The 257,976-nt window shown below is 30.2% G+C and overlaps 21 protein-coding genes, 3 long non-coding RNA genes, 2 other non-coding genes and 1 pseudogene across 44 annotated transcripts; 16 read left to right on the forward strand and 11 right to left on the reverse strand.

The window, feature by feature from the left end:
- Positions 1-9,639: 9,639 nt before the first annotated feature.
- Positions 9,640-10,126, reverse strand: LOC124933033 (CDGSH iron-sulfur domain-containing protein NEET-like). The gene is made up of 2 exons (XM_047473755.1): positions 9,887-10,126; positions 9,640-9,818 (listed from the first exon to the last, which is right to left on the reverse strand). The coding sequence occupies exons 1-2, from the start codon at positions 10,108-10,110 to the stop codon at positions 9,719-9,721; spliced, it is 324 nt and encodes a 107-aa protein (XP_047329711.1). The 5' UTR covers positions 10,111-10,126; the 3' UTR covers positions 9,640-9,718.
- A 3,794-nt stretch (positions 10,127-13,920) lies between these two features.
- LOC124932636 (cleavage and polyadenylation specificity factor subunit 1) lies at positions 13,921-33,015 on the reverse strand. 2 transcript variants are annotated; one of them, XM_047473296.1, is made up of 26 exons: positions 32,523-33,015; positions 32,227-32,373; positions 31,089-31,242; positions 30,467-30,602; positions 29,365-29,510; positions 28,196-28,291; positions 28,032-28,084; positions 27,197-27,328; positions 25,719-25,770; positions 25,521-25,640; positions 25,147-25,281; positions 24,356-24,481; positions 24,150-24,227; positions 23,444-23,584; positions 23,271-23,365; positions 22,525-22,721; positions 21,451-22,238; positions 20,339-20,419; positions 20,187-20,252; positions 20,018-20,095; positions 19,560-19,781; positions 19,321-19,452; positions 16,026-16,202; positions 15,736-15,921; positions 14,880-15,265; positions 13,921-14,276 (listed from the first exon to the last, which is right to left on the reverse strand). In XM_047473296.1, the coding sequence occupies exons 1-26, from the start codon at positions 32,852-32,854 to the stop codon at positions 14,162-14,164; spliced, it is 4,371 nt and encodes a 1,456-aa protein (XP_047329252.1). In that variant the 5' UTR covers positions 32,855-33,015; the 3' UTR covers positions 13,921-14,161. The 2 variants fall into 2 exon arrangements, with proteins under 2 accessions (XP_047329252.1, XP_047329251.1); XM_047473295.1 differs by having other exon boundaries at positions 24,356-24,484.
- A 2,348-nt stretch (positions 33,016-35,363) lies between these two features.
- Positions 35,364-36,091, reverse strand: LOC124932845. The gene has a single exon (XM_047473530.1). It carries the CDS (start codon positions 35,975-35,977, stop codon positions 35,504-35,506), a length of 474 nt encoding a protein of 157 aa, XP_047329486.1. The 5' UTR covers positions 35,978-36,091; the 3' UTR covers positions 35,364-35,503.
- A 29,079-nt stretch (positions 36,092-65,170) lies between these two features.
- Positions 65,171-65,689, forward strand: LOC124929787 (agamous-like MADS-box protein AGL80). Its single transcript, XM_047470180.1, has one exon. It carries the CDS (start codon positions 65,171-65,173, stop codon positions 65,687-65,689), a length of 519 nt encoding a protein of 172 aa, XP_047326136.1.
- Positions 65,690-67,954: 2,265 nt separating this feature from the next.
- Positions 67,955-71,720, forward strand: LOC124930697 (enolase). The gene is made up of 16 exons (XM_047471038.1): positions 67,955-68,112; positions 68,249-68,312; positions 68,399-68,463; positions 68,538-68,585; positions 68,687-68,773; positions 68,867-68,947; positions 69,058-69,240; positions 69,328-69,402; positions 69,671-69,733; positions 69,817-69,897; positions 70,047-70,241; positions 70,578-70,628; positions 70,904-70,992; positions 71,085-71,136; positions 71,231-71,287; positions 71,376-71,720. The coding sequence occupies exons 1-16, from the start codon at positions 68,047-68,049 to the stop codon at positions 71,454-71,456; spliced, it is 1,338 nt and encodes a 445-aa protein (XP_047326994.1). The 5' UTR covers positions 67,955-68,046; the 3' UTR covers positions 71,457-71,720.
- A 1,765-nt stretch (positions 71,721-73,485) lies between these two features.
- Positions 73,486-77,983, reverse strand: LOC124932487 (peptidyl-prolyl cis-trans isomerase FKBP53). The gene is made up of 11 exons (XM_047473123.1): positions 77,829-77,983; positions 77,647-77,720; positions 77,211-77,446; positions 76,917-77,050; positions 75,837-76,167; positions 75,596-75,754; positions 74,428-74,677; positions 74,198-74,285; positions 74,064-74,105; positions 73,908-73,956; positions 73,486-73,814 (listed from the first exon to the last, which is right to left on the reverse strand). Exons 1-11 carry the CDS (start codon positions 77,839-77,841, stop codon positions 73,733-73,735), a joined length of 1,458 nt encoding a protein of 485 aa, XP_047329079.1. The 5' UTR covers positions 77,842-77,983; the 3' UTR covers positions 73,486-73,732.
- Positions 77,984-83,681: 5,698 nt separating this feature from the next.
- LOC124932722 lies at positions 83,682-84,514 on the forward strand. Its single transcript, XM_047473391.1, has 2 exons — positions 83,682-83,768; positions 83,855-84,514. The coding sequence occupies exons 1-2, from the start codon at positions 83,706-83,708 to the stop codon at positions 84,461-84,463; spliced, it is 672 nt and encodes a 223-aa protein (XP_047329347.1). The 5' UTR covers positions 83,682-83,705; the 3' UTR covers positions 84,464-84,514.
- A 9,994-nt stretch (positions 84,515-94,508) lies between these two features.
- On the forward strand, positions 94,509-96,347 carry LOC124931004 (probable calcium-binding protein CML13). Of its 2 annotated transcripts, none has more exons than XM_047471385.1 (2): positions 94,509-95,011; positions 95,980-96,347. In XM_047471385.1, exon 1 carries the CDS (start codon positions 94,565-94,567, stop codon positions 95,006-95,008), a length of 444 nt encoding a protein of 147 aa, XP_047327341.1. In that variant the 5' UTR covers positions 94,509-94,564; the 3' UTR covers positions 95,009-95,011; positions 95,980-96,347. The 2 variants fall into 2 exon arrangements, with proteins under 2 accessions (XP_047327341.1, XP_047327340.1); XM_047471384.1 differs by having other exon boundaries at positions 95,983-96,347.
- Positions 96,348-99,334: 2,987 nt separating this feature from the next.
- LOC124931721 (protein EXORDIUM-like 3) lies at positions 99,335-101,479 on the forward strand. The gene is made up of 2 exons (XM_047472250.1): positions 99,335-100,008; positions 100,900-101,479. The coding sequence occupies exons 1-2, from the start codon at positions 99,345-99,347 to the stop codon at positions 101,265-101,267; spliced, it is 1,032 nt and encodes a 343-aa protein (XP_047328206.1). The 5' UTR covers positions 99,335-99,344; the 3' UTR covers positions 101,268-101,479.
- Positions 101,480-108,963: 7,484 nt separating this feature from the next.
- On the reverse strand, positions 108,964-109,810 carry LOC124929177 (protein LPA2). Its single transcript, XM_047469471.1, has 2 exons — positions 109,339-109,810; positions 108,964-109,255 (listed from the first exon to the last, which is right to left on the reverse strand). Exons 1-2 carry the CDS (start codon positions 109,733-109,735, stop codon positions 109,110-109,112), a joined length of 543 nt encoding a protein of 180 aa, XP_047325427.1. The 5' UTR covers positions 109,736-109,810; the 3' UTR covers positions 108,964-109,109.
- A 114-nt stretch (positions 109,811-109,924) lies between these two features.
- On the forward strand, positions 109,925-114,843 carry LOC124929176. Its single transcript, XM_047469470.1, has 14 exons — positions 109,925-110,353; positions 110,428-110,561; positions 110,679-110,828; positions 110,915-111,026; positions 111,143-111,482; positions 112,109-112,322; positions 112,453-112,542; positions 112,610-112,865; positions 113,021-113,133; positions 113,641-113,739; positions 113,835-113,882; positions 113,986-114,096; positions 114,252-114,342; positions 114,433-114,843. Exons 1-14 carry the CDS (start codon positions 110,086-110,088, stop codon positions 114,522-114,524), a joined length of 2,118 nt encoding a protein of 705 aa, XP_047325426.1. The 5' UTR covers positions 109,925-110,085; the 3' UTR covers positions 114,525-114,843.
- Positions 114,844-119,415: 4,572 nt separating this feature from the next.
- Positions 119,416-120,422, forward strand: LOC124931807 (pectinesterase inhibitor 9-like). The gene has a single exon (XM_047472367.1). The coding sequence runs from the start codon at positions 119,698-119,700 to the stop codon at positions 120,301-120,303; it is 606 nt and encodes a 201-aa protein (XP_047328323.1). The 5' UTR covers positions 119,416-119,697; the 3' UTR covers positions 120,304-120,422.
- A 27-nt stretch (positions 120,423-120,449) lies between these two features.
- Positions 120,450-121,173, reverse strand: LOC124931808 (21 kDa protein-like). Its single transcript, XM_047472368.1, has one exon. The coding sequence runs from the start codon at positions 121,134-121,136 to the stop codon at positions 120,552-120,554; it is 585 nt and encodes a 194-aa protein (XP_047328324.1). The 5' UTR covers positions 121,137-121,173; the 3' UTR covers positions 120,450-120,551.
- Positions 121,174-128,839: 7,666 nt separating this feature from the next.
- LOC124932692 (probable pectinesterase/pectinesterase inhibitor 33) lies at positions 128,840-131,228 on the forward strand. Its single transcript, XM_047473360.1, has 2 exons — positions 128,840-129,666; positions 130,534-131,228. Exons 1-2 carry the CDS (start codon positions 128,910-128,912, stop codon positions 131,226-131,228), a joined length of 1,452 nt encoding a protein of 483 aa, XP_047329316.1. The 5' UTR covers positions 128,840-128,909.
- Positions 131,229-131,449: 221 nt separating this feature from the next.
- Positions 131,450-134,169, forward strand: LOC124929788 (annotated as a pseudogene).
- Positions 134,170-136,137: 1,968 nt separating this feature from the next.
- On the forward strand, positions 136,138-137,823 carry LOC124929789 (pectinesterase-like). Its single transcript, XM_047470181.1, has 2 exons — positions 136,138-137,014; positions 137,114-137,823. Exons 1-2 carry the CDS (start codon positions 136,138-136,140, stop codon positions 137,803-137,805), a joined length of 1,569 nt encoding a protein of 522 aa, XP_047326137.1. The 3' UTR covers positions 137,806-137,823.
- A 9,757-nt stretch (positions 137,824-147,580) lies between these two features.
- Positions 147,581-148,084, forward strand: LOC124929790 (agamous-like MADS-box protein AGL80). The gene has a single exon (XM_047470182.1). The coding sequence runs from the start codon at positions 147,581-147,583 to the stop codon at positions 148,082-148,084; it is 504 nt and encodes a 167-aa protein (XP_047326138.1).
- A 4,886-nt stretch (positions 148,085-152,970) lies between these two features.
- LOC124931812 lies at positions 152,971-164,010 on the reverse strand. Of its 9 annotated transcripts, none has more exons than XM_047472378.1 (5): positions 161,962-161,977; positions 158,814-158,927; positions 156,367-156,491; positions 154,604-154,742; positions 152,971-153,231 (listed from the first exon to the last, which is right to left on the reverse strand). In XM_047472378.1, exons 2-5 carry the CDS (start codon positions 158,851-158,853, stop codon positions 153,182-153,184), a joined length of 354 nt encoding a protein of 117 aa, XP_047328334.1. In that variant the 5' UTR covers positions 158,854-158,927; positions 161,962-161,977; the 3' UTR covers positions 152,971-153,181. The 9 variants fall into 9 exon arrangements, with proteins under 9 accessions (XP_047328334.1, XP_047328335.1, XP_047328328.1 ...); XM_047472379.1 differs by lacking the exons at positions 158,814-158,927; positions 161,962-161,977 and adding exons at positions 160,006-160,067; positions 160,158-160,381 and having other exon boundaries at positions 156,372-156,491; XM_047472372.1 differs by lacking the exons at positions 158,814-158,927; positions 161,962-161,977 and adding exons at positions 160,006-160,067; positions 160,158-160,381.
- TRNAG-GCC lies at positions 158,591-158,661 on the forward strand. Its single transcript has one exon. It is a non-coding gene; the product is annotated as a tRNA-Gly (tRNA).
- Positions 164,011-168,489: 4,479 nt separating the features above from the next.
- Positions 168,490-169,100, forward strand: LOC124931818. Its single transcript, XR_007098720.1, has 2 exons — positions 168,490-168,719; positions 168,817-169,100. It is a non-coding gene; the product is annotated as an uncharacterized LOC124931818 (long non-coding RNA).
- A 9,745-nt stretch (positions 169,101-178,845) lies between these two features.
- Positions 178,846-215,787, reverse strand: LOC124931814. 7 transcript variants are annotated; one of them, XR_007098717.1, is made up of 8 exons: positions 215,549-215,787; positions 214,683-214,780; positions 213,671-213,753; positions 212,561-212,643; positions 212,440-212,461; positions 211,178-211,272; positions 210,535-210,636; positions 202,599-202,726 (listed from the first exon to the last, which is right to left on the reverse strand). XR_007098717.1 is itself a non-coding variant. In XM_047472381.1 (4 exons), exons 1-3 carry the CDS (start codon positions 215,781-215,783, stop codon positions 202,646-202,648), a joined length of 399 nt encoding a protein of 132 aa, XP_047328337.1. In that variant the 5' UTR covers positions 215,784-215,787; the 3' UTR covers positions 200,573-200,945; positions 202,602-202,645. The 7 variants fall into 7 exon arrangements, 4 of the variants coding, with proteins under 4 accessions (XP_047328340.1, XP_047328337.1, XP_047328338.1 ...); XR_007098716.1 differs by lacking the exon at positions 214,683-214,780; XR_007098718.1 differs by lacking the exons at positions 202,599-202,726; positions 210,535-210,636; positions 211,178-211,272; positions 212,440-212,461; positions 214,683-214,780 and adding an exon at positions 178,846-178,872.
- LOC124931815 lies at positions 181,085-186,620 on the reverse strand. Of its 3 annotated transcripts, none has more exons than XM_047472388.1 (4): positions 186,605-186,620; positions 185,386-185,499; positions 183,044-183,168; positions 181,085-181,421 (listed from the first exon to the last, which is right to left on the reverse strand). In XM_047472388.1, exons 2-4 carry the CDS (start codon positions 185,411-185,413, stop codon positions 181,251-181,253), a joined length of 324 nt encoding a protein of 107 aa, XP_047328344.1. In that variant the 5' UTR covers positions 185,414-185,499; positions 186,605-186,620; the 3' UTR covers positions 181,085-181,250. The 3 variants fall into 3 exon arrangements, with proteins under 3 accessions (XP_047328344.1, XP_047328345.1, XP_047328342.1); XM_047472389.1 differs by lacking the exon at positions 186,605-186,620 and adding an exon at positions 186,041-186,093 and having other exon boundaries at positions 183,049-183,168; XM_047472386.1 differs by lacking the exon at positions 186,605-186,620 and adding an exon at positions 186,041-186,093.
- LOC124931819 lies at positions 194,449-195,084 on the forward strand. Its single transcript, XR_007098721.1, has 2 exons — positions 194,449-194,683; positions 194,789-195,084. It is a non-coding gene; the product is annotated as an uncharacterized LOC124931819 (long non-coding RNA).
- On the forward strand, positions 210,314-210,384 carry TRNAG-GCC. The gene has a single exon. It is a non-coding gene; the product is annotated as a tRNA-Gly (tRNA).
- Positions 215,788-220,326: 4,539 nt separating the features above from the next.
- On the forward strand, positions 220,327-220,947 carry LOC124931816. The gene is made up of 2 exons (XR_007098719.1): positions 220,327-220,565; positions 220,664-220,947. It is a non-coding gene; the product is annotated as an uncharacterized LOC124931816 (long non-coding RNA).
- Positions 220,948-239,909: 18,962 nt separating this feature from the next.
- On the reverse strand, positions 239,910-240,518 carry LOC124930993 (pEARLI1-like lipid transfer protein 1). The gene has a single exon (XM_047471374.1). It carries the CDS (start codon positions 240,469-240,471, stop codon positions 240,019-240,021), a length of 453 nt encoding a protein of 150 aa, XP_047327330.1. The 5' UTR covers positions 240,472-240,518; the 3' UTR covers positions 239,910-240,018.
- Positions 240,519-247,003: 6,485 nt separating this feature from the next.
- On the reverse strand, positions 247,004-255,243 carry LOC124929157 (E3 ubiquitin protein ligase RIN2-like). Its single transcript, XM_047469447.1, has 13 exons — positions 255,076-255,243; positions 254,206-254,612; positions 253,098-253,175; positions 252,583-252,669; positions 252,378-252,499; positions 251,912-252,008; positions 251,652-251,751; positions 250,552-250,706; positions 249,549-249,686; positions 249,387-249,454; positions 249,069-249,293; positions 247,875-248,268; positions 247,004-247,531 (listed from the first exon to the last, which is right to left on the reverse strand). Exons 2-13 carry the CDS (start codon positions 254,443-254,445, stop codon positions 247,475-247,477), a joined length of 1,761 nt encoding a protein of 586 aa, XP_047325403.1. The 5' UTR covers positions 254,446-254,612; positions 255,076-255,243; the 3' UTR covers positions 247,004-247,474.
- Between the last annotated feature and the right edge of the window lie 2,733 nt (positions 255,244-257,976).

The following is a 257,976-nucleotide window of genomic DNA, read 5'->3' on the forward strand; positions in this document are numbered from 1 at the left end:
CTTTTTTTCAATAATATATATATATATATATATATATATATATATATATATATATATATATATATATATATATATTGATATATTGCAAATGGTTAAGAATGGTTGATTTATAAGTACTATAGAGTAATGCTTTAAACAAGATTTAAGGCAATAAAAAAAACCAAATTAGTTTAGAATCAAATTGCAATAAATAAATAAATTATATTCTGATATATGTAGCAAAATCTGGGACACACGAATAACATAAACGTGAATCAATCAAATTAGAATGAAAAATAAAAGAAAATAAATTGTGAATATTTCTAGGCACGTTCTTTGTTTATCTTGGAGCCATGGTAGTGTTTTTCTAGACAAAAATATAATTTTGAGTTCAAATATTATTATATATAAGTTGTTCGAATATATACTTACTTTGCAAGATTCATGTGTCATTTTGTACACTATAATCAAACGATAATAAGTAATTCGCTTAAATTTTATGGCTGGGCTGATAAAATATTCATTTTACAACACTATAACTTGGGTTGTCTCGAGAGTCATGTTCTCATCTCTTTTCTTTATTCTTCTTATATTTTCCACAATGATTCATAGTATAAGCATTTACTTTGTTAAGTCAGTTTGGATCGAACAATTTTAAATTTTGTTTGTTGTTTTATTATTTGTTTGGTTGTTTCCCTTTTCGGGTGCATTATAACCGTTTTCTAATGCAAATAATTATTTGATTATATTTATCAAAAGTTATTACTCAACTTATTCTTATTCATTTATAGAATTACGTTTATTTATACGTAAAGTGTATTTGATTATAAATGTATATATAATTAGTCATTACTTATTCCTCTTTGTCAACATTTAAATGATAAATTAATATGAACATTATAAAAGTTGTTAAGAATATGAAAAAACACAAAAGTAATGAAAACGTAAAATAAAAAATGGAGTGGAAGACAAACGAGAGGTCATCTGGTCATCTGTCAAATACTTGTCATAACCAATTAAAAAAAACTTAGAGACATAGTAGGGTCTTAAGCCCATATATATATATATATATATTATGGATAATTGATTATGGGATATGCTTAATAAATTAAACAATAGTTACTTTTGTAGAGTTTGTTTGATATGATTATTTAAGTATTTTTATAATTTATGAGTATTTTTTATCTCTTGTGTTTATTTTTATTTAAAAAATATTTCACAATATAATTTTTTTTTAAAATAATCAAAGTAACACCGGTAAATTATAATAAAACTTATATTTATTGCCTAAAAATCTTAGTTTGGTAATTTTAGTAAATTTCACTCTTACTTTAATTCATTTCAACTACATATATTTTTTTAAAAATAAATCATCCAAATTGTTGTTTTTCGTTTTTTCAAACCCACACTAGATCTAATTTTTAGATTGCCACGGTCATAAGATGTGTTTATCGATCCTTAAAAAAAAAATAATAAATAAATAAATAAATAAAATTTCAGCATCATTCTATTTTAGAATTTTTTTACTATCATTTTCGTCTCATTTTACTTCAGATTCTTTTTAATACTATCCCACCCACCTCATTTGATTTCGGAAAATCCGTGCACACCAATATACCATAATTTAAAAAAATCAATTTAAAATAATTATATTTTTAAGAGTTTATTTTATTAATATTGTATATATTTCAAAAAAATATTTTTTTTAATATTATATATATTGTTATAGAGAAATTACAGGGAACGATAATAAAATAACAAGAAAATGAACGGAATAATGTTCTACTCTTTTAGGGATTAAAATTCTGAAAATTTTTTCTTATTAAATTTTCAATCAACTATCAACTTTCTTTGTCAAATTAATTTTCGTCATTCTCATTTCTCGTTGTAATATATATATATATATATATATATATATATATATATATATATATATATATATATATATATATATATATATATATATATATATATATATTTTGTAATATATTGAAAATTTATATTTTTTATAAATAATAAATAAATATATTGATAATATTTTTAATTATGTTTAATAGTGCTCGAGTGAGATCGGAACGAACGACACAAATATCCTCACTGTCCATCGCCAATGAATTACCGAAAAAAATTGTCCAAAACAAAAAAATTCAAATAAAAATTACGTTGCGAATTAAAATCATAGGAAACTTATAATAACATACTAAACCTAACTTTTATATATATATATATATATATAATTATATATATATATAATCCCCTCTTATAACCGACTCTAAGTTTTGGATTCGAGTAGTAAGGATAAATAATGCATTTATGACTAATTAAAGATCAAACTCTTAATTAAATACTATTTTACCTTTAATTTAATTAGTTTTCTTGAGTGAAAATTTGGTTTCGTATGTTAACTAAACAAAATAATTGAGTTAAATCATTAATATTTTGTAGAATTTAACTATGTATTTAATTTAGCTTAATTTTTTGGCTTAATATATATGAGCTGAATCTTAAAAATTAAGAGATTTTAAATGACAAATTAATTTATTTTAAAGAAGTGCTTACTTTCTAAATTAAGAGATAAAATTTGAAAAATAAAACTTATTTTTTAAATTATTGAATTTCAACTAGGGGAGGTTATAAGTTTGGTTAATTAAAAGTGTTCATATATTATTTCAATTGGGGTTTTTTTATTTTCTTAGAAGGTACAACTTGTATACTTTACTTTGTAAGATATACGGAAAAATTGAACATAATATCTTTTTGGTCTATCAACCAAGATCTTTAATATTTGATTATTTCAATCATCATATATTGACAGACATACAAGCCACTATAACTACTAAATATTCCTAATGTCTTAATTCAATTGATTATAAGATCCTTATATCCAAATTCAATTTTTAAATTAAGAAAAAATCTTCAAAAATGTTATTTTTAACTTTATTGGTTGTCATTGAGATCGAGAACGATCAATGAAAGATTGTATTAGAGATTTCACAAAAGAACATTTGACCACCAAGTGTAAATGATAATTAAGTGTAAGACTCGTTAACCCTTTAAATTTTTAACTAATTTAATTTATATCTATTCAAAGTAATTGTTATTCGAGTTTCGAATTTGGGTCATTTTTATCAAATGGAAATCGAACGGGTACTCATTTTTACCAAATGGAAATCGAACTTTGAATTATTCCATATAAAGCTCGATCTATCAAAATTTTAATCATTTGAGGCTTTTTCTAACTTATTATTTTTAATTTTTTAATTAATTAATCACGTTTTTAAATAAAATAATATTTATATACATTTGGACATATCTTTTAAAAATTAAGTATTATTTTTAGTATTTATGCCTTCTAGTTTGTCGAAATTTGTTTGAATGACTAAAAAAATGTATAATCTATGAAAATATTTAAGTAAATTAAATAAAAATAGTTTTTAAAATTTATTTTTCAAAAAACTTCGTAACGATATAACTTTACGTACAATCATATTTATATATTAAATTGAGTATTTTTCGAGATATAAGCGTTCAAAACTGCCGAACACGGTTTTAACGGCTTTAAAAATGAATAATGTGTGCAAAATGTAAAAGAAATAGAGAATTACTATTTGTTTTTTTACAAATGTGGTAAATTAATAAAAAAAATATTATGTTAAAGTAAGAAGTCGAACGTTTATTCGTTTGTGAAAACCTAAAAAGACTAAAATTAGAATAGTTTAAAGCCAATATCACAATTTAAAATTCAAACCTCATTTATTAAAAATAATACAAGTTCAAACATTAAATAATAATTTGGCCATCTACCAGATGCTTTAACTTTTATTATTAAGTTATGCAACATCATCACATTTTAAATTTAATAATTTTTTATGTTTTTGTTTATGGTGTTAAAATTTTAAAACTAAATCTATTTAAATACTCTTACAAACTTTATCAATATATATGTGGAAGAGTAGTTGATGAAAACCTAATAAATCTAATAATCAAAACCTAATAATAAATTCAAACTAAGTTAATGATTTCAAATAATTCAATCAAAACCTAATAAATCTAATAATCTCTAGCAAACACCCGTGGAAGAAGATCGCACTAAATTAAAAGCATGGATCTCCATCTCCTCTCCCATAAATCTTGCCTTCTTTTCCTTTTAACAAATTTTAAGTTTGAATTTTTCATGTTTGTTTGCTGAAGTCAAGCTAGCTGCTAACCATCTAACATTCCACAATTAAAAACAAATCAATTAGGGTTACATCTTAATAACACATTTGAATAAAGTTAGGGAGTTATGTGTCCCTTCTTATAAAAAAAAAATCGATGTAATAGGATATGATTGATAGTCATTTAAACATAAAAAAATACGAATTAGCAAACATTACAAAAAAATTTAACATGACGAGCTCGGAGATCCTAAAAAATATTAATAAGTTTATTGACTGTATCCACCGGTTTTCTAGAAGCGGTCTCCCTATCGTCATAATAATAGCGTTGTGAAATAAACGCTTTGGTCGACCGCCGGTCACTGAACATCCTACGATTTTTTTAGTCAAATATAGTCCATCATAAAATAATCGAGATAGAAACTCATCGACTTAATACAACTGAGCTCACGATTTCTATCCAAACATTTCAACAACCGACGATTGACTCAGTCCGGACTCGATAATGCCAATTTAATTCTTATCTTTTTGAAACACTTAACAGTTAGAGTTATCATTTGTATGATTAAAATGTATGTTTGTATATTTTTATTGAATGTATATTTATCATATTATTAAAGTTGCATGAATATCAATATTAGAATTAATTTAAAGGGTTTTAACCATTTAAAATGGTACTATTGTTGTTCTTAAGATATTAAATGGGGTTAAAATGTTTTAAAATTGAAGTTGTTTTAAAATTGAGGTGAAGATCGGGGTTTATAAGTTAATGCTAACATTTTATCATTTAAAAGGTAAATAAAGAAATGGTAGTAATGTTACTTTGTACAGAAACTTTTGAAGTCCAATTAACAACAAAAATAAATAAATAAATAAGAACACTTTCGAGATTATTAAAATAAATATGATTTATTTAAAAATTATTGAGAAATGGTGATTTTGAGGATGTGTATTAATATATAATGAAAAATAATTTTAATTTTTTTAAATAAAAAATATTTTGATAGTTTAATTAGTGAATTGCGTAATATAATTAATAAAAAAATTAAAATCACGTTTGATTAAAATTGAATTAAATAAAAGAAAAGAGCTTAGAATTATATATATTTAATAATATCATTAAATTTTTGTGTAAGCTCAATAGATTTTTTTTTTATTGAGAATTACATCTATAAAATTAATTAGTGATAATAGAAATAACATCCCACACCATTTAAATATAGAATTATGATTTAAATATCAAATTATATGAACTATTTTTTAAAAAAAATCTAATAAAAAAGTTCAACGAATAAACAATTTATTAAGGGTCATTTCAAAGATGAACTGATTTGAGTTTTTGAATAATGATTGTTAAAAAATATATTGAACCAACTAATGAAACGGTGTAAAAAGAATCTATATCAAATATTGAACGACATTTAAAATTATCAATAGCCGATATTAGTAAAAAACGCCGAAATGAATAATCTTTATATATGACCGTGAGAAATTAATACAAATTATAATAGAAAGTTTATAAGAGTGTCTTGGTATGAAAAACTAGTATGAATAATTTGAAAATAAATCTAAATTTGATTACTTGGCTTTTTTTTTCTGCTGGGAAGTGGACGGATTCAAAAGAAATCACCAACATATTAGAATGTATGATAAACAAATTAAAAGACTCACTCATCGGTCATCATTGTGAGTATTATTTAAATTTCAAAAACCCGAAACATGATTCAACTAAACAATGGTGCTTAATCGAATAACTCAAATTTGAGTGATAAAAATAATAAGTATCATCCTATACTAGAAAAAACATATAAATAAATAAATAAAAAGGAGAAATGACTTTTCAACTTTTATAAATATTTTTTAAGTTTTAAAAAAATATTTTTCTTTTTTTTTTTTGTCAAGTAAAAGATTTTGTTGTTTGAATTATGTGACTTATAAAAATCAATAAAATAGGTATAAAAAATAAAATTTAAATGAATATTCCACTAATATGTTTAGGAATAAACATATTCAAAATGAAGACATTATTTTTTATTTTTTTTTAATGGAGTAAATTAGTATCATCTCACAATTATTATTTTTATTCACTTTAAAACGTTGAAATAAATGTATTAATTTTATTGATAAAAATATTATTAAATTAATTAATTATAAACAATAAACATTGTATTTTAAATGAGAAATATATTGTTTACAAATATAAAAAGTTCACCTAATATCTTATATTTACTGCGTGATTTTAAATGAAAAAATTGTTATTAATTAATTATTTGAATATAAACAAATTGTACTCCATGTAAATATGGAAAATTGGATATTTTCTATGTTTTACTTTTCAAATTATTCATCTTTTCTCTAACTTCATAAATTATTTAATTTTATAAATATAACATATATAATTAAAATTTAATATATTAAATTAAATAATTAAAATAAAATAAAAATAACTTAATTTATACGTTCAAATTAAATAATTAAATAAAAATAAAATATATTAAAAAAATAAAACTTATTATAAAATTTATTAAAATAAAATACCTGTTTTATCAAAACAATATAATATATAAACATTAAAATAAAATATATACATTAAATAAAAAATAAAATAAAATACATATTTATATCAAAATTATTTTATAAAAAATAAAATGTATTTTATTTAATAAGTTTTACAATAAATTAAAATTTGATTATAATTATAATGTATTTTATTTTTTATTTAATGTATTTTATTTTAATATATAATATTTTAATTATTTTTTTTATTTTAATATTAGAAATGATTGGATTAGAAAATGTTATTAAAAAAACTAGCATTTAGCCCGTGCATTTGCACGAGTAATAATATAAAAAACCGTGAAAAAAATTACGGATAACATTTTTAATTATATTTTTAACCGTTTTAAGTTTATGGGTGGGTCAACACATAATCCGACCCAAATATCCATTTACTCAACATCATTATATATTAGTTAGTTAAAAAGTTAAACTTATATTAATGTTAAAACGTCCCGCGTTTATCAAATTTGGTGTTGAATTTAAAACATAAAGTCTGTGTAGCCTAGTTGGTTAAAAAGTTGTACTTGTTTTGTTAGGTTGCAAGTCTGAAACATACCTCTAGCATTTTTAATTTTATTTTTAACCGTTTTAAATTTAAAAACGGGTAAACCCACAATCCGACCCAAGTATCCAAATTAATCACAGCTCTCGACTCGGCAATCCGGACACTTTAAAAATTAAGCATCATTATATATATAGATTAGTTAGTTAAAAAGTTGAACTTATATTAATGTTAAAACGTCCCGCGTTTATCAAATTTGGTGTTGAATTTAAAATATAAAGTCTTTGTAGCCTAGTTGGTTAAAGAGTTGTATTTGTTTTGTTAGGTTGCAAGTTCGAAACATACATCTAGCATTTTTAATTTTATTTTTAACCGTTTTAAATTTAAAAACGGGTAAACCCACAATCCGACCCAAATATCCAAATTAACCACAGCTCTCGACCCGACAATCCGGACACTTTAAAAATTAAGCATCATATTTTATATATATATATATATATATATATATATATATATATATATATATATATATATATATATATATATATATATATATGAATATGAGAGAGAATGAGTTTATTGAGAAATGAGCAAGTGGAGTAGAACATTAATGAATATGTACAAAATGACCCAAGCCCATTAAATGTATTGAATTGAAAAGGGCCCAACACGATTAAGTGCACTAAATTAATTAACATTATGTGTTTATTGAATTGTTTTCTATTGTCAAATATATTTGTATTTAATTTATTTGCACGGTACATTCACACACATATTCAAGCCTCTATCTTTCTAGAATTTCAGTAAAAACAATCTTGAATTTCTTAATTTGAACATTCTTCAAGAGTTCTTTTTCTTTAACTGGATAATAGTAATTTTATATTTATAAGTTTGTTGTTTTAATAAAAAAAAAAAAAAAATTTTGGTTAAATCACTGTATGCTTTGTTGTATCAAGAAAAACAACTATTATTCAAAAAATTCAGTACAAACAAGAGATAATTAACTATTCTTAAGAAGATGTGTTATGCACACGCATCGGATTAACTTTGTTCATTTGGTGATTTTGTTTATTTGTATAGTAGTTAATTTGTAACATACTAACATTATATTTATACAAATTTTATGTAATTTTAAGACAATATTTATAACAAGATATTAAACTATTTTAAAATAGTTTTAGTATGTCAAATGTCAAGCTATTAGTAGTTTGCGTTGTCGAAAATATTTATTTTTAAAATTTCAATAAAAAAGAGTTCAAAGTTATAAAAGTATTGTTCTAGCTGAATAGTTTATTATTATTAGTTTTTAAAATTTTAGAAAATTAGGAGATTTTTTAAATGTTATTATTATCTGCTTTAACTTAAAATGTTTTTTTAAGTTAAAATTGAATTTGAAATATTTGAAGCTCATTAATGTTATGGTTTTATGAAGTAAATTTGTAGCAATGTTTTACTTGATTATGTTGTTAAATAATTGTTTATATATGTATCAATATATTTGGTTTGTCATAGGCATTGAAAATATTGTTGATGGTAAATTAATAAATAGTCGGAAAAAGGCCTAATTTTGAGGTGGCCGTGCTATGGGCAGGGGTCTATGATGGTACGAGTTCCAGACCAAAAAAAAATATATTTTTTACCATAATTCTTTAGTTTTTAATATTTTTAAAATTTTAATTTAATATAAGTTTTTCTAAAGAATAGAAAATGGATAAATTTACGTTTATTCATTCATTTTATTTATAATTTTTTTGACATTTCATTAAGCCCGTTAAAATATATATGGCGTAACTATTTGTTTCTATAATGAATAGAAATGGGTAAAATTGTAAAACTTAATTTTATTCAAAATTTTTCTGTGATAATTCTAAGTTTATCCAAAAAAAAAGTGATCTAATTTCTTAATTTTTTTTTATTTAATTCAATATTTGTTTTTCTATTTAATAGAAAATGAGTTAAATCTACGCGTATCCTTTGTTTTATTCATTTCTTTAAGCTTAACTCAAATTTTGTTAAGCCCACCCAATTTGAATATTTGGATCTGTATATGTCTCAACTGATGGTGAGAAAATTATTGATATTTTTGATATATCAAAAGTACGGTATCACAACGTACTAAAAATATTGATTTTTCTATATACCGAAAAAATAGTATTATATCGAGAAATTTTTGAAATTATCGGGTATTGATATAAAATTTTAACTTTTTTTTATATATTAAAATACCAAAATAATATTTATAAATTATTTAGTAATAAAAGTAAAAGTTGTTGTAAAGACTAATTAATTGGTTTAAAGTCTCATCTTTGCTTGCATTTTGCTATGTATCTATAATTTGCTCCCTAAGATGAGACATAAGTTGAAAGATCTTGAAAATGAAAATCTATCTCATGATTTTTTTTCTCTTATAAATTAATCTTTTGTCACGTTTGAACAAACTCGTATTAGGAACATAGAATGAATTTATTAATTGGTTGATTTTGTTATTACAAGTGATAAAAAGCATGAATTAATTAATGAATTACTTCTTGAGAAGCAAGGGGCCAACATTGTCTCCAGTTTCTTTGTTGTGCTTTACATGACTCCCATCGCACAAAGGAAATGTCTTCGACCTCCAACACCTATGTTTTGATTGTTTGTTTGTTTGTTATGAAACATCAAATTAATTATTAATTAATAAAACAAATACCTGCAATAGGCAGTGTTTGGTTTGGCCAGATCAGCAACAAGAACAGTATCAGTGACCTGAGCTTCCTCCTTCCTAACAGAAAGGTTTACATTTGAACCCAATTCAGCTCTCACCACCACCACCCTGGCTCTGCCGGACTTCACCAATTCCGGCGTGGATCCGCCGCCGTACTTGAGACCAACACCACCGGAGGAGGAGGAGAAGCTAACAAGGGTCGACGCCATTAATTAATTAGATGAATTGGAATAATGAAATAGATGGGTTTTTGTTTGCTTATTATAGAAAAATATGGATAACACGCGCACCTCTTTCTTATCATATATGGCTGGACTAAACCATGCCATCTCACCCACGACACTTTAATACTTTATCACATATAAAAATATATATATTTAAATCATTTTTTATTTTCCTCTTTGAACAAGTCACGTTTATATCATTAATGGGGATGTGAATAATAGACACAACAAAAAAAACAATTCACAGCTAGGACTGAAAACAAAAGAAATGTCGAGAAGGATTTTTTATAATTTGTCTTTATAAAAAGTTATTTCTCATTTCATTTAATATATAACTAGATATATAAAGAATTGTTTACAAAATTCAAAAGTTAAATAATATGACAAATTAGAGAAAAATAAAATTTTAAAAGTGATATTTAATTTCTAAATAAACTCCAGATATTATTTAAATTATTATAAAATTTTAAGATTATTAATAATAATTGAAAAAATAAATTATTCGAGAAAATTCCAATGTAATGAGGGTGGGGTTGACCACTAGAGAACAATGGAAAGTAAAGTATTATGGACCTCACACAAAAGTAAATACAATAAAAAAAATAATAATAATAAATAATGGTGTATCTAACATTTATAATTGAATTGAATTAGTTTAAATTAAACAGAAAATTAATTGAATTTATCAAATTAAATGACGGACCGTTTATAAAGTTTTTAAATTAATTTTATCAATTCATGATTATGTAAAACAATTATAATTTAGTTACAGCTCATAAATAGTTGATTAGTTAAATATTTATTTAAATAATTAAGTTTTGAATTTAGATGTTATTTCATAGATGTTTTTTTATACAAATATAAATGTGATATTTAATCTTTAAAAGAAAGTTTAGGTATTTTTATATTTAGGTAAAAATGATAGAATCCACTAATAAATTATTAATCTTTTTAAATATATATCTAAAGAAAGATAAAGATTTAACATTTGAAGTGATTAATGATTTTGAGAGAGTAATAATTATTTATGGTAAAATGACTTTAAGGATATTGATATATATAAATAAAATAAAAAATAATAATTTTAAAATATAATATATTTTTAATATTTTAGTTAATGATTTAAGTGATTTGATGAATAAGAGGATGTCAATTTTTTGTTTGAATTATTTACAAACTCAAACCGAGTCTAAGATGGGACGTTTGTGTTTCTTTTTAATTTCTCTTAAATTTTCATCAAAATTAAAAAAAAAATATATATGTTTCATTACTAATGTACTTTTTTTTATATCATATATTTATTTATTATTATTGAATAAAATAGCTATAATATAGTCAATCGGTATAACCGTGATTAAAACCTTTCTCAGCAGCATGTCATGACAGGAATGGTAGCTATTTTTTTTCAAGACCTAGGTTAGGTATTATTATTATTATTATTATTATTATTATTATTATTATTAATTTTTTGTTTCACATGTAGTTTATTTTGGTATTTACTATTATGATTTTTTAAATTACATGTAATGTAAGAATCAAAATTGAAAATTGAAAATTTTAATTTATTAGATAAAACTATTGTGAGTTCTTTATTGAGTTACAATTATATTAACAAAAGGAGACAGCTATTCTTTTAAAGGAATTTACATAATAATATTTATATTATAATTTATTTTTGACAAGTTAACCAACAAGAGAGTATGTAATAAATAAATAAATAGTTTAATTAAAATTATTAGACATTTATAAATTCATAAATTAAAAATATACTTTAAATGTAAAAAAATATTTAAAAAATATTAGTTATTTTTATATAAAATTAATTTAAATAATAATAATAAATAAATAACACTCAAATAAATTATAATTACAAAATCAATTAAATTTATTTATTTAAAAAAGTATTAATACATAGATATAAATAAGTTCAATAAAATCATATAAAATTTTAAAGGGATAGCAAAAGATTTGCAGCAAATATGCAGCAAACCTATGTGTAAGGCTGACTAGGCATGACTCAACATTTCAAATTTTATTTACTTATCTCCGAGTCATTAATAATTTCTCTCTCTTCTCTTTATTAATAATTTATTTTTTTATCATTTTCTTCAATCTTTATTAATAATTTGTTTTTATAGCTAATTTGTAAATATATATTTATATATTTTATTATTTAATTTATTTATTTATAAGAAATTTAGAATAATAATAATAGAGACAATAACAAATTAAATAAAAAAATATATATTATATTTGATAAATTAAGATAATAAAAAATTAAATATAAAAATTCTTAATTTTTTTAAATTAATTATTTATCTCCTCCCCCTATATATATAATTTATATATTTATTTATTTTTAAAACTAGTTATAATATGAAAAATAAATAAATTAAATATATAATTTTTAAAATTATATATATATTTTTTTACTTAAACTCTATAGTAGTTTCCTTTTTTCTCTCTTTAATTTTTTTTATATTTTATTTTCTTGTAAATTATATTATAAACTTAATTAATTAACTCAAAATATTATATATTCTCTTCTTATATTATGGGTTAACTCTTATAAAAAAATTATTTATAATTGAATATTAATATATCATAGTTATATTTATTTTGAATATTAGTATATTTGATTTGAGTTAATTCATCTAGACAAATTTTTATTTTTCATTATAACTCATTTTAAAAACTAATAAATAAATTATTAATATATATATATATATATATATATATATATATATATATATATTAATAGAGGAGAGAAATAATTAATTAAAAAATTAAGAATTTTTATATTTAATTTTTTATTCTTCTAAATATATATTTATCAAATATAATATATATTTGAAAATATATATTTTGTTATTTTTTATTTAATTTATTACCGTCTCTATTATTATTTTAAATTTTATAAATAAATAAGTTAAATAATAAAATATATAAATATATATTTACAATTTAAATATAAAAATAAATTATTAATAAAGATTGAAGAAGAGATAAAAAATAAATGATTAATATAGAGAAGAGAGATAAATTATTAATGACGGTTATCTGAGAGATTTACTGAAAGAGGTAAATAAAATTTGAAATGTTGAGTCATTATGCCTAATCAGCCTTCCACATAAGTTCGCTGTACATTCGCTAAAGAAAAATAATATAAATGAATCCAAGCGAACTATTTATGTTTATTAGTGGATTTGAAAAATAAATAATTAATAGACAAGACAAAATAGAAACTAATGTTAAAACAAAAAAAAGTACTAAAAATATAACAAAATAATTTATTTCCGGAAAATTTGAAGAAATGACCCTATAAAGGGACTACTTCATATTTTGGTTGCAAGACGCAACTAGATATCATGTGAAAAATTCACTATTGCGAAACGCAACCGACATTTTCGAGACGTAACTGGCAATCGCAAAATAATTTATTTTTTTTTGAAAATTCAAAAAAAAAAAATCTGCGTCTCATAACCGACCGGCGGTTGCGTCTAGCGAAAGGGATAATTTCATAAAAAATATGAAATACCCGCGCATTTAAAATTATGCGCGGTTCATTACTCCTATTATGAGGGTCATTTTGTCGAATTTCCTTAGTTAAAATTATATTTTTTACAAAATTAAAACACCCAGTCAAATTATTGATAACTTACACAATTATACCAAATTTTATAGCTTGAATTTAAAGTTAATTTGAGCTGAAATTAAATAATATTAAAAAAGAATTATAAAATAAACCTAATTTAAAAACACCTATTTATTTAGATTAATTCTCAACCACTTGCCTAATAGAATAAATAAAACCAGAGATGCTATTTAAATAAGAACTAGTTCTTGTACAAATTGAAAAGAAAAATGGCTACAATATTTTACACAATAAATTGTGGCACTAATAGCTACCTAAGCTCCCAGAAGAAAAAAATTACATATGAACCAACAGCAAACACACAAACAACCTAACTATTATAGATCAAATTGGAGCATAATCAGAATTTTGACGTTACAAGCAATATCATGTGTTTATTACTCATAGGAAGCTCGTGCCAAGAGTTAAATCGTTCAAGTTAGTCATGATTTGCGATCGAGTTGTTCCAATCTGATTAGCTGTCTCAAGCTGGTCTTCCAATGTTAGCATCTCATAACTACAAAAACAGTCCCAAATATAATAAATGCTTCAATAACTCAATGAAAATGGCATGCTGGTTCAAAGAAAATTCTACAATGTACATCCATCTAGAAAGTGCTTTTACTCAAGAATGTCAACTACTTTTAAAAAATATATATCTAGCCAAAATGATGTTGATATATGTGAAGAATGCTCATGAAAAACCCAAAACTAGTGAAGAAGAACAGTGTATATGAACTTCCAATATGAAAGCAAAACGAGAATCTGGGCTAGGGGCTTTATGGATCTTGGGTCATTTGAATAACCAATTCATTATTGAAAATTTGGGTAAAAAGACGTTAGGGTATAAATATGTAACAAAACTTTTTTTTAAATTGAGGGTTGATGTGATTGACGAAGGAGGGGATAAATGGGCACTTGAGATTAACATCAAATAACTTAAAACCAAACAAGGCCCGTGTACACTATCGGTTGAGGATGAAATTCTATTGGTTGTCAATCTACATTTATCTATGAATAAACTGATTTTATTTTCCCAAAAATACATAAAAAAAATTCATAGATTAACAGAATTGGGATGTTATGCAAAAGATGCAAACTAGTTCTGGATCCAACTTACTAGCAAAGAAGATCACAGTCAACTATGTTATCAGGTCCAGGCCGGTGTGGTTTTCCCTTAGAATGGAACTGGCGGAAGGACCTAGGGTTGAGCCCCGCAACTTGGGGAACAACATCAACAAGCTTTCTTTGTAGAGACTGTAGACGACGGAAGGTGATCTCATCAAGGGGAGCAACACAACCAAGGCTTCCATCCAATGTACCAAATAATAGTGCAAATCGGTTGGTCTTATCTGAGCCTGGTGGTGCATTAGCCCAGTCAGGCAAAGTCGGGAGCATTTGCAACCGCAAGAACTTGGTTACATGGGAACCAACGTGGAACTCTGCCCGTGAGAGAAGCTTCTGTCCTTTCCAACTCTCTGACATCTTTGGGGCATAATAGAATATCTGTATTTGCATTGCAACTCAAAATCATAAGTAAATTTTATTTAAAAGGGAATTTGAACATTTTGTCATACAATATAATAATTGTTAATATTGAGTGTTCAAGAATAGAGATTTGCAGAAACCGAGTTGGTGTGCGTTTGAAAATTAAGTCTAATGTTGAATACTAAATTTTATGTGTTTAATTAGTTAAGTATCTAGAAAAATAAATGATTAAAAAACTATTAAGCCAAATATGTTAACTTAGTTTGAGATGAGTCTAAATAAATTAGTACTAAGATATGTTATCATACACTGCCCAAATCTAAGCATAATAAAAAGCTAAACAATAATACAACATTTGCAGTTGCAATGGACACAAAATTCAACAGTAAACACTAAAGAATGATAAATTTGGCAGAATGGAGAAAAGAATAGTGAAAAATAATGAAATGAAGTACCAATGATATTGGTACTTATGGTAAATGGCTAACCTGAATATTCTTTTGCCCATCTGAGACAGCAAGGCTAAGGGTGCTTCCATCGATCAAAAACTCAGTTGCAAAACAGTCAAGTGAGCCAAAATCCTTGGCCAATAAAGTAAGTTGTGACCCTTGTTCCTTCCAACTAAGGAAATATATGCTTCTGTGAATGTCACCAAGGAGGATGAAATTTTTAACCTGCCAAATTAACAGGACATGACAGATACTCACATTATGTGTTTAAAACAAGTCAAGGAGCAAACAAAATAAAAAGTTGAAATCGTCATTGGGATGATACACACAGTGTTGAGGGTGACTACATAAAGTGGGGATGCATCATAAAAGGCAACACCATTCAATTCAAGTCCTGTCCACTTATGCAAGATAATCTTCGGACCAGATGATATCAACAATTGGCCCTGAAGAGAAGCTATAGCAGATATAGCACCTTTCAACTCTTTCGAGTAAATCTCAGTAACCTGACAAAATAACCAAGGAATTTATGCATCTCTGAAAACTCACAAAAAATATGTAGATGATCAAGACAAGAAGATTGAGAAGTACAAGTGTTACTGATTTTGTGTTTTATTTCTCATAATTTCATCGTATACAAGAGTAATCTACAAGTTTTATTTTTTGAGAAAAGAGTAATCTACAAGTTATATCCTACACTCTTCCCGGAAGTTGGGTAGGACATGGTTTGTACACCCTACTTGCCATATAGATGAACATAGTTTGTCCGAGTTTGTCTGAGGATGTCCGCAATTTGATACCTTGATGGAATGTAAGAGATTCATATCTTGTTGACCACATTCTTGGTTAAAGTGACGATCAATTTCAATATGGTTAAGCTTTAAGAAAATACTGATTATTGCATCACAGTTTTACAGTATTTTCACTAGTGATCAAATACTAAGTTCATTTAGTATTATGAGAATCTATATGACCTCACATATTCATTCCAAGTAAAAGAGAGTGCATTCTGTTTCGCATTGCTTCTTGCCACCGGTGATCGCTTTTTGCGTTGCCATGTAACAAGGTTCCCATCACATTCGTGCATTATCCGAAAGTTGATAGTTTGTCATTTGGATTCTACCTAGTTTGCATCAGTGTATACAACAATGCATGCCATTAGATATTTGAAATAGATGTCCTTTTTCTTGGAGTGCCCTTGAGATATCTTAAGATTCTATACATAATATTCATGTGCTCTTCGAAGGAATTGTCCATGAATTGACTTGCTCACTTATTGAGAATTAGACACCAGGTCATGTATGTGATAGGTAGAAAAGTTTGTGAATATTTTTGTTGTGAAGAAATATACCTTGTTTGATCTAAAAAGTTCCATTCTTAGGAAGAACATTGGATTCTGAGATCTTTAATTTTGAACTCTTTTGAGAAACTACTTCAAAGTAATTTATTCTTGTCATACCGTGTGATAATGATATCATCAACATATCAATGAAAATGATGATTTTGTTATCACTCGAGGTTCTTACAAAACAAATTGTCGTTTGTATGGCACTTTGTAACCAATAATCACACTAGATTTATTCTATACTCATAAGTACCAAATGATTGATTATGGAAGTGGCAAACATGATCAACCATGCTCCAGAGAACTGTTTGAGATCGTACAAAATGTTGAAAGTTTGTAAGCTTCATCTGGGTATGATCCAATTCCAGAAGGAACACCTATATAGACAACATCTTCAAAGTCTCCATTTAGAAAGACATTTTTTTACGTCCAACTGGTGTGGCGATCAATCTTTGTTGGCTGCAAGGAAAGAAGAGTCTTGATTGTGTTGAGTTTAGCGACTGGGGCAAGAATCTTTTTGTAATCAATTCCATGGAACTGTGAGAAGCCCTAAGCAATTAGGTGTGCCTTCGAACTTTTCAATTGTTCCGTCTGTCTTGTGCTTGATCTTGAGTTTCTACTTACACCCAATTGCACTTTTTCTTTTTAGTAGATTGCATGTGGACCGTGTGTCATTTTTCTAACATGCTTGAATTGACTCATTAACTGCACATTTCCATTCAGTGTGATTCACTGTTCCATCAATGTTGGTTGACACTTGTATGTTATCAAATGAGGCTATCAATGCTCAATATATGAAGAAGAGCCTTCATAGGAGATGAAATTGGATACTGGAAGCTTTGTAAGACCTGGAACTTTTTCTTAATGCAATCGTATCTCCAAATTATCAATTATAGGTCAAACTGAAAAATCATGATTTAGAGTCACACCCTACATGACATGAATGCTGGTAGGATTTGGGTCAGGCTCCGACTTTTGGACAGGAGTTGATAAAGGCAGGAATGTCACAAACTGGTTGAGTAGGAGACATTCCCTAAAGTTTTCCAATCATATCAAGTTTTGGATAATATGGTTGATTTTCTAAGAAAGTAAGATTTGTAGGTTTGCTCCTATCTTAAATCTCTCCTATTCAACCCATTCTTGGCATCCATAGAAATGTAGGTTTTCTTGGTAAACGTGGAGTAGGATTTGTACCCCTTTCTGGAGGGAAGCATAGCCACGGAAAATGCATTTGTTGATGGATGGTCGAGTTTTCCCTATTGTTGTGAGGATGTGATTGAAGGATGTGCGCCCATAGGTTTTGAGTTGGAAATTATGAAATGGGTATGTTTGGAGAAGGTGTTGGACTAGGCTTTGAAAGTTGATGATGCGAAATGGCATACGGTTGATGAGATAAGTGGTCGTAGGAACAGTGTTGCAATTCAGTAGGGGGACATACCCAGCCTTTTCCAACCATTTATTGGGTGATATCCTTATTAAGCCAATGCCGGAATTTGAGCCATTGATTCCTTAGCAACACGGATATTGGACTCATTTTGTTGTGGCACAAAATCGTGCAGTAATGACCTAACACAAATCATATGGTCAGATGCCCCCAAGAAGATAATCCATTGTCCTATTGTCATGTTTATATCTGTTAATGGAACGGACAGATAGTGGGCCCATAAAAGGAGTGTCCCTTCTTGAGGGGTCCTCATCGGATAGTCTCTTGTTTGAGGAGCAACCGCATGATCAGAGGCAGCAGCTGGTGCAACAGACTGCACGAAAGAGGGAGTGGCAGCCTGGGCGAGTTAAAGTACTTTGAGAGGTCAAACATGATTTGATTTTCACGTTGTGGTTTCGATAGCTGCGGAAGAACCAAGCATCAATTTTTTGTCGTTTTTTTTTTCACGACGCATCACAGAACATAGGGGTTGTCATCTATGGACACCATTGATTAACATATACAGCAGGGCCAGGAAACAGGTTGCCTGGAGTGTGCTGTACAATGAAATACTTAAGGGATGTGTGATGGATTTAGCAGATAATGGGTTTTTTGATGAAGATTGATGAAATACCATGTAGATCATCAAGAAGACAGTAAGATTGAGATGAACAAGTGTCCTGGATTTGTGCGCTATTTCTCATAATGTCATTGTACAAGATTAATCTACCTACAAGTTATCAGCTCCAGAATATAATGAGAACCATTAGGATGTTTACCACAACTAGTTGATTTAAACAAAAAAAAACTACAAAAATTATAGAAGGCGAGAAGAGAAAGAATAGTATGTGCTCACCACAGCTTGAGAGTTGTCATTATTTTTTTCAACTGAGTACAAAAGAACACGCCCTCGGGCAGCAACATCCTCTCCTTGTACATAAGCTGTTCCAACAACTAAAAGGGTCTGGTTTTCCTTTGTAGTGGTATTCTGATATACAGAAACAAAATTTGGTAAGAAATAAACACAAGGCTAGTGCATCCCATTCTCTTGAGTCTTGAAAGATGCATAAAGAAAATAAACAGGAACAGGCTTACCAATAATGTAACCACTCGTACAGTGAGCGCATTCTCAGAGCTTTGCATAGAAATAGTACCCCTATTTTGCCATGGACCACCAGATTTTGATGGCTCCATAATCCGAACCTCAAATTCATCTATTGTGTAAGTTTCATCAAAATTCATATTATTATGTTCAATCTGATGGCCAACTTCTTGATCAACCAGTAATGAAAGGACTTGATTCAATGGCTTAAGAACCTGGAATTAACAATTCAAATGTTATTAAACCTCCTAAGTACCTCAAGAAAAATAAATCGCAGCAGCTAGTAATATTTAGAGAAATTGAAAAAACAAAAACCCATTAAATAGAAATCATCAACACGATCCACAATGACCGCAAGAAACAGATCATCTTCTCTTTCCTCAACATAGATGGAAAACAAATCAATAATCACAACCAAAAATAGAGATTGATAGGTAAAGAATCTGCTTACAGGAACTGAAACTATTAATGGATATAAGTTCTTCTCTGCAAAATAAGTCACTTGATGTGGAGTGCCCTTTAATGGAATCTGACCATAAATTTCAACAATAACATTAACCAATTATGCAATCATATCTCTAAGAATAAGTTTTAATCAATAAGTTTCCAAGGGTACCCACTTTCTCAACTGGCCAAAAGTTGTCATAACAAGCTAAAGTTGGAAGCTGACATATTTTCAAAACTCCCTGAAGTCAAGAAAGCATGATGTCAGATTCCATAATTTCAGTCCCTCTTTTATTCTGAAAAGACTAGTAAAGAAAAGACAACTGACCTGAACACTAACGTGTATCAAACCATGATTGCAGTTAACATTGTGAAGAACAGTAAAAGCAGAAACTGGCCCATCACATAGCTGCAAGCAGTAACATTAGTATAACGTGGCATTATAGACGCTAATACTACATTCCTAATAAGTATGAAAATGTTTAACAAAATAAAGTATGAAACAATCTACAAGTAGTATAAAAACAAAAGAAGCACAAGGAAGATTTGTGGGTGTGATTTGCACTAAATGAGCATGGCAACTATGCAAAGAATCAAACTAGTTAGTTTGTAAATGGAATCATATTATGAGCTTTTCTGATATGTGATTTTATCACATTGTCAATAATAATAAAAACGTTTAGCAAAGAATCATCTAAAGAATTTTATGTACCACAATAACAAAATTTACCAAGAAAACATTTTCTACCTACACTTTTTTCACTTAATAAAGCTTCGTCTTAAATCAATCACATACCAAATGCAATCAACTTACTTTCACTTTTTACTATAGCAATTTTAAAAAATGATTGTGATTGTAACAAAATATCACATACCAAAATGGTCCTATTATGTATTTGTGGTAACTACGAACCAAGTAATGATAACTATGTAAACTTTAAGCATAAGATTACTATTATAAGACTAGGTAAGTACACAAACTAAATTAGTTGTGTCCTAAGGACAGTACAATATAAGTCTGCTTTAAATTCCTTAAATATCAGATTCACTCTCTAGTATTTCTGATCTCTTCTCCAAGACCTGAAAGGTTTGCCAGGTCTGCAAGGTTGAAAAGAAACAACCACCCTCCACCTCCTTCTATTTATTTTTTAAGTTAAATTTTTGTATTAATAAAGTTACAAACAGCATTTCCAAGAGTTATTGGGAAAGCGACTTCTATTAATACAAACAATGTCTATATAAGCCTTGAATATGTCACATGAACATTGTTCATTGAAGAACTCAACCCATCAACCATTTGTCATATAATATTATCCGGTCAAAATTAGGCTTGTCTTTTCTATAAATTCTACTACTTTTGTCCCATTTTATGCAAGACTTATACATTATAGAAAAGCAAGCAGCAAGTACCAGATTTTTACCCAAAACGAAGCAACTTACCTGTGAATGAACTCGAATACGTTCCCTGACCAACAAGAACCAAGCTGGCCTTGATCCAGAAAGAAATAAGCCTTGGTAACCACCAACATTCCTGAAGGTGGTTATGCGTTGAGATGGCTTCCCAGATGGCAGCTCCTCCTTGGCATATGTATCCAAGGGAACCCGGACAAATCTCAAATTCCTGAATTTAGAAGCATTTGTGCCGTTTGTGTTAGCAGTGTACTCAGCAGAAACATCTACCTCACTCTTAGAAGCATTTTCTGAAGCTTCAAACAGGTAAGCATGATAACAAAGAACTGTTCCATCTGTTAATATTGCAAATAGAAATGGTCGAGTGTGCTGTCCAGCCCATCTTTGCATAGCCAATTCAACAATCTCCAAATTTGGGTTATTTTCTTTCCTACCTTGGCCAGACAACTTCTCAGAAGTTTTGCCAACATCTTTCTGACTATCACTTGATGGTTCCTGGATTAACGAATCTACAAGATAGGCCTTTCCAGACACAAATTTAGTCACCGTGTAAACACAATTGAAGTTAGGTATGTCAAAGATTTCAAGGTCGCCATTTTCATAACAAACGACACAATATACATCACCCTGATCTTGAGGCATACCATCTGGTCCATCAATTGCCTCTCCTACACCCGTAGAAAGCCATGCATCACTACTTGCTTTTCTAAGCCATGGTTCAGGTCCTTTATCATGATAAAGAGTACAGGCAGAAATCAATTTCTTTGAATTTTCAAACACCGCGGGGGAATTCACAGATACTGTGCAAGTAGAATGATCTGTAAACAAGAAGCAGAAAAATGAATTCATCATGATGAGGCACATATTAGTTGATACCATGGAAAATAATTATTCAGTCATTTTGTAATATAAGAGTAACTTTATTAGACTATCTAGGAAATTATGATTGTTGTAGTTGTATAACTTAGTTACATATTCAATTTGTAACAACAGATGACGTGTTGACAAATTAGAATTACAACTCTCCTTCTTAGCATTCCTGATCACATGCCAATAGCATTCATAAGAAGGTCAATCAATTGATGGGGACGTTAGAACATGTACCTCCAACAAGAAGCTGAATGCTTCCATCTGACATTTTGAGTAACACATATGGATCAGCTATAGAGACACCTAATACAGTTAAGCCCTCGGAACCAGAACTAGATTCAGAGTTTGTTGCTTTAAAGATTAATTCTTGAGTCATACAAGCACCATCAAGAATCCGAGCACCACGAGCATAAACTTGAACAACCCGACGCCTGTAGAAAGGGGAATTCAATCGTGAGGCACCAACACAGCATGTGGAGTTGGCCAAAATGGACAACTGGAATTTGTTTCTTATGCTTTGAAATAAATTTCAAGCAACTGAACAGGAAGAGAATACAATGAATGAAACCAAACACATATACAAAGGGATAATAATAATAATAATCACCATATAATCATATATTACAGATATGAACAGTGACAATGATAGAAAAATCACAAGACAATATCAAATCTCCTGATTTCTATTTCTTCCAAATAAGCTAATAAGGAATACAATACTTTTTTGGTCAGGTCAGATGATTCTGGAGCTTTAATGGGGATTCTAATTCATGTCCACCTTAAAGATGCCACAGCAATAATCCACTCTTTTTACACCAAATAATACACATGCTCTGTGACCATGTGGTATTTCAGGCTTGCAAGTTAACTTGTATAGTACAAAAGACAAATTATAACTAACATAGTGAACTTCATTAAACAGAAATCCCAAGACATGTAATGCTAACCTTAAACCACCAACATATAAATAAATATATCACCTTCCAAAGAGATTCCCTACAGCCATGGTCTGACCCTGAACATAATAATCAACAGCCTCAGTAACTTCCTCTAGATTGTTAGCTGATTCTAGTACCTGGTCATGGGAACAAACAGTAAATTAAGTCCTGTAACTGGCATGACACGGAGACCAAAAAAAAGTATATATATTTACCATAGTACGAGTCTCAAGGCTAATAACCAAGTATGCATGATATTCATCATCATCAGCAAGCGTCTTTGAAGGGTCAATGTTGTGACTGCGGGAGTTCTTGTGGTAGACAGTCCAAATTCCCTTGCAACCAGGTAATTGTTCCTTCATAAAGAGCTTGCACTTTAGACTATTGAAGAGAGAGTGTGATCGATATGTAACACTTATAATATTTAGGATAACAAGAAGGGATGGGAAATAAGAGAAGAGGTGAGGCCTAGACGAAAGTGGACGGGACACAGACTCTTCTATCTCCATTCATATCATACGTATAACCTAGTAGTTAGCGCGTGGTCTTCCTGTACACCCTCGATATACACGTGACATGAAATTATCTTTGAAGGAACTTCTAATCATAATAGATAGAAGTAGCATTTGAGTGTTACTAGCAGGATGACTTCTAATCATTGCACTAGCAGCAGCATTGTTGAATAATCAAACCTTTGGCATGGGAGTATATGATAGATAGAAGTATCCAGGTTACATCCCATCAGCACAGAAAAATGGAAAAAGTAACAATCAATATGTTTTATAACCATGTTCTGATCATATTCAGTAAGTTGGGAATTTCAACTAACTTACATGTACATCCAAAGAAGGTTTCGGACCAGAAAAGAGTGAGCAACATAAAAGTTATATGTAGCATGATAATGGAGGAACAAGAACATACTTGAGTAATTATATCGGGGCGTATCGATTGCTGAAGCACACAGAGAGCACCATTCTTTCCATGTCCAGAACAACACACCTAGATTAAAGATAAGTGTGATACACTTCATCAAGAAAAAATACTTGTATACAATCATCTTAATATGTCAAATAAAAGATGCAAGATGTCAAAACGTGTCCAAATAAAGTTTAAAAATAGAAGCTGACCAGCTCATAGTTACTTTGTTTTGCAATTCCAGTTGCATTTAGATCTGCATTGATCCTTAATCCATATGCGAAGTCCTTTATAGGGCCAACATTGACCAATGAATCCCTCACTACAAATGAGAACATCTTCTGCACGAATCAAGTGAAGCAATAAGACCAAAATTATACAACAAAACGAACAGCTTGAGCGAATAAACTAATCCCAAAATCAATGCCCAACTTAAGGAATCAATTTCAACATACTCATGTGCTAGTTAATAATCATACCTCAACATCATATAGATATGCACATTTTGTATTTGAGGCATAAAAAGCTTTAAATGATTAATGTAAACATAATTGAAAACTAGAGAGAACTTGCTATATTTCATTATCAATCCATAGATATTATTTACATAGATTGATAGATTGATATAAAATCATCACAAAAGGAAAGAATATGCAATCTCTAATCTATACTACATTGTATATTGTTGTCTATTAATGTGAAGAATGTCTTTCTAAATAGAGAACTAGAAGAGGAAGTATACATGAAGGCTCCAACAGGCTTTGTTCAAACAAACTCAAGAAAGGTGTGGAAACTCCAGACGTCACCTCCAAGTGATTGGTTTGGGAAATTTGCAAAATTCATGATCCAATGTGGATATACAATAACAATCAGATCACACTTTATTTATTAAAAGATCCAATAACAAACTGGTTATCTTAATTGTCTATGTCATTATTATAATTCAATGGGAATTGTCATCAATTAAAGGATAATCAAGGCTTGTATGACAAGTTCACCCAACCTGAGCTAATTGTTCATTATTGGGACCTGAACCATATAATGAAAGCTCTTCTACACCAAGCATATCTTGTAAAGCATCTGAAGGTGATCTTTTCAGTCTCTTTGCTGCAGAGGCATCTCCTTCAAGATCAAAAAACTGAAGAAATATCAAATCCAAACATCAGCACAGAAAATCAACACATCTCGTGGATTTAGTAGAAGAATCTTCCAAACAAAAAACATCAGCAGCCATCTCAAATTGTCTAGGGGCATTTTTCAAAATCAATAGAAGCAGAATTGAAAGAGTCCATTCTTGTTAATCCAATATCCTGAACCATAGAGTGGGAGAAGATAGTATATAACAAAGCCATAAAATAATCAATTTCAGACATATACCTCTTCCTTCACACCATGAGGTGACATTGATGTTCCTGAACCACCTGAAAACTGCACAAGCATGCTGTCTCCTACTCGACTTCCCAAAAAGAAAAGTGAATTTCCAATGGATGTGATCCCCTATAAACAAATTAGCAAATAGTTACTGATTAAAACAAGTCGAATATATCACAACAAATTAAAGAAATGTTGGCTAACCGAAGTGAGTACTGAAGCTTTAGATTTTGAAATATCAAGTCTCTGCACAACACTGGAAGGGAGAAAAACATTGGATAGAGTTAGGTAACGGATGAAAGGAATATGTGATATCATAATAGCCAAATAATAAGAATCAACTTATGAGTGACTGAAATATGATGACTTGTTAATATAATATATAATCAGTGTTCTCTTTTCCTTCTCGGCCAAAATTAAAATGTGTACCCATAGATCTTTAGCTTTACTTCGGTAGATTGTGATGACATAACTTGAAAAGAGAAATGTCCATACAATCCCAAGAAAGAGAGACAAAAGCCTTAAACACAAGACAAACTCATTTTATTGGAGATTCACATGCTAGAAGAACAATTTGAACAAAAGTAAAGTTCGGTAGAAATAGCTAATTCTGAGATAAGTGAATAAAACTGTCTCCTGATGCTCAATAGCATAAAGATCCTCTTGCCCAACCTAAATGCATAGAAAAATCAATAGAATAACAAAAGGAGAAAAGTGTGACAGAGAAAGAATATAAGAATCACTTAAAACTACATACTTTTTTTTATCATTTTTATTATAAAAGAACTTGATGGATTTATGTTACACGTGTTCGTTTCAATACGAAAAAGAGGGGCTTGTACGGGGTGGGAATTTATCGATCCTATTGGCATTTAAAATTCTTACGTTGTTTTCTTATTTATTGTTTTATTTTTTTCATTCCCTTCTGTAACGTTTGAACGCATCTTGCGTTCTTTTTAATAAAAGTTAAACCTTTTTCAAAAAAAAAATCATAAAAGAACTTGATATATATGCAGCATGAGAGGATAATGGAAAAGGTGTATGAATGATATGATGAAAACCCAGATTAGAAACTTTTATTGTCATAACGAGAATCATAAGTAACTTGCCTATAAAAGTGTTTTGTCTTCAGAAGGAATATCAACTACTAAGTCATTTGTAGAAACAGGCTAAGACAAGCAACATATACCAATAACTAATTAGTCAATTTGAACACATTCACCTTATAGAAGATAAGAGATTTGTAGCAAATGAACAGAATTTCTAATTGGGAGGAGAACTGAGTCCGCAATGCAGCTAGAACACCATGCTTTCCCACTTCCTGTTGGATAATTCCCAAAAGCAAGAAGAATCATGCAACAAATTGTTGAACCATGATCACTATACCAAACATTACTCCTAATGTCATTAGCATTTTGTTTCATTCCTGCATGGTTTCTCTAATATTTGTAAACATGTTCTCTGTAAGTTCTCTTTGTAAGAATCTTGCATATCAATTGTTGGACAGTGTTCCCTTGTCTTCTGTTGTTACTTGTTAGTCATAGAGGAACATGAGCAACTACTTACTGAATCTTCAGTAGTTTTAAGGAGAGGGGAAATAGTAAAAATCTTAACAAGAACACTATTCATTAAATTGTGCGTTATCTTGAGTAAAAGGCAAACTGAGAAGAGCTTGAACATACCGTCCGTCATACACAATTGTCAGAAGTAACAGCTCTCCAGCTTTTGTAGATAGAATAGCCACATCATTTGATAACCAAGTTGCATTTGCAGCATCAAGCTCAACACTGAAACTTGACTTTGGCATCTCTGGACTGCAATCAAATTCAGTAATATTTGATAAAAATAGACAAGATATCATAAAATAATTTAAACACGAGAACAAATGTAAACTTGAATCGGGTGTAGAAAAATGTTCTTTAAAATCAAACATGGTTGTGGATTTTTGTTTTGGAATTTGGTATATATCATCAGCTGAACAAAAACAGATATATGTTTATATTTCAAATTGTCAATGACATTCATAAGAATTGCTGACTCAATATATCCTTTAGCATGGAAAAACTTAAGAGAACAGGAGCAGCAGGTGAAAATTATACTAACAGAGACTATATTAATACATTTTCCAATGAATGAGAAGAAATCTTTTTAACTTTTTCTTTTTTAAAAGAAGTCAACTTTTTATAAGAAGCAAGAAGCGTTAAAACATTACAAAGTAGTGAAAGGGGAAGAAAAAACAAAAACAATGGCTCAAGAGGAGCTAAATGCCAATGATCAAAATATTCTCATCCCGTACAAAATCCCCTTTTACGAATAGAAGTGAACGCGTGAAGCATGAATCTTATGATTCTTCCAGCACCGAAACTTTTCGCTTTAAATGTTCTTCTATTCCTTTCTTTCCAAAATGTCCATCATGAAAAGCTATTTGTTTACAATTAACCAATCTTATCCAGGTTAACATGTGTACTTTGTAAACAGGCAAGTCAAGAAAATGACAAGTACACATTAAATACAGACCTTCCAGAGACAGGAACTGCAAATTTGTTCAACGCCAACATACATGAAGCAGTCTGCCAAACAAGATTAGGAACATAATCACATAAAAGGAATAACTGAGAACAAAAGAAAAGGGAGAAAATGGAATGATACATTTGGCTTCCAAACTAATTATAAATGTTTACCTGACTATGGTAATGTACACTATTTGCGCAAAGAATAAGAACTCCACCAATTGGTGATGGCACAGCCAAAAGTTTGTATGCATCATGAGGGAGATTCTGAAATGTAAAATCAACATTAAATCAAACAAAATGTCAAAAATGCAACATTACTTATATCTAGAATTTGATATTTCATATCATCATGCATTTCCCAATTATGCAGAGACGTCCAGTTCTAAGAATTGAAATTTTCAGTGGCACAAATTTGTGGGTACATCTATTCTAGAACTAGGTTTTATAACTTTTAATATAGATTAGGATGGGCATGTTAAATAACTCCAAAAGTGGCACAAGAAATCAAACAAAATCCTAATTAAAGGCACCCTCTTCTCAAACCAATTAGGAGCTTTAGACTCTATTGTACATCAACTTTAAGAAAACAATTAAAGGGTATCTTTTAAGAAGCTTGGGATCGGTTTCACCACAAAAAAAACTCATCACAAGTAGCAACTTTGGCACACTAGTGAGCCAGATGAACATAATACGGTAAAGTATATCTTTTTGAAATTAGATTAAAAATAAAATGTACAAATTGTTATCGCAGAAAAGCGATCAACTACAAAAATATGAAGTTAGGCAAAACAAACGTAATAAAATGACAAAGTCACTCCCATTAATGTCGTCCTTCCACGTAAAACCCGAGCATTTGGCTCGCAATTCTCATTAACATTGATATCTTTTGAAACCAAGTCTTTTCTTATAGGAGCCTTACTCTTCTTCCAATTTCCTCATAATTGACATCAGAACTCAACCTCCTCATTTTCATCTCAAGCTTAGACTTGCACCTTAATCATATTAGCACAATGGATACATTTATAATCCAATATTGTTGCCCAAAAAAGTTTAATTTAAGATAAAAGAAGGTAGGGGAAATAACAAACAAATAGCATCATGAAAATCTGTATCATTTCTGTAAGCAGAGAAATGGTAGTGAAACTAAGTATTTTTACAAAGCTTCAGAGAAATACTATTGGCCAGTTTACAGACAAATGACATGTCACATCAGGTCAACCCAAAACATTTTCCCTTCATCTTCCCCAAAATCAGGGAGACATTTTTTCTATTAACTACTCCTGGAGATTGATAAAATGAATAACAGTCAACCCGATTTATCCACTCTGGGAACTTACTTGAGCAGACCATATGAGAGGATGCTGCTTTAGCGTTGTGCTTATACTAAGAGCAGAAATCATGCAAGTATGATGCTTCGATAAGGGACGCCCGGTCCATGTTAGCTCTTGTTGATGAAGGACCACCATCACAGGCTCGATATAACCTATAAAATCAATCATAGTCAGACCTTGGAAGATGTCGTACCAATGAAAAATCATCCTAAGCTTGTGAGATCCACATTCATATAAGAGATGGAGAAGAAAGAGAGATGATCCCCATGTTTTCTTGAATAAATTACTATACTACATTGAATAACTAGGTTGATATGCATGTTCCATCATTGCAGAAATATTTAGATTGGATGAATACCTTTGCAGCTTTTAACATCCCATCTAAAACATATATGTGCATCATGCAAAGTTATTTTTGGGTACGATATGTAATGTACATATGCATGTCTTCTCAAGAGATATACAAGGCAACCAAATTATGAAATATCCAAATTATTAGTTAGACACGTAACACTTGAAAAGTATATTCTTATTTCAGTTTCATTACCCGTGCAACTAAGAGAGTTACTCGGATGCATGGTGCAATGAGTTGCAAAAGATGGCATCTTCAGGGACAGATTATTGCCCAATTTTTACATGCAAAAGGAAAAGCATCCCAAGAAGATAAAAATTCAGATCTGAGATGCAATCAGAACTATAGAACAAACATATTAAAGAGAGAGTGGATTTTAAATGTGTAGTTCCACTATCAGAACAACATTTTGCAGAAACCAGCAGGGCCTGTGACACCAATGTGCAAAAATATGCTGAAATTGTTGTATCGAAAATTGAACCTCAAAAGGCAAGAGCTGACACAAAAAAGATGTAACAACCAATGGGAAAGGACCCTATTAATATGGTCAAGACTAGTAATGTTACTTATAAGACTGAACATCAGCATAAAGTAATTAGGTTGGTGAATTAGAGAGCAAGTCACCTACTACGTGAGCAAACCCCTCCAGTCATAGCCTTATCAAGGCTCCTAATTCATGTAGGATGATACCAGATCTAATTCTTAGGAACAATGGAAACAACAAAGGAACCAATCATGTCTAGATGTTTGACTCACCATGGATAAATATAAAGTCCTTAACATGTTTCATATTCAAATCCCGTAGATTTATTATGTATGATGACTCGATACGAGCAGACAATGCACCTCCATCACTGAGAATACTCTTTTCACCAACCAGGCTGGAACCAACCTACAATAGAATAATTTCAAGAATTGAGAAAAATGGTGTATCCCCTTGATTTGCTCAAAAAATAGATGGAAAAAGAAACTAAACACATTTTACAAAATTATCTGAGAAAAGCCCCCTATCCTGATAGTTTAGATAGATGTCTTTGGGTCCTTTTTCAGTATCCAAGTACAAAAGCAAAATAAGACCATATCTTGCAAGGAGATACAATATACACAAGTTAGTGACAAGCCAACTTCTTATGTTGTTGGATATCTAATAATTCTAAGTTGCCTCATAGCACTAATGAAAACCCAATATCCCTTACACTTTCAGTGAGCATATAATTATACGGGCATGATATTACTTGGTTCTATATTCTGAATAAAATGAAGAAGCAAAGCTTATCAAACATGCAAATGCTCGCAGTTTATTTCTAAATCTCCAAAGACCTCTCGAGAATGAAATCAAAAGAACACAAAGAATGAAGTGTAGTGACAAAAGATAAACCTCAGCAGCCTTCAGGATTATCATTTGTAGGCCATAAACAAGAACCACGCCACATCTTCCTTGAGGATCAACCTTCACGTATGGGCCTCTTGCAAAAGATTCTCTTCCTCTCTTCAGATGTCGCCAATCTGGACCCTCAAAGCAATGCATAGAGCTGAAAATATGGAGAAAGGACTTCATCTTTCAACTACAAGAACATGTGCTAGAGCTCATAAACAAGAAGCAAAATTCATATCCACGGTCAAACATCCTACCTCTTCAAAAGCAAGGTGCAACTATCAAAAGGGCTTTAAAAAAGGGTAATGATCATTATTACTACAAAGGTGATGCCAAGATTACGTTAACAATACGAGTTTTGTATCAAGCATAGAGAAAAGAATGACAAGGTGCCTCAGCAGACAACCAGACATGCTTGCAAACGGTATCATCAAGCAAGAAAACAATAATCAAGGGCTTTTAATCTTGGATTATTAGAATAATAATATCTCATTTGATGTATCCTTCCAAATAATCGGATTTTTTAGGTTAACTGACCAATTTACTCTTAACTTTCTTCTTTTTTTCTTTTATGAGAAAAGGCATTGTGTTTTATCAAATTACTCTTACCTTTAATGACAGCCAAATAAATAATGTATAACAAATAGAATTTAAAATAATGGAGAGTTTTGGTAGTTTAATTGATAATTTGAACGACTGAAGAAGTGATGGTTGATTGGATAGTGGAATCATTTGGAAAGAATCTCAGATAACCAACATCAAACAAGGCCCAAAATGACTCCTTTCCTTGTCAAAAGAAAAGTAGGGAGGCCATGAAAATAATCATGAAGCATCTCCATATTCACCATTTACCATCATAAACGTGTTTTCATCTAAACAGTCCACATAAATATAATAGGAATAAACTCCGCTCATCCATATAATCTACATAACTATCAAAGGGTTCAAAATTCAAATTCTATCTTTATCAAACGACCAACTAAGCTATGGATCCAGGACAAACTTCTCAACACTTCTACTGTAGCAAAGATATGAAAGAGTGAAGTGGCAAACAAGAACCAGCAAAAGCAACCCAGGTTCTATGGGAAGGGCTAACTAACAAAACAATAAGGTAATAAGCGCCTCAAAATATTCCACTCACCTGGTTCGAAGTTTATGGGTTGAATCATCAAACTCCAAAACTGATATCTTGGCATCTTCAAAAGTTAAAATAATTGAATCTCTTGTTTTTCCACCATTAGCACCTCCTTTGGACAATACCGCTATTGAATAAATATTTCCATGCAATCTACAAAGAATTTTGCAACAGCAAATAAAAAAAAATGCAAATGCGTGAATTGGTGTCTTCATGAAAAAATAAACATAACCCATCTCCCTCTTCCAACACCCACAAAGAAGAAAGTGACAAAAATGATTACTTGAGGAAATGACACAAACCTGTAATGGCAGACAAGCTCAAGAGAAGCGCCAGTAATCCCATCCAAAACACTCCCACGCTTAGCTTCCAATTGACCTTTGGCATCTCGGTTGGCAGCGGTTCCTTCCTCTTGAACTCTTACTACATAAACTTCCAGAACATTTCCCGCTGACACGACAAGATTGGGAATAGGACCCATGGCCTTGGTCGCCTTCCAATCGGATTCGAACTCATCCGACTGAATTGGCGGGATTTGAGGGACAAAGTCTGCGGCGGAGTGAGTGATGAAACCAGATGCACAATTCTCTATCCCGGTCGGGGCGTGCATCGTTTTGTGTGCTGCGAAGCTCATTTTGATTGGTTACTTTACAGGAAAGAATCTCGAAAATTCTTTGGCCTCCGCGAGAATCGCAGGAGGTGAATGTACGTAATAGAGAAGAACAGTCAGGATTTGGGGAGGACGCTTAAACCTTAGTCAGTATTTCTGGCGGGATGCCTATTTCTCTCTCTATCTCTATCGGTCACTCAGTTTGTTTTGGACAAAATGGAGGAAGGAATGCAGACAACTCATGTTATTATGGGCCGTTCAATATCATTTCGACCCATTGTCTCGGGCCTCATTTGATATGGGCTTTATGGATTTTTTAATTTTTATTATTTTTTTATAAAATAATTTTATATTATATTTATTTATTTATTTTAAAAAAATGTCATTTAATATAAAATAATAATATCTTTTTAAACATAATGACAAAAATAACATTAAAAAATAATTATCTCATAAATTCTTGAAAAAATTAATTAACTCTCCACGAATTCTACTAACTTTCCGGAACAAATAATAGTAATATTATAAATTATACGCACTTTTCAGAACAAATAATAGTAATATTATAAATTATACGCATCATAGTAGTATTATATATTCGGACTAGCTCATTAAAAATTTTAAAAAAACGAATAGTAACACAATTACGTAGACATGTCAGACACATTAATTTAATTCAAAATTATCAAGAATTATCTAAATACTTAGAGAGCTTTCACATAATAATGGATTACTTCCTTTTTATATTATCATCAAATCGCTTGTTTAATTAATTAAAATATTAAAATATATTTATTTTATTTTTCTTAAATTTAAATTTAAATTTTGAACATAAAAATATAATTTAATAATTAAATTAATTAAAAACTAAACTATTTTTTTATCAATAAAAAATCTCACCAAAAATCAAGATTAAACAAGTTCTTCTCTTTTGATTTTGGAAAGATTAGTTGTTTGGTTCGGGAATACTAGTACTAGCCTTATTTGAATTATTTTCAATTTAAATATTAAAATAAATTATGGATATGAAATTTGTTATAATGGCTTTGGAATCTAGGTTTGGATCGAACTAAAAAAACAAAAACAAAATTAATATTCATTTAAATAAAATAATATTTTAAAATATATGTTAATTATATATATATATATATATTAACAAAATTAATAACCTTTTTCATTAAAAATCAATTTCACTTCCAAATGTTTCAAACAAATAAATGTCAGTTGTAATTTATTTATTTACATCCGAATTATCAATTTTTTAAGTCAATTTCTCCAGATTTAATAATAAAAACTTATAAACAAATCATATATACATATATTATCCTTTATTTACAATAGTTTTAAATTTATTTTTCTATAATAATATAAATTATTATGTAATTAAGATAATTTTGATCACTGACAAATATTATTTGATTAGAATATATTATAAACAGTTAAATAAAAAAACAAATTGTATATTTTAATATATATAATGGTAGAAAATAAGTTATATATTTTGTTTTAAAATATTTTATTATTGTATTTAAATTAATAATAGTATTTAACTAGCATTAAAGAAGCTTCCTATAAAATTGTATTGTCTATATAGAGAGAGAGAGAAAGAGACTCACTTAAGGATCACACACTCTTACCAACAACAACACTACATGACTAGAAGCAATTACTAGGAAAGAGTTAAAGGCTGTTCTATTCTTAGTTTTGTGAGCTGGTTCCTCTCATTTCATCATCATTCAATTGAAAATAAAAATGAATGAATGAATTCCATGTGAGAAGCCCCAAGCAATACAAAATAGAAATTTATAATCCTCACATTTCATAGTAATCACTTCAAATTATTGAAATAATTCTGAAATGTGACACGTATAATCTGAATAATCTTTGGTCTTCCCGTTCTAAATATTTATTGAATTTTTTTGAACTGTTCTTGAGGGTGAACAAATATTTATATTTAGTATGATGAGATATATGTAATAAGTAGTTTTATTTTTGTGTATGTCATGTATAGATTGAAGGTTTAAGTCTAATTAATATGCACATTATTATTCATTATTCCCCGTCAATGAATATATTGTCATACACAAATATATATATCTCATACTTATTATAAATATTTAAACAAACTCATAAATTTTATAATTTAATAGACTTATTTTTATTTTTTATGATAAGAATTAATATATAGTTACTAAATTATATATATTATATTAACAACCTCTAAATAACATTATGTATCCATTGTTATTACTTAAGTGAAGATTCGAGTAACAATTAAAATTCAAGACAACATTGTCATTCTAATAATATTATGTTTCGTATAATGATTTAATTTGTTTACCGATTGATATTTATTTTAAGGTTATTTATGATTTGAAAATTTCGTATGAATCTAATCAAACCCAGAAGTTTAAAGAAGTACGTAATTAATCTATATAATGTCGATATATTAATATATAATCAAGATTAATCACCTTTCTTTTCAAGTGTATATAATAATTGCACCATACATTTTCTATAAAATGTTTGCAAGTAAACTTAATGATTCTACCACCTCTTTTATAGTTCATCTTTCCACATTCTACAAGTAGGAAAATAGTCGAAAGAAGGAAACTATATCTTGAAAATATATGGCCAAGAAAATAAACATAAAACACAACTTCACTAAAAATACTATGAACTATATATAGGAATATGTCCTAGCTTTTCAGCCTCCCATGCTTTGTTAGTCTTGTTTATGAACTCTTCAACTCTCCTTCTCAATTCATCTCCTTCGCAATCTTCTTCTTCCATCATTTCTTCTTCTTCTTCGTCGTCGTCTTCTCGAGTATGTTCTTTGTTGACGATAGATACATTTTGTTTATCATCGCCATCATCTACATCCGCGGTCTCATGATCTCCATCATCAACCATTGCATTTTGAGTTATTATTGGTGTTCCAATGATACTCATGTCGTTATCAACCATGTAGTGTGATCCTTCATTGACGGTGAACACGGGAGGTGGATTCGTGACTTGTCGATGAAAACTGAAGACAGGTTTTGTGCCAATGAGTAAGATGGCTATTATGAGATTGCAAAAACAAAAGAGAATGTGAGAGTTTGAAGCAGCAAGAAATATGAGCTCAAAAGTGGATGAAGTGAACATGATTGGAAGAGTATGGAGAGGTTCAATGGAAAGAAGAGTGTTTATAAAAAGGGTTTTGAACTTAATTTCTAAAAGGAAACCAATTAAAGAAGAGAGTGCTTTGGAAGCTCTTCAAATATGATGGTGTGAAGATGAAAGGAGGTGGTCATAATTGTATGTAAATTTAGAGTATTCATATACATACATATGTAGCCATGAAGTAGGGAAGCTTCCATCTCCAACTCAAGTACTGGCTTTTTCTTCATTGTTTAATCAATCATTTTCTTTGTGGAAAGAGGTCTCATTGCATTTTAGTTTAATTACCTACTCAGATTAAATAAATAAATAAATTCATAAACACATTTATTCTCATATCTATCTTTATTCATATCATATTAAATATATTCTTTGATTTTCATTGACCAGTCTCAATTAACCACAGATTTGTGTCATATGAAACTATTTTGCTTACCAATTATAAATTATATATATATATATATATATATATATATATATATATATATATATATTGTATTTAAAAAGTACATTAATATAAATATAGTCGTTTAAACAAAATAATAAAACAATACAAAACACGAGTATTCACGTTGTCATAAAACACACCAAAAATACAACGAGGTTAACTATTTTATAACAAAAATGAAAACATAAGCAATAAATGTTCACCAACAAACACATAAAACATAACGTTAACGAGCTCAAAAATCATCAAAAAAATCAATGAGTTCAATGACCACCTCCACCGATTTTCCAGACCAATGTGTTTATTCTCATATCGTCATAATAATAACGTTGTCACCAATAAATACATTGATGACCGCGATCACTAAACATCATACGATTCATTTCGAGTCAAATAGTTCATTAGAAAACAATCGGGATAGGGACTCATCGACTATATCCAAATATCTCAATAACTCACGATTGACTCAGGCATCACATATTGAACGTCAATTATGTTCCAAAGTAGGCTCAAATCGCAATCACTTATTTACAGTGCAAAAGCAAGTGAAGTGTCGTCTCCATCTCTTCGCAACATATTCTGCAAAGACTAACCTAATGCCCATTTTTTTATGCATCTATTATCCTTCAAAATCCTTTCATACATGACACTCAATCAAAAAAAATAAGGTTTTTTGGGGAATTTAGAATCTCATAACTTTACTTCTCCCAAGAAGTCATATGGGGAAATCTCCACAAATAATGTGTAACAATGACCAACATTAAAGAAATACATATTTTGTCAACGTAAGATATCACGCGAATAAATAATTACCACATTACGCCCACTAAAAGCAACATCCTTTAATTTAAGGTACATCTCTACCATTTAAGTCTTCTTATGTATTTAATTCTACTCGCAGAATTATTCGAACGTGTCTTTGATCGAAATATTTCTATATATCGCACCGAAGCGAGGGTTAGAATGACAATGCAAGACTTTTAACACTACACCAAATATCGTCCATCGATTAGTCGTCTACCAAAAATTTGCACTGCCCATTAAAGGACTTTCACACAAATATATATATATATATATATATATATATATAAAACATGTAAATTAATATTAATAAAAAAAAGTTATTTGAATGTTGTGTATTTTTTTAAGTGACTCTTGCTAATCTATATATTAGTATTAATAAAAAGTAACTTCGAATAGTAGTTTTAACTTTAAAATTCAATGTCTAAGAGACACATATTTGATGTATTGAGCACGACAATAGTGGCCAAATTTGGAAACGCTTTATCTGGAGTTTAATTTGAATTTGGGAAAAAATATATTTTAATTATATATATATATATATTAATAAATTTAATACTATTTATTCGTTCAACTCTGTGTGTTGGTGGTCCAATGTGTTTATGGTTCATTTAATTTTATAAGTAATTTTTTTTTTGTTTAATAAAATTTATGGAATAATTTTGGTTCCAAACTTAATTTGTTAACGAGTTTCTTTCCTACTTAAAACTTAATTGGTGGAAAAAGAGTTTCTTTCCCACTTAAAACTTAATTTGTGGAAAAAGAACTCATATATAAGAGTACTAGAGTATTTTTTTTAATAGAAATCATATAATTATATTCTGAAAATTATTTAATTATAAAAATGTTTCTGGGCCTTATATTTATATACTATTACAGGCCCACAAAGGTTCTATTCAAAAGAAATCATAAAAATCATTTTTTAGTTTTTTCAGAATTATAGAGATAGTCCAGTTTTCAAGTTCTCCCTTATACTTCAATTCTTCTTTCTGCACTTTTAATCATTCCAAATTTATGATGGAGCTATTTGGTGTTCTTTTTAACATGTTTATGCCATTATCAAATTCGATGATAACTTTAAAATTAATGAACTACCCGTTTAGTCACTAAAATATTACTGTCCGGGTGACGTGTTTAACGACGATAAAGACAACCGTCGTTAAGAGTGTTAAGTTTTTGGATAATAACATAAAATTATAAAATTGCTTGTTAAAATTATTTATTTTAAATTTTGAAAAAATACGCTAAGAACATTAATAACGTAAACAAATAGGAATGTATAACAACTATTTATATTTCTTATTGTTGATGTTAAAAAAAAAACACTTTTAGGATTAACTTTTGTTTAAAATATGCGTTAAGATTTTTAACAACAGTTAACAAATATCATTGTCAACACTCATTTTGTTAACGTATCAATAAATTAACCACGAAAAAATATTTCATTGTTAACGAGAGACTTTTTATTTTAGAAAATATGTTATGATTTTTAAATTATAACATCAAATACTGTTGTTATCGGTATATTATCCAGACTTACCTTTGCAGTTGCATTTTTGTTACTTAATGTTTATCAAAATTTATTTGTTCAAGATCATGATATCAATTAATATAGTATAGTAATATATATTATAGAACTTTGTATCCATCCTTTTAAGGGTTCATTTAAATATGTTTGTTTGAAATTTATTAAAATAGTTAATGTAGTAAAATTGATATTTAAAATATCAAAATTCACCGGTGTTATTCATATTTATAAAAAAATATTAAACTGAAATGATGGTTATTATAATAATTTTTTAAAATATGTTATATTATATATAATCAATCAAATTGTTTGAGCAAATGGATTACTAAAATACAATCTGATTAGATTGTGTCCATAAAAAAGTAGATTATAAGTTATTTCAGATTATGAATTGAAATCCTAAAAGTATCATTTTTTCTTTTATATAATAATAGCATATTGAGGACATCCTTCAACCATATTTACACAATTTAAGAAGAAAGCTAGAAGATCGATAATTTATATTTTATTATTAGTTTTATTTAATTTATAAAATAAAATTTATTAAATTTGTAAAAAACACCTTTTTTAACCTTAGTGACTAAATAATCCCATAAATGATTTTGATAATACAAGTGTTGTGGTATTAAAACAAGTTATTTTTTTGCAAGAATATTATTGTATTTTTATTGGGTAGAAAAACATTTTTTCCGAATAGAATTATATTTTATTAATATATAAATCAATACGGGTAAAAAAGTTTGTTATATTTAATTTATTAATTAAAATATATTTATTGCTTTTATAAATTTTAATTTTAGATACAAAAATTATTATAGTAATTCAATCCATTAAAAATACAAATAACTAAATTTTTATTCAATAATATATTTTTTTCAAATTCATAAAAATTTCAAATAATGTCAAAGAAACTATAAATTTAGAACTCCTAATACTCTCTTACTTACTGGTGTTAGAAAATTAATAATTATTATTTTTCATTAAAATTGGATGAATATTTATATAAAGTGTTGATTTATTTAATAAAGTTAAGTATTCTATTATATATAATAAAATATAAAAATGTCCTGAAGACTCAATTTCTAAATAGGACAATTATCGAGGTAGGTTTGACTTGTAGTAGTTAGAGAGTAGAAGTGTTGACTACGAGATATATAAACGTGTTGCTTGTTAAATTGGAATTAATTTGTCTATTTTATTTTTACATTTTATTAATTTATTAATTTATTAATTTATTAATTGTTAACTTGTGAAAATGTACGACTCCATTGAACTTCAAGAAATACACAGAAACATGTATTGAATATATTTTTTAATAATTAATATATTTATATATAAAATTATAAAAATATAAAATAATATAAATAGATCTAATGAGATTAAAGTTTAGACTAATGACACGAAATATTTGTAGCAAAAAGCTTATTGATTAAGTATATATTTATTTTTATTTTTTTATCTCCATTAAATTTTTTTTCTCTTATTAATATTTATCTTTTCTCTTTCTTAACTAAGACAAATTTATTAAAAAAAAATTATTATTAAAAAATATTTAATGATTTTTCTCTATAATTTTTTATTAATAATAATTTTCTTAAAATTATTTTACATGCCACTGCCAAATTTGCATCCCTGTAAACATTCAATATGTAAGTGATATATATAAGTGGATGCAAATTTTGAATGAAAATCACAATGTAATGTTTTACACTTATTTTTGTACTGTTCAAAACATTATTCCTTTGCTTTATTATTTAATTAATTGTGGGTAAAAATAAATAATAAATATTTACGCTTTTAATTTTTATTATCAAAATAAGCTAATGCATTGTATAAATTTAAAAGGTTGGAAATGTAAAACTCTCCCACTCCAATCATTCATAAATATATATATTTTTTAAATTTATTTATATTAATTATTTTCCCTTCCTCCCTTAATTAATATATATATATATATTCCCCATAATTTATCTTTTTTTAATGAATATATATATTTATATATTTTTTTCACATTAATAATATAAAATTTTTATTTTATACATAATTTTTATATTAAAATATATAATATTTGTTTTTATATATATAATAATATTTAATCTTAATATTTTTTTCATTCTTCGCTTTTTTATTAATTTTTATTTCTCATAATATAATGAATTATCACAAATAATTTTTCTTTCTTAATTTATTTATTTTTATTATTTTTTCTCTCATAATATTTATCTTTATATAAATTTCTCTCTTTTAAAATATATAAAATATTTTTTTATCAATAATTTATATATATATATATATATATATTTAATAACAATATATAATAATATTTAATCTGAAACCTAATAATTTATCCTTTATATTTATATTTATATATATATATATATATATATATATATATATATATGATAAAAATAAAAATATTAGGTAATATTATATATTTTAATATAAAAAATATGAATGAAAAAAAAAATTTATATTATTATTAAGAGAATATATATATATATTAGTGAAGAAAAAATAATTATAATTGAAAAATTATTAAATTATAATAATTGAAATAAAGGTTTAATGTACACTCTAACTCTAACTTTTAAATTAAGAATTATTATATATTACTAGCATGTATCCCGTGCAAATGCACGGGATGAGTAATAATATAAAAAACCGTGAAAAAAAATATTACGGTAAAATTTTATGTGCGGGTCAACCCACAATCCGACCCAAGTATCCATTTACTCTCACATATATCTAAATTAACCACAGCTCTCGACCCGCAATCCGGACACTTTAAAAATTAAGCATCATTATATATATATATATAAACTAGTTAGTTAAAAAATTGAACTTATATTGTTAAAATGTCACGCGTTTATCAAATTTTGGGTTGAATTTAAAATATAAAGTGTTATTAGCCTAGTTGGTTAAAAGGTTGTACTTATTTTATTAGGTTGCAAGTTCGAACCATACCCATAGCATTTTTAATTTTATTTTTAACCGTTTTAAGTTTATGGGCGGGTCAACCCACAATTCGACTCAAGTATTAATTTACTCTCACATATATCTAAATTAACCACAGCTCTGACCCGGCAATCCGGACACTTTAAAAATTAAGCATCATTATATATATATATATATATATATATTAGTTAGTTAAAAAGTTAAACTTATATTGTTAAAATGTCACGCGTTTATCAAAATTTGGGTTGAATTTAAAATGTTATTAGTCTAGTTGGTTAAAAGGTTGTACTTGTTTTTGTTAGGTTGCAAGTTCAAACCATACCTATAGCATTTTAAATTTTGTTATTAACCGTTTTAAGTTTATGGGCGGGTCAACCCACAATCCGACTCAAGTATCAATTTACTCTCACATATATCCAAATTAACCACAGCTCTCGACCCGGTAATCCAGACACTTTAAAACTTAAGCATCATTATATATATATAGATATCTCCGTTTTGGTTGGAGGTATAGCTCTGTATATACAGTCTAATAATATGTATAGTACATTTAGTGAATTGTTTGGTTAAAAATTATAGGAAAAAAGCCCACTTAGACGTATGTACTTGTACAACTAGCTCACTTAAACGTATATACTAATAAAAGGTTATTTAAACATATGTACTATCAAAAATTGGCTCATTTAGCCTCTTTTAATAACCATGATTAATTTTTATTTTTAAATTTATATATGTATTAATTAAATATTAATATATTTTCTCTCTCCTTCCTTTTCATTAATTAAACTATGTAATTTATTTTATTTTTAAATGTTTTATTATTTTAATATTAACTTCTCTTTTATATTTCATCTTTTTTTTATTAATTTTTATTTCTCATATTTCTTAAATTCTTAATTTTTTTTAAAAATTTAACAACTTATTTATGAATTTTATATTTTATGTAATATTTTTTGAAGAGTTTTTTCTTATTTAATTTAATATAATAAAAATAATTACTCTTTTAGCGTTTGTTATTACTCTTTTAGCGTTTGTTGAATGAGTTTTTATTATTATTAAATTCTTAATTCTTAATTAATTTATTTTTGTGTTAAAAGATTTTTATTGCTGAAAGAATTTTCATTGTTATATTCAATTATTGAGATTAAACAATTTTAAAATAATTAATAATTAATGTGAATATAAAAAAGAAAAAAAAATATAGAGTTAAAATAATTAATGATAAATGCTCATATATATAAAATAAAATTTAAATAATCAATCATAAATACTCATATATAAATAATAAAAAATTATAAAAAAAAATAAAAATAGAGAGTTCCTTTATTAGTAATAAATGAAATAATAAATGAGAAGTAAAGAGAGAGAAAATATATTAATATAAATATATAAATTTAAAAATAAAAGTTAACTATGGTTACTTAAAGAGGCTAAATGAGCCAATTTTTGATAGTACAAACGTTTAAATGACTTTTTATTAGTACATACGTTTAAGTGAGCTAGTTGCACAAGTACATACGTCTAAGTGAGCTTTTTTCCAAAATTATATATTATGCCCTATATGCAATATAACTTAGTAACTGATATAACTAAGTATAAGCATTATTAATTTTTTCATTCTTTATTTAACCTTACCTATATATTTTTTTTATCAATAAACCATTTCATTTGTCATTTTTTTCCATTTTATCTCACTTCAATTCTTATTCATAGTTCTAACGTGAAAATGTGAAAATGCAGGATGAAATTCATAAAACCAATATCAAGATCAACTGTAGGAGCTTATCTTTGCTTTTGCAGAAGAAGATATTAAGGTTAGGAGCTTATCCTTACTTATCATTGGTACGATAGAATGATTTAGTGGACTCTTGTATATTGATAAAGGGGAGCCATCACCACAATAGAACTAAGAAGAGTTTGTACCCATAGGTATATTATTTTGATGATTCAAGAATGCCATATAGATTGCATACTTTCTGAAAGCCAATTTCTGCCATTTGAATCGCTTTACAACTCACTCAGGCTCTAATCTAATCTTTGCTGCTGTTGGACAGCGTCGTAAGGGCGATAATAATTTTCTAGAAGACGAAGAAGTTGTTGTCTTCTGCCTTGAATTCCCTGTCCTTTGGTGGAAAAAGTGTTTTTGGGCCACTGAAAATATGCATGGCTGCTTCCATACAAGGAAGATCTAATATCTAATTGACGAGCTTCTCAAGTCACTACAACTTGTATTGAAGCTCGATGTTCGGGTAGCAGATGCATATTGTGAACAAATAACCCAGGAAGTTATGCAACTGATGAAAAGAAATGCAATTCAGGTCAAATACATTCTCCGGGGAATTACATTCTCTATATTATTGTCGCTACACAGTTTGTTTAGTCTCTACATTCTCTATATTAATGCCGCTAGACAATGTCAAGTCTCATGTTGGTAATGTGGATCTGTTTATCAGATAGTTAGTTTTGATGGGATGGTTTAGTTTTTGTTGGGCCTTTTGGGTTCAGCCCAATCAAGAAGTTAATTAAATGAGCAAAACCTAAGAATGCTGCTTATTCTATCATTTCTAAAGAGAGAAGACTTTCTGCAAAGAAGAGAAGAAACAGAGGAGAAGAAACAGAGGAAGAAGAAGAGAATGAGACAGTAGATCTCTTACTTTTTCACCTTCAGGTTCCAATTTCTTATTGTCTTATATCTAGACTAGTTTGAGTCTAAATGAAATTGGTTTTCTCTGTTTGTATGCCTCAACTTTGGGTTTAAAGTTGTGAAGAACATTTGTATCCGTTTCTTGTTTATAGTGAAATTTGCTGGTTGGCCCCGTGGTTTTTACCCTCCAGGTTGAGAGGGTTTTCCACGTAAATCTGGTGTTATTTTGTTCTGTGCTTGATCTTCTGTTTTAGACTTGGATAACATGTGCATTTACCCATCTCACATTGCTAGATTACAGTATAAAAGTAATCTTCATTTCAAAATTTCCAACAGTTTTCTGTCTAGCAAAATGATGTAGTGCTTCTGCTTCTAATGATGAAGAAGTTTATGAAAAGGGAAGATGTTGAGGCTGTTGTAGGGGTGAGGAAAGTATCTTTGGAACACAGAAGAAATTAGAAACATGCTATATTAATGTTGCAGATGAGTCTGATTGGAGCAGAAGAGATTCATCTAAGGAGGTATTGTGAATGTGTTATAATATGGTAATATTTAAATTTTTGAAAGATTTGTTAGAATTGTAGAAGAACAGTCTTCAAAGGATTACAAGGACATAAAAAGATATCTTTCACTATAGGTGAAGCTAATGTCCAAAGTATTGTGGCAGTTCCGGGAGGATTTGTGGTAGTTGAAGTCTTGTGAGAATCCGTGGATAGATAGTCTAAACCAAATAGAGAGATTGATGAAAATGAAATTGAGAGGGAAGTAGAAGGGGGAGTGGTAGAAATTGGTTCAAAAGGTTCAGAATAAACATTCTTATAGAAATGAAGTACTTGAATAATTGCATCACTCACGTGTAGACACTAAAGATGATAAGAGTTTGTGGTAGTTAATTTGGTTGCATTAGAAAAAAAAATAGATCTAATATTAAAAAAGAGCAAATATTTTCTAGTAATGAATTGAAGCACATGAAAAACAAGTTCAAGTATAATAACAAAAGATTGTTTTTTGTTTTTATTAAGTGAGACTAATGCATCTTATCGTTTTAATGGAAATATCCACTAAGTTGCATTTTAAATTTAGACAATCGTACCTGTATCTCAATTTTAAAAGTTTTATAGAAGGGATACTTATAGCTAGACTTCAAAGCCACTGGGGCATAAATTAAATGTACATACCGGTTAAATTTATTTTGAAAAAATTATAATCATATTTTATATTTATAATAATTAAATTTGATTTGTATGAATTCTTTAAAAAAAATTAAAAAATATATAATCATATAAAATTATTATTTTTTAAATATTTATATAATAAATATGTATTATTTTTACTAAGTAAAATATTATTTTATTAATTTAAATTTAATTAATAATAAAAATTAAAATAATTTTTATAAATATAAAGGTAAAATAATCTTTTATCTTTTTATTACCTCTTTTATATTAAAAATCAAACACAAAATTATAAAATATATACAATATATACATTTTTTATACATTCAACCAAACACATATAATCTATATATATAATTTACAGGTCTTAATATCTCATATAACTTATACCCCTCTACACTTTATACTAGGGCTGCAAATGAGCCGAGTCGAGCTCGAATTTGCTTGAGCTCGAACTCGACTCGATTTAGTATTTATTAGCTCGACTCGAACTCGAGCTTGAACGAGTTTATAAATTTGAGCTCGAGATTGACTCGACTATTTACCTATAAGCTCGGCTCGACTCGAAAAGCTCGAAACTCAAGCTCAAATTCGAGATCGAGTTCGAGCTTAAGCTCGAGCTCGAACTCAAACTAAAATTTATTTTCAAAATGAAATATCAAACTTTCATGCATATTCAACATTTAAAACATAATATTTAAAATTGAAAATATGAAAAAATTATAACTATTTAAAATTCCAAAATCTGATTTTCCAAAAAGCATTCAACCACAATTACTAGTCAAAATTCTAAAATATAAAATTCTAAAATTAAAATACAATAATATATAAATTGTTTGAACATTCAATATATTAATATTTTTTAAGTCCCGTTCTTCACAAGTACACCTACCTGCATTTAAGCTTAAAAATAATTAATATAAAAAATATATGTTAAAACAAATAACTAAAATTTAACTTACTTTAAGGTTTAAGGGTAGATACGGATAAAAACAAATTCAACCTATTACAAATTCAACCTATTTTTTATTAAATATTATTATATATAATTAAATTATTTGGGTACAAATATAACAAAAATTTATTGACTTATTTATAGAAAGAATCTATTAATTTATTTATATATTACAATATATTATTAATATTGTAAATTCATTTTTTCTCTCAACATATTATATATAATATATACTAACTTTTTTATCTCTTCATAATATATACAAAATATATACTAACATTTTTTATCTTTTATTATATATAATATATTAATATTAATATTATATATAATATAATATAATATTGTTTAGCATAATAGTATTTTTCTATATAGATCTATGATCAATATATATTAAAAGTATTTTTCTATATAGATATATGAACACTATTAATATATATATAATAGTGTTTTTCCATATAGATTATGAACAATTAATATATATAATAGTGTTTTTCCATATAAATCTATGAACGATTTATATAAGCACAAATTTTTCATAATACAAAAAAAAATCAAAGTTATTTAAAAGTGTGAGCAATAACTATAGTAGAAATGAAAATCTATTTTAATTTACATGTAGGTTTCTTGTGAATGAATGAGAGAAATAGTGTAGATGAGAGATAACATAAAAAAATGTATTAACCTATTATGAATGAGTGAAAGTAATGATGAAGACAAAAGAAGAAAAAATAGTGAAGAAGGAAGATGAAGAAAAATGGTGAAGATAGAGGAAGAACAAGAAGAAAGAAGAAATTGTAGAAGAAATGTAAAAATAATTTGTATTTAGTTGTGAATTTGTTAAAGACTTAGTTATGATGTTGTTAGATAGTTAAGCTAAGTTGTTATAACCATTTATTAGTTATAACCATAATTGTATTATGTAGTATTAATTATAAAGTTTTAGGTATAATTTGTACCTATAATTAGTTAAGATACTTATTTAGAATAGGTGGGAGTTTTTTGTACCTATATTGGACTTTGTGATACTATTAATATGAATAAAATATCACAAATCCCTTTACGGGTTTTTCTCTCAATTTGTGTTCTTCATTTCTCTCAAGATTCTCTCTACAAATTATCGTTGAATCGCACATGGTATCAGAGCAAGAATCGTTCTAACGCTGAGAATTATCGGAGAAGCAAACACCAAAATGGTGAATATCGTTGAAGAATCAAGTAACCCTAGCCATACATCTACAGGGCATATCTCTCACTCCTCTCCTCAATCGAATCTTCCAGTGAAAAGGAAGTATAACAACGATCCTCTTGTGATTCATCCGGCGGATCATCCAGGACTTACACTTACGACGACAGTTCTTACTAGAGAAACTTACTATGGGTGGTGCCTTATCATCCAACTCGCATTATCTGCAAAAATCAAGATCGGCTTCATTGATGGATCTTTTCTGAGGCCAGTGGATCCTGAAGACGGAAGATAGTGGGGAATCATTGACTTTATGGTCAGAGCATGGATGATGAATACGATCGATGTAAGGCTTCAAAGAAGGTTTCAGTCGACCAAGACCAGTCGTGATCTGTGGCTGGAAGTGAAATCAAGATATGAAGGGAACAACGGTCCGAGGAGATACTATTTGCAGAAAGACATCGTCATCCTACAACAAGGAGGAAATGATCTTGAAGAATACTATTCTGAGGTAAGACTTCTTTGGGATTAAATGATGAGTTTAAAGCCACTTAGGAGATGTAGATGTAGAGGAACTAAGACAGATTGTGATGGATGCTTTCTTGAACAAGAGATGTTACAAGATGATGAGGAAAATAAACTGTTACAATTTCTAATGGGACTTAATGAACAGTATGAATACGTTAAGGATCAAATTTTGATGCAAGAACCATGGCCTACTGTGTATAAGGCATTCACTATGTTACAGAATGTTGAAAAGAAGAACTACCTGAGGAATGTTAATCAAGATAGTTCTATGTATGCAAGGGAGGGAAATGATAGGAGGAACAACAGTTCAGACAAGTCTAAGTCTAGAAATGTGGTGTGTCTTCATTGTGGAGGAAAATGTCACCTCAAAGAAAGTTGTTTCAAGATAGTTGGATACCCTGCTTGATGGAAACAACCAAAGGAAAGATCAAACGATAACTACAAAAGGAAAGGATCAACATGGCTAACAATGTCTCCAATCAAGATGAATATGCAGACGCAACGCTTGAGGAGTATAGGATGTACAAGGAGTTTTTGAAGAGCATGAGGGATGTAAAAGGAAAAGGCACATGTGGAGCATCTTCAAGTGGCACAGCTGCAGGTAAGTGTTCTAAACCAATCTCTTATTCTTTCACATTTTTTGATTTTAACATGAGTAGTAACAATTCTGAAAAAAGTAGAAATGACTGGTTATTAGACTCGGGAGCTTCATGTCATGTATGCAATAATAAGAAATTAATTAAAGACATTAAGAAGTTAGAAATCCCTAGACAAATGTACCTTGCAGATGGATCATGCAAATCCATAATTGAAATAGGATCAGTTATAATTTTTGATAGATTGATACTTAATGAGGTTCTTTATGCTCCATATTTCAAATTTAATCTAATTTCAACTGCTAGACTTATTGATGATAACAAAACAGATTGTATTTTTTCAAAAACAATGTGTTTTTTGCAGGACCATAAGCTTTCATCAATTGTTGAAATTGGAAAGAGGATAGGGAATCTGTACTTCGTTTTTGATGATAGAACTACCAATAATGTTTCTGATTTTTTTCTTTTAGATTCTGAAAACAATGTTTCTGATAATAACAATTTTAGTCAGAATGTAAACATTTCAATTATTGATTCTGAAATTCTTCATAAAAGATTTGGACATCCTTCAGATGAAGTCATTAAAAAAGTTTACCAAAATTCTTTTCATAGAGATAAACATTGTTATACATGTCCATTGTCTAAATCACATAGATTACCTTTCATGAATAGCACAACTAAAACTAACAAAATATTTGAGCTTATTCATGTGGATTTGTGGGGTCCTTATAGAGAAGAATCTGTTTTAAATTGTTCATATATGTTAATTATTGTTGATAATTTCTCTAGATGTACATGGATTTACTTGATTCCTAATAAAACTTTTGTTTTTGAAAAACTTCAAGTTTTTTTTGTTTTTGTCAAAAATCAGTATGAGACTACAGTTAAGATAATTAGAACAGATAATGAGACTGAATTCATAAACAATAGATGTTCTAATATGTTTAAATTTCTAGGAATAATTCAACAAACAACTTGTGCATTTACTCCACAACAAAATGGGGTTGTGGAAAAAAAACATAGACATCTAGTTCAAGTAGCTAGGTCAATTATGTTTGATTCACACATGCCTTCTAAATTTTGGCCATATTCATTACTTACTGCTACATATTTGATTAACCGAATACCTATGAAAATGCTTGATTGGAAAACTCCATTTTTTATGCTTAATAAAACTAATCCAGATTATAATTACTTAAAATTTTTGGATGTTTATGTTATGCTACAAATATAATTCCACAAAAATCAAAATTTGCACATAGAGGAAAGAAATGTGTATTCATTGGATATCCTATGAATCAGAAAGGATACAATGTGTATGAATTAGAAACTAGAATTATATCTGTTTCTAAGGATGTGATTTTTCATGAGGATATATTTCCATTCATGACTAATGAAAATTCATTAGATTATTCTAAAGTTAAATTAGTAAATGTTCCATCTTTTTTACATGATGAACTTGAAGATATAAGCATAGAAGAATATGAAAGTGATGTTATGCCTGAATCTTTTACTGAAACTCATCCTGAATCTTCTGCTGAAACTCAAAATGAAATTTCTGTTGAAACTCAAGTTGAGAATATTTTACCTGAAATTTTAGTTGATAATCAAAATGAAAACTCTCTGCCACATTTGAATATTGAAGAACTTTGTAAAAAGAAGCTCTAGAATTTCACATACACCATCTTGGATGAAAGATTTCATAAATCAAACTGATATTAGTAAGAAAAATTTCACTCCTTTAACTTTTCCTTTTTCAACTGTTTGTAATGATTCTATATATACAAATTTTTTAGGAAACATTGATCAAACACATGATCCAACTTCATATAAACAAGTTGTTTTAAATTCAGATTGGGTTGAAGCAATGAATCTTGAACTAAATGCTTTAAATAAAAACAATACTTGGACATTTACACAATTACCGAAAGGTAAAAAGGCCATTGGATGTCGATGGATTTTCAAAACAAAATTGCATGCAGATGGTAGTATAGATAAATGTAAAGCACGTCTGGTAGCAAAAGGTTACAATCAAATTGATGGAATTGATTTTCATCAAAGTTTTGCACCAGCTGCGAAAAATGTAACTATTCGGTTATTGCTTTCATTAACAGCCGCAAATAAATGGCATTTACATCAGATTGATGTAATTAATGCATTTTTGCATGGTTCTCTTGATGAAGACGTGTACATGACTATATCAGAAGGTTTAAAATCTGAATTTCCAAATCAAGTATGCAAACTCAATAAGAGTTTATATGGACTAAAACAGTCCTCAAGACAATGGCATTTTGAAATCTCTAAATGGCTTTCAAATATTGGTTTTTTACAATATCAGAATGATCACTGTCTATTTATTAAAAAGATAGGAGATCAAATTACTTGTTTACTACTTTATGTTGATGATATTTTATTTGCTGGTAAATCATTGCAGGACATTGAAAACATTAAATCTATAATTGATTCTAAATACTCCATTAAGGATCTTGGCAATGCTAAGTTTTTCTTAGGATTAGAAATTATTCATAAAGAAGAAGGTATATATGTGAATCAAAGGAAATATGTCCTTGATCTTGTGTCTGATTTAGGATTAATTGTTTCAAAGTCATCTGCAATTCCTATGATAAAAGGAGTGAAGTTGATTAGTGATCCTATAAATGATGATTTATGTGATGTAAACCAGTATAGAAGACTGGTTGGTAGACTAATTTATTTGAACTTCACAAGGCCTGACATTGCATATTGTGTTCAACAATTAAGTCAGTTCATAAATAAACCTTTTAAATCTCATTTTAATGCTGCCATACAGGTGGTTAAATATTTGAAAGGAATTCATTCTTTAGGAGTATTTTATTCTTCAAAAAATGATCTTAAGTTGTCTGCTTTCTGTGATAGTGATTGGGGATCTTGTTTGGATTCAAGGAAATCATTAACAGGTTATTGTATATACCTCGGAAATTTGCTAATTGCTTGGAAAACGAAGAAACAACAAACTGTTTCTCGTTCTTCTGCTGAAGCTGAATACCGTAGCATGGCTTCAACAGTGTGTGAATTACAATGGATAACATACTTGCTGTTAGATTTCAAAATCCAAATTGCCCTGCCAATTACACTTCATTGTGATAACAAAGCAGCAATTCACATTACCGAAAACCCGATTTTTCATGAGCGAACAAAGCACATTGATATTGATTGTCATGTGGTAAGAAATAAATACAAGTCTGGTTTTATTTCACTAACACATGTATCATCTAGTATGCAGATTGCAGATATTTTTACCAAGTCATTTGAAACGAATCATTTTTTGGATCTTCGACACAAGCTACAACTACAAGATTTTCATCTTGAGGGGGGAGTGTAGAAGAAATGTAAAAATAATTCTGTATTTAGTTGTGAATTTGTTAAAGACTTAGTTATGATGTTGTTAGATAGTTAAGCTAAGTTGTTATAACCATTTATTAGTTATAACCATAATTGTATTATGTAATATTAATTATAAAGTTTTAGGTATAATTTGTACCTATAATTAGTTAAGATACTTATTTAGAATAGGTGGGAGTTTTTTTACCTATATTGGACTTTGTGATACTATTAATATGAATAAAATATCACAAATCCCTTTATGGGTTTTTCTCTCAATTTGTGTTCTTCATTTCTTTCAAGATTCTCTCTACAAATCATTCATATCTCTTCTTTGATTCAACGATTATCGTTGAATCGCACAGAAATGGTGAAGATGAGGAAGAAGAAGAAGAAAGAAGAAATGGTGAAGATGGAAGAAAGAAGAAGAAAAAGAGATGAAGAGTCACCTATGATTGATACATTAGAAATTAGGGTTTTGTTTTATGACAATATAATATAATAATGTGGATTATGGGCCTTTTATATGGGCTTTGAAAATAGAGAGAAAAGAAAAAAAAATTGTTTTAAATTTTAAGCTTTTATATTAAATAAATAAATAAATAAATATATTATATATTATCAGGCTTGAAAAAGCTTGACAAACCGTCGAGCAAACATTATATGAGCTCGAGTTCGGCTCGAATATTAAACGAGCCGGCTCGAGCTCGGCTCGAACTCGATCAAAGTCAAGCTCAAGCCGAACTTTGATCGAGCGGCTTGACTCATTTGCAGCCCTACTTTATACTATAATTAATACTATGTACAAAAGGATGCATATATTTTGGGTTAATGTATTGTAAAGCTGAAAAAACATACCTAATTAAAGAGATTCATCTTCAGATTTCTTGTTAGAATGAAAACGCTCACACTAATAAATAAAAAAAAGGGAATAATAGCTTAAAAAATAGCATTTTTTTTAATAAAATCACTGTTAGTTAAAGAAAATCTAGAAGTAATATGTTATCTAATTTGCAATCCAATTTTTATGCTTGTGACCAAACTCTTTTTTTTATGTTACTATATCAAATCAAATTGTATAATGTGACTATCTCTTGCAAGAAAAAAAAAAGACAGTGTCTAAGTCCTCTAGGAAGAATGAGTATAAGTCTCACTACCACAAATTTTTAGCTTAACAAATCATTTGTTTCGAAATTAGAGGAATCTAAATTTAATTGAACTTTTTTAATTTGATTAAAACGATTTATAAAAAATGATATTAATTAATTTATCCAATACTAATAATTTGAGAATCTAAATTCATACAAAAACTAGTTTATTTATTTTATTTAAGATGGGTATCATGAGTTGGGCTTACCGAATTGTGCGTAATCCTTTTACGAGATAATATTTAAGGTTTCTTTTTCTTTCATACAAAACATTTCATTATATTAGTTGGAAATGTTTTTTTTATATATTTTCTAATTCGAATAAAACTATTCTATTACAAAATGGTATTAATTAATTTATCCAATACTAGTAAAATGATTTTACAATTTATACCCAACTCATTTTTTTCATTTTATTTGAGTGAGGTAATATGAGTTGAGCGTACGAGACAACTATTAGGGTTTCTTTTTATTCTGTTAGGCGTAAAAGTCTATTTTCTTTAGACTTTTTTAAATTATTAAAACCATTTAACAAAAATCATTAATTAATTTATCAAATACTAGTAAAATAAAATTCTTGATTATACCCGGCTCATTTATTTATTTTATTTGGGTTAGGTAATATGAGTTGGGCTTACCCAATTGCGCGTAATCCTCCTACGAGACCACGCTTAGGGTTAGTATTACCGGACAATGTTTAGGGTTTCTTTTTCTTTCTTATAAAACGTTTCATTCCGTAGGTAGTAAATGTGTTTTTCTTCTTCTTACACTCTTACATTTCTTTTCTCTACCCATTGGGTAGAGATAGTCGTCTTGAATTTTGGAAAGAACATTTTCTTAGATCTTGTTTTTTTCATTTCATTCAAGTTTTTTTTTTTTTAAGAATTAAGGAGAACTATCATGATACCCCACGATCATGCCCCGTTTTCAATCAAAGTGCTTCCAGTTGGAATCGAACCCGTGTTCTTTTGTTATTTTAAGCCGACTTTTACTGGGCTTCTTTGGTAAGCACAATTTTATTTATTTCAAGTTTGGTTTATTTGGAAGATAAATTTTACTTTTACCTTGTCCTATGATTTATTTAATGGTTTTTGAAGATTATTCATGATGTTGGCAAGATTGCAGGATGTAGTATATAGGACCCGATTTTTCTTCACTCAAATGAACATATCTTTATTTGTCACAAAGAGTAGTATTCTGGCATTTATTTTGGACAAAATTATTTTTGATAGAACTCAATGTCCTTTTTTTACCCTAATTTAGGAATTTTGATAGAGATCTTATATCGGTCATCTTGGTAGACCATCAAGTTTTTTATTTGGATATTTCTCTCCTCTTTATCTTCTCTAGTTATGTATTTTTAATGATTGAACATCCATCTTATTATCAGTCTCGATCATTAATTTAATTTAGCCCTAATTTAAGACTTTTGGTTGAGATCTTATATCGGTATCTTTGTAGACCATCAAGTTTTTTATTTGGATATTTCTCTCCTCTTTATCTTCTCTAGTTATGTATTTTTAATGATTGAACATCCATCTTATTATCAGTCACGATCATTAATTATCGTGCTAGTTTGAGTACTTCTTTTATCCTGATTTAGAAACTTTTGATAGAGATCGTCATCTTTGTCAGTCATTAAGTTTTTTATTTCAATGTTTCTCTCCTCTTTGTCTTCCTTTTAGTTATGTTTTATAGATAAAGTTATGTTTATAGATGAAGAGATGATTATCTTATTATTTGTCTATTTCATTCCTGCATAGTGACTACTTTGATTTATTTAAAGATATGTTGTTACAATGTTTTTTTATAATATTTTTTGATTGTGATAATTTTTTTTTACTAATGCCTTCTAAGTTAAACAAATCAATTATTTTTTATTTTTTTAATTTGTCTGGATTTGAGCAACACGGTCACACAAATATTACATAATTTTTTTTCCAACATCAATTTTTTATATTTATTTTCAATTATACTTTTTATAATTCAATATTAATTATGAACTTTTCTATTATAGTTAAAATACTTTTGATTTTTTTTCCTTAAATGATATTAAAATATTATCCCAAAAATTTTTAAAATTAATTATTATGGTAATAACATTTTTATTGTAATATAATATTAGATTTTTTTCCCTTAAATGATATTGAGATATTATCCCAAAAATGATATTTTTTAAAATTTATATTCATTATCCGGGAAATTTGACGAAATGACCTTGCAAACCGGGTTATTTGACCTGGTGGAATTTTATAATTTTTTTTGCGCTCGTGGTGTTCTATTTTTTTTTATACGATTTTGCCCTTGTCGCGAAACGCTAAGTGACTTAGCGTTTCGCGAAGTGGATTAGACGTTTGTATAAATACCCAAATAATTTCATTTCCCTAAATTTTTTTCTCTCTCTTCTCCAATTCTCTCCTTCACTCACGGGGGCCGGCGACGACGGCGGCCGGCGGCGACGACGTCTCCGTTTCCATACAAATCAAACCCGATCCGAGCTCTTCTAACCTAACTAATTCATTTATGTTTATCTATTGCCGATTTCTAACCCTAGATCTATTTTGCATGCAGGTTTCTTATACTAGGGTTTATGTGATTTCTCCGATTCTAACTATTTGAACGGCGTCGAGGTAGATCTTCATTCTAACAGTTATGTTCTTGTTTAGGCTTTCTTCATTTCATAAACCTTTTCATATTTCCTTTATGTCCATCATTTTCTCCGTTTTGTTGATTCTTATTGCTGATATGGTTCATATTGGTTCATGTTTGAGCATTTCGTTAGGTTATTATTTGTTATTTGTTCATAATTGCTGAAAATCTATGTCTGATAAGAGCGTATGTGTTTCCGTTTCAGATCTGCTTACCGTTTCGCTACGGACTTACCGTTTCGCTACGGACTTACCGTTTCGCTACGGACTTACCGTTTCGCAGTATACCTCGCGATTCGCTAAGTATCAAGATTTTTTGTTATTTATAGTTAATCATGAACTTCATTTGACTAGGTATTTACATCACTTCATGGTTATGAAGAGAACATGTGTTAACAAAACAAACCTTCTAATTTTACATTGGAAACATTTAGATTCTTCAGAAAATGCCTTTGAAGAATCTATCATTGACCTCCAGATAAGAAATAAATTTCAAACAATTTTCTCTTATCTGGAGTTCAATGATCGCTTCTTCAAAGACTTTTTCTGAAGAATCTAAATGTTTCCATGTAAAATTATAGGGTTTGTTTTGCTAACACATGTTCTTTTCAAAACCATGACTTTGTTGTTGATACCTTGTCAAACGAGATAGATTACCTATGAAACCAATAAAAAATTTTGTACTTGACGATTCGCTAAGTACTACGAGCTCCAGCTAGGAGAATGGTTTGAATTCGATTTCGTTATTAAAATATATTAGCGAAAACGTATTCAAACCATCTTCTCTTAGCTGGAGCTCGTTGACCTCCCGATTCGCTAAGTCCCTCCCGATTCGCTACGTCCCTCCCGATTCGCTACGTGTCTCCCGATTCGCTAAGTCCGTCCCGATTCGCTAAGTCCGTCCCGATTCGCTAAGTCCGTCCCGATTCGCTAAGTCCCTCCCGATTCGCTAAGTGCCTCCCGACTCGCTACGGAAGTTGAAGAGACGCGCGTACTCACACGCGCTAGACCTTATATATTCAAAATATTAAGAACATTTCATTTCAACCGCCCGACTCTCTCTCTCTAACCCATTTTCTCTTCACTGAATCTTGTCAAGCTCGATCATTTCTGCTTTCTTCTCGTTCGTGGTTAAGGTTAGTTCATTATCATTTTCTGCTTTTTTGTTCATTGGTGGTTTTTGCATGTTAGTGTAATGTTAAGTGTTTCTGTTCAGTATATATTTTTCGCCAGTAGGGTTTCTGTTCAGTATATTTTTGTTTGTTGTCATTAGGGTTTCATTAGGGTTTCGCTAGGTACCTTCCGATTCGGTAAGTACCTTCCGATTCGGTAAGTACCTAGCGATTCGCTATACCTAGTTGTGGCCGATCATTTTCTGGTTTTTTGCTTATGGATTTTGGTCTTTGCATGTTAAGTTTAAGTGTTTGTTTCAGATTTTTTGTTTAGGGTTTTTGCATGTTAAGTTTATTGTTGTTTCTGATTAGTTTCGTATTGTTTCCGATTCGGTAATGCTGTCTTATGTTCAGTTAACGGCGGTTTCGCTCGGTACCTCTCGATTCGCTAAGTGCCTCCCGATTCGCTAAGTACTTAGCGAATCGGGAGGCACTTAGCGAATCGGGAGGTGCCTCCCGATTCGCTAAGTTCTTACGTTTGTATGTGTTTGTTCGAACATTTTTTATGATGTTGTTTCCTTTTGTAGATGGCAGAAACAACTGTTACTGAGTTTCCCGGTCGGATTTCGTGGAAAAGTGCCCTCACCCTGAAGAAGATTGTGAATAAGTTCGAGGAAATGGATCTTCTGGAGAGTGTGTACAATACCCAGTTCAGATCATTATTCACAGCCCCCCTCTTGCAGTTCTCAGGAAGTATTGTTCATCAAATGTTGTTGAGGCGGTTAAGCTCAAACTCCAAGGAGATAACTTTCATGGTGAATGGGCAAAAGCTTGTATTTGGTATGAAGGAGTATGCGTTGGTTACCGGCCTATGTTTCGGCGTTTATCCTGAGTTGGACCAAGAAAAATTGCGCCGTTGTCCACCTCTCTCGGTTAAATACTTTAAAGGGAGCATGAGTGTGAAAATGTGCGAGTTCGAGAAGGCTTTTTTCAAATGCAAAGACAAGGAAGATGCATTCAAGATGGGGCTGGTATGCCTGATTTGCCAGTACATATTCACATTTGACCCAAAAAGAGTTATATTTCCAAAAATACTCAACCTGGTGGAAGACAAGGACACTTTCTTCCAATATCCATGGGGGAAGGTCACCTTTAGAGCCACCCTCAAGGGTTTAAACAAGAACATGAAACACCTCTGTACCTCATTTTTTGAGAAGAAAAAGTTGGCTGAAGATCCTTATGCTCCTTTTGCATATAACATCTATGGGTTCGCATTGGCACTTCAAGTGTGGACGTATGAGATCTTCGAAAACTTTATCCCTAAATTCGCCAGAAGGAATGAGATTAATGACCCTCTACGCCCAAGGTTGTTACTCTATCATTCCAACAGGAAAAACACATCGATGGAGGTTAAGACTGCTCTAGAGACCACGGATGTGACTGAGATGGAAGAGTCCTCCATGGAGAAGAGGTTATACAGTGGTGATGTATTTGAGCAAATCGACGAGACAGCTGATGATTTTTTTGAGGGATTTACTGATGGGAAGGTAATAAAAGATGATGTTGATGAAGAAGAAGAAGAAAGTGAACATGAAGAAGTTACTCCGATTCCCAAACCTGCCATGAGGAAGAGAAAGGCTGATGCTACTCTTAAAGAAGCAGCCAACTTGAAGAAGAAGCTTGCTTATGAATCGATTCCGGCCCACATTCTTACTCCCCCATCCGCGACCTCAAGTCCTCGGGCTGACACACCTTCTCCTCGGGCTCCAACACCTACTGTTGGATGTGATTTTAATGAGATGAAGGAGGAGCTGAAAATAGAGTTGAAAGAGGAGATGAAAAAGATGAAAACAGAGCTCATCAAAGAGCTAAAAATCACAATCCAACAAACTCAACAAACTCACGTTGAGTCGTTCAAGAAGATGGTTTTTAATATGTCCACACAGTTGTTAGAAAAATCCAACAAAAGGATGTCCATATTATTAACCAGATTAGATGATATGGAGGATAATATAAAGAAGAAGAAGAGTAAGAAGAAGGATTCTAAGAAGGCTGTGAAGGTTGAAGAGGAAAAGACTACTGAGGTATGGAGATATTGAATTTTGCACTTTACATTTTATTTCGCTAAGTACATATCTGATCTAACCAGTACATATTTTGCAGGTTAAGGATTCTAAGAAGGATGTCGAAGTTGAGAAGAGCAAGGTTGAACAGGAGGAGGAGAAGAAAGAGGTATTCTGCGAACTTTTCGTTTCGCAAAGTAGTTTCCGTTTCGCAAAGTAGTTTCCGTTTCGCTAAGTTAGTATTTTTCGTTTCGCTAAGTTAGTATTTTTCGTTTCGCAAAGTAGTTTCCGTTTCGCTAAGTTAGTATTTTTCGTTTCGCAAAGTAGTTTCCGTTTCGCTAAGTTAGTATTTTTCGTTTCGCAAAGTAGTTTCCGTTTCGCAAATTATTTGTTGTCGATTCGCTAAGTGTGAATTTTGTCTATTTTGTAGGAGACTGTGGGGGATGATGAGAAGGTGAATGATGGGACTGATGGGAAAGACGATGTAATGGAGGACAATGAGAAGGTGGAGGATGAAAAACAAGAGGACGTTGAGAAGGTGGAGGACGCACAGAAGGTGGAGACCGATGAGAAGGTGGATGATGATGAAAAGATGGATGAGGATAAGGTGGAGAACGATGAGAAGGTGGAGGACGCACAGAAGGTGGAGACCGATGAGAAGGTGGATGATGATGAAAAGATGGATGAGGATAAGGTGGAGAACGATGAGAAGGTCGATGATGAAGAGAAGGTGGAGGATGAAAGAAAAGACAACGATGAGAAGGTAGATGATGATGAGAAGGTGGAGGATGCGAAGGTGGAGGACGTAAAGATAGAGGTTGAGGCTAAATTGGAGGACGGTGTGGCTAGGGTGGATGATGTGGAGGTTGATCTGAAACTGAAGGATTTGAAAGTGAAGGTGAAGGATGAGAAGACTGTGGGGGATGTGAAGGCAAATGATGACAATGATGACAATGACGATTTCCAGTTATACAATACTCCTCCTAAAGGAAATTATGGGAGGAGAGTGAGGAAGCCGAAAAAAGATGACTCGTACACCAACCCTTCCTTGTCAAAAATGCCCAAGACAAAGGATCCTATGAAAGTGAATCACCTTCAAAAATTTGATGATGAGCTACTTCATAAAGTAAAGGCGTGGTTGGATGATCCAAAAACCGATAATTCGACAACGGATTTACATACGGTTCAAGCAAAGAAGGAAGTGTTGGTTAGAGTTGTAACAAGGCTTACATGGATTGAAGACGAGGTAAGTCGTTCAAATCAATTCATTAATCTTCGTTTCGCAAATTACTCTTCGTTTCGCAAAGTACTCTTCGTTTCGCAAAGTAATCTTCGTTTCGCAAAGTGCTCTTCGTTTCGCAAAGTGCTCTTCGTTTCGCAAAGTACTTACTTAGTCAATGTTGTTTGATATGTACTCAATGTATGTTGTATGCTCCCATTGTGCAGGAAATCGATGCATTCTGCCATCTTCTGCGGAAAAGGATTTCCTGCTATCCCAAAACATATAAAAATACACTTGCGGCAATTGGGGATTGCGTATTGTCGGATAGGATCAGGCGACTGCACAGGGATTTTATTAAGGATCCTGCCAAATTTCCAGTCGACGAATTCAAAGACTATTATATGGGCGCACCACATAGATATATGCCAGAGTGGTCTACAATTGACGACGTCTACATGCCAGTGAACATTAACCAGAAACACTGGATTTTATGTGTAGCACGTCTTCAAAAGTACCGCATTGACGTGTACGACTGTGACGCCTATCTTTATAAGAATCTGGATCCTTATTTGAAACCCTTCTGCGACATGATTCCATGTATATTCGCCAAAACAATCACTCCCGGTGAGAGGGTAAGGTATCCTAATTTCAACTTCGAAGGCCCCCTCCAACCAATGACATACAAACGGTTTCCACACCCCAAAGTGAAAACCGCTGCTCCTAAGGTTGGAGAAGTCCCGCGGGCAACAGAGAGCGGGGACTGTGGGGTCTTCACGCTAATGTACATGGAACACTTGACCGCTAATCAACCCGTGCATAATGTGACCTCAGAAAATATGGGATTTTTTAGGCAGAAGATGGCGGTCCGGTTATTCCATCAGATTATGGAACCTTAAACATTATTATTTGTAAATTGGATAACTTATTTTGATGTATTGTAAACCTTGATGAATATGTTGGAAGTTGGATTATGTATTGTAAATTATTTTGTGTAAATTGATGTATTGTAAATTCGCAAAGTACTCTTCGTTTCGCAAAGTCCCTCCCGTTTCGCAAAGTACTCTTCGTTTCGCAAAGTCCCTCCCGTTTCGCAAAGTCCCTCCCGTTTCGCTACGTGTCTCCCGATTCGCTACGTGTCTCCCGATTCGCTAAGTGCCCTCCCCCATCAGATTGATTATATTTTCCATCTGTTTCTTTAGCAACCTTAATTCATTTCTCAATTGAGATTGGATTATATAATGCCAATTGACAATATTTTAAACAAGCATTAAACCTCAATTAATTAACAACATACCAGTACCATAGTTCAATTAAAAACATATATTACAACATAGTATCTATCAAGCTAAAGGTTCATATTGTTGAGATGATGAGTCATGCTGCTTAGATGATGAGTCATGCTGCTTAGATGATGAAGCTCGTGCAGTAGATGGTGCAGGCATCACTGCTTTGCATGTTGCCCTATTATGTCCAAGCCCATCACATGAGCTGCATCGTCTCGGGATCTTACGGACCTCACCCTGGGATGACCTACGCTTTGTTTGTGGCCTGCCTTTCTTAACCTTCACATTTGGTTTAAGACATGAACGTTGCTTGATATTTTCGGGAACATCCCAATTTTCTTCATCACCGGGAGGATAACATGTCTCGGCATATGAATTTATCCAACACTCAGTTGTGTAATACCTGTGTGTAGGGAAAATATAACGAATTATTAATTGGTTAAACAGAATGAACACGTGAGCTAGATATTAATACCTTGAACAGAAGTCATAAGAAACCAAATTCCGACTACGGGCAGCAGCCATTGCATGCGTACAAGGAAGACCCGAAACTTCGAATACTCTACAAGTGCAGTTCATGTCTTTCAAATTGACTTTGAAATGGGACTGATTGTCATGCACATAAAACTCGAATCGGTTAAGCGATTGGACTGTATAGAATCTGGCCTTCTCGAATCCCTCACGTAACACCTTCTCATAATTTGGAGATAAAACTTCTTCGTGATTAGACGCTCTTTCTCTTCTATCGTTAAACCATTGTTGTATTGTGAATCTTAAATACTCAGCCATTTCTGAAATGGGATACTTTCTGGCTTCCCTGCTCTGACTATTGAAACTCTCAGCATAATTGCTTGTCAGTTGATTGTATCGCTTACCGGGAAAAAATGCTCTACTCCATCTTGGGAACCCAATTTCTTCCAAATAGGCAGCAATCCTGTGATCTTTAACCTTGATTTTCTCAAACCACCGATTAAATTCTTGGACAGTGTATGCCCTTGAAGCCGAATCAAACTCCGCATGACACTTATCACTTTTAAATTTGGCCACAATATTCATCTTTATGTGATATGTGCACGCGCCGTGGTCTGCTTCTGGGAAAACAGCGCACAAGGCATTAGCGATGCTTGGGTGTCTGTCGGATACGAAGACGAGATCATCAACTAATCCAATTGCGTCTCTCAGTTTTTGCATGAAATAAGTCCAGGAGTTATTATTCTCTGAATCAACAACGCCGAATGCGACAGGATATAGTTGCTCATTCGCATCCAATGCAATAGCCACCAATAATTGACCACCCACCTTGTGCTTAAGAAAACTAGCATCAACACATAATACAGGACGGCAAAAGGATTTGAAACCCCTAATTGAGAGGCCTAGGGACATGAACATATACTTGAAGTGACCGAGCTCGTCTGTCTGTATGTCGGTTATGGTACCAGGATTACACTTCTCCAACATGTAAAGGTATGATGGCAGTATTCCATAAGAATCCTCTACCGTTCCTCGCACCGCTATTAAAGCATTTTCCCTTGCCCTCCATGCCTTATTATAAGTCAAAAATATCCCATAAGTTGTCTGCATGTCTTCAATTATTTTCTTAGGCAAGTGGTTATGATGATGGTCCATGTACTTGCTCTTCACGCACTGCCCAATAACCCATGCTGGTGTTTGCATTTTTTTCTTGGGCCTCGACAAAGTGGAGCATGAGTGTTGATGCTCAAATGTCCGGATCTCAAACATCTCAGAAAACTTACCTTTCACAGCCCGCAAGCTCCACTTGCATGTCTCATCCAAACATTTGAGTTCCCAAAGATTTTTCCTTGACTTCTCCACTTTGAATTCAAAATGATTGGCCATCGCATATTTATATAGAGCAAGTTGAAGTTCTTTTTTATTTTCAAACAACGAACCGACTTCCAATACGGTTTCACTAGTTAATGCCATCGCAAATGTGGGGTCTGGCGGTGATGTGTCTGTCGGGTCTGTCGATGGTGTACCCATTGAAGATCGTCTTGCACTAGATGGTGTACCCATTGATGATCTTCTTGCACTTGTTGGTGTACCATTATTTGATGCCTTTTTTGCACTAGTTGGTGTACCCAATGATGATCTTCTTGCACTTGGTTGTATAGGTATTGATGCTTTCTCACCACTATTAACATGCAAGTCCTGAGTAAGTGGGATGTGAGGCAAAGAGGTTTCTCCGGCTTCATTTTGACTTTCAACAAAGAATTCCAAGGGTACAACAGGTGGAACAAATTTCTGAGTAAGTTGTGGTGGTAGTATACTTTCTTGAGTTGGGTATGTAAGTAGTGGTATCTTTTCTTTAGTAAACGCTGACTTCTCCACTACAGATACACACAATGGTGACACTGTTCGACCCAAAATCAAGCGTGATAGATATGTGTTCAAATCCCCATCATTATCAATAAAAACAGGTTTTGGATTTCTGATATTCGGAATATCATACTTCACTTGGAGCACTAAATCGTATGCTGATAACTGGAGATTAAGTCTATCGTAGAGTATATCAAGTAATTCAGCATAACGAGTACTTTGGGGTAGATCAAATGTTTTGATTGAAGATGCATCAAAATACAGTATTCCATCAGCATCAAGTTTCCACTCTCCATTATAGAAAACGAAAACTTCAGCTGCAATATAAAAAACATGATTTGATTTAGAGACGTATAATTAATACTTCGCGAATCGAAAGGCACTTAGCGAAGCGGGAAGTCCTTCGCGAATCGTAAGGCACTTAGCGAAACGGGAAGGGCTTCGCGAATCGTAAGGCACTTAGCGAAACGGGAAGTCCTTCGCGAATCGCCAGGCACTTAGCGAAACGGGAAGTAAACCCTAACCAATCTCAGAAACCGAACATCAATAAAACATGCTTCAAATAGACGTACCTATTGGAACAGTGCTCGTGCACGTCGTCGAGCTCATAGTGGATTTCGAATGAACTTCGCCGCCGAGATCTCCCCCGAGTTCGTCGCCGCCGCCGGAGTTTAGAGAGAAGGAGGAGAAGAGCGGGAAGAGAGAGAAGGAGAAGAAAAGAAATGAAAAAAAAGTACGGCGCTTATATTAAATAGTAAGGGCAATCTGGACATTTCACATATCGTCACTTCGCGAAACGCTAAGTGACTTAGCGTTTCGCGACGAGGGCAAAATCGTCCAAAAAAAATAAAATCACCACGAGCGCAATTAAATTATCAAAATTCCACCAGGTCAAATAACCCGGTTTGCAAGGTCGTTTCGTCAAATTTCCCCATTATCCCAGCTATTTTGAGTCAATAATGGTACTAAAGTAAATACATAATTATTTACAAAATCACAACAATTATATTTTTGGACATTTTTTAATTTTATTTTTGATGGGAAGGATTGTAGTTTTTAATCATTAATTGCTACAAATTTCCATCCATATAAATATAGCCATTGAGTGAGAACAAATTCATCAGTGAAAATATATTTCATTTTCCAATTGTTTCACAAATAAATATTGTTTCTTATTCACTTTTGTTAAACTATGACCACCAGGAGAAAGATGCAACTTTCCTTCATTGCCAATAACATTGCAAGGAAAGCTACATTCAGGAAAAGGAAGGGTGGTTTGGTAAAAAAGATGCACGAAATAACCACCCTATGTGGGATCGAAGGGTGTGTCATCATAAATGACAAGAGTGATCCTCAACCAACGGTTTGGCCCTCAGAGGAAGGTGCTCGAAAGACTATCGAAAGGTTCAGGAGCCTTCCGATAGACGAGCAAAATAAGGGGACGGTGAATCAGGAGAGTTTCACCAAACAAAGGCTCGAGAAGATGGAAGAGAAGGTGAAGAAGCTGAGAGGAGAAAACCGAGAGAAGGAGGTGACGCTGAAAATGTACGAAAGCATGTGTGGTGACCCGTTGGTAGTGTCCTCCACTCTTAATGCAAATGAGTGTGAGGAGGTGATCAATATGCTGAGCCGACACATAATGGAAATGGACATTGCTATGGAGACTGTCCGTAACCGTAACGAGGCTTCGTCTTCCAATCCCCTCCCCTAGACACTCCCTATTCCCTTAGAATTTATTTATGTTATTTACCTTTGTAGTTTCATATGTATCTATGTATGTCTCTCATGACATCATTTTTATGAATGAACTAAGTTTTTTTAATTTAAGTAATTTTTTTTTTGTCATTCTTAATTTATGACATGTAGCTGTACAATGTACTTAATATGATATAAAAAACCGATAAAAAAAATTACGGAAAAATATGACTTTATCTTTTAATTTTTTTAATTTAATTTAATATTTATTTTATCTATTTTAAAAATATTTCAAATTTGAATAATATGAGTGCTAATTAAAAATAATAATATTGGTGATTAAAATATATAAATATATTAATTTGATTTATCAATTGTAAAAACAATAAATAGATTTATCACTTCTAAAAAAAAATGTTGATGCACTTTAATATTAGGTAACTAATAATAATATTTTTTAAAACAAAAATTTAAACAGTTTATTTCTAACAATTATTAATATTATTTTTTAATAATAAAAAATTATTAAGTAAAATTATATTTTAAATTAATTATTTAATAAATATTTAAATAAAAAGTTAATATATTTAACATAATATTTGTTTTCTTTTAGTTTTATTATTTAAAAAATATTAATTATTTATATATATGTATACAAAAATCTAAAAAAAATACAATAAATAAATAATATATATATATATATTCAAATAATAAAACTAAAAAAACTATATTTAATATTATATTTTTAAATATTTTAAATATTTACTGAATATTCTTTATTTTAATTTATAATTTTCTATATATTTTTTACACTAAATATTATAATATTAAATTATTATTATTAAATAAAAATAATATTTAATGTTATTTTTTAATAAAAAATAATTATTATATATTTTTAAATATATTATCAAATAAAAATAATTAAATAAAATAATTAAAAAACATTTCATAAAAATAATAACAGAAACCTTAAAATTATTTAAAAACTTAATTATTATTATAAAAAATAAATTATGACAGTAAAAATAACAATTAATAATTAATATTATTGTTTAATAAAAATTATTATTATATAAATTTAATATATTATTAATTAAAAAAAAGATAGAAATAAAAAAAATTGTTAAATGATAAAAAAAAACTGTAAAACAAATTAATAAAAATATTTAAAAATCCTGACATGTAATCCAGACAATGATAGATATGAACACTAAATCCTACTAAATCAAAGATAAATTAAATATGCCACCTAATAAATCTTTCCTAATCAATTCTTGAATGTTGAAACCCTTATTATGAATCTGATTAAAACACGTATCTTAGATACCATTTTTGCATGAATTTCACATAGATAGATGCATATAAAAATAGAATAAAAGGAGGAATTAGTAAATATAAATACTAAGTGAATGATATAATAATATGAGTTTATTTGAAAATACCTAAACTATATTATAATTAAGTTTAAATGAATAAATATTATTAATTTAATTAATATACATTTAATTAAAATTTATTCTTGAACATTATTTTATTTAAATTAATATCTTAATAAGATATTAATTATTTTTAAATATTTTTTTTTTTACCTAAATCACCTAGATCCAACTCCAAGCTCAATTTTTATAATGTATTTTATCAAATCTTTATCATTTAATTTGTAGATACATTTTTTTTTATAATATTATAACAAATTAAAAACTCAAATAAATTAATTTTGATCTAATCAGATTATTTTTAACAAAATCCCCCAGCAAGATCTCAGAGTCAATGTTAAAAAAAAATAGAAAAAAAAACATAAATTTCACGTGAACTTTATAACAAAAGTTAAATTATTTAAATATATAGACTTTTAAAAGAATCACATGAATATCTATTATTTATTGATACTTTTTGACCCGTCAACATTTTGAAAATTAAATTAAAAAAAAAATGTATACGTTGGTTTTAATTTAAATTTAATTTGACAGAGAATTAAATTTGAAAACTGTAAATATGAATTTATTTGAAAGTTATAGACCTTAATTAAAATATAAGCATATAATTAAGGACTATTTAATATATTTAACAAAGGCATATTCTCATAGGTTAAAACGATACCCTGGGCTGCCCAAGGTTTTTAGTGGGCCCCTAGTTTTGGATCTAAAATGAAAATATTACCATTCTTGTCGACCAAGAAATGAAATCATCACCGTTCAAATAGTCTGAGCCTTTTAAACAATCCAACGGTCAGGATCACGACAATCCAGTATCTGAAAGTCTATAAGAAAGTAGCTTCGTTTACTCCGATAGCATAAACACTTTGAATCAGGAACTCTTTTCAATCTCTCTTCGGTGAAATCGCTCTTCGTTTACTCAGAAAACGCATTAATGGCGACGATTCAGGAAATGAAAGCTAGGCAGATCTTCGACAGCCGTGGAAATCCTACCGTCGAAGTAAGTTTGTTTTTACTTTCTCAGATTTCGTTATGTATTTCTCTAGATCGGAACATTTCTGTTGTTTTGATGCGAGAAAAAGACATTTACGTTGTTTTGAAGCGTGGATTGTGTTATTTATGTTTATCGTTTTCAGGTTGATATTATTCTCTCTGATGGAACTCTTGCTAGGGCCGCCGTTCCCAGCGGTGCTTCAACAGGTGAACTTGAATCTCAAATCTATACGAATATGTGAGATTTGATGAGAATCGGAGTTTTTATAATGTATTTTGGTATTTTCGTCTAGGTATTTATGAAGCATTGGAATTGAGGGATGGAGGATCTGATTACCTAGGAAAAGGTGTCTCTAAGGTATGTTGTTGACCGTTCTGTGTATTGAGGAACTTTACTTGCATGGTTTTCTTACTCTTGCATGAATGTTTCAGGCCGTGAATAATGTCAATTCAATCATTGCACCTGCACTGATCGGAAAGGTACATTAACATTTCATTGCTTTAATCATTCCTTGTGTTGGTTGATATGTTAGTGATTGTATCGACTCAGATTTTCCTGTTGTTCTTCATTTCCGTGACAGAACCCCGCAGATCAGGTTGCGATTGATAATTACATGGTGCAACAACTTGACGGAACTGTTAATGAATGGGGATGGTGCAAGGAGAAGGTAAAACTACATAATAGATGGATTTATGTTTTTGCTTTCTTGATCTGGATTTTAAGATCAGTATTTGTAATAATTTGTTCTTTATGCATGCAGTTGGGTGCAAATGCTATCTTGGCTGTTTCGCTTGCAGTTTGTAAAGCTGGTGCAGCTGTGAACAAGATCCCCCTCTACAAGGTACTCAAATAAAAATTTCAATTACAATCTATGCATTTTTTAGTTGGGTTCACTGAAAACTAACAAAAGATCCTGTATCTAACTTGTGATATTTTTTCTCCTATGTGCAGCACATTGCAAATCTAGCTGGTAACAAACATTTGGTGCTACCAGTTCCAGCATTCAATGTCATCAATGGTGGTTCGCATGCCGGTAACAAGTTGGCAATGCAAGAGTTTATGATCCTTCCTGTTGGGGCCTCATCTTTCAAAGAGGCCATGAAGATGGGTGTGGAAGTGTACCACCACTTGAAGGTGACTTATTCTTGCATAACGATTAACTGTTTATATTTATTGTTAACAATCATCTTGACATGCATTTGTTGTTGTTTGCTTTTTCAGTCTGTGATTAAGAAGAAATATGGACAAGATGCTACTAATGTCGGTGATGAAGGTGGTTTTGCTCCTAACATTCAGGTTTGTTGTTTAAAGGTTTTTTGTGAGGCATTTGTTTAGGTCTGGTGTTGTTTATAGCTTGTTTGAATGTGTAAAAAGAACATCATTTGAAGAAAAAGTGGATTAAAATTGAAGTACTGATGTTTTAGTAATCTAGTTGATGATAGATTGACGATGAGATTAGGGGTTATTTTGGTCTCTTCAATATGTTGGTCTCTGCTGCTTAGTTAGTGGTTAGTCACTGGTCTCTTCAATATGTTGCTAAATGACTTGTCTATTCAATTTACAGGAGAACAAAGAAGGTCTTGAACTATTGAAGACTGCAATTGAGAAGGCTGGATACACTGGAAAGGTTGATTATCTTATCAACCCATCATCTATAAAAAAAAATTAAATCTATAATGAGTACTCATTAGCCTTTGCCTTTCTTTGCAGGTTGTCATTGGAATGGATGTTGCTGCATCTGAATTTTATGGCGAGAAAGACAAGACCTATGACCTGAACTTCAAGGAGGAGGTGCTTATTGATCTAAATTTGAACATAATGTTTAGTTTTCACATTGAATAGAAGAATTGGTTTGATTTGCCTTGTTTTTAGATTAGAAGACTTGAACCACCATTTACAGTTTAAACGACTAAATCAAATACCTTTTCTACATGTTGCAGAACAATGATGGATCTGAAAAGATATCTGGGGACAGTTTGAAGAATGTCTACAAGTCCTTTGTCAATGACTATCCAATTGTGTCAATTGAGGATCCCTTTGATCAGGATGACTGGGAACACTATGCAAAACTCACAACTGAAATGGGCAAGGAAGTCCAGATTGTTGGTGATGATCTTCTTGTGACAAACCCCAAGGTAAATTATGATACTTTTTTGGGTATCATAAATTTGCATAAAATTTTGTTTCACATTTTGTACCAAAAGAAAAGTTTTTGTTTCTCAAAATTGGAGATCATGATCCAAGACTGATCTCAAATTACAATATTTTTTACCAACTAGAAGAATATTGCTCAGTGGTGGTAGAGCTCCTCATTTAAAAAAAAACATTATTTCACCAACTAAAATAGTTTATGATTTTCCATTTGTATTGAGAGAACCCTAAATTTTCTAAAAAACAGTTTTTAAATGGACACATGTTTGGTTAAAATGTAGCATTGGCAGTTGTTGACTTTTGTTTTGTGGCTTGTTCAGCGTGTAGCAAAGGCAATCAAGGAGAAGTCATGCAATGCCCTTCTTCTTAAGGTAAGCATTGTATTTTGCATAACTAGGAGCTTGTCTGATGTAATAGTTAATTGTTTTATTTGATAAAACGATGAATTAGTAGAGATTACTTGTTTAAATGACTAGAATGATATTAAAATACAGAGGATTAGTATTTGAGTTGAATGATAAAGTAGTTGAGGATGGGATAAATCCAAATAACTCTACATCAAACAACTTGGTCCATTTCTGTTGCATGTTTGGTCTGATTATTTCTTGCCAACCTAATTTCTTTTGACTTTTTCAAAAAAAAATAGGTGAACCAAATTGGTTCTGTAACTGAGAGTATTGAGGCAGTGAAAATGTCCAAGCAAGCTGGTTGGGGTGTGATGGCTAGCCACAGAAGGTATCTTTATTGTGCTATTGTGTTGTCCATATGAACTATAACCCTTTAGCAATAACTGAAATCATAACTTGGTTGTTTGTTTGTTGTTGCAGTGGTGAGACTGAAGATACCTTCATTGCAGACTTGTCCGTTGGCTTGTCTACTGTGAGTTTTTCATATCTCATGGCATAGTGTTTAAACAAACCTAAGTTCATAAGAGTGAAGTTCGTTGTATATAATATTGTTTTGAACAAAACAGGGGCAAATCAAGACTGGAGCTCCTTGCAGATCAGAGCGGCTTGCAAAGTATAACCAGGTAAAGATCCAAAATCTGAAATATAGAAAATTAGATTTAAGTTTGGTTGGTTCTGATGAGAGTTGGTTTGTATTTTTGGTATGTGCAGCTTCTTAGGATTGAAGAGGAGTTGGGAGCTGAAGCAGTGTATGCAGGGAAGAGTTTCAGGGCACCAGTTGAACCATACTAGAAATAGAAATGGGAAAAACTCACAACCAAGTATGAAACAAAATAAATTCCTGCTTTTAGGAGTAGGAGGATGGTTGTTGGTAGTTTGTTTGTCTGTCTTTTGATTTTATAATATTATGTGTTGTATGTATATGCTGCTGAGGGAGAGCATATATAGTTTTGGTTTTTGAACAATTGTAGCCCTTTTTACTGGGTTTCAGAGAATTGTTGTGTTCGGCAGTAGTAGTATTGTGGTTTATGATATTACTTACTCTTTTGGTCACCATTCCATTTTCATCTACTTTATGTTTTGAATGAAATACATAAACTTTGCCTTATTTCTATAAAAAAAAATTCCATAGGAACAACTGATGGTCAGTTTTCACCCAAAAATAAGCTTTATTAGAACTTTCTAATTATATTTATTCCAACCCCTGTTCTTCTATTCTTTCCCAAAACCACCTATTTAAGGACACTGTTCTTTATGAATCTTGGGCTTTAAATGTTTTGAGAAGGCACACAAATCTCTCGATCTACATGGGAATCTCATTGTCAATATAATTTATTTTAAACATTAAGAGTTACTTTAAAAAAAATAGTTATATATTAAATTAATCTTATAAATATTATTAATTCATTTATTTATTATTTAAATAAGTAATATATTTTGTTAATTGACAGAATTGTAAGCGTGAGACTTCTTAAATATTAACTTATTATCTATGCGAACCCACATTATGCGAACTCACATTATATGATGTATATTTTAAAATGAAAAGATTTTAAGTGAAGTATATACCTAAGATCAATTTTCTTTCCACCTGATTAAAAAGGTCTATTCATCTATTAGAATAAACCACATTAATTGAAAAAAAAAAAAAACCTCATCTATTAGAAGAAGACCCACATTTCATATTCCAGGACACCTTTTTGGCCTTCACATTTTTATTTAACCTCTATAGTGAGTAGAGTGGCAGATTGGCCAACCCATGATGTGGCGGGCCTACTCACCAAAACTCATCGTTTGACGGGTGGACGGCGAGCCGAAACTCCATCACGGCAAGCTGACTCTCCATCACGGCGAGCTGAGAATCCCCAACCCAATCCAAGATGGGTTGTCTCACTTTAAATAAAAATCATTAATAGTTCTAGAAACAAGGGTTCAAGGACATTATCAAATAGTCATAGACAGAGACGAATCTATATAGGGGTTCGGGTGGGTTGAAAGCCACCCCAAATTTGATTTTTGTTTTTTTACGGTTAAAATGTGACATTACCCTCTAATTTAAAAAAAATAATCAATAGAATTCAATATTTTATTTATTTAATTATTAAAAAAATGGTAAAACTTATCTTTATTTACCCGTTTAATCCAAAATATTCTCGTTTCTTACTTTAGCTCACCCAAACAAGAGTCTTATCAATCTTTACACATTAATTGACCAAATAGTAATCAAAGTAACTAAAATTTGAAAAATTTATAAAATAGAAATTTCAGTAAAATCAATTTTTTTTAAATATCATCAATCGAGATATAATCCATGTCAAATTCTTCTCATTCATTGTCTTTCACTATATTGTTTGCATCAGCCTCCTCTAGAACATTTGATCCTTGAATGGACAATATTGATATAACTATTATATTGTCTTCTTAATTTTTATAAATGAGATTAGATTTCTTTTCGGGGCTGGTCCGTGTAAATCCACTTTCAAATAGATTGCTGAGATTAGATTTCTTTTCGGGGCTGGTCCGTGTAAATCCACTTTCAAATAGATTGCTAATATTTCAACTCACCGGTCAAAATTGTTTGGCAGGCCTAACCCTAACCCAAATTGACGGCTCGAGCCGGACCTAGTGAATTACTACACTCATAGCATTTTAACTACATTTTATTTTTATATATATTATGCTCAATTTATTTAAAATTAAAATCTTTAACAAAATTACATCTCATTTTTTATTTTATAACAACATTTAAAAAACCAGTTTTTTTTTACTTTTTGAACTAACTATACACATTCAAGATAAATAACAAACAGTATAAATCAAGTAAGAAATAGAAGATCTCGATAACAAAAGGGATACAAGTTCTTATATCCCTTACAAATAAATTCATTAAAGCAGATAGGGGTTGGTTCAGTTGATACCTTGTTTCAAATACAACCAGGAAAGACAAAATAAATCTAAGTCCCAAAATTTGTGATAAGAACTCAAAACCAGAAACACCAATGATCATTTACCAATAACAGCAATCATCAAAAACCTATTTGCATCACCAGATAACTTCAGGAGGCTGATCAACGAACATCCACCAATTCCACATCAAAAACCAACCATGCATTTGGTGGAATAGCCCCACCTGCACCTTTACTCCCATAACTGCATAAAATTAAATAAATATATGTTTAATTAGCTCATCTTTTTATACCAACCAAAGAGACAAATGGGAAAATAGGAACACTTATATCCTACCCCATGGCTGGAGGAATGGTGATCCTTCTTTTATCCCCTACACGCATTCCTATTCATAGGATAAAAAGAAATATATAAAGCACAAATTTGGGAATAACAATAAACGACAATACGGTGGGTTTGAAAGGAATATATAGGTCAAGAAGGACCACTTACCATTAACTCCTACGTCCCATCCTTTAATAACTTGTCCTACACCTGGAACATGAGATAAAATCAATTGAGCCTCAAAAAATTATTTAGGTGTACACTCTGCTTGGATGTCCATAAACAAGCAAAATAATGCTTACCTAGGAGGAACTTGAAAGGTGCTTTGCCAATATTGGAATCAAATATTTTCTCATTTTTTTTCAACTTTCCAATGTAATGAACACTAACCTGAATGAATTTCAGGAAAAGAAAATCCCAGTAAGAAAAAAATGGTATATATATATTTGAACAAGGGACACAAAAGAAATATTTCTCATTAGATATGTGACTAATGTCATCAGGATGAATTTAAATATTATACAGTTATTACCTTTTTCCCAGGGGAGGCTTTTTTAGCATCGGGTTTGCCCATTTTTAGTTCATCAATGACCAATCCATTGGGGAAGGTCCTTGATTGGTATGGTTTGGTTTCAGACTTCTCAATGTTATCTTCTTTGGAATCCTTCTTATCAGTAACAGAAACTTCAGAATTCTTGTTAGATTCAGTCTCCTTCTCCTTCTTGTTCTTTTTCTTCTTTTTCTTCTTCTCAACGGTAGATGAGGAATCATTCACAAGGGTTCTGATTCATACATGATATGAAAGCAACAAATTATTACATGAATACAATTGAGTAATTGATCACTAATAATGTATCCACAAAAATATGTAATATTTCCATCTGATCAAATGCATATTTAGCTAAAATCAGTAAAATTGAAGTATCCACAAATTAATATAATTGTTCAGAGCAATTTATATGCACTCTACAAATGAAATATCAGAAACTGTCTGTTATTTATACAATTATAACTCCATGTACAAAAATAGCAACTAATATAGACGTGGTTTCTTGTCAATAAAAAATTCAAGATTCTGCGACATCCTAGGCATGAAGCAACCAAAGTAATGCTAGTAAAAAAGTTCAGTAATGATGAAGACAAGATTTAACACAAATTAATACCCCATGTTCTACATCTTAAAGAATTATATACAATATGTACATGGCTGAAAAATATCAGAACATCAATTACATAGTAAATATGTACATGATTCAGAAAATCTACATTTGTTTGTTTGCCAAAAATCACAATGACCAAAATATAAATTGATGATGACCGAGAAAAAATCTCTATATATCAAATGAAGCAAAACAATATATTATAATTTGGATCATGACTTAAAAAATGATTTGTATACCACCAAATGCAACAAAATTCACACTATAATTTGATCACGATCACGAAAAAGTCTTGCACCAAACATAAAAAAAAAAATCATTTTTAAAGCTTTGGTGATATTCCAATGAGTTTTGATAGAGATTGTTGTTTCCATATAGGCCCCCAATGACTATCAAGTTGTTACTATTCCTTAACTGAATGGTCTCTTCCACATTTTTGCTTAAGTAACTATTATAAATGCATAATTAGCCATCAGAATGCCATTTTCAGTATGGAAAGAGAAGATATGAACTACAATTTTAATATGAAAAATAACTTACTTGTCTTTATCCATGGCAATTGGTGTACCTTGAGTACCAACTTCAGAGACTTTTTCCTCATTGGTCTTAGCTTTTTTCTTCTTCTTATCTTTCTTTGTCTTTTCATTAGATTCAGGAACTACTTCTGTATTTTCAACTGCAGAGTTATGGTCTGTCTCCCTAACAAAAATTCAAAAGAAGTGAGAAAATACAAGCAGAGTTTAATCCTCATTAAAATAGAAATGCATATGCAGACTCTTACCTTGTCTGTTCATCTTCAATAACCTCTGCTTTTCTTTTCAAGCCCTTAGATTGGCTAGAATCATTTTTTTCCTTGATTTTGTTGTTTTTAGCATTTACTTTTTTGTCTTCTTTTTTACTTGGGGAGTCAACTTTCCCAATAGGAGCAGAAGATATTGGGAAACCATCATCATCCTCACTTTCGACAATGGGGTCAGTTGCGCCCTTCACAACAAGTTGATGCTCAGAGTTATCGTGGTCAACAATTGAACTAGATTTCTTTTTCTTTTCTCTTCTTGATGCACCGTTTTGAGCAACAGGTTTCTCATCATCACCAATTTCCTCAATCACCACTAACACAACACCAACAAAATAAATTAAGAACACATTCAAACAAATAAATAGTAGACAATAGGCATACTCATAAATAGAGTCGTGAATAAATGACCAAAGAAATTATCACTTGCATACATTAATGGGCTGTTCTGTTATCAATTTTTTCATGTTGATCATAATTTATCAAAATATATATTCATAATGTTTGATAAATATCTCAATGATCTATAAAAGAAACAAAAATGACCGAGTAGCATATAATTTGTATACCAATGTAGCAACAAAAGAATCGGTATCACGCTCCATAAAATTCTTATACGAAAGGGAAAAATCACTTTCAATTATAACTATGGTGTTTTTGACAAATATTGAGACAAAATACAAGTATCTAAATAGTCTCAATATTTGGTAGTATGACAACTTAATATTTAGAATGCTAGGATATTTTCTTGTAGGGAGGACATTTCTTCATGAGAATGCAAATGCAAGATTGGCACAAAATGTCTAAAACAACTAACAAATAACTACAATGAAAAAGTTATAGCATAACTAATAAATCTGCAAATATATTTCAACCGTTGTTCAAAACATGCAACTTAAGAATTCTACTCAGAGTAAACAGACATAATAACCATACAAGATGATCGTAAAACAACCATTCCCATGTAACTATAAAGTTGTAACAGGTGATCGTACCCCAAGTCCAACCAAAATAACCATGGAAATAATAGAATATAGTTGATAAAAGAAATTCAAATAAATGTACCTCCACTTTTTGCAGCTGGTCGAGAGAACATGTCCATATCATCAACAATAAAGTCATCATCATAACCCTCCTCAGAATCATAGTCAGAGGACTCGTCAGACTCAGTATCAGCGATATCTTCTCCATATGAGTCACTTTATAAGTTAAGAAGAACCCCCTCATCATCCCAGTATAGAAGTTTCAAAAATTAAAATCTAAATCATTAACAGTTTTCTACGGCGGCAGTCCAAATAATGAATATAAATCCATTAAAATAGCAAAAAGAAACTGTGCTGAAATAAGTCAAAAGGATACGAGTCATATTCACCAACAACATCATCATGGAGTTTCTCAAGAAAAAAACCAGACAGATGAACAACATGAGGCCCAACAACTGAAAAGATCACTTCATCATCCTCTTCAAACTCGAGATTTAGAGGACATGTCTCCAATTTTTCAGGTAAGAAAGAACACAAGTAAATTGGCTTTTTATCCCCAATGGTACACTGTAGAATGCTTTTCTTTGTAGATGAACCAGTCCCTAGCGTTGCCTAAATAATCAATAATTAGATAAACATATCATGAGAAACCCATTTACAATATTCCCTATCATGCAAATTCAAATCCCATAAACCCATGTCTGAAATGAACCCATATCCTAAAACCCAGAAAAAACCTAAACTTTCAAAGAATTTGCTAATATAAATGACTAAATATTTGCACTAATCATAAACAAAAACAAAAATAAAACCTGGGATATGTGAAGCCTTCCTTTCTGTTCATCGAACCGATGAGTATACGGCTTACCTGGAGTTACTTCAGTCCCTGAAACAAAAACAAATAAATTCTCATATAAATGGTGGGGATTCCACTAGAACTTCTTCGTTTCAAAAATGAAAAAAGATCAAAACCCATTATAAATTTGAAACTGACCCCAGAAGGCCATTGTAAAAGAAGGTTTAAGCTAAAACCCAGGTAAGAGATGGAATACTATATTTTGTTGTGCTCGTTCTCTCTCACTGTTTTTTTTAGGTTAAATGCCCTAAAAAAAGTAAGAATATGGAAACCCTATGGAGGCGCCGTCGCATAATTTTTTTCAGAAAAATTATTAAGAACATAAGGGGCTTGGAGATGGTGACCGGGCCGGGCGGCTCAGGCCCAATATTAATTCGAATTTGTAATACCACAAAATTAAAATAAATATAATAATTATATATTTTATCAAAAATATATTAAATTTATTTTAAATTATATAATAATTTTTATAAATATTTTAAATTTATATAATAGAATTGAATTTATGATAAAAGAAATTAAAATATTTTAAATAGAAAGAATTGTTACACTATAATCAATATAATTAGGATTAGTGATATAAAATATTGTAATAGAGATAATAGAAAATAAGTTTAATATTAAAGATAAAAAATAATTAAAAAAATAATAAAAATTTTACAAATTGTAATATAAAAAATAAAAAATAAATATATTATATATAATATAAAGAGAGAAATAAATAATATATTATTATATAATAAGGTGAAAGAAAATAAAATATAATTATATAATATGAAGATGGAAAAAAATAAGATATTAACTCTTAAATGAAAATAAATAAATAAAAAATTATATTATAGGTAAAATATATATTTTAAATATATAATTAATAATAAAAAGTTTTTGGTCAGAAGTGAAGGACATGTTAGAATCGCATAAGTTGCAGTTAGGCCTGATGGTGACATGTAGGGGTGGTAAAAAAATCGACCTGAAAGGTTCGATCGGTTGATTCTGCCGATCTAATCCGATATTTTTATTGAATTTTCGGATCGAATACGAATCGGAAAAAAAAAAATTAGATACCCGAAGCCAATTCTAAAGGCCTAAGGGCCTAAACAATAATTAGGCCTGAGAGTCTGAAATAATATTTTGGTAATTTTCATCCAACAACATCCATTAATTAAAATAATTCTTCTGTTTATGTAAATAAAAATATTATAAAATAATTAATTATCAAATTAGACCTATCCAATCTCTCTTAGATGAACCAATGTATTTTTGTTTTAAAAGAAATATTGATTTCATTTTAGCATTTAAATTATATTTTTGATATGTAGTGGAGTTATAACTTGAATTCATAGTTGAGATCTTTAATAGAATATTTTATATTTTTTAACATATGAAAAAAAGTTAGAGATATGAAAATTCGGATCGACCGATATCCGGTTGGCATATCTGACCTGATTTTTTCGGATCGAATGGTGGTCGAATACATATCGGAAATTTAAAAAAATAGAGACGGATACCCGATCCGAAATACCGGATCGAATCGAATCGAATCAGTAGGTTTGTCCACCCCTAGTGACATGTGTCTATGTGCATAAATCTTGATTTTTTTTTAATGAAAAAATTAAAAACTTTTAAGTAAAATTGAATTTATAATAATAAAAAATAACATAAATAATTAAATAAACTTTTTAAGTACATCAAAATTATAACAAAAAATTGTTAAATACAAACTTAATTGACATTTAGAAAAATAAATTCAACATTCCACCTAATTTTGAGATTATATATATTTTTTTGCAAAATGATAAAAAAAAATTATATAATTCATTTTTACACCGATCCATCTTTCATTTTATCATATTAAAAAAAACATTTACCGGCTAAAAATTTTAAATATAAATAATTATCAATAAATAGGAAACTGTTAGCTCTACAATATCCAGTTTTCAGTATCTATTTAATTTAGATAAAAAAAAATGAAAGAAGTTTATAGTCTTATAATTTTTAAATAATAATGATTATTTTTTTTTTAATTTAAGAAAATACAATCTTCATTTATTTTACTTCAATTTAATGCGTTAATTTTTAAATTTAGTCTCTTAAGTACTATCTATAACATTTTAACTATCCTAGTATATATATTTTCAAATAATTACTTCTATATTCAACTTTTGGAATATCGTTAATTCCATCTTCTTCAACTTTAGGAGCATGATTCTGCATATTAAAAAAAAAATCCCTTTTATTACTTTTTTTTTTTTATGTTAAATCAGAATTTATATGTAAAGACAAGTTAGATGGAAGACAAATCATAAATTATTAAGCTCTACTATCACTTGAATTACTAGAGACTTCCATGCACCAAAAATATAATTTAAATTTGAAGTGAGAATAATTATAATCCTCTATTTTCTCAAAGGGGAAATAGAAACATGACAGATCACTTTGTGTGTAAAATATTTAAAACAAAAAAAATATGAAATATCACTAGAAATAAATTATGGAAATTATAATAATGCCCCTAGCTAACTAATCATTTGAACTAGAAAAGACCTGCATCGAACCAAAGACAAGGTGACACAATGACCCATATAATTTTGGAGGATAGAAGATTGATAATAATTAGGAGTCCTAAGATATTATTATGGCAGCTGGGACATATTTTTGTTGTTTTTTTTATACATAAGTATAACTTCTTTATTTGAAATTTTTTTTTAGAAAATTTGTCTCTAGACTGTTGGGTTAGCTTTGATCTATGAATAGATTTAGGGATTGACTAATTATTTTTGGATGGGCTACCCCTAGGTTGGTCTACCCTATGATCAGTCATGCGTAGATGTCCCAAAAGAAAAAAAAAAGAATGAAGAATAAATAAGACTACGGAAATTATTACTTCCCACCGTGATTTTATGTTCGATTTACATTAAAAACTACCTAATTTAAAATTACTGACAATGAACTGAAAATATATTAGCTTTCTAAATTAAGATTAATAATAATAATAATACAAGTTATGCATTACTAAAAATGCTAATTTTTCCATTTTAAATTGTGCAAACATAAAAATTTGAATGTGAACATGAATTATTAGTCCACTTTTTTATTAGTAAGTTTAGATATATATAAATGTGAGTCATGTGACTGTGTACTTATATATGGATTTCCTTTTTTCCATTTTATAAATGATAAATTTATAATTCGTGATCGAGCACATCTTTATCGAAAACAAACCTACGAATTTATCATGATCATTCAAAATGTACCCAAAGAATAAAAATGGCGAAACATAAAAATCAACGCAATAAAGACATCAAAACACTAATCGATAAGGTCGGGATCCTAAAATAGCTCGACTTGTTTCCAAAGTTCCATGTTCTCAAAGGTCCATTGTGCCTTTATCTATGTATTTGATTTGATTTTTCAAAGAAAAAAAAAGAAGATTAGAATTTGGCAGAATAGTTTCCTTGACATGATAGGTCATATGTGGTAGTGAATGATAATAATAAATGTGGACAAACATGTTTTGTTGCATTATTAGTACATGTCTTAACATGTGTTTATAATTAGCTAGTTTTCTTCTTATTGTAACTAGATTCATGGAAAGTGCATAAGAAAACAAATGAGAAAATGAGATGGATAAGATGAAAAGAAGATTATGAGACTAGGGGAATGTATATATTATGGGACCAAACTGCATGGGTGGTGGGTGGGTGGGTGTGGTTGCAATTGCTTTAATTTCTAATTCATTTCTAATATATATATATATAGAAATGTCAGTACTCCCATCTTGTTGCATGCCGCCCATGACAACGATATTTTCGACCATGACATGGCTAAACCAATCCGAATGGTTCATAATATTAGTAGCCTTAATTAGGAAATAGAGGTTTTTTCATTACTTTTCGATGTCACACAAAGAACACGAGCACATGGGATGGGGAGATGAAACCCTAACTAATAAATACAAAAGAGTTATGACTATGTAACTAATTGTCACAAGTAAATCCAAACTAGAGAGATTCATTATTGTTATTGCACATTTTCTTTTTGCGGTGATTTTCTTTACAAAAATGAAATGAACTTTATTAAAAATATGTCATGGCGCTAAAGAATTATGAATTAGGAAACAAAAAACATGTTGGCTTGAGGTTGCAACAATGTCTTTTGCTTGTCTCGCATTTTAGATCTCACCAACTTTTCTTCATGAGGCAGAACATGGCCATCTCTCACTCTCCATCTCCTTTTGGATATTTTTTTTACTTCAATGAATATTGTTTCATTAATAATTAAGTTATTTTCTTCAATGCATCTCCATGTTTGATAGTTGCTTGTGTATAAAATTAACTTATAATTTCCCAAAGTTTGTGAATAATTAATTCGTATTGAATGGAATAAATGTATGCTCAATGAAGTAATTTTCAATGTCCATCCATAATAGATAAATGAGAAAAAATAAGTTAAGAAGTCTCGAAAAATGTAGAAAAAATTGCTTTGTATAAAGTTGATCAACTTCAAAATCTCACATTTTTGTGGAACCCTTGATTTAGAATCTCGTGTTTGTTTGGCCGGATGTATTTAACTTTTTGTGAATCAACAAAAAATAATTTAAGGATAATCACTTCTCAAAAGAGAAAAACAAAAAAAATGTACCCAAAACATAAAAAAATTTCGACATGAGGGCAGTCTAGCTCACCTTGCCGCAGAGTCAAGCTACACTTCTTGATACACTTAATATTGCATATCTAAAACATCGATTACAATGTTTTTAAAGATCATCTATTGTTGTTTGGTTCAATTAAGTGGGCAATTTTGTGGGTTTCTTTAAATTCAAATTGCAACACTAAGTTCTAATGAACTGCCATCAATTAGGGTTGGTCCTAATCAATCTGTCTTTTTCTTTTTTAAAAGGATATGTTTGGAACAATTGGATCTTCCAAACTATTAGATAATTGTGTAATGATTGAGATCATTAGTTGAATTTAAATTTTTTAAAGGATCCCAACTAAAACAATATGATATAACAAACCAAACAACCCTAATTAAGTCATCAACATCTAAAGCTTATAATTAAATTCAAGCCTATGATTTGCAATTTGTATACACATGTGCTCATCGATACAGATCATTCTAAACATGAGAAGCACTAGTACGGATTAACCCTAACTAATTTATAAATATGGAAGAAATTAAAACGACATCTAACACTTTTTTTTTTCTTTAATACGAAATCTTGGAGTTTTATTAGATTGCAAAAGGTGAGGATTAACGTGGGAATCACAGGTTTTGTCTCTAAAGAATCTTCAATATTAACCTCATTAATTAGTGTCAACTGTTCCCCTACATCAAACACAAACAACTAGAAAATGCTGTCATTATGCCTTTTGTTATTATAAGATCCACCATCTCAATTCAAAATAAATAAAGTAATAATGTTTGTTGGATCAAAACCAAACCAATACAAGCTTCCTAGAAAGCACCCACAACTTTTTTCTTAGGACCTGTTTGTCTTTGGCATGTACTTGTACTCATATATTGTCGCGATATATATATATACACTCAATCGTCCAATTTTGCGATATTCATGACATGCACGATCGATGCATATGCATGAGTTTATTTGAATAAATTCAAAAATCACATCTCAACCGAAATAGAAAAAAGTGTTTATCAATTAACAATAACTCAACTAAAATCTAGGTAAAGAATTAATGAGAGATTAAAAAATTGAAATATATATATATATAATTTGTATTGGCTGGATACGCAGACAAGAAACAAAATGTTCACGTGAATGGGGTAAGGTATTCATGCCTTTGAAATGATCATGATGAAGAACACCTTCATGCGGTCTATTCAATAAATATGTATATATTAATTCATGCATGTGCATTTATACTTTTTAAATATTATTATTATTAATTAAACAAAATAAATCAATTCCCTTATTATATATATAGAAATCTCATCAACACCTTCTCTCATTCTCAAACAAACACAAAAACCAAATCACTATTTCATAATTCAATGGCGAATTCCAACTGGTCTGCTGAAAACGCCGCTAAAGCCTTCATCAAAACCATGAAAATGGTGAGTACTCATAATTCCAAAAACCAATTATATTTATCTATAATTATAATTTTGTATATTTGCTTAAGTTTATTTTATTGATATAGGGAAAGGGAGTTAAAGAACCAGACGTGTCGGAGTTCGTGTCGGCTCTGGCTGCCGGAAACAACGCCAAGCTTATGGTTGCCGCCTGCGGCGTCGATACGACGGGAATCTCCACCGTTTTGGCGTTACTAGCCGCTGCAAACCTAACCGACGGGAAAGTCGTTTGTATTCTCCGGTCACCGGAGGAAATTAACAAATACCGGAGCATGCTCGGCGAGAATGTTCAAGTCGAGTTTTCTGTCGGGGAAGCAGAGTCTTTGATGGTGAGCGAGTACAAGGAGTCGGATTTCGTGGTTGTGGATTGCAATCTTTATGATCATGCGAAGATGTCGAGGTTGGTTCAGACTGGCGGCGCCGCCGCCGCCATTGTGTTGGGATACAACGCTTTGAGTAACAAATCTGGGATGTCGTGGTCGTGGGGATCAGATGATTCGAAGGCGGTTCAACTTTTGCCCATCGGAGAAGGACTTTTGTTGAGTAGGATAACCGGAAAAGGCGATCGCCGGAGGAGGAAGAACGGTGGTGGTAATTGGGTGGTGAAGGTTGATAAATGCACCGGCGAAGAACATGTGTTCAGAGTTAGATCACATGGAAGGACAATTGCCTGTTGAATTTTTGTTTTAAAAAAAAAAGATTTTGTTCATCATTATTGTCATCAAGCTTTGCTCTTTCTTTAAGGGTTAAGATCTCAAATGTAAATATATATTAGTCTTTATATTACCACATAAAATTACCTATCAAATCATCATATCTATGTTATTTGAGTGACTTAGAATTTTTTTTTTTAATGATGGGTATTTGGAAAAATTAAAGTATTAATTTAGTTAAGTTGAGTACTGTAACATAAATTATGAATGCTTTTATTTTAAATGAGCAAAGTACATAAATTTAGATGGTTTATATTGAAAATAGCCTAATAAAAAATTATCATATTTTTGGAGAACATTAATTAGTATTATAATTTTTTTTATTAATCAATAAATATATAATTTTATCCAAATTATATAATTTTTTATTAAAAATTTATTTAGTTATTCAAATAACCAAGATCAAATGGCTATACAAATACAAGTACTAATTGATATGGTTTATTTTCTAGCAACATGGAGAAACTAAGGCCTTGCTCTTGTAATTTTTTTTTTAATCTCTATCAAATTATTTTTCAAATTAATCATTTTTTATTCATCAAATTACTTAAAATAATTTCCAAAAGACTTAAATATCTTTTTCATTTTAAATTTATATTTTAAATACTAAATATTTAGAGGGAGAAAACAAAAAACTCATAAAAAAACTGTAATTAATATGGAACGGTAAATAAAGAAAAAATAAATTATTATTTTAGTATTAAAATAGTACGTATGGCCTATGTAATAATTACTTTAAGGTTTTCAAAAAAAATCGAATCTGAACGCAAATGAACGTAGCTCCAATTTTTTTCAAACCGAAAGGACAAACACGGTCCTGCAAAATGAGAAGGTAAACTCTCTCCAGAAAGAAAGAGTTTATTTCCTGTTCATCTTGCATTATTTTTTATAAAATTTTAATCAATTCCTTCAAATATATAACCATTTTAATTTAAATATTAAACTTATTTATATAAATTATTTGAAATATTTTATTTGATCTTTTAATTTTTAAATTTAAGATAAAAAATTATAATATTTTTTAAATGTATAATTAAATCATTAAATTATATTATATTTAAAATTTTATCTAATTTATTTTATATTTATATTTTTACATTATATTTTATAACTTAAATTTTATAAATTTATAATTTTAAACAATACGAATAAACATAGAAAGTACATTAAAAAAAATATCGTGAAAAGATATATAATTAATTTTATCTTAATTTTATTAAAGGAATAAAAAAGATTAAGTTAAATATATAAAGTTGATAAATATATAGATAATATTAACAAGGTTAAAAGTTAGTGTAAAAAAGAAATATTTTAAGAAATAGATATTTAGGTTGGAGATGAATTAGTGTTGATATGACATTTATTCTTTTGGGTTTGAAAATGGATTTTTGAGTTAGAGACGATCTAAGACAATCTAATCTTAAGACAAGATAGTAGTGATGTCAATAAAGTTAGAGTGCATTTACCATTTTCACCATAGTTCTAAGGATTTAATTTAATTATTATTTATGTCACATTTAGTTGTAGTGAATTCTTACTATACAATATACATATACAGTACTCTTTAAAAAAAAATAAAAATAAAATTAATAGATTTTCATATAAATATATTAAAAAAAATATATTATTATAAAAAAATTAAACTTACAAACTCTTATAAAATATGGAAAATAATTAAATATATCGATGATATTATAAATTTTAATTGTGTTCGGGATAAAATAATGACAAAATAAGATTGAGGACACAAATATCATCCTGACTCATCCCGAGAAAAAATTGCATAAACAAATAAACTAAAATAAATAAATGCAGAACTTTCACAAGGATCCTGCAAATTATCATTGTCCTCCATCAAAATGAACAAAATAATAAATACTTAGAGGAATTGTCTTTAACTTATTTGAAAATTAAGCTTACAAAAATACACTAAATATCTTTGACTACGAAATATTTTGTTTGTAGAGCATAGGGATGACAACGAAAATCTTATTTCATGGGTATTAAAGTACTCATCTTATCTTTTCTTTTAATTTAGTGGATGTGAATATTTCCGGCCTCTTTGGGTCCTAATTTTGAGTCCGTCAGATGACATATTTTGCTCGTCTAATTAATTTGTTAAGTGTGTTTGCGGACTATTTGTTTAACCCAATGGGCCAACGCTCTCATTTTTTTAAAGTACCAATCTTCGAACTCAAATTTCATTTTTCGATCCCGATCCTATGTGTATCTATATTTTATCTTATCTCATATTTGTTGGGTACCTAATTCCCGATAAGTATCCCATTACCCGGTTAAAATTTATAAGATTTTAAACATTAAAGAAAAAAACACAACTTTCATAAATAATTTTGAAATGACTAACATCAAAATATTAAAATAACAAACAAAAACATTACACATACTTATGCTATAGATTTTAAAAAATATAACAACTTTGTTGTTAATATAGTAAAAAACAAAGTTAAAATGAAGGTTGAATTTTATTTTCTAAGTGAAGGTTAAAAATAAAAATAAAAATAAAAATTGAATATGAAGAATAATGAGATATAAATAACATTTTATTATTAAAATAAAAGTTAAAGAATAATAAAATTTGAAATATTAAACAAAATAAAGTGAAATTACAATGTGAATAAGAAAAAAAAAATATTGTATTTGTGATGATGTTTGCAACAACCACACATTTTAGAGCACACATTTTTGAGGTCATTTCAATTTTATTAAAAAAAATAAAATTAATTTTAATATTAATATAGTTGGATATGAGATTCCCATACCGTTTGGATAACTTTTCTTATTTTCTATGCCCGATTAGGAATGACAATGGTACCCGTATGCCCAATATTTGTGGGTACCCGATAATCGTATTCGGATATTTTAAATCGAGTTCGAGGTTATGTCGAGAATAGGGAGAGGAAGAATGTACTCAGTCGGGTATGGAGTCTGAGAAAGAGAGTGTACAAAAGTCATACCCGACTATATTAATATTAAAATTATTTTTTTTTATTAAAGTTTAATATGTGACTTTTCAAATATTTCATTATTACAAAATATATGATACATGTTAGATCCAATTCTAAAAACTAAGTGAATAAATCTTAGAATACAAACTAAATCATTAGAGGAAGAAACCTATCATCCAAAATCTTTTAGTTGAAGACTACAGGCAAACTATTAGAGTGAGAAAAATACCTTGATCCATTATCCTCTGTCTATCACAGAAGATTGGGTGTTTTGATCTTCCAAACTCAGCAATCACCTTCTTCTCTCTCTATGGATCGATGGAGGCTCCAAGGATTGTAGGTGAGAGTGAATTGGGGACCATAACCCATTTTATATGCTTTATTTGATAATTTTATTTTGACCATCACAAAATATAAAATTATCCTAAGGTATCTACACATATATAAATTATCCATATTACTTTCAATATACTCCAAAATCCCTTAATCTTTATAAATCACTTAAAATTGATTTAGCTTAATAATAATAACATATATAACCTTTAGTCAAATAATTTAAATCCATTTTAGAATTATAAATCCATATAATTCTAACAATCTCCCACTTGGATTAAATTATGAACTAAACAATTATACATTATCCTTATGATATCAAATTTTGTTATTATCTAAAAGAATATATTCAAACAATCTTGTCCATTGATTATATCAAATGCAGAACCAAAGCGGCTTTCGTTATCATTATCGTAGCTTAACCGATCAATGATCACAAGCATTAATATAACCAAATGACATAGATCAAATATGGATGTGTAGCATGGAAATTACATGTAATGTGATTTAACATGCCTATTTCCAACTGGTCCAACAAAAACTGTATTGAGATCCATAAAAATAGCCAAAATGGACTAAATGAACACCAAAATTAATACCAAAATGATTAAACCAAAATATATATTACAAATATCCATAGAATAGTATCCCAAAAAACATACAGACTCCCACTAAACTTCAATATCTCTAAGAGATACAACCCCCATATGGGCAACATGCTTATGAAAGACCTTGGGTTGTAATCCCTTAGTGAGCGGATCCGCTATCATGAAGTCTGTTCCAATGTGTTCTATAGATATTTGACCATCCTGAACTCTTTCCTTAACAACCAGAAACTTGATGTCTACAAACTTAGACTTTGAGAAACTCCTATTGTTGTTAGAGAACATTACAGCTGACTGATTATCACATAGTATCTTAAGTGGTCTTTCGATCTCTTTGACTTGTAATCCCATAATAAAATTATTCAGCCATAATGCTTGATTAGATGCTTCATAGCATGCTATAAATTCAGCTGCCATAGTTGAAGAAGCTGTAAGTTTCTGTTTAGCACTCTTCCAAGAGATAGCTCCTCCAGCTAAAAGGAAAATATAGCCTGATGTTGACTTCAAGTCATCTTTGCATCCAGCAAAATCAGAATCAGTGTACCCTATGATCTCAAGCTGATCTGATTTCTTGTATGTGAGCATATATTCCTTAGTTCTTTGTAAATATCTGAATACTCTTTTTACAGCCTTCCAATGATCCAATCCAGGATTATTCAAGTATCTTCCTAACATGCCAACTATGTACGCTATATCCGGACGCGTGCATACTTGAGCATACATTAAGCTTCCTACTGCAGAATCATAAGGAATCTTTTGCATTTCTTTGGCTTCAAAGTCACTTGAAGGGCATTGACTTTTATCTATTTTGTCTCCTTTAGCCACAGGGGTATCTCCTGCTTTACATTCATGCATGCCAAACCTTTTTAAAACCTTCTCGATATAGTTCTTTTGTGATAATCCAAGTATACCTTGACCACGATCTCGATATATCTGAATTCCTAATACAAAAGAAGCGTCACCAAGATCTTTCATTTCAAATTTCGTTGAAAGAAATTTCTTAGTGTCGTGCAATAAGCCTATATCATTGCATGCCAATAATATGTCATCAACATATAAAATCAGAAACATAATTTTATTCCCACTAAATTTATGGTATATACAATCATCAACTTTATTTGCCTCAAAACCATATGAGATAACAGCTTGATGAAATTTGTAATACCATTGACGGGAAGCTTGCTTTAGCCCGTAGATGGATTTCTTCAGTTTACAAACTAAGTCCTTTGAATTATTAGAATCAAAGAACTCGGGTTGCACCATATATATTGTTTCATTAATGTCGCCATTAAGAAACGCAGTCTTAACATCCATCTGATGTAACTCTAAATCATAATGAGCTACGAGTGCCATTATAGTTCTAAAGGAATCTTTCGTAGATACCGGAGAAAAAGTTTCCTTATAGTCGATGCCTTCCTTTTGAGTAAAACCCTTAGCAACAAGACGTGCTTTGAATCTCTCAATGTTACCATTCGAATCCCTTTTGGATTTAAAAATCCATTTACAACCAACGGATTTCGAACCTGCAGGTAACGGAACGAGATCCCAAACGTCATTGTCCTTCATAGACTTTAACTCCTCATTCATGGCATCAATCCATTTTTGAGAATCAGAACTCTTAATGACTTGGTTGAAAGTGACAGGGTCATCTTTTACTTCGTCTATGTCCTCATGTTCTTGTAAGAATACGTAATAATCGTCTGAAATCGTACTCCTTCTTTCTCTAGTGGACCTTCGTAATGGCATAGTTTCTCGAGATTGTTGAGTTTGTTCTTCCAGAATTTCTTCTTGAATAGGTTCAGAAAGCACATTGTCCTTTTCATTATCCACTTGATTAAAATCAAGTGAAACCAAAGGAATAGAAACAAATTCTTCTTCAAAGACAATGTTTTCTTTATCTTTCCTCACACACTCTATATCCTCGAAAAACCGGGCATTTCCCGTTTCAAAAATTGTCTTTACCGTAGGATCATAAAATTTGTACCCCCTTGACCTTTCAGGATATCCAACAAAATAACAACTAACAGTCTTAGAGTCCAATTTCTTTTCATTTGGCCTGTATGGCCTTGCCTCAGCTGGACACCCCCATACATGTAAATGTGTTAATACAGGTTTTCGGCCTGTCCAACACTCATATGGGGTTTTGTTAGTCGTCGCCTTAGTAGGTACCCTGTTAAGGATATAAGCTGTTGTCTTTAGTGCTTCACCCCAAAGAGATTCTGGTAAGCTTGAATTTGCAATCATGCTCCTTACCATGTCCTTAAGTGTGCGGTTTCGTCTTTCAGCAACACCATTCATGTTAGGCGAACCCGGCATGGTGTACTGAGGAACAATACCGCATTCTCTTAGGAATTTAGCAAATGGTCCTGGACGTTGTTCACCTGACCCGTCATACCGACCATAATATTCACCCCCACGATCGGATCTGACGGCCTTAATTTTTTTATCAAGCTGATTTTCAACTTCAGCTTTAAAGGATTTGAACACGTCCAAAGATTGTGACTTCTCTTGAATGAGATATATGTAGGCATAACGCGAGAAATCGTCAATGAATGATATATAATATTGTTGACCATTCCAAGCTGCTGTAGGGAATGGTCCACAAATATCAGTATGTATCAATTCAAGGACTTCCGTCGCTCGGTTAGCTTCAAATCTCCTTACACTCGTTTGTTTCCCTTTAATACAACTAACACAAACATTAAAGTCAGTCATATCAAGAGGACTTAATATCTCATTTGACACAAGCTTTTCAATTCTCTTTTGAGAGATATGACCTAAACGTTTATACCATAACAGAGCTGAATCATCATTAGTTAATTTACGTTTTGCACCTCTTGAATTAACTTGCAAGGTTTCATTAAATGAAGCTACAGTTTCTAACATGTATAGATTGTCACAAACAGATAAAAAACCAGAACCCATAACATTTGAATTTAATGATAAACTAAATTTTCCATTTCCAAATGAACCAAAATAACCAAATTTGTCCAATGCTGAAATGGAAATTAAGTTTCGTCTAAAAGACGGTACAACAAAAGTATCATTTAAGTCCAAAAACTGTCCAGATTTTAGTAACAATCTAAAGTCTCCGATAGCTTCAACTTCAACTGTTTCGCCATTGCCCACAAAAATGTATCTTTCAGCATCATTCGGCTTTCGGCAATTCAGGCAACCCTGCATAGACATACTAATGTGAATGGTAGCACCAGAATCTAACCACCATGTATGTCTAGATGCAGAAACCAAATTAACCTCAGAACAAACAAGGTTGAGAAGTGTACCCTTTTTCACGCGCCATGCATGATACTTAGGACAATCTTTCTTTTGATGTCCTTCTTCTCTACAGAAGAAACAGTTCAAGCCGTTAGACTTTTTCTGTTTCAATTGAGAAGGAGCACCCACAGCTACAGCTTTCTTCTTCCTTTTCTTATTCTCTTTGTCTTTGGAAGATGATGCCATATGAGCACTTTCTGTTCGATCATGCTTAATTCTCTCTTCTTCTTGAACACAATGAGATATCAGCTCATTAAGTGTCCATTTATCCTTCTGGCAGTTATAACTTATTTTAAGCTGCCCAAACTGAGAAGGAAGAGAAATCAAGACTAAATGGACAAGCAGTTCTTCAGACAGCTCTAACTTAAGGTCCTTAAGTCTTGAAGCAAGATGAGACATTTCCATAATGTACTCCCTAATATTCCCTTTGCCATTATACTTGAGTGAAACAAGCTTAGCTAAAAGCGTACTTGTTTCAGCCTTCTCGTTTTTCTCAAAACGCTTCTCAAGTGCATCTAGGAATGCTTTAGCATCATTGTCTTCCGACAAATTGCCCCGAAATGCTTCTGGAATAGCACGTTTCATGATCATTAAGCTTACACGATTCGAACGCTCCCACTTTTCCAGCTCTCTTTTATCATCAAGAGTACTTGATGCTGTAAGAGATGGGGGGCGTGCGACCCTAAGTGCAATGTCAAGATCCATGCACCCGAGAACAATCATAACGTTCTCTTTCCAGACTTTATAATTAGTTCCATTAAGCATAGGAACTGCATTAACATTACCTATGATACTTGAAATGTTAACTGTAATAACAGAGAATATAAAATAATGTAAGCTCACAAAATAATGTGCATATATATTTAATAATAATGTAACTCATATTATTGTGCATCCATCAACAAGAAACCGGCACAACATCAACACCTAATCTTTTGACTAAAAGTGTTAACCTGTAATTGGCAACTTGGTCCAGTACATAAATATTGACAACAAGACCTGTCAAACAATGGATTTATCTTTGGACAAATTCAATGTTCACATGGCAACCTAATAATTGTCACATATTTTAATACTGCAACAATCCATGTCAATGTACAAACATCTACCTTCCTTTGGGCCGGTGAATATTCATACAATGTCATGTCTCATGCCCAACATATAAAACAAGACAATTACAGCAAGAGGCTAATTTTATAGCATGTTACTCAACTATCCTATTTTACAATGTAAGACGTCATAAAATTGCACGAAAGAGTTATAATTCACATATATGCTCAAACAATAGACAAACAAAATCATTTTAGATCGAATAGGGATAATCGCAAAAGGTTTAGTCAATTACAGACCAATCCTAACCCCATCGATCTAAAAAAAAAACAAAGAGGGGTTGCATCCAACATTGAAAATCACTCATTCATTGATTTTCACCCCCAAAATTGTTCAATTCATCATATAATGAATGATCAAACAATAATCCTTAACATGCATCAGATAATTTTGCGGAAATAGACACATGCAAAACAAACCCTAAAGTAATTCTGAAAAATTGATTCCAAATTAACCCTAATTGATTACTTGTAGTCTAACAAATCCATTCTCTGATACCAATTGTTAGATCCAATTCTAAAAACTAAGTGAATAAATCTTAGAATACAAACTAAATCATTAGAGGAAGAAACCTATCATCCAAAATCTTTTAGTTGAAGACTACAGGCAAACTATTAGAGTGAGAAAAATACCTTGATCCATTATCCTCTGTCTATCACAGAAGATTGGGTGTTTTGATCTTCCAAACTCAGCAATCACCTTCTTCTCTCTCTATGGATCGATGGAGGCTCCAAGGATTGTAGGTGAGAGTGAATTGGGGACCATAACCCATTTTATATGCTTTATTTGATAATTTTATTTTGACCATCACAAAATATAAAATTATCCTAAGGTATCTACACATATATAAATTATCCATATTACTTTCAATATACTCCAAAATCCCTTAATCTTTATAAATCACTTAAAATTGATTTAGCTTAATAATAATAACATATATAACCTTTAGTCAAATAATTTAAATCCATTTTAGAATTATAAATCCATATAATTCTAACAATACATACACCATTTAATTTGATTTTATCAACACTTCGCTCCAAACATGTTGTAAATATACTACAGCTTCAACTTTAACATTTTTATATTTCCCAAAAAAATATTTCTATACACAAATCTTCAATTTCAACTTTTATATTTAATAACAAAATATTAATAACTAGATAAATAAGTAATGTTTTAATTTATATTTGTAATATTTTGATATTATTAATTTTAAAATTATTTATTAAAAATGTGTTTATTTTTCTTCGATCTTTGTAATCTTATAATATTTTTTTTTATTACGGATATCCGACGATTTGGGAATGAGAATAGAAGTAGAAATACCCATTGAGTTCCGATTCAAGATCAGGTAGTGAAATTAAAATTGAGTTCGGGAATGAATAATTTACTATCTATTGAGTAGGGTAATTATTGTCATCCCTATGACCGATTCTGAAACCAATTTAAAGTATTTGAACCGACCATTGGTAACCACAATTATAAAGAATATCGGTACTCTTACCATCCTAGTAGAGTATAAAGTCATATATTTCAATTAACTGAAAATGACTTGAAATTAGGTGGTGAAATTGAATTGTGCCGTAAGAAATTAATAACTCATTTTTATTTTCTTTTTTTTATTGCTAAGAGTAGTATTATTATTTTTTTTCAATTTTGATTCACGCTATATTTCATTTAGCGTGTTATTTTCCTAGAAAAGCTCCCGCTTTTTCGATTTTTATTTTTTCAGTTTCAGAATTTTTGAAGAGAGAGAAGAAGAAGAATCGACAATGGGGAAAGAGCTGAGCGGCGATCAAGTTTCCTCCATGAAGGAGGCCTTTACGCTATTCGACACCGACGGCGACGGCAAGATCGCCTCTTCCGAACTGGGTATCTTGATGCGATCCCTTGGTGGAAACCCTACCCAAGCCCAACTCAAGCAAATAGTCACCGAGGAAAAGCTCTCCTCACCTTTTGATTTCCCCCGATTCCTCGAACTCATGTCTAAGCACCTCAAACCCGAGCCATTTGATCGGATGCTTCGCGACGCCTTTAAGGTCCTCGATAAGGAAGGTACTGGCTTTGTCGTTGTTTCAGATCTAAGGCACATTCTTACAAGTATCGGTGAGAAATTGGACCCGGCTGAGTTCGATGAGTGGATCAGAGAGGTAAATGTTGGATCTGATGGAAAGATCCGGTATGAGGAGTTTATTGCTAGGATGGTTGCAAAATGATCTGTAAGTTTAACCCATTTCTGCCCCCCTTCATATATGTCATCATTGCTGATCGTTTTCTCATTGTAGATAGATCAGTTTTGCTTGCTAGTATGTACAAATTCGTTCGGCATGGAATGTTAATGATTTGATAAGCAGATAAATGTTTTGTATTCAGATTTCAGATAGCAAATGCTTTCACAAAATCCGGTACTGTTTGATTCTAACATGTTTCAGATTCTTTGGTAGCATAAGAATTCTTAGTGTGCACATATATTTATAGATTTGGTGGCCTACTGTAACCTGCTCCATGCTTTTACTGTAATTTGTTAGTACCCAAATTTCAGTTTACTGAATTCAATTTATATTTGAATAGCCTTGTGCCATTGAGGATTGATTTCAGTTTCAAACAAGTTAAAACTTTGATGGAAAGGTCTTGGGCCATTGATGATTGATTCCAGTTTGAAACAAATTAAAACTTTGATGTAAAGGTCTACTCTTTGTATCTTGTTAAATACTTGATTTTACTAAGTGAGAATGGTTTCTTTTGCCCTTTTTAGTATAATTTAATGAGCCTAATTTGTAAACTACTATTTTGTCACAATCACGATCTCATTGGAAAATCTTCAAAGTTTTGTTGGTATAAGATATACTTTTGCATCACAACCATGATCCAATATTCATTTCGATTTATATAGTTGTCATCACAAAATAGGTTCTCAAATTTGGAGCAGCAAATTTCAATATTGTTCTTTAGTGGTTTTACAATATGTGCTGATAGCAAGGTCTCATTTTTCAAGCCATATATTTGTATATTTCATTAAATGAATCATGTTTCTTGAAGCTAATAATCATTAATTAAGTTGTTGTTGATGGATTATTCATGCTCAAAACTTGTATTGGGTTTTCTATATGTGGAAGTTTTTAGAGCTCAAGAAGTCATTAGCGAAAACTGAAGTTTATCCTTTGTTCGTGTTTGTTCTCTCGATATGCAGGGTAGTTCGATGGAGAGGTGTATCTCATTTGCTACCTACCTTTATGTTGCCATTCTTCTTTGTTTTCAGTTTTTTCTAATCTTCTGGCCTATATGGATCGAGTTTGCGGTTAGGGTTATGTTGTAGGCAAGAGAGCCTTCTTGTTTGGAGTAGTTATTGCAAAAAAGGTTCTTGTTGTTTTCTCCCTTGAATGTATAGATCAGCTCAATTATGTTGTTTACTTTTGAAATTGTGCTGCTACTATCAAAGTTATTAGTTTATGTCGCATTTTTTTAAGGTTGTGTTTTCCATTTATGTTTAAGGTTGATTGAATATTCATTTAGTGTCACGTTATATTGCAATATTCATTTAAAGGTTATGGGGTTCTATGTTTACTTTTTTTCTTTATTATTATTTAAACTAATTTTATATTAAATTTAATAATTTTTTAAAATAAAACTCGAACAATTTCAATTAATTCTTGATTATGAATTTACAAGTAAATTTTCTAACCTTTTTATTTTCAAATCATCTTGTGATCAAAATCCTATTTAAACCATTGTCACCAATTTGTTTTTGTAATAGAATAATCCTCCACAAGAATGGTCCTTTTTTATTATATTAATATTGTTTTACTAAATTAGTTTAGATAACATTATTATATTTGGTCGCTTAATCCAATTTTTAATATATTTATAAATTTAGATCTTACATATTTATAAATTAATTTTAAACAAATTAATTAAAAACGGAGTATAAAAATATCAATTTCAAATAAGTCATTTCTCCATGGCAGCCCTAACTATTAAAATATCCAACATTGATAAGTTGTTTTCACTTATTGGATGAGGCTATCCTATGACTGGTTCACTATAGCTTATGAGTTTGAAGGGTTTATCTTAGTATCAGCCTGTATGTAAGCGCTTCGGTTACGTAACTGATCAGTATAGAAATAAAATCAACTCGTCGTGCATGGTGAACCTCCCATTGCTCTATCGGAGATAGCATGCAATCGAAAATGAATATATAAAGTCTGGTCAATTTGTTTACCGAAATGCATAGTTAAATATTTGAGATCGGTTTGAGAAAATTTGAAAGTCGGATTAGTTGGTCAGAATAACGGTTCGATCATTTTCTTTTGTTTGAAATAAATAATACTAAATAATATGATTATGATTGTACAACAAATTAGTTTTGAAAAATAAATATCAACCAAATCATATATGATTTTATATGAACACTCTATTGCAGCCTTATCAACCAAATCATTTTTTTTTATAATTGAATAGATTTAAGGTTGCTCATCCCTTCTTAAGTGTGTAATGACTTATTATTATAAGCCATTTATATATAATAAAAAGATAAAAGGTGTGACTCAACTTTATAGAAAACAAATTTAAATGGAATGTCACAGTATTTAATTGAGAGTCAGTTTATAATTTGCCTTAATGCCCTTAACTAATCTTTCTTTCCCGCCGAAAGCATAAAAAAGGTGATTTGTCAATCAATGCATATATTAAGCAATCAGATTAGACATGCCAAATAAATTAAATTATGAGATTCAAAATTGCTCATTCCAATGTGTCCGATTCAATGTTTATATTTGTAACTTAAGTAAGTAAAATACTTGACTAACAAATTTAGCTATATCTATATGATTTAGACATACTCGATTAACAAACAAACAAAATGCAAGGTTTTGTGCTATTAAACTTAATGTATTCTTTTATAAATTTTAATCATATATATATATTTATTATTTAATGTTAAAGCTAAAATTACTCAATTAGACATTAACTTAAGTTAATATATTTTAAACTAAAATAAACTTGTAACTTTTGATCTCTTAAAAAATCACTTTTGTCTCTTAAATTATTTTAAAATTTATATAAAGAGACACTAATTTACAAACATAAATAAATTTAAAAAAACATTTGTATTATATATATACACACATTAATATTGAGAGCTATAATGACCTCACCCTATACTTCAAGTTAAGGCAAAAAAATAAAAATACAATTTTTTATTATTATTATATGTATATATATATTAATGTTGAAAAGCTAAAATGTTCCATTTTAAATTAAAATTGAGTCCAATAAGTGGGTCTATTAAGTTATCGTGGATAAATTATTAGAGATTATTTAAAATATTAAATTCATAATTAATTTTGGAGATGTTAGTGTGTATTATTTGTAAATTAATTATATATAATTTTTTTTATTGAATTGAATTGAATTAATTTATTTTATTAAAATACAAAAAAACAAATTTATGTGGGTGGGCAGCTAAGACCCTCTCCAACCGGCCGGACAAACCCAAACACGTAAACCCAAATTTTGCTCAAATCGGCCGGCAAACTCAAACCTAAAATGGGAATGGACACTCTCTCTTAAAAAAAAATAATAATTGCAGTATTCATTTATACATTTTTTTTTTTTTTTTTTTTTTTTTTTTTTTTTTTTTTTTTTGCCATTTTTCAATAATGACCTTTACACTTTTTTTTTTTAATAACTTTTAATTTCTATACATATAAATTAATTCTTTAATTTATATTTTTTTACTTTTAAGATATAAAATTATAATATTTTTTAAATGTATAATTAAATTATTAAATTTATTATATGCGTACGTGTATCAAGTATTTTTTTATTAATAATGTTTGTTTATTTAAATGTATTATTAAATTATTTTGTTGTTTATGAATTATTGATATATATACTTAATTTTATTTTAATATTATTAAATGAATAAGAAAAAATTGAGGTTAAATATATAAAGTTAATAAATATATAGATAATATTAATAAGGTTAAAAAGTTAGTGTAAGAAAAGAATATTCTAAAAATATTTTTTTTGGGTTTAGAAATGAGTTTTTGGGTTGGAGATGATTTAGTGTTTGATGTGACGTTTACTGCATTTTAGGTTTGAGAATGAGTTTAGAGTTGGAAATGGTCTAATATATTAGATGCTTATATGTTTAATCATATATTTAATTCTCATTTAAAACATTTTAAATTAAAATATATTATTTACTTTAAATAAAAAACTTACTTATAAAATGAATATATATACATATAAATAACTTCACCTCAATTTAATAATTTTTTTATAAGAATTGAGAATAAACTTTAATTAGTTAAATTGTTCTAATAACTTAATATTATAATAATAGCTACACGTTGCAATTGTATTCTTACCAAGTTCTCGTGACCAATTAATTTTATTAAATAACCCCAAGTCCTCGAACAAATAAATATTTAATCAAACCCTTTTTTCTCATTTAAATTCATTAATTTAATCTAATTTCCCCCAATATAAAACACACACAAATCTGCACAAATTTACACACTCCTGCTCTGTTTCTTCTCGTCCGCCGGCATGGCCAAAGATATTTTCCGGCGACTTATAAATTCCATTATCATCTTATTCTCTTTCTTTCTCTCGCCGGAATCAATCCAAGGTTGGCGTCCATCGCCACACCAGATCGCAAATGCCACCGCTCCCAACGACATCGGCGTTTCCAAAAAGTACGAAGGCTCGTCGGACTTCGTCCACCTCAAATACCACATGGGTCCCGTCTTAACGGAAAATATAACCGTCCACATCATCTGGTACGGCACGTGGCAAGAAACCCAGAAACGGATCATTCGCGATTTCATCCGGTCCATTTCCGCCGACATAGTCAAATCACCGTCGGTTTCCGGCTGGTGGCGGACTATCCAGCTCTATACTGACCAGACCGGGTTCAACATTTCGAGAAACGTCCGGCTTGGAGAGGAGAAAACCGACCGGTTTTATTCTCACGGCAAGTCGCTTAGCCGTCTTTTGGTTCAGTCCGTTATCAAAACCGCTATTTTATCTCCCACGCGCCCCCTTTCAATTGATACTAAAGGTGGGGTCTATCTTGTTTTGACTTCTGATGACGTGTACGTTCAGGATTTTTGTGAAAACATATGTGGATTCCATTATTTCACTTTTCCTTCTATCGTGGGATTCACGCTCCCTTTTGCGTGGGTGGGGAACTCTGCCAAGCTCTGTCCAGGTATATTAATAAGACTATTATTTTGTCACTATTTAAATAATAATTATAAAAACTAAAATTTGTAGTGATTTTTGTTAACATTGTTATAAAACTGATTTTTTTTTATTATGATGTATGTTATATGATAAATTTTTTTTATTTTGCATATAAATTGTTTTTTTATGATAAAATGCCTATATATTACTAGTGTGAAGTTGTATATTATTTATTTATTTGGGTATATTTATTTTAAGTAATTATATTTATTTTAAGTAACGATATATATATACAACATCGCACTTTCATACTATCTCATTGGGAAAGAAAGAGAAAATATATCTTAGAAAAATTAAAAAAATACAAAAGAGCGAAAAATATTTCTTGCTAAACGAGGTAAGTGTTGTATAAGGGTGTTGTATATATCAATGTACCATTACTAATTTGTTTTTTATAATATATATGACCATCTATGTTACAGTGTAATTTTTTTTTGTACTTTATTTTATATTTAAAGATTATTTTGGAATCATGTGAAGGTTCATTTTATTTGGTACATATATATTATTTTTAAAATTATAATTTAAATTTAATTTTTTGAAAAAAATAACAAATAGAAATTTTTTGGGTTGGTAACAAAATTTTAAATTATACTTGCATATATTTATATAAAAGAAATATGTTATCCTAAGTTTGAGAGTATCTTGATTACATTGAAAAGCCATAAAAAAAATATTATAATTAGAAAGAGACTATTTTGTTCTATAAAAAAATGTTATTATTGTCAAAATTTGAAGAGAATTAATATAAAATTGTGTTTTCTTTTGGGTGAAATATAAACTTATAATGTTGTTACGCACAAAAACACTTTTTTTATAATGATATGGGTACAATAATATATGAATTTATGTGTAGGTTTTTGCGCTTATCCATTTGCGGTGTCTAATTACATGCCTTCGAGGAAGCCATTAACGTCGCCAAACAATGATATAGGTGTAGATGGTATGATTAGTGTGATTGGGCATGAGATGGCCGAGATGGCAACAAATCCCCTTGCAAATGCGTGGTATGCTGGGGAGGAACCAGCTTTCCCGGTTGAGATTGCTGATCTTTGCGAGGGTATTTATGGAACCGGAGGCGGAGGATCTTACACTGGCCAAATGTTGGATGGTGACGACGGAGCCACCTTCAATGTCAATGGGATCATTGGACGACGGTTCTTAGTCCAATGGGTTTGGAACCACATCTTCAATTATTGTACCGGACCTAATGCCCTTGATTAGTAAACTATATATGGCATGTATTATTGCTTAAGAAGATTTACTATCTTCTCTATTTAATTTTGTTTGAGCTCATTTAGTGGAGCTTATTTATAAAACTCTTATGTTAAAAAGTACTATTATGTGAATAAGTTAATGTGCATTCAAATAATAGTTTATTTTAAATAGATAACAACTTTGTTATTTTGTCTCTATCATTTGTACTATATAACTAATTAGGAATAAGTGTCTTTAATAGGGTTTCACAAGACTTCATCGCACCCAAATTGTTGGTTGTTTGTGAGGCATGATTAGGTTAATATATGATCAAATTATATTGGAGCAAAAGCAACCTTCCAAATTAGACATACAAATAGAAAAATATTTATAGGCCCCAGAAATCACAATTTATTAATTGTTTAGCTTTTTATGATGAAGATTTTGGTTGACCATTTTTATTTTATTTATATAAGTCTTTTTCGAATATAAGTTATTTAAATAATCTGGTATAGTTTGAAATTATTAAAAGTTAAGTTATTTGATAAAAATAATTAAAAAATATTTTAATGAATAAATAAATTAATTTAATATACTAATAAATAAGTAAAAGATGATCAATTATTTAAATAAATTATCAACAAGAAGGCCCATTGATTAGGTTGTTTGTTGTTCCCCACCAAAAAAATCATTTAAATTGTTTCTTTAATATGGAATATGAAACTTTTATTGGACCCATTTTGAAAAAACATTTTGGGGGACTGTTTGTTTTCTCATGTCTCACAGCTATCACAGATAATTTTATTTATTTATTATATATATTTTAAAAAATTAACATAACTTTTGCTTTCATTAAGACTTTCTTAGTGAGAGTGAGAATTATATCTAAAATTTTTGATAGACATGAAAATTATGATGAGGAAGAAAAACAACATGTTGAGTTATTAAATTTTCAATGTTAAAATCAAACAAACAAACCTAAAATGAAGTACATAAATATTAAATTAATAATGATAATGTTGCACCTTTATCTTTATTTTTATTGGTTGAATGAATGCTTTTTTCACTATAGAAGAAAACTCACAAAAAAGAAAAGAAAATAGTGTTGGAGTAAAATTCACAGCAAAGGACAATAATTTTGGGGGACGGACCCCACCCTTAGTCAAGTCCAGTTAAAGAGACACTTACTCCCAAATAAACCAGGGGTAACAATGTCTTTGAGAAACTCTAATTTTAAGTGTTATTAGAACTTATCATAAAATCATTATTGTGAAATAAAATTATGAAATAATCCATTAATTGTATCTTTAGTGGGAAAACAGATTTTGAAATAATTCACTTAACTTTCTTGTAAATATTATTTTCGATCTCTATCGTCTTGTTTTAATTATGTATATATTAACAAATTTAATAATACTGGGAAGATCATCGTTTGATGCACACGGATAAAAATATATTGTTATAACGTCCCGCGTTTATCAAATTTGGTGTTAAATTTAAATTATAAAATGTTACTAGCCTAGTTTGTTAAAGAATTGTACTTGTTTTATTAGGTTACGAGTTCAAAACATACCTATAACATTTTTAATTTTATTTTTAACCGTTTTAAGTTTATGGACGGGTCAACTCAGAATCCGACCCAAATATTCATTTAATGTTGTGCTTATTGACTTTAAACATCATTATATATATATATATATTTTGAAATAACGACACCCATATATTTAAATAAATATTCCGGTGATAAAATTGAATGAACCAATCTATTTACCCTAAACAATAAAATTGGAATTTCAATTCAAAGAAAAAATTGGACTACTAAAAAAAAATGCATTATTATATTAAAATAAGTTGCAATTTTATAATTATATATTGTTATTGGGTCATCACAATAACTTACTATCCATTTTAATAAAAAAAGTCTGGATTATTAATTTATTGATTCTTTAAAAAAAAAAAAATAAGTGTTACGAGAAGTGTGACCTATAATGAATAAGTACATCATATTAACCCAGCCTACATATTTCAAATAAAAATTAATTCTTTATTAATATCTTTCATTACATAATTCTAATACTAATAAGTCCATATCTTATTTATTAACAAAATCACACAAGCATTCTCCATTTATGCAAAATACCGAAGTAAAAATATATTATTTTGCATCACACTCTTTATTTGTCGTACATCTTTTATTCTTTTCTTTAAAACAAGAACATCTACCTTCAACACATATTCTTGTACCCATAGAACACAATTTGCAATCATTCTCTATCTTACAAGTTAAAGCTTCCGATGATAGTATACCTAAAAATATTGTACACTCATTAGAAAATTTAAAAATAATAAATATATTATTATTTTATTTCAATAAATTATCTAATTTCTACTTTTTGGAAAGTGAAAAACAATATATAATAAAATACAAATAACTTTTTCTGAGCCTAGTAAAACCACATAGACAATCAACAAAACTCTTTCCCTTCAAAATAAATTACATATTCGTGTTTATATATATATATTTAAAATATATATATATTTTAAAGTAATATGCATATAATTAATAAAGTGCAAAATATATATATATATATATATATATATTAATGTAGTATATTAATTATTTTGATAAAACTTATTAAAATAATAAATTTATTACAATAATATATTTTTTTTCTAGATATGTTAGTTTATTTTTTAAATGTTTTTTTTTATTTACTATAAAATATAATCTAAATTATAATATGGTTTTGAGTCAATTTAGTATATAAATTATTGTGATTAATATCTGAATTATTTTCTAATTTGATCATTTAAATTTAAATGAATTTTAGATACTGTGATCATTATTAGTTTTAATTATTTTTACATTTAAAAAATATACAAATAATGAATATATAAATATAATATATATATATATATGTTATAAATAGGATTTTATTTTATTTGAATTTAAAAAATATGAATGAAAATATTAAATATCTTAAATTATCTTTTTATTAATTTTTTTTACAACTCAAAATGTTAGTTATATAGAACCAATTATTTTTATAAAAAAACTTTTTGTGTTTCTTTGTAAGTTTGGTTGTGTTGTAGTTTATTTTGACTTATTTTTAACGTTTTTATTTTGGTATATACTATTAACAGTTTTCTTATCTAGTCTTATTATTTAGATAATAAAATCAATCATTTAACTTAGTGTAATATATTTCGATTAAGATTCGAATTTTGAGATAATTTTAGTTATTTAAAAATAAACTTATATATATATGTTAATTTTTCAGCGATTAAACTAATTATCCGACCAAAACGACGTTACATCAATAAAACTGAACCGACGAATTTAAAATTTAAAAATCAATACCAATAATTGTAATAAATATTTCCATGAAAAATCGATACCAATAATTGTAATAAATATTTCAATGAAAAATCGATACCAATATACTTAGAAAAAAAAATTTACACTTGTGATATCCCAATAGATTGTGTCAAACAAATAATTTAATAATATAAATATTAAATATTCAAATTATTTTTATTATATTTATCTCAAAATATTTAGTTACAAAAATTTTAACGTATGCAATTCAGAATTCCAATTTTTAATTATTCAAAAGAAACTAAAAGTTTTTTTATATACTTGAATTTAGATTTTTATCAAATTTTTTTGCTAATTTTGAATAATTTTGAATGAATATTTCGTGATGAAATTGAACCAACGGAACTATTTACACCCAATCATGACATTATCTAGATGATATTATCTAGATGTGAGATTTGAATAAGGAACTTCATTCAAAGTAAAAATTGAACTCTACTTAAAAAAAATTGCATTATTCTTTCCTAAAATAAATTTTAATTTAGAGCCGGATTCATTCTAAAAAAACATATGCAATACCCAAAAATTTGTATTATTTCTTCTATTACTTATTCTTTAAATAGAAAATTTGTAAAAAATATGAACAAATATTATTTTTTTTAATCGGTTAATAATAAAATATCAAATAATGTAGAATTATGTTGGATTGGGTTTAGGAAATTTGTTGGAAATGACACTAATAATTGTTTTAATTGCGCAAATTATCGGCACCTAAAAAAATTGCGCAAATAATCACTTCATATTTTTCGGACAAAAACTCCGTCGTCCCGCGTCATCAAATTTGGTGTTGAATTTAAAATATAAAGTGTTACTAGCCTAGTTGGTTAAAACGTTGTATTTGTTTGGTTAGGTTGCGAGTTTGAAACATATCTATAGAAGTTTTAATTTTATTTTTAACCATTATAAGTTTATAGGCGGATCAACCCAAAATCTGACCCAAATATCTATTTACTCTCATATATATATATATATATAAATATATATATATATATATATATATATCCAATTTTTTCCCAACTCTCGACCCGACAATCCGGACGCTTTCAAAATTAAGCATCATTATATATATATATAGATTAGTTAGTTAAAAATGTCTCGCGTTCATCAAATTTGGTGTTGAATTTAAAATATAAAGTGTTATTAGCCTAGTTGGTTAAAGAGTTGTATTTGTTTTGTTAGGTTACGAGTTCGAAACATATCTATAACATTTTTAATTTTATTTTTAACCATTATAAGTTTATAGGCGGATCAACCCAGAACCTGACCAAAATATCTATTTACTCTTTTATATATATATATATATATATATATATATATATATATATATATATATATATATATATATATATATATATATATATATATATATATATATATATATATATATCCAAATTTACTCCAGCTCTCGACCCGGCAATCCGGACGTTTTCAAAATTAAGCATCATTATATTATATTATATATATATATATATATATATATATATATATATATATATATATATATATATTAGTTAGTTAAAAATGTCCCGCGTTCATTAAATTTGGTGTTGAATTTAAAATATAAAGTGTTATTAACTTAGTTGATTAAAGAGTTGTACTTATTTTATTAGGTTGCGAGTTCGAAACATATCTATAACATTTTTAATTTTATTTTTAACCGTTTTAAGTTTATGGGCAGGTCAACCCAGAATCCGACCCAAGTATCCATTTACTCTCACATATATATCCAAATTAATCACAGCTCTCAACCCGGCAATCCGGACACCTTCAAATTTAAGCATCATTATATATATAGATTAGTTAGTTAAAATTGTCCCGCGTTCATCAAATTTAGTGTTGAATTTAAATTATAAAGTTTTATTAGCCTAGTTGGTTAAAGAGTTATACTTGTTTTATTAGGTTGTGAGTTCAAAACATACCTATAACATTTTTAATTTTATTTTTAACCGTTTTCAGTTTATGAACGGGTCAACCCAAAATCCGACCAAGTATCCATTTACTCTCACATATATATTCAAATTAACCACAACTCTCGACCCGACAATCCGGACACTTTCAAAATTAAGCATCATTATATATATATTAGATTATTTAACTCCAAATGTTTTCAAACAGGGTATGTATTAATATTTTTTGTAATTTAGTTTTTCGATTTTTTTACAATCTATTTAAATTTTAATATATTATTTTTAAGGTTCTTAATAAATTTATAATATGTCATTGTTACGAAAGCTCTCTAAAAAAATGATATTTTTTACAAAAAAAACTCGTGACTCCTTTATGGGTGAGTTGTGGGTCAAAAAGATATCTTTTTGTCATATCACATTTGTTTTTCGCCGATGACACAATCTGCACGGTTCAAGTTACCTATAAGAAATTTAAACACCTTCGAGATATTTTATGGTTATTCAGTGTATGATCTAATCTTCGAGTTCATTTTAATAAGTCAGATATTTTTTTCTTCAAATTATGTTTTGAATAAAAGAAGGATAAAATTGACAAATGTGTTGGGGTTTAAAATTGACGATCTTCTGTCAACATATCTTGATATGTCATTAGGTACTAAATTACGATTTAAGGTCTACTGGGACCCAATTATCACTAAAAATGAAAAGTAGACTGTCTATATGTAGAAATGCCACAATTAAGGACATGTTTGATCATTGGTGTAATGGTTTGCTAGCCGAATTAGATATAGAAGAAGATTAAACATTATGGAGACTTCGTCCCATAATAGAGTTTTACTTTGGTAGGACGCAAACAAATGTCACCGTTTGAACAAGACATTATGCGTTTGCAAAATATGAATAATTTTCATGTGAGACGTTGCTACAAGTTGTTCGCTAAGATGATTCCATATAATTTTTATTGAGAAAAATGGTAGTCAAAGATTTCATTCAAGGTCTCGTTTTTTGGATGGAGCCTTATTCATGGTGAAATTATAACAAATGATATGTGCATGAAAAAATATTGTTGTATTATGGCTAGTCGTATGTGTCAAGAAGAGGTTGAATCGACAATTCACTTACTTTTACATTGTCGAGGGATGACTAGTATTTGAAGTCTTTTGTGGAATATTACCAGGATTCATTGGGCGATACTCGAATCTTTAGGTAGTTGTTGAAAAAATTGGAGGCTGATATGACAAACCTACATATTTGGGTTACCATCCCAATTATTCTTTGGTGGACTATCTGATTGGAGAGAAATTGTAGAACTTTCAATAACCGTAGGCGTCCGATGCGTATAATTCAAAATACTATTATTATGATGTTTTCCGAGATTCGTTTAGAAAAACTAGTAGACTAAATCATGGAGTTAATCGTTTTTCTAAAAAATTTACGAGCTTAATAACTTATTAAATACTGTTTTTTATTTAGATGTCAAGTTTTGTTGTTACGTTTAAATGATTCTTTTCATTTTTAATAAAAAATGGATCTTTTTTAAAAATAAATAAATAAATAAATATTATTTAAAAATTTAGAATATTTGAATATAGACATTTTTAAAATGGATGATTTTTATTTTTATCACATCCATAATTTAAATTGATCAAATTTTAATATTTTTAATCTTATTATATAACACTGAACTTTTATAATTATAATTAACTAATGACTCAATTATTATATTTTTTATTTTATTATTATATAGTAATACTGCTCAAGTCTTTTTACCAGATAATTTTTTACCTTCTCAAATCATTGTCAATAACCAATTTTTTAAAAACATTTACAAGACCTAAAGCAAAGTTTAATATTAAGAGAGGAGTTCCTCCTCCTAAATCTGGGGAAAAGCTCCATTGCCAAAATCTATAAACTAGATAAAAACAATAAAAAATTCCTCCAAACAACTGAATAAACAATCATGATGAAAAAAAAGAAAGAGAAAAAAATCAAGCTATGACAAGGGTGAAAAACTAATATAGTGATATACACATGGATAAATATGACACATTTTTTACAAAATGATATATAAGATGGGAGACAAATTTGGTATTTACTCATAATTTAATTAGATGTTTTTGTATCTGTTTCGAAATGGCCTAATTCTTCATACATGAATCATTGATTATGAACTATCCTAGATACAAATTTAGTATTTACTCATAATTTAATTAGATGTTTTTGTATCTGAATACACAGGCTGTTTCAAATGGCCTAATTCTTCATACATGAATCATTGATCATGATCTATCCTAGATCAAAAGGGTGGTTCCATATTTTGCAGTCTTCAAATCATGAAAGTGGCTACACATAAAATCTAGACAAACACTTCCAAATTGGTTTTCAAATCATGAACAAATATTGACCAATTTCAAGCTCATCCTTCTTCTTCTACTCATTCAAGAACTTGAACATCTCATTATCAGCTATTTACAATGATAACAAAGCTTACTATTGCACCACCAAATCGATATCAGAAATCTAAGCATGAAGAATTTGTCACATTACTCACAAATGCCCTTATACAAGAATCGTTTCAATCATTCATTTCAACTTTTTCAGATTTTCATTCTGCAGATACTTCAAGACTCCATAAGAAACAGTTCCAGCAACAAACAAGAAAACAGTGGGTGTAAATAATGGGTAAAGGTACTTCACAATGAGCTTATCCCACTCCTCTGGTAGAAATCCTGTGCATTTCAAATAGATCAATTTCATATTCAGACTAATTAAGAAACCATCAATGGAAGAAATTCTTGAAGAAGATTCATACCAGATGTAGCAAGAGTAAGTCCTTCAACAAGTATAATTCCGCCAAGTCCTAACCAACCCAGAAGGAAAGCACTCTCATTTTTTAACATCTCCTCCGCCTGAACTTCTTCCTGCCGGGAAACAAACCGAGGGTTTTCAACCGGAGACCGACGAATTATCGATTCCCTCTCTCCCCCTTTTCCTTTCTGCTTAGGTTTGGCAGATGAAATCGAGGAAGACGACCCAAATCCTTGGCCAGATGATGCTGATTTGCTGCTAGAGGAAGAAGGCTCAGATGGGTCGTCGGCGGCGGAGAAGCTTCTAATTATGGAAGCGGGCGGCGGCGCTGATCTGGATAGGGTGTGAACGAGAGGTGAGTAGGAAAGAAGGCGCGGCGATGAGTAGATGAAAAGCGCCATTTGAGGAGTCTGGTTCGTTAATGGCGGTCAGTAGGTGAGTAGGAGTTGTTTGTTTGTCTTAGATTTATTGTTGGGTTTTTAATAAAGAAGATTAAGGTTATGTAATGATTTAGGTTAAGAAAACAAACAGGACCCTTAAGATGTGAAGAAAACGTCACTGTTTTTAGTTTGTTCTGTAGTTATTTTGCGAGGAATCTCCCTCCTGCATCGTGGATCGTTTTGAACCTCAAAAGACTCTTTCTTTCTTCAAGAAATTCAACAAATTTCTCCTCCACAATCTTTCTTTATCTCTCATGTGGCTTCTAAAACCCTCAATTCACTGTTAATGGATATATTTTTCTTCTATCTTCATGGCGTCTCTCTTGTCGCCGTCTTTCCTCTCCTCCCTTTTCCCGAGCAATCCTCGGCGTCCATCGCAATGTAGAAGACACGGCTACTCTTCGCGTTTGGTCGTATCCATGGAGAGATCAGATACGAATGCATCAAGCAACAGAAGCAGCACTGCCGTCATTTGGTTCAAGCATGATCTTCGAGTTGACGATCATCCAGGGCTTATCGCTGCTTCACGAAGCAATGCAGTTGTCCCTCTTTACGTCTTCGATCGCCGGATTCTCTCGCGTGAGTGTCTCATTTATAAGAACTTTTCCTTGTCTAGAAAAAGGTTAAATAATTCTATTACCTCTTCATTGCAGGATTTACTGATGAAATGCTTGAGTTACTTCTTTTAGCTGTGAATGATTTAAAGAAGTTGTTGAATGATTATGGGTCTGATCTGCTGATCAGAGTTGGCAGGGTAGAACGTGTGATTCAAGACATTGTGAAAGAGGTTATTACGCTTTAGGTTTGCTTACTTATACTTAGCTGGTCATACATGAGTAGAACATTGAGTACTTTTTAATTCGTTAATTCGTTAATTGTACTCATCATGGATGAATGGGGACAGGTCGATGCAACCGATGTGTATGCTGAGGCAGAGGTAGAATATGAGTTATGTCAGATGATGGATATGGTTCAGGATGCCATAAAATCAGTCTCTCTTCTATATGGGAACCCACAAGTTAATATTTGGAATGCACCCCTTCATGATAATATGGTAGTTATTGTTTGTATACATCTTTTCAATTAACTGGTTTGATTTTAAGCTACTTCTTGTTGATTCTTTTGTTTTCTACTGTCAAGAACCTGAAGGACCTTCCATCTTCATACCGCGACTTCAAGAAACTTAATTTCCCTATAATGTCGCCTCAGTTACCACCGACGTTATCAAGTGTCAAGATGAATTTGAACTGGGGTAATGTTTCTGGAACCTTGAGAAGTTTGAAATTCATTTTTCTGGTTTCTGTTCTGAACAGGTCCACAGGTTTCCTGTACATTCCTAGTTTGTGATTGTTATTGTTAATGGATCAGGTTCAATGCCGTCTATGGATGATTTGCGAAGCTTTCTGGGAAACAATCCACCCAAATCACAAGTTGACTGGACTTCAATCAAGGAAATATCTGCTGAAACCATTTTAAGTGATTCTCAGTTTTTATCTTCAAATATGAATGTGAATGGAAGAATAGCGAATCCAAAGTCTGGAGAAATCGTGCAGAAGAGTTCTTACAAGCCTTCTAAAGGAAAGAATTTCAAATCTTTGTTTGCCGGACAAGGAAAAGATCTCATAGGAGGTGGAACAGAAATTGTTTTAGATGCACTGGCTGCATATTTGAGATACTTGGAGGGTACTGTTAGAGATGATTGGCAGGAGTATGTCTCATCTCTCTGTTGTGAACTTGCAATTCTTGTTCAAACTTTATTTATCTGTTTCTTCGCCGTTTCTCTATGTTTTGGCCCTATGTCTACCATGTTTCTTTCTCTGCCTGACCCATTGATGGCATACAAAAATATTCTATAGCAGAAAGAAGGCTGGGTAGATGTACTCTGTCTTCACAACATCAAACGATGCATAGATGAACTCTACTAGGGCTCACCCCACATGGAAATAAAGTAACAACTACATTGATTAATTAGCAACTGGAATCCTTTTTTAACTTGTAATTACGGTCTAAATCTTCTAGTTATAATTAAATGATAACTGTAATGGCAGATGAGAGTTAAAGTTCCTTCATATTAGAATTTCTTCAATTGTATCTCTGTTGCAAACAAGCCATATAATACTTTCCCAATGGTATATAAAAGAGATACTGCCTTTAATTTCATTGATTTATTTGGAAGTACATTAGGGAAGGGAAGAGATAAGTTCTCAGACATTGATTTATCTCTGTTGCTGCACCCATTCTGTAAAAGCTTCTTATCCTACATTATGCGGTTCTCAGACCATGAAATGCCACTGTGACTATCTCTTTGCTTAATTTTCTATATATTTACAATAGGTTGCATGAGAAGTTGCGTAATGCCGAGATACGTCAGGGGGCTTCTTTCCGTTCTCTCTTTGGATCTGCCTTCTCTCTAGGCATCATATCCAGAAGAAGAGCATATTATGAAGCTATCAAATATGAAAAAGAACGTAATGCTGGATTTTTGTCACCTTTTGGATACTCGACACCCACTGTTGCTGCAGTAATTGAAACTGTTTGCTCGATGGAGGTATGTCATCCCATTGGCTCTCTTTCCTGCTCATATATGGTTTGTTTATTTTTTCGTTGTATCTGCAGTCTATTATGCTTAATGGTCTCTTTTTTGGAATTTGATGTCATGTATCTTCTCCCACCAATAGTGGTACTGGCTTATGGCTATTAAAGGTCAATCTATCACTAAAGAACCATGTCATATTCGGATATGGAGATGGAAAGGCTATTTGATTCAGGTCAGTAGTCAAATTACCGACAAATTCAAGGTTTGGTGTTGTTAATTTTTTGTTTGTTTTCGTTCAGTTTACAGTTGTTGGTCATGAAGGCCCTGCTGTTCTTCTTGTTCATGGTTTTGGTGCTTTCTTGGAACACTACCGAGACAATATAAACAATATAGCTGAAAATGGGATGCGAGTTTGGGCCCTTACATTGTTGGGATTTGGTAAATCTGAAAAACCAAATGTTATTTACACAGAAATTATGTGGGCGGAATTGCTTAGAGACTTCATTGTTGAAGTTGTGAGAGAACCTGTGCATCTTGTAGGGAATTCACTTGGTGGTATGTTCAACTGTTACTTCTCTTACAATTAGAACCATGTACCATATGTTCAACTGTTAATTCTCTTACAATTAGAACCATGGACCAGTTAATTCTGCGCGTTGACAGCATTTTTATTCAACTTGTTTGGTCTAATTTTGGTGCTCTATTCTCAGGCTACTTGATTTCTATTGTTGCTGGGCTCTGGCCAGTTTTGGCCATGTCTGTTGTTCTCATTAATAGTGCTGGCAATGTTGTCCCAGGATACTCTTCTGTACGATTTACTAGAGTAAGGGAACTCCAATCTGAATATCTTTCTCTTTCAGTTTACTTGTAAACCTTAGTGATCCCATATTATTGGGAGTGATAAAGAATGTACCTGATTTAGTACACATGTATTTTTTTTTTGGATAACTTTCATCAAAGGAACCCATATTGTATTTTTTCCCTTACTGTAAAAAAAAAAATCCTGGATATAACCAATTTATCTAATAGAAATGATAGCACAGCCTATGGTTAGAACTTCTAAGTAAATCGGTTGGTAAATGATATTTCCACCTCAAAAGTTTCACATGAAGCAATCTGAAAACATGTCTTTTGTCACAATCTCGATCTTATTCGCTAAAGTTCAAATTAAAAGTAATTATTTTTTTCGCTTGGTATAATATTTTTCTAGATCATGAAGAACATGAAAAAGCCCATAGTTAACATGCTAAGAGACCACTAGTGTAATGTTACCAATTCCTTACTGTCTATAGTCAGCTAGCATTCACAGATCCTGGTGATTGTGTTGCAGGAAAGGAAAACTTCAGGTGTTACCCGTTTGGGCGCACAGTTCATTTCACTCTACTTGCGTTGGACAATAAAAAGTATTGTGACCAATTGCTACCCAACTGTACGTTTGTTCCTACATCAATGCCTTTTTTTTTTTTGGAATTTTTGTCTTTTGTCCCTCAATTGGTCTTGATCAAAGTTTGTGTTCTTCTTCAGGTTGCAAGTCGAGCTGATGACTGGCTTATTAATGAAATGATACGTTCAGTATCCTCCAGAAATTATCTGTTTCTTTCTAATGCTCTTCATGTGAATCCATGGAATCATATGACCATTCCAGTTTAATGCTTTACCTTAACTTATAATACAGTCTAATGATCCTGGTGTGGAAGTGGTTCTAGAAAGTATTTTCAGCTTTAACATCTCGATTCCACTCAACTATCTCCTGAAAGGATTCAATAATCGGGTCCTTGTCATCCAGGTTAGATCTCAAATGCCACTAGAACTTTAAATGCCCTGTTTGGACACACTTATAATTTATGTATCCAGATTCAGATGAGAAACAACCAATAAATTTCTCAATCTGTCTATACTAACTTTAGTTTCCTTTTAACACCTGTGTTTTGTTTGACATAGGGGATGAAAGATCCAATTGCAGACTCCAAGTCGGTTATTGCGATGCTTAGAGAGCACTGTGAAGGAATTACTATCAAGGAATTGGATGCTGGTATCACTACTTTAAACCCTTACATGTCCAGTGATAAGAAACCAAATGAGATTTTTTTGTCTTAACATAATTGTTTAAACAAAATCTCAGGTCATTGCCCCCACGATGAGTGTCCTGAAACAGTCAATGCCATTATCAAGGAATGGGTGTTTAGCATAGGAGGCAAAACTCTCACCTGCTAGAAGCTTATGTCAGATAAGTTTTTCATTTAGCTTCCTCGCTAATTTGGACTAGATTAATATTTTATTCTTGTCAACTCCAAGTTCGAGATAGTTTTTAGGTTAGGTTCAGAAAACATTATTTAACTCATTTCAAAATGTATATAGTGCAGACTGACGAGGTTAAGTAGGAATTTCTCACGCTGTAAAACTAACCATTCTGTAAAGAATTGGCTTCAGATTACACAATACATAGTTGGAATCTGCAAAAAGATAGGTGCATTTTTTTTACCCAATCCCCACTTACATTCTGATTGGGTAATGCAAGTTTATATTTAATCTCGTATCTGTCTAAATTGGTAAGAAGAAAATTGCCACAATCCATTTATTTTGACATAAAACTATCACAAATGCACAATGCAACGATGCATCATGAACCAATTTATCTTTGGACCTAATATAACATTAAAAAATGTATTTTTTTTTTTAAAATGTCAAACTTTTAATAAAAAAATCGCAAGATGTGTTCAAACGTTATAAAGGGGAAGGAAAAAAACAAAACAAGAAATAAAATAACAACGTAAGAATTTTAAATACCGATTTTATACCCTAGAATGCCGGCCAATGACTAATGTCACAGCCCAATCTTCCTGGCCCAGGAAGAGGAGGCTTAAGGAGAATGTCACGGCCCAATCCTCCCGGCCCAAGAAGAGGAGGAGGCTTGAGCCCTCTTAAGCCCAACCCAAGGAAGATTCTAGACTGGAAGGAAGCTGGAAGGAAGGTACTTGATTAGCGCACCTAATTGAGAGTTAAAAGGAATTCTTTGATTAGTGCATCACTAATTGACGTATAAAAGGAATGTCCTTAATTAGGAATGTCCTTGATTGATAATTATAAGGAATCCCTAAATTAGTGCACAATCAATGTAATAGCTAGTTCTATAAATACCTGTGAAGTATTGCATTGTAAATCACCAAGTATTCGAGTAATATATTATTCTTGTGTCAATTTTATTAAACGCCGAGTGTTGCGTCGAGTAAGGCTGACTAGTTACTCGTTCTTGCGAAGATCGTAACTAGTGCCGCACGGATCGTCAGTGAAAAGACTGAGCCCGTGACAATTGGTATCAGAGCTGAAATGACGAGGAGATCGGAAGAAACTTCAAAGGTCGTGGACGAAGTAGAGAATCTTCCCCACGGGACCGGAGAAGATGGTAGGAACTCTCGCAAAGTTCAGGCGGGAGGAACCAAAGCTACCAAAGAAAGAGAAAGATCAAGAGATGCTATCGTTGACATTATCGCCAGGTTGGAGAAGGTAGAACTCACCGTGGCGTACGGACAAGATAATGACGGGGACCTAGAGGAACGCATTGCCGAGCTTGAGAAGGAGAGAGACGAGCTCCGAGGAGGAATGCAAGGTGCCCTGAATGAAGGTTTGTCCAAGTGTCAAGAGTAAGCTCAGATCGTGGAGCAGACCCTCCTTGGTAAAATCATTACCTTGACCGAGAAACTCGAGGTAATGTCATCTAAATTACAAGCCACTGAAGAGGATGTGGCGTTACTCAAGAAGGCGGTTGCGCAAGAGTGCGGACGTGCGCCTGTAGGAGTCCACAATCCGATAAGGATAAATATTCCAAGGCCTAAAGCGTATTTAGGCGAGAGGAATGCGAAAGAGATCGACAACTTCTTATGGAGTCTGGACCAGTATTTCAAAGCACTCGGCCTAGTAGAAGAGGCGAGGAAGATAGATACTGCCACGACATACCTGGAAGACACCGCAATGCTGTGGTGGAGGCGAAGGAGTAGCGACATTGAAAGAGGTACGTGTTCTATCAACACCTGGGGTGAATTCAAGGAGGAACTTAAGAGACAGTTCTATCCTGAAAACGCCATTCGAGAAGCAAGGGCCAAGTTGCGGCGACTCTCACACAGAGGGAGTATTAAGGAGTATGTTAAGGAGTTCATCGCTACTCTCCTTGAAATCCCTAACTACTCAGACGACGAAGCCTTGTTCGCCTTCACTGATGGTCTACAAATGTGGGCGAAGCTGGAGTTGGAACGACGTGGGGTCCAAGATCTAAGCACCGCTATTGCCGTGGCTGAATCCCTTTTCGAAATGAGAAGGCAAGAGAAACCAAAGTCGATCTATGAGAGGATTGACAAGGGGGAAAATGGTGGAAACCATATCTACAACAATGAAGACCCAATTAAGTCTACCAAACCCAATGGTAGAGAAGATCGGGAGGAGAAACATGTAGAGAGACCCCGGATAAAGTGTTTCTTTTGTGAAGGACCGCACAAAGCAAGAGAGTGCCCTATGAAGAATAAACTATCAGCATTGATGGAGGAGCAAGAACGCGTTCACGATGAAGCTCGATTGGGATCGTTAAACCTACTTAGTGCCGTTACAGCAAAGTTTAATAAGTCAAAGTCTGCGAAGAAAGGACGACTATTTGTGGAAACTAGAGTAAGAAACCACATGGTTAAAGCTTTGTTGGATACGGGAGCCAACAACAATTTTTTAGAGGTAAAGGAGGCGGGAAGACTGGGGATTAAGTATACTAAAGAGAAAGGGTGGCTTAAAGCAGTCAACTCGGCACCAAGTGCGACTTATGGAGTTGCTCGTAATGTGAAGATCAACTTGGGGGAGTGGACCGGCCTTCTGGATTTCTCCATTATCGACATGGATGACTACAAAATGGTTCTCGGCATAGAATTCCTTGACAAGGTAAATGCCATCCTACTCCCTTCTGCCAATATGATGTACATTCTAGAGCAGGGTAATACTCGCACAATACCTTTAACAAGAGAGGGCAAGAGAGAAACTAGGCACCTATCTGCCATGCAACTCTCAAAAGGTGCGGAGGACACCTACTCATCATCTTTTGTCGCTGGGAAAGAAGATGAGAAAATTGCGTCTAAAGAGAAGATACATCCAGAAGTTACAATTGTACTAGAGAAAGGTCACGATGTAATGCCCGCTAGAGTATCAGAGAAACTCCACCATAAGAGAGAGGTGGATATCAGAGAAGAGTTAGTCAAATGTACTAAACCATCCAAATTGGAGGAATTGAAGAGGCAACCAGAGGAGTTTCCATTCAAGAAAGAGAAGTGCGAAATAGCCAAGACCGCCAAAAGAATGAAGAAATGGGAGGAAAAGAAGAGAAGACACTTGGAGTTCGGAGGAAACCGAGTGATAATAAAACTTCTCCTCCATCAAGAGAGACAATTTTCCAAAATTCATAAGGGGCTTGTGAGGCAATACGAAGGTCTTTTCTTAGAGAAGAAACGGGTTAGAAAGCCAGCACGTCGCTCAAAACTTTTATCTCATGTGGAGACATCATCCAAGCCTACAAGGAGGAAGCGACGAGGACGTCGCCAGATTGAGTGGGGGAGAATGTCACAGCCCAATCTTCCTGGCCCAGGAAGAGGAGGCTTAAGGAGAATGTCACGGCCCAATCCTCCTGGCCCAAGAAGAGGAGGAGGCTTGAGCCCTCTTAAGCCCAACCCAAGGAAGATTCTAGACTGGAAGGAAGCTGGAAGGAAGGTACTTGATTAGCGCACCTAATTGAGAGTTAAAAGGAATTCTTTGATTAGTGCATCACTAATTGACGTATAAAAGGAATGTCCTTAATTAGGAATGTCCTTGATTGATAATTATAAGGAATCCCTAAATTAGTGCACAATCAATGTAATAGCTAGTTCTATAAATACCTGTGAAGTATTGCATTGTAAATCACCAAGTATTCGAGTAATATATTATTCTTTGTAAGAGTTACTTTCTCTCTCTAGAATTCTTGTGTCAATTTTATTAAACGCCGAGTGTTGCGTCGAGTAAGGCTGACTAGTTACTCGTTCTTGCGAAGATCGTAACTAGTGCCGCACGGATCGTCAGTGAAAAGACTGAGCCCGTGACACTAAGTGTTGGGAATCGTTCGATAAAAAAAATTCTGACTTTTCTTTCCATCTCCAATTCAATCTCCAATCTACGACAAAAAAAAAAGTTAATATCAACTAAATGCTCAAGTAATTTAGTGTACTTTTGGCTGGTTCAAATAGTCTAGTGCCACTTACAAGAAACTTTATTGCAAGTAGATTTTATTCTTGAGTTACATAGGTACACATGGACATAATTTTGATATAATATCTAAACAACCAAATGATTTAGATGCCCGATAATAAGTATAATTTGAAAAATGAAGGGAAAAAAAAAATAAGTTGAGGTTCATGACAATGGATGATTAGTTATTTTTAAAATCCCAAAGGAAAGAAAACCTACCTGAGTTTGGCAAAACAAACTTTTGCCTTAATGTTAAGCGACATAAATGACAATAAACAAACAACAACTACAATTACATGAAAATGAAGGCATTTTAAAAGTATTTAAACTAGTGACTTCCTCGTTAGCAATGCTTCATCTTTGACAAATCAATCAATTTCTTTCACAAGTAGAAATTTGCCTCCACGTTCGAATAAATGAGTTTCCATAAAAAAATGATATCCCTCCAAACTTGTTCAATATCATTTCAAACTCTAGAAAAACTCTCGCATTACGTTCTATCCAAATGTGATAAACAATATTAGCAAACCAACACTTAAAACATTTGAAGAGAAGTATTTACCCTTTGCTTTGACGAGAGCAACATCTTTAATAACAATCTATTCTCTTGAAAAATTAAGAAAATCATGGATGTATAAAACTTATCCCAAAAATGAAGAATAAATGGACAACCCCAAAGATAATAATTAGATATTTATATACAAGTTCAAAATAATAACGATAAACTACAACAAATCATGAGAAGGTACCTATAAGTGGGTATCCATGTGGAAATCAACTACAAATTATCTGAATTGTGAAAATAACTTAAGATCACCACCAACTATTGAGTGACAAAAAAAAAAAAAAACATAAACTAGTTTAACATTTTGTACAAGTTGAGTGGGCTTATTTGATATTACTTTTCCATATAATATCAGGTCAACTCCCCAAATCCTAAACCATTATTGGAAGTTCATTACCACTACTTTACTTTTAGCCTTTATAAGTGCAATTTCCACTCCCCCAAATTGCTTATTTACCAAACCCATTTTACAAAAGTTAGGAAATTATACCCAAAAAAAAGTATATAAATGGGACTAATAGTTTAAGTGTACATGTATATTTTCTTCTTCTATCTCCATAGCCAATATCAACAATGGCCAAAAATCCATTAGTTTTCATCTGTTTTTTTCTCCTTAGTCTTACCAGTACCATAGTAGAGTCTAAGAGTACCTCATCTAGCAGCTTTATCAAAGCCTCATGCAAAGTAACTCAATATCCCACCCTATGCGAGCGCACCCTCTCTCCCTACACAGCCACAGTCAAACAAAATCCCCGTGAATTAGCCCAAACCGCCTTACGGGTGGGCCTTTCTCGGGCTCAAACAGCTAAACGATTAGCAACAAAGCTAACCAAGTCAAAGGGATTGAAGGGCAATGAGTACATTAATAATGTCCTTAAGGATTGCTCAGGCCAGATGAGCGACAGCATGGACCGAATCAAGCAATCAAGACTTGAGCTCAAGCTGATGGCTAGCAAGGTCTTGACCACTCAGGAGTATTTGTGGAGCATTAGTAATGTGCAGACTTGGGTTAGCGCTGCTCTGACCGATCAGACCAGTTGCTTGGATGGGCTTTCAGATTGGGTAGTACTGAACCGGGGGGCAGTACTCAAGGCTCAGATTATGAACCGGATCGTGGATGCGCAGCAAACGACTAGTAACGCTTTAGCCTTGATTAATCAACTAGCTGTTAAACCATAGATCGATTTCTTCCATTCCCATTTACTAATTAATGGGTCTTAATTAGTTTCCAAGTTGACAGCTTAGTGGCCTCTATAATAATAAGTGTTTTATTCACATACAAAACAAAAACTTGGTTTAGAAATATCGATTTTATTGAACTTGTAGTCCTTACTACTCAAATTTAGGGTGGTTTATACTCAATAAAAACACTTTAACATGCTTAAAAGGAGAAAATCAACACTAAATAGCCATAAGTTGATAAATTTTTAATAATACTCAAGATGATTTATGAGAGACAATGCATTACTAGTTAGCCTTCCAATATTAACGACACATCTCCCGATCTTAGCCTTGACGGCGTTGGACATTTTGGTTCCAGCGAAGCCATCGGTGCACGTACCGTCGTCAGTGATGGCGGCGCTCATCCAGGTCTTGATGTTATCCATCTGAAAGGCCCTATCTTTTCTGTTTTTAATTCTGTTTATGGCCTTAAGTGACTGCTTCATCTCGTCGATGGAATCCCGGATGTTCTCTATGCAATCAGCCACTATGGCCGCCTCCATTTTGGAGATACCCTTTTTTCGGGCAATTTTGGAGATTGTGGAGGCGACGACACGTGAGGAGGAGATGGTGGCGTTGAGGGCGGCAGTACAGAGCTTCCAGTTATCGGAACCGATTGAGTCGGCGTAAGGAGACAGAGTGTTGAGACAGAGGTCCGGGTATGTTGTGTTTGAGCAAGAGGTTTCGATGAATTCGTAGGTGGTGGTGGGATTGGTCGGAAGTGATGCGGCGATTTGAAGACATAAATGAATGGTCACGATTAGGACAGTCCAAACTCTGGCGTGCATCATCTCTGTTTTGTAATATGTTTGTTTAAGTTTAATTAGATTGATTATATATGTTATATTTATAGTGTTAAGTTCTGAACTGATGAAGTCCTGTTTGGAATTTCAACGTTATATTAGTTGGTTGGGATTGAAAAGTAATGAAATGAGAAGATTATAAGAAAAATAGATAGATCAGGTCACATGCATGCATAATTAAGACAATAGGCAATAATAGGTACTAGAGATTAGAATATATTGTAATTAATTAATTAATTAATATGTATATTCTATTACTAAAACACATGCACTATGCCTTATGTCTCGCGGTTTCACGTGGATTCTTAAGTGCCTCATATTTCATAATTAATTTCTTTATATACTAATATAGAATCTATTTGATTTTATTGAGAAAATCATTGAGTCATTTAATTAGTTGTTAGAATATTATTTGAAATAGTGACCAAAAATTAAAAAAACTCAAAAGACAACTGTGTAAATGTGTGATAAAATTGTGTGCATGACCTGTCCTAGGGTTAAGTCGGTTAGGCAGCTGCCTAGAAGAAAGAAAAAAGTTTGAATCTTGACCACACTATGTAATTTTTGTTAATAATAGTACAAACTATTATATTTAATAAATCTTACCTAAAATAAAAATATCTAGTATAATAGTTTGTTAATAATAATACAAACTATTATGTACTTAATTAACATTTTTTTTCCAGAGTGTTTAGGGCATTTCAAACCTTAAGACAGTCACTAATTGTGGGGATATTATTTTTATAACGTTTTAAGTTGAAATAGAAATAATGACTATAGTAGCTTTCAGCCTACTATAATAATATACTAGTTTCTTACCCCAATCAAGGTAGCCTAGTGGTAAGAGGTCCACTTAAGAGACTAAAATGTCACGGCTGAAAGTACTTTGAGTTTAAGCGGGGATCATGACGGTGGGGTGTTATGCTAGTTCTCCTTTAATCCAAAAAATAATATACTAGTTTCCAACATCTACAAACATATATTTTGATCGTAAAAAAATGTGATTTATGCTTTATTCCGAGTTTGGGTGAAATCTGACCATTAATATTATTGTGTAATGGAATATGGAATGATCAACAAATGTTAAGTTATTAGATAGAATGATAAATATATAGATAGGCTATGAGCAAGAATTTAAAGTTAAAAAAGAAACACATGGATAGACTTTGTGTTGCATCAAATGCTGCACATTTGGAGCCGTTGTTCTTGCTGATATATATATATATGGATAGATACCTTAATTATATTACAAGGCATTTCCCATTTGTTATATATATTAATTATTAATATAGATAAGGCTGGATACATATATATCAATTTCAAAATTTGTTCTTATATATCAAAGTTGTTTTAAAAGTTATATATATATATATATATATATATATATATATATATATATATATATATATATATATATATAAAAAGGTGTGAAGCTTTTGTAATAATGTAAGGTTTCTCTTTTGTTAAAAAAAGTAATTTTCCAAACTGCACATTATTAATATACTCTATCTGTTTGGGTTAAATGTCACAAACACATAATCAAATGAAATTACTCAGATTTAGGTAGCTGCTAGGGTTTAATTATCTCATATGGGTTTGTCAGTTTGTCTACTCTAGCTAAAAAATGGGCTCTCCAAACGGGCTAGTTGACTTAGTTAGGCCTCAACATTAATTTTACCTTTCTTAAAATTGCCCAATTCATGTACTTAATAAATAACCTAATCTATAAATTTATAGCTTTTATTTAAACTAGCATGTAGTCCATGTAGCCCGTACATTTACATAAATAATGATATAAAAATCGAGAAAAAAAACATTACGGTTAAAATGTGATAACATTTTTTATTTACTCTCACATATATATTCTAATTAACCACAACTTTCGACTCGAAAATTCGAACACTTTGAAATATATATATTATAACGTCCAACGTAATCAGATTTGATGTTGAATTTAATATATAAAGTTTTATTAGCTTAGTTGGTTAAGAGGTTCAACTTTTTTTTGTTAGGTTGCTAGTTCAAAACATACATATAACATTTTTAATCGTTTTAAGTTTATGGGCGGGTCAACCCATAATCTGACCCAAATATCCATTTACTTTTATATATATATCCAAATTAACCACTCGATCCGGCAATTCGAACACTTTCAAAATTAGTATCATTTATATATATATATATATATATATTAATTAGTTAGTTAAAAAGTTGAACTTATATTATTATAACGTCCCACGTTCATTAGATTATGTGTTAAATTTAATATATAAAGTCTTATTAGCCTAGTTGGTTAAAGGGTTCAACTTGTTTTTATTAAATTGTAAGTTTGAAACATACCTATAATATTTTTAATTTTATTTTTAACCGTTTTAAGTTTATGGACAGGTCAACCCATAATTTGACCCAAGTATCAATTTACTCTCATATATATCCAAATTAACCACATTTCTCGACTTGGTAATCTGTACTGCAATGTTTAAATATCATGATCATATATACATGCATTGTTTTAAAATACATGACACTTGAATTTCTAAATAGGCATAATTAAATTTGATAAATGAGATTTTTTCATTTTATTAGAAAAAATATTATTTTAACTCAGCCGCCATCTTAAATATTATTGCTTAATTGGGAAGAAAGTTAGCCACCGCATATATATATAGATAGATATATTTGATTAGTGTTTATTTAGTTGAGCTGTTCTAATGCCGCATTTCCCGTTTAAGCAAGTTATTACACATATATGCATGTATGAGTCATCCATGATATATATATAGATAGATATAATTATGCTTAATTTTTAAAATGTTCGGATTGCCGGAGAGCTGTGTTTAATTTGGATATATGTGAGAGTAAATGGATACTTGGGTCGGATTGTGGGTTGATCTGCTCATAAACTTAAAACGGTTAAAAATAAAATTAAAAATGATATAGGTATGGTTCGAAATTGCAACCTAACAAAACAAGTATAACCTTTTAACAAACTGAGAATCTGGGCTAATAACACTTTATATTTTAAATTTAACCCAAAATATGATAAACGCGTGATATTTTAAGAATATAAGTTCAACTTTTTAACTAATTAATCTATATATATATAATGATGCTTAATTTTTAAAGTGTCCGGATTTCCGGGTCGAGAGCTGTGGTTAATTTGGATATATGTGAGAGTAAATGGATACTTGGGTCGGATTGTGGGTTGACCCACCCAAAAACTTAAAACGGCTAAAAATAAAATTAAAAATGCTATAGGCATGGTTCGATCTTGCAACCTAACAAAACAAGTACAACCTTTTATATATATAATGATGCTTAATTTTTAAAGTGTCCGGATTGCCGGGTCGAGAGCTGTGGTTAATTTGGATATATGTGAGAGTAAATGGATACTTGAGTCGGATTGTGGGTTGACCCGCCCATAAACTTAAAACGGTTAAAAATAAAATTAAAAATGCTATAGGTATGGTTCGATCTTGCAACCTAACAAAACAAGTACAACATTTTAACCAACTAGGTTAATAACACTTTATATTTTTAATTCAACCCAAAATTTGATAAACGCGTGACATTTTGACAATATAAGTTCAACTTTTTAACTAACTAATCTATATATATATAATGATACTTAATTTTTAAAGTGTCCGGATTGCCGGGTCGAGAGCGGTGGTTAATTTGGATATATATGAGAGTAAATGGATACTTGGTCGGATTGTGGGTTGACCCGTCCATAAAAATTTTACTGTAATATTTTTTTCACGATTTTTTATATTATTACTCGTACAAATGCACAGAATACATGCTAGTTATACATATTTTACCTGTGATTGTAAAAATGTATTTAAGTACATATTATTACAAACTGAGTTATAATAAATATTATAAATATATTTAAGTCTAAATTACAAACAAAATTGTAAAATAAATTATAAAATGAGTTATAATAAATATTAAAAATATAATTAAGTCTAAATTACAAACAAAATTGTAAAATAAGTTATAAAATTAGTGGCACACAATAAAACAATAAAATAATAAGGGTACAAATTAAATTGTAAAACATATGATAGAATTGTTAATAATTTTTTCAATAAATTTCAAGAAGAATGAGTTGCAAAATAAATAATTAATTTAAAGATTTTGCAGAACATGTCTATACAGATATTGCAAAGTTCGTCAATATTCTTTTTTAACATTTTTACTTTTACTTTGCGTCTTTTCACTTAAAGAAATATTATAAATTTTATAAGAAAAAAAGTTACTAATATTTTGTTTATGTTATTATTTAAATTGAAAAATAGATTTACAAAATATTTTTTTTTTAGTGTGAAGTTATAAAATTATTTTTTCGATTTTTTTTTTATGATGTAATGAACACTATTAAATTGGAATGTCAATTTTTTAATTAGTATTGATGTGATTTAAGTTGTTTTTATTTATTAGGAATGACAATTTTAATCGGATATGGTGGATCATATTTGTGTGTCTCATCCAGCCCGACTCTATCCGTCCGAGATCCACCCGTCTCTATCTCATACAAACACTAATTAATAAACACAATTAAATATAAATATCAATTTTAATTTTATTTATTTTTCATATTTTATAAGAGTTTTAAGTTTATTTTTATATTAATATAAAATTTATAGGTATTACAATATACAATATTTAAAAATTGTTTATATATAATGATGCTTAATTTTTAAAGTGTCCGGATTGCCGGGTCGAGAGCTGTGGTTAATTTGGATATATGTGAGTGTAAATGGATACTTGGGTCGAATTGTGGGTTAACCCGCCCATAAACTTAAAACGGCTAAAAATAAAATTAAAAATGCTATAGGTATGGTTCGATCTTGCAACCTAACAAAACATGTACAACCTTTTATATATATAATGATGCTTAATTTTTAAAGTGTCCGAATTGCCGGGTCGAGAGCTGTGGTTAATTTGGATATATGTGAGAGTAAATGGATATTTGGGTCGGATTGTGGGTTGACCCGCCATAAACTTAAAACGGTTAAAAATAAAATTAAAAATGCTATAGGTATGGTTCGATCTTGCAACCTAGCAAAACAAGTACAACATTTTAACCAACTAGGCTAATAACACTTTATATTTTTAATTCAAGTCAAAATTTGATAAACGCGTGACATTTTGACAATATAAGTTCAACTTTTTAACTAACTAACTAATCTATATATATATATATAATGATGCTTAATTTTTAAAATGTCCGGATTGTCGGATCGAAAACTGTGGTTAATTTGGATATATGTGAGAGTAAATGGATACATGGGTCGGATTGTGGGTTTACCCGCCCATAAACTTAAAACGACTAAAAATAAAATTAAAAATGCTAAGGTATGGTTCGATCTTGCAACCTAGCAAAACAAGTACAACCTTTTAACCAACTAGGCTAATAACACTTTATATTTTTAATTCAACCTAAAATTTGATAAACGCGTGACATTTTGACAATATAAGTTCAAATTTTTAACTAACTAATCTACATATATATAATGATGCTTAATTTTTAAAGTGTCCGGATTGCCGGGTCGAGAGCTGTGGTTAATTTGGATATATGTGAGAATAAATGGATACTTGTGTCGAATTTTAGATTGACTCGCCCATAAAATTTTTACCGTAATATTTTTTTCACGATTTTTTATATTATTACTCGTGCAAATGCACGGGATACATGCTAATTATACATATTTTACCTGTGATTGAAAAAATGTATTTAAGTACATATTATTACAAAAATAAATTATAAAATGAGTTATAATAAATATTAAAAATATATTTAAGTCTAAATTACAAACAAAATTGTAAAATAAATTATAAAATTAGTGGCACACAATAAACAATAAAATAATAAAGGTACAAATTAAATTGTAAAACATATGATAGAATTGTGCAGAATATGTCTATACAGATATTGTTGTCATTCTTTTTTTTTAACATTTTTACTTTCCATCTTTTCACTTAGAGAAATATTATAAATTTTATAATGAAAAAAGTTACTAATATTTTGTTTATATTATTATTTAAGTTGAAAAATAGATTTACAAAATATTTTTTTTAGTGTGAAATTATAAAATTATTTTTTCTATTTTTTTATGATGTAATGAACACTATTAAATCGGAATGTCAATTTTTTAATTAGTATGGATGTCATTTAAGTTGTTTTTACTTATTAGGAATGACAATTTTAATCGGATATGGTGGATCATACTTGTGTCTCATCCAGCCCGACTCTATCCGTCCGAGATCCACCCGTCTCTATCTCATCCGAACACTAATTAATAAACACAATTAAATATAAAATATCAATTCTAATTTTATTTATTTTTCATATTTTATAGGAGTTTTAAATTTATTTTTTATATTAATATAAAATTTATAGGTATTACAATATACAATATTTAAAAATTGTTTATATATAATGATGCTTAATTTTTAAAGTGTCAGGATTGCCGGGTCGAGAGCTGTAGTTAATTTGGATATATGTGAGAGTAAATGGATACTTGGGTCGGATTGTGGGTTGACCCGCCCATAAACTTAAAACGGCTAAAAATAAAATTAAAAATGCTATAGGTATGGTTCAATCTTACAATCTAACAAAACAAGTACAACCTTTTAACCAACTAGGCTAATAACACTTTATATTTTAATTCAACCCAAAATTTGATAAACGCGTGATATTTTAACAATATAAGTTCAACTTTTTAACTAACTAATCTATATATATATAATGATGTTTAATTTTTAAAGTGTCCGGATTGCCGGGTCGAGAGCTGTGGTTAATTTGGATATATGTGAGAGTAAATGGATATTTGGGTCGGATTGTGGGTTGACCCACCCATAAAATTTTTACCGTAATATTTTTTTCACGATTATTTATATTATTACTCGTGCAAATGCACGGGATACATGCTAGTTTGAAATAATGACATAACATTTGATAAAAAAAAATTCTTAAAAGGAAATATAAAGCCCTTATTGCATTCCTTTTTACTTGATTTTTAGTCACTATAATTTTGTGTTGTTGATTCTGTATTTTAAATTTTAAAAGAAATTTATCCTTCAAAAAAAATTACAAAATTAAATTCCTACAGTAATGATATTTACTTTATTTTAAGACGTTTTAAGTGAAAATCGAACGAGAGATTTTTAATTCCTTACTAATCATTTTTTTCACTTGAACTACTGAATTAAATTAATATATGTTAATTGTCACCGTTATATAGAGATGTGTGATTACTTGAGATGCGATTAATATTAATTAATCTCTATTGAGTAGACCTAGAAATGTTTGCATATATGTCACAACATCAAACCAAAAAGAGAAATATTGCATTACCCAATGATCATTAATATCTAATATATATATTATTTAGTCTTCCCATGCAAAACTTGCATTCAAATTAATGTCTTACTTAATCATTCAATTTTCTTAAACCTTTCAAATGACCCAACTGTCATACCACTTTATCAATCCATCTCCATTCCCCACTATATAAACAAGACCCTTTCATCTCTAGGGCGTCCTATTATTTTACAATCTAGGCCATAATATTCAACTACTTTTTTTTACACAAAATGGCCCCAAAGAGAAGCTGGCTTGACCTATTCTTGGTCTATATTCTATCTTCTTCATGTTCGATCTCTTTCGTGATTGGTGTTGACGTTCCTACTACAAACGGCGACATCAACAGTTGGTGCAGCACCACTCCCCACCCTAAACCTTGTCGGGTTTTCATGGGCGGACCCCACGGTTACAACCCAAAGCGTCGAGAAGAGTTTAGGAACATGGCGGTCAAGGTCGCGATGGAACAAGCACTCTCAACCTATGTGAATGCTCAAAAGTACAATAATAATTTAAGCAAACGTGCAAAGGCTGCATGGCTCGATTGTCAACGCCTTGTAAACAACACCATTTCACAACTCAGTAGCACATTCTCGGGCCTCAACACAAACGGAAGCATCACAGATTTCGACGCTCAAACATGGCTAAGCACGGCCTTAACGAACCTCCAAGTATGTAAAACCGGTTCTAGGGAACTAAAGGTGTCATCGACTCTATTCTCCGATGTGGCATCTAGTAACGTAACAGAGCTTATCAGCAATAGTTTGTCCATAAACGGGGGCTTTCTTGACAAACAAGAAACTCCTAACGACGACGTCGTCGACGGGGAATTTCCAAGTTGGGTGTCGAAAAATAAGAGGAAGATGTTACAAGACGCGGCACTGGCTTCCCAAGCCATCGTGGTTGTGGCTAAAGATGGATCGGGGAAGTTCACATCGGTTCAGAAGGGAATAAACTACGCAGTTTCGAAGAGAGTCGGGAGTAAACGAGTGATTGTTTACGTGAAAAGAGGTGTGTATAAAGAGAATGTGGATATCACAAGTCTAATGGGTAAGATCACATTAGTTGGTGATGGTTTAAGGTATACGATTATCACCGGAAGTAGAAGTGTTAAGGGAGGATACACAACCTATAGTTCTGCCACCTTTGGTAAGTTGACCTAGCTCATGCATGAAATTAATTTAATTAATATTCGTTAATTATGAATTAATTTAAGGATCTCTTAATTGTTATTTCTTTAATTATTTAATCAATTGAAGTAATTAGTGTACGCATATAAATATGAAAGAAGGGTATTATTAAAGTTAATTACTTTTGACTTTGATTAATTATTTCTTAGTTATGTTCCTATTCAAGCTATTGCTTGCTTGCAATTTAATTTAGGGTCTTAGGTTAATTAATTATACTTTTGACTTAATTTCTTACTCTTTCTTTTAATAAAAAATCACGATTCTTATTTTTTTTTTGTAATTTTATTTATTATTTTTGTAAATGGTTTAGAGTGTGAAATTTCAAACATATCACCTTGAGCAGACCCAAAAGGTTGGATATTCATGGGCATATATATGTATTTTATATTTATTTTATTTTTTTACCCTTTTTAAAATGATATATAATAGTTTAGAGTAAAATTAAGAAATAGGTTAGTTAGTTCCTCTCTTTGTAAATTTAGTGAATACATGTTAACTATTAAAACAGTGAGAATAACATATTTTATTAATTTTTTTTTTTGTTTTCCTCTGAAAATGTATATGTTGCATCATTTTAGATACGATCAAAGCTTTAAGGACATTAGTTCTTATGTAACACTGAGTTATGAGTTTTCACTTTATCTCAAATATATATAATCTAGTGAAATGATTTTATTTGTTCAATCATTTTTTTAATGGCAAACTTTTATTTCAATCACATATTATAAAAAAATCACTTATATTATTCTTCCAATTATAAAAAATTATTAGAATTGTAACAATTACAAAACACAAAATTTAAAAACTCATATCTGATCATAAACAGGCGTAGAAGCGGCAGGATTCATTGCCCGTGGCATTACATTTCGAAATACGGCAGGACCAAAGGGTGCACAAGCTGTGGCCCTCCGATCATCTTCCGATCTCTCAGTCTTCTACGCATGCGGATTCGAAGGTTACCAAGACACAGTTTTCGCCATGGCCCAACGACAATTCTACAAATTGTGTTACATCTACGGCACAATAGATTTCATCTTTGGTAATGCAGCCGTTGTTTTCCAAAACTGCAATATCTACGCTAGAAAGCCTCTAAGCGGCCAATCAAACGTGATAACCGCACAAGGACGTGGCGACCCGAATCAAAACACGGGCATCTCAATCCACAATAGTCGGGTCATGGCAGCCCCGGAATTCAAAACATCGATAGGGTCCGTGGGCACGTATTTGGGTCGACCCTGGCAACAATATTCGAGAACGGTTTTTCTAAAGACTTATTTTGATACGTTGGTGAATCCGGGCGGGTGGTTGGCTTGGGGCAATACAAATTTTGCTCAAAGTAGTTGTTATTATGGGGAATATAAGAACTTTGGACCGGGTTCATCTACTACAAAACGGGTCAATTGGACCGGTTATCATAAAATTACTGATGATAACGTGGCAAAGAGATTTACCGTCGCTAATTTGATTGCCGGCGCCGCGTGGTTACCGGCTACTGGCGTGCCTTTTATTTCTGGTTTATAATACAGAAAATTATTTTAAATTAATTAGTTGGGAGACTTGGGACATATATTATATTGTGTTTTTTTAATTTTATTATTATTTATTTAAGTTTATATATTAGAATTTTATTTTGTATATTAAATGTGATTTCTTTAATTTGAATATATGATTTATATAAATAAATGATTATTGATGACAATATGTATATATAACTGTTTGAAGTAATTATAATTTAATCTGTCATGTCATGGTTGGCTAAGATTAAGCACTTAATAGGGTAAGATAATTATTTATAGAAAGTCAATGATTTAGAATGTCATGAATACCGTCAGTTTTTATATAAATTAATAATTATAAGGACATAATTTTTATAAAAATATTTAAAATGTATTAATATATATTGATAAAATATATATTTTTAAATAAAAAGTATTTTAATATTTTTATTAATTAATGATTTGATTGATTAGAAAATATATGAATTATATTATTTAATTATGGTTGAATATTTGTGAAAAAACTCAACCCAACAAATCAGCTAGTCATTCTTTATTTTTGGATTTAGTTATTTATATAATGCATGATTATTTTACATATTTTATTATTATTTAAATTAATAAATACCTTCTATTTTTTCTCTTTAAGAAAAATATAATTTCCATTATTATTATTTAAAAAGTTTATGTGTAATAAGAGCACATTGATAAAAATATGATATAAGGAAAAAAATGACAAAAAAAAAATATTAAAATAAAATCAAGAACAAAAACACATAACCCAAATTATTGATAGATTATTGAGAAGGGACAACATGATTATTTTTCAGTTTTACCAATAACTCAATTTTTTATAACTATAAACCGAATAAATTTAACTCTTGGGTTAATTTCCCGGGATATAGAAAGTTGTTGCAATCCGCAGCCCTAGTGGTGAATGCTGTGGTTGCTCAAGATGGAACTGGGAATTTTAGAACTGTCAAAGATCGAGGCTCTCGATGTAGAGGCAAATAGAATCGGGAATGAAAGGTTTGTCATAAGAGTAAAAGTCGGGATCTATATGGAGAATTTAGAGATAGTGTCAAAATTGAAAAATATTATGATGGTTGGCGATAGCTTAAGAAATACCATTATTACGGGCAGTCGGAGCGTAAGAGGAAATTTCACAACTTTCAACTCCGCCGCCACAGTTGGTAAGTATTCTTTTTTTTTTAAAGTCAAAACAAAATTTCAATAACTATTAATTGTAGCGAAAATAGACAAAATTCAATACAATTCATGTGCATAAAATAAACCATACCTTAGAAGCAATCACAATACAACACTTAGTTATTATTTAATTGTCACATCCTAAATAAAGAAAATTGCAAATTACTAGGGATTGTTGGTTTATTGTAAACTGCTCAAAATTGAAAATTGATTAGTTATATATATATATATATATATATATATATATATATATATATATATATATATATATATATAATTAAGACTTGTATACATTGACTATCTTTAACTAATTATATAATTAAGTATAAAATTAATTATAAGTAAAAAACATTATAACATGTTATATTTATAAAATTAATACATTAATTTATTTAATTTATAAATATAAATTCATTTTTCCTTTCAAATCATAAAATTGAAAATATTTATAAATTCGTAAAATTACAATTATTTTTTTTGTGACTAATTTATGAGTCTACATACATCAGACTAATTAATCTTTTATTAAAATTTAAAAAGTGTTGATATAAAATATAAATATTGAGTATTTAAATGAGTTTCTTTCATATATATATATATATATATATATATATATTTATATATATATATATATATATAGGTTTAATTTTCATGACTTGTTCAAGTTATGATTCTAGTATGAAATGATCGATGAAAATTGTGTCCATCTAATCCAGAAGACTTTATAATATGTTTAAGCGTTTATTTTTCAAATGCCAGATTCCTAAAGATCAAGTCAAAGTTAATAAATGTTGGCAATTGACCAATTTTCTTATATTAATTATTTTGTTTTTAAATTCTGTTATATATGTTTCCACGCTATAAACAATAATTTCTCATTATATAATTAAAACATGACTTTTTTTCTTAATGGTTTTAGATTCGATTCATAATAACAACGTTTTATGGGATGTTTTGTTGGAAAAAAACAACAAAAAAGTTTTATTTTACATGGCTATATATATATTAACTTGATTAATAATTGTTAATGAGACATTGATTTGCTACTTTAAATTCAGCTGTTGTTGGACAAGGTTTCATTGGCCGAGGAATAACATTTCGAAACACAGCCGGTCCACAAAACCACCAAGCAGTAGCACTTCGATCAGGCTCCGACTTCTCGGTGTTCTATAGGTGTGGTTTCGAGGGCTATCAAGACACGCTTTACGTCCACTCACAAAGACAATTTTTCAAAGAATGTTATATTTATGGAACAATTGATTTTATCTTCGGAAATGCTGCCGTAGTTTTCCCAAACTGCATGATTTATGCCCGAAGGCCCATGGCACAACAAAATAATGTGGTTACAGCCCAAGGTAGGACTGACCCAAACCAAAACACCTGAATCTTGATCCAAAATTCTCGCATAATGGCAGCGTCTGATCTGACCCCTGAGCTAGGTCAATTCAAGACATTCTTAGCTAGGGCGACCATGGAAATAGTATTCTCGAACCGTTTATATTAGGATTAATATAGATAACTTGGTTGATCCGGCAGGATGGCTAGAATGGGATGGGGATTTGGCACTCGATACACTTTATTATGGATAGTATAAGAATTTTGTTTTTGGTTCATCAGCTGACGGTAGAGTGAATTAAGTGGAAGGGTTATCGAGTTATAACTACTTAACTAGCGATGTTGAGGCCTCGAAATTTACTGTCGATAACTTCATAGCGGGACAGTTATGGTTACCGGCTACTAATGTGCCATTTACTTGAAAATATACAAATTATATAATTTTGTAAAATAAGACAATTAGTTTCATTGATGCATGACGTTCATTTAAAGTTGATCAGTAATTATGGTGTATCATGAGAATGTTACATATCTCCTTTTGTTCTTATATTTTAAATGATGTTTTTGTGTGTTCATTCTATTAAGGTTTTTTTTTTTGTAACATGCATTGTTTATGCATTTTGGGATGTATAGGTAGCATACTTGCATTACAATAATTAAGGATCTAAAGTATAACCAACTTTTAAATTTTATTATTTTACATTTAAATGAGATAATTCCGTTAGGGAGAGATTCAATCCAGCTGAAAGAATTAAATTTATTTCTTACTTGAATAGAAATAAGTATTTTTTTTTCTTATTTTTTATATTTTTCGTTTCATTCAAGTTTTTCGTTAAACTTAAACGACTTTTTTTCAATTTTAATATATATTTATTTATTTTCTAAAAACAAAGAATATTTGAATATAAATCGTGTGTCAAACCAAATTTAGACAGGAATGGAGATTATCGTACTTAAGGACGATAATTTGAAATCGTTCCACGGTAACTGAACCAAATTGTCTTATTTGGAGCGGTTTTTCCTCGATTTGACCGATAGTTGATTGGGAATGGGGTGAAGATGATATTTGTGTCCCTCCCGTCCCGACCTGTCCCGATCATACCCCGAACAATATAAATACAATTAAATATATAAAATAATCCATACATTTATTTATTCATTATATTTTGTAAGAGTTTTAAATTTATATTTTTATAATAATATAAATTTTTAATATATTACCATATATTATATTAAAAAATCCGTTTATATAATTTTATTATATACTTATTTTTTTTTACAGAATATGCTATAAACAGTGTCATGTGATGATTCCAAAAAATTGAACAGGACGGAGACGGGGATGGTAGTACAAAAGTTTCCGAAGTAAGAACATGATGGAGATGATAAATACAGTTCCGTCTCGAACCGCCCCATTACTATCCCTAATCATATTAAATAATAATAATAATAAATGTGAATATATATATATATATATATATATATATATATATATATATAATTTATTATTAATAAACTAAAGTCAATTTGGGTTTTGTTAGGTCCTATAGATCCAGATCTGATACATTAATTACTTATTAGGAAATCTATATTTAACTAGCATAATAATACTTGCTAGCTTGGGGAGGGAGTTCTTGACTTTCACTAAATTATCAAAATGGTGAGCCAAACCTAACTTAAATACTAAACTCCCTTTAAAAAAAATTGGTTTAAGTTAACAAACTAGAATATTATTTTTTTAATAACTTTTAGCGATATATTATTCAATATCTCGAATTTTCTTAAATACAAAAATAAAATCGTTTAAGATACATGTCCGATTAAAACTCAATATATACATATTAACGTTAATACATATATATCTAACACACTTGTTTACAAACCAGCTAAACATTGAACTACATCATGAACATGAGAAAATATATGTATGTTTAAAAAATAAATGACCTTTGGATGAGCCAAAGTGTCAACCATTTCTAACTTAATTGCATGCACCGATCAGTTTCATATTAGGAGACTTAATATTCAATAATTTAAATTATTTATATTCCCATTAAAAGGAAAAAAGTATTAATAATTGATCATTAAAGGCTAGAATATTAGTTACTCCCAATTGGTTTCATTGCATGCATGAGCACGTTCATGCATGACCAATTGAGATAACGTTAACAAGCAATGCAAAGTCAAAATTAATGTCTGCCAAAAATCATTTTTTTTTGTCTTACAAATGTGACAATTTGTATTATTTCTCCATTAATTATTACACCGCTCTCCCTGCCCATCTGTTATCATCTCATTACAATTATTTCAAGTCAATTCTTTCTTCCATTATTTAAGTTGTATGATTATGAAGAGTTAATTTATCCTTCACACACAATTCTCATCTATCAATGACTTATCTCAACCTAATTCAATGTTTTTCTCTAGTTCTTCTCTTTTTAGCCACGTTAATTGGCGCCACCACGAGCGATATTAGCTGGTGGTGCAACCAGACACCGTACCCTAAACAATGCATCGACTTCATGTCTGCCCATAGGGGTTCCGTGAATTTGGTACCACATCGCAAGTCAGAGTTCGTGAAAATGGCTGCCCGAGTTGCGGCCGACCGAGCCTATGTTACGATGGCTCATATCCACGGGCTCGGGTCGAAGTGTCGCAACAAGCGTGAATTGTCTGCATGGGCTGATTGTCTAAAGCTTTATCAAACTAGTGTCATCCAAATCAACTCGACCATCGACCCCACTATCAAGAAGACACCAACCGACATCGAGACGTGGCTTAGCGCTGCGTTGACTAATATCGTAACTTGTCGAAACGGGTTCGTTGAGCTTGGGGAAACCGGTAATATTCTTCCGCTTGCTAGTGACAATAATGTGACTAAGCTTGTAAGCAATACCCTAGCACTAGCTAATAACTCGACAGGGAATCAAACCTCCTCTTCGAGTGGTGACGAATTTCCAACGTGGGTTACGCCTGGAGATCGAAAGTTGTTGCAATCATCTGCTTCTCCGGTTCCAAATCTCGTGGTGGCGAAAGATGGTTCGGGTAATTTTAATACCATTAAGGCTGCTTTGGATGCGGCGGCAACAAGAAACGGGAATGGGAGGTTTGTTATAAGGATAAAACCGGGGGTTTATGCCGAGAATGTTGATATAGGATCGAACTTGAAAAATATTATGCTGCTAGGAGATAGTCTTAGAACAACTATAATCACCGGAAGTAGAAGTGTGGACGGGGGTTTCACCACTTTCAACTCTGCCACCGTTGGTAAGCAACTAAGCATGTATGATGTATCAACTATTTATAATAAAACTCATTTACAATTAAATCACTTACTATCATCCCCATTTTGTGCGGTTATTCCAGCTGTTGTAGGAACGGGTTTTATCGCACAAGGCATAACATTCCAAAACACAGCAGGCCCGCAAAACCATCAGGCAGTGGCGTTGCGATCAGGAGCCGACCTCTCAGTGTTCTATCGATGCTCGTTCGAAGGATATCAAGACACCCTATACGTCCACTCGCAAAGGCAATTCTACAGAGAATGTTACATTTACGGCACGGTTGACTTTATTTTCGGTAATGCAGCCGTAGTTTTTCAAAACTGCATGATCTACGCTCGAAAACCATTGGCTCAACAAAAGAACACGGTGACAGCTCAAGGCCGAACCGACCCAAACCAGAACACTGGCATATCTATTCACAATTCTCGAATCATGGCCGCGCCCGACCTAGTGCCTGTGGTTGGTTCATTTCAAACATTCTTAGGGCGGCCGTGGAAGCAATATTCTAGGACTATATTATTGCAATGTTTTTTGGACAGTTTGGTCGATCCAGCTGGATGGTTGGCATGGGATGGAAATTTTGCATTGAATACGTTGGATTATGGGGAGTATAAGAATTTTGGACCGGGTTCTTCAACAAGTAGACGGGTGAATTGGGCCGGTTATGAAGTTATAACAAATGTTAGTAAGGCTTCACAGTTTACTGTGGCTAATTTTATTGCTGGTCAGTCATGGCTACCTGCTACTAACGTGCCGTTTACTTCAGGCCTCTAATTTCTCTCTTTGATTATTATTATTATTATTTAATTTTCCCTAGTATAATAATATTAGTATGATTAATAAAAGGTGATTAGTTTCACAAAAATCTTCTACTTGAATCTAATTAAGTAAGCTTATAACATAAATATTCTTAATAAATGAAAGAAAATACATAACAATTAAATGATTTCAAAATATATGAATACTTTCATTGATATTTGAATGTAAAATAAAAATAAATAGTATTAGTAATATTATAAAAAAAAATCAAATAACAAAAAATGAAACAATATGATTTACTCAAAATAAAATTAATTAAATTATAATGTACTAACTATACCGAATTATCTTGAATAATTATTCTTTTAATAAATAAAAAATTATTTGAAATTATTATTGTTTAGTGTTTTAAAATTAATTTTATTTAATTAATAACAAAATTTTAAAATTATAAATTATTAAATTAAGTTTTTCAAAGAAAAATAACAACCAAAATAAGGTCAGAATATAGGGTAAACCGATCATAGATCAAATATATTATTTGGTTATTTTTTAAACCTTGATTATAATTATTTTATTGAGAAAAAATCATTGAAAATAGAGAGATAGGTAGTATATTTCTCCAAAAATCTTGGGATTATAAGCAGCAAAATTATTCATAATTAAGAAATGAAAGAAAATATTGAAATATTAAATGTATAGAAAATATTGAAATATTAACAATAAACCTTAATGATTCAGCTTGTGTTACGATAAAGGTCTAATTCTAATTCTTATGTTTGTTAGACACTTTAATATTAAGAATTGAAATTGGAATTAGAATTCCAATGGAATTCAATATAGTGTAATTTGATAGTTCTCAATTTCAATCTTTTTAGGTCGGAATTATAATTCTAAATTAACACGTTTTTCATGTTTTTGACATATTTAACACGTTTTTCACACATTAAACACGTTTTTCACACGTTTAATATATTTTCACATTTTGACACGTTTAACACGTTTTTGGCACGTTTAACACGTTTTTGACACATTTAACACGTTTTTTACGTCATCGACACGTTTAACACGTTTTTGACACGTTTAACATGATTTTCACGTTTTTAATACGTTTAACACGTTTTGACACATTTAACACGTTTTTCACGTCCTTGACACGTTTAACATTGACACATTTAACACGTTTTTCACATCATTGACACGTTTAACACGTCCTTTACACGTTTAACACGTTTAACACGTTTTGACACGTTTAACAAGTTTTTGGCACGTTTAACACGTTTTGACACATTTAACACGTTTTTCACGTCCTTGACACGTTTAACACGTTTTTGACACATTTAACACATTTTTCGCGTCCTTGACACGTTTAACACGTCCTTGACACGTTTAACACATTTTTGACACGTTTAACATTATTTTCACGTTTTTAACACGTTTAACATGTTTTTGACACGTTTAACACGTTTTTGGCATGTTTAACACGTTTAACACGTTTTGAAACATTTAACACATTTTTCACGTTTTTGATACATTTAACACGTTTTTGACACATTTAACATGATTTTCACGTTTTTAACACGTTTAACACGTTTTTGACACGTTTAACACGCTTTTTACATTTTGGCACATTTTACATGTTTTGGCACGTTTAACAAGTTTTTCACATGTTTGGAATATTTAACACGTTTTTGACACATTTTCACGTTTTTAACACATTTAACACGTTTTTTTACGTTTTTGGCACGTTTAACACGTTTTCACGTTTTTGACACATTTAACACATTTGTTTACGTTTTTGACACATTTATCATATTTTTGACACGTTTAACTCGTTTTTTTTACATTTTGGCACGTTTAACAAGTTTTTCATATTTTTTACACGTTTTGACACGTTTTTGATACATTTAACACGTTTTTTTTACGTTTTGACACAATTGTTTACGTTTTTGACACATTTAACACATTTTTTTACGATTTTGACACATTTACCTCATTTTGACACATTTAACACGTTTTCACGTTTATGACCATTTAACACGTTTTCACGTTTTTGACACGTTTGACACGTTTAACACGTTTTTGACACCTTTAACACATTTTTTTTTTACATTTTTGACACATTTACCTCATTGTTAACACGTTTAACACGTTTTTCACATGTTTGGAATATTTAACACGTTTTTGACATATTTTCATGTTTTTAACACGTTTAAAACGTTTTTAACATATTAAACACGTTTAATACGTTGTTGACATGTTTCACATGTTTTTTTACATTTTTGAAACGTTTGACACATTTTTAACACATTTAACACGTTTTTAACACGTTTAACACATTTTTCACGTTTTGGCACGTTTAACAAGTTTTTCACTTATTTTGCACGTTCAACACATATTTGATATGTTTTACACGTTTTTAACATGTTTAACACGTTTTAAACCAATCAAAACTTGTGAAAAACATGTTAAACATATTAAAAATGTCAAAAACGTGTTAAATGTGCCAAAAAAGTGAAAATGTGTTAAAAACGTGAAAATGTGTGAGAAACATGAAAAACGTGTTAAAACGTGTGAAACACATGAAAACCGTGTGAAAAACGTATTAAAACGTTTGAAAACATGTAAAAACGTGAAAACGTGTGAAAACGTGTTGAACTTGCCAAAACATGAAAAACATGTTGAACTTGCCAAAACATGAAAAACATGTTAAATGTGTCAAAAATGTGTAAAACGTGTTAGACATGCCAACAATGTGTTTAACGTGCCAAAAACGTTGAAAATATGTTAAACGTGTGAAAAACGTGTTAAACGTATTAAACGTGTGAAAAATGTTTTAAATGTGCCAAAACATGAAAAAACGTGTTAAACGTGTCAAAAATGTGTAAAACATGTTAGACATGCCAACAACGTGTTAAACGTGAAAAACATGTTAAACGTGTGAAAAACGTATTAAACATGTTAAAAATGTGAAAAACGTGTTAAACTTGTTAAAATGTGTGAAAAACGTAAAAATGTGTGATAAATGTGAAAAACGTGTTAAACTTGTTAAAACATGTGAAAAACGTGTTAAACTTGTTAAAACATGTGAAAAACGTGAAAAATGTGTGAAAATGTGAAAAACATGTTATACTTGTTAAAACGTGTGGAAACGTGAAAAATGTGTTAATACGTGTGAAAACGTATGGAAAACATGTGAAAACGTGAAAAAACATGTTTATCGTGTGAAAAACATGTTAAACGTGAAAAACGTGTGAAAAACGTGTTAAATGTGCCAAAACGTGAAAAAATGTGTTAAACATGTCAAAAATGTATAAAACGTGTTAGAAATGCCAAAACGTGTTAAATGTGTGAAAATGTGAAAAACATGTTAAACGTGTGAAAAACGTATTAAACATGTTAAAAACGTACCAAAAATGTGAAAAACGTATTAAACTTTTTCAACGTGTGAAAAACATGTTAAACGTATTAAAAATGTCAAAAACTTGTTAAACATACCAAAAACGTGAAAAACATGTTAAACGTGTGAAAATGTGTTGAAGTGTGAAAATGTGTTGAAAATGTGTTAAACATGTCAAAAACGTGTTTGAACGTGCCAAAGACGTATAAAAATGTGTTAAACATGTTAAAAACGTGTTAAATATGTCAAAAACGTATTAAACGTGCCAAAAACGTGAAAACATATTTAAAAAGTTAATATTTTTAACCAATATTTTATTTTACAAATATAGGAATTAGAATTGAATTACAATTTTATCATTTTCCTAAATATAGGAATTGAAATTGAATTACAATTCTATAATTTTTCCAAACATAGAAATTGAATTGTAATTAAATGCCAATTCTCATGGAACTGGAATTCCAATTCCAATTCCAATTCCCCTCCTCAAATCGACCCTAACTCTTTTTATTTAAGTCCCAAATTATTTTCAGATATTGATATAATAAGCCCAAATATTTGGTGAATTTCATGATATTTAAAATCTAGAAACAATTTATTGCTGTATCAAAATATGATAAGAGTTTAGGGGCAAATGGTAAGCAAACTATTAGGCCTTGATTGAGGGCTAATTTAAGAGTATTAAAACATTTTTTTAATAACATGATTTTTTAGTTTCATGAATTTAAATTTGTTTGAAGTTTCTCTTTTTCTTATAAAAAATAAATGAATCATACAAAATAAAATTAATTAACTGCTCAGTCAAATAATTATTTTATAACTATAATTAAACTGCAAACATACATAAAGAGATTTATCTACCGATTTCCCTATTACAATGAAAACAATGATACTTTGGGGAATTCTACTCTTCTTTATTTATCTGAAACTGTAAAATTCACACATAGAAAAGAAGAAAAATCTAATCTTTCTTATATATTAAATTGTATTTATAAAGATGGGTGAACAAACTGGAAACAAGAACCAGAATCAACATGCTTTTGATCCCTCTCCATTAATGTTCCTCCTCAAGGTTTCCAAATGCTTTGATGATGATGGCCGCCTCAAACGAACTGGCAAAGAAAAAACAAAAAAGATCATGATCTTGTAACCCGACCCTGTTTTTAAAATCCTCTGTTCTTTAATGTGGGTCGGTTTGGACGGCAAGTGCCCATATAATCACGGCTGTTATAGGCTCGGGAGTTTTATCTTTGGCTTGGGCGACAACTCAATTAGGTTGGGTTGCTGGTCCGGCGGTGATGTTTTTATTCTCTCTGGTTACTTATTACCCTAGGCCTAAAGACCCATTTAACACACTTGACCGTTGAAAAAAAAAAACTATTTTAAACATTTACAAATGTTTAAAATAATGGAGCAATCTCCACTTGACATGTCAATAAATGTCAAGTTTTCATGTAATTATTTAAGAATGATATAATACTTGGTCATTTTAATTTTATAATTAAAAAAAATAAATAACCAAGTCTTCAACGCTTAAACTTTCTCTCTCTTGCGGTTTCCTCCTCTTTTTTAGCAACTTCTTTTATTTTCTTTTGACCGCACATGATATATAATCGTCATTTAAAGATTTGTGGCTGTCACCATCAATAAGATGACCGCTGCCTTCACCTAACTTAATTTTTTAACATTTGATTTCATGGGTCGAATCTTGGGCATGGGTCGGTCCATTAGTCGGGTGACCGGTCGGATCCTTTTATTGGCCTTACTTCAACCCATTTTCCTTTATCCTACAAAAGAAATAAAATTAAAACAAACCATTAAAGAAAGCAATTATATTATTATTAATTATTCATATTTCTAATAAACAATTATAATTATAATAAAATACTAATTAACTTATTCAAGAAATCAAATTGCAAAATTTAATCTAAGAAACTAATCTAACTAATCTAATTAAAAATGACAAAATCATATATAACAATTTTTTTACTTTTAAATTTAAAAAATCGTTAATATATATATTTTGTAAAAGTTTTTATTTATTTATTTATTTATAAATATCCAAGTTATTAATTTAAATGCAATCTTGAATATTCAAATTATAATAATTTCCCAGTGTTGTAACTTAAACAAATTACTACCTTAACTTTATCAAAAATTTAAAATTAATTACTTTCAAAAACTCAATTATTCTAAAAATAATCTGTCGCCTGTGAATGAATTCAAAAAACTTGTATAGACTCAGATTTATTAAAAGTATAAACTATAAAATTAGGGTGAAAAGTGAGTGTCTACAAAATTATATAAATTTATTTTTATATATATAATTAATGATTAAAGATAATACATATAAATTATTTTTAAAATTATATATATATAAGAGATTTAATAATTATATAAATATAAAAATTAATAATAAAAAATATATATATAATATTATATATAAGCGATTTAATAATTATACATATAAATATAAAAAAATATTAAAGATAATATATAAAAAAAATATTTTAAGTTTAAGCCGTTATGTTTAATCAAAAGTTGACGAAAAAGTCGTCAGTGACCTTTCTAAAAGTTGAGAAGCGATTTGTTTCAAAAATTATTTTGAGGGCAATCAGAGTAATTCGAGAAACTCTCAAGTAATTTTCCCATTATCTAATTCATTTAAATTTTTAAATTTTTTATATAATGATTTTAATTATTTAATAACCAAATTGAGTAAGAATGAAATTTATAAATATATTTTTTTAAAATAAATAAAAGTTTATATTAGATAATTATATAAATATAAAAATTAAATAAATTAATATATATATATAATTAAAAGAAATATGTGATAATAAAAAAATATTCTTTTAAGCATAAAATATATTGTTTTTGAATAATAATAAATTATTATAATAAACAATGGTAAAATTTAAAAAATATTTAAAATTAATATATATATATATATATATATATATATATAATTAAATAAAAAATTATTCTTTAATCTTAGTTTATTTTTTTTATAATAAATAAGTCCCAAATTAATATATTTTTTAATAATTTAAAACTTAACCTATTTAGTTAAATATATTTATAATATATATTTTTTATTTTTTATAATTTATTTTTAATGAATATTTATTTATTTTATTTCAGTATTTTAAATTAATATATATATAATTATTATTATTTATTAAAAAATAATATTAGTTATTACTTTTAGTGTCTCAATTTATTTCTTTATTAAGATAAATAAGTTTTAAATACATTTCTAAATCACTTTGGTATAATTTAATAAAAATAATTTTTTAATTTTATCTTTTAGTATGATTTTAGGCATTTACTTAATATAAAATAAATATTTAATATTATATATAAATATAAAAATTATTAATGAGAAAATATATATTTTATATGATAAAGAGAAAGAGAAATTAATTAATTAGGAATTTTAAAAATATATGAAAAAAAATTATATTTATATATAAAATTAATAATAATAACTAGAGAGATAAGACATTATATAATATATATAAAAAAGAGAAAACAAAAAATAAAATGATTGTTGAGAGGGTTTAAAAATATATAATAATTATTTTTATTTAATAATAATAATTTAATATTATCATATTTCGTGTAAAAAATATATAAACAATTATAAATTAAAATATAAAATATTTAGTACATAGTTATTTAAAATATGTCAAAATATACTATTAAATAAATATTTTTTTAGTTTTATTATTATATATTTATTATATTGTCTAGATTTTTTTTTTCAAATAATCCAAATTATTTAAAAAACTAATCAAAATATCAAACAAGGCCTTATAGATATTTCCATGCACACAACAGGTAGATATTCAAAGTCGAAATCTTGTCGGATACCTAAGAAATTTCCATTGCATGCATGCAATGACCTGCAAGAATGAACACTTGCCACCATTTTCTTCAACTCCTTCTTTATATATATATATATATATATATATATATATATATATATATATTCAAACTCCTTCATAACCAACAATGGCAGCAATGCTCGATCAAAGGCCAGCAGGACAGGTTACCAACAGCTGGGATAATATTTTTTCTCTTAATTAATTTATCCAATACTAGTAAAATGATTTTCAATTCATACCCAACTCATTTATTCATTTTATTTGTGTTAGTTAATGTGAGTTGGGCTTACCCAACTGTGCCTGACCCCTTTTACGAGACAATGTTTAGGGGTTTTTTTTTCTTTCATTTCATTCCATTAAGTGTGAACTTTTTTTTCTTTGAACTTTTCTAATTTGATTAAAATCATTTACTAAAAAAAATTAATTAATTTATCCGTTACTAGTAAAATAAAATTTTCGTTTAATACCCAATTCATTTATTTATTTTATTTGGGTTAAATAATATTAGTTGGGCTTACCCAATTGCGCGTAATCCTTTTACGAGACAACTCAATTGCGCGTAATCTTTTTTACGAGACAACGTTTAGGGTTTCTTTTCTTTCATACAATACGTTTCATTCCATTAAATGTGAACATGTTTTTTCTTTGAACTTTTCTAATTTGTTTATTTATCCATTACTAGTAAAATAAAATTCTCGATTCATACCCAACTCATTTATTTATTTTATTTGGGTTAGGTAATATGAGTTGGGCTTACCCAATTGCGTGTGATCCTTTTACGAGACAACCCAATTGCGCGTAATCCTTTTTACGAGACAACGTTTAGGGTTAAGGTTAGGGTACAATGTCTAGAGTTTCTTTTTCTTTCCTATAAAATGTTTCATTCTGTGTTAGTTGTAAATGTGTTTTTTTTCTTCTTACCCTCTTTTGTTTCTTTCCCTACCTATTGGCGGCGGCAGTCTAAGATTTTGGAAGATTTTTTTCTTTTTTATCGTGAGTAACAACATTTTTTTTTATTTTTTTAATTAAAGAGAACTAACATGATATCCCTCAGTTATAACCCATGTTTTCAATCAAAACGCTTTCAATTGGAATCAAATTAACCCGTGATTTTTTTTAATCTTTATGCCGACTCTTACTAGACTACTTTGATAGGTTTGTTTTACCACAACATTTTTATTTATTTCAAGTTTTGTTGATTTGGACGATAAATTTTACTTTTACCCTATCCTATGATTTGTTTAATTGATTTTTGAAGATTATTCATGTTGGCAAGATTGCAGGATGTAGCATGTAGGGCTTGATTTTTCTTCACTCAAATGAACAGATCTATTTGTCACAAAGAGTTGTAGTGTGGCATCCATTTGGACAAAATTATTTTTGATAAACTCAATCAGAGTTCATTTTTACCCGATTTAGGAACTTTTGATAGAGATCTTATATCGGCCATCTTTGTAGACCATTTAGTTTTTGATTTGGATGTTTCTCTCCTCTTTATCTTCCCCTCTAGTTCTATTTTTGAAGAACATTCATCTTATTATTACTCTCGTCATTCATTTATCGTGCTAGTTTGAGTTTTTTTTTATCCTGATTTAGGAAGAGTTTTTGATAGAAATCTTATTCCAGCCATTTTTGTTAGCCATCAAGTTTCTTATTTCAATGTTTCTCTCCTCGTTGTCTTTTCTGTAGTTATGTTTATAGATGGATCGAGTATTCATCGTGATTACTTTGATTTATTCATTGTTTAGGAGATGGATATGTTATTACAATGTTTTTTTTAATGTTTTATTATTGTGATAAAAAAATTTTTTGTTAATCCCTTATAAGTTAAACAAATCAATTATTTTTTATTTTTATTTTTAATTTGTTTTTTACTAATTCAATATTAATTATGAACTGTTTTATTATAATTAAAATACTTTTGATTTTTTTCCTTAAATGATATTAAAATATTATCCCAAAAGTTTTTAAAATTAATTAGTATGGTAATAACATTTTCTATTATAATATTAGATTTTTTTTCTTTACTTAACCAATATCAAGATATTATTCCAAAAATGGGATGATATCAAGATATTATCCCAAAAATGAGATGATATCAAGATATTATCCTAAAAATGGGAAATGGGATGGTATCAAGATATTATCCCAAAAATGGAATAATATCATTTTTGGAATAATATCTTGATATCGGTTAAATAAGGGAAAAAATCTAATATTTATATTACAATAGAAAAAGTTAGTAGGCATAGTAATTAATTTTAAAAACTTTTTGGGAAACATAATTATTTACAAAATCTCAACAATTATATTTTTAGACATTTTTTAATTTTATTTTTGTTGGGAAGGATTGTGATTATCCTTAATCATTAATTAATACAAATTTCCAACCATATAAATAAAGCCATTGAGTGAAAACAAATTCATCAGTGAAAATATATTTCCTCTTCCATTTGTTTCACAAATAAATATTGTTTCCTATTCTCACTTTTGTTACACTATGACCATCAGGAGAAAGGTGCAACTTTCCTTCATTGCCAATAACCGTGCAAGGAAAGCTACACTCAGGAAAAGGAAGGGTGGTTTGGTCAAAAAGATGCACGAAATAACCACCCTGTGTGGGATCGAGGGGTGTGTCATCATAAATGACGAGAGTGATCCTCAACCAACGGTTTGGCCCTCGGAGGAAGGTGCTCGAAGGACTATCGAGAGGTTTAGGAGCCTTTCGATAGACGAGCAAAAGAAGAGGATGATGAATCAGGAGAGTTTCACACAACAGAGGCTCGAGAAGATTCAAGAGAAGATTAAGAAGCAGAGGGGAGAAAATCGGAAGAAGGAGATCACGCTAACAATGTACCAAAGCATGTGTGACAACCCGTTGGTCGTGTCCTCCACTCTTAATGCAAATGAGTGTGAGGAGGTGATCAATATGTTGAGTCAACACATAATGGAAATGAACATCGCTGTGGAGACAATGGCTTCTTCTTCCAATCCCCTCCCATAGACATTCCCCAATTCCCTCAGATTTTATTTAAGTTTTTTTTTTTTTTTTTTTTTTTTTTTAATTTCATGTATGTATGTCCCTTTTGACATATTTTTATCAATAAACTAAGTTTTCAATTTAAATATTTGTCTTTCATGTCATTCTTAATTTAACTAGCATTTAGCATGCACAGCTAATAATATAAAAAACAAGGAAGGAAAAAAATGTTGGTTTACTTCTTAATTTCTTATTCTTATATTTTTTAAATTTAATTCTATATTATTTTATTTAATTATTAAAATATATGGCAAAACTTACCTTTATCCACTGTACACTAGTTTTATTTAATTTTTTAATTTATTTTATTTATCCACTAATTATTAAAAATATTTAAAAAATTAATTAAGTAATTCATTTAAATTTTTAAATTTTTTATATCTATAATGATTTTGATTAGAGACGTCAATTTGGGTTAGGCTCGTTGGGTTGGCCCGTCCGTCAAAAAATTTAGACGGGTTGAGCTGAAATATATATTAGCAACCCATTTAGAAGTGGGCCTATACGGGCCAGCCCGCTCGGGTCGCAACCCTAGGCGGTTCGGACTTAGGTTGGCCCGCGGTTTGACAAAAAAAATCTAATTTGATTTATAGCCTTATAGGCATAATATGCCGCATAACCCTAGTTTTATTTCTCTCTTAGTCAGCACTAGGTCAATACTCAATACTTCGTTCATTGACCGTCGTCTACTTATTTTTTCCGCATTTCTTCTCTTCGTTCTCGCCTCCAAAGGTTCGTGGATTCAAACTTGGTTATAGTTCCAAAAGCTTCACACTGAAAGTCTGAAACTTAATATTTTGTTAAATAACAAATTCATTTTCAAAACGGACTCTTCTCAAAATTAATGTATTAATTTGGAACAATTAATGACTTTTATTTATAGTAAGACAACCCGCGGGCTGGCCCACCTAACCCGCAACCACCTTGAGTTGGGTTGGGGATTTTCAGCCTGCCGGGATGGAGGGCCGGCCCGCTGTTGACCCGTCAAACGATGGGTTTTGGTGGATAAGCCTGCTCCGTCATGGATTGACCCATTTGACCGTTCTAATTTTGATTATTTAAGAATTGAAATTTATTATAAAAAATTGTTTTAAAATAAATAATTTTTTATAGTAGATAATTAACCAATATTTTAAATTAATATATATAATTAAAAAGTATGTGATAATAAAAATATACTTTCAAGTCAAAATGTCATGATTTTTAATAATAATAAATTATTATAATAGATAATTGTAAAATATTAAAAAATATTTAAAATTAATATATATATATATATATATATATTAAATAAAAGAAATATGTGATAATAAAAAAATTATTTTTTCATCTTAATTCATTTTTTATAATAATAAATAAGTCTAAAATTAATATATTTATCAATAATTTAAAACTTAACATGTTTAGTTAAATATATATTTTTTTTGTTATTTTTATTTTTTACAATTTAGTTTTAACAAACATTTTTTTTTTATTTCAGTATTTTTAATTAATATCTATAATAATTATTATTTATTAAAAAATAATATTAATTATTATTTTTAATGTCTCAATTTAAAATTTTATAATAATAAATAAGTTTCAAATGTATTTCTAAATCATTTTTGTATGATTTAATAAAAATAATTTTTCAATTTTACCCTTTGGTATGATTATAGGCATTACTCAATAATTTTTTATTAGAAAATATTTTATTTTTAGAAAATAATATTAATAATTGTTAAAAATAAATTGTTTAAATTTTATTTTAAAAATAAATTGTATAGTATTTTATTTATATTAAGTAAATTGATGTGGAATTCGAAATAAAATTGTTATTGGCCAGTTTAAGTTTTTTCACGAAAAATTCTTCTTAACTGTTAGTGTCGATTTTTCAAAATCTTCATCTTATAAAATTGGTTCAATTAGGAAAAATAATAAATATATATAATATAATAAATTAAAGATTGAAAAAATTAGTTGAATTTTATAAAAAATAATTATAAATATATATAATATAATAAACTAAAGAATGAAAAAAATTAGTTAAATTTTATAATAAAATTTTAATTTAAAATAACTATTTAACTTAAAAAAAATATATTAGAATATTAATGGAATGAAATTAAAAAAGAAAAAAGACATCAAATATACCAAACCAATAAATATGTTTGCCATGATTCAAAGAAAAAAAAAAATTATATTTATCATTTCCTACTAGGCTAAAAGGACATACATTTATAAATATATCATGTAAACACTGTCATCATGTAAACACTGTCAGTTTTTATATAAACCGCCAACTGAATGCCCATATTAAAACATGTAAACACGATACGGTCAGTTAAACGGTCAATTTTTATTATATAAACCGCCAACATGATTGGTAAGGAAATTAAGAATCCTCCAAAACTCAATTCAGTTGGTTTATAATTATTTCAGTTGATTTTTCATCACTTCGATTCGAGTTTTTCGATTTTGCTTGCACCCCTAATAAGTTGTGGTTAACCTTGACCGTGAATTATGTAAGTACAAGTCTAAAATATCATAAAAAAAGAAAAAAAAATTGTTGCCATCCCCAAAATAAATTCAATTAACCAATAACCTTAATGCCCCTAATGGGGCGCATGACCATGCCCATAAAAAAAAAAAAGTTCTAAATAATATATTTATAAGTTTAATATGTAAATATATCGATGTAGGAATATATTTATCACAATATTAAGAAAAAAAGTTATAGGACTTTTTATCTTAAAATCCTTTTAAAAAGATAGATATACAGTAGTCTATCATCACATCCTTATTCTCATATGTTGATGATGCTAAATAATTTGAATGTCACCATATCTCAATACCATCATCCACCAAATCTATCTATCTAAACATGCCTACAAATTATAAACACCTCAAAACTACTCATCATACTGCATAAACATAAACTTAGTTCTATTAATTATATTCATAAGCTAATTCATAAGCTAAACATTTAAATATATCAATGTGGGAATAGATTTATCACTATGCATGCCAAAGATTTTCCGATAAACAAACAATCTACCTTGATATATTTATAAATGAGCGATTGAATTGTTAATCTGGTAAACCTATTCTATTATTGACGCCACAACCACTCTCCATCTGACCCAACATAGTTATATATATCCTGTTGAAACAATTTTCTTATAAAACTAAGGTTTATTTTTGGAAAACTAGTAGGATCCTATCACTTCAATTAGAATGATTTTAATGACAATTGAATTTGAAGACTCTTTCCGCTACCTGTAGCAGCTTTTATAAGAATAATATGTAATCCCAATTATCCAAAGGACCTTTCAAACTAATATATATATATACAGTATACAGACCCCTCGAGTTCGATTCCTAGATGGTGCAATCATTTTAAAGTTTGTTTTATCATTCAAAATAAAAAACTTTTAACACCAAGAATACAAATTTTCAGATATACTACATTAATTGGTAATAACTCCTAAACATTGATTATTTCAATTTCTTTGTTATGCTTATTGCTTAGCAAGTTAGAATTGGCTTTCAAATATGATAGTCAATAAACCTCTTTAAAATATGATCTTAATCAGAGAAAATCTTAATCTCAAAATATAGCACATTTTTAACCCCTTCAAAATTAACTTCTAAAATTATATCCCTTTTGATCAATATGTTTAATCATAATTTTCCTCGAGTAACATCCTGAATAAAACACAAAACAAGAAGTTCAGGAGAAAACATCAAGAAGATCTAAACCTTTTGATAATCTTTTTCTAACCTCACCCATCTGATGATAATAAAATTGGTTTACTTTTAGACAATATATATAGGGACTTGAAGATAATAAAGAATACCAAAAAATACCTATATTAATGTTGTTTCCTGGTAATGGTTTTAAAGTCTATACATAAAAAAATAGTCATCCCCAATACAAAATGAAAGACAAATAAAGAATAACAAAATTATGCAGGTTAGGATGAATTGCAAAATTATTGTCCCATTGTTACGCATTTAAAGGGGTAGGAGAAAACCAATATCCAATTGAGAATCAGCACCTCAAATCTACCCCATAATACATGCATCAACAATCCAATAATCTTAATGCTCCCATATGGGTTACAAGCCCGCACTACCAAACCCAGCAAATGCAACTTTAGTTCTAATCATTTATATTTATAAGATTATCCTTTAGAAATATCAATGTGGGAATTTATCAGTTGACAAACAAGTTTTTACACCAACAAATCTTGATAAATGCAGATTGACATGACAAATTATCTCGTCGGGTAAGGTAAGTGTTTGTCATTTTTGTTATGTTGACCACTAAGTTAGTTTAAGTGACAAAAGTGGTTTATAAGAGAACAAACATCACGGGTTCGACTATTTCTTAGAACACCTTAAATGTTTTAAATGAAAGTGAAAGCCATGGCGGTGTGTCATTCTAGCTTTCTAAATAAATATATATAAAAAAATCTTATATAAGAATTGAAGTAAGGAGCAAATTGTTGTCGCCTTAACTTGATTCAATTTCAGCAAGAATATATATATATATATATATAAACAAAATTTTAGCAGTAGCTTTGTACATAAACTTTGGACTGAAGGAGCAAATGGATCATTGAATCCACACATATAAAGAGAGCGGCTATTTATATATTCTTTTTGTTAACAAACGACCTACTTGATATATTTAAATTGACGATTTAATTGCTAATCTACTAACAACATTATATGGCAAAACATAATTTACTATTGGTGCGGAAATAACTGTCCATCGATCCAACACATTTGCTTTTTTAAACTATAGCAAAAATAAGTAAATATAGAGCACCAGTGGTCTAGTGGTAGAATAATACACTGCCACAGTAAAAACTCGAATTTATTCTAATCAATTGCATTAAGAATATTAAACTTTAAATATATCGATTCATTATTGTTCAATATATTAAGTCATAGTTACTTTTTTCTTTGATAAAACACAAGACATGGAGTTGAAAAGAAATATACCTTTCTCAAGAAGGAAAGGAGAAATATGGAACCATGAAAAATCATATCTGAACTTTTGATACTCGTCTTCTATGTCCACCACCCACGCATCTGATTCTCAATACCAACAAACACCAAATCTGAAACAGAAAATGGAACTGATTGATTTTGTGTATCTTCATATTCAGAAGGTAATGAATGATTTTGTTTGTCAAAAGCAGAAAATGTTTGTTTATCCCATTTTCCCCTTTTTATCAAAAGGAAAGATATGCTCGTGAAAGACAACATCTCTCTCGATACAATAATTCTGTCATTGTCAAGATCATATGCTAGTCTCTCTCTCGATACAATAATCCCAGACTTCATGAAGTCTGTTAATAAGGTGAGTGAAACCAAAATCGAAAAGGGTCAGAGCTTAAGAGGCATTTTGGAAGTGCAAGATGTAAGATCTTTTGATTTAGAAAAGGATTACTTATAAATTCTGAACCTTTATATGTTCTCACAATTTTTACCTTTTTCTCAAATTGAGTTTCTAACTGTTGCAAAAAAATCAACAAAGAACAACGGTTTACACTTATACACCAACCAGACCAACAGATAACACTTTTTTCACTGTTCTAATCCATTATATTCATAGGATTAAGTTTCTAATATATCAATATCGTGAGAACTATTAACTCATTATCACCCTTTCGATTAAAATCACCTGCTAAAAGAGTGTTAACTCTTACTATTCTTGTTACAGGAAACCATTAACCTTTACCAGCACCCCAAATCTATACCAACCATCATAGAACCACCAAAAATCCAATAATAGTAATATATATTCTTAAACTTAACCCATAAATACATCAATATAGGAATTTATCACTGTGCAAGTCAAGATTTATACACAAAAACATTTTTTTTATATATGCAAATTAAAATAATGACATGTCAAGAACTAGTTTTCCAAAAGAAAAAAGTATATTATCCATCTAGATTTTTTTTTCTTCTTTTTGTTAACAAAGAACCTACCTTGATCTATTTTAAATTCGTGATTGAATTGCTAATAACATTATATGGCAATAGATGTGAAAATTTGGGGCACCTGATCTTCAAATCAACTACAAATGTAGAAGCATCAACAATTCATAAACCTTAAATTTAATTCTAATCAATAATATTCATAAATTTAACCATTTATTGCGGTACTTGTACGCATATATATAAACACATATTATGCAAGAGACAATTGTGATACTTGTATACCTATATAAAATTTCTGCAGTAATTGATAATATCTTGTAAACTTTGTTTATTTTATTTCTATGTTATGCTTAGCATTTGTTTTCAATTATGGACACCCTTCAAGAAAAAATTGACCTTTTTGCTATGTGAAAATCTCTATGTATGGATTTTCAGTAAGGTGCAAATTAATGTTTGCCTTATAACTTGGTTAAATTCCAGCAAGGATAAAAAGACTAAATAGATACTTAAACTATTGAAAAAAGATCAAGAAAAATACATTACCATGTCCCTCCAAGCTCATTCCTCCTCCCACTCTCGGGTCTACTCGAAAACTCTCCAAGACTTTCAAGCAGTTTCCAAACATTCCATTCATGTTTAGTGGCTGGTACTCGTTTTCTGTACCCTTTCTGTACCCACATATCTGATCATGATTAAATTGGTTTTCTCTATAAGTTTATAGATAACAATGTTAGACACATCAAACAAAAAATACTCATCCCTCAATAAAGACAAGAAAATACATGTTGTGTTTTTAATAATGAAAGAAGCTAGAAAATTAAAGGAAAATGTGATAATCCAGGGACTAACTCTAATCCAATATATCCATATGATTAAGATTCTAACATATTGATGTGGAAATTCATAGCACCCTTCCTAATAAAACCTATATTAAATGTCACCATACAATTTTCAAACAGGTAATTATAAGGAATTCATCCACCTATTCTTTCTGATGATTCTCAATACCAATATACCAGCAAATACTAAATCCATATCCAAATTCGTAAAACATGTGCATACAACAAATAATAAATCATTTTTGCAGAGATGAACAATGTTAAAAGATTTATAAGCAGATGCAGAATCCAACACGCGAGCATGGACAGAACACCGGTGTTTCCATCATTATTATATATTCTCATATTAAAATAAAACCAGTAAAGGGCACCATATGAACTCGGGGTTTTTCTAATTAATTTATGTTCTCTCTACCTTAACATACCTTGAGTGTTGCACTTAGCTTATGATAATATGTGAAGTTAATGACTAGCATATGTAACAACATTTATGTTATACATATAACACTAGTTAGTAGTCTAGTAGCAGAATGTTCAATGGGTTTGAAATTTTGTGAGATCTTGATCTCAAAATATGACACATATAACGTGTAGGTTTTTTTAAAAAGAGTTTAATTTTGGAGAAACTAGCATTATTTTTTTTAACTAGAATCATTCGGTCTAAAATTAAACATACAAGGAATTGAAGAGAAATAAAGAAATGAGGAGATATGGAACCTTCAAGAAGAAGGCCCCATAGAGACTATATGACTTTTCATCCATATATTTAGTCTTTCTTCCTTCTCCATCTACAGAAGCTGAAAAATCTTCCAGAATATGAAAATATTTCTTCCAATGTGACAATTGATCCGAAACGTGGGCATTTTAATGCTACTCATTTAAAATATAATCCTCCTTTTATGATTTTACAGATACAAATTATATTATTATTAATACAAGGATCAATAATTCTTATGAGCCTCTTAATTTGAAGCATGCCAGCTTGAATAATGAATGAGCTCAAGCAATCAACCCAGAATTATTATCTCTTAAAACAAAATAATACATGGGGACTCACTGAATTACTCAAATGTTGCAGGAGTAAATTTATGAAGATTAAATCATTTCTTGAAGATATGAACAATGTTAAAAGATCCTGAAAAAGATATTCTTTGAAGCTAAATCTAATTCCATGGCTTTTGTTTACGGTCTGATTTGAACTTGTGTACCAGTTTATTTGAAAGAAGGAGATAGAATGGAAAACAAATTTCATCTTGACCACATAGTCTGTGTTTTTAAAATGACAATTTATCTTGTCTGTTTACAAATGTATGATTGTTGTACCAAATTTCAAGAAAAATGACCTTCCTATGTGAAAATCTCTATGTATGGATTTTCAGTAAGGTCAAATTGATGTTTGCCTTATAACTTAGTTAAATTCCAGCAAGGATAAAAACACCAAATAGATACATAAATTATTGAACATACCTTACCATGTCCCTCCAAGCTTCTTCCTCCTCCCATTCTCGGGTCTACTTGAAAACTCTCCAAGACTTCAAACAGTTTCCAAACATTCCATTCATGTTTGGTGACTGGTACTCGTTTTCTGTGCCCTGATCATGATAAAACTGGTTTTATAAGTTTATACATAACAATGTTACCCACATCAAACAAAAAAGACCCATCCCTCAATAAAGACAAGAAAATACATGTGTTTTAATAATGAAAGAAGCTAGAAAGTAATCCAATTAGAAACAACCAAAGAGGACTTGATCGGGGTTAACTCTAATCCAATATATCCATAAGATTAAGATTCTAACATATTAATGTGGAAATTCATAACACCCTTCCTAATAAAACCTATATTAAATGTCACCATAAAAATTCAACTAATATTTTGTAGGAACTCTTATAGCACTAGTGGTCTATATGACTTTTGATCAATATATTTAGTCATAATTTACCGCTAATAACAGGGAGTTGAAGAGAAAATACTTTCCTCAATAAGGAACCATCAAAAAGAATTCTTGAAGGAAGGTCATTGTTGCAATGTGGGTACAAGTCTAAAATAATTTTGCAAAAAATAATTGTTGCATGATACGGATTAATTGGGTAGGAGGTATAACAAACCTCAAATCTACTCCATAACCTTAATGCCCCCATATAGGTGAGCTGATGCATCAGTTATCCAATAACTTTAATGCCCCCATATGGGTTACAAGCCCGCATTACCAAGCCCGGCAAATTCAATATCAGTTCTAATGAATATATTCATAAGCTTAATATGTAAATATATCGATGTGGGAATATATTTATCACAATATTAACAAAAACATTATAGGACTACTTATGTTAAATAAAGGCTCTTTCAAAAAGATAGATGTATAGCTCCAGAGGTCTATTATAGCATGAAATAATTTGCTAGAGATTACTAGAACATAGAATTAAGATTCTAAAATCAAGAAAGATGATGGAAAACATATTATGCCGAAATGTCTTTTGCAAGATTTTATTCCATGAATACAGAGTTAAAAAAGATAAACAAACATAATTAATTTTAATTTTGATAAAACTTAAAAAACGGTAAGAATAAGTTGATTATAATCATTATTGATATGAGATTATTTAGTCAAATGAATAGGATAAAGAGTTTATTAGGATGATGTTTAGTAGTTTAATATGTTTGGTTAAACAAAGCAAGATACAAAAAAAGTTAGTCAAGTTGATGCTACTCAATGATCAAATAGGAGGAGCAAACACCTCAAATCTATCATGATTCAGTGTAAATAATTCATTTGAGACTCTTAATTTGAAGCAGGCGAGCTTGAATAAGGACTGGTTTCAAGCAATGAACACAGAATTATTAGATTTTAAACAAAATAATACATGGGAAATCACTGAGTTACTCAAACATAAGAACCTATTGGTTGTTGTTGAACAAACGAGACAAATATAAGGTAAAATTTGTTATGTATGGATTTTCAACAAGGGAAAACTGATGTGATCCAGCTATGATAAAAAAACAAATAGATACATCAACTATTGAAAAAATAGCAGATAGATATAAACAAAATAGCTTACAATCATATTAACTTCCGAATAAAGGAGCAAATTGGATTAAATCCACACAAACATAGAGAGACTCAGTCATGATCCATTAGAAAATCGTCAAACTAAAATTGAAATGAACTTCTTTTTTAGTACCATTTGTAGACTAAACTTATTTGCAAGAGAGAAGGCTGCCTAGTCAGTTTTCAATTCCAGACAACAATTTGTTTTTTTTTAATAAAGAAAATTATTTGTGATAATCATTTAGCCAACATGCTTTATATCAAATGTTCTAGTTTGAGGATCACCAACTAAAAAAGCATTAACATACTATTATTGTTTGAGGAAACCATTAACCTTAAATATATCAATGTGGGAATTTATCACTATACAACCAAGATATTTATACACAAAAAAAAATCTTGATAAATGCAGATAAACATAATGATATGACCAGAATAAACCCTAATTTTCCAAAAACAATACAAATAAAAAAGTTGTATCTTTTTTTCTTTTTGCTAACAAATAATCTAACTTTATTGGTGCGACAGAAACTGTTCAACAGATCAACACAAGTTATATTTATCGTTAGTTAAAAACTAGTTTTAAAAAAACAATAAGTGATCCCAAATATATTAGAGGCATTTAAATCATATTAATACAAGCACCAGTGGTCTAGTGGTAGAATAGTACCCTGCCACGGTACAGACCCGGGTTCAATTCCCGGCTGGTGCAGTCATAAACTTTTTGTCCTTCAATTTTAAGCTTTATCTCAAAATGATACAATTTTAACCCACATTCTAAAATTATATTGACTTTTGATCAATATATACTCATAATTTACCCCTCAATAACACACAAGATTGAAATAAACAGAAATAACTTACCATGTCCCTCCAAGCCCCTCGATCTCATCTCTCCCTTCATTCCTTTTCACTTTCTGGTCTATTAGAAAATTCTCCTCTCCAAGCAATTTCCAAACATTCCATGGACAGTAAGAACTAATAAATTAAAAAATATCTTCTAATCAATTGTATTAAAAACATTAAATATATTGATATGGAATTTATCATTATCGATCAATATATTAAGTCATAGTTTACCCTTAATTTTTTAAAAACACAAGACATGGAGTTTGAAAAGAAATACCTTTCTCAATAAGGAACTATGAAGAATCATTATTCTAAATTTTATAAGCAGAATCAGAAATCCTATCAAAGCATTAACCCATCGACTCCTCTAACGCCTTCGATATGCAATACAATAATCTTAATACCCCTATTTGGTTTACAGACACACACTTAGCTTCTGATAATCTCTAAAGTTTAACAAAATATAAGTATTGCTTAGCATTGGCTATGAATTATGGTCACCAATAAACCTAAGATAAAGGGTCCAAATCCAGGGGAAATCTTAATCTCAAAATATGCCACATTATTATTACCTCAATCTAAATCTATATGACTTTTGATTAATATATTTAGTCATAATTTACCGCTAATAACTCATCCCTAAATAAAACAGGGAGTTGAAGAGAAATACCTTCCTCAATAAGGAACCACCAAGAAGAATTCTTGAAGGAAGGTCATTGTTGCAATTTGAGTACAAGTCTAAAATATCATCAAACATATATATGCCTACAAAAAAAAAGAAAATCAAATCTTTGGTGTGAGTTTATGAATCAATTGCAAAATTAAAAAAAAAAATTGTTGCTATCCAATAATCCTAATGCCCCCATATGGGTTACAGGCCCACATTACCAAGCCCGGCAGATAATTGTCAACTGAAACGCATTAATTGGGTAGGAGGTAAAAGAAACCCCAAATCTACTCAATTAAACCTCGCATTAGTTGGGTATTTACTCAACTAAGCTCAGCGCCAGCCATCCAATAACCTTAATGCCCCCATATGGGTTACAGGCCCGCATTACCAAAGCCCGGCAAATATAATATCAGTTCTAATTAATATATTCATAAGCTTAATATCTAAATATATCGATGTGGGAATATATTTATCACAATATTAACAAAAAAATTATAGGACTAGTTATCTTAAAGTCCATTCCAAAAAGATTGATACAGATCCCGGGTTCAATTCCCAGCTGGTGCAATCGTGATTTTATCCTTCGAATTTTAACCACCTTTTAAAACAATATGACTTTTCATCAATATATTTAGTCATAATTTACCCAAATAAGTAACACACTACAAACAAGGAGTCAAAAGAAATACCTTACCATGTCCCTCCAATCAGAGTATTCCATCACAGTGACTGAACAAAACCTTGACTATAAGTCATTAACTAATGTGGGCATTTTAAAACTACTCGTTCAAAATATAATCCTCCTGTTAAACAATCTACCTTGATATAAACCCTGATAATATTATATGAAAAAACATAATCTACTAATGGTGCGACAACAACTGCCCATCTGATCCAACAGGCACAAGTTATATTTATCCATTGGTTAAAAATCATCTTTACTCAATGAATGAATGCAGTTATAAGAAGATATACAAACTACTATCTACTACGGATTTCAAGTATTAGACTCCAAATTAAACAAATATAAACTCTATGTAACCTCAAAATATAGACGTCAAAACTGAGAATCTTCATTCAATAAACCTCTTTAAAATATGATCTAAATCAGAGGAAATCTTAATCTCAAAATATAGCACATTTTTAACCCCCTTCAAAATTAGCTTCTAAAATTATAGCCGTTTTGACCAATATCTTTAACCACAATTTACTCCTAGTAACATCCTGAATAAAACACAAAACAGGGAGACTAAGAGACATACCTTCCTCGCAAATAATAGTACCCTGTTACGTTACAAAACTATATCACTTGATCAATATTTGTAGTCATAATTAGTAACACACTCCTAATAAAATAAAAAACAAGGAGTTCAGGAGCAATACCTTCCTCACAAAGGAACTGAGGAAATATAGAAACAATCAAGAAGACCTACAACTTTTGGTAATCTTTTTCTATGCTCGTCCATCTGATTATAATAAAACTGGTTTAATTTTATAAGTTTAGGCATTAAACAAAAAATACTCATCCCACAGTAAAAATATAAAAGAGCAGGGACTTGAAGATAATAAAGAATCCAAAAAATACCTATAATTGTTGTTTCTTGGTACATGTCTTCTATGCCAAAAAAGTGTTTTAAAAGTTTATACATAAAAAAATAGTCATCCCCAATACAAAATGAAAGACAATAAAGAATAACAAAATCCAACTCAATTGATTAAACCCATTCTCTAATCACCTTAATGCCCCATCCATACAATCAGGTTAGGATTAAATTGCAAAATTATGGTCAAAGTTAGTTTAGGGTTAAAAGCTGATGTTGCACAATGCAAAATTATTGTCCTATTGTTACGCATTTAAAGGAGTAGGCAAAACCAATATCCAATTTAGAATCAGGACCACAAATCTACTCCATAATACATACATCAACAATCCAATAATATTAATGCTCCCATATGGGTTACAGGCCAGCACTACCAAACCCAGCAAATTAAACTTTAGTTCTAATCAATTCTATTCATAAGACTATCCTTTATATATATCAATGTGGGAATCTTGATAAATGCAGATTATCTTGTCGGTTACTGTAAGTGATTGTTTGCATTAACTTGTTTGACAATTTTGTTATGTTAACCCACTAAGGTAGCTCAAGTGACAAGAGTAGTTTCTAAGAAGCTGAAAATCTTCCAAAATATGAAAATCTTTAAGACTAGAAGAATCAATTGGAGAAAACATACAAATTATGACATTGCATTTATATATAAATTTTACAGATTTATTGAAGTAATTGGTAATATCTCCTCATAAAATTTTGATTATCTCAATTTATATGTTAATGCTTAGCATTGGCTTTGAATTATGGTAGTCAATAACACCCTTTCAAATTACATTCTAAAACTATATGACTATTAAACAATATATTAAGTCATAATTTACCCTTAGTAACACACTCTTTAATAAAACACAAGACATAAATCCGAGTTGAAGAGAAATACCTTTCTCAAGAAGTAACTGAGAAATACGGAACCATCAAAATATGAACTTTTGTACTCGTCTTCTATGTCCGCCACCCACACATCTGATCAAGATAAAACTGATTTTATAAGTTTATACATCAAATAAAAAATACTCATCCCTTAATAAAATTGAAAGAAACCCCAAATCTACTCAATTAAGCCTCGCAATAGTTTATTATTACAATAATCCCAGGAAATCTTAATCTCAAAATATGCCACATTATTATTACCTCAATCTAAATCTATATGACTTTTGATTAATATATTTAGTCATAATTTACAGCTAATAACTCATTACTAAATAAAACATGGAGTTGAAGAGAAATACCTTCATCAATAAGGAACCATAAAGAAGAAGGAATGCCATATTAAAACAATAATTTTGCAAAAATTATTGTTGCTATCCAATAATCCTAACGCCCCCATATGGGTTACAGGCCCACACTACCAAGCCCGGCAGATAATTGTGAATTGGATATGCATTAATTGGGTAGGAGGTAAACAAACCCCAAATCTACTCAAGTAAGCCTCGCATTAACTAGGTAGGTCTCATGCACCTACTCATTTAAGCCTATATAACACCATAGACCCAATTACCTTAATGCCCCCATATGGGTTACAAGCCCGCATTACCGAGCCCGGCAAACACAATATCAGTTCTAATTAATATATTCATAAGCTTAATACGTAAATATATCGATGTGGGAATATATTTATCACAATATTAACAAAAACATTATAGTACTAGTTATTCTTAAAGACCTTTTGAAAAAGATAGATATAATATACCCGGGAACATATTCCAGCCACTAAAAAAATACCTTGACAATCAGATATGAGAAGCAAATGGGCAATAATTCTTCTAAGCAAGCCTCTTAATTTGAAGCAGGTCAGCTTGAATAATGAAGGGGTTCAAGCAATCAACCCAGAATTATTAGCTCTTTAACAAAATAATACATGGGGACTCACCGAGTTACTCACATGTAAGAAACCTATTGGTTGGTGTTGAACATATAATGTTGCACAAATGCAGAGTCCAACAGGCGAGCATGGACATTGCTCCATTGCTAATTTGTTGGTATAAAGATAAGAAAATACATGCTGTGTTTTCAATAATGAAAGAAGCTAGAAAATAAAAGGAAAAAGTGATAGTCCAATCAGGAACAACCAACGAAAGAAGCCTTGATCGGGCATAACGAATTCATAGCACCCTTCCTAATAAAACCTATATTAAATGTCAACATAAAATTTTCAGACAGGTAAAATTACAAGGAATTCATCCACCTCTTCCTTCCTTCCGTGTGATGATTCTCAATATATACCAGTATACCAGCAAATACCAAATCCATATCCAAATTCGTCAAACATGTGCATAGCAGAGATGAACAATGTTAAAAGATTAATTACAAGCAGATGCAGAATCCAACAAGCGAGCATGGACATATCTCCTCCATCGCTAATTTGTTGGGATTCTTCAAATTAGGTCAGGGAAGTTGTATCCCTGTAGCTAAATCAGAATTGTGTTACCACTCCACTTTCATCATCACACTACTGTATATATAATGCAGGCACGAAATGTCTTTCGCAAGACATAGGAAATTAAAGGTTGCGAGCTGATCATCTGGATTTTATTCCATGAATGCAGAGTTATAGGAAGATATACAAACTACCATCTGCTACGGATTTCGAGTATTAGACTCTAAATTAATCAAACACGTTGCCCTAAACTCTAAGTAACCTCAAAATAGTGTCGTCAAAACTGAGATTCTTCATTCAAACTCACCGGATAATATCGAAACTTCATTTTCGATCGGTTCTCTGCCTCGGGGCCGGACAGAGCATGATGGATGGGTGGAAACACCGGTTCTTCCGTCAACGCCATCATCGGAATATTCCATGGAGGAGAAGACTGAACAAATAGAATGATGAAGGCATTTCAATAACCGCTTCTTCCATTTCTGCAACTTTCTATCTCTCTCTGAATGATAGTTATTAGCTTCTTTAGTAAGCTTCTTCATCTTTGAGCGGTTATCTCACATTTTATCAAATATTTAATTTATCAAAATAACTGTTACCCCTAACTTCGTAATTACACAAATTGAAAAAATATATATAATTGCAGAAACTAAAATTTATACGAGGCTAGATTAACTACCTAGCATTCAACATTCAGAGGGGATATAATCAGTGTGTTCTTAGTTTTTTGAACTCCTTACTGTATTTACAACGATGTTTTTTCTCGAAAGTGCAGTGTTCACACAACTCAAGGTGGTAAACTTGTGGCTAGATAGAATATTCCGTTAGGACAGAACTTGCATCTCCCTCTCCCCCATATTTCAAAGTCACATATGCCACAACTTGGTAACATCAGGGTACCGATTCACAGATTTGGATGCAACCGGAACCTGCTAGCGTCTTACCTTGAAGTATATACAAGATATTCTGTTTGATATATTTCAGTATTGTTTTTGAACCTTTACTGATGCACAATATTCACAGATTTGGATGCAACCGGAACCTGCTAGCATCTTACCTTGAAGTATATACAAGATTAACTGTTTGATATCTTTCAGTATTGTTTTTGAACCTTTACTGATGCACAATTGTTACTCTTCACTGTTAAACTTAAACATTTAACATCTAAAATGTCTAAAGATATTAAGTTTTTCTTCAATTGAGGAACATGTCGAACGCCAGTTAGGGTTCGTATTTTATCATCATCAGTCAGAATCTTGATAGTCTCAATACCCACCGTTCTACATATGGCAGTATTTCCCATGACAACGTTTCCACCATCATAATCTTCATAGGTATCGAACCATTCTTTGTTTGAATTTATATGATATTAACACCCTGAATCCAACACACACGTATCAATATGGTGTAGAAAAGAGTTAGATACAAGGGCAATGTCCTCCTCCGAGTCAGTGTCTCTGTCTTTATGTGTTATAGCAGCCGTAGAGACTTACCTTCAAACATACGAAGACTGAACATATGTTGTTTCAATAACAACATCTTAGTTAGTGACTTTGTCATGTACAAGGCTCTAACTTCGACCACAGATCGATTGCGGTATCTTCATCTGATACCTCAGTAATCACTTCATCAGTCAAACAGAGTAAAATCGTTGAGTGTGCCTTCTCTTCCAAGACCTCAAGCTCAACAGTGATTTTACCAGAGGTAGACTCCTTTGCAGGACATGCAACTATCTTCGCCTTTTCCTTCGACAATGGTGCCTAGACACCTTGTTGTTTAAGCAAGACTCGCATTTTAATCTGTCATAGACCAAAACTATTTCACTCTGTGAATTTTTTGATTTTCAGATTCATTGAAGATACTTTTTCGCCAGAAAACAAATAGTGATAATCTGATCGGATATAACCTGCTTTGATACCAACTGTTGTGCGGAATGCAAAATGTGATAAATAATGAAGTATTGGAAAAATAGATGAAGAGAAATTTCTTATTGTCAAAGATAAAGATGAAAAAATTATAGCAAATGAAAAAGATTACAGCTCTCTAAATTCTGGAAAAAAAGAAAACATAAAACATAAACCCTAAAACACCTGTAGAATAAATGTGATGTAACTGAAATTAATATAAACCACAAACAATTGATGGTTGATATTAATTCATATAAGGCAAAACGTTACCCCTAATCTATCACTTTATTTAACCCAACTTATATTCAAATATAATCTCATCATTAAATTTAGAATTAACACAAAAACCAAGCACACCAGAGTTGTAAATACCAATAGAGTTGTAAAGATCATCACTTCAAAATACCATCCAATTTCTACAAATTTGCAAAATTAGTGACAAATATATATATATAATGTTGCTATAAAAATTGGAAAATCACTTTTTAACTTAATTTAAGTGGAAAACTGTAAAGTTACCCTTTAACCTTTTTTTGTAGTGACATTGAAATTCAAATAATATATCAAACATATTGAAATTAAAAGAACCATTTTAAATATATCAAATTAGTTTAGAGATAATATTTCTCTAAAACCAAACATTTTATTTGCGTTTTTCCCTTAATTTCATACAAACTTTATTGCATCATAATTATGTAAATAACTTCATATTGTAGATGATGGTATTCTAAATTTATGTATATTGGTAAGATGAATAAACATTGGTTCAACAATTTCTGGTGACCATATAGACTCTCCAACTTCAAGCATAACACAAATAATCTTCTCGTCCTTTAACACCTCGATGATTTACAAGACACAACACAATTATTGAATGTGTCTTCTCTTCCAGATTCTGACCATCTCATCAGTTATTTTTTCTCATGTCCCTATAAATCTTAGTGTTTCATGCAAATCACGTATATTAATTTGCTACATCATCTTCAAGACACAATATAATAGTTGAATATATAATAAGAGTGTGTATTTAATAAATGAAAGTTTACTAGATTGAGATTCGTACATAAACCTCATCATCTCTTTTGTCACAAAAAAAAAAACATACATAAACTTGAAAAATGATGAGAAACACAAAGTGTAGGATAAATTAATTATTATACAAAAAAAATATATTAAGTATATTTTAAAATATAATTTTAATTATTAAAATATAATTATTTAAACTAAAATGAGGTACGTTGTTTTATACTCAGGAATGAGAAAAGGAACAAAAATGAGTGTTTGGTTGATGAATTTCATTTTAAAACATTGATTAGATTTTTGGATACTCAGGAATATTTAAGTCAATAACTTTAACATGGTTTTATTTAATATTTTATATTTTAGTTTTATAAAAAAGTTTAATATAATTATAAATTATATCACATTTATTAGTTATTGGTTGAAATATTTAAAATATTATAATAGAGTCAAATATTGAATTCTATTTAGTAATATATATATATATATATATATATATATATATATATATATATTATAATAAATATATTCACATAATCTTATTTAAAATTCTAGTAAATAATTTTTTTATATAACTTTTTAGGTAGAAAAAATATTATTGATTTATTATAAAATAAAATATTATTTAAAGTAGCTTGTAGACATGTTATTTAATAGTAATGGGAAGATGTATTAAGTTTTTTAAATATGTAATTTTAATTATTAAAAGAAATTTATTTAAATTGAAATCAATATAATAAATATTAAAAGGATAAATTATTAATGAAAAGTTAATTATATTACATCTTTTTCTTCTATAAGATTAAAATAAAATTTTAATAATAATAGTATAATAAATTTAAATAGTTAAAAACGAAATAATATTTAAATTAATTTAATAAATTTTAAAATAATAAGTGATTAATTAATAATTTTTTTATTTTTATATTTTGTGAATAAGATCAAAATAAAATAATATATATATATATATATATATATATATATATATATATATATATATATATATATATATATATATATATATATATATATTAACTTTGTGATGAAGATATAATAAATGATATAATTAAAATAAAATATATGTTTTGTACCATGACATAATTTTATATTCCTTTATTCAAATTTATTTTTTCATTTTAGATAAGTTTGATATTGATAATTTGATTAGGAAAGATTTGGGTTAATCAAACTTATCTATTTAGTAGTTATTCAAATTTTATATTAGATAATTTTTCTATTTACTTGAGAGTGTTTATTCTTTTCTTTTAATTTAAAAAGTTTTTTTTTATATTCATTTAATTTTGATACATATATTCAAATTTTAAAATATCAAACCAATTATATATATTTTTTTTTTCAAATTTTAAAATATCAAACCAATTATAATAGAGAGTTGTGAGAGAGCATATTAATGAATAAATGATGTTTTGCCAAATTTTATATTAATTTGTGGAATAGATAGTTAATTAAATTGATTTTGTTTAAAGTGATGGATTTCTATCACCTTTTTATTATTAAAAAAATATTTAAGTAAGCGACTACGTTCAGTAAATCGCAATTCTTTTTGTGTGTCGGGCAGGGTTTTTGTGTGTCGGGCAGGGTTGGTGGGCTTCAACCACTTAAACCCCTCATTATTTCCTAACAGTTGTATGTATAATAGAGTCTATTAATGCAATAATCATATCTTTATTCAAAACGTTCTAAAAAAAATCTTTGAAATATTTTTTATTTTTATTATATTTATACAATTATATCATTATGACAAAAAAAAAAGAAAAACAATTTAGTTGTATAATGAAATTTTTGAGAATTACTATCCATTTTTTTTTTCAATATTAGATTATTTTTAATTTGCAATGATAGCCTTTTATATATTTAATTTTATTAGGATTGTACCTATTAATTTATTTATTAAAGTAGGTACATTTTTTTTTATTTGACCCTTTAACAAATCATTGATGAAATTGTAAAATTTAAAAAACTTTGGTTAAAATTGTAAAATTTAAAAAACTTTGGTTAAAATTATATTTTATACTTACTGTTTTATTTATAAAAGCACATATAGCCCAAAAGAAAACTTACAATAACCCTAACAGTTTTTTTTTTCATTCCGCCGCAGTCTCTTCTTCTTCTGTCTCCTATTTCTGTCTGTTCTCTCAAAATTTGAATGAACATCTTTGGCCGTCTTCTTCTTGTCATAATGCGAAGATTGAAGTACTATGTAAGCGTAACTTCTAAAGAAGTTTACGTCTACAATGGTTTATATAGAACTACAACTATGGTGGGAAGTGTTTTGAGCTGTAGGATCCAACTCAGGCAAAACATTTATTTCAGGTATAATGCAAAGTTAATGTTTTGGTGTATGTGGCCTTATTTTGTTTATTTGTGATTAAAAGACTCTCACTTTCGATATTGTATGGATGTTTTTCAGAGAATAAAGCGCTAGCTCAACTCATGAATCGACCCCAAACATATCCCAACCTTCAACTCCATCAGCTACATCGATTGCTTGTTCATCTGGACACCAATGGTCAAAAGATTTGATGGTGTAGGAAAAAGGGTTTCAGGTTGTGGCGGTTGTGATGGTACAAAACCTTCAAGTTTTATGGTAGGTGGAATAATTGTATAAGATGAAATCAGATTTTAGAACTAGTTAGAAGTTGTGTAATATTGATTAATGTAATTGTAAACCAATGAAATAAAATGTAATTAGTTGAATGTGTTCTTCTGTTGCGAACAAATTTTAAATACCATGTAAACAATAAATTTGATTTGAATTTTCGAATTTGTTCGTGGTTTTGGTGGTGGAGAAGGAAGAGGGCATGGGACATGTTTGAAACTAACCAAGGTTGAGAAATTGGAGTTTGGTACTTGTACTTGCAATAGTAATTTATATAAACCAATGATTATAGGTGTTTAGGATATTTCGTGGATTGTAGAGATGGGAATTTGAAGTATACATAAAGAGTCTATGGGGAGTGAAAATATTACTCAATTTAATAAGTTCAGGTATTTTAAACGGGGATAGAGAGTGAAAATATTACTCAATTAGATTCGGTGATGGGAATTGTTGAAAACTTAATACCCCGAATATATTAATATTAAAAAAAATAATTTTTTTAATTCCAATCTTAATTATCATTATAATAAATATATTATATTTTTTTTTACCCAAAACCACCTTAAGTCAAACCAACATCATTTGTAATAAATGTTTCCCTCTCATGAGTCACGACTCTTAATTAGAATGACAATATGTACCTGTATACCCGATAGATGTGGGTACTCGATAGTCGGGTTCGGGTCGGGCATGGGAAGAGGGAGAAAGTATCCATGACTCTTAATTAGAATGACAATAGGTACCCGTATACCCGATAGATGTGAGTACTCGATAGTCTGGTTCGGGTCGAACATGGGGAGAGGGAGAAAGTACTCGGTCGGGTACTTACTAGTTATATTTGTTTGTTTTTTTTGTATGAAAAATAATTTTTTCAAAAAAAAATCAAAATGTTTGCTCGACTAATGTTATTAATACAAAAATGTATAATAAATGTGCAAGTACATATAGTAATCAATAATCAAGGACATTGCTTTTAAAATGAATGAGAATAAATATTCTGAATGGTTTTAAAGTTTGCTTCATAAATTTTAGAATCCTGAAAATTTTCAAAACTTTAGACCGCTATCTTGCTGCAAATATTTTTAATGTCCATAAAGTGATACGTTAAACACAAGAAGCATAATAAAGTGAGAGATTAATTTTTTTTTTCAAATTGGGTCATTCATTTGATATAAGTACATGCGTTGTATACAATAATTAAGTGAAAACTTAAAGGTGTTGTAAACTAAGTATTTTACTATAAATTAATATATAAATTAATAATTATTAATTTATCGATTAATTAATAACTCTTTTAATTAATAAATTTTGATCATCCCAAGTGTATTATTTTATAGAGTTTCTACTTACTAGTTATATTTGTTTGTTTTTTTGTATGAAAAAAGATTTTTTCAAAAAAAAATCAAAATGTTTGTTTGACTAATGTTATTAATACAAAAATGTATAATAAATATGCAAGTACATATAGTAATTCTAGAATCCTGAAAATTTTCAAAACTTTAGACCGCTATTTTGCTGCAAATATTTTTAATGTCCATAAAGTGATACATTGAGCACACAAGAAGCATAATAAAGTGGGAGATTAATTTTTTTTTTCAAATTGGGTCATTCATTTGATATAAGTACATGCATTGTATACAATAATTAAGTAAAAACTTAAAGGTGTTGTAAACTAAGTATTTTACTATAAATTAATATATAAATTAATAATTATTAATTTATCGATTAATTAATAACTCTTTTAATTAATAAATTTTGATCATCCCAAGTGTATTATTTTATAGAGTTTCTACTCACTAGTTATATTTGTTTGTTTTTTTTGTATGAAAAATGATTTTTAAAAATCAAAATGTTTGTTTGACTAATGTTATTAATACAAAAATGTATAATAAATGTGCAAGTACATATAGTAATCAATAATCAAGGATATTGCTTTTAAAATGAATGGGAATAAATATTCTGAATGGTTTTAAAGTTTGCTCAGTTATTCAGAAATTCTAGAATCCTGAAAATTTTCAAAACTTTAGACCGCTATCTTGCTGCAATATGGTGGTGTATAAAATTGTGGTTAAAATCCTTACTCATCAAATGAAAAGAGTTATTCCTTAAATCTCATTAGTCTAAATAAATCTGTTTTTATTCCAAGGAGATCCATTGCTCGGCTAATAATGTGTTTCTTTTACAGGGATAGTTGAGGATTTAATAAAAAAACGATTTCACCTGGGGTAAGTTTATGGTTAGGTGAATTGGGATACTATTATTGAGGTTCTTATTGCAACTGGTTTCTATTTAATACATATTTGAGTTTTAATGGTTCACAAGATTGATATTTTAAAGTGGCTCAAAATAAAAATAGTGATCCTTCATATCTTCTTACCTGTTTGTCTTGACTCTTGATTATAAAGATGTTAGAAGATATTGTCAACCTCCTTAATAAGATTATTGTCAATTATATCTTATTGCTAACTCGCCAGGTTTACGCATTTCAGAGGAACTACAAGGAACAATCTAAGCGATATCAAACCCGCAATTACTTCCAGTGTTTCAATATTATCCCCAGTTTAGTGTTCTCATATCTTCTTAAATCGAATGTCAATGTTGATCAAAGTATTCCATCCACTTAAGACAATCAGAATATGAGAAGCAAATGGAGAAAACATACAACCAATAATAGATACAACAAAATTATTAGCTCTAAAATATTGAATATCCATATCTTTTGCACATAAATGACACTGAGATTGATCATTGTTAGTTTGTAATAAAAAAAAGTGTATCATCCTTATTCTCATATGTTGATGATGCTATTATAAATTTATAACACTAAATAATTTGCGATTTAGATACTAAAATATTGATGTAGGAATTCATAGCACCCTTTCTACTAAAATCTATATTAAATGTCACCATATCTCAATACCAGCAGACACCAAATATAAACGCCTCAAACTACTATCATACTTGCATCAGCATAGCCTTAGTTCTAACCTTAGTTCTAATCAATTATATTCATAAGCTAAACCTTTAAATATTTTGATAATGGGAATATATTTATCACTATGCAAGAAAGATTTTAATACCAAACAAATCTTGATAAATTCAGATTAACATTACAATTTATCTTGTCTGCTACTATAAGTTTGTATGCAATAATTTGTCATTAAAAATTGACCTTTTTGCTATGTTAAACACTTTGGATTGAAGCAAGGAGGAAATTGATGTTCTCTCTTAAGCTTGATTAAATTCCAGTAAAAAATTACCAAAATAGATAATAAAAATTATATATCTTCAGAATAAAGGAACAAATAGGTCATTGAAATAACTGTTGCAAATAATTTTTAGAGAAACTGTAAGCACTTTGCACCAATGATACCATCACATAAACATAATGATATGTCCAAGATAAATCTCAGTTTTCCAAAAATAAAAAAAAAAGTTGTACATACCCATATATATTTTTCTTTTTGTTAACAAATAATCTACTTTTATATGGAAAAACATAATCTACTATTGATGAGACAAAAACTGTCCACCAGATCCAACACAAGTTATATATATATTTGTTGTTTTAAGTTTTCAAAATAACAATAATTAACCCCACTTATGATACATGCCTTCAAACCATATATATATATAAGCACAAACGGTCTATTGGTAGAATAGTACCCTACCAATGTCACAATTGATCAGAGTTTGTTAACTAATGTGAGCATTTTAAAACTACTTATTCAATTGTACAAATACAAAAGATTTTCTGGTAAACAAACAATCTACCTTGATATATATAAATGAGCGATTGAATAGTTAATCTAGTAAACATATTCTATTATTGGCGCCACAACAACTATCCATCAGACCCAACATAGTTATATATTTTTAAACTAGTGTCACGTTCTCAGTCATGATCCATTAGATTATCGTCAAAATTAAAATTGACTTCATTTTAAGTACCATTTGTAGACTAAACATATTTACAAAGATCAGATAAGGTGGTCATTTTCAATTTCAGACAACAATCAGCTCCAGTTTCTGTTTCAACAAAATCTGGTTGATAAAACTTATCTAAAACAGAAAATGGAACTGATTGATCTTCAGATTCAGAAAACATACAGCCAATAATAGATACAACAGAATTATTAGCTCTAAAATATTTGATAGCCCTATCTGATGCAGCGTGCATGGCTAGGATGAACCTTTATCAAGATTCGTTGATTCTTACGAATACCGAAAGTTGATAGATATTGAGAAAACCTCGTTTTCTGATTAATAATCTTCCCCTCACAAAGTGTTTTAAGATTCTTTTAAATACTCAAACCCTAGCTTGCAAAAGAAATAAACAACTTTTAATAAATTGCAAAAAAATACCCGAAACTAATAAAAATGCGATTTTGAGCCCCTAAACGTTTCCGCCCGAAAAACACTAGGCAATCGTCGAAATCTGACACTTGCGAGATATTTTCGGATGCTGCAACTTTCGCATAAACGCCTCTTCGACTCGCACCGCATCATTCCCCCCAGGGTAGAAAAGATTCGTCCTCGAATCTGGAACCGCATCATCCTCATCAGAAGAAGACTCACCCACAAAAGGAACAAGATGCTTCACATTGAACACATCAGAGGTACGCACATGGCTGGGAAGGCGTAAACGATAAGCATTGGGGTTGATCTTCTCCACAATCTCAACAGGACCAATCTTCTTAGCAGCAAGTTTGCTATATTCATGAGCTGGAAAACGATCCTTAGTCAGAATAGCCCACACAAAGTCACCAACTTCAAAATCAACAGCACGCCTTCTCGAATCAGCCTTCTCCTTGTACTTGGCAGTAGCAGCAACCAAGCGGTCATGAGTGGTCTGATGAACCTGAGCCAACTGACCAACAAAATCCGCAGCAGTGGAATGAGGACGCACCTTGCTGGGCAGCGCTAACAAATCAAGAGGAGCACGCGGAGACAGCCCGTAAATCACATGGAAAGGACTGAAACCAGTGGAGCGATTAACAGCATGATTGTGAGCAAACTCGGCCTGAGGCAACTTCAGATCCCAAGCCTTAGGATGATCCCCAACTAAACTGCGCAGAAGGTTCCCCAAAGACCTATTAACAACTTCAGTTTGGCCATCAGTTTGCGGGTGATAGGCACTGCTAAAATTCAGCTGAGTATTAACCAAACGCCAAAGACTCCTCCAAAAGTGACTCACAAAGCGAGTGTCCCGATCAGAAACTATGGAGGCAGGAAGTCCATGAAGGCGATACACATCCCTGAAATAAAGCTGTGCAACAGCCACAGCATCAGAGGTTTTCTTGCAGGGAATGAAATGAACCATCTTCGAGAATCGGTCAACCACCACAAAAATCGAATTAGAACCACGCTGGGTACGTGACAGCCCAAGGACAAAATCCATACTGACATCAGACCATGGTTGAGTGGGAATAGGCAGAGGCAAGTATAACCCGGCATTAGTCGAAACGCCCTTAGCCAACTGACAAACACGACAACGAGCAACAAAACGCTCCACCTCTTTGCGCATCGAAGGCCAGAAATAAGAAGCTGCAAGAAGCTGGAAGGTACGATCACGCCCAACATGGCCTTCTTTCTTGAGATCCAGTTTGCTAAACACAGAAGCACCACCCAACTGATCCAACAAGTCATCCAACCGGGGAATAGGAAACCGATAACGCACTGTAATGTTGTTGATAGCACGACTATCAATGCACATACGCCAAGACCCATCCTTTTTTGGGGTAAGAAGGGCCGGGACAGCACAGGGACTAAGGCTCTCTCGAATGTGTCCCTTAGCCAGCAAGTCATCCACCTGTCTACGCAACTCTTCATGTTCTTTGGGACTCATGCGGTAATGAGGACGGTTGGGTAGGGCAGCACCTGGAACCAAGTCAATGTGATGCTGGGTATCACGCAAAGGAGGCAAGGCACAAGGCAGATTCTCAGGAAAAACATCTGCAAACTCCTGTAACAGCGGCTGCACTGGAATAGGCACCTCAGAACTAGCACCACAGGTAATCAGCGAACAAAATAGAGCAAACACCATGCCAGATTCGACCATGGCGGTCTGAAAAGGACCCCGAGACAACAAGGTGGCAGGGGAGACGCATGATGAGTGGGGGCAGCACCCTTCTTGGGCTGATTTGGCATCAACACAATCTTGGTACCATGAAATAAGAACGTGTAGGTATTAGCACGCCCATCATGTATAACAGAATGATCAAACTGCCAAGGGCGACCAAGTAAAATGTGACAAGCATCCATAGGAACCACATCACAATATACAGCATCACGATAATGGGAACCAATGGAAAAATTAACAAGTACGCGCTTGGAAACTGTAACATCCGTACCTTGACTCAGCCAGGACAGGCGATAAGGCTTGGGGTGAGGTTCAGTGGACAGACCCAGCTTCGAAACTGCAACCTCAGAAATCACATTCTCACAACTCCCAGCATCAATGATGAAGGTGCAAACTTTGCCACCGATGGTACAAGTGGAATGGAACAGATTATTGCGTAACCACTCGTTGTCAGGAGCACGAGGGGTTAAACATGATCGACGAATCACCAAAAGGGGGCCAACATCACCAGAAACATACTCCTCCGCTGCCTCATCATCATAAACATCATACACTGGGGCTGAATCTGAAGGAAGAGCAGAGTCAGGATCATCCACCTCAGTAAAAAGACCACGATTGGTGGACTTTGGGTTGCGACACTCTGCTTGGCGATGGCCAACTTCACCACAATTGAAACAACGCAAGCCACCGGGACGTCCCTGCGGGGGCTGTAGTGCCGCGAGGGGGGGCTGGGGTGGGATGGGCTGGGAAGAAGAACCAATGCCACTAGTGGGGACACCCTGTTTTCCAAAGCTACCCGAACCGCGCCTGGCTAGCTGTTTCTCAGCCTGTGAAGCACGCTGATGTGCCTCAGAAACAGTCAAGGGATCAAACATATTCAAAATATCCTGCAACTGGAGGCGAAGGCCACCAATATAGCGAGAAACCAACTGGAGAGGGGACTCAGACAGGTCAACACGAGCCACAAAGGTGTAAAACTCAGTGGAATAGTCATCCACGGAACGAGAACCCTGACGAAGATTCTGGAACCGCTGGTACAGGTTACGTTCGTAATTATATGGTAGAAACGCAGCCCTAATATGCTTCCTGAATTTGTCCCAATTCGTGAGCTTTGCCTTACCTAGACGAACACGTGTCTGTTTCAACTGCTGCCACCATGCTTGTGCACGATCATGTAAGCGGATCGTAACAAGGGGTACACGACGATCTGCAGGAACTTCCTTGAAATCCAGAATCTCTTCAACCTGAGAAAGCCAATCAATAAACTCTTCCGGTGGTAGACTACCATCGAACTTAGGGATGTCCACCCTGAAAGCCTGCTCCCAGCGATGATTGGGGCGTTCAGGGGATCGATTCCGAAGACCACCGAGAGGGTTTTCATCTGTCACCGTAACATCATCTTCAGGGTGGTGCATGTGCATAGATGCATCCATCCGTTGCGTCAACCATTCAACCTGCCGCCTCAAATCGTCGTTATCACGGCGAAACTCAGCGTTTTCACGTCGCAACTCAACAAGGTCACCATCATCAGCACCAGGGGTAGGGTTGCGCGGCTGTCTTCGGGGCGGCATACCTCAGGGTCGACTGGAAACTGATACCAACTGATGCAGCGTGCGTGGCTAGGATGAACCTTTATCAAGATTCGTTGATTCTTACGAATACCGAAAGTTGATAGATATTGAGGAAACCTCGTTTTCTGATTAATAATCTTCCCCTCACAAAGTGTTTTAAGATTCTTTTAAATACTCAAACCCTAGCTTGCAAAAAAATAAAAAACTTTTAATAAATTGCAAAAAAACACCCGAAACTATTAAAAATGCGATTTTGAGCCCCTAAACGTTTCCGCCCGAAAAACACTAGGCAATCGTCGAAATCTGACACTTGCGAGATATTTTCGGATGCTGCAACTTTCGCATAAACGCCTCTTCGACTCGCACCGCATCACTATCTTTTGCACATAAATGACACTGAGACTGATCATTGTCAGTTTGTAATGAAATAAACAGTGTATCATCCTTATTCTCATATGTTGATGATGCTATTATAGCATGAAATATATTGCGAGAGATTATCAGAACATAGGATTAAGATTCTAAAATAACGATGTAGAAATTCATAGCACCCTTTCTAGTTTCTACTAAAATCTATATTAAAATGTCACCATATCTCAATATCATCATACTCCAAATCTTTGTCTAACACACACACATGACTACAAATATAAACACCTCAAATCTACTCATCATACTTGCATCACCATAACATTAGTTCTAATCAATCATATTCATAAGCTAAACCTTTAAATTGTCAATCTGGTAAACATATTCTATTATTGGCGCCATAACAACTATCCATTAACCTTAAATTTAGTTCTAATCATTGATATTCATAAAATTAACCATTGCATGCATCGATGTAGGAATTTATTTATCAAAATCCTTTAAAATTTTTGATTGTCAAATAAGTACCCTATGAATTAGCACAGAGGTAACAATAACTGTTTATAAACAACTTTGATGTCACTTAACAACAACCAAACAAGACCAGTACCATCCATAGAGGTGTCGGAATTTATTATTAAGCAGCCAAGATTTCTACACAAAAATCAAATTTACATATTTAAATGATGATATGTCCAGAATATATCCTAGTTTTCCAAAATAAAAAAAAAAATTAAAATGATGTCAATATCTAGTATCTACCTACATATATTTTCATTCTGATATCAAACAATCTACCTTGGTATATTTAAATGAGCTATTGAATTGCTAATCTTCTAATAACATTATATGGCAAAACATAATTTACTATTGGTGCGACAGAAACTGTACATCGATCCAACACAATTGTTTTTTTAAACTATAACAATTGTTGCAATTTGAGTACAAGTCTAAAATATCATCAAACATATATATATATATATATGCCTACAAAAAAAAAAGGAAAATCAAATCTTTGGTGTGAGTTCATGAATCAATCGTAAAATTAAAAAAAAAAAAAAAATTGGAATATATTTATCACTATGCATGCCAAAGATTTTCCAGTAAACAAACAATTTACCTTGATATATTTATAAATGAGCGATTGAATTGTTAATCTGGTAAACCTATTAAACCTATTCTATTATTGGCGCCACAACCACTATCCATCTGACCCAACATAGTTATATATATCCTGTTGAAACAATTTTCTTATAAAACTAGGGTTTATTTTTGGAAAACTAGTAGGATCCCACCACTTCAATTCAATTAGAATGATTTTAATGACAATTGAATTTAAAGACTCTTTCAGCTACCTGGTGGGTTATCATAGCAGCTTTTATAAGAATAATATGTAATCCCAATTATCCAAAGGACCTTTCAAACTAATATATATATATATATATACAGTATACAGACCCCTCGAGTTCGATTCCTAGATGGTGCAATCATTTTAAAGTTTGTTTCTTTACCAAGAATACAAATTTACAAATATACTTCATTAATTGGTAACAACTCCTTCTAAACATTGATTATTTAAATTTCTATGTTATGCTTATTGCTTAGCAAGTTAGAATTGGCTTTCAATTATGATAGTCAATAAACCTCTTTAAAATATGATCTTAATCAGAGAAATCTTAATCTCAAAATATAGCACATTTTTAACCCCCTTCAAAATTAGCTTATAAAATTATATACCTTTTGATCAATATGTTTAATTATAATTTTCACCGAGTAACATCCTGAATAAAACACAAAACAGGGAGGGAGATTAAGAGACATACCTTCCTCGCGAATAATAGTACCCTGCTACAGTACAAAACTATATCACCTGATCAATATTTATAGTCATAATTTACCATTAATAACACACTCCTAATAAAATACAAAACAAGAAGTTCAGGAGAAAACATCAAGAAGATCTAAACCTTTTGATAATCTTTTTCTATCCTCACCAATCTGATGATAATAAAATTGGTTTACTTTTAGATAATAAACAAAAAAAAAAATACTCATCCCACAGTAAAAAAGTTATATATATATATGGACCTGAAGATAATAAAGAATACCAAAAAATACCTATATTAATGTTGTTTCCTGGTAATGGTTTTAAAGTCTATACATAAAAAAAATAGTCATCCCCAATACAAAATTATTGTCCCATCATTACGAATTTAAAGGGGTAGGAGAAAACCAATATCCAATTGAGAATCAGCACCTCAAGTCTACCCCATAATACATGCATCAACAATCCAATAAACTTAATGCTCCCATATGGGTTACAGGCCCGCACTATCAAACCCAGCAAATGCAACTTTAGTTCTAATCATTTATATTTATAAGATTATCCTTTAGAAATATCAATGTGGGAATTTATCAGTTGACAAACAAGTTTTTACACCATCAAATCTTGATAAATGCAGATTAACATGACAAATTATCTTGTCGGGTAAGGTAAGTGTTTGTCATTTTTGTTATGTTAACCACTAAGTTAGTTTAAGTGACAAAAGTGATTTATAAGAGAACAAACATCACGGGTTCGACTATTTCTTAGAACACCTTAAATGTCTTAAATGAAAGTGAAAGTCATGGCGGTGTGTCATTCTAGCTTTTTAAATAAATATATATAAAAAAAATCTTATATAAGAATTGAAGTAAGGAGCAAATTGTTTTCGCCTTAACTTGATTCAATTTCAGCAGGAATAAAAAGACCAAATAACTATATAAACTATTGAAAAAATAATATATATATATATATATATAAACAAAATTTTAGCAGTAGCTTTGTACATAAACTTTGGACTGAAGGAGCAAATGGATCATTGAATCCACACATATAAAGAGAGCGCCTATTTTTATCTTCTTTTTGTTAACAAACAACATACCTTGATATATTTAAATTGACGATTGAATTGCTAATCTACAAATAACATTATATGGCAAAACATAATTTATCAAAAGGAAAGATATGCTCGTGAAAGACAACATCTCTCTCGATACAATAATTCTGTCATTGTCAAGATCATATGCTAGTCTCTCTCTCGATACAATAATCCCAGACTTCATGAAGTCTGTTAATAAGGTGAGTGAAACCAAAATCCAAAAGGTTCAGAGCTTAAGAGGCATTTTGGAAGTGCAAGATGTAAGATCCTTTTGATTTAGAAAAGGATTACTTATAAATTCTGAACCTTTATATGTTCTCACAATTTTTACCTTTTTCTCAAATTGAGTTTCTAACTGTTGCAAAAAAATCAACAAAGAACAACGGTTTACACTTATACACCAACCAGACCAACAGATAACACTTTTTTTCACTGTTCTAATCCATTATATTCATAGGATTAAGTTTCTAATATATCAATATTGTGAGAACTATTAACTCATTATCACCCTTTCGATTAAAATCACCTGCTAAAAGAGTATTAAATCTTACTATTCTTGTTACAGGAAACCATTAACCTTTACCAGCACCCCAAATCTATACCAACCATCATAGAACCACCAAAAATCCAATAATAGTAATATATATTCTTAAACTTAACCCATAAATACATCAATATAGGAATTTATCACTGTGCAAGTCAAGATTTATACACAAAAACATTTTTTTTATATATGCAAATTAAAATAATGACATGTCAAGAACTAGTTTTCCAAAAGAAAAAAGTATATTATCCATCTAGATTTTTTTTTTCTTCTTTTTGTTAACAAAGAACCTACCTTGATCTATTTTAAATTCGTGATTGAATTGCTAATAACATTATATGGCAATAGATGTGAAAATTTGGGCGCACCTGATCTTCAAATCAACTACAAATGTAGAAGCATCAACAATTCATAAACCTTAAATTTACTTCTAATCAATTATATTCATAAATTTAACCATTTACTGCGGTACTTGTACGCATATATATAAACACATATTATGCAAGAGACAATTGTGATACTTGTATACCTATATAAAATTTCTGCAGTAATTGATAATATCTTGTAAACTTTGTTTATTTTATTTCTATGTTATGCTTAGCATTTGTTTTCAATTATGGACACCCTTCAAGAAAAAATTGACCTTTTTGCTATGTGAAAATCTCTATGTATGGATTTTCAGTAAGGTGCAAATTAATGTTTGCCTTATAACTTGGTTAAATTCCAGCAAGGATAAAAAGACTAAATAGATACTTAAACTATTGAAAAAAGATCAAGAAAAATACATTACCATGTCCCTCCAAGCTCATTCCTCCTCCCACTCTCGGGTCTACTCGAAAACTCTCCAAGACTTTCAAGCAGTTTCCAAACATTCCATTCATGTTTAGTGGCTGGTACTCGTTTTCTGTACCCTTTCTGTACCCACATATCTGATCATGATTAAATTGGTTTTCTCTATAAGTTTATAGATAACAATGTTAGACACATCAAACAAAAAATACTCATCCCTCAATAAAGACAAGAAAATACATGTTGTGTTTTTAATAATGAAAGAAGCTAGAAAATTAAAGGAAAATGTGATAATCCAGGGACTAACTCTAATCCAATATATCCATATGATTAAGATTCTAACATATTGATGTGGAAATTCATAGCACCCTTCCTAATAAAACCTATATTAAATGTCACCATACAATTTTCAAACAGGTAATTATAAGGAATTCATCCACCTATTCTTTCTGATGATTCTCAATACCAATATACCAGCAAATACTAAATCCATATCCAAATTCGTAAAACATGTGCATACAACAAATAATAAATCATTTCTTGCAGAGATGAACAATGTTAAAAGATTTATAAGCAGATGCAGAATCCAACACGCGAGCATGGACAGAGCACCGGTGTTTCCTCATTATTATATATTCTCATATTAAAATAAAACCAGTAAAGGGCACCATATGAACTCTTAGGGTTTTTCTAATTAATTTATGTTCTCTCTACCTTAACATACCTTGAGTGTTGCACTTAGCTTATGATAATATGTGAAGTTAATGACTAGCATATGTAACAACATTTATGTTATACATATAACACTAGTAGTCTAGTAGCAGAATGTTCAATGGGTTTGAAATTTTGTGAGATCTTGATCTCAAAATATGACACATATAACGTGTAGGTTTTTTTAAAAAGAGTTTAATTTTGGAGAAACTAGCATTATTTTTTTTAACTAGAATCATTCGGTCTAAAATTAAACATACAAGGAATTGAAGAGAAATAAAGAAATGAGGAGATATGGAACCTTCAAGAAGAAGGCCCCATAGAGACTATATGACTTTTCATCCATATATTTAGTCTTTCTTCCTTCTCCATCTACAGAAGCTGAAAAATCTTCCAGAATATGAAAATATTTCTTCCAATGTGACAATTGATCCGAAACGTGGGCATTTTAATGCTACTCATTTAAAATATAATCCTCCTTTTATGATTTTACAGATACAAATTATATTATTATTAATACAAGGATCAATAATTCTTATGAGCCTCTTAATTTGAAGCATGCCAGCTTGAATAATGAATGAGCTCAAGCAATCAACCCAGAATTATTATCTCTTAAAACAAAATAATACATGGGGACTCACTGAATTACTCAAATGTTGCAGGAGTAAATTTATGAAGATTAAATCATTTCTTGAAGATATGAACAATGTTAAAAGATCCTGAAAAAGATATTCTTTGAAGCTAAATCTAATTCCATGGCTTTTGTTTACGGTCTGATTTGAACTTGTGTACCAGTTTATTTGAAAGAAGGAGATAGAATGGAAAACAAATTTCATCTTGACCACATAGTCTGTGTTTTTAAAATGACAATTTATCTTGTCTGTTTACAAATGTATGATTGTTGTACCAAATTTCAAGAAAAATGACCTTCCTATGTGAAAATCTCTATGTATGGATTTTCAGTAAGGTCAAATTGATGTTTGCCTTATAACTTAGTTAAATTCCAGCAAGGATAAAAACACCAAATAGATACATAAATTATTGAACATACCTTACCATGTCCCTCCAAGCTTCTTCCTCCTCCCATTCTCGGGTCTACTTGAAAACTCTCCAAGACTTCAAACAGTTTCCAAACATTCCATTCATGTTTGGTGACTGGTACTCGTTTTCTGTGCCCTGATCATGATAAAACTGGTTTTATAAGTTTATACATAACAATGTTACCCACATCAAACAAAAAAGACCCATCCCTCAATAAAGACAAGAAAATACATGTGTTTTTAATAATGAAAGAAGCTAGAAAGTAATCCAATTAGAAACAACCAAAGAGGACTTGATCGGGGTTAACTCTAATCCAATATATCCATAAGATTAAGATTCTAACATATTAATGTGGAAATTCATAACACCCTTCCTAATAAAACCTATATTAAATGTCACCATAAAAATTCAACTAATATTTTGTAGGAACTCTTATAGCACTAGTGGTCTATATGACTTTTGATCAATATATTTAGTCATAATTTACCGCTAATAACAGGGAGTTGAAGAGAAAATACTTTCCTCAATAAGGAACCATCAAAAAGAATTCTTGAAGGAAGGTCATTGTTGCAATGTGGGTACAAGTCTAAAATAATTTTGCAAAAAATAATTGTTGCATGATACGGATTAATTGGGTAGGAGGTATAACAAACCTCAAATCTACTCCATAACCTTAATGCCCCCATATAGGTGAGCTGATGCATCAGTTATCCAATAACTTTAATGCCCCCATATGGGTTACAAGCCCGCATTACCAAGCCCGGCAAATTCAATATCAGTTCTAATGAATATATTCATAAGCTTAATATGTAAATATATCGATGTGGGAATATATTTATCACAATATTAACAAAAACATTATAGGACTACTTATGTTAAATAAAGGCTCTTTCAAAAAGATAGATGTATAGCTCCAGAGGTCTATTATAGCATGAAATAATTTGCTAGAGATTACTAGAACATAGAATTAAGATTCTAAAATCAAGAAAGATGATGGAAAACATATTATGCCGAAATGTCTTTTGCAAGATTTTATTCCATGAATACAGAGTTAAAAAAGATAAACAAACATAATTAATTTTAATTTTGATAAAACTTAAAAAACGGTAAGAATAAGTTGATTATAATCATTATTGATATGAGATTATTTAGTCAAATGAATAGGATAAAGAGTTTATTAGGATGATGTTTAGTAGTTTAATATGTTTGGTTAAACAAAGCAAGATACAAAAAAAGTTAGTCAAGTTGATGCTACTCAATGATCAAATAGGAGGAGCAAACACCTCAAATCTATCATGATTCAGTGTAAATAATTCATTTGAGACTCTTAATTTGAAGCAGGCGAGCTTGAATAAGGACTGGTTTCAAGCAATGAACACAGAATTATTAGATTTTAAACAAAATAATACATGGGAAATCACTGAGTTACTCAAACATAAGAACCTATTGGTTGTTGTTGAACAAACGAGACAAATATAAGGTAAAATTTGTTATGTATGGATTTTCAACAAGGGAAAACTGATGTGATCCAGCTATGATAAAAAAACAAATAGATACATCAACTATTGAAAAAATAGCAGATAGATATAAACAAAATAGCTTACAATCATATTAACTTCCGAATAAAGGAGCAAATTGGATTAAATCCACACAAACATAGAGAGACTCAGTCATGATCCATTAGAAAATCGTCAAACTAAAATTGAAATGAACTTCTTTTTTAGTACCATTTGTAGACTAAACTTATTTGCAAGAGAGAAGGCTGCCTAGTCAGTTTTCAATTCCAGACAACAATTTGTTTTTTTTTAATAAAGAAAATTATTTGTGATAATCATTTAGCCAACATGCTTTATATCAAATGTTCTAGTTTGAGGATCACCAACTAAAAAAGCATTAACATACTATTATTGTTTGAGGAAACCATTAACCTTAAATATATCAATGTGGGAATTTATCACTATACAACCAAGATATTTATACACAAAAAAAAATCTTGATAAATGCAGATAAACATAATGATATGACCAGAATAAACCCTAATTTTCCAAAACCAATAAAAATAAAAAAGTTGTATCTTTATTGGTGCGACAGAAACTGTTTATTAGACGCATTTAAATAATATTAATACAAGCACTAGTGGTCTAGTGGTAGAATAGTACTCTGCCACGGTACAGACCCGGGTTCAATTCCTGGCTGGTGCAGTCATAAACATTTTGTCCTTCAATTTTATGCTTTATCTCAAAATGATACAATTTTAACCCATTCTAAAACTATATGACTTTTGATCAATATATTTACTCATAATTTATCCCTCAATAACACACAAGATTGAAATAAACAGAAATAACTTACCATGTCCCTCCAAGCCCCTCGATCTCATCTCTCACTTCATTCCTTTTCACTTTCTGGTCTATTAGAAAATTCTCCTCTCCAAGCAATTTCCAAACATTCCATGGACAGGAAGAACTAATAAATTAAAAAATATCTTCTAATCAATTGTATTAAAAACATTAAATATATTGATATGGAATTTATCATTATCGATCAATATATTAAGTCATAGTTTACCCTTAATTTTTTACAAACACAAGACATGGAGTTTGAAAAGAAATACCTTTCTCAATAAGGAACTATGAAGAATCATTATTCTAAATTTTATAAGCAGAATCAGAACTCCTGTCAAAGCATTAACCCATCGACTCCTCTAAAGCCTTCGATATGCAATACAATAATCTTAATACCCCTATTTGGGTTACAGACACACACTTAGCTTCTGATAATCTTTAAAGTTTAACAAGATATAAGTATTGCTTAGCATTGGCTATGAATTATAGTCATCAATAAACCTAAGATAAAGGGTCCAAATCCAGGGGAAATCTTAATCTCAAAATATGCCACATTATTATTATCTCAATCTAAATCTATATGACTTTTGATTAATATATTTAGTCATAATTTACCGCTAATAACTCATCCCTAAATAAAACAGGGAGTTGAAGAGAAATACCTTCCTCAATAAGGAACCACCAAGAAGAATTCTTGAAGGAAGGTCATTGTTGCAATTCGAGTACAAGTCTAAAATATCATCAAACATATGGGTTACAAAAAAAAAGAAAATCAAATCTTTGGTGTGAGTTTATGAATCAATTGCAAAATTAAAAAAAAAAATTGTTGCTATCCAATAATCCTAATGCCCCCCATATGGGTTACAGGCCCGCATTACCAAGCCCGGCAGATAATTGTCAACTGAAACGCATTAATTGGGTAGGAGGTAAAAGAAACCCCAAATCTACTCAATTAAACCTCGCATTAGTTGGGTATTTACTCAACTAAGCTCAGCGCCAGCCATCCAATAACCTTAATGCCCCCATATGGGTTACAGGCCCGCATTACCAAAGCCCGGCAAATATAATATCAGTTCTAATTAATATATTCATAAGCTTAATATCTAAATATATCGATGTGGGAATATATTTATCACAATATTAACAATATATTAAGTCATAATTTACCCTTAGTAACACACTCTTTAATAAAACACAAGACATAAATCCGAGTTGAAGAGAAATACCTTTCTCAAGAAGTAACTGAGAAATACGGAACCATCAAAATATGAACTTTTGTACTCGTCTTCTATGTCCGCCACCCACACATCTGATCAAGATAAAACTGATTTTATAAGTTTATACATCAAATAAAAAATACTCATCCCTTAATAAAATTGAAAGAAACCCCAAATCTACTCAATTAAGCCTCGCAATAGTTTATTATTACAATAATCCCAGGAAATCTTAATCTCAAAATATGCCACATTATTATTACCTCAATCTAAATCTATATGACTTTTGATTAATATATTTAGTCATAATTTACAGCTAATAACTCATTACTAAATAAAACATGGAGTTGAAGAGAAATACCTTCATCAATAAGGAACCATAAAGAAGAAGGAATGCCATATTAAAACAATAATTTTGCAAAAATTATTGTTGCTATCCAATAATCCTAACGCCCCCATATGGGTTACAGGCCCACACTACCAAGCCCGGCAGATAATTGTGAATTGGATATGCATTAATTGGGTAGGAGGTAAACAAACCCCAAATCTACTCAAGTAAGCCTCGCATTAACTAGGTAGGTCTCATGCACCTACTCATTTAAGCCTATATAACACCATAGACCCAATTACCTTAATGCCCCCATATAGGTTACAAGCCCGCATTACCGAGCCCGGCAAACACAATATCAGTTCTAATTAATATATTCATAAGCTTAATACGTAAATATATCGATGTGGGAATATATTTATCACAATATTAACAAAAACATTATAGTACTAGTTATTCTTAAAGACCTTTTGAAAAAGATAGATATAATATACCCGGGAACATATTCCAGCCACTAAAAAAATACCTTGACGATCAGATATGAGAAGCAAATGGGCAATAATTCTTCTAAGCAAGCCTCTTAATTTGAAGCAGGTCAGCTTGAATAATGAAGGGGTTCAAGCAATCAACCCAGAATTATTAGCTCTTTAACAAAATAATACATGGGGACTCACCGAGTTACTCACATGTAAGAAACCTATTGGTTGGTGTTGAACATATAATGTTGCACAAATGCAGAGTCCAACAGGCGAGCATGGACATTGCTCCATTGCTAATTTGTTGGTATAAAGATAAGAAAATACATGCTGTGTTTTCAATAATGAAAGAAGCTAGAAAATTAAAGGAAAAAGTGATAGTCCAATTAGGAACAACCAACGAAAGAAGCCTTGATCGGGCATAACGAATTCATAGCACCCTTCCTAATAAAACCTATATTAAATGTCTAACATAAAATTTTCAGACAGGTAAAATTACAAGGAATTCATCCACCTCTTCCTTCCTTCCTTCCTTCCTTGTGATGATTCTCAATATATACCAGTATACCAGCAAATACCAAATCCATATCCAAATTCGTCAAACATGTGCATAGCAGAGATGAACAATGTTAGAAGATTTATAAGCAGATGCAGAGTTCAACAGGCAAGCATGGACATTGCTCCATCGCTAATTTGTTGGGATTCTTCAAATTAGGTCAAGTTGTATCCCTATAGCTAAATCAGAATTGTGTTACCACTCCACTTTCATCATCACACTATATATAATGCAGGCATGAAATGTCTTTCGCAAGACATAGGAAATTAAAGGTTGCGAGCTGATCATCTGGATTTTATTCCATGAATGCAGAAGAGAGTTATAGGAAGATATACAAACTACTATCTGCTACGGATTTCGAGTATTAGACTCCAAATTAATCAAACACGTTGCCCTAAACTCTAAGTAACCTCAAAATAGTGTCGTCAAAACTGAGATTCTTCATTCAAACTCACCGGATAATATCGAAACTTCATTTTCGATAGGTTCTCTGCCTCGGGGCCGGACAGAGCATGATGGATTGGTGGAAACAGCGGTGTTTCCGTCACCGCCATCATCGGAATATTCCATGGAGGAGAAGACTGAACAAATAGAATGATGAAGGCATTTCAATAACCGCTTCTTCCATTTCTGCAACTTTCTCTCTCTCTCTGAATGATAGTTATTAGCTTCTTCAGTAAGCTTCATCTTTGAGCGGTTTATCTCACATTTTATAAAATATTTAATTTATCAAAATAACTATTACCCCTAACTTCGTAATTACACAAATTGAAAAAATATATATAATTGCGGAAACTAAAATTTATACGAGGCTAGATTAACTAGCCAGCATTCAGAGTGGATATAATTAAGTGTGTTTTTAGTTTTTTGAACTCCCTTATTCAACTTACTATTTACTATGATGTTTTTTCTCGAAAGTGCAGTGTTCACCCAACTCAAAGTTGGTAACCTTGTGGCAGATAGAAGATCCCGTTTGAACAAAATTTGTATCTCCCTCTCCCCATATGTCTAAGTCGCATATGCCACAACTTGGTAACATCAGGGTACCGATTCACAGATTTGGATGCGACCGCAGCGGAACATAATAGCGTCTTACCTTGAAGTACTATATATAAGATATTCTGTTTGATATCTTTCAGTATTATTTTTGAACCTTTACTGATGCACAATTGTTATTCTTTACCGTTAAATTTGAAACATTTAGCATCTAAATGCCTAAAGATATTAAGTTCTTCAGTTGAGGAACATGCCGAACGCCAGTTAGGGTTCGTATTTTATCATCATCAGTCAGAATTTTGATAGTCCCAATACCCACCGTTCTACATATGACATTATTTTCCATGACAACGTTTACACCATCATAATCTTCATAGGTATCGAACCATTTTTTGTTTGGACTCATATGATATTAACACCCTGAATCCAACACACATGTATTAATAGGGTGTAGAGAAACGTTAACTACAAGGCAATGTCCTTCTCCAAGTCAGTGTCTCTGTCTTTATGTGATATAGCAGCCGTAGAGACTTACCTTCAAGCATACGAAGACTGAACAGACGTTGCTTCAATAACAACATGTTAGTTAGTGACTTTGTCATTACAAGGCTCTAACTTTAACCACAGATCGATTGCGGTATCTTCATCTGATACCTCAGTAATCACTTCATCAGTCAGACAGAGTAAAATCGTTTAGTGTGCCTTCTCTTCCAAGACCTCAAGCTTAGTAGTGATTTTACCAGAGGTAGACTCCTTTGTAGGACATGCAACTATCTTCGCCTTTTCCTTCGACAATGGTGCCTAGACACCTTGTTGTTTAAGCAAGACTCGCATTTTAATCTGCCATAGACCAAAACTATTTCACCCTGTTAATTTTTTGATTTTCAGATTCATTGAAGATACTTTCTTGCCAGAAAACAAATAGTGATAATCTGATCGGATCTAACCTGCTCTGATACCAATTGTTGTGCGGAATGCAAGAATGTGATAAATAATGAAGTATTGGAAAAATAGATGAAGAGAGATTTCTTATTGTCAAAGATGAAGATGAAAAAATTATAACAAATGAAAAAGATTACAGCTCTCTAAATTCTGGAGAAAAAAAAAACTAAAACCTAAACCCTAAAACACATAATTTAATAAACATAATTATAGAATAAATGTGATGTAACTGAAATTAATATAAACCATCAACAATTGATGGTTGATATTAACTCTTATACTAAAGGCAAAAACGTTATACCTAATTTATCACTTTATCTAACACAACTTATATTCAAATATAATCTCATCATTAAATTTAGAATTAACACAAAAATCAAACACACAAGAATTGTAAATGCCAATAGAGTTGTAAAGATCATCACTTCAAAATACCATCCAATTTCTACAAATTTGCAAAATTAGTGACAAATATATATATATATATATATATATATATATATATATATATATATATATATATATATATATAATGTTGTTATAAAAATTGGAAAATCCCTTTTTAATGTAATTTAAGTGGAAAATTGTAAAGTTACCTTTTAACCTTTTTTTGTAGTGACATTGAAATTCAAATAATATATCAAACATATTAAAATTAAAAGAACCATTTTAAATATATCAAATTAGTATAGAGATAATATTTCTCTAAAACCAAACATTTTATTTGCGTTTTTCCCCTTAATTTCATACAAACTTTATTGTATCATAATTATGTAAATAACTTCATATTGCAGATGATGGTCTTCTAAATAATTATGTATATTGGTAGGATGAATAAACATTGCTTCAACAATTTCTGGTGACCATATAGACTCTCCACTGTATAACACAAATAATCTTCTCGTCCTCTAATACCTCGATGATTTTATCATCTACAAGACACAACACAATTATTGAATGTGTCTTCTCTTCCAGATTCTGACCATCTCATCAGTTATTTTTTCTCATGTTAACAACTTCAACGTCCCTATAAATCTTAGTGTTTCATGCAAATCACATATATTAATTTGCCACATCATCTTCAAGACACAATATAATAGTTGAATACATAACAAGAGTGTAGATTTAATAAATGAAAGTTTACGAGATTGAGATTCGTACACAGTGGCGGACCTACAAGGGGGCCTTGGGGGGCCGGGCCTCCCCCAACCAGGATAAAACTTTTAAGATATTATATATATATATGTTTAATATAAAGGTTTTGCTCAAGTGGTTTTGAAGCTGAAATGTATAGTAGAGGTGCTCAAATCCTGCATCTAACATTTCTTTAATTATAACCTCACACTTCTTTTTATAAAATTTTTATTTTATACAAACATTATTTTCTAATATTTATAATAAACTAACCCTTCCTTTTATAAAAATTAATAAAAAAAACTAATTCATAATTATAGTATTCTAATTTTAAATATAATTTTATTAAAATAATTATTATTAATATTTTATTTTATACAAAAAAATATTTTCTAAAATACAATATTTATAATAATACATAAATTTTAATTAATATATAAATAACATTTATTTATATAAGTTAAAATATAAAGAATTATATATAAAATAATGAAAATCATATAATATTATTATTTATTTTAAAACTATATTTATATTATAGTTTATTTATATATATATTTTATTAATTTTAATATAATTAATAATACAAATTACTTATAAGGGTAAAATAACTATTTATATAAATATAAGGATAAAATATTATTTTATATTTCTTAATTTTAAATTATTTCAACAAATAAATGTATTTGTTAGATTTTATTTAGGGGTTGTGACACATATTTATTTTTAATCATTTATTTTATGTAGGATATAGAATAATTAAGATGTTCTATAAACGAATTTGTACTTCTACATCACATGACCAACATGAGTCTTCTCAATCAATTAATGAGCCTACTAATGAGTCTAATGTTACTGATCAAATATACATGGTTAGAATATAGCATATCAAAAGATGCATCATTTTGTTTTTGGTGTTATCTTTTCAAACTTTTAAATAGAGAAAACGTAGATGATACATTTATAGGAGATGAGTACAAAAATTGGAAAAGAACATTAAAAAGATTCAATCGTCATATGAGAACTTCAAATAGTTGTCATAATGAAACTAGAATTCAATTTGAATCATTTTAAGATCAAAAACATAACGTGAGAAACGTTTTACGTACACATGGTCGTGATATAGAAATAAATTATCACACATGTTTAACGACAATATTTGATGTAACACGCTTTCTATTGAGGCAATGATTACCTTTTCGAGGACATGATGAGTCAAGTAGTTCATCAAATAAAGAAAATTTTCTTGAATTGATTGATTGGTATAGGCAATGTAATGAAGATATTTGTCTTCTTTTGTACCGACTCATGGACAAGAATAATTTAGTAATTGTGCTTATTAGTATTTTTATGTAATTATTGAGTAAAATTTTAATTAAAAAATGCATTTATTTGATAGCCAAAAAATGCACGTTATTATGTATTTGGCCCCTCCGAGAAAATATTTCTGAGTCCGCCACTGTTCGTACATAAACCTCATCATCTCTTTTGTCACAAAAAAAACATACATAAACTTGAAAATGATGAGAAACACAAAGTGTAGGATAAATTAATTATTATACAGAAAAAATATATTAAGTATATTTTAAAATATAATTTTAATTATTAAAATATAATTATTTAAACTAAACTGAGGTACTTTGTTTGTTTTATACTCATGAATGAGAAAAAGAACAAAATGAGTGTTTGGTTGATAAATTTCATTCTAAAACATTGATTAGATTTTCGGATACTCAGAAATATTTAAGTCAATAACTTTAACATGGTTTTATTCAATATTTTATATTTTAGTTTTATAAAAAAGTTTAATATAATTATAAATTATATCACATTTATTAGTTATTGTTTGAAATATTTAAAATATTATAATAGAGTCAAATATTGAAATCTATTTAGTAATATATATATATATATATATATATATATATATATATATATATATATATATAATAAATATATTCACATAATCTTATTTAAAATTATAGTAAATAATTTTTTTATATAACTTTTTAGGTAGAAAAAATATTATTGATTTATTGTAAAATAAAATATTATTTAGAGTAGCTTGTAGACATGTTATTTAATAGTAATGGGAAGATAAATTAAGTTTTTTTAAATATGTAATTTTAATTATTAAAAGAAATTTATTTAAATTGAAATCAATATAATAAATATTAAAAGGATAAATTATGAATGAAAAATTAATTATATTACATATTTTTCTTCTATAAGATTAAAATAAAATTTTAATAATAATAGTATAATATAATAAATTTAAATAGTTAAAAACGAAATAATATTTAAATTAATTTAATAAATTTTAAAATAATAAGTAATTAATTAATAATTTATTTATTTTATTTTTGTAAATAAGATCAAAATAAAATAATATATATATATATCAACTTTGTGATGAAGATATAATAAATGATATAATTAAAATAAAATATATGTTTTGTACCATGACATAATTTTATATTCCTTTATTCAAATTTATTTTTTCATTTTAGATAAGTTTGATATTGATAATTTGATTAGGAAAGATTTGGGTTAATCAAACTTATCTATTTAGTAGTTATTCAAATTTTATATTAGATAATTTTTCTAATTACTTGAGAGTGTTTATTCTTTTCTTTTTATTTAAAAAGTTTTTTTTATATTCATTTAATTTTGATACATATATGTTCTCTTCAAATTTTAAAATATCAAACCAATTGTATATATTTTTTTTAAAAATTTTAAAATATCAAACCAATTATAACAGAGAGTTGTGAGAGCATATTAATGAATAAACGAGGTTTTGCCAAATTTTATATTAATTTGTGGAATAGATAGTTAATTAAATTGATTTTGTTTAAAGTGATGGATTTCTATCACCTTTTTATTATTAAAAAAATATCTAAATAAGCGACTACGTAGTAAATCGCAATTCTTTTTGTTTGTCGGGCAGTGTTGGTGGGCTTAAACCTCTTGAACCCCTCATTATTTCCTATCAGTTGTATGTATAATAGAGTCTATTAATGTAATAATCATATCTTTACTCAAAACGTTCTAAAAAAAATCTTTGAAATGTTTTTTATTTTTATTATATTTATACAATTATATCATTATGACAACAAAAAAGAAAACAATTTAGTTGTATAATGAAATTTTTGAGAATTACTATCCATTTTTTTTTCAATATTAGATTATTTTTAATTTGCAATGATAGCCTTTTATATATTTAATTTTATTAGGATTGTACCTATTAATTTATTTATTAAAGTAGGTACATTATTTTTGTTTATTTGACCCTTTAACAAATCATTGATAAAACTGTAAAATTTTAAAAAACTTTGGTTAAAATTATATTTTATACTTACTGTTTTATTTATAAAAGCACATATAGGCCCAAAAGAAAACTTGACAATAACCCTAACAATTTTTTTTTTCATTCCGCCGCAGTCTCTTCTTCTTCTGTCTCCTATTTCTGTCTGTTCTCTCAAAATTTGAATGAACGTCTTTGGCCGTCTTCTTCTTGTCATGATGCGAAGATTCAAATACTATGTAAGCGTAACTTCTAAAGAAGTTTACGTCTACAATGGTTTATATAGAACTACAACTATGGTGGGAAGTGTTTTGAGCTGTAGGATCCAACTCAGGCAAAACATTTATTTCAGGTATAATGCAAAGTTAATGTTTTGGTGTATGTGGCCTTATTTTGTTTATTTGTGATTAAAAGACTCTCACTTTCGATTTTCGATATTGTATGGATGTTTTTTTAGAGAATAAAGCGCTCGCTCAACTCATGAATCGAACCCCAAACATATCCCAACCTTCAACTCCATCAGCTGCATCGATTGCTTGTTCATCTGGACACCAATGGTCAAAGATTTGATGGTGTAGGAAAAAGGGTTTCAGGTTGTGGCGGTGGTGATGGTACAAAACCTTCAAGTTTTATGGTAGGTGGAATAATTGTATAAGATGAAATCAGATTTTAGAACTAGTTAGAAGTTGTGTAATATGGATTAATGTAATTGTAAACCAATGAAATAAAATGTAATTAGTTGAATGTGTTCTTCTCGTTGTTGCGAACAAATTTTAAATTCCATGTAAACAATAAATTTGATTTGAATTTTCGAATTTGTTTGCTGGTTTTGGTGGTGGAGAAGGAGGAGAGGGGCATGGGACGTGTTTGAAACTAACCAAGGTTGAGAAATAGGAGTTTGGTACTTGTACTTGCAATAGTAATTTATAGAAACCAAAGAAGACCTCAAGATTATAGGTGTTTAGGATATTTCGTGGATTGCAGAGATGAGGATTTGAAGTATACATAAAGAGACAAAGACAAAAAATAATTTTTTTAATTCCAATCTTAATTATCATTATAATAAATATATTATTTATTTTTTCTTTACCCAAAACCACCCTTTATAAGTCAAACCAACATCATTTGTAATAAATGTTTCCCTTTCATGAGTCACGACTCTTAATTAGAATGGCATGGAGAGAGGGAGAGAGTACCCATGACTCTTTATTTGAATGACAGTAGGTACTCGTATACCCGATAGATGTAGGTACTCGATAGTCGGGTTCGGATCAGGCATGGGGAGAGGGAGAAAGTACTCGGTTGGGGTGGGTACGTGGTCGAGGATGTGAATTGTGTGAAACTCGATACTCGATTTTATTAATATTAAAAGTATTTTTTTTTTATTGAAACATAATATGGCTTTTCAAATTCTTTATCATTTCAAGTATATGTATCTCATAAATACATCATTATTTAGGTGCTACGCTTTAAATATCATCACAAATACACTCCACTCCATCTTTAAATTTTTTATATTACTAAGAAAATATTTTCTACATAAATATTGATCTTCAACTTACTTTAATATCAATATATTACATACTTTCATTATTCTTCATATTTAATCTTTTAATTTATTTTCAACTTTCATTTAATTTTATTTTTTACTCTAATTTATCTTCTCAAATATCTACCAAATAAATAGGTAAGTAATATTTTTATTTGTATTTTTAATATTTTGATATTATTAATTTTAAAATTATTTATATTTTTTTTCTTCAAAATATATAATCTTATAATTTATTTTTTAATCGGGTAATGGGGTACCTGTCAGGATCGGATAACCGTCGGGTTCGGGTAGTAAATTTAAATCAGGTTCGGAGATGAATACTTAACTATTCGACAGGTAGGGTACTCGTTGCCATCCATACTCTTAATCTTTACTTTTCATTTTTCATCTTCTTTTAACCTTATTTCAATTTCTATTTTTAACATTCTTTTTAGTGTTTTTTATAACTACAAGTCTTCCATAACATAAAAGTTGTTATATTTTTCAACATATTATATTATGCATGTATACTATGCAAGTAAATAATATTTTTATTTGTGTTTTAAAATTTTCGATATTGTTTTTCAACTTTTATAATCTTATACTTATTTATTAACTTAATATTTAATCTCTATAGCTTCTTCTTTCATTTTAACAGCAACAAACTTGACATTTTTGTGTTTAATTAAATATTATGTCTATCCTCTGTTTTTTATTTGTTTATATTTTGTAATATGGATGAATTTATATTATGTAGTACGGATGAATTTATATTGTGTAGTATGGATGATTAATTATTTATTGTTTTGATATAAAATATTTATTAATATTTTTTTGTCAATTAGATTTTGTAGTAACATATTAGTTAAAATATTAAATTTAATTTATAATAGTTTTTTATTATTTTAGTTTAAACGTGTTAATTAAAATATAATATATTTTTAATATTTAGTACATTTAAAAAATAATAAATATAATTTTACACTTTAATCGGGTAATGAGGTATCTGTCGGAAATCGGGTACCCGACGAATCGGGGATAAGAATATAAATACAGATACATGTCGGGTTGATGTCGAGTATTAAAATGAAAATCGGATTCGAAGATGACTACTCCACTGCTCAGCGGGTCCGTTTTCATCCCAAAGAGAGTCAAGTTAATGATATTCATGAATGGTTTGAATTCCTCAAATAAGATTGCTTTTTTATATTAATAATCACATGATTTAGAAATTAATACAGTACATACAAGTTAATGATAGTCCGATCAAAATTTTCATCTCGAATAATACTCTTAATTGTGACTGAAATGTTATTTTCATTTTCGATTGCATCGATGATCATTTTTAGAGTCAATGTTATCATCTTCTTAGTAGTAAAGGAGACAAAATTATAGGATCTAAATTATTTTACATATTTTTAATAATAAGTTATTTGATTTAATTTTTTTCATATGAATGTCCTCTTATAATTATCTTCTCATAATTTATACGAATTTCTCACTATTTCCCATATATATATAGATGATTAATAATTATTTGGCAAAATATTTTTTGATTTTGGTTATCAACTCTTAGTTAAAAATAATTTCAATTGTCTTATATTTTATTTTTAATTTTTTTTTGAAAAAGGTCCATGTATATTAAAAATGATTAAAATTGTTTGAGCACAACTAAAAAAACATGACAGGAAGAGAAAATAAATTAAAATAAAAAATAAAAAACAAAAATAATTAAAATAAAAAACGTTACTGAATAAGTTATCGAGCTCGTAAATCCTCGAGAATAACGATTAACTCCCCGACGAACTCTATCGACTTTCCGGAATGAATATCAGAAAGCATCATATTAATAGTATACGAATTGGACGATTACAATAAATAAAAATTCGATGATTTCTCTTCTACCAGATAATCCACCAAAAAATAATTGGGATAGTAACCAAATTATGTAGTTCTGTCTAGGGGTGGGTTGGTACGTTATACCTTAATGTTTTATCCATACCTTATACTTTAACGAAAATTTCGGTATACAAAAAATTCATACTTGTACGTTACCTTGATTTCGGTATACTTTAATTTCGGTATACAAAAAATTCATACATTACATTACCTTGATTCCAGCATACCTTAATTTCGGTATACAAAAAATTCATACATTACATTACATTGATTCCGGTATATCTTAATTTCGGTACAGTATCAATAATATACCTTTATACCTAAAAAACATATTAATTTAAAAAAAATAAATCTCATCAGTAAGGTAGAGATGCCATATATTAAATAATAGTTCAGTATAATTAAATTTTGATATTACTCAAAAATTATATTTCTATAATTAAATTAATATCAAATTTATTTAATTATTTCTTTATAAATATTATATATATTTTAATTTATAAATACTATTTAGGTATTTCGGTATATCTCGATATACCAAAATTTTAAAAAACGCATATTTTTACCGTACCAATAATTTCGATATCGGTACCATACCTTGCCTTTTTCGGTATACCTTAAAAATCGATATTTTCGATATATTACGGTACGGTATTTTCGATATACCTATAATATCGATAATTTTTTCACCCCTAGTTCTGTCATATTAATCATATTAATCGCATCAATCAAAACTTTCAATAAATACCCAAATATTCAAGCATCACTCAATGAATCCTAATTTAGGATCACAGAGACTTCAAATATTAGTCAACTATTAATAATACAAAAGTAAGTGTTATATTTTATTATTAATTATTTTCTATCTATAACTCTCCAATGAATTAAATCTGAAGTAATTTGTTATAAAAGGTAATATGTGTAATGCATGTAATTTGTTATATATATTAATATAAATATATTATTCAAAACTTTAGACCGCTTTCTTGCTGCAATATGGTGGTGTATAAAATTGTGGTTAAAATCCTTACTCATAAAACGAAAAGAGTTCTGTAAAATAATGTAAAAAAATAATTAGTTTATATTCATTTTACATGTACCATTTTACATGTACCGATAAAATATAAGGACTATTATAATATTTTAATATAATATAAATATCCGATTAAAAGCCAAATAGGCACATCTGAATTTTCACATTTTCAATCTCAATGATCTTTAATCAAGAAATTTACAAGTTTCCTCATTTAAAACCGATCTTAGCAAAAGTTTATGATGAGGTGAATTGGGATACTATTATATATTGAGGTTCTTATTGCAACTGATTTCCATTTAATTACATATTTGAGTTTTAATGGTTCACAAGATTGCTATTTTAAAGTGGCTCAAAATAGTGACCATTTATATCTTCTTATCTATATGTTTTGACTTTGAAAATTAAAGGTTGCGAGCTAATCATCTAAATTTTGTTCCATGAATGCAGAGAGTTATAGGAAGATATACAAACTACTATCTACTACGGATTTCAAGTATTAATTAGACTCCAAATTAATCAAATATAAACTCCAAGAATCAATATCTACTGCGAATTAGGAACAACTAATGGGCTTGACAGGCCTAGGAAGCACCAACAGTTATTTTTCTGATTCTCAATACCAGCAAACACCAAATCTGAAACAGAAAATGGAACTGATTGATTTTGTGTATCTTCATATTCAGAAGGTAATGAATGATTTTGTTTGTCAAAAGCAGAAAATGTTTGTTTATCCCATTTTCCCCTTTTTATCAAAAGGAAAGATATGATCGTGAAAGACAACATCTCTCTCGATACAATAATTCTGTCATTGTCAAGATCATATGCTAGTCTCTCTCTCTAGATACAATAATCCCAGACTTCATGAAGTCTGTTAATAAGGTGAGTGAAACCAAAATCGAAAAGGGTCAGAGCTTAAGAGGCATTTTGGAAGTGCAAGATGTAAGATCTTTTGATTTAGAAAAGGATTACTTATAAATTCTGAACCTTTATATGTTCTCACAATTTTTACCTTTTTCTCAAATTGAGTTTCTAACTGTTGCAAAAAAATCAACAAAGAACAACGGTTTACACTTATACACCAACCAGACCAACAGATAACACTTTTTTCACTGTTCTAATCCATTATATTCATAGGATTAAGTTTCTAATATATCAATATTGTGAGAACTATTAACTCATTATCACCCTTTCGATTAAAATCACCTGCTAAAAGAGTGTTAACTCTTACTATTCTTGTTACAGGAAACCATTAACCTTTACCAGCACCCCAAATCTATACCAACCATCATAGAACCACAAAAAATCCAATAATAGTAATATATATTCTTAAACTTAACCAATAAATACATCAATATAGGAATTTATCACTGTGCAAGTCAAGATTTATACACAAAAACATTTTTTTTATATATGCAAATTAAAATAATGACATGTCAAGAACTAGTTTTCCAAAAGAAAAAAGTATATTATCCATCTAGATTTTTTTTTCTTCTTTTTGTTAACAAAGAACCTACCTTGATCTATTTTAAATTCGTGATTGAATTGCTAATAACATTATATGGCAATACATGTGAAAATTTGGGGCACCTGATCTTCAAATCAACTACAAATGTAGAAGCATCAACAATTCATAAACCTTAAATTTAGTTCTAATCAATAATATTCATAAATTTAACCATTTACTGCGGTACTTGTACGCATATATATAAACACATATTATGCAAGAGACAATTGTGATACTTGTATACCTATATAAAATTTCTGCAGTAATTGATAATATCTTGTAAACTTTGTTTATTTTATTTCTATGTTATGCTTAGCATTTGTTTTCAATTATGGACACCCTTCAAGAAAAAATTGACCTTTTTGCTATGTGAAAATCTCTATGTATGGATTTTCAGTAAGGTGCAAATTAATGTTTGCCTTATAACTTGGTTAAATTCCAGCAAGGATAAAAAGACTAAATAGATACTTAAACTATTGAAAAAAGATCAAGAAAAATACATTACCATGTCCCTCCAAGCTCATTCCTCCTCCCACTCTCGGGTCTACTCGAAAACTCTCCAAGACTTTCAAGCAGTTTCCAAACATTCCATTCATGTTTGGTGACTGATACTCGTTTTCTGTACCCTTTCTGTACCCACATATCTGATCATGATTAAATTGGTTTTCTCTATAAGTTTATAGATAACAATGTTAGACAAATCAAACAAAAAATACTCATCCCTCAATAAAGACAAGAAAATACATGTGTTTTTAATAATGAAAGAAGCTAGAAAATTGAAGGAAAATGTGATAATTAAATTAGGGACGACCAAAGAGGCCTTGATCGGGACTAACTCTAATCCAATATATCCATACGATTAAGATTCTAACATATTGATGTGGAAATTCATAACACCCTTCCTAATAAAACTTATATTAAATGTCACCATACAATTTTCAGACAGTTAATTATAAGGAATTCATCCACCTCTTCTTTCTGATGATTCTCAATACAAATATACCAGCAAATACCAAATCCATATCCAAATTCGTAAAACATGTGCATACAACAAATAATAAATCATTTCTTGCAGAGATGAACAATGTTAAAAGATTTATAAGCAGATGCAGAATCCAAACACGCGAGCATGGACAGAGCACCGGTGTTTCCATCATTATTATATATTCTCATATTAAAATAAAACCAGTAAAGGGCACCATATGAACTCTTAGGGTTTTTCTAATTAATTTATGTTCTCTCTACCTTAACATACCTTGAGTGTTGCACTTAGCTTATGATAATATGTGGAGTTAATGACTAGCATATGTAACAACATTTATGTTATACATATAACACTAGTTAGTAGTCTAGTAGCAGAATGGTCAATGGGTTTGAAATTTTGTGAGATCTTGATCTCAAAATATGACACATATAACGTGTAAGTTTTTTTAAAAAGAGTTTAATTTTGGAGAAACTAGCATTATTTTTTTAACTAGAATCATTTGGTCTAAAATTTAACATACAAGGAATTGAAGAGAAATAAAGAAATGAGGAGATATGGAACCTTCAAGAAGAAGGCCCCATAGAGACTATATGACTTTTCATCCATATATTTAGTCTTTCTTCCTTCTCCATCTACAGAAGCTGAAAAATCTTCCAGAATATGAAAATATTTCTTCCAATGTGACAATTGATCCGAAACGTGGGCATTTTAATGCTACTCATTTAAAATATAATCCTCCTTTTATGATTTTGCAGATACAAATTATATTATTATTAATACAAGGATCAATAATTCTTATGAGCCTCTTAATTTGAAGCATGCCAGCTTGAATAATGAATGAGCTCAAGCAATCAACCCAGAATTATTATCTCTTAAAACAAAATAATACATGGGGACTCACTGAATTACTCAAATGTTGCAGGAGTAAATTTATGAAGATTAAATCATTTCTTGAAGATATGAACAATGTTAAAAGATCCTGAAAAATATATTCTTTGAAGCTAAATCTAATTCCATGGCTTTTGTTTACGGTCTGATTTGAACTTGTGTACCAGTTTATTTGAAAGAAGGAGATAGAATGGAAAACAAATTTCATCTTGACCACATAGTCTGTGTTTTTAAAATGACAATTTATCTTGTCTGTTTACAAATGTATGATTGTTGTACCAAATTACAAGAAAAAATGACCTTTTTCCTATGTGAAAATCTCTATGTATGAATTTTCAGTAAGGTCAAATTGATGTTTGCCTTATAACTTGGTTAAATTCCAGCAAGGATAAAAACACCAAATAGATACATAAATTATTGAAAATACCTTACCATGTCCCTCCAAGCTTCTTCCTCCTCCCATTCTCGGGTCTACTTGAAAACTCTCCAAGACTTCAAACAGTTTCCAAACATTCCATTCATGTTTGGTGACTGGTACTCGTTTTCTGTGCCCTGATCATGATAAAACTGGTTTTATAAGTTTATACATAACAATGTTACCCACATCAAACAAAAATGACCCATCACTCAATAAAGACAAGAAAATACATGTGTTTTTAATAATGAAAGAAGCTAGAAAGTAGTCCAATTAGGAACAGCCAAAGAGGACTTGATCGGGGTTAACTCTAATCCAATATATGTTGGAATTAAATGGTTTAATTAATAAATTAAAGTTTAATAATTGGAATAACTACCCACTAACTAGTAACTACCATTAAGGTCTCTTTGATGGAAAGAGAGGGATTATAAATATAGTGTTAAGGTCCCTAAGGCCATTATCTCATCTAAGAAAAACACCATCGATAAGAGATAAATCGGTTTTAGAAGATCGAAACTTTAAAGTATCAAGAAGAATGGCTGGAGGTAAGTTTAAATTATTTTTCCGCATTAGATCTAAATAAAAGAGTTGTTAGATCATTAAGTATATAAATTCTACATTTGGTATCAGAGCCTTAAAAACTTCTGCCTTCTTTGTTAATGAAACTTATTTATAATATTTCTGCACTAATTCAAGAAAGTTTCGTTCATTTAATTATTATGGTTGATTCACGTTATTTATAATTTGAGTATATTTTATAAATGTTATTGTGAATTAAAATGTCAAATGATTCGATTGATTTAGCTAATTAAAGAATAGCCACAACATCTTTAGTTAGGCTGAAAAATAATTGTTTGGAATCATATTAACATTATTGTAATTAATTTCATTAATATAATAGATTTTATCCCACAGGAATTTCTATTATTTGTATGTGATTAATTGGGATGAAATATCATGTTATATATTTTTTTAATTACCCACAGGAGTTAAGAAAATGAATGATTTGATAGTTTTATCATAAGGTTATGAATGTATCTGACTGAATTGAATCTTTAGCCCACAGGCAAGTTTTATGTCATTAGATATATTTTAATTTAAGCATGATTTACATTGGTAAACATGATTTTGTTTATTTGCCTCAACTTATTTTAAACATGTATAATTGAATTTTACAGTTATGATACCTGGTACTGTTACTGATATCAAGTGTGAGATTCCCGAACTTGTGGGTGATAATTATAAGATCTGGAAAGAAAGGATTTTGCTTCATTTGGGATGTTTAGACATTGATGATGCTATAAGGAAAGATGAGCCAATCATTGATGATGAGAGTACTACGGATGATTTACTTCTTCATGAACGATGGGATCGATCTAATCGTCTCAGTATGATGTTCATAAAGACTAAAATATCTGAGAGTATTCGTGGCTCAATTGAAGAGCATAAAAATGTCAAAGCATTACTGAAAGGAGTTGATGAACAGTTTGCAACTTCTGATAAAGCTCTTGCCAGTACTCTTATAATCAAGTTCACAACCACGAGGCTCACTACTATGAGGGGTGTGCGTGAGCATATCATGAAGCTACGGGACATTGCGGCTCAACTAAAAAGACTTGAGGTTGATATGTCAGAGTCTTTCCTGGTGCACTACATACTAGCGACCCTTCCATCTGCGTACGGAGCCTTTAAAGTCTCCTACAACACACATAAGGAGAAATGGTCAATTAATGAACTTATGACCATGTGTGTTCAGGAAGAGAATAGGTTGTCAATGGATTTGGGTGAGAGTGCATTTACAGTTACACATGGAAAAGACCAGAAATCTCATAAGCCAAAAGGGAAAGGAAAATTATCGGCAACCGGAGGGATTAAGAAAGACCCAAAGGATATAAGGTGTTTCTTTTGTAATAAGAGAGGACACGTTAAAAATGATTGCCTAAAGTATCCGATATGGCTTGAGAAGAAAGGTAATTTAATCTCTTTTGTCTGTTATGAATCTAATATGGTTGATATTAATTATAACACATGGTGGATTGATTCTGGTTCTACAATCCATGTTTCTAATACCTTACAGGGTATGCGAAACCTAAGGAAGCCAACACCAAATGAAGAACGCATCTATTCCGGAAATGGGATGCAATCACGTGTGGAGGCTGTTGGGACATGTTATTTAATTTTAAGTAGTGGTTTTAATTTGTGTTTAGAAAAGACCTTTTATGTTCCTAACTTTACTAGGAATTTAATTTCTATTTCAAAGCTTGTACCTTTGGGATACTCTTTCAACTTTTATGGAATGTCGTTTGCTTTATTCTATAAATCTAGTAATGTTGGAAATGGTACACTGTTGAATGGTCTTTTTTCTATTAATTTACAAAATGGCGCTGCTTATAATACTTTACATGATCAATCTGGTGTAAAACGTTGTGTTATAAATGAAGATTCCTCTACTTTATGGCACCGTAGATTGGGACACATTTCTATTGATAGAATTAAAAATTAGTAAAAGATGGAGTACTTAGTACTTTAGATTTTACTGATTTTAATACATGTGTGGACTGCATTAAGGGAAAGCAGACCAATAAATCCAAGAAAGGTGCTACAAGGAGTACAACCATTTTAAAAATTATCCATTCAGATATTTGTTGTCCTGATATGGATATGGTTAGTCCGAAATAGTTCATCTCTTTCATTGATGATTACTCACGATATATGTATATCTACTTTCTTCATTCTAAAGATGAAGCTTTAGACGCCTTTAAAGTATTCAAGGCGGAAGTAGAAAAACAATGCGATAAGCAAATTAAGATTGTGAGAACAGACAGAGGTGGAGAATATTATGGTAGATACACTGAGAAGGGACAAGTGGCTGGTCCATTTGCTAAGTTTCTTCAAGAACATGGTATTGTGCCCCAATATACTATGCCTGGTTCTCCGGACCAAAATGGGGTTGCAGAAAGAAGAAACCGGACTTTGATAGACATGGTACGGAGTATGATGAGTAACTCCAATTTTCCAAAGTCATTATGGATTGATGCTCTAAAAACGGCTGTGTATATATTAAACCGAGTTCCAACCAAGGCTGTCCCAAAAACACCATTTGAATTATGGAAAGGTTGGAAACCGAGTTTGCAACATATACGCGTTTGGGGATGTCCGTGTGAAGTAAGAGTTTATAATCCGAAAGAAAAGAAACTAGACCCAAGGACTATTAGTGGATATTTTATTGGATATGCCGAAAGATCTAAGGGTTATAGATTCTATTGTCCTACTCACAGCACTAGAATTGTGGAATCGAGAAATGCAAAATTTCTTGAGAATGACTTGATTAGTGGGAGCGACCGATCCTGGAACACCGTTCCAGATAAAGATCATTATGATGTGCAACCATCATGCCCAAGTGATAGATTGATTGTTGTTAACAATAACCCTCCAGTACAATCGGTTATTGTAAGAACAATTACTGAAAATCCACAAGTTGTTGAAAATGAACCAGTAGATCAAATTTCTCAAGAGTTACCTGAGAGAGTTATGCAACCAGTTGATCAACAAGTTTTACAAAATAATGTTGATCCAACATTAAGAAGATCTACTAGAATAAAGAGATCAACAATATCTGATGATTATATTGTGTATCTACAAGAATCGAATTTTAATGTCGGAGCCGAAAATGATCCTGAAACATTTTCACAAGCTATAAGTTGTGCAGAATCAAAATTCTGGCATGACGCCATGAAGGATGAGATGGATTTTATGACTGTCAATGAAGTCTGGGATCTTGTCGCGTTGCCTGATGGTGTAAAAGCCATTGGATGTAGATGGGTCTTCAAAACAAAGAAAGACTCAATGGGCAACATTGAAAGATATAAAGCAAGACTTGTTGCTAAGGGATTCACTCAAAGGGAAGGAATTGACTACAAGGATACATTTTCTCCTGTATCAAAGAAAGATTCACTTCGCATAATCATGGCATTAGTTGCATATTTTGATTTAGAATTGCAACAAATGGATGTGAAAACGGCTTTTCTCAATGGAGAACTAGAGGAAGAGATATACATGAAACAACCTGAAGGATTTTCCTCTAGTAATGGTGAGCATTTAGTATGCAAGCTTAAGAAATCCATATACGGATTGAAACAAGCTTCCCGTCAATGGTATTTGAAATTCCATGATGTTGTCTCTTCGTTTGGTTTTGTAGAGAATGTTATGGATCATTGTATATACCAAAAGGTCAGTGGGAGCAAGTTTTGTTTCCTTGTTCTATATGTGGATGATATTCTACTTGCTGCAAATGACAAGGGTTTGTTATATGAGGTGAAACAATTTCTCTCTAAGAACTTTGATATGAAGGATATGGGTGATGCGTCTTATGTCATTGGCATTAAGATACATAGAGACAGAAAAAGAAGAGTTTTGGGTCTGTCTCAGGAAACCTATATCAATAAGCTTTTAGAAAGATTTCGGATGAAAGATTGTTCACCAAGTATAGCTCCCGTTGTTAAGGGTGATAAATTTTGTTTGAACCAATCCCCAAGGAATGATCTCGAAAGAGAACAAATGAAAAACATTCCATATGCTTCTGCTGTTGGAAGCCTGATTTATGCTCAAGTTTGTACAAAACCTGACATTGCATTTATTGTTGGGGTATTGGGAAGATATCAAAGTAATCCAGGTTTAGACCACTGGAAAGCTGCAAAGAAAGTGATGAGATACCTTCAAAGAACGAAGGATTACATGCTTACATTTAGACGGACTGATACTCTAGAAGTGGTAGGCTACTCCGATGCAGATTTTGCTGGATGTATTGATTCACGAAAATCAACATCTGGTTATGTTTTTATGCTTGCTGGTGGAGCTGTATCTTGGAGGAGTGCAAAGCAGAGATTGATTGCAACCTCGACTATGGAAGCCGAATTTGTATCGTGTTTTGAGGCTACTTCGCATGGTGTATGGATGAAGAGTTTTATTGATGGGCTTAGAATTATGGATTCTATCTCTAGGCCATTGCAATTGTTTTGTGACAACTCAGCTGCAATCTTTATGGCTAAGAATAATAAGAGTGGTAGTCGAAGTAAACACATCGACATTGAATACTTAGCCATTAGAGAACGTGTTAAGGAAAAGAAAGTGGTCATTGAACACATTAGCACTAAGTTGATGATGGCTGATCCTTTGACTAAAGGCATGCCACCAAAGAATTTCAAGGATCATGTAGAACGAATGGGACTTAGTTCTGTTTTATGATTTTATTTATTGTAAGAACAATGTTTTAAGTGAAACTCTAATAAGTAATGATTTCTCATATTTGATTTACGTTATGCGCATATTGATCGTTTTTGAGAAATAATAAAGTTCGGACCTAGAATAAACATATGGTTTATTCATTGAGTTTTATGGGTTGTTATTGAGAAATGTGATGCATTGTGATACATAGAAGATGATTCTCAATTTTAGAGGATTTATCGCTATGATTCATGTATCAAATTTCTTATTGTGATATGATTTTATTTATTAAACCAAGTGGGAGAATGTTGGAATTAAATGGTTTAATTAATAAATTAAAGTTTAATAATTGGAATAACTACCCACTAACTAGTAACTACCCATTAAGGTCTCTTTGATGGAAAGAGAGGGATTATAAATATAGTGTTAAGGTCCCTAAGGCCATTATCTCATCTAAGAAAAACACCATCGATAAGAGATAAATCGGTTTTAGAAGATCGAAACTTTAAAGTATCAAGAAGAATGGCTGGAGGTAAGTTTAAATTATTTTTCCGCATTAGATCTAAATAAAAGAGTTGTTAGATCATTAAGTATATAAATTCTACAATATATCCATAAGATTAAGATTCTAACATATTAATGTGGAAATTCATAACACCCTTCCTAATAAAACCTATATTAAATGTCACCATAAAAATTCAACTAATACTTTGTAGGAAGTCTTATAGCACTAGTGGTCTATATGACTTTTGATCAATATATTTAGTCATAATTTACCGCTAATAACTCGATCATTCCTAAATAAAACAGGGAGTTGAAGAGAAATACTTTCCTCAATAAGGAACCATCAAAAAGAATTCTTGAAGGAAGGTCATTGTTGCAATGTGGTACAAGTCTAAAATAATTTTGCAAAAAATAATTGTTGCATGATACGGATTAATTGGGTAGGAGGTATAACAAACCTCAAATCTACTCCATAACCTTAATGCCCCCATATAGGTGAGCTGATGCATCAGTTATCCAATAACTTTAATGCCCCCATATGGGTTACAAGCCCGCATTACCAAGCCCGGCAAATTCAATATCAGTTCTAATGAATATATTCATAAGTTTAATTTGTAAATATATCGATGTGGGAATATATTTATCACAATATTAACAAAAACATTATAGGACTACTTATGTTAAATAAAGGCTCTTTCAAAAAGATAGATGTATAGCTCCAGAGGTCTATTATAGCATGAAATAATTTACTAGAGATTACTAGAACATAAAATTAAGATTCTAAAATCAAGAAAGATGATGGAAAACATATTATGCCGAAATGTCTTTTGCAAGATTTTATTCCATGAATACAGAGTTAAAAAAAGATAAACAAACATAATTAATTTTAATTTTGATAAAACTTAAAAAACGGTAAGAATAAGTTGATTATAATCATTATTGATATGAGATTATTTAGTCAAATGAATAGGATAAAGAGTTTATTAGGATGATGTTTAGTAGTTTAATATGTTTGGTTAAACAAAGCAAGATACAAAAAAAGTTAGTCAAGTTGATGGTACTCAATGATCAAATAGGAGGAGCAAACACCTCAAATCTATCATGATTCAGGACTGGTTTCAAGCAATGAACACAGAATTATTAGATCTTAAACAAAATAATACATGGGAAATCACTGAGTTACTCAAACATAAGAACCTATTGGTTGTTGTTGAACATGCGAGACAAATATAAGGTAAAATTTGTTATGTATGGATTTTCAACAAGGGAAAACTGATGTGATCCAGCTATGATAAAAAAACAAATAGATACATCAACTATTGAAAAAATAGCAGATAGTTATATATAAACAAAATACCTTACAATCATATTAACTTCGGAATAAAGGAGCAAATTGGATTAAATCCACACAAACATAGAGAGACTCAGTCATGATCCATTAGAAAATCGTCAAACTAAAATTGAAATGAACTTCTTTTTTTAGTACCATTTGTAGACTAAACTTATTTGCAAGAGAGAAGGCTGCCTAGTCAGTTTTCAATTCCAGACAACAATTTATTTTTTTTAATAAAGAAAATTATTTGTGATAATCATTTAGCCAACATGCTTTATATCAACTGTTCTAGTTTGAGGATCACCAACTAATAAAGCATTAACATACTATTATTGTTTGAGGAAACCATTAACCTTAAATATATCGATGTGGGAATTTTTCACTATACAACCAAGATATTTATACACAAGAAAAAATCTTGATAAATGCAGATAAACATAATGATATGACCAGAATAAACCCTAATTTTCCAAAAACAATACAAATAAAAAAGTTGTATCTTTTTTTCTTTTTGCTAACAAATAATCTAACTTTATTGGTGCTACAGAAACTGTTCAACAGATCAACACAAGTTATATTTATCGTTAGGTTAAAAATTAGTTTTTAAAAAACAATAAGAGCTCCCAAATATATTAGAGGCATTTAAATAATATTAATACAAGCACCAGTGGTCTAGTGGTAGAATAGTATCCTGCCACGGTACAGACCCGGGTTCAATTCCCGGCTGGTGCAGTCATCAACTTTTTGTCCTTCAATTTAAGCTTTATCTCAAAATGATACAATTTTAACCCATTCTAAAACTATATGACTTTTTATCAATATATTTACTCATAATTTACCCCTCAATAACACATAAGATTGAAATAAACAGAAATAACTTACCATGTCCCGATCTCATCTCTCCCTTCATTCCTTTTCACTTTCTGGTCTATTAGAAAATTCTCCTCTCCAAGCAATTTCCAAACATTCCATGGACAGGAAGAACTAATAAATTAAAAAATATCTTCTAATCAATTGTATTAAAAACATTAAATATATTGATATGGAATTTATCATTATCGATCAATATATTAAGTCATAGTTTACCCTTAATTTTTTAAAAACACAAGACATGGAGTTTGAAAAGAAATACCTTTCTCAATAAGGAACTATGAAGAATCATTATTCTAAATTTTATAAGCAGAATCAGAAATCCTATCAAAGCATTAACCCATCGACTCCTCTAACGCCTTCGATATGCAATACAATAATCTTAATACCCCTATTTGGTTTACAGACACACACTTAGCTTCTGATAATCTCTAAAGTTTAACAAAATATAAGTATTGCTTAGCATTGGCTATGAATTATGGTCACCAATAAACCTAAGATAAAGGGTCCAAATCCAGGGGAAATCTTAATCTCAAAATATGCCACATTATTATTACCTCAATCTAAATCTATATGACTTTTGATTAATATATTTAGTCATAATTTACCGCTAATAACTCATCCCTAAATAAAACAGGGAGTTGAAGAGAAATACCTTCCTCAATAAGGAACCACCAAGAAGAATTCTTGAAGGAAGGTCATTGTTGCAATTTGAGTACAAGTCTAAAATATCATCAAACATATATATGCCTACAAAAAAAAGAAAATCAAATCTTTGGTGTGAGTTTATGAATCAATTGCAAAATTAAAAAAAAAAAATTGTTGCTATCCAATAATCCTAATGCCCCCATATGGGTTACAGGCCCACATTACCAAGCCCGGCAGATAATTGTCAACTGAAACGCATTAATTGGGTAGGAGGTAAAAGAAACCCCAAATCTACTCAATTAAACCTCGCATTAGTTGGGTATTTACTCAACTAAGCTCAGCGCCAGCCATCCAATAACCTTAATGCCCCCATATGGGTTACAGGCCCGCATTACCAAAGCCCGGCAAATATAATATCAGTTCTAATTAATATATTCATAAGCTTAATATCTAAATATATCGATGTGGGAATATATTTATCACAATATTAACAAAAAAATTATAGGACTAGTTATCTTAAAGTCCATTCCAAAAAGATTGATACAGATCCCGGGTTCAATTCCCAGCTGGTGCAATCGTGATTTTATCCTTCGAATTTTAACCACCTTATAAAACAATATGACTTTTCATCAATATATTTAGTCATAATTTACCCAAATAAGTAACACACTACAAACAAGGAGTCAAAAGAAATACCTTACCATGTCCCTCCAATCAGAGTATTCCATCACAGTGACTGAACAAAACCTTGACTATAAGTCATTAACTAATGTGGGCATTTTAAAACTACTCGTTCAAAATATAATCCTCCTGTTAAACAATCTACCTTGATATAAACCCTGATAATATTATATGAAAAAACATAATCTACTAATGGTGCGACAACAACTGCCCATCTGATCCAACAGGCACAAGTTATATTTATCCATTGGTTAAAAATCATCTTTACTCAATGAATGAATGCAGTTATAAGAAGATATACAAACTACTATCTACTACGGATTTCAAGTATTAGACTCCAAATTAAACAAATATAAACTCTATGTAACCTCAAAATATAGACGTCAAAACTGAGAATCTTCATTCAATAAACCTCTTTAAAATATGATCTAAATCAGAGGAAATCTTAATCTCAAAATATAGCACATTTTTAACCCCCTTCAAAATTAGCTTCTAAAATTATAGCCGTTTTGACCAATATCTTTAACCACAATTTACTCCTAGTAACATCCTGAATAAAACACAAAACAGGGAGACTAAGAGACATACCTTCCTCGCAAATAATAGTACCCTGTTACGTTACAAAACTATATCACTTGATCAATATTTGTAGTCATAATTAGTAACACACTCCTAATAAAATAAAAAACAAGGAGTTCAGGAGCAATACCTTCCTCACAAAGGAACTGAGGAAATATAGAAACAATCAAGAAGACCTACAACTTTTGGTAATCTTTTTCTATGCTCGTCCATCTGATTATAATAAAACTGGTTTAATTTTATAAGTTTAGGCATTAAACAAAAAATACTCATCCCACAGTAAAAATATAAAAGAGCAGGGACTTGAAGATAATAAAGAATCCAAAAAATACCTATAATTGTTGTTTCTTGGTACATGTCTTCTATGCCAAAAAAGTGTTTTAAAAGTTTATACATAAAAAAATAGTCATCCCCAATACAAAATGAAAGACAATAAAGAATAACAAAATCCAACTCAATTGATTAAACCCATTCTCTAATCACCTTAATGCCCCATCCATACAATCAGGTTAGGATTAAATTGCAAAATTATGGTCAAAGTTAGTTTAGGGTTAAAAGCTGATGTTGCACAATGCAAAATTATTGTCCTATTGTTACGCATTTAAAGGAGTAGGCAAAACCAATATCCAATTTAGAATCAGGACCACAAATCTACTCCATAATACATACATCAACAATCCAATAATATTAATGCTCCCATATGGGTTACAGGCCAGCACTACCAAACCCAGCAAATTAAACTTTAGTTCTAATCAATTCTATTCATAAGACTATCCTTTATATATATCAATGTGGGAATCTTGATAAATGCAGATTATCTTGTCGGTTACTGTAAGTGATTGTTTGCATTAACTTGTTTGACAATTTTGTTATGTTAACCCACTAAGGTAGCTCAAGTGACAAGAGTAGTTTCTAAGAAGCTGAAAATCTTCCAAAATATGAAAATCTTTAAGACTAGAAGAATCAATTGGAGAAAACATACAAATTATGACATTGCATTTATATATAAATTTTACAGATTTATTGAAGTAATTGGTAATATCTCCTCATAAAATTTTGATTATCTCAATTTATATGTTAATGCTTAGCATTGGCTTTGAATTATGGTAGTCAATAACACCCTTTCAAATTACATTCTAAAACTATATGACTATTAAACAATATATTAAGTCATAATTTACCCTTAGTAACACACTCTTTAATAAAACACAAGACATAAATCCGAGTTGAAGAGAAATACCTTTCTCAAGAAGTAACTGAGAAATACGGAACCATCAAAATATGAACTTTTGTACTCGTCTTCTATGTCCGCCACCCACACATCTGATCAAGATAAAACTGATTTTATAAGTTTATACATCAAATAAAAAATACTCATCCCTTAATAAAATTGAAAGAAACCCCAAATCTACTCAATTAAGCCTCGCAATAATTTATTATTACAATAATCCCAGGAAATCTTAATCTCAAAATATGCCACATTATTATTACCTCAATCTAAATCTATATGACTTTTGATCAATATATTTAGTCATAATTTACCGCTAATAACTCATTCCTAAATAAAACAGGGAGTTGAAGAGAAATACCTTCCCCAATAAGGAACCATAAAGAAGAAGAAAGAAGGCCATATTAAAAAAATAATTTTGCAAAAATTATTGTTGCTATCCAATAATCCTAACGCCCCCATATTGGTTACAGGCCCACACTACCAAGCCCGGCAGATAATTGTGAATTGGATATGCATTAATTGGGTAGGAGGTAAACAAACCCCAAATCTACTCAAGTAAGCCTCTGCATTAACTAGGTGGTCTCATGCACCTACTCATTTAAGCCTATATAACACCATAGATCCAATTACCTTAATGCCCCCATATGGGTTACAAGCCCGCATTACCGAGCCCGGCAAACACAATATCAGTTCTAATTAATATATTCATAAGCTTAATACGTAAATATATTGATGTGGGAATATATTTATCACAATATTAACAAAAACATATAGGACTATTCTTAAAGACCTTTTGAAAAAGATAGATATATACCCGGGAACATATTCCAGCCACTAAAAAAATACCTTGAGAATCAGATATGAGAAGCAAATGGGCAATAATAGATACAAAGTATTTATTGTCAATAATTCTTCTAAGCAAGCCTCTTAATTTGAAGCAGGTCAGCTTGAATAATGAATGGGTTCAAGCAATCAACCCAGAATCATTAGCTCTTTAACAAAATAATAGATGGGGACTCACCGAGTTACTCAAATGTAAGAAACCTATTGGTTGGTGTTGAACATATAATGTTGCGCAGATGCAGAGTCCAACAGGCGAGCATGGACATTGCTCCATTGCTAATTTGTTGGTATATAAAGATAAGAAAATACATGTTGTGTTTTCAATAATGAAAGAAGCTAGAAAATTAAAGGAAAAAGTGATAGTCCAATTAGGAACAACCAACGAAAGAAGCCTTGATCGGGCATAACGAAAAGCCTTGATCGGGCATAACGAACGATTGGGGAATTCATAGCACCCTTCCTAATAAAACCTATATTAAATGTCTAACATAAAATTTTCCGACAGGTAAAATTACAAGGAATTCATCCACCTCTTCTTTCCTTCCTTGTGATGATTCTCAATATATACCAGCAAATACCAATTCCATATCCAAATTGGTCAAACATGGGCATACAACAAAGAATAAAGCATTTCTTGCAGAGATGAACAATGTTAAAAGATTAATTACAAGCAGATGCAGAATCCAACAAGCGAGCATGGACATATCTCCTCCATCGCTAATTTGTTGGGATTCTTCAAATTAGGTCAGGGAAGTTGTATCCCTGTAGCTAAATCAGAATTGTGTTACCACTCCACTTTCATCATCACACTACTGTATATATAATGCAGGCACGAAATGTCTTTCGCAAGACATAGGAAATTAAAGGTTGCGAGCTGATCATCTGGATTTTATTCCATGAATGCAGAGTTATAGGAAGATATACAAACTACCATCTGCTACGGATTTCGAGTATTAGACTCTAAATTAATCAAACACGTTGCCCTAAACTCTAAGTAACCTCAAAATAGTGTCGTCAAAACTGAGATTCTTCATTCAAACTCACCGGATAATATCGAAACTTCATTTTCGATCGGTTCTCTGCCTCGGGGCCGGACAGAGCATGATGGATTGGTGGAAACACCGGTTCTTCCGTCAACGCCATCATCGGAATATTCCATGGAGGAGAAGACTGAACAAATAGAATGATGAAGGCATTTCAATAACCGCTTCTTCCATTTCTGCAACTTTCTATCTCTCTCTGAATGATAGTTATTAGCTTCTTTAGTAAGCTTCTTCATCTTTGAGCGGTTATCTCACATTTTATCAAATATTTAATTTATCAAAATAACTGTTACCCCTAACTTCGTAATTACACAAATTGAAAAAATATATATAATTGCAGAAACTAAAATTTATACGAGGCTAGATTAACTACCTAGCATTCAACATTCAGAGGGGATATAATCCAGTGTGTTCTTAGTTTTTTGAACTCCTTACTGTATTTACAACGATGTTTTTTCTCGAAAGTGCAGTGTTCACACAACTCAAGGTGGTAAACTTGTGGCTAGATAGAATATTCCGTTAGCACAGAACTTGCATCTCCCTCTCCCCATATTTCAAAGTCACATATGCCACAACTTGGTAACATCAGGATACCGATTCACAGATTTGGATGCAACCGGAACCTGCTAGCGTCTTACCTTGAAGTATATACAAGATATTCTGTTTGATATATTTCAGTATTGTTTTTGAACCTTTACTGATGCACAATATTCACAGATTTGGATGCAACCGGAACCTGCTAGCATCTTACCTTGAAGTATATACAAGATTAACTGTTTGATATCTTTCAGTATTGTTTTTGAACCTTTACTGATGCACAATTGTTACTCTTCACTGTTAAACTTAAACATTTAACATCTAAAATGTCTAAAGATATTAAGTTTTTCTTCAATTGAGGAACATGCCGAACGCCAATTAGGGTTCGTATTTTATCATCATCAGTCAGAATCTTGATAGTCTCAATACCCACCGTTCTACATATGGCAGTATTTCCCATGACAACGTTTCCACCATCATAATCTTCATAGGTATCGAACCATTCTTTGTTTGAATTTATATGATATTAACACCCTGAATCCAACACACACGTATCAATAGGGTGTAGAAAAGAGTTAGATACAAGGGCAATGTCCTCCTCCGAGTCAGTGTCTCTGTCTTTATGTGTTATAGCAGCCGTAGAGACTTACCTTCAAACATACGAAGACTGAACATATGTTGTTTCAATAACAACATGTTAGTTAGTGACTTTGTCATGTACAAGGCTCTAACTTCGACCACAGATCGATTGCGGTATCTTCATCTGATACCTCAGTAATCACTTCATCAGTCAAACAGAGTAAAATCGTTGAGTGTGCCTTCTCTTCCAAGACCTCAAGCTCAACAGTGATTTTACCAGAGGTAGACTCCTTTGCAGGACATGCAACTATCTTCGCCTTTTCCTTCGACAATGGTGCCTAGACACCTTGTTGTTTAAGCAAGACTCGCATTTTAATCTGTCATAGACCAAAACTATTTCACTCTGTGAATTTTTTGATTTTCAGATTCATTGAAGATACTTTTTCGCCAGAAAACAAATAGTGATAATCTGATCGGATATAACCTGCTCTGATACCAACTGTTGTGCGGAATGCAAAATGTGATAAATAATGAAGTATTGGAAAAATAGATGAAGAGAAATTTCTTATTGTCAAAGATGAAGATGAAAAAATTATAGCAAATGAAAAAGATTACAGCTCTCTAAATTCTGGAAAAAAAAAACGTAAAACATAAACCCTAAAACACCTGCTCTCTAAATTCTGGAAAAAAAAAAACGTAAAACATAAACCCTAAAACACCTGTAGAATAAATGTGATGTAACTGAAATTAATATAAACCACAAACAATTGATGGTTGATATTAATTCATATAAGGCAAAACGTTACCCCTAATCTATCACTTTATTTAACCCAACTTATATTCAAATATAATCTCATCATTAAATTTAGAATTAACACAAAAACCAAGCACACCAGAGTTGTAAATGCCAATAGAGTTGTAAAGATCATCACTTCAAAATACCATCCAATTTCTACAAATTTGCAAAATTAGTGACAAATATATATATATATAATGTTGCTATAAAAATTGGAAAATCACTTTTTAACTTAATTTAAGTGGAAAACTGTAAAGTTACCCTTTAACCTTTTTTTGTAGTGACATTGAAATTCAAATAATATATCAAACATATTGAAATTAAAAGAACCATTTTAAATATATCAAATTAGTTTAGAGATAATATTTCTCTAAAACCAAACATTTTATTTGCGTTTTTCCCTTAATTTCATACAAACTTTATTGCATCATAATTATGTAAATAACTTCATATTGTAGATGATGGTATTCTAAATTTATGTATATTGGTAAGATGAATAAACATTGGTTCAACAATTTCTGGTGACCATATAGACTCTCCAACTTCAAGCATAACACAAATAATCTTCTCGTCCTTTAACACCTCGATGATTTACAAGATACAACACAATTATTGAATGTGTCTTCTCTTCCAGATTCTGACCATCTCATCAGTTATTTTTTCTCATGTTAACAACTTAACGCCCCAATAAATCTTAGTGTTTCATGCAAATCACGTATATTAATTTGCCACATCATCTTCAAGACACAATATAATAGTTGAATATATAATAAGAGTGTGTATTTAATAAATGAAAGTTTACTAGATTGAGATTCGTACATAAACCTCATCATCTCTTTTGTCACAAAAAAAAAAACATACATAAACTTGAAAAATGATGAGAAACACAAAGTGTAGGATAAATTAATTATTATACAAAAAAAATATATTAAGTATATTTTAAAATATAATTTTAATTATTAAAATATAATTATTTAAACTAAAATGAGGTACGTTGTTTTATATTCAGGAATGAGAAAAGGAACAAAAATGAGTGTTTAGTTGATGAATTTCATTTTAAAACATTGATTAGATTTTTGGATACTCAGGAATATTTAAGTCAATAACTTTAACATGATTTTATTTAATATTTAATATTTTAGTTTTATAAAAAAGTTTAATATAATTATAAATTATATCACATTTATTAGTTATTGGTTGAAATATTTAAAATATTATAATAGAGTCAAATATTGAATTCTATTTAGTAATATATATATATATATATATATATATATATATATATATATATATATTATAATAAATATATTCACATAATCTTATTTAAAATTCTAGTAAATAATTTTTTTATATAACTTTTTAGGTAGAAAAAATATTATTGATTTATTATAAAATAAAATATTATTTAAAGTAGCTTGTAGACATGTTATTTAATAGTAATGGGAAGATGTATTAAGTTTTTTAAATATGTAATTTTAATTATTAAAAGAAATTTATTTAAATTGAAATCAATATAATAAATATTAAAAGGATAAATTATTAATGAAAAGTTAATTATATTATATCTTTTTCTTCTATAAGATTAAAATAAAATTTTAATAATAATAGTATAATAAATTTAAATAGTTAAAAACGAAATAATATTTAAATTAATTTAATAAATTTTAAAATAATAAGTGATTAATTAATAATTTTTTTATTTTTATATTTTGTGAATAAGATCAAAATAAAATAATATATATATATATATATATATATATATATATATATATATATATATATATATATATATATATATATTAACTTTGTGATGAAGATATAATAAATGATATAATTAAAATAAAATATATGTTTTGTACCATGACATAATTTTATATTCCTTTATTCAAATTTATTTTTTCATTTTAGATAAGTTTGATATTGATAATTTGATTAGGAAAGATTTGGGTTAATCAAACTTTTCTATTTAGTAGTTATTCAAATTTTATATTAGATAATTTTTCTAATTACTTGAGAGTGTTTATTCTTTTCTTTTAATTTAAAAAGTTTTTTTTTATATTCATTTAATTTTGATACATATATTCAAATTTTAAAATATCAAACCAATAATATATTTTTTTTTTTTCAAATTTTAAAATATCAAACCAATTATAATAGAGAGTTGAGAGAGCGTATTAATGAATAAATGATGTTTTGCCAAATTTTATATTAATTTGTGGAATAGATAGTTAATTAAATTGATTTTGTTTAAAGTGATGGATTTCTATCACCTTTTTATTATTAAAAAAATATTTAAGTAAGCGACTACGTTCAGTAAATCGCAATTCTTTTTGTGTGTCGGGCAGGGTTTTTGTGTGTCGGGCAGGGTTGGTGGGCTTCAACCACTTAAACCCCTCATTATTTCCTAACAGTTGTATGTATAATAGAGTCTATTAATGCAATAATCATATCTTTACTCAAAACGTTCTAAAAAAAATCTTTGAAATGTTTTTTATTTTTATTATATTTATACAATTATATCATTATGACAAAAAAAAAAAAAAGAAAAACAATTTAGTTGTATAATGAAATTTTTGAGAATTGCTATCCATTTTTTTTTTTCAATATTAGATTATTTTTAATTTGCAATGATAGCCTTTTATATATTTAATTTTATTAGGATTGTACCTATTAATTTATTTATTAAAGTAGGTACATTTTTTTTTATTTGACCCTTTAACAAATCATTGATAAAATTGTAAAATTTAAAAAACTTTGGTTAAAATTGTAAAATTTAAAAAACTTTGGTTAAAATTATATTTTATACTTACTGTTTTATTTATAAAAGCACATATAGGCCCAAAAGAAAACTTACAATAACCCTAACAGTTTTTTTTTTCATTCCGCCGCAGTCTCTTCTTCTTCTGTCTCCTATTTCTGTCTGTTCTCTCAAAATTTGAATGAACATCTTTGGCCGTCTTCTTCTTGTCATAATGCGAAGATTCAAGTACTATGTAAGCGTAACTTCTAAAGAAGTTTACGTCTACAATGGTTTATATAGAACTACAACTATGGTGGGAAGTGTTTTGAGCTGTAGGATCCAACTCAGGCAAAACATTTATTTCAGGTATAATGCAAAGTTAATGTTTTGGTGTATGTGGCCTTATTTTGTTTATTTGTGATTAAAAGACTCTCACTTTCGATATTGTATGGATGTTTTTTCAGAGAATAAAGCGCTCGCTCAACTCATGAATCGACCTCAAACATATCCCAACCTTCAACTCCATCAGCTGCATCGATTGCTTGTTCATCTGGACACCAATGGTCAAAAGATTTGATGGTGTAGGAAAAAGGGTTTCAGGTTGTGGCGATTGTGATGGTACAAAACCTTCAAGTTTTATGGTAGGTGGAATAATTGTATAAGATGAAATCAGATTTTAGAACTAGTTAGAAGTTGTGTAATATTGATTAATGTAATTGTAAACCAATGAAATAAAATGTAATTAGTTGAATGTGTTCTTCTGTTGCGAACAAATTTTAAATACCATGTAAACAATAAATTTGATTTGAATTTTCGAATTTGTTCGCTGGTTTTGGTGGTGGAGAAGGAAGAGGGCATGGGACATGTTTGAAACTAACCAAGGTTGAGAAATTGGAGTTTGGTACTTGTACTTGCAATAGTAATTTATATAAACCAATGATTATAGGTGTTTAGGATATTTCGTGGATTGCAGAGATGGGGATTTGAAGTATACATAAAGAGACAAAGACAATGACCGATTGTCAGTTCGAATATTTTAAATCGGAGATGGAGAGTGAAAATATTACTCAATTGAGTGAGTTCATAATTGAGTGACTTCAGGTATTTTAAATGGGGGATGGAGAGTGAAAATATTATTCAATCGAATTTGATAATGAGAATCGTTGAAAACTCAATACCTGAATATATTAATATTAAAAAAAATAATTTTTTTAATTTCAATCTTAATTATCATTATAATAAATATATTATTTATTTTTTCTTTACCCAAAACCACCCTTTATAAGTCAAACAAACATCATTTGTAATAAATGTTTCCTTTCCATGAGTCACGACTCTTAATTAGAATGGCATGGAGAGAGAAGGAGAAAGTACCCATGACTCTTAATTTGAATGACAATAGGTACTCGTATACCCGATAGATGTGGGTAATCGATAGTCGGGTTCGGGTCGGGCATGGGGAGAGGGAGAAAGTACACGGTTGGGTACGTGGTCGAGGATGTGGATTGTGTGAAACTCGATATTCGATTTTATTAATATTAAAAGGATTTTTTTTTATTGAAACATAATATGGCTTTTCAAATTCTTTATCATTTCAAGTATATGTATCTCATAAATACATCATTATTTAGGTGCTACGCTTTAAATATCATCACAAATATACTCCACTCCATCTTTAAATTTTTTATATTACCAAAAAAATATTTTCTACATAATCTTCACCTTACTTTAATATCAATATATTACATACTTTCATTATTCTTCATATTTAATCTTTTAACTTATTTTCAACTTTCATTTAATTTTATTTTTTACTCTAATTTATCTTCTCAAATATCTACCAAATAAATAGGTAAGTAATATTTTTATTTGTATTTTTAATATTTTGATATTATTAATTTTAAAATTATTTATGTTTTTTTTCTTCAAAATATATAATCTCATAATTTATTTTTTAATCGGGTAATGGGGTACTTGTCAGGATCGGAAAACCGTCGGGTTCGGGTAGTAAATTTAAATCAGGTTCGGAGATGAATACTTAACTACTCGACAGGTAGGGTACTCGTTGCCATCCATACTCTTAATATTTACTTTTCATTTTTCATCTTCTTTTAACCTTATTTCAATTTCTATTTTCAACATTCTTTTTAGTGTTTTTTATAACTACAAGTCTTCAATAACATAAAAATTGTTATATTTTTCAACATATTATGCATGTATACTATGCAAGGAAATAATATTTTTATTTGTGTTTTAAAATTTTCGATATTGTTTTTCAACTTTTATAATCTTATACTTATTTATTAACTTAATATTTAATCTCTATAGCTTCTTCTTTCATTTTAACAGCAACAAACTTGACATTTTTGTGTTTAATTAAATATTATGTTTATCCTCTGTTTTTTATTTGTTTATATTTTGTAGTATGGATGAATTTATATTATGTAATATGGATGAATTTATATTGTGTAGTATGGATGATTAATTATTTATTGTTTTGATATAAAATATTTATTAATATTTTTTTGTCAATTAGATTTTGTAGTAACATATTAGTTAAAATATTAAATTTAATTTATAATAGTTTTTTATTATTTTAGTTTAAATGTGTTAATTAAAATATAATATATTTTTAATATTTAGTACATTTAAAAAATAATAAATATAATTTTACACTTTAATCGGGTAATGAGGTATCTGTCGGAAATCGGGTACCCGACGAATCGGGGATAAGAATATAAATACAGATACATGTCGGGTTGATGTCGAGTATTAAAATGAAAATCGGATTCGAAGATGACTACTCCACTGCTCACCAGCGGGTCCGTTTTCATCCTAAAGAGAGTCAAGTAATTAATGATATTCATGAATGGTTTGAATTTCTCAAATAAGATTGCTTTTTTATATTAATAATCACATGATTTAAAAATTAATACAGTACATACAAAATTAAGGATTCAAATTGATTTTAAATATAAGTGGTTGTGAATGTTATGTTAAGTTTTTACATTAAATTATATATATAATGGTTTTATGTAAAAATGATCCATATATAATATTTTTTCTCTTTTAAAAAAAATCTATAAATGTTAAAAACACATTTTTTTTTTTTGTTCATATAGCATGACAAAGTGTTTTTTTTCAATACTTAAATTTAAATTTTAGTTGGTGTTCCGTTTTGTTTGATACGACAATTTTAGTCCGATCAAAATTTTCATCTCGAATAATACTCTTAATTGTGATTGAAATGTCATTTTCATTTTCGATTACATCGATGATCATTTTTAGAGTCAATGTTATCATCTTCTTAGTAGTAAAGGAGACAAAATTATAGGATCTAAATTATTTTTCATATTTTTAATAATGAGTTATTTGATTTAATTTTTTTTCATATGTCTTCTTATAATTATCTTCTCATAATTTGTACGAATTTCTCACTATTTCCCATATATATATATATAGATGATCAATAATTATTTGGCAGGATATTTTTTTTTGATTTTGGTTATCAACTCTTAGTTAAAAATAATTTCAATTGTCTTATTTTATTTTTAATTTTTTTTTGAAAAAGGTCCATGTATATTAAAAATGATTAAAATTGTTTGAGCACAACTAAAAAAACATGACAGGAAGAGAAAATAAATTAAAATAAAAAATAAAAAACAAAAATAATTAAAATAAAAAACGTTACTGAATAAGTTATCGAGCTCGTAAATCCTCGAGAATAACGATTAACTCCCCGACGAACTCTATCGACTTTCCGGAATGAATATCAGAAAGCATCATATTAATAGTATACGAATTGGACAATTACAATAAATAAAAATTCGATGATTTCTCTCCTACCAGATAGTCCACCAAAAAATAATTGGGATAGTAACCAAATTATGTAGTTCTGTCTAGGGGTGGGTTGGTACGTTATACCTTAATATTTTATCCATACCTTATATTTTAACGAAAATTTCGATATACAAAAAATTCATACATGTACGTTACCTTGATTTCGGTATACCTTAATTTCGGTATACAAAAAATTCATACATTACATTACCTTGATTCCAGCATACCTTAATTTCGGTATACAAAAAATTCATACATTACATTACCTTGATTCCGGTATATCTTAATTTCGGTACAGTATCAATAATATACCTTTATACCTAAAAAACATATTAATTTAAAAAAAATAAATCTCGGTAAGGTAGAGATACCATATATTAAATAATAGTTCAGTATAATTAAATTTTGATATTACTAAAAAATTATATTTCTATAATTAAATTAATATAAAATTTATTTAATTATTTCTTTATAAATACTATATATATTTTAATTTATAAATACTATTTAGGTATTTCGGTATATCTCGATATACCAAAATTTTAAAAATCGCATACTTTTACCGTACCAATAATTTTGATATCGGTACCATACCTTGCCTTTTTCGTTATACCTTAAAAATCGATATTTTCGATATATTACGGTACGGTATTTTCGATATACCTATAATATCGGTAATTTTTTCACCCCTAGTTCTGTCATATTAATCGCATCAATCAAAACTTTCAATAAATACCCAAATATTCAAACATCACTCAATGAATCCTAATTTACCTCACAAAGACTTCAAATATTAGTCAACTATTAACGATAAAAAAGTAAGTGTTATATTTTATTATTAATTATTTTCTATCTATAACTCTCCAATGAATTAAATCTGAAGTAATTTGTTATAAAAGGTAATATGTGTAATGCATGTAATTTGTTATATATATTAATATAAATATATTATTCAAAACTTTAGACCGCTTTCTTGCTGCAATATGGTGGTGTATAAAATTGTGGTTAAAATCCTTACTCATAAAACAAAAAGAGTAAAAAATAATTAGTTTATATTCATTTTACATGTACCGATAAAATATAAGGACTATTGTAATATTTTAATATAATATAAATATCCGATTAAAAGCCAAATAGGCACATCTGAATTTTCACATTTTCAATCTCAATGATCTTTAATCAAGAAATTTACAAGTTCTTCCTTATATCTCATTAGTCTAGTCTAAATGAATCATTTAAAACCGATCTTAGCAAAAGTTTATGATTAGGTGAATTGGGATACTATTATATATTGAGGTTCTTATTGCAACTGATTTCCATTTAATTACATATTTGAGTTTTAATGGTTCACAAGATTGATATTTTAAAGTGGCTCAAAATAGTGACCATTTATATCTTCTTATCTGTATGTTTTGACTTTGAAAATTAAAGGTTGCAAACTAATCATCTGAATTTTGTTCCATGAATGCAGAGAGTTATAGGAAGATATACAAACTACTATTTACTACGAATTTCAAGTATTAATTAGACTCCAAATTAATCAAATATAAACTCCAAGAATCAATATCTACTGCGAATTAGGAACAACCAATGGGCTTGACAGGCCTAGGAAGCACCAACAGTTATTTTTCTGATTCTCAATACCAGCAAACACCAAAACAGAAAATGGAACTGATTGATTTTGTGTATCTTCATATTCAGAAGGCATTTGTCAAAAGCAGAAAATGTTTGTTTATCCCATTTTCCCCCTTTTATCAAAAGGAAAGATATACTCGTGAAAGATAACATCTCTCTCGATACAATAATTCTGTCATTGTCAAGATCATATGCTAGTCTCTCTCTCGATAAAATAATCCCAGACTTCATGAAGTCTGTTAATAAGGTGAGTGAAACCAAAATCGAAAAGGGTCAGAGCTTAAGAGGCATTTTGGAAGTGCAAGATGTAAGATCCTTTTGATTTAGAGACGGATTACTTATAAATTCTGAACCTTTATATGTTCTCACAATTTTTACCTTTTTCTCAAATTGAGTTTCTAACTGTTGCAAAAAAATCAACAAAGAACAACGGTTTACACTTATACACCAACCAGACCAACAGATAACACTTTTTTCACTGTTCTAATCCATTATATTCATAGGATTAAGTTTCTAATATATCAATATTGTGAGAACTATTAACTCATTATCACCCTTTCGATTAAAATCACCTGCTAAAAGAGTATTAACTCTTACTATTCTTGTTACAGGAAACCATTAACCTTTACCAGCACCCCAAATCTATACCAACCATCATAGAACCACAAAAAATCCAATAATAGTAATATATATTCTTAAACTTAACCCATAAATACATCAATATAGGAATTTATCACTGTGCAAGTCAAGATTTATACACAAAAACATTTTTTTTATATATGCAAATTAAAATAATGACATGTCAAGAACTAGTTTTCCAAAAGAAAAAAGTATATTATCCATCTAGATTTTTTTTTCTTCTTTTTGTTAACAAAGAACCTACCTTGATCTATTTTAAATTCGTGATTGAATTGCTAATAACATTATATGGCAATAGATGTGAAAATTTGGGGCACCTGATCTTCAAATCAACTACAAATGTAGAAGCATCAACAATTCATAAACCTTAAATTTAGTTCTAATCAATAATATTCATAAATTTAACCATTTACTGCGGTACTTGTACGCATATATATAAACACATATTATGCAAGAGACAATTGTGATACTTGTAAACCTATATAAAATTTCTGCAGTAATTGATAATATCTTGTAAACTTGGTTTATTTTATTTCTATGTTATGCTTAGCATTTGTTTTCAATTATGGACACCCTTCAAGAAAAAATTGACCTTTTTGCTATGTGAAAATCTCTATGTATGGATTTTCAGTAAGGTGCAAATTAATGTTTGCCTTATAACTTGGTTAAATTCCAGCAAGGATAAAAAGACTAAATAGATACTTAAACTATTGAAAAAAGATCAAGAAAAATACATTACCATGTCCCTCCAAGCTCATTCCTCCTCCCACTCTCGGGTCTACTCGAAAACTCTCCAAGACTTTCAAGCAGTTTCCAAACATTCCATTCATGTTTGGTGACTGATACTCGTTTTCTGTACCCTTTCTGTACCCACATATCTGATCATGATTAAATTGGTTTTCTCTATAAGTTTATAGATAACAATGTTAGACACATCAAACAAAAAATACTCATCCCTCAATAAAGACAAGAAAATACATGTTGTGTTTTTAATAATGAAAGAAGCTAGAAAATTGAAGGAAAATGTGATAATTAAATTAGGGACGACCAAAGAGGCCTTGATCGGGACTAACTCTAATCCAATATATCCATACGATTAAGATTCTAACATATTGATGTGGAAATTCATAGCACCCTTCCTAATAAAACTTATATTAAATGTCACCATACAATTTTCAGACAGTTAATTATAAGGAATTCATCCACCTCTTCTTTCTGATGATTCTCAATACAAATATACCAGCAAATACCAAATCCATATCCAAATTCGTAAAACATGTGCATACAACAAATAATAAATCATTTCTTGCAGAGATGAACAATGTTAAAAGATTTATAAGCAGATGCAGAATCCAAACACGCGAGCATGGACAGAGCACCGGTGTTTCCATCATTATTATATATTCTCATATTAAAATAAAACCAGTAAAGGGCACCATATGAACTCTTAGGGTTTTTCTAATTAATTTATGTTCTCTCTACCTTAACATACCTTGAGTGTTGCACTTAGCTTATGATAATATGTGGAGTTAATGACTAGCATATGTAACAACATTTATGTTATACATATAACACTAGTTAATAGTCTAGTAGCAGAATGGTCAATGGGTTTGAAATTTTGTGAGATCTTGATCTCAAAATATGACACATATAACGTGTAAGTTTTTTTAAAAAGAGTTTAATTTTGGAGAAACTAGCATTATTTTTTTAACTAGAATCATTTGGTCTAAAATTTAACATACAAGGAATTGAAGAGAAATAAAGAAATGAGGAGATATGGAACCTTCAAGAAGAAGGCCCCATAGAGACTATATGACTTTTCATCCATATATTTAGTCTTTCTTCCTTCTCCATCTACAGAAGCTGAAAAATCTTCCAGAATATGAAAATATTTCTTCCAATGTGACAATTGATCCGAAACGTGGGCATTTTAATGCTACTCATTTAAAATATAATCCTCCTTTTATGATTTTACAGATACAAATTATATTATTTTTAATACAAGGATCAATAATTCTTATGAGCCTCTTAATTTGAAGCATGCCAGCTTGAATAATGAATGAGCTCAAGCAATCAACCCAGAATTATTATCTCTTAAAACAAAATAATACATGGGGACTCACTGAATTACTCAAATGTTGCAGGAGTAAATTGATGAAGATTAAATCATTTCTTGAAGATATGAACAATGTTAAAAGATCCTGAAAAAGATATTCTTTGAAGCTAAATCTAATTCCATGGCTTTTGTTTACGGTCTGATTTGAACTTGTGTACCGGTTTATTTGAAAGAAGGAGATACTTTATTATAAGATTTATAAACAGCTGCAAAATTCCAACACGCAAACGTGGACATTGTTTGTTGGGACTCGAATTAGTTCAAGGTGACGAATTTCATCACACTATAATGCATGCACGAATATTACGCAAACAAATCAATGGAAAGATGAGGGAAAACATATTATGTCAAATGAATAGGATAAAGAGTAATAGGAGGATATGACGTTGTTTGGTTTAAAAAGGGGACCGGATTATGCGCCAAACAAAGTAAGATAAAAAAAATTATAGGCCACACAACTAAGCGCAGTTATAACATTATTTCCATCTATCCAACACAATATTTTTTTCAACCATAACAAAAATAATTAACACAACTTATTTTAAAGACTTTTCAAAATAAATATAGAGCACCCTGCCCCGGCTGGTGCAATCATCAATTTTTGTCTTTCAAATAACTTACAAAGCCCTTCGGTCTCATTTCTCCATTCCTTTTCACTAATTCTTAGCCCATTGATTAATATTTTTAATTAATAAGATTAAATTTTAAACATGTCAATATGAGAATTTATCAATATGCCTGCAAGATTATTACACAAACAAATTAAGGGAGATAGAATGGAAAATAAATTTCATCTTGACCACATAGTCTGTGTTTTTAAAATGACAATTTATCTTGTCTGTTTACAAATGCATGATTGTTGTACCAAATTTCAAGAAAAAATGACCTTTTTCCTATGTGAAAATCTCTATGTATGGATTTTCAGTAAGGTCAAATTGATGTTTGCCTTATAACTTGGTTAAATTCCAGCAAGGATAAAAACACCAAATAGATACATAAACTATTGAAAATACCTTACCATGTCCCTCAAAGCTCCTTCCTCCTCCCACTCTCGGGTCTACTTAAAAACTCTCCAAGACTTCAAACAGTTTCCAAACATTCCATTCATGTTTGGTGACTGGTACTCGTTTTCTGTGCCCTGATCATGATAAAACTGGTTTTATAAGTTTATACATAACAATGTTACCCACATCAAACAAAAAAGACCCATCCCTCAATAAAGACAAGAAAATACATGTGTTTTTAATAATGAAAGAAGCTAGAAAGTAATCCAATTAGAAACAACCAAAGAGGACTTGATCGGGGTTAACTCTAATCCAATATATCCATAAGATTAAGATTCTAACATATTAATGTGGAAATTCATAACACCCTTCCTAATAAAACCTATATTAAATGTCACCATAAAAATTCAACTAATATTTTGTAGGAACTCTTATAGCACTAGTGGTCTATATGACTTTTGATCTGGACACACACTTAGCTTCTGATAATCTCTAAAGTTTAACAAGATATAAGTATTGCTTAGCATTGGCTATGAATTATGGTCACCAATAAACCTAAGATAAAGGGTCCAAATCCAGGGGAAATCTTAATCTCAAAATATGCCACATTATTATTACCTCAATCTAAATCTATGACTTTTGATTAATATATTTAGTCATAATTACCGCTAATAACTCATCCCTAAATAAAACAGGGAGTTGAAGAGAAATACCTTCCTCAATAAGGAACCACCAAGAAGAATTCTTGAAGGAAGGTCATTGTTGCAATTTGAGTAAAAGTCTAAAATATCATCAAACATATATATGCCTACGAAAAAAAAAGAAAATCAAATCTTTGGTGTGAGTTTATGAATCAATTGCAAAATTAAAAAAAAAATTGTTGCTATCCAATAATCCTAATGCCCCCATTTGGGTTACAGGCCCACATTACCAAGCCCGGCAGATAATTGTCAGCTGAAACGCATTAATTGGGTAGGAGGTAAAAGAAACCCCAAATCTACTCAATTAAACCTCGCATTAGTTGGGTATTTACTCAACTAAGCTCAGCGCCAGCCATCCAATAACCTTAATGCCCCCATATGGGTTACAGGCCCGCATTACCAAAGCCCGGCAAATATAATATCAGTTCTAATTAATATATTCATAAGCTTAACATCTAAATATATCGATGTGGGAATATATTTATCACAATATTAACAAAAAAAATTATAGGACTAGTTATCTTAAAGTCCATTCCAAAAAGATTGATACAGATCCCGGGTTCAATTCCCAGCTGGTGCAATCGTGATTTTATCCTTCGAATTTTAACCACCTTATAAAACAATATGACTTTTCATCAATATATTTAGTCATAATTTACCCAAATAAGTAACACACTACAAACAAGGAGTCAAAAGAAATACCTTACCATGTCCCTCCAATCAGAGTATTCCATCACAGTGACTGAACAAAACCTTGACTATAAGTCATTAACTAATGTGGGCATTTTAAAACTACTCGTTCAAAATATAATCCTCCTGTTAAACAATCTACCTTGATATAAACCCTGATAATATTATATGAAAAAACATAATCTACTAATGGTGCGACAACAACTGCCCATCTGATCCAACAGGCACAAGTTATATTTATCCATTGGTTAAAAATCATCTTTACTCCATGAATGAATGCAGTTATAAGAAGATATACAAACTACTATCTACTACGGATTTCAAGTATTAGACTCCAAATTAATCAAATATAAACTCTATGTAACCTCAAAATATAGACGTCAAAACTGAGAATATTCATTCAATAAACCTCTTTAAAATATGATCTAAATCAGAGGAAATCTTAATCTCAAAATATAGCACATTTTTAACCCCCTTCAAAATTAGCTTCTAAAATTATAGCCGTTTTGATCAATATCTTTAACCACAATTTACTCCTAGTAACATCCTGAATAAAACACAAAACAGGGAGACTAAGAGACATACCTTCCTCGCGAATAATAGTACCCTGTTACGTTACAAAACTATATCACTTGATCAATATTTGTAGTCATAATTAGTAACACACTCCTAATAAAATAAAAAACAAGTAGTTCAGGAGAAATACCTTCCTCACAAAGGAACTGAGGAAATATAGAAACAATCAAGAAGACCTACAACTTTTGGTAATCTTTTTCTATGCTCGTCCATCTGATTATAATAAAACTGGTAATTTTATAAGTTTAGGCATTAAACAAAAAATACTCATCCCACAGTAAAAATATAAAAGAACAGGGACTTGAAGATAATAAAGAATCCAAAAAATACCTATAATTGTTGTTTCTTGGTACATGTCTTCTATGCCAAAAAAGTGGTTTAAAAGTTTATACATAAAAAAATAGTCATCCCCAATACAAAATGAAAGACAATAAAGAATAACAAAATCCAACTCAATTGATTAAACCCATTATCTAATCACCTTAATGCCCCATCCATACAATCAGGTTAGGATCAAATTGCAAAATTATGGTCAAAGTTGGTTTAGGGTTAAAAGCTGATGTTGCACAATGAAAAATTATTGTCTTATTGTTACGCATTTAAAGGAGTAGGCAAAACCAATATCCAATTTAGAACCAGGACCACAAATCTACTCCATAATACATACATCAACAATCCAATAATATTAATGCTCCCATATGGGTTACAGGCCAGCACTACCAAACCCAGCAAATTAAACTTTAGTTCTAATCAATTCTATTCATAAGACTATCCTTTATAAATATCAATGTGGGAATCTTGATAAATGCAGATTATCTTGTCGGTTACTGTAAGTGATTGTTTGCATTAATTTGTTTGACAATTTTGTTATGTTAACCCACTAAGGTAGCTCAAGTGACAAGAGTAGTTTCTAAGAAGCTGAAAATCTTCCAAAATATGAAAATCTTTCAGACTAGGAGAATCAATTGGAGAAAATATACAAATTATGACATTGCATTTATATATAAATTTTACAGATTTATTGAAGTAATTGGTAATATCTACTCATAAACTTTTGATTATCTCAATTTATATGTTAATGCTTAGCACTGGCTTTGAATTATGGTAGTCAATAACACCCTTTCAAATTACATTCTAAAACTATATGACTATTAAACAGTATATTAAGTCACAATTTACCCTTAGTAACACACTCTTTAATAAAACACAAGACATAAATCCGAGTTGAAGAGAAATACCTTTCTCAAGAAGTAACTGAGAAATACGGAACCATCAAAATATGAACTTTTGTACTCGTCTTCTATGTCCGCCACTCACACATCTGATCAAGATAAAACTGATTTTATAAGTTTATACATCAAATAAAAAATACTCATCCCTTAATAAAATTGAAAGAAACCCCAAATCTACTCAATTAAGCCTCGCAATAGTTTATTATTACAATAATCCCAGGAAATCTTAATCTCAAAATATGCCACATTATTATTACCTCAATCTAAATCTATATGACTTTTGATTAATATATTTAGTCATAATTTACCGCTAATAACTCATTACTAAATAAAACATGGAGTTGAAGAGAAATACCTTCATCAATAAGGAACCATAAAGAAGAAGGAAGGCCATATTAAAACAATAATTTTGCAAAAAATTATTGTTGCTATCCAATAATCCTAACGCCCCCATATGGGTTACAGGCCCACACTACCAAGCCCGGCAGATAATTGTGAATTGGATATGCATTAATTGGGTAGGAGGTAAACAAACCCCAAATCTACTCAAGTAAGCCTCGCATTAACTAGGTAGGTCTCATGCACCTACTCATTTAAGCCTATATAACACCATAGACCCAATTACCTTAATGCCCCCATATGGGTTACAAGCCCGCATTACCGAGCCCGGCAAACACAATATCAGTTCTAATTAATATATTCATAAGTTTAATACGTAAATATATCGATGTGGGAATATATTTATCACAATATTAACAAAAACATTATAGTACTAGTTATTCTTAAAGACCTTTTGAAAAAGATAGATATAATATACCCGGGAACATATTCCAGCCACTAAAAAAATACCTTGACAATCAGATATGAGAAGCAAATGGGCAATAATCGATACAAAGTATTTAATGTCAATAATTCTTCTAAGCAAGCCTCTTAATGAATACATGGGGACTCACCGAGTTACTCAAATGTAAGAAACCTATCGGTTGGTGTTGAACATATAATGTTGCGCAGATGCAGAGTCCAACAGGCGAGCATGGACATTGCTCCATTGCTAATTTGTTGGTATAAGGATAAGAAAATACATGCTGTGTTTTCAATAATGAAAGAAGCTAGAAAATTAAAGGAAAAAGTGATAGTCCAATTAGGAACAACCAACGAAAGAAGCCTTGATCGGGCATAACGAACGATTGGGAAATTCATAGCACCCTTCCTAATAAAACCTATATTAAATGTCAACATAAAATTTTCAGACAGGTAAAATTACAAGGAATTCATCCACCTCTTCCTTCCTTCCTTGTGATGATTCTCAATATATACCAGTATACCAGCAAATACCAAATCCATATCCAAATTCGTCAAACATGTGCATTGCAGAGATGAACAATGTTAGAAGATTTATAAGCAGATGCAGAGTCCAACAGGCAAGCATAGACATTGCTCCATCGCTAATTTGTTGGGATTCTTCAAATTAGGTCAAGTTGTCTCCCTATAGCTAAATCAGAATTGTGTTACCACTCCACTTTCATCATCACACTATATATAATGCAGGCATGAAATGTCTTTCGCAAGACATAGGAAATTAAAGGTTGCGAGCTGATCATCTGGATTTTATTCCATGAATGCAGAAGAGAGTTATAGGAAGATATACAAACTACTATCTGCTACGGATTTCGAGTATTAGACTCCAAATTAATCAAACACGTTGCCCTAAACTCTAAGTAACCTCAAAATAGTGTCGTCAAAACTGAGAATCTTCATTCAAACTCACCGGATAATATCGAAACTTCATTTTCGATCGGTTCTCTGCCTCGGGGCCGGACAGAGCATGATGGATTGGTGGAAACACCGATTCTTCCGTCACCGCCATCATCGGAATATTCCATGGAGGAGAAGACTGAACAAATAAAATGATGAAGAAGCTTACTGAAGAAGCTAATAACTATCATTAAAAATATTTAATTTACCAAAATAATAACCCTCTTTGTTATTAACATTCAATTTTTATTTTAAATGTAGAACATTAATGTTTTTTTTTATTGTTTACCTTTTAAAAATTATATATATATAATTACCCGAACTAAAATTCCCTAAAAGGGAAATTTGATGAAATGGCCCTCATAAGTGGCTTAATTCCAAAAAAGGCCCGCGCCTACTAATGTTTGCAAAATGGGCCTTTTTGCCCTGCGAAATGTCTATTTTGCCCCTGTAATTGCACTTACTCGAATTACACTTGCGCGTAATACACTTACGCGAATTACACTTACGCGTATTACATTTACGCGAATTACACTTACGCGTATTACACTTACGCGAATTACACTTACGCGTAATATGTAATATGCGTACATTGAAAGACGCATATTACATATACGCGCATTATGTAATATGCGTCTTTCATACTACATAAAGCGCTTAATTTTGATCCTCATTTTAAATCTCCAATTTTTAGGGTTCCGACTCTCTCTCAAACCCTATCCCCTTCGATCCCGCTGCTCCTCTAAGGTAAAGACATTCTCGTCTCAATGCATTCTTATGTATTTTAGGGTTTTGAATATTATCCAAGTGCTATTATGTTGGATGAGGATTTAGGATTTTAAGTAAATCTTACAAGTTTATCTATATAAATGACAATCAACTCAAATGGGTTTGTACTTCATTGATCTATGGAAGCAGAAGTTAAACATTTCGACGGATATGGAGAATCCGACGGAGCTTAACACTCTCAACATCAGTAGAGGATTCGCTAGCGTAGGCAGATTGATGGATGGAGTAGGCAGAAAGTCAGATTGGACGATGAACCATGAATTCAATGCTCATTTATATTAAAACATGCTCTTTCATTTTGTCTTCCATCTTCCATTGATGATGAACCTATTCCTATTTTGATCTTTTAGAAGGTGCATCCATATATTTTCTGTCAAATTTTACTTTTGCTGCAATTAAGTAAATAACTTAACATATGGATTAATTACTATGGTACACATTTTCCATTTCCTGGTTTTTTGAAATAAACATAATTTTCAATTTGTTTGAACATTATTTTCCATTATTGCAGGAGATTCTTGATGGAATTGAGTTTGCTAGGGGTGACTCCAAATCAACCTGGGGTTCTATGCGTGCAGCAATGGGGCACCCATAACCTTTTGACTTGGGGACTCCAAATCAACCTGGGGTTTAGGGCCTTTCTTGATGTATTTCTTTGTCTAGTGTTTTATTTATTGCTTCGACTCTGTAAGTATTTGAATCGTAAGTTTAGCAATCGGTATAAGGCTATCATTGGAGCTGATTTCCTTAGTAAAGAAGTTCAGCAATATAAAGTTTGAAGACAGAGCCTTCACTTTGCAGGTCAACTTTATTCACTATTAGATTTTGATTGGATTATTTAATTGGTATGTAATGTCAGCACTAGATTCTTTTTTTCAAGATCCTTAAACACATTAAAAAAATATATTTGGTGGTCACAAAAGGATAATGAGTTAAATTTTGTGCCATTTTCTTTAGGGTTTAACAACGGGATTCAAACACCTAATGATTTGCAATGAACAAAATGTTTATGTTGAATATGCCAATATGGTCCTATATACTTGATATAATGGCTAGATGATAATTTATATTCATTTTTCATTCTTTAATAAGTTGAACATGGAAATGTCAGTTTGGTGATGGACTAAATGTCTCACTTCTACTTCCAATTTTCATTACACAAGTTGTTATATATTTAATTTCTCAATATTCTTAGTATAGTAATCAATCCCTGCAGATATGGAACACAGCAGGACAAGAAAGGTTCCAAAGCCTTGGCGTGGCTTTTTATCGAGGGGCTGATTGCTGAGAACGTCTATGATGTTAATGTGATGAAGTCGTTTTTGCTTCAGGTACTAACTATTTTGGTTAAAAAAATCATAAATTTACTGAACTAACTATTTTGTTAGTTTTTTGGGGTCTTTTAGGCTAGCCCACATGACCTTGAGAACTTTACATTTGTGGTCCTATGACAACATAACTAAACTAAACCAATTATTTGATGGGGAATTCTCATTTTTTAGTGCAAATCCAAGGATTGGTTTGGTTGACTATATTTTCTTTTGAACATAGTTGCTTCATTCACTCCCAAAGAAATTCAGAAGAATAAATGGGCATATAACTTGGACAAGCTAAAAAATTGTATTTTTATATAAGAAAAAAGAAATTTGTTCGAAACCTTAATCCTTCTAGATGGAAAGCTGCATAATAATAGAAGTCTACGAAAAACTAATAGATAGCTGCTTAATATTATTGTCAGGCTGAGGAGAGGCACTGTGAGATTCTTGGCCGACTAATGTGCACTGCCAAAATTGTTGCCAAGCGGGAAGGCCTTGAAGATGGCTTTAGAGTTGTGATTAATGATGGACTAGCAGAATGTAAATCAACACCTTCATGTCCATCTTCTTGGGGGACGTCAAATGAACTGGCCACCAGGCTAAGACTTTATGAAGTTACTTATTAGCTGTGTGAACTCATAAGACACCGACCGACCAAGTAATTTATGTTATATGATATTTGTAATAATAACATTGTTAAAAATGTTACATTAGACAGTCATAATGTGAGATAATGGTCATCTGGTTTGTGATCTTTTGTTAAAAATGTTACTATGACAGTGATATCTTTTTTTTAAACTTGTGGCTTAATTCTATTTTCTTGTTTGCCTTTATATTTTCCAGAATGACTGGTTTGAGATCATTTCTACATATTTTTTGCTTTTTAAGTGGAAGTACTAAAAGAAACCAGATTAATTTTGACCCTTAAATTAGTATGAGATATTTTTCTCAAATTCAAACATAAACAACAGTCATAGAATAAAATAAACATGCATCTGTGCAGTGCAGTCCAAGAGGCACAATCAATAATAAAGAAGTCAAACATATATGTAATAGTATTATAGTAGACAAGAGTCAAATAAAACATATGCACCTTTTATCATTGGAGTTAACAAACAGAGGTGCATAACTGACCATTGACACAACATCATTGCATTCAAGTATCAAAGGCGAGCAAAGAAAAGTTAAAAATCCGAAAAAGCAAAGAAGATATATAATTGCCCCCTTGTTCATTTTTTGCATATTAGTGGGAAAAAACTATATTTACATATAACCAAGTATTATCATCTATAGGCAAGCTTTTAATGATCTTTTTTTAGAATTATATAAAAAAAAACTGTTCTTTTCTACACCAATAAGGAATCCAGCTTCAGCTAATGCTGCTAGAAGGCTTCCTTGACCAACATCTTTTCCTGTCACAGCGTATTCACTAACGAAAGCCTGAAATAATAGAGTCGGCCTCAGAACCATCTAAATGTTTCTTGCAACAATTATCTTTTTGTTAATATATATTTATGGAATTAAGTAAATATAAGACAAGATTTAGCGCATACCTTTGGGCCATTTCGTGATGTTTGATCAAACTTATAAGTCTTAGAGAAGACATCATCTGCATTGTTATAAATTTGTTGAGAAAATCAATCTATTAACAGGAAGGAAGATTGTAAGAATATTCAGTTCAAATTCTAATCTATACAAAATTACTTATCTTACATGAAAATCATAAAAATCATCTGGATGATCCAATGGTTGAGAAGAACCGTCACAGATTGTGATTATCTGGATGTCTGGATAGGCGTGTTTTATGGCAGAATAGAACTAGAGGTAATTCCCTAAAACAACATAGGTTTTTGCAATTTCAAATAGATTATGCATTTCATTTCAGAATTTTGCCATTTGATGGTTTCACATTCGCAGATCATTGAATACTAACATATTTTATTACTATTCATAAAATATGGATCTTTTTCAATAAAAAAATATCATAGAATAGTAACAAAGTCTTCATTCCCAATAGCAACATATTTCAAGTCAAAAGGTTATGGGTGCCCCATTGCTGCACGCATAGAACCCCAGGTTGATTTGGAGTCACCCCTAGCAAACTCAATTCCATCAAGAATCTCCTGCAATAATGGAAAATAATGTTCAAACAAATTGAAAATTATGTTTATTTCAAAAAACCAGGAAATGGAAAATGTGTACCATAGTAATTAATCCATATGTTAAGTTATTTACTTAATTGCAGCAAAAGTAAAATTTGACAGAAAATATATGGATGCACCTTCTAGAAGATCAAAATAGGAATAGGTTCATCATCAATGGAAGATGGAAGACAAAATGAAAGAGCATGTTTTAATATAAATGAGCATTGAATTCATGGTTCATCGTCCAATCTGACTTTCTGCCTACTCCATCCATCAATCTGCCTACGCTAGCGAATCCTCTACTGATGTTGAGAGTGTTAAGCTCCGTCGGATTCTCCATATCCGTCGAAATGTTTAACTTCTGCTTCCATAGATCAATGAAGTACAAACCCATGTGTTGTTGATTGTCATTTACATAGATAAACTTGTAAAATTTACTTAAAACCCCAAATCGTCATCCAACATAATAGCACTTGGATAATATTCAAAATCTTAGAATACATAAGAAGGCATTGAGACGAGAATGTCTTACCTTAGCAGAGCAGCGGGATCGAAGGAGATAGGGTTTGAGAGAGAGTCGGAACCCTAAAAATTGGAGATTTAAAATGAGGGTCAAAATTAGGTGCTTTATATAGTATGAAAGACACATATTACATAATGCGCGTATATGTAATACGCGTCTTTAAATGTACGCATATTACATATTACGCGTAAGTGTAATTCGCGTAAGTGTAATACGCGTAAGTGTAATTCGCGTAAGTGTAATACGCGTAAGTGTAATTCGCGTAAGTGTAATTCGCGTAAGTGTAATTCGAGTAAGTGCAATTACAGGGGTAAAATGGACATTTCGCAGGGCAAAAAGGCCCATTTTGCAAACATTAGCAGACGCGGGCCTTTTTTGGAATTAAGCCACTTATGAGGGCCATTTCATCAAATTTCCCCCCTAAAATGGCAATATTGAATTAGGCACCTATTTTTTTCATCAATAATTAATATTATAATTTATATGGTTTTACAAATTTGAATCTGCATAATCAATAAATGTATACTCACACTTAATCTCACATTATTTAACACAACTTATATTCAAAAATAATCTCATCATTAAATTTTAAAATTAACACAAAAATCAAGCAAACATTCAAATTCAAACAATATATCAAACATATTGAAATTAAAAGAACCAGAGATAATGTTTCTCAAAAACCAAACATTTTATGTCTTTTCCTCTTAATATCATACAAACTTTATTGCATGATTGCATCCAATATCAAAAGGAAGAATCAATAACTTAATTTAACCAAACAACAATATGTAAATAACTTCAAATCACAAAAGATAGATCATCATATAGAGGATGATGGTTTTAAAAACTTATATTACTAAGCACACTTGTAGCCAGAAGGTACACTTTTGCCACAATAATTCAAAAGGAGGCTCAAGGAAACAGGGACATCTAGATGAATGCCCAAAACATTGGCTTTAATGGCAGTGCAAAGACAAAGGGCAGCTTCAGCATCAACCAACCCTTCAATAAGGCTGCAACAAGGTGTCTTTGGTGGGTTTCCCACTTTAAGGTGCAACAATCCATTCAACACATCAGCACATACCCCTAACTTTAGGGTATCCTTAGGGCACTTGGACCCTGAAGTAGGACTCGGTACCTTTGGCGGTGGAGGGCAAGCCACCACCGGTTTTGGTGGTGGCGGGCAAGCCACCGGTTTTGGTGGTGGAGAAGGAGGAGGAGGACATGGGACATGTTTCGAACTAACCAAAGTGAAGAATAGAAGGTTGATAAATAGGAGTTTGGCACAACTTGCACTTGAAATAGCCATTTCTATTAACTAAACAAGACCTTGAAATTATAGGTGTTTTAGGATTTTGTGTGGATTGTAGAGATGGGGATTTGAAGTATATATAGAGAGAGTCAAGCTAATGATATTCATGAATGATTTGAATTCCTCAAATAAGTATAATTTTTTTTATTAATAATCACATGACTTAGAAATTAATACAGTTCACTAGTTCTTGTACTATTATATCACTTCACTATAATTAAATATAAAAATATCATATTTTCATGAATGGTTTGGATCACTCTCTTTTCTTTATTCATATAGACAGCAATATATATGTGTAAGATGTAATATAAATATAGTATTCATATTTTAATTACAAATATCATTACAATCTTTACTGGTTCAGTTTTTTCTTTTCATTATACATGTATTTACAGGATTTATCAGGATTTTTTATAAAAGAAAAAGTTTTGGAACATGTAATTTTAGTTAGTTTCTTCAAAATAAATTTGACTTAGGAAAAATTTTAATGCAATTAATATTTTTTTAATTTTACTATAACTTGTTTTCAACACTTCAAACACTTTAAATCTCATTTCATACACAAATGAATTTTAAATCCCATTTTAAATTTCTCATAATACTTTATGCCTTGATTCTTAAATATAAATAATTATATAGCTGGCATTCAATAAAAGTTGAGAGAAGTTTATAGATCCCATCATGCATGCAATTATTCAATACTATGCAAGGTTTAAGATTGTCTTCTTTTGATGTGAATTCTTTGTCCACCAATAATATTCATTTAGCCAACTAATATAAGTACTATTATATACATAGAGTTGTATTAATTATTTGACATGTAACCATCAATTCTGTTACAATTTTTTCATATTAATCGAAATTATATATAGGAAAATCTAAAAGGATCGACTCGATGTCGGCCATGGAGGACAATTTGTCTTATAAAAAAGGATCAAACCGCGTGAAATTATAGTTTGAGGGTTGAATCAGATATATACTAGAAACAAGCAAAGCAACGACAATCAGTCATTTTCTATGAGAAACATTTCAACTTTGGTGGTTTAATACTTTAATTAATTTTAGGACAGATCTTCATTTTAAAGTGTTTAGAAATCTTTTTAATGTTCTTTTTGGGTCCCATCTTACTATTATTAATTTGCATGTGAGCAGAAATTCAATTATTATAATTTTTTGAAATTAAGCTTCTACATTCACTTAGAGAAAATAATGTCGAAAAAGATAATCAAATTTCAAATAATTTGTTATTAATCTTGAAGCTCGAACCTAAAAACACAATAAACATAAATGGGTAACAAATCGCATAAAGAAATAGACAATATGTTATTAGTTTATCGCCACCAATTAATCATATGAAATAACATTTTCTAATTCTGAAAAAACTCTTCAAATCTAAACTAATGGACTTGAATATGAACATATTAGGGTCCATTTTTCCTTTTTCAACCCCAAGTGTAGCTTAGTGACTATCTTCCAAAATAAATCATCTCCTTCAAACCTTCATAACCAAATTGTCAATAGTGCTTGATTAATTTATTGAATTTTTAAGATATATAAACATTGGTCTATATTCCCTCAAAAGACTTTACACACTAGACTATTTATCACTTAATAAGCACCACAAAATTGAGCACCAACTTTGATGTGAACATTGATTCGTGAAAATAAAAAAGTGGTGGTAAATATAATACACTCTATAGATATCCTTAAAGGATTCGGAATCTATTCACGAAAAAACAATTGTCTCCATACTATTAGCATTTGTGTTCTTACCAATTGGTCCATAAGTCATAGAATTACCTAATATTTCTCATTTAGATGATATAAAATTAGATTAAAGCATGTTCTAATTATGATGAAATCTCATATTTTATTAATTCATTACAAACAAATAAATAATTAGTAGGGGATCATAAGGGTGTTGTTATGATAGTTTATTCTCTATAACAAACTCTAGAGTTTAGAAAATTAATTGTTATGAATATTTTATTTATTACCCATTTTCCAGTTATTATATTATACTTTTTAAATATATGTTTTTTTTAATTGAGAAGAATTAGAATGACATTCCACCGTTAATGACCTCACTTCCATTCAAAACGCTTTGAATCGAACTCGTGATTTTTTTTTTATCTTAAATTGACTACCTTTATTAAGTATAATTCTCAAATGAACATATTTCAGTATTTTGAGTATTTTTAACTTAGAACAAATACAATAATAAATTTATTAAAATTATTTATTTATAATCCATCTGTTTTCCAGTTTTTAATGGGAAAACTAATATTATAAGATGACAAGAGAGTGTATAATTAATTAACCTTAATATACTATCATAGAGTTATAATTGTGGTAAAAATTTTGTTTTTAATATCATAAGTTACGGGTACAAAACTTGTTTAAGTGTCGCTATATACAAATTACATACACATATGAGATTTTTTTTTTTAAATATTTAAATTTGGAGTGAAGCCGAGTTTTATTAAATTTGTTAATATATACATAATTAAATTATATTTCAAAATATTATTTTATTTAAATTAATATCTCAACAACAACAAGATATTACAAAATAATAATTTTCAAATAAATTAATATTTGTTTTTCAAACTCAGATCCAGCTCGAATCTGATTGTTTCCAAAATTCGCAATTACAACCCTAATTCTTATCATTACACTTTATTATATTTTAATTTCGAATTACTAAATATCATAGATCTCTCTAATATCAAATAAGGAAAATCTTCCATTTCCCACAAGGGGCGCCACCACTAGCAAATTAATATTCCCAATTTGCACCTTCTGTAGCTTCACGGGCTTTGTCCCTATTTGTTTACACTATTTTATTCTAACTTATCCCAACCTTACTATTCATTTAAAAATTATTTAATTTGGATACACTCGATTTAAATTATAATATTTTGAAAATTATTTATATAGTACACTGGTAAACAAGACCATAAGAATAGTCTTTTTATATAAAATAAAATTTAATAAAATCAGTTTAATACAAATATGTAAACTATTGCAATCAAATAAAGCACACAAATTAATTAAAATTATGGGTGGTATACCATATATAATATTGTTTTATACATCTTATATCATAAGACCGAAAGTTTTAGTATAAAAAAATTATACAATTATCGTACAAAAATATTGGTATACCAAAATTTCGGTAAGATAGTACTTGATATTATATTGTTCATACCCAAAAAAACATATTTATTGAAAAATAATAATTTAGTATGGTCATTATAGAAACATTAGACAAAAAATGTTATACTCTTTTGTTTTAAATTTTGTTATGTTTTGTATTTGAGAAAAACTTAACAGTATATTAGATTATATGTTTATGCTGAAAAAAAATATTTTATAAATTAAATTAATTTTCTATCTCGAAAAATAAAATGCACAAATATCGTATATATTAAATGATATTACAGTATAAAAATTTAATTTTAAAGAATTAAGTTTCAGCAATTTAATTTTTATTAAATTTGTTTAAGAATAAAATAAATTTGTTAAGATTAAAAAGACAAAATATATTGATTAGTTGAGCATAAATATGAATGAAAATAATAAAATAATTTTACTAAAATTAATTGATTTGTTAAGTACTGCTGCATAATAGATTATTTATAATTCATTAGTTATTATTTATTTACATATATATTTTTAATTTATAAATATTATTTCAGTATACACCGATATACCAAAATTTTAAAAATTTCATCGTTTTATCGAATTAATAATTTCGATTTCAGTATACCATACAAATCTTTTGGTATACCTAAAAACTGAGATATTCAATATTTTACATTACGAGTCGAAAATATAAATAACTTTTCCCACACACATAAACTATATGAACCGAGGAAACATATACAAATCATTCTAAAAAAGAAAAAGAAAGTTGCATCTCATAGAATTAATAACAAATGTAATATGAATATATTTTCATCTCAACAATATGAAATGACAATTAAGATAAAGTAAAGTATGTCCAAACAAGACTTAATTTGAGCCACTCAATCAAGTCAACACAAGAAAATTCTCATGAGTTGGAAATCTTGTTTGTTTCTCATCATTCTTCATTAAATTAAAACTAGATTTGTTGTTTTCTTGCTTAATTTATTTAACCATTTACATCCACTTGATTCTTTGTTATTGTCCTCTTACAAAAATAATTTACAATTGGAATTCATTATTAGTTAAATTAATATGCATTTAAAAGTTGGATTTGGTGATTATATTTAGGACTAGCTTATTTTAAGTTCCATAGCTCCAACCTATATGTTAAACACTTTTGTTACTATTTACTTTATTTTGAATAGCTAATATTGTGTGTTTGATATGTGTAATTGTTTCATAAGTTATCTAATTTATTTGCTAAAAGCTTAAATATATATTTGATTTTATTTGATTGCAATAACTTTTTCGTTCAAACTATTATACCAACTTATTATATAATTATATATTAGTAATTAATTATAAGTTGAATCAAACATGTATCTAGTGTTGCCAAGATTGAGCCTATTTTAGGTTAAGTGAATAAAAATATAAAATAGTTAGCTTCTTTATGGTAAAAGTTTATATATTGATAAAATGACTTAAAAGTTGTAATATATAATGATAAAATAATTTATTTATTTTTAAATAAATTGTTTTTTTTAAAATTTTTATAGTTAGCTTATTTTAGGTTAAGTGAATAAAAAAAAGTAAATGATGTGATTAATAGGAAAGTGAATAAAGTAATATATTTTTATGGGTGTATTTTTTTTTTAAATAAATCCAACAAAAATCTTATTATAATATTCAATTAATTACTATAAATAAATAAATATATATATATATATATATATATATATATATATATATATATATATATATATATATATATACTATAAAGAAAGGCACAAATGCATGACTTGTATGTATATATATAATTAATTATTATTTTATTTATTTTTACTTTTGAGTATTTATTTATTTATTTTTGTTAAACAAGGTTTCACAAAGATACAATAAAGGCCTAACCAAGTTGTATTGGTAAAAAAAAATTACAACTAGTCATGTAGAAATGAAATAAATAATTAATAAACAAAACGGTGATAAAAGAAGTAAGTCAAAATAATAGTTGATATTAAAAGATACTACCATTAAATACTACAATTGATTGATCTTGAGCTGACTTTAGTCTGATTTGATTTGTAAAGAGGTCCATCTCAATTATATATATATAGTTTTTTTTTATTCGTTAAAATAGTTCATATAACTTTTGTTAAAAAAAACTTTAAGAGTCAAAGATTCCATCAAATTCATTCTTTGGATATAGCATTATTTACGGTGGAATTCTTACCGATGATACGTGCATGAAAAAAAATTGTATTATGGTTAGTTGTACGTGTCACGGGTAGGTTGAATCCACAACTCACTTACTTTTATATTATCGAGGGGTGACTAGTATGAAGTCTTTTGTGAGTATCATTAGGATTCATGTATTGGGTGATGCGCATCTTACTTTTGTATCCTTTATCGTCTCTAAAGGTTGTCTGGTTAGTTTTTTAGTTGCTATGTTATCAACTAACCATATTACTTCTTCTAAGCAATTTTGTTTTTGCTTATGCTTAGTTGGAGTATTACTTGTTGTTTTGGTTAAATAGCCTTAAAAGCTTGTATAACATGTAAATTGACCTTTGCAAAATGTTATATATGGTCTGTTTTGATTGGTTATTTTTGTTTAAGTATCCATACACATCATTTTAAGATCTAACTAGGTAACCACTTCACTTATTTATGTTTGTGTACCTAACCAAAATGATTAATTATAGTGATTTTTTTTTTAACTCTCTGACTAATTTTAAACATGCTTTTCATATTATGGTGTCAAATATTTATATTTCACTCTAGTCTATATGTAAAACTATATGTTCATACAAAGAACCACAATATGTAAATGGAATTTAAATCAGTTAGTGTGATAGTTGCATATGTGAAAGTTGATTTTGAATGGAATTATTTTTAAGTTGTAGGTAGCTTAAAAAACATATTTAAAAAATGACATAAAAATTCACCAAATTTAAAAAAAATAATGTAAACAACTCTCGGAAGTCATTTTAAGACAAGGGTATATCGGTAAGGGTTTGAAAGACTAATTAAAAAACGGGCATATAAGGGTCAACAGTTATTTTTATCATCTAGGTCCGATGCAACATTTTTTGTAATAATATTTGATGTATTTTAATATTTCTTATTAAGATACCTGAATTATTATAATAAGAATAAATAGACAATCAAGCATTCTCTTCTATTTGCACATAAATATCTCTGTATTATAATATAAAAAAGAAATTAAGATTTTTATTATTTGTTAGCCTCCAAAATATATTTTGTGTTTAAATGAGCTGATATATATGAAGCAGGTAACTAAAGATCAGTGTGTATTCAATAGATTTTGAATTAATACCATATATACTTACTTACAAAAGCAGATATCTCTCAGTAAACTTGTAATGGCTACCTATTCAAGAACACCAACTGCTGCTTGTTATTAAGGGCAACCAAGTTTATTGCCAGATGAGAGAAATCAAGAAAAAGATTATGCCAACTGTACAAACCAAACTCATAATAATCTAATAATAGACTACGTTTTTCCTCCGCCCACCCAACAAAAGGAAACTAAAGAAAACGCAACACAAATTTTGGCAAGGAAATCGTACTAGTAGTAGTAGTAGTGGTAAGGGGTCGATATACTCACTTTTTCTCGTTTTTTTTTTCTCTTCACGAGTATATATATATATATACTATTGAATTTTCCAGACATGTATTATAAGAAGAAATGGGCAATTTATTAGGTAGCAGCAGCTCCAGGAAAACTCTGCTAATATCTCTAAGAACCTTTACAAAGTGTTCTTCAACCACCATCTCTCTCTCACTCTCTTTTTCTTTCCTCTCTATGCAGCTGCTTTGTCAAGAGATTATTAAGCTATACAAATCACATTTGAAGAAGATTATTCACAGTTACTGTGACCGAATTAGTGCGCTGCAAATCCTGCAAAACCATAATGATGCATTTCAAATTGTAAATCTAGTTTAGGCTTGGATAATGTAAAACTTCTAACAAATTAAGGTTATTTGAAAATAATCTGACTTATTTAAAATAAATCATTTTAATTGATGATTTGATTGTTGACAGGATAAGGATTATTTGAATTCAATCCAATCCTTCATCAAACAAAGACCTTAGTAAGAAGTATTCAGAGATTTATTGGTTGTTTCTCGTATAGATCATGATCCAAATAGAGAAACAATAATTCTAAATATTTCTAAATGGGGGCAATGTTTAGAATCCCAACTATGGTCAGCCAAAGTAAACAAGTGGGGAGAAAGAATACCTCAAAAATTAACTGCTCTGGAACATGAGGCAGCACCTCTCTGACTGTTTCAGCCATGGCAAGTATATTTGCAGTGTGGTCATTTGAAAGAGAAGCAGTTCTAATGTGCAAACCGCTTGATCGGTGGTGGAGATGTCTTGCTGAACCGGGAGGAGGAGGAGGAGGAATGGATGATGAAGTGGATGCACCAACTTGAGATGTATTATTATTAATAGGCCATAGATTCCAAGCAGTATCTTCAAGGGTAGTTTGTGCATACGTTTCACCAACAGCTGCTAGTTGTCTCATCATCATCTGGACCCTCCCAAGTCCGGCTGGTCTTGTAGATGGACCAGCGCCATCAACACCCTGCCCTGACCAACCATGCAACCAACTCGGTTCTAGTCCTGCCCCACTGTCAAATCAAACAAGATTAACATAGAAAATATTCAGGTGTTAGTAGTTGCTTACTTAGTTGATATTGAGAAAAAAAAAACCCTCAAAAACTTGTTTGAACCTAAAGTAGCATGCAAAAGAATTAAAGGTAGCAAAACATAATTTCTAAGACATCCACTTCTGTTGTACTTTTTTTAATTAAGTTTTTTTTATAATTGCTATTTAAAACCTTAATTATTTAGATTCAGCTCAAACTCAAAGTAAACTTAAAAAAGTCAAGCTAGAATACTTTGTTTAATCCGGTGAGATAAGCTATGAATGACGTAACTCAGTAATAAAATATGATCATACAAAATATAATTTTAACATTAATCAAATTACGCCCATATCAGGTAAAATAGTTTTCTGAAGTATTTTTCAGGTATTAGTTTCACAATTTATCAAATCAACTTACATATCGAGTACTTACAATACCTATATTTTTCATTTGATTTATTTAATTTTGCAAACACTCGGACACTTAATTTTTCAGTTTTATCAAAGGCATAACTAATAGCTTAATCACCTAATTTTCTAAGTAGAACATAAACAAGCCCAAGATTTTAGTTAAAAAGTGATATATAATTGATCTTAAATGATTCATATACTTTATATTTATTTACCTAATGTATTCAATACTTCAAATTTAGTGTTTGCCGTACATTGCGGAACGTTCTATTTTATCAAAAAACTCCTTCATGCTATCTCTATTTTAATGAAGTGGGTGAACAATTACATAGGCTTTGACGAATGAAATACGCAAAGGAAAACGATACGAACCTCCAAGGACTGGTTTCCAGAGGGTTCTGTGTTGGGTTGGAAAACACTCCTGCAGATATCTGAGCAGGAGTGTGCTGATCAAGTCCAGAGCTTATTTGACGAGCAAGTTGCTCGTCATTTGAAACATCAGCTGCATGAGGACTCAACTCATCTTCAGTTCTGCCTTGAAAAAGCGGCTTGCGACATGTAGGACATGGGTAGTTCTCATTTGTACATTGATCTAACCTGTCATGTGATTTTCAGAATAGCGTTCAGCACTAGAATTTCCAACATGGCAGTTTGTGTGGGCATTCATAACTAGATATAGAGGGACAATACCAGGATCTCAGACACAGAAGATGGAAAAGATGATTACATGATAATTTCTTGGCCTTAGCCATGGGTTCCTGTCATGAAAACATTTACAGAAAATTGAAAAAAAAAAAAATCATATAAAGGACAAATAGAAAAATAAATAATAGACTAAGTCAATAAGCTTACCCTACAAATGGCACATTCATCATTGTATGCCTGAATTTCGTTGTGTGTTGCATCTGGAAGAGCACCATGAAGGGTGCCTAGAGCCATCCTTAGTCTAACAAACCCCTTGATACGCTTTGCTATTGCACTTAGCAAGGCCTAATTAAAAACAATTAACACAGAAGGAACATAAATCATCCAAGAAAGTTAAAATAACTCTCATAATGGTAAATGTTAAAAGCACATCTCTTTTCTTGTGTAAGCCACAAATCAGGGTCGGTAGTACTTGTGAGGATAAAGGCTATAGATACCTCAGACAAACAACCCAAGCTCTAAAAGGTATCAATGAAGGTAACTATAACTCATTAGCCTCACATTTAATAATAATTTGTGATGATTTTATACATAATTGTGTGATTAGTTTGTGAGTGTATAGTGTGAAAACTAAAAATATTAGATAAAATAAATCTTCATGGGTCTAGAACTTGAAGTAGAAGAAGAATTGACATAATTTTTTGTTTAATTATATTTTAACACCAAAATCATAATCTTATTTTAACTTAGGGAAATCAAAAATCATAATAAGGAGTCTAGATTTATGTGATTTCCGGATGTGGGACATCACAATCTCCCCTACTTACACAAGGCACGTCCTTGTAGCGCTACATTAATAGTCTTCGTCACATGTTAGAACTCTAAAAGTGACTCACGTAATACTTTATTTTTGCAAGGTTTAAAGAGGTGGCCGATGGCCCCAAGACACTTTGTTCCTATCATCAGATCGACTCTAATACCATTTGTAACGTCTCAAAACCGGAGTCGTGGAACTTGTGAGGACTGAGGGTATATGCTATAGATACCTTAGGCAAACAACTAGGCCATCATAGCCCAAGCCCTAAAGATATCAAACAACTATGGCTCATTAACCTCACACCTATTAAGAGTAATTTGTGATTTTCTTATGTGGGATATCACAACTTGCTTCCTTTTTCACTTTATATTGCAAATATGAAGAAATGTATACCCTGATATTTAGGAAAAGGACTGCATCAACAAGATGGAATGACATGCCATGAAGCCACCAGATATGCACATAATGACCTAGAGCCATTAACAATGTCATAATATCCAGCAAAAAACCCAAGTTCCTTATTATGTTGCCCTTCCATTCCCATAGACCTGCGTATCACAGTCATTCAAAATGTATAGGTTATGAATCGGAACCACCAAACAAATATATAACCCTCAAGTATTAGTAGCATGCCCCAAAAAACAACCCAAAAGAAAAGAAAGGAAAAACACAGTGAACCTATTTTTTTATCACATTTTATAATCCAAGTCATCAAGTGGACACGTTTCAAAAATAAGGATCTATCAATTATCTGACCGTGGTCCAAAATCAATCTTTGTACCAAAGGAGACCTAAATCACACAATAATTTGGATCATGATTCAAGAAAACAATCTTTATACCAAAGGAGACCTAAATCACACAATAATTGGAATCATGATTCAAGAAAACAATCTTCCACCAAACGAAGAAAAATATCACTTTCAATTTGAGCTTAAACGATTTTTCAATGGGATTGTCAATGTGACAAAGGATTATGTTAAAAAATGTGACAAAATACCAATTTCCAAATAGGCTATATATGTGTGTGTGTGTGTGTCTGTGGATTCAATGAGTTATTTGCTCCATTATTGTGCACTTTATGTACTAATTTGCAACTAAATTTGTATATGTGTATCTATTTGATCTTTCTTCAAAAGTTTGTGTATCTATTTGGTCTTTTTTCCTTCCTGGAATTTAACCAACTTTAGGAAAACATTAATTTGCTCCTTACTTCAATTCATATGAATAAGATCAATATACATAGAGATTTCACATAGCAAAAAGGTCATTTTTCTTGACAAATGCAGACAAACTTGCATAGCAGACAAGATAAATTATCATGTTAAAAATACAGGTCATGTTAAAAACAGGAATTGCAGCAAAAACCTCGCCAACAGGACCTTCTGGCAGAAATAACATGATATTCTAAGTAGATTTCTTTATTGGTAAATGCTGTCGAATTCCCCAAGAGAAAATAATAAAATGGATACAAATAGAGAATTAATTAACTACCTGCAGCAGACTTGAGTTTTGAAATTTGGCAATTCTTGGTATCTCCTGCCGAATCATATACCCAAATATCGAGCAGCTGAAATCCATGAACTACAATGGCCTGCAGAGAATAGTTCAACATCAACTACTTTCAACTGACTTTTCTATATGCCAAAGATGCAAGAAACAAATAAATATTTTATATATTCGATGCTGTATAGCGCATAAAGCATTCTTTAGAGCACCCATCATGCAGAGCTTTAGAAAGGAAAAAGTGCTACCTGCAACGTCTCAAAAGCAATACTCAGTGGCTCAAAGAATAGTAGCAGGACCACAGATGGGTCTAATGTTCTTCCAATCGCCAGGCACACCTGTATCCTATGATAATCGGAGGGAAAAACAAATGAGGCTCTCTTTCTTTAAATCAGGTTCTCTTGTTACTAGAACGGAGGGACATATCCAATGTTTCAGAAGAAACAAGCAAGAGAACTTAGTGCCAACAAGGAAAACCAATCACAGAAGAAGCATAAGATTGGTAAGCAAGATGACCTACATCTAAAAATGAGCAGCAAGTACTAGCTGTCATAGATTGTAGCCTCGTACAATAAAGAGAAGTCCCATTTAAAAGGAAACAAGTATTTGGCATGCACTAAGATGAGATACACACATGCTTATACACCACATAATCAAAGCTCACACAAACAAATTTCTAAGTACTCAGAATAAAGAAAAGAAAAGTAGTAGTACCAGATCAGGTCAACTGAAAGGACGAACAGTAACACAGAATATACACGAAAATATGTCCGGGGACTAGCCGATGGAGATGCATTCAAACGCTCAAGTCGGTCTCTAGCCAAAGCCTGAAACATCTGGTTGTTGCAAAGATAAAAAGCAATTCAGACCACAATAATCCATTTAAACACAAATATTGATATTCAAAAAGAGTTTATACCTTTAATGAACAAAGAACCAACAACCATGATGACCATACACCTGCTTGAAATTTAGTTGGTGGGACCACCAGTGGAAGAAAAGTTCCCTGCACAGTATTTATCAACATGGGGTAAGCATTATCAAATAAAAAAATAAGTCATTTTATTTTCTCAGAAAATAGAAAAGCACACATATTGGTACATCCATCCATGGCTGCACTTCAAGTTCAGCTATCTAATTTCTTCCGAGACCTCCCAAATAAATTTTCTCAACCCCCAGTCTAATCAACATACGTTCTCATGCGCCTGATTATATAGTCCTTAGTGGATGTAATCATTGAATCATGTAAGACCCAGATTAATTGGTTTTACAGAGAACTATTCCCAATGGATTTGTCTTGAACCCAAATCTTTAGCTGATTAGATTGTTGACCCCAAAATAAGTATAAAGGAAGAAGGCATGCACAAGAGTAGAACAAACTTCTCCAATAACAAAATGAATAAACGAAATTCTGAAAAGGTTAGTGCTATTTACCTTGTAAATTACATAATTAACAAGCCGCTCCATAAGTTTACGAGATTCAGAAGGATACAATTCCATAAAAAAGACTTCCTGCATTGAAAAGGAAAATATAACATCTTACAGAATCAAGTTTATCAAACTCTATCTGTAATGGATAACAGAGTATAAAACATAGAATTATGGGCACCAACTAAGTATATGCAACAATGAAGCTAACTCACCAAGATTTTCATACATCCAAAACCTGACTATGACTAATCTATCTCCAAAGTATAGGGGGGTGTTAAGTTGAGCAAACACAGTAAAGATTCCAAAATAGTAGTGTTATCTGGACTACACGCATATTATAAATTCAAAGGGGGGATGTTGGGAATATAGATGCCCTTAAGAGTGAGAAAAATGTTTATTGGACATGTTTCAACAGTTTTACATTGGACCATCCTCGGAGATTAGAAAAAAAAACTCAGTTATATGTATGGGAAGGAGAAAATAAATAGCCAAGATTTAAGATCCAAAAGATGGATTAGCCAATCAAGTAGATACATAGTAGGATACGAAGTGGAGATCAGTAGCAGATGGACGAATTTAGATATAGCCCAACTATTGGAAAGAATGGAATATTCATCAAGGGAAACTAGGTCTGATAAAACTACTGCCATTACTCTTATGAAACAACCCATATAAACATTTCCTAAGTCAAGTAAGAAAATCATAGGGAAGCTTATTTCTTCAGGTTCCATGAGAACTTTATGTTCCAGATCACCTAACATTTTTTCTGGTTATGCTACTATAATTAACAGGGAATACTTCACATGCGATTTGGATCACATAAAATAGGGTATTGAGGTAGTATTAGGAGTAAGATGGAGAAGAACCAGCAAATTCCATGCAATAGGAGGATCTGAACCAGACGGTTCTACCAGTATAAAAACATTCTCAATAAAGCCAAATGCACTGATTAAATATCTTGTGTGCCCTCAAAAAGAACTAAGATAAGCATGCATGAATGCAAAGCTGGACAAGAAATAATAATAAATCAACCCTTCGACCTTCAAGCAGCAAATATAATTAGGAAATCAGAATAACTTATAAAAGAAAAATATTAGTGGAGATTTCTTACTTTAAGACTCAAGACAAGAAGGATAAAAGCATTAACTCCAAAATTTGCCAATAGAACAATTGTGGTACTAGATCCCAAAAGTAACTCCAAAGCATGGTGGATGTTTCGCGGGTCAAAAGACTCATCTCTAATTAATCCATCTGATATAAGATTCTGGAGTAATTGTGTGATCCAATAGTGGAGGCCAACAAAGCTCAGCAATGTAGAGCCTGCTGAGAAGGATAAGTAACGTACTCCCATTATACAAAAGAAATTTTATGTTTCCCCACTAAGATCAATATCCTGTATATCTTCAAGTCAATTTATCATGATCCCTGTGGCCAGACAACAGCTTTCCCCAGGTCGTATCAAATTGAAGAATAGAAGCAGCATATTATATCCAAGTAAGTAACATCAAACAGATGAACCTGCAATGAAAAACCGTTAAATTTACATATCATTGGTCTTTTATTCTTGTAATTAAAAACTAAATTAAATAGCAATCTAACTATAGCTGGATTCATAAGCAATTAAAAGAGCTTTAGTATCTGTTTAATATGTCAAAAGGATCAGCACCAACTATTTTTCAGTAAACTGCATAATCGATCTAATGACCAACCAACAAACAAACAAACGCTGATTATTTTATTTATTTGAAAGTCTGATTTTCATTTAATGACAAACAAACATGAAATGCCTAAAACGCGAAATACGAAGAGGAAATCGTTCATAAAAAAGAAACCCTAACACGACATAGATGGATGTTAAGGGAATCGCAAGGGAAAAATATCAATACAGAGGATTCATTGAGAATCATTCGTTAAATGGCCAGAAAACCTTGACGAATCGAAGCAATGAAATGAAATGAAATGAAATCGAAGAATAATGGACCTGGTTCGGATCGAGGAGATGGAGGTAGTTTGAGTTGAAATCTCCGTTCTCTGTTCCTGTGATCATACAAATATGAAATCGATTTACCAGAATCCAAAAGCGGAATCACATTTTCTGGTGGAAGAGAGGAAGAAGATGATTAAAATAAAAAAGAATTATAAAACTAAGAAGTCGTATGATAGAACTTTCTAATCTTCTCTCTCTTTCTCTTTGTATTATACCTTTTCTTTTATCGCCACGTTACCAACCATCGCAGTAAACATTGAAATAAAAATAAAAGTAAAATATTTAATCTCTATGTGAAACACGTTCTTATTACGGAAAATTTAACGTAAAAAATGGAGTAAATGTGATCTGTGCATAATTTTAAATGTCTAGGTGACCATTTCATATTATTTTGAGTAATAATAAAGGGAGTGAAAATTTTATGTAAGGTGACTAAGCATAATGACTAAACATAATTATTTATTTCTCTCATATTCATTAATAATTTCTCCTTCATCTCTTTATTAATAATTTACTTTTTATCTCTTCAATTTTCATTAATAATTATTTATATTATTAATTTGTAAATATATGTTTATTTATTTTATTATTTAACTTATTTATTTAAAAAAAAATTAGAATAATAATAGGGACAATAATAAAATAAAAAAATTAAAAATATATATTTTAAAATATATATTATATTTGATAAATATATATTTAAGAGAATAATAAAATAAATATAAATTTTTTTAATTTTTTAAATTATCTCTCTCTGCGTTAATAATTTATTTATTTATTTTTAAAATGAGTTATAATATGAAAAATAAGGATTTGTCAAAAACTAACTCAAATCATACCTTCTAATTTTCAAAATAAATATAACTCAAACTATAACTATTAATATTCAATATAAATAAATAAAAAAACACTTTATTATAAGAGTTAACCCAATATTATAATACAAAAGAAGATAATATATAATATTTTGAGTTAATTGATTGAATTTATAATATATTTTATAAGAAAATAAAATATAGAAAAAAAAATTAAAGGGAGAATGGAGAAATAATTATATTTAATTTTTTATTCTCTTTAATATATATTTATCAAATATAATATATATTTTAAAATATATTTTTTTTATTTTATTTTATTTATTATTGTCCTTATTAATATTATATTTAAAATAACTTATTAATAAAGATTGACTTATTAATATTATATTTAAAATAACTTATTAATAAAGATTGAAGAGATAAAAAATAAATTATTAATGAAAATAAAAGAGAGAAATTATTAATAAATAGAAGAGAGATAAATAAACGTTTGAAATTATAATTAGTCAGCATGCCTAGTCACCCTCCACATCACTTTGCTACACATTCGTTACAAAACTTTCGCTCTCCCTATCATTACTCTATTTTTTTAACGAAATTATCCCTTTCGCGAAACGCAACCGCCGGTTGCGAGACGCAATCGGATGTTATGTGAAAAGTCCACAATCGGATTGTCGGTTGCGTCTCGCGATAGGATTGCATCTCGCGAATGTCGCTTGCGTCTCACAAAGGTATCTCGCGATTGCTAGTTGCGTCTCGCGAATGCTGGTTGCTTCTCACAACCGGGGATGCCTCTTGCGATTGTGGACTTTTCGCATGGCATCCGGTTGCATCTCGCGACAGGGACAATTTCGTCAAAAAAATATAAAGTTGTCACCAGCACATTAAAAATTATGCGCTGCTCACCCGCTCATTTACCCATGATGGTCCTTACATACTAAAAACAAAATAAAAATAAGATTTTAAATTTTAACTTTTAGTTCATATAAGCTACAAGAAGTCTCAATACAAACAACAATATTAGATATATCAAATATCCAGTCAGCATAATAACAATTTTAAAAAAAAAATCTTAAACTAAGATAGAGATATCAAATTGGTAACTGTAAAATTTATTTGTATACCACATTTTTAATTAATATATTTATAGTGAATATTGAATTAGTTCCATTATTTGAATAAATTATATTTTTATCATATCAAAATTTTATATCTAATATTTTCTGATAAGTAGGTTTAGAATTAGAACTGAGACAGGATCTATTTAAATATCTATCCCTAATTTTTATTGAAAAAATTCTCAACAGTTGTCTTAATAAATATTTTGTTAAGTTTTGACCAGGTCAACTAAATGTTGAATTAGGATATTTTAAGAGTATATACCATATAAATATATAATAATATAGTCTTCTTTTTCTTTAGATAGTGAAGTGTTAAAAAATGAGTTTTATCTAAAAAGTTAAAAAAAATAAAATGATAGAACCTCAAGCTTGTTTTATTTGTATACCAGTGTAAATTAGGTTGTAGATGAAGTAACTCGAGCTCGACTCGGTTCACTATTTATTAGCTCGGTTCGAACTCTAACTCGAACGGGTTTATAAATTTGAGCTCGAGTTCAAACTGAAATTAAATTTTATTTTTAAATAACGAAAGAAATGGTTGAATAACTTGAGTTTTCCTTATTCTTGAAAAACTGATGATTAGAAAAAAGTGTTACAATAATTAAAATATATTATTATATTATTCTATTCTAAAATAACATGAATTAGAGAATTGGAGTTTTTACTTTGAGTTTTGAGATAGTATAATTAAAATATATTATATTATTGTTATAATATAATATATTCTAAAATGACATGAATGAGGGAATTGGAGTTTTTACTTTGAGTTTGATTAATTTTAAAGAGATGAAAAAATATTTATTTTAGATTTTATGTTAAATAAGTAAATATTATATATTATCGAAAAAATTTGACAAACTAACGAGAGAGTATTGTATGAACTCGAACTCGAACTCGAACTCTCGAGCTCGAACTTGATCAAAGTCAAACTTAAGTCGTACTTAACAAAGCGGTCA

The sequence above is a fragment of the Impatiens glandulifera genome, chromosome 3, assembly GCF_907164915.1.
Source record: "Impatiens glandulifera chromosome 3, dImpGla2.1, whole genome shotgun sequence".
NCBI classification, from domain to species: Eukaryota; Viridiplantae; Streptophyta; class Magnoliopsida; order Ericales; family Balsaminaceae; genus Impatiens; species Impatiens glandulifera.

Coding starts and splice junctions, on each gene's coding strand:
- LOC124933033 (XM_047473755.1), bottom strand. CDS start 10,110: ATGGCGTCGACCCTTGTTAGCTTCTCCTCCTCCTCCGGTGGTGTTGGT. Junction 9,819..9,886: donor CCAAACACTGCCTATTGCAG/GTATTTGTTTTA, acceptor ATCAAAACATAG/GTGTTGGAGGTCGAAGACAT.
- LOC124932636 (XM_047473295.1), bottom strand. CDS start 32,854: ATGAGCTTCGCAGCACACAAAACGATGCACGCCCCGACCGGGATAGAG. Junction 32,374..32,522: donor GAGCTTGTCTGCCATTACAG/GTTTGTGTCATT, acceptor AATTCTTTGTAG/ATTGCATGGAAATATTTATT. Junction 20,253..20,338: donor TGATACACGTTAGTGTTCAG/GTCAGTTGTCTT, acceptor TCTTGACTTCAG/GGAGTTTTGAAAATATGTCA.
- LOC124932845 (XM_047473530.1), bottom strand. CDS start 35,977: ATGTTCACTTCATCCACTTTTGAGCTCATATTTCTTGCTGCTTCAAAC.
- LOC124929787 (XM_047470180.1), top strand. CDS start 65,171: ATGACCACCAGGAGAAAGATGCAACTTTCCTTCATTGCCAATAACATT.
- LOC124930697 (XM_047471038.1), top strand. CDS start 68,047: ATGGCGACGATTCAGGAAATGAAAGCTAGGCAGATCTTCGACAGCCGT. Junction 68,313..68,398: donor TCCCAGCGGTGCTTCAACAG/GTGAACTTGAAT, acceptor ATTTTCGTCTAG/GTATTTATGAAGCATTGGAA. Junction 69,734..69,816: donor AGGCTGGATACACTGGAAAG/GTTGATTATCTT, acceptor CTTTCTTTGCAG/GTTGTCATTGGAATGGATGT.
- LOC124932487 (XM_047473123.1), bottom strand. Junction 77,447..77,646: donor GAAGGCTTCACATATCCCAG/GTTTTATTTTTG, acceptor TTGATTATTTAG/GCAACGCTAGGGACTGGTTC. Junction 77,051..77,210: donor GTTGTTGGTGAATATGACTC/GTATCCTTTTGA, acceptor TAACTTATAAAG/TGACTCATATGGAGAAGATA.
- LOC124932722 (XM_047473391.1), top strand. CDS start 83,706: ATGGCGAATTCCAACTGGTCTGCTGAAAACGCCGCTAAAGCCTTCATC. Junction 83,769..83,854: donor TCATCAAAACCATGAAAATG/GTGAGTACTCAT, acceptor TTATTGATATAG/GGAAAGGGAGTTAAAGAACC.
- LOC124931004 (XM_047471385.1), top strand. CDS start 94,565: ATGGGGAAAGAGCTGAGCGGCGATCAAGTTTCCTCCATGAAGGAGGCC.
- LOC124931721 (XM_047472250.1), top strand. CDS start 99,345: ATGGCCAAAGATATTTTCCGGCGACTTATAAATTCCATTATCATCTTA. Junction 100,009..100,899: donor CTCTGCCAAGCTCTGTCCAG/GTATATTAATAA, acceptor ATTTATGTGTAG/GTTTTTGCGCTTATCCATTT.
- LOC124929177 (XM_047469471.1), bottom strand. CDS start 109,735: ATGGCGCTTTTCATCTACTCATCGCCGCGCCTTCTTTCCTACTCACCT. Junction 109,256..109,338: donor ACTTACTCTTGCTACATCTG/GTATGAATCTTC, acceptor TGAAATGCACAG/GATTTCTACCAGAGGAGTGG.
- LOC124929176 (XM_047469470.1), top strand. CDS start 110,086: ATGGCGTCTCTCTTGTCGCCGTCTTTCCTCTCCTCCCTTTTCCCGAGC. Junction 111,483..112,108: donor GTTAGAGATGATTGGCAGGA/GTATGTCTCATC, acceptor TATTTACAATAG/GTTGCATGAGAAGTTGCGTA. Junction 112,323..112,452: donor AAACTGTTTGCTCGATGGAG/GTATGTCATCCC, acceptor TCCCACCAATAG/TGGTACTGGCTTATGGCTAT.
- LOC124931807 (XM_047472367.1), top strand. CDS start 119,698: ATGGCCAAAAATCCATTAGTTTTCATCTGTTTTTTTCTCCTTAGTCTT.
- LOC124931808 (XM_047472368.1), bottom strand. CDS start 121,136: ATGATGCACGCCAGAGTTTGGACTGTCCTAATCGTGACCATTCATTTA.
- LOC124932692 (XM_047473360.1), top strand. CDS start 128,910: ATGGGCGGACCCCACGGTTACAACCCAAAGCGTCGAGAAGAGTTTAGG. Junction 129,667..130,533: donor CTATAGTTCTGCCACCTTTG/GTAAGTTGACCT, acceptor GATCATAAACAG/GCGTAGAAGCGGCAGGATTC.
- LOC124929789 (XM_047470181.1), top strand. CDS start 136,138: ATGACTTATCTCAACCTAATTCAATGTTTTTCTCTAGTTCTTCTCTTT. Junction 137,015..137,113: donor TTTCAACTCTGCCACCGTTG/GTAAGCAACTAA, acceptor CGGTTATTCCAG/CTGTTGTAGGAACGGGTTTT.
- LOC124929790 (XM_047470182.1), top strand. CDS start 147,581: ATGACCATCAGGAGAAAGGTGCAACTTTCCTTCATTGCCAATAACCGT.
- LOC124931812 (XM_047472372.1), bottom strand. CDS start 160,189: ATGGAATACTCTGATTGGAGGGACATGGTAAG. Junction 156,492..160,005: donor GGGAATTGAACCCGGGATCT/GTATCAATCTTT, acceptor TATCATGATCAG/GGCACAGAAAACGAGTACCA. Junction 154,743..156,366: donor GCTTGGAGGGACATGGTAAG/GTATGTTCAATA, acceptor AATCATGATCAG/ATATGTGGGTACAGAAAGGG.
- LOC124931815 (XM_047472388.1), bottom strand. CDS start 185,413: ATGAGATCGAGGGGCTTGGAGGGACATG. Junction 183,169..185,385: donor GAGGGGCTTGGAGGGACATG/GTAAGTTATTTC, acceptor TATCATGATCAG/GGCACAGAAAACGAGTACCA. Junction 181,422..183,043: donor GCTTGGAGGGACATGGTAAG/GTATGTTCAATA, acceptor AATCATGATCAG/ATATGTGGGTACAGAAAGGG.
- LOC124931814 (XM_047472381.1), bottom strand. CDS start 215,783: ATGAAGAAGCTTACTAAAGAAGCTAATAACTATCATTCAGAGAGAGAT. Junction 213,754..215,548: donor TGAAGTTTCGATATTATCCG/GTGAGTTTGAAT, acceptor TATCTTGATCAG/ATGTGTGGGTGGCGGACATA. Junction 202,727..213,670: donor TCAGTTACTTCTTGAGAAAG/GTATTTCTCTTC, acceptor TATCATGATCAG/GGCACAGAAAACGAGTACCA.
- LOC124930993 (XM_047471374.1), bottom strand. CDS start 240,471: ATGGCTATTTCAAGTGCAAGTTGTGCCAAACTCCTATTTATCAACCTT.
- LOC124929157 (XM_047469447.1), bottom strand. CDS start 254,445: ATGGGAGTACGTTACTTATCCTTCTCAGCAGGCTCTACATTGCTGAGC. Junction 252,500..252,582: donor TGGTTCTTTGTTCATTAAAG/GTATAAACTCTT, acceptor TGCAACAACCAG/ATGTTTCAGGCTTTGGCTAG. Junction 251,752..251,911: donor TTGCTTTTGAGACGTTGCAG/GTAGCACTTTTT, acceptor TATTCTCTGCAG/GCCATTGTAGTTCATGGATT.